Here is a 288,358-nt window from a genome sequence, read left to right on the forward strand (position 1 = left end):
AGCACTCAGAAAAAATTAGTAACCACTTCTAGAGAAGTGGTGAGAACTGGTTGGATCCCACCTCTGATTGCACCCCCGTGGGTGCTACACCACTGCCTCCAGGAGACAGAGATGAGTTATGTGGTATCCCCTTATGCAGTATGCCTCGGGCTACAGTACTCTCACAGGCACCTATTCTTAGGTCCATTCTGCAAGGAAAAGATGAGACAAACAACAGCTTTTTATTGGCATGAAGGACAACCATCAGCTTTAAGTGACATGCAAGAACTGGGAACTGAAAGTCAAGAGCTCCACCCAAAAAATCACATGAATAATACGGGAGGAGGTAACTGTTCCATTGTATACATACATGCACAGTGAATATACCATGTTCACCTGGATGAAATGGCTGCATTGGAAGGTGGACTCTATGACATTATACCCCACTGAAACCCTTCTCCTTCCCAAACTCTACCATTTCCAGACTCCGCCCCCCAAAACTGCAGGTATTTCCCAACCTGGAGCTGGCAACTCTAAGCCAACAGGCACTTCTGGTTGTTTAATCTAGGACAAAGCATTGAGATATCATAGATCTATATATAGTTCAATCCACGTCTCACCCTGTGTGGCCTAGGAATTCTGTTCAAACTCTTCATTTCTGTTTGCCAAACCAAATTGTCTTGGTTCAGTACTCTGCTGACAGTTTGTCGCCAAGAAAGACGAGCTTTCAGGATTGGTGGAAAGTAGGGGTGGTAAAATTGGATTTTGCACTCAGGTACTTTGTCAAAGGTTGTTCATTTAGATATGATGTGCCATGATTAATATTCCCATTACAAAATCAGCGCTTAAGTATGAACCCAGATGTAATTTTTCTTCCTACTTATTCTCTATTTTGCATCGTTGTCATTCTAATATTTCCAATAGCACAGATCGTTCAGAATGAAAAATTATGTCACTTGTAACTTAACTTTGTTTTCTTGCCAAGTATCAGCTAATTTTTTAAAAAGTGTTGTTACCTATTTGCATTTTATCTTTGCCCAGGATGTATACATTCTGGTGGACTCTTTTACAGTTTGTTATCAGGCCAGATCCTATTTAGTTTCAGGCACAGATTCACAGTATCTAATTTCTGATCAATTTCTGGGCCATATGTGAATATTGTTGCAATGGTTACACCATCAGGTCACCAAGAGATAACTCTTGCTTTATAAACATAATCAATGTCAACCTATATTTTGATTTAAATTAGATTTTTTGGGTAGTTTTTCATCAGCTTTATCCAGTTATAACTTTATTACAGCAAATACATGTCTGCTTTCTCTGCTCAATTTTTTTTCCATCACAATAGTTCTAGAAATCAATTGTTCAGTATTGTCAACTTTATATATAAGGATAAAAATCTGCTCGTTATGCTCCCTGTGAATGGACAGATACAATGACAGTTATTTAAGATGTGGTTTGCAATGCCTGTGCCATGCAACGCTATATATGTGAGTTGTCAAAACTATTTAGCCCGAGGCAGTATCATTAGCAACTGGACCTCAGAAATAGCCTGAATATGCAGAGGGAGTTGCAAGTAGAGTTACCAACTCCAGCTAGGGAAATTCCTGAAGATTTTGGAGGGGGGGGGGGTGGCTGGGGAGGGTTGAGTTTGGGGAAGAAAAACACTTCCGCAAGGGTGTGACATCATTAAATCTCAGGGGAACTGAGCTCGATAGTCTGGCGATATTTCCAGGAGATCTCAAAACCCTACCTGTACATTGGCAACCCTAATGCAACAGACATCCAGAACAGATAAAAAGATACAAATACAAATACAAATACAAAACCTTTAATGGCATATAAAGAGTGGTAAAATACAGATTATGTTAAAACCAATTGACTAAAATTTACACAAAGGTTTCACTCTTGATCCAAGTGCCTTTGTTAAAAACCTGGCAACTGATTCAGTAGTGGATAAAAAGATACATGTCTTCATGAATAATTAAACTGTGGAATTCACTGGAAGGGAAGTAGCTGCCACAAGAAGGGTTGTCAGGTGGGGCCTGGAGATCGCCTGCTATTACGACTGATCTACAAAGTCCCTGTGGATCTGGACACATAGAAACAATACAACATACATTTCTCCAATGGTGGAACCATAATGTATATATTAAACTGCTGCATAGATTTCCAGGTCACCCAGGTCAATTTTATATTTCCCTGCTGCTTAAAGATATCTATTCTGACATAACATATCATGTTCCCAGATTTTATGCAGCAGGATGTGAAGTGCATTGCAGGATGGTCTGTACTATAAAACAGGCTTAATGAATACTAAAGTTGTCTTGCTAGAGTGTACAGTGACCTAATAGTCTTTTATCTGCCAATTTTATAGTTCCCTTATGCCTTGTTTCATTTTAATATTTACGTTCTCGTCCATCCCCCTTATGTACCCATACCTTTTCAGGTTTCCGATTTTCTTCTACTAGTAGATTCTTTTAGATATATATTTACAGTTGTAATATATTTTATCATTTTAATTGCAAGCATTGTATTTACCTTATGCTGGTCTATCCTGGTCTATGAGTGTTATAAAGACTGATTGATTGATTGCCAGACAATAGAGATCAGTTAGAACATAAGAACAAGCCAGCTGGATCAGACCAGAGTCCATCTAGTCAAGCACTCTGCTACTCGCAACTAATATTTATTCCCTTGATAGTTTCCCTTATGGTAGCTGCCACCAGGAATATAAATTCAAAAAACCAAAGAAACCAAAAAACAACAACAACCCTTGATCTCCTTTTGCTAGTGTGTATGAGCTTATAAGACAAAGTGGTTCTAAAAAAATAGACTGGGATTCCACTGTTTCTTCAAAGTAAGATTTTCCTTATAACTGATAGGTAACTTCAAGGTTTCAAGCAAAATATTTTCAAAATAAAATAAAATCAAACTGAGACAACAAATTCTTTGAGGGCTTCACTCAACATAAATTCGCTCTGACACCTTCTGACAGCTTCTCTTTCTCTCACAGTTCTCTCAGACTCTGTATTTTGTCTGACAGTTTATTGAGGCTCTGACTTTCTCTGTATACACTCTGACACACTGACTAATTCTCTCAACACTGGGTCTTCTCACTCAGAAGCTCTAACACATTCTGCCACGCTCACACAGAGCTTTAACTCTTTCTGACTAGAGTTTTGACACTCCCAGTCCTTTTACTCTGAAATCCCGTCACCTTCTGCCAGTCCAGCACAGCCCTTCCACATGCACACTCTAGAATCAACCAATCTTATCACTCTCTCATCCACCTCTCACCCCTGTTTCTGTCTCCAACTCAGCTCAGGGAGAACTGCAGCAAAAACCACTTGCTGACATATAAGGAACTGGATTGCAGCTCTAGAATATAGGTCAGAGGATGAGAAGAGAGGTGAACTTTCTTGATAAAATGTGAGCCATTGAAACTAGGCATCCGTATTCTTTGAATAATCCAAGCACTGTTAAAAAGGGATCACTCAACTATTTTGCATAACACATCCTTGACTTGTGGAATACCCTAACATAGGATACGATTGAAGCTGTTAGCTTAGCAGGCTTGGGTAAAGACATGAGCAGCTCCATCCAAACTAGAGACTGCGGGCTGTGGCACCAGTGTGGCATGACCCTGCCCTGCCTCTCCTATAGAGACTTCCCAGCAGTGTGAGGAGGCTTGGAAAGTACAGATACATCCCTGTCGCTGAGAAGCCTCTATGGGCCACAGTAGACCTATGTCATCTTTTCGGTGGATTCAGTCTGAAGTGCGATCCACTGGCATAATGCTGGCAAAAGCCAGGATGGAGCAAACGTTACCTAGCCATGCTAATGGCCTGCCCCCAGTATCCCAGGAGCAGGGGCCCTGGGGCCCTGGTGAAGCTTCCAGTGTTGTTTCCTTACACCGGGGGAGGACATAGCAGCTGCACATCAGTGGAATGTGCCCCAAGGAGGGCAAATCCTCCAGCACAACCACATACCGCTCACTTGAGCAGATTTGGCACCCTACCCTCCTTTGGATGGGGCTCTAACTCAGTTGGGGAATAGCTACTAGCTATGACACCTAAATGACTGTCAATAGCATAATAAGTATTCATATTTATATCCTCTGAATATCTGATGCTCAGACATGTGGGGGGGAGGGTACTGTTTATGCTCTATGTATCTGATAAGCAACTGTATGAAACAGCATGCAAGGCTAAATGTTCTTTGGCTTGATCTAGCAGCAAGCCCACAGTTATGGAAGCAACATTTTGAGGCACTTCCCTCGACCCCAAAAATGTCATGCCACTCCTGTGAATTCCTATCTTCCTTTTATAAAAAGAAAAAAGTCTCCACCCTTTTCATTGTGGAGGTTCAAGGGAAGATATGCAAGCCGTTTTCATCTTGATTGTCTAGGAAGGGATGGGGGAGGGTGAGCTGCAGTTAGCCCTACTTGACCAAATTCATTCTAATCTGTTCTGCTCCATCACTCTTTCTCCCTGGGCCTTTTCCTTCTTTTTTGTATATTTCTCTCCTCCTTGATGTTCACATTAGCAAGTCAAAAACATGAGGCAGAGAACTGCAGTGAGATTTATTCTATTTTGAGGTTGCCTCCCTTGTTTTGCAGTGGAATATTTGCCTGAGGTATAAATGCTTCATAGGAGGCAGGGAACGCAGAACGGCAAATTCCCTATTCACTTAGACTGGTATCTGTCTTTAACCATTAATTGTAAAACTCCTTGTGGCCACTTACCTGTGTGAAGGAATACATACCTCTAAGCATGTACAGAATGCCTTTTACGCACCAGTGAATAGCATCTGTCAAGCTCCTGTCCTCATTTCCCCAAATTGGAATTAGGACAGAAGAGGCATAACGCTCAAGAGGATTTGAACTCCAAAATCTTTCACTACAGAAAAAAAAGTAAGGTCAAAAGGCTGAAGAGGAATCTATGCATTCTTAAGTTCTCATCACCTCTCATGATTAAAACAACAAAACAACAACAGATTTTAGGAGTATTTGCACAAATTTATGCCAAGAATAATCAGTTCTTTGAATGTTGAGACTATGGGCATTTCCCCACTTGCCACGACCCCTCTATGCCGCGTGCTGCTCTCAGCGCGTGTCATTTCTGGCGCGCGCCCAGGCTTCCCCACCATGCTAGTCTAATGCCCCGTAGCCAGGGACATAGGTAAGGGGGGGGGGGGTTTCAAGCCCCTCCCATTACATGTCCGGCTTGCTTGAAACAATGCATGGAATGGAACAGCTGGAAAGCCCTCAGTCACTGAACCCATCCCATAAAAAATCTATACCTACATCACTGCCCGAAGCCATAAAACCTCTGGCTGTAGAGCTGTCTAGCAGGAAGTTAATGAATCCATTTCGTGTCATGGCTAACAACTGTTGAAAGATCTACCAAGTATAAGTTTGTCTAATTCTTTCCAAAAGTTGTTCAAATTCCTCGCTATCTCATGAAACTGCATTACTTAAGTTAATTATGCTAGGTATAAAAAATCACTTATGTCTTGAACTTTCCACAAACAAGCATCACTGGATGAAATTGACTTCTGACTTAGGACAAAGGGAGACAATTTTCCTTCTATCAATTCTTTTCACACTGTTCATAATTTCATAAACTTCTATCATGTTTCCCTTGATAGATCTGATGTTACATTCTCCTAATTTTCGAAAATTGGGAGTGACAGGCCAATGTTTGGCTGATCATTTCAGAATGTCTAAGATATGTCAGTTTTAAAGTTGCCTTTGTAAAAAATTTCCTTCATAAAGTGTTTATTGAACTGTGCAAGTCAGATGGGCTGAGCATGTGAGTTGCTCAGTAGTAAAGCAACTGCTTTGCATACAGGTTCAATTCTTGGCTTTTCCATTTAAAAGGATCAGGTAAGAGGTGATGGAAAAAACCTCTATCTGAGACCCCAGAGAGTGGCTGCCACTCAGACTGACCTTGACAGATGAGTGATCTGACTCAGTATATGTCAGCTTCATGTGTGCTACCCCACGCTAAACCAAATTCATTCAAGAATTCATTTGTTGCTTCTTCAGAAATTAATTCCTGTAAGTCATTTATTTCTATTGAAAGTGGTCATATTAAAAAAAGCTGCTCTTCAGCGCTGTAGTCTCGCTGATTGATTTGGCTCATGGCAATAATTTGTCTGCAAAAGATTGATGGCCCATACTTCTTTTTTTTAACCTTAAAAATAAGTCTAAATTCAGAACAAGAAGAAGTGTAATAGAATGTAAGGTGACCACAAATTAGAATTAGAAAGAAAAACCAGAAAATAAAATAATGGGGTTGGATCTAACAAATCTCATCTACAAAGTGAGGGCTGAAGGGAAGGCAGCATATCTGGATTTTGTCTGATTACTTGCTTTGAAAGGCCCTTGCTGGAGGCACCATAAGTCTGTTGAGACTTAATCTGACATTTACTTACCTAAGGATTGGAGGCACATGTCTTTGGGAAACATAAATAAGGTCCTGCTGGTGGCAGCTGTCTGTATAGAATAGGCTGTAAAGAATATAGGGTGGACTTGGGAAAGAATAAAAGGTGGACTAGCCATCCTTGAGGGCAAAGATCCATTGCAAAGGGGAGTCACCTTCCCCTGCTGTGAGCTGGTCGCTATACCCAATTCACCACAGACAGTATTCCTCTAGATAATCAATGCTAAGTAGGGCAAACAGGAGAGGCCTTTGTGCCCTGCTGTACTTTTCTGAAGGCTCATGACTGGCGGCTGTTGGGAACAGGTTGGTGCTGTGATCCCCCTAAGCTTGTTTGCATGTGGTGTCTACAGAAGTCTAATATACATACTAATGCAACTGTCACATTCTGAAACAAGCTTGACAATAACCAAAATGTTTCATTATGTTCCCCAAATAATTATGCACAGCATCTGTTCCATAGTTTGTGATTTTTTACTTACTTCTTGCAATTTAGGAGGGATGGCAGACCAAAGGATAAGCTCCACTGGTTATTATTATTTCCTGTTTCTGGTTTCTAGAAAACAGAGTGACATTTTCTAAGGTACACTTTGCATATTCCTCTTAACTGCCTCCAAATATTTTGAAAGAACTGAATCTTCTCATAATATAATTCATTACGGGTGGTTCCCCCCTCTCCCCGCGATTCCTGCAGTTAACAATTGCCCAGTAGGAAGAAAATTAGCAGATAAGTGTTCCTCAATCAGGCTTATAAAGCCCTGATCTGCTATATTTCTGTCAGCCAGGCAGCTGTTAATGGCATGGGAATCCTGCTAAGAAAGAAATGACTCCAACTACACCAAGCAGAATTAGTAACATTATTCTTTATTAATCATTCATTGTAACATATTTGGCTGGAATTCTATAATGGGATGGGTTGCCAACTCCAGTCTGAGAAATTCCTGGAATGCGGATACTGCTGATGGAAAGTTGTATTTGGGGAGGATGTATATCATACCATATGGTTTTCCCTCTGAAGTTGCCTTTTCCCCCCCTGGGTGACCTTTGTAGTCTGGAAATTCTGACAGAACTCCAGCCCTTAAAAGGGAGGTTAGCAGCCCTTAAAAGAGGTAATAAATATTTATTCCCTACCTTGAGAGTTATTCTGCCCCAACTCCAAGTTCAAATCTCTTATTTGCCATAATACTTACTTGGTGACATTGGGCCAGACAATGTTTCTCAGCAAAAGGTATTTAGCAGGGTAGTTGTGAGGTTAAATGGAATAGGAAATAACCACTTTTATGAGCTGGTCCTGAACTCCTTGGAATACAAACAGTCTTTTAAACCACATTTTAAATTCTGCTCCTAAACCTCCTCCCAGGAAAATCCAGGGTAGTGTACATCATTCTCCCATCCTCCATTTCATCCCTACATCTGCCCCATACAGTGAGTTACCCTGAAAAAGAGAGGAGTTGGAAAGTTCTTGGAGGTTTAAGTGGGGAGCCTGTGCAAGTGGATTTGGGGGATGGGTTGGACCTCTAGGTGAAATAATACCACAGATTCCACCTTCCAAAGCAGGCATTTCTCCCCTGGGAACTGATCTAGGCAGTCTGGAGTTCACTTGTAATTCTGGGAGATCTCCATGACTCACCTGGAGGTTGGGAACACTGATATGTTAAGATGAAAATTTGAACTTGGGTCTCCCCTACCACTAAGTGGGCTTCTTTTAATTCAGTTACACTGACTATCTGAAATCCTCATCAAGTCAATTGTTTCTGTTTACATAACGATTCGTTGATCAACTGTTCAGGTGCTTAGGTCAAGAGGATGAACTTGTGTTTTGCAGGCTTGTATTTTTTTTAAGGCTGTTTGCAATCCCCTGCGCGCTTATTTGGGAACCAGTACCAAATACAGCAGGATTTACTTCTGAGTAGACTCGTTTGGCACAAGGGCACCTATCAGGTCTGACAAACGAACAGGGAGGGATCGTACATGCAAGACTCTGCAAGACCAACCACAACACTACAGTTCCCAGCATGCTTTGCGTCGAAGTTAGCTTCGGGATTGGCTTCTGTTCGAGCCCAATCAGCGACGAAGAAGGTGGCGTGGATAACGGCGTTTGCAGGTGCTGTGGAAGAGTCTGCTTGGGAAGCCATGGCATCATCGCGGCGGCTGGCGCAGCACCTGCCTGCGGGGAGCTGCCTCCTCTTCCTCCTCCTCTTCCTTTGTGTCCAGTTCGGGGGAGGCCAAAAGAAGAAGGAGGTAGAGTCGTTCTCTCTCCCTACCCCCTCCCTGGCTCATCACACCCATTTCCCTCCTCCACGATGCTCAGTCCTTGTTTCTGATTCCTATACATATCAGTCTCCTTTGTCTTAGTATTATAACTGTGATTTTTCTTTTTAAAAATCGAACTTTAATATTAAAACACGTGCAGAAACCACACACTTTTCCTGTTAATTTCCTTAACAGGAGCGAGTTATCCCCCACCTCTGGTTGTTAGGTGCCGTTTACAGGTTAAGCATGTGAGCAATGGGGGGTGGAAGGCTTTGGACAATAAGTGGACGAACAACAAGATGTGTTCTGCTCAGCAGGCGTGTTTCTCCCCAGACAGAATTAATTGTATCTGCCACATGTACATTAGACTGCACATGGGCTTAACCCCAGAGCCGCTTTTTAAATTATTGTGAATACACGGATGGGTGTTTGAAAATATTTCTAGCACGTGTGAACAGAATAATGATTGCAACACTATTGCACATATTGTGAAATGGAAGAATTCTGGGTCACGAGGCGTCATTTCAATTATTCCCTTTAACTCATTCTTCCTGCCTTGTTAATTCCCCAGATTCAAGTGTTTGAAGGCCTTTTGTGACACTTCTGCGTCAGTTGCATAGTTCTGTGTTCTTTGCTCAGAACCTCCCTCCTTTCATGTTATCCATAATAAAGATCTTCCTTGGTTCCACATTGACTTTTGTTACCATGGATTAGCAATACAGCTTTGTTTGTTGGCATTGAACAGGTGGAAAAAATAGCTTTTCAGTTATATTTGTAAGGTAAATGGGTGATCTCTGAAAACTGTTTTTGCCATTTATGCATGCACTACTTCCCCTCGCCTGTTTGCTTCACAGTTGGTTTTCCCCGTGGTTTTTGTATTGTTTTATTTTTTGTCTTCTTTTCTGAAGTGTTCCTAGCGGAGACACAGTTTTGCCCAACCACTGCTTCCTTGTTCTTTCCATGCAAACCCCATTTTGTGAAGTTGCCTGCCACCTTTTGTGTGAGCGTGTGTGTTCCGTCTTTGGTCTAGTGTTACATTGCTAGACCATGTCAGTTTCATGTGAATTTCATGAAGTCTGTCTCTCCAGCAGTACCTTCAGCATTAATATACAAAAGAAAGCCCTTCTAATCGCTTTTAAATGGTGACCCAAAGAGTGGAAGGAACTAGTGTGATGTGGGCTGGGGATGGCGGGAAGGAGCAAGAAAACCTAATTCATATGGATCTCTTTTGCTTTCTCTACAAAGGGGAAGAAAAAGTCGCACTTAAATAGGTTTTGGAAATTGTAGAGATTTCTCTGATCCAAGGGCAGGGTGACTTCTGAAGCAGGAAAATGTGTGCATAATTGTAAATCGAACCGGAAGGAAATGTACACTCAATGTGAAGAAGACCACACATGCGTCAATGTACTTTAAATCATAGGATGTTTCAAGAGGGCCTGTTGGGGTCTAGGATAGAAAGTAACTTTATTAAGAGCTATTCTAGTTCACACCTAAGCAGTGTTGCAGCCTTCTATACTTGTTGTAGAAGGTATAGAAGGTTTTATAAACAAAACATACCTGTTACGTTTTGTGGACTGAGAAGGGTGTAACTATTTAGGATTGCACTGATAGCTAGTGAGTGAGTCCAAATGTGTCTAATCTACTTTCTGACATTATGCAATGATGCCAGGAATTCAGGGGGTTTTCATCATACAAGCTCAGTATCATTAGGTGAGTTTAGAAATTGTAAGGTTCAGTGAAGAACTTGTTTGATTCTCTTAGATTGTTTTCTGCTTCATGAGCCCCTGTCAGTAACTGTATATTGTCTCACTGTATCATGTTGCTCGTAGTCATGCAAAATAGATACATGCTTTAAATGTGAACAAAACATTGTCGTGTAGACAAACACTGTAATTACTGGTCTTGGCAGTTGTTATTAGAGGAAAAAATATCAAAAGATAAAGGCCTCATACATCTGCATTAAGGACTACAAATGAGTGCAGGTGAGAACTGAAACCTGCAATACTTTTAACCCTATTTTTTTTTACGAAATCCTGCATTCTTTCTGTTGTTGCCATTTATATATGGCAGTCAATAATTGTACTTTACAGGATATAATCTGATTTGTTTTCATGCTCCTACACATGAAGCCTGCTGGGTGACCTTGGGCTAGTCACAGTTCTCGCAGAACACTCTCAGCACCACCTATCTCACAAACTGTCTGTTGTGGGGAAAGGAGTTTGTGTGCCACTTTAAGTCTCCTTACAGGAGAGGAGGGAGGGAATAAATACAAACTTATTTTCTTCAAACAAAAGGTAGGCATTGAAGGAACTGAGAGGTGGAATACCTCTGGGGTGTTTTATGAAGCAGTTTCAAGCAGAAGGGGGGCAGAAATAGAGAAAGTGCAGGGTCTAAGGGAACAAGGAATTCTTTTGGCATCTGAGGGTGATTCCATGAAGAGGGCAAGCAAGTATCAGATCATGAGAACAGAGAGATGATGGGAGGGTAAAGCTATGGAGGGCTTTGAAGGAGAGGTGTTTGTTTGCTTTAGAAAATATCTGTGCTGACTTCCCAAAGAACACACTGGAGGAGGCTTACAAAATCAAAAAGAATGAAAACAACACAAGTTATTAACAATTAAAACCTCCTGACAAGGCATAATGGCAGCACTAAACATGGAACAGTAGAGAAGGTTTCCTCAAACAGTTCTTTAGCTAAAAATAGACTATAAAATAATATTAAAAGATCAGCCCTTTAATTAAAAGCCTGGGTGAAGCACCACCTTTTTGTTTAACAGCTGAAAAAGAGTTGGAGAAATGCCAGGAGAGGCTCATGTTTTGGAGGCAAGGAGCCACTGCCAAAAAGCCCTCCCCTCTTTAGGTGGGGACACAGAGAGCAGGACTTGGGAGGAAGATTTTAGCTACGGCTCCTGGATAGGAAAGGAAGCCAGTGAGGGATTTAAGGGATTTGACATTGGTCAGAGTGAGCTGAAAGTCCAGTGGAAGAAAGCTAAATAGAGAAGAATGGGTTAGATGTGTGAATTCATGGTGGGGGGAGGGAGAGAGAAAACCTCTATTCCCTCATTTTTTCCTGCTAAGGACTTTGTCCAATTTTTGGATGAAAAATTGGGAAATTTTAGGGAGCACTTAAAAAATAAACTCCCTGTGAACACTCTCCTCCTTCATTGGTTCTCCCCCTCCTCCTCCTCTTCTTCCTCCTCCTTCCCCCCCCCCTTACAATATATACTATTTAAAAGTCCAAAGACGCTGTCTACTGTTCCACTGGAAAAATTAGAAAATGTTGAGAATAATTAAATTGTCCCCAGAGCCCTTCGGGGGAGGGGCGGTATATAATTTTAACAATAAAATAAAATAAATAAAAATAAAAGCCTTTCTCTGTCAGAAGATGTCATTCTCCATTGGAAGAAGTCTTGATCCTGTGAAGAAAAACTTAGCAAAAGAGTGTCACAAAATCCATTGCATGGGGATGTTTGGAGACTCATTTCGTCAGAAAGAATACTAACACAACTTGTTGGAATAGAAATCGGCCGCAGCCCAAAATTTATTTAACACATAACCAAGAAACCTTGAAGCTGGGCGAGCATACCAGAGCACATCCTGGCCCCCAGGTAGCAAACCGCTGAACCTGGTTATAGGGCAGCCCAAGCTGACCCCTTAGGCCCTTCGGACAGAACCCCTGTCCGGCACATCCCCCGAGGGAACGGAACAGGAAGTTACTAGGTGCCACAAGGACGCAAACCCAATTTGTGACACCCCTCCCTGCCGGGCAGCGAGCTCTCAGCGCAGCCCCCAGGCTTGGCTTTCGAGAGCTCTATCGCCACCACGGACCTCATAAGGAGGCCCCCGAGGTGGGAAGGTCCGGCATGCAAGCTTCTGCCTTCCCCAAATAGGATGTGCTCTTATGCCCTACAGCCCAGTGAACTGCGACAAACATAACAATATGAACAACCCCTCAAAAAACCCCTTCCAATTGGGACGGGGAGGGAGGGCCTTAAAACGATCTGGCCTTGAAAGAGGCCCAACCCCCGCCGACGCAGCTTTTTAAGGCTGCCAGAGGCCCCTGTCACGTGCCGGCACCCGGCCACGTGACCGCCTCATCCGGCCGGCGGGAGGAGGTAGAAGCCTCCAATCGTCCCTCCCCCCTTGCAACGGCGCCTCCAGGCTGAAGCCTGGGGCGCGATTTCCTAAAATACCATCTTCTTTATTAAACTGCCAGTTGGAATGGGCAGATAACCTGCATTATTTATGTATCTTTGCAGATCGGATCATCCTGAGATTGAAAATATGAAAACACTAAACTTTCATGGTAGCTCTCACAAAACCGCTAATAGGAATTAGGCAATCTTGAATTACCATTGCTCAAAATGCACTGGATGAAGAGCATAGGATGGATTGCCAAGAGAAAAAAATTAGGACATTATCCATTTTAAATTACGGGAAAGAAAAGGCTTCAATCTAAAGTATGAAAAACACTTTTTTTGTCCTGGAAAGTGTAATCTGCTCCTCTGTCATTCCCTCTCTCTCTTTTTGACAAACAACTGCTGGATTCCTATACCTCTTTCCTTGGGCTCACTCATACCATCTGCTTTTTTGCACATGAGAAGCAGAAACTCTGATAGCAAGTGTTTATCCTCCCCCCCCCCCCCGAAAAAAAACACAACACCACAGGAAGCCTGCTATCTCTGGGCTTTCCTTTCTTTCAAAAAAGAGAATCTCCAGTCAAAATGCAGCATGTGCAGAAAAGTCTTGGAATCAACCTTTGGATCAATTTTGTCTTAATTGTGCTACTGTTGACTCTTGGCCAGGTTGCTATTACAGGAGAACAAATGAGTGCCAGTAAACACTAAAAGGTTAAGGTGTCCTCTTTTGCATTTTTGGACTAAGTTCAGAAGTTGCTTGCAGAGATTCTTGACAAAGGTAGCTCTGGCCAGTAAGATATACTGTGGCCTTTTTCCACTAGAAAGAGCATGGTGAGGAGGAATCCCTAATTTTAGATGTAACTCTGCCTTTTACAATTGTCTGTGCATGCAGTTTGCTTTGTTTTTCACACCATGTACAGTTCACCTGGTTTCATACAGAGATGACATAGGAGCAGTTCAGAATTTCTGGGTCAAAACCTAATTCACAGTCACTTTTTTCCTGTGTCAAAACCTTTCTGAAAAAACTTTGAATAACAAATACTCTTTTTAAACACTTGGGGAAGGTGGACAGAGAATGATAGCCATGTGGTATTTCAAACGCAACCAGAAAGCTGTGCTTATGGTGGAGTGTTTAACCCCCCCCCAAAAAAAACCCTCAATCTTTTGTCCCTATCACAAGCTATTTAAACAATGGCTTGCAATATTGTATTGGATGATAATACAGAACTTTTTTTCCCACTTCTCTACTGCACACAAGGTTTTTTTTTACATCTGCATTGAAGCACATTTGAATACTTTTTTTCTGGGTTTCCTTTCTCCTCCGTGTAAAAGAAGAAGCACATTAGAGTAAAACATTCTACTTTATGGTAATGGATGCCGGCCTTCAGATGGGACAGGGGGATCCCCCAGAATTACACCTCATCTCCAGACTACAGAGATCAGTTCCCCTGGAGAAAATGGATGCTTTAGAGCATAGGTGTCAAACTCGCGGCCCTCCAAATGTTATGGACTACAGTTCCCATCATCCCTAATCATAGGTGTCAAACTCGTGGCCCTCGAGATGTTATGGACTACAGTTCCCATCATCCCCTGCCAGCATCATCGTACTGGCAGGGGATGATAAAGAACTGTAGTCCACTATTTATCTGGAAGAACATGAGAGTTTGACAGCTGTGCATGCTAGAGGAATGCACTCTCTTTGACGTGTACCCCACGGTCCTCCCAAAACTCCATCCCTAAACCTCCAGGAATTTCGTAACCTGGAGCTGGCAACCCTATCACTCATCCCTCACCGGTGACCAGGCAGAACCTACTTATGATGCTGATGGTGCAATAACTAATCCTGAGCAATCAATAATAATAGTAAAACTGCTTTGTCTGTTGGGAACTATCAGGATATAAGATCAATGTAAACAAAAAAGTCTAAATAACTAGGTTTTGATTTATCTACCACAGATAAAAACCAAATTCGTATCCTTATGGGGATTCGGTGGGAAATATTTAATAAAAATTAAATATTTGGAAACCCGGGTGATAATGGATCAGGAACATATGGCAGCCATTCATTATTCTATAGTGAAGCTGAGGAACTGTTAACTTTATAGCCAAAACTAAAATTAATGTGTTTAGGAAAGATAGTAGCATTAAAATGAGCATCCTTCCACAATGCTTATTTATAAATCTACCCATAGAATGTCGAACACGACTGGATATTTAGCTAGTGTCAACTTCAAATGCATTCGATAAACGGCTGAAAATTATAGAAACCAAATGGGTAATGAGATGAGTTTCTTTTGCTGTGCACCCTTGTTTTTGATCTCATTTAAAGGTGTCTTGGGCAGAGCTGAAAGAAAGAGATGGTTTGTGGACAACTTCAGCAGCGTGTTTTGCCAATTGCTCCTGAAAGTTTTCACCTTTTCAGAGCAAGACCATCCGAATGGGTTGCTTGTTGAGTAGATAAGATTGGGATTGACCAAGTGACTGTTACCCTGAGAAGAAGCCAACCTCTGAATGTAGCACCAAAAAAGCAGTTGAACAGTGAGCAAGACAGATGCTTGCGGAACTTTTAGGAGCTGGGGGGGAAATCCCCTCCTCCCAACCCAATTTTTGTCCTGAACAACAGAATGAGCAAACATTCTGTGTGGCCCTATTTAAATACATCACGTTTTGGGCAGCCAGAAAGGAATAGTGCCTGTGTGCTCATTTGTTTATGTTTGCTGCGAATACATGCAAACTTAACACTTGTCCACTGATTATCATTGAGGTCAGGCTGCAAGAAAATAGGTTAATGTAAAAAAAAACTCTAACGCCGTCCTACCCAAGCTGTTAGCAAGTGATAATATTTTGTCAAAAAATAGCATATATGACCACTAGAAGAAATCAGCCAATGAAACGCTATGGAATATAGCTACTATATACTGTATTAACTATTTTCTAGCCTTAGTTTTATATCCGTGGTGGCGAACCTATGGCACTCCAGATGTTCATGGACTTCAATTCCCATCAGCCCCTGCCAGCATGGCCAATTGGCAGGGGCTGATAGGAATTGTTGTTCCTGAACATCTGAGTGCCATAGGTTCGCCACCACTGTTTTATATTCATTGTGCCAATTTGCACATTGCATAGCAGAAATATAACCTGTATATGCTTTCCTCTAGTTTTCCTTTGGTCCCCATACAATGCAAAGCAACCATGGGGTAATGGGGAACAATGAACTTTAAGAGTGGTTTACTCAAAATGGAATTATATACTGTGTTTTATATAATATATCTTTTTATATATTATATTTTAAAATCTGGAAATGCTAGAAATGAGTACAGTTATCAGAGGAAGCAATACTCTTTTTTAAATGCAGTAAATCGAATGAAAATGTGTGACTTGTACCTGTCATCCTGTACCTTTTTCACACACATACCCCTTGCAAAAAAAATCTTGAGCAAAACAATCTGGTAACCTGTAGAAGGTAATTGTCCTGTTTTTTCGTAGGTCAGCATCATGTTTACCAATTGAAATGTAGCTGCAAACAGTTGAATTTCATCTCGGCTGTATAACTTAGGATTGTTATGGCTGTGAGTAGATTTGCCCTGTATGAAGAGATCCTCCTCAGATTGGGTGCCAGCTTTATTTTATGAGGAATACTTTGGCTATTGTCTCGAGTGATGGCCTCATTCTAAGCCTACTCATCATTTTTAAGCTTTTCTTCAGGATATTTACTTCTTGCCTTCGTTACACTTTATATTACCCATAGGATATTTACACTGTTTTCATAGTGCAGTGATCCTGTTCTCCCAAAGCAGCTGATACATTGGTTCTGCTCCTTTTCTTGCATCTGGAGGTAAATAACAGCATCTGCAACACTTCTTATTCCATTGGCAACTATTCTCGATATCTCTGAGAAGACAGCTCTGAGAAGAAAGCTGCTGATGGATCCTGATGCAAATCAATTGAACAGGGAAGAACTTAAAAAAAAAAGGTGATCTGGCATTTGCAGAGGCATAATACCAACAGGGCCGGGTGGGGCGTGATGCCCCGGGCATGCGGCATGGTGGGGGCATGGCAAGGGAGTTCTGGGGGCATTCCGGGGTAGGGGCAGACGGCGCCCTGGGCAGGGGCAGACATGCACCCTGGGCGGAGTTCCCCCTCGCTCTGGCCCTGAGCATATGGTTTGTTGAGTATGAAAGATATAATAAAGCAGGGCAGAACTGGTGCCTGCACACGGTAATGGATAAGATTGTAAACTGTGCAATGGGATGCCCCAAGTCAAATCTCTTCCCAGTCATAAATTCACAAGGTAACCTTAATTAATAGCCAGTTAATAGCCACTTCAGACATACCTTCCCACCGGCATATGGCAGCCCTATTTGTAATAATGCAAATAACTTGTTAATGATGAAATAGTGGTAATTGAAACATAAAAGTATAAGACAGTTATGGTAAATTCAGAAGCATCAAATGACTAATGTAGTTCAAAGGTGAGTTGAAAATGACACACCTTGAGCTGAAGTCCTTAAGGGGGCATGGGAGGGATCTGGCACAGGCCTTATGAATAAAAGAATTGCAAGTTTGAGCTGAGCAGCATGGCAGAGAGGGTCCCATCATACATACTCACCTGACTGTATTTAAGACAGTGATGGACTTGTGCTGGTGACCAGTATACACTGTTAGATTCATATGGGAGTAGGTGGTCTTTAGTGTTTCTGGAGAAACTAGTTTAAAAATCTTCAAAAACTCCATCTTTGTTTTGCTGGAAGATGGCTCTATACCTTGACTTGGCCAATCCATTCCATGGTGACTCCTAAACCAGACAATTGTAATGCACTCTATGTGGGTGTGCCCTTGAAGTCAATTCAAATGCCAGTTGGTACAAAATGCTGCAATTTGGTTTCTGTTGGGAGCTAGATGGAGTATACATATTACATACATTCTGCAAGCACTTGGTTGGCTTTCTGACAACTTCCAGGTTGAATTCCAGGTGGTGGGTATTCCAAACAAAGCCCTTCATGGCCTAGGGCCTGCATATCTGCACAACCACCTTTCCTGCTGTCCTCTACCCAGACCTCTTGGCGTATGTGAGCAAAACTTTCTGAAGGTGACATCCTGCAAATGGCTAAGATCTATTGGGGCCATGTACAACCTCTGTTCTGCCCCCCACCTTGTGGGATTTCCTGCCTGAAGGCTCTCACACTTCTGTCTTTCCACAAACTATATAGAGCAAAATTGTTCAGGAGGGCATTTTTATAAAAGTAATAGGCTGTAATATAATTGAATTGTTAAATATTTATTATCTATTTTTATTTAAAAGTTTTGGTGCCAGAACCGAGAAGACCCTTTCTTAGGTTACCACCCATTTAGGTAGTGGGGCAACCAAAGCAGGGCCTGCAGAGATGGTCAGAGTGTATGTATAGATTCATATGGGGAAAAAAGGACTGCCTTTTCCCTATCTGTTAGTTTTGTACCATGTAATTTGCCTTGAGTCTCAGTAAGAAAGACAGGCCTCAAATAAAGTAAGTAAATAAATAATCAAATCAAGTGTTTTGAATTAGTCTTGGAAATTAAAATTCAAAATAAGGTTTCTCCTGTTTTCCAGTGAATGTGAGGATGACATGAATTCTAAGTATTCCGAGGCAATGTTGTTTTCATTATGACACATGCAGTGCCCATAGGGAATGAAGTCATGTTAATTAAGGCTAACTTGTGAATGTATTGTTAAGAGATTTATTTTATAAGTGCCCTGGTTCACCATGAAGCAATTTGAAGAGTGATACAAACTGATCTAGGTGTAGTACAATCTGTTCCATGAGAACAGCTAGATGTACTCCGTTCTCCATTTCTGCACTTTCCTCTGTGATGGACAGTGTCAAGTCCAGGAGCCTCAGCTAATCACGTTCAAACAGCAGAGTGGAATGTTGGGGGCACGATGGATGATTTTGACTGTAACTGCTGGCCAATTGTGATGACAGAGTAAAGTCCACTTTTTTAAATAAATAAATAAATAAATACATACATACATACATACATACATACATACATACATAGATACGTACATACGTACATACGTACATACATACATACATACATACATACATACCTGGAATGTAAATCTCCCCCACCACTGTTTCATCAAGCTTACTGTTTAGTTCCTACAAGCTTGTGTGTTTGTAAACCCTATAGACTTACTAAATATTTGAACCTGGATTTTCCCCATCAAAGCAAGAATTCTCAGTGGTTGGGGCACCAAATGAAAAAGTAGTGCAGGCTTGAGTTTGAGTAAAACAGATAGGAACCTTATGGTTATAAGACTGTCCAGATCTGTCTAATTATTATATACCCCAATGGGATTTATTATATATTGTCCTCTGAACAGGTGTACATGTACCAGGTTTGGAACTGTGTCCTTTGGTAATCTCTTAAAGTATGTTGAAATAAATCGATGTCTGGCTAATTTAGGAGTATTGATGGGTGTTCTGCCTGAACGTACCATTGTTCTGGGGAATTTTGCTAGGTTGCCAGGTTGTAGCATATGTGAACAAAAAAGGCTCTTCAACAAGTTGAGGGTGCTAACTTTTTTTTTTTGTTATGCCCAGTCGATGAAAAAATTGTGCTTATAAAAGCCCAAAAGCATCCCTGTGATTAGATTACGTGAAATGTTGTTCCCTTCCAGATGTCTGTAGTTGGCAGTACAGTTGCTGTAAGACAGATCAGCAACTTAATTGATCTTTCCCATCAAACTTTTCTGCAAGTACGTCGGCAGCACTTCCTGAGCAGCCACGTGGAAAATGCAGATTGTTTACTTCAGTATTAGGTTGTTTTGAGTAAATCTTGCCGTAATGAATTGGACTCTTCAGTCATAGCGAAAAGGTGCTTGCTGCTTGTAAAACGTATTTTCAAATTGGTTGGGTGCTCCAGGCTTGGTAACAAAATGAGAAGAAAATAATTGTACTGAGATTGCATTTTAATAGGCTGTGTTTCCTTTACCCTTTGGAAAGCCTGTTTCAGCCATAGTACAAGAAGTAGGGGTGTGCGCGCGCGCGTGTGTGTGTGAGCTTCTTTGTGGATATAAGGATATCTAGAATGGATGATGATGATTAGAGTTGATGTTTGGTGAATTTGAGCATCTGGTTTAACTTGTGCTGGGCTTAAGCACATGCTTAAGTCTCCTTCCCTTTCCTTCCTTCACTGTTCGTGGTGTATCCCAATAAGGAATGGGGTGAGGGACTGATCATGCCTGATGTACCGTATATACTTGCATACAAGTCGAATTTTTCACCACATTTTTTTGTGCTGAAAAAGCCCCCCTCGACTTATACGCGAGTCAGGTGTATTGTAAAAAATATTTTAGGATTTTTACTTTGTTGGCTGCCAGGGGGTGCAGTTTTTAGGCTAGTGGCACCAAAATTTCAGGGATTTTTCAAGATACTCTCCTGATGATACCACCTAAGATTGGTAAAGTTTGGTTCAGGGGGTCCAAAGTTATGGACCTCCAAAGGGGGTGCCCCAGCCCCCATTGTTTCCAATGGGAGCTAATAGTAGATGGGGCTACATTTTGAGGGTCCATAATTTTGGACCCCTTGAACCAAACTTCACCAAACCTGGGTGGTATCATCAGGATAATCTCTTGCTGATACCAGACAGGTTTGGTGATCTTTGGTTTAGGGGGTCCAAAGTTATGGACCCCCAAAGGGTGTGCCCCATCTCCCATTGTTTCCAATGGAAGCTAATAGTAGATGGGGCTACATTTTGAGGGTCCATAATTTTGGACCCCCTGAACCAAACTTCACCAAACCTGGGTGGTATCATCAGGAGGGTCTCCTAAAGATACTCTGAAATGTTGGTACTGCTAACATGAACATTCCTCCCCTGACCAAAAATCCAGTTTTGAAGGATTTTAACTCTTGTGTTTTAGCTTGGTTGCTGGTTGAGCTAAGCTTTTTGTACTTTTAAAGTTATTGTTGAGACCATATTGTTTTTGTTGACCCTCTTTTCTATTTACAGAGCCAGTTTACTGTTTTTCTTTGAAATAAATATTCAAAAACAGTTAACCTACTGATGCCTCAATTAATGTAATTTTATTGGTACCGTGTTTCCCCGAATATAAGACAGTGTCTTATATTAATTTTTGCTCCCAAAGATGTGCTATGTCTTATTTTCAGGGGATGTCTTATTTTTCCTGTGTTCTGTTTGTCGGGCATGCTGCCAAACAAAAACTTTGCTATGTCTTACTTTCGGGGGATGCCTTATATTTCGCACTTCAGCAAAACCTCTACTATGTCTTATTTTTCGGGGATGTCTTATATTAGGGGAAACAGGGTATCTATTTTTATTTTTGAAATTTACCAGTAGCTGCTGCATTTCCCACCCTCGACTTATACGCGAGTCAATAAGTTTTCCCAGTTTTTTGTGGTAAAATTAGGTGCCTCAACTTATATGCAGGTCGACTTATACATGAGTATATACGGCACTAGTGCTGGTGTGTGGGTTTACTTAGGATTCCGTTTGCATTAACTGGGGTTCTAGTGGATCTATACGTGGCATAGAATCCTTGTAAATGAAAGGATAGCTTTCTCTCTGTGTGTTAAGTGCTGTCAAGTCACTTCCAAGTCATGGTGACCCTACAGATCAAAGTACTTCAAAGCACTATTGTTAACAGCTTTGATCTGGTCTTACAAACTGAGGTTCATCGCTTCCTTCATGTAGACTTACTCCCAAGATTGAAACGTTTTATTTCTGCCTTCCTCCCTTGTTTCACACTTCTCACGGTCTATGTTCCTATTATATGCAGCAAACAGAATTGGACTTTCCTTTTGCATCCTTGCACGTCAACTGCTGAACATCCTCCCAGCTTCAGTCCAGTTGCATCATTAAAAATAGTGCTACTTGTACTTCTCTGCTCCTCCCCAGTGGCTGATTGAGTGCCATCTGGTTAGCTTATCTGTCGGCTTTCCTATGCCCCAGGTAACTGGAGTTATCTTAAATCTCCATTCCTTCATCATGCTGTATAACAGAAGGGAAGATGGAAGAGCAAACCAGTCATGTGCATGAGGACTCCACCGACTGCAGTTAAATTGACTGTCTGGATGCAGTCTAATGACTAGGAGACTGAGCTGACAACTAGGAAGTCCTTTGTTCAAATTTCATTTCTTGCACAAGCTCACTAAGTGGCCTTGGGCAAGTCACCTTCTGTCAGCTTTGCCTTCTTATGTACTTAAAATAAGACTATACTACAAACATGGTTATTGTAAGGATTGCAGTGATAACATACAAGTCTTATAAATGAGTTGTATAAACACATGGTAACTGCTCAATGAATGCTGTTATTGCCATCTTTCTTGTTGTTGGGGATAGTAGTGCACTGTGACGTTTGAGATAGGCGCCTGACTGTGCAACCCTAAGCAGCTGTACCCTTCTGAGTCTGTTGAAGTCAATGGATTGATAATGGTGCAACTCTACTCAGAACTATAGGGTGTTGGATCAATTCCCAAAACATGAGGCCCCTTCCATTGAGCATCAGCCAGAAAAAAACCCCAATTGTTTGCTGTTATCTTGTTAGATATTAACAGTATGGTTTTATTCTTTTGCTGTTTTAAACTATCCAGTGAGTTTTTCAAATGGAGAATGTAGGGAGCATGTGTGTGTATAAAGTATCATCAAGTTGCTGCAAATTTATGGCAACCCCAGCGAGGACCTCCCAAGGCAAGTAAGAAGCAGAATTAGTTTGCCATTGTCTTCTTCTGCAGAGTCTTCCTTGGTGATCCTCCCATTCAAGTACTGACCTTGCTCAGCTTCCGAGATCTGACTAGATGGGGCAATGCCTTGCCACCTTCCTTCTTAATGGATGAATACTGTAGGTAAATACTAGTCCATAAAGTTAATGAGCTTGACAGATACGTTTAGAATTATTCTGGGAAGCAAGCAGAGCTGGAAATTATGAAATGATGGGAGCAGTGCCAGGAGCATTTGCAGAACAATAAGGCAGTTGTGAAACTAATGGGCAAGAGGCTAAAAGTGGGTCAGGATCATCTTAAGAGCAATAATGAAATGGACGCCTGGACTATAAAAATCAATGCCGTTTTTGGAGCCCATGTATTTTCATTACTACCAGCTATAAAAAATCTGAACATTGTATAAGTGGGGACATTCTAGATGTGACTTGTACATTTGTATACAGATTCATGGCTTGAGTACTGTAGATGACTCCCAAGGGTAGAGGCAGGGATGAGGAAATAGTGCTGCTAACAGTAGTATTGAAACCTTGTGGCTGAAGCACGGGATACCAGAGCTGCAATCGAAAGGGAAAGAATGAAAATGCTGCGGCGTAATGGAAACAGATCAAGGTAATGACTTCCCATAGGTTCAGCAAATTATCATGATCAGTTTCAGCTAAACAAGATGGAGAATGTTTAACCACTGAATTCCTTAGGCCTGGACAGCTTCCTGGAGATAGAATCAATGGCTCACATTTTATGTAGTTCTCTGACAAGGAACTGACCAGGGAGTGATACTCTCTGGGTATTTAAAAAAGTGTACAAGTGCTGATATCACTGTCACCCTGTCGATTGTAAGAGAGACCTCTTCAGACATCTCTCCAGGAGCTCTTTAAACATGACCTCGGTGGTCTGAAATTGTCTGTCTTTGTTATGGCATGAGTTGGAGATGTAAAATAGTCTTCCTGCTTACTATTCAGTCTTCCGACTTCCTGTGCAACTCTTGGATTTTACCTGACGTCTTTTCTGTGGCTCAATTACCCTGACGCAGAAAAGGTCTACCTCTAATTTTGAACTTGCTTACCTAGGATGGCCCTAAAGCTGGGCTTTGAAGTGGATGAAATGTCACCACTTCATTCTATTAGCATTGCCACTATGTATCAAATCTTTTTTTTAAGACAGAAAAATAAGCTAATAAATGAGCAGCTTTGCCACGCTGACTGAAGTAGCTCTCTTCTGGAAGAGCTATTGTCTGAAAGAGTCTGCTCTGTAAAATGCAAAACACTGATTTTCCTGCAGAATTGCACTTTACAGCTGAGCTTCCTGAATTCTTGTTCTGCCATAGCCAAAGCAACCGCAGAAGTACATGGATACTGAAACTGGTGGTAGGAATTTTTTTTAAGGAAAATATTTTTTTACTAATATGAACTTTTGTTAAAACACTCAATGAAAATACCATCATACACAGAGGCTATAAACCAATCCAATCCAATCCAATCCAATCCAATCACCTTTATTAGGCGTAAATGCTATAAACAAACATACAGAAACTCTACACACAATTCAATACCAGATTAATAACTATAACTGTCACTTAAATATCCAATCGTTCAGGGGGAAAGGCAATATTTAATATCATATTTAACTTTTTATTAAATCTATAAAGTCCTCCGTTATAAAAATGATGGGAGGAGTTCCCTTGTGGGGAAAATGCTAGATCATACAACAGCTGAATTGATGAGGAGGAATTGCTGATCCGTCCCCCACTCCTCCAGACTGATAGACCATGTTTTATGGAGCAGGGTTTTTGCCTGTACAAGAGAGAGGGAAGGCATGTCATGGGACATCTTTTTTGTGAGATCTTTTCAGTCTCCCACCATCAGCTTCTCAGGCGTCTCAGAACTGCTTTGGGTAGAAGAAGGAAAAAATTCTGCCTCAACAATTGCCTTCTGCTTGACCTTCATTAGATGCAACTCTTCGGCCCTTTTCTCACAAATCCCCTAAAACCTCCCCCTTCCTTTATGACAATGTATGTCTGCACTCACCCCCTTCATGGATGCCTTTACATAATTTTCCCCCTTTTTATTTTTGTGTTCCGAGTTGAATTGATGCTTCAGTGCTTCACAACCTCATGCTGCATTCTATACTCCTTGTTCACGTGATGCTTCAAAGATTGTATCCTCCCCTCAAATAAAAGAACAGAGGAATGCTGCAAATAAATAGGTGAAGGGGAACTGAGTGAGCTCCGAAAATGGTGCCGAAGCAGAGAAGTGTGAAAAACATAAATAGATCACACAGCAACTGACAATGTTTTCAAAATGTTTCAGACAAAAGAATAATTTAAAAAGGGGATTCATTTAAAGCATTTTGAGGCTGTAAATAACATGTTTTGCGGTAAACACAATGTGGAACTGCATGGATGAAACGTTTTATTTCCTACCTCAAAATGTTTTAGAAAGGTTTGTGCGGAAAGGGCCTTTGTTTTGTTTCCTTCTGTCAGAAATCCAGTAGATCAGGTGTGTACTGGTAAAATTTTAAAACATCATGCTTTCTCACTACTTTATATTTTTATTTTTTACTTATATGTGTGTGTTTTGAAAATGCGATTCTATGTGTAACCCATGTTGGACCACTATTTCTTCAGCATTGGTAAATATCTATGGTAACATGGACCTCTTAGTCTGGGGATAAATTTAGCAGAGGAGAAGTTCAAAAGCATACCTTTACAGAAATGTTAATGTTATGTGTCTTTCTTGGCCATGTAGGTAGGATTGGAAGTATAAAAGTTCAGATATAATTTTCCTTAAAGACCAGTTTGGGTGTGTTGTTTGATCCAACCCTGTAAAATGAAGCAGAAACAGTACAGATTTCACCAACTTTATTCTGTGCCAGCTGCATCCCTTTTTTGAGTCTTACCTAAGGCTGCAGACCCCTTAAAATGAATCAGAGATAAAAAATAACAATGCATTGTGTCTGAAAACAATCTAAAAATCCAGTGAACCATTAAAACAAATGAGAGTCAAGTTGAAGAATATTACCAATAAAAAGAAAGAGCGGCTTTGCAAGTCCAATGAAATGCCAGCAGTGAAGGTGCCTTCTGCACTTCAGCCATGATTATTGCAATGCATTAAAAATACAGCCGCCTTTGAAAACTACTGAGAGCTTACAGCTGGCCCGTGTTATAACACAAATGCAATCCTGCATAGTTACATCCATTAAAATCAGTGGACTAAGAAGAAGAAGAGGAAGAGGAAGAAGAGGAGGAGGAGTTTGTATTTATATCCCCCCTTTCTCTCCTGTAAGGAGACTCAAAGGGGCTTACAATCTCCTTTCCCTCCCCACCCCCTGCCACAATAAACACCCTGTCAGGTGGATGGGGCTGTGAGAGCACTGAAGAACTGTGACTAACCCAAGGTCACCCAGCGGGCTTTTGTTGGAGTGCACAAGCTAATCTGGTTCATCAGATAAGCCTCCACAGCTCACGTGGCAGAGCAGGGCATCAAACTTGCTTCTCCAGATTAGAGTACACCTGCTCTTAACCACTGCACCACGCTGTTCAGGTTTGCACTGATAGATTATTACCTTCTGCAAAATGCAATCCAATTGTTTACTTCCTTGGGTTGCAATCTTTTTCAGGTAGGGTTGCCAACCTCCAGGTGGTGGCTGGAGATCTGCTATTACTTGTGATATCCAGGTTATAGAGATTTCACTTGGAGAAAATGGTCACTTTGGAAGGTGGACTGTATGGCATTATATCCCACTGAAGTCCCTCCCCTCTTCCTTGGCTCCATTGCAAAATTTCAAGGTCTGTCCCATCTTAAAGCTGGAAGCATTATTTTCAGACCACCAGGGACGTAGGTAAGGTGGGGTTCTTGGATTCAACCCCCCCCCCCCAATTGCATGTCGGAAGCTCTGCCTGCCGTTTGTGGGGTTTTTGTATTTTTAGTGTTTTTTCAGTTTTTGGCCTGCAGGGGGTGCATTTTTTAAGCTAGCAGCACTAAAATTACAGGAATATTTTGGGAGACCCTCCTGATGATTCTACCCAGGTTTGGTGAGGTCTGGTTCAGGGGGTCCAAAGTTATGGACACCCAAAGGGGGTGTCCCCATCCTCCATTGTTTCCAATGGGAGCTAATAGAAGATGGGGCTACACTTTTGGGAGTCCATAACTTTGGACCCTCTGAACCAAATTTCACCAAACCTGGGTGATATCATCAGAAGAGTATCTTACTGATACTACCTCTGTTTTGTGAAGTTTGGTCCAGAGGTTCCAAAGCTATTGACTCCCAAAGGGGGTGCCCCATCCCCCATTGTTTCCAATGGGAGCTAATTGAAGATGGGGGCTACACATTTGAGGGTCCATAACTTTGGCCCTCATGAACCAAACTTCACCAAACCTGGGTGGTATCATCAGGAGAGTCTCTTACTGATACCACCCAGGTTTTGTGACGTTTGGTCCAGGGGATCCAATGCTATGGACTCCCTAATGGAGTGCCCCATCCCACATTGTTTCAAATGGGAGCTAATAGAGAATGGGGGCTACACCTTTGAGGGTCCATAACTTTGGACCTCCTAAAACAAACTTCACCAAACCTGGGTGGTATCATTAGGAGAGTCTCCTAAAGAGACCCTGAAAGTTTGGTGCTGCTAGCTTAACAATTGCACCCCTGACAGTAGACACCCCCCAACTTTCCCCAGATTCTCCTTTTAAATCTACCCCCTTTGGCATGGATTTAAAGGGAGAATCTGAGGTCCCCAGTTTAAACATTGAAAGTGATGCTGTTTTCAGGGTGGGGGATAATCCACCCCAAAATAGCATCACTTTCAATGTTGTTTTAACTGGGGACCCCAGATTCTCCCTTTAAGGATTCTCTTTAAGGATTCTCCCTTTAAGGAATCTCCCTTAAAAAGAGAATTTGGGCTCTCTAGTTCTAACACCATTGAAAGTGATGCTGTTTGGGGTGGATTCCAGCATCACAGTGGCCGCCTGGGGAAGGGGGGGGGGCTCAGATTTTGCACCAGGCTCCATTTTCCCTAGCTACGGCCCTGCCCGAGGGGAGGGCAGAAGGGGCTACCGGCTGCCTGCTGGGAGCCCAGTTGGTGGGGGGGGGCAAGGGAGGGGGGGCAGGGGAGTCTGCCATCCCTGGCCTCGGTGAGCTGCTTGCCAGAGAGCTGAAGCGTTCTGGGCACCAGCTCAGTTAAGGAATGCCCTTTCCAGACAAATATTTACTATCATTACTATATGTCTATTAACTTTCAAATGCTTGGATGACTCTGCACTGATTACTCCGGCTTCTGATAGCATTCCACTTCAGTTTTTTAATTCTTATTTTATATTGTTCTGCTGCTGTTTCCTTTTGTTGCCATTGATTTCCAGTCCGCTTTTGTTAATGATTTAGTATTTTATTGTTTTATTTTGCATATTAACTTCCTTTAAGATTTTTATCACAAAGATGAAGGGGAAAGATACTTTAAATAATGTATAGAGAAGTACTATGAACTTTTTTTTAAAGGAAAAAACAACCCTTTTTCCACATTTGCATTCAATATCTGCTTTGCAATATGGAGTGATTATTTTCCTTGTTTATTGCAAAGCCTCTATTTTACTCAACTAGAGCCCAAAATTGCGTGGCATTCTTATGTGTTCATAAAGATGCTTCTATTTATGGCCTTCAAGTATTCACAGATTGACCCTCCTCAGGCATGTGGCATTGTTCATTTCTAACTGACAGAGAAAAGTCTTAAGAAATTGTTTAAGCTTTAACAGGTTTTTTTTTGTTAGTACATTCATCTTGCTGTGCTTTATAATATACTGGGTCTGGTGCCCTGAAGCTTCCTTTTCTTTCTCGTACTGTATTATTCAAAATTCATTTCAATAAGCCATCCAATTTTTCATTTCTTAAAGTTGGCTGGGATAATTTGAGGGGTGGGAAAAGGACTAAATTAAGAATTTGAAAGGGGGAAAAAAAACCATGATTGCATGCCGTTTTAATGTAATTGGAGCCTATTGCCACCTATGCGAAAGGTTCATGAGAGTTTATCTTGGAACAGAGTAGTCAAAATATTATTGCTTAAAAAGACACATGATGCACATGGCGCACTATTGGGATCTACTGAAATCAGTGTATGTGTGGACCACAGGATGTATTTCAGGGGAGGGAATGTACTTGTTGAGGACTAAAAAGGGGGGGTTGAGGACTAAAAAGGGGGAACCCACACGGGGGGGCACCTGGAGGGGGGATTTGCCTCTGGGCGCCATTTGGCCCTGTAAGGCTGCCCCCCTCCCGGCTAGCGGCTTCCAGAGCTGGGGCCGGACAATGGGATTTGAAGTGTGTTACGTGGGCCGGATATAATTCTATGCCCGGCTGGATCTGGCATGCGGGCCTTGAGTTTGACACATGTGGGTTAAGGGATCAGGTGAGTTGAAAGGTATTCTCTGTGAGCGGCTTCGGAGAAGGAGGTCCTGGGAATATTTCCACAGAAGCAAAGTAATGGGTGATCTTTGATCAGGGAGAAAGCTCGTGGGAGAGGTTCATTAGTTACCTCATTGAACAGAAATGTGGGTGGGAGCTGTCCACAATGGATTGCTGTGACAGGCTTGATTAATGATCTCAGGTTAGATTTTTCTTTTGGCAACTGACCCCATAAAATATCCAGTTTATCTTTAAATTTCCTCAAATTTTAAAAGCAGTTACAGGCAATCTCAAGACAGAATAGCACATTTTCTCTGGGAGCAGTTTCCCTTGACATATTTTAAAGTTGCATTGCAAAAGCTACTGGGAGGGAAATTTAGAAAAAAATATAAATGAACTTGCAGAAAAATATAAAGATTTCAATGAGCCATCTAATGTCACCTTCTTGCCAGGATCGCATTGAGAGTAATATGGATTAGCCAGAGGTGGGATCCAGCAGGTTCTCACAGGTTCCCGAGAGTAGGTTACTAATTATTTATGTGTGCCGAGGGGGGGGGGGGGTTACTAATTGGTGATTTTGCCACGTGATTTTTGCCTTAGTTACGCCCCTCCTCTCAGCAGTAGCGCGCAGAACTTTAAGCAGTCTAGCAGGAGATGCACCAGCGTGCATGGCAGCCTGCACCTACGTGCATTCGTTTCTTGCCCAAGGACCGGCGCAGCAGCTGCGTCCTTGCCACAGCCCCGCCCAGGAATGCCCCGCCCCTGGAATGCCCCGCCACACCCTCATTGTGTCCCGCCCAGCCCCATTGGTGCTACGCCACAGTTTGAATCCCACCACCATGGGAATCTGTTACTAAAATTTTTGGATCCCACCACTGACCGATTAGCCATTGAAATATGTAGGTGGTTTACAAATGGCCACAAATCCAGAACGTCTTTCTTTGTGGCCATTAGTATGACCCCAGAACATGGTGTTGATAGCCATCTTCTATTATTGTAATCATTTTTTTTATTTTTATATGTGTGTGTATGTTAAATTTGCCTCTGCATTTAACATCACCTGCTGAGCTGTTACCCCACTGACCTCTTTGGAGAGCTCGTTTCTGTTCCTTTTGTCAGCCTCCTTGGAACTTTGCCATCTTGAGTGATTTGGGTGTGAACTGCAAACTTGGCTAGCGGAAATGTAAAAGTCTATTTATCAGCTTTAGGCTGTGAAGATTATGTGAGGCTGACATTTTGGTCTAATCTGTCAAAACATGAATATGGGATGAGAAGAAAGACTGAGCAGTTTTGACACTCAGTTGTAAGAAAGCTTTCCCGGCCTGCTCTGCAAGTAACAGTTTTTGTGTTGTAAAAAAAGAAAATGCTCCTCCTGTGCTTACTTTACCATTGAGTTGTAAAATTCCAGAGATCTTTAAGGCAGCATTGCAAGGAATGACCAAACAGCGTGGTGTTGCCAATAGATCTAGCAGTAATCTCCTTCAGCAGCTGCTTCTGAATATTACTTAAAGTTTTATGACCTGGACTAATAATCTGGATTCTGTCCAGTAGCTGTTATGCACTAATTGGAAGAGAGCGAGAAGTAATGAGATGAAAACGATCCAGATTGTTTGTAAAGAAATATACAATATAATTAGGGGGCTGCAACTTTAATTGGTAGATTAATCATCTGAAATCCAGGTAATTAATTGATGGGGCAATTTTAATCAGCGAGGGCAAATTCTAATGAGCAGACTGAGAGTTAAGGGCATTTTTTTTCTTTGACGATATTTTTGTTTTGATGTGTTATCACAATGGGAAACAAAATGAAAGATATTAATTGCTTTACAGTGAATGGTAGCTTTGGTTTATGATACTGATTTTTTTTTTCTCACTCTCTTGCTATCTCAGAGGTACTTACGAAGTTTTGGTAATATGTGGATTTACATTTAAATAAATTAGTCTGATTAAAAAGCATACAAGCAACTGCAAATTGTTTAATTTGCATTAAATGATGCCATATGTTTGGAACCTCCACACTTGGGATTGCCTGGATCGCAGTTTCAGAAGGGGAAAAAAATGAAGTTATAGACAGGGTTTCAGGCAAAGGCTTTAGTAATCCTGAGAAGGTGGGGTGGAACTTCTCGTGGATATGTTTAATTTGGCACCTATGCAAGATTTCAGCAGCAAAGCCCAGTTTTCAACCAGAATAAAAGGTCAAAGTGACTAACATGTATAGGTTGGCTTTGCATATGTATGTCAAGTTTGCTTAGTATACGTGCTCAAAATTTGGCTTAGTGTGTTGGGTATTCTCACCTTATCAGTAGGGGTTCTTGAATGTTCTTGGTTTGATTTCTTTATATTTTGTCAAGGTTGAATGCCAGCAAACCAGAGATTTTTCTCCTGCAATGTTTTCGGTTCTTTGCGTTTCATTTTTTAAAATGCCTGTACATATCATACTGATTTATTGATGCGCAGTGAAAAATGTGTGCATTTTGTAGGAAAGGAAACATAATAATATAAAAATAAATAATCACAGGACTGAATCATACTGTGGCAAAAAATAGGAATTTTATTTATTCATTCATTCCACTTCCAGGCCATCCTTTCCTGAACAGGCTCAGGACAACTTACAACAGTAAAATGTAACAATAAAATCAATAAGATATCAATATCAATATTTTTTGAGGTTAAAACATGAGAAATTCAGAATCTTACCCCTATGTACTATGAGTGGATCATGGGTTTTTTTTGGCAACTGTCGATGGGCTTTCACTAGTTAGTTAAATTGGATGGACATGTGCTCTACATTGAGATCAACATGGTTTTAATGAAATAAATAAATGCGATCCTCCTCGAGTATCACAGTGGCCAAGTATGAAAGCCATGAACCACCTTCCTAACGACTTCCGATGTCACGCTTGTTGAACACTTTGGACACTTGGAATGCACTGTTATTGCTAGACGACTCCCTTGGGTTTCTGAATACAGTGCTTGCAATCCTGAAGCATTTGAGTTCGTGCTTTTTAGGAACAGTAGCTATCTCAGCGTTTATTTTATGTTTTAAAAATCGAGGGGGTTGCCTTTCTGTCAAATCAAACCTGTACATTCGGAGCCAAACCCCCCCCCCCCGTTTGCTTGAAGAGAACAGTTAATGCAGCGTGCTTTCATGCAGAACTCATGCTTACTTTGCTATCAGAGAGTAAATTATAAGTTTGTTAGCTGAAACAGCAGTTTGTTTTCAAAGCAATTAAAGCTCGCACTGTTGTTACATGAAGAGATATTTTTTTCCACCCTTGAAATTAAATGAGCAATTTTCATATGCAATATTGTGTTGGGGAACTGTTATTTTTCCTAAACTGTGTATTTCTAAAACCCATTCTTTGGAGCATTGATTATTCTATACTAACTGCTGCAGTATATAAATTCTGAAATTGTAGAGTACTGACAAAAAGCACTTCATATCTAAAGCTCAAGTTCCTAAACATGTAATACAAAATTTGAAGAACAATACCATTTGGGGGGCAAATAACCATTTCCACAGCTTTCATTCATTTTAGATTTCAGTGGCAACTTTTGTTTTTGAAAGCTCTGCTAGCAGGCATAATGGTTTCAATCTGCCGTTTATCACTTTCTTAATGTGGGGAGGGGGGGGCAGAGGTGGGATCCAACCAGTTCTCACCACTTCATTAGAAGTGGTTACTAATTTTTTCTGAGTTCCGAGAAGGGGTTACTAAAGTAACCTCCCTGCTCAATAGGGACTGGTGGTGCGTGTGTGCGGCGGCACCACTGTTTGAATCCCACCACTACCGGAACCTGTTATTAAAATTTTTGGATCCCACCACGGGGGGGTGGGGGAGGGGGGGTTAGCATTTCCCCAAGGTGAGCAAATAAGAGTTAGAAATTGCATTCAGATTTACCTCTGTGTTGTCTTGCAATTATTTTTGACCTGTCTCCATTGTTATTGTGAATACTCACCCTTGTCTTTTAGAGACAAGAGTGACAGATCCATGATTCTCTTTTGAAATTAAAGCAATTTGGCAGGTAACGTGTGTATGTGCACAGACATGCTTGCTCTTTCAGCTTTAAAGACCTAATGGGGAGTTCTGGCTATGATGGGTACCTGGAGTAGTGCAGCAGCGGATATGGTGGTAGGTACTAGTGGCTAGAAGCAGGATTTTCCTAGGGCAGGGGTAGGGAACCTGCGGCTCTCCAGATGTTCAGGAACTACAATTCCCATCAGCCCCTACCAGCATGGCCAATTGGCCATGCTGACAGAGGCTGATGGGAATTGTAGTTCCTGAACATCTGGAGAGCCGCAGGTTCCCTACCCCTGTCCTAGGGCATCTGAATAGTTAAATCCGGTCCTAACATATACAACTGTTTAATCCTGTATATCTGTGGCTGTGTTTACAGAAAATCCCTGTGCATACAGAAAAAACAGTATAGTATTGTTCACAAACCACAGATGAATTGATATGCCATAACTGGATGAATAGTTTGGCATTGTTCCGTGACCTTAATGATTCTTTTCTGGAAAGGTATCTGACCAGGAGTAGCAAGCGTTCTCCAATATGCATGTATGCCTGAAGCACTGCTGTGAGATTAGATTGGCTGGGTGGGCACATCCACTTCCTATGAACCCAGGCCCTTGCTGGAGACGAAGATGTAATTGCATCTTACGCTGCTCAAAAGATCTGGTCTTGGTACACTGTTCTCAAGGCAACATTTCCCCTTTCCAATTTAACGCTAAAATACAAACTCAGACTTTCCTGAGCTGTATTGTCTGCATTTGCTTGCTGAATTCACCTTCGTGTATTAAAAAAACCCACCAGTGTCTTAGCCAAATGGCATGCAACTGAAAAGACTAAATCCTTCTCCCTGAAACACTAGCTTTGTATGAGTAGGAATCTTTCAATGGAAAGGAACATCCAATAAACGGGTGGCTTTCCTGCAGCCGGAAGCAATAGAATTCCAAAAGACCTTTGCCATTTGATTCAGCTGCTTATATAAACCAGAAGCAGAAGATGCATCTTCACTGATACTGTTCGTGTAAATCAGAATAGGCCCTTGTGGACTACTGTCCGTATTATAGTGAAAAAAACTAGCACCTTCTAGCTGCTGGCATTCTTGCAGAGAATTGCTGGATTAAGCAGATCTTGATTTTATCCCTCAAAGCACTACTTAACCAAAGTGCAGATTTTAATTTTTAGATCTATGTGATCTGCCTGTTCAGTTTGTTCCCTGTTTGCTCCACGAGATTGCAGACTATAAATGCTGAGTTGGTAGTAGAGTTTCTCTTGGGTGTGTGTGCGTGTGTATCCGCACTCAGAACTCTGGAGAGCAATTTGTCCAAATCCTACTTTGCTGGGGCCCCGCACTTAAAATGTATTGCATTTTGTTATCAAAGAACCATGCAGGGAAAAAATGCTATGTCAGGGTAAAATTCTATTGGGGATGTTCGCCTTGCACAAGACAGATAATTCAATATTCTGAATTGTGTTTATTTTTAATGTAATTCTTTTTAAAAGTAGTTCTTTGAATGAATAAATGGTGCTGGTGGCAGGGAGATCAGACTCAGCAAACTGACCTTGGCGGGGCTTTCCTCTGCAAATGGGCTTCGTTCAAAATGGAGAACTTCAACTTTAATGGAAACTAAATTGGACTGTTAAAATGTGGCGAGTGCGGAAGGTTCTGCTACAGATATTATGTGCAGGATAGAACAATTTTCCAGAGAGTCTGTTTTTATTTCCACTCAAGGTTGTAGCCTCTGCCACCCACCTCCTTGTTAAAACATTAAAAAATTTAAATCTGCCTTGCTGCTTGGAGTAATTGTGGATCCAGAGTTTCCATGCTGAAATTAGCAGTTGTATCATTAAAGTCTAATGTACTAGATAATAAACGTAGCTGTGCCAGAGCATCTTCATTTTTTGAATGGAAGCAACCCAGAGAAAAGTAAAAACTTACTACTTAATTTACAAAGAAATTGTACTAATAAAATTGGAGAGGGCAGATGTGATTTTTAAAATGCACAATTCTTACCCTAAGCCTGGCTTTTAAAAATATGGATGGAACGAGAGCTGAATCATTCATTCAGATGACTGCAGAACAGTCTTTGGTATTAAAGAAAAAGAAGTGCAGCAGCCAAAGCTCTTGTCAGCACTTCTTACAAACGCAGGAAGGAAGATAGGAGGTTCTGTAATACCTTCTAATCTCTGTATTTAGTTTGGTAGTATAGGACTTTGCTCAGACCTTTTGGGTCTCACCAAGAGGTCCAAGCAAAGTCCTTGACTACCAAACTAAATATAGCCACCAACTTAACCTAAATTCTGTCATGGGGTTGAAAATGATTACTGGAAAGGTCGCTGAAGTAGACAAATTGCATACTTCACTGTGTCTCGGTTTTTCTTCTCAGTCTCAAATATTCCCACTGGACATGTTGCCCAAGAAAACTAAATTGGTCTTACCTTAGGTGGCCATATATGATGTTGTAGACTGATTATCCCCAGGTTGGCACTTGTGTTCACCATGGTGCTCATCACTGGGTTTCCTGGTGCCCATCTGCTTTTTCTTCAGAGCAGATGGCCAGACCTGGCTTTCCTTTATCTCACTGGAGCAGGAGGAGCTTCAAAGGACCCAGAAGACATACACATCCAGAAATAGCTTTTTCCATCATAGGAGAATGCTTTACTTGCAACCTCCCAATATTTCTTGATTGGCCACCAGAAAGTCCTCCTGGAGGTGGCTGGGTGACACCACATTGGTGCCACAGCCTGCTATCTCCAGATTTGGATGGCGCTGCCCAAGTGGTTAGTGCAGAATTTCTCGAGTAAGCTCTTAAAAACTAGACCACAAGCGAACACTTCTAAACCTTACTGAGCAGCTCCTGCTATAATCTTTCTAGGTTTTACCACCAAGGAATTCAATATTTATAAAGGCTGTGCAGTATAGCTGTTGGCCAAAACAAATGTTTGAGCTTTTGAGGGAAATTCTGTTGGAGCCATTTGACATGCAGATGCCGTGACCATGAGGCTGAACAGGCTGCCCAGCTTTGATATATCATTAGTGGATGGAGATTTTATATAGGATGGGGTTGGGGCACCTGCAGCCCTTTTAGTAGTGAAGGTTTCCTTGAGGTCTCAAATGTTTTGGTTGTCTAAGAGTATTTGTCATTGTTATGTTTATGTTATCTTAATAAGCAACTGAAAATAAAATGACCAGTACTGTAACTCCTTAGTTTACAGCTCTGGTTACCTATCTCTACATGATATTGTAGCATGCTATCCCAAGGGAGTCGTCTAGCAATAACAGTGCATTCCAAGTGTCCAAAGTGTTCAACAAGCGTGACATCGGAAGTCGTTAGGAAGGTGGTTCATGGCTTTCATACTTGGCCACTGTGCATTGCAAGAGATACAACAAAAGACAATTGAAATGATCAAGGAGCTGGAGCCCAATTCTGATCAGTACAGACTAAGGACTTCAAAGCTTCTCCTCTCAGCAAAAAGTGAGGGAATCATGAAAGAGGTTGGCACCAATGATGTCACAAAATCCTTCCAGTGTGGCCGGGACATCCTGGAAACCAAATTTAGGCAGCTGGGTAGAAGACTAAAAGCCAGGACTTCCAAGGTAGCTTTCTCCCAAATTCTACCTGTTTTATGTTCAGGGCCAGCTAGTCTGGCACAGTTGGGAGTCAATGCATGGATGAGACGATGGTGTAGAGAGGATGGCTTCCGATTTATTAGGCACTGGGTAACATTTTGGGACAAGCTGGACATGGGCTCTGCTTGAACCAGAATGGAAGCAGACTGCATAACATAGAAAGTTGGCAAAGTAACTTTTAAACTGAACTTTTGGAGAAAGCTGACAGCTGAGAAGCATCCAGTTCACGCAGATTTGTCCCAAAGAGACATGAGGGAAAATGATTCCAATTGTACAAATGGATTTTGGTGGATAAGCAAAGTAAGGATAAAGTAAAATGGAACAACCAGTCAAAAAGGCCAAAAAGCTACAACTGAATTGTAGCAATGTTAGTAGAAATTAGATATTATAATAAGTATTTCAGTACAATGGCAGCAAGTGATGACTTTAAAAAAAAGATTAATCCTATCTTAGTGAAGTAGTGAGAAGGCTTTGTTTGAATTTAGGGCGGAACATTTGTTAGACATAAAATTTTTACATTGTATTTTTTTAATTGTACATTAGTAAAGTTGAAATTGAAAAAAAGGCCAAAAAGCTGGAGTGGAAAAGGCACATACCAAAGATGTTTAGAGAGAAGAAGTGTAGAGATGTTTCTGTATAAATGTCGGAAACCTCCAACCCAACCCAACATTGGAGAGTTGGAATGCTTGTGCGATGGACTGCAAAAGAAATATGATTTTAAAGTGCAATTCTATTTAAGTAAAATATTGTTTGCCTTCAGAATGAGGCAGGAAAAGCCTAGGAACAGGGAAGCCATCTGATTGGCTTTGGCCTCCTATGCTCTGATTGGGCAAGTAACTGCATGATACATGTAGTCATCCCCGCAGGGTCGTCGCTAAGGAAGAGGCGAGACGCGGAGGTTTCATCTGGTGGAGAGCGCCAGCAGCGGGAGCGCGGGTGTCCGTGTTCCTAGCGACTCTACCGCGTGCTGGTTCCTGGCACCTTTTATTATGATTCTGAAATGGGGCGAGTAGAAGGGCGTGAACGTGGGGAAACGGGAGAGCGGGAGAGCGGGAGACTGAGAGATCATCATGTGATGCATGATCTCACCTGGCTGCTACTTGCGGAGAGGAGCATCAGCGTCTAGGCCTAATCCTCACCTGGGGGCAAGACCATTGTCCCTTTGTCTGGGACACCCGGTGGTTGTGAGCCAGGTAGTTCATGACCTGTGACTCATCGGGGGGTGAGGAGTGGGGGAGCGGTGCGACCAGAAGACCGTAGGAGCGCCGGTGTGCCAGCGCTCTACTTACGGCGCTGCTGGGTCAGCAGCTCATCCCTACAATACAGAGATAGGGAGGAGGTTAAATTCCTTGGTTCATTCCGCACAAGCAGAATAATTCACTTTCAAACTGCTTTCAGTGCTCTTTGAAGCTGTGCGGAATGGCAAAATCCACTTGCAAACAGTTGTGAAAGTGGTTTGAAAACGCATTATTTTGTGTGTATGGAAGGGGCCCTTGTTACAACAAGCTGAGAGGCTTTTGGTTTGAATCCTTCATGCGTTTAAGAATTGTCTAGCTTAACTGAGTGAAAACTAAACTCTGAAGAGAGTAGATAAGCCAAAGTGACTGATTCTACTGGTTATCAGGTGTGAAAGCAATCAAATATATAGACAAAGTGTACTGGTGGGAAGAGTTTAGTAATTGGCAACCTGAAGAGCTTTTATAAACTAGATTAATAGTATCTTTTAGGGAGAGAAGTGTCCCAGTGGGTCTGAGATATTAGTATTTGCTTTGGTTTGCCTCAGTAGAGAGTTTGTTTTATTTTGAGGGTTTTTCTAACTAGAAAAGCTGAGTAAGAGTACTCTCTATAAGTACTAAGCCAGTGTTAGAATCTTGTATGTGGTATAGTAATAAATCAGAAAATCAAAGCAAAGGAACTGTACAATCTGTGAAACATCTCAGAAACTAACATCTAAGATGAGCTATAATTGAATAACCTTAAATGCTGTGCTGAAGAAACTAAAAACTATAAGTCTCTGTGCCAAGCTGTCTTGTGAATAGTGTAAATATATTCCTCTTGCCTCCTGCCTTATTTGACTCATTCAAATCCATCTCCAAGTTAATATTCCTACTGTTACCATCTCCTCCATCTGTTAAATAAATCTGTGTTCCTGTTTAAGTTTATTTCTGCCTCAGTATATTTATTTTAGTGGGCCTGAGAGAGTGAGGAGTGCCTGGAAAAGAAAAGAAAATTCAACATACATCCTTAGCCTTCTGCTGCATGATAACAGGGCTGAGGGAAAGTGCTTTCAAACAAACAGTAACTTATTTCTGAAGCATCTCAGTCCCTAAAGGGAAAAGGCAGGGGGGTTATAGTGAGTGGTTTCCCTTCCTTGATGATGTAAAAGGTTGAAGGGGGTGGCCATCATAGCTTGGCTTTAAGGGAAAACACAGATATAGTGGCCATAACAGAAACATGGTAGAAGGGAGAGGATGAGTAGGATGTGGTCAACCCTGGATACAGACTCTTTAGAATGATAGATACGGGTATACATGTTCACCAAGGAGACCATACTGTCTAAAAAACTAGAAATCTTAAATTGGACCAACTCCTACACAGAATCTCTGTGTGTGGCATTCTGGGCCCCAAAAGTAATTTAGCACTGGGGATGTGCTAGCCAAAATGTCTGGGGGGATCTTGAGATTGGAAATTAAATCAGTGGGGGAGAAGGAGTTGTAATAATGAGCAACTTTAACTACCCTCCTATTGACTGTATAACTATATATTCCTTATCTAGCATGGTGTAGTTGTTAAGAGCAGATGGACTCTATCTGGAAAACTGGGTTCAGTTCCCCACTCTTCCCCATGAAGCCTGCTGGGTGACCTTAGGCTAATCACAGTTCTGTCAGAACTCTGTCAGCCCCCCTACCTCATTAGGTGTTTGTTGTAGGGAGAGGAAGGGAGGGGGTTTGTAGGCACCTTTGAGACTACTTATGGTTGAAAAAAGTGGGATATAAATCCAAACTCTTCTTTTCTTCACACTAAAGAAGTAAAATTTCTAGATACCTGAAATGACTGTGCCCCAGAACAGCTTGTAATGGAATTGACCAGAGGGGGGCATGACCCTGGACTTAATTTTCAGTAGTTCTGCTCAGAACTTAGTGCAAGATGTGAAGATAGTTTAACTGATTGGAAACAATCATTGCAGTGGCATCAAACTTCATTTACATGTGTGTGGGAGAGTGGCATGGAACTCCAACAGAATCATATTTGACTTCAAAAGAAGGAACTTCTCTAAGATTAAAAAATCTGATAAAAATGCAATTGAAATGAATGAATGAATAGACCAGTTAGTGGAGGATGGCTATTAGCCATTGTGGTGCTGTGGAATCTCTATGTTCAGAGGCAGCAGTCCTTTGAGTTCAAACTCTGTAGGCAACAGTTGGAGAAAGTTTGGCCTTCATGCTGTGTTTTGGGCATTCTAGAACATCTGTTGGCTGTGACGAGAAACAGGACACTGGAGTAGATGGACTAATCCAGCAAAACTATATTTATGTTCTTATAATGGACAGGCAAAAAAAAGTCAAATAGTCAGATGTTATAAAAGCAACATTAGCAAAAAAAAAAGCACTTTACCATCTACAGGTTTGATACTTAACTAATTTGGCAATTAGAATAGCTGTTGTGAAATAAATTAACTTTTGGTACAGTTGCTATAAATGTGAATGATTCACTGGAGAGATCTTCATTTTGGCTTTTATCCTCGAACATCAGGATCTGCCTACAGTTATAATTAAAAAGAAAGCAAAACAGAAATAAAGCAAAGTGACTTGGTATTTTTTTAAAAACTTAACAGTTTTTAAGGTATTTTGAATTTGTGATAAGGTAGGCAAAAGGAAAGAGTGCTTCAAGTGGTGCGTTAGTATTATATCTATTCCAATGGCATTCTCAGAAGGGGAAAATGACATCAATCCTGATGAGATTAGTAGTTTCTGGCAGGAGACCCACTGTTCTACAGCTCCATTAAAGGTGTGGGAAGGAATGATGGGGTTTGTGTTTGAGTCAATCCTCCTAGATGTTAACTATCTTCTGCCTGGACTCCATTTTATCCCTTCTGGAACCATGTTTGAATCAAGCCTGTATTATACACACATATAGAGGGTGTTAACATTCTTATAACTGTCCCTTAGAATCATGGGAGTCATCTGACCACAAACAATGAAGTATGGTAACATACAGTGGAACCTCGATTTTCGCCGGTAATCCATCCGGCGACTATCGGTGAAAACTGAAACTGACGAAAACCGAGGCTAAACTGTCTGTGCAGGCACAACACAAATAGTGCAGCCAATTTACGCAAAAGTCACCTCGGATTTCGTCAGCAAGCCGACAAAATCTGAGGCAACTGCCGAAAAGCGAGGTAAAAAACAGCTGGCGAAGATCGGCGAAAACTCAAATCGGCGAAACCAATGTCACCGAAAACCGAGGTTCCACTGTACAACTTAATGAGTGCAGATGGTGTTTCCATGGATCATCCCATAAGCAGTCATTAAAAGTGCAATTCTAAAAAGAGTTACTCCAGTCCAGGGGTAGGGAACCTGCGGCTCTCCAGATGTTCAGGAACTACAATTCCCATCAGCCCCTACCAGCATGGCCAATTGGCCATGCTGACTGAAAACTGATGGGGAATTATGGTTCCCTGGTATGGAAAACTTTCCAGGATCTCAGTCTAAACCCCATTCATTTTAATGGACTTAGACTGGAGTAGCTCTCCTTGAAACTGCGCTGTAAGAGTATGCTTGACCATTTTGATATAATACTATCAAAATCTTCAATTTACACTTCCTTATTTCTTCAGTACACCTTTCTGGCAACAACTTCTGAACCAATCCTGATTGAGCAATTATATCAGTTCTGCAATCTGTTCAGTTTTGCTGTCAAGTGACTTTTCGTGGCATTCTTTATTATATTGAATCACAAAAATGAGCCAGCTTGGCACCATGGGACTGGTACTCCCCATGTGAGTTTATGATCCTTTGTAGCCTTGTTGTATGCTTTCACACATAGCATAAGCTCAGTTGTATTTAATCCTAATAATCCACGTCGAACACACAACTCTATTAAACCAAATGCAATATAGGCTATCCATTTGTTGATAACTACTTCCATACAAAGCATAAATGTAATATGAATTTTTATCCAATTTAGTCTCTCATCAAGAATAGGCATGTTTATTGAATCTGTAGTATATAGGCTTATTAGTGATAGTTTTCTGGAATGGTTACTAGTCACTGTACCAATACACTTCAGGATTTTTTTCCTATTACTGCTTTGTTCTTTTGCAATGTCTATTGGTACAGTGGCTGGCCTTGTGAAATGAGTGCATGAAATCCTCTGTTGTGTACGGTCATGCGCATTGTAGTCCACCACAATGTGATTGTTGTTTTTATGGCCACGATCCTGTACAGTACAGAGTACCTCTTTGCCTTCATCAGTTCCAGCATAGTTTAGCCACCATAACAAATTGTCAGTATCCTCTTCACTTACACAAAATGCTGTATGATCTAGTGTTCCTGTTATATCATTATACTGATTTATTCTGTCCTTTTCTGGGCTGTGTCACCAAAGTGAGACTGAGACTTTTCTTTGACTGTTGCCCTTCTACTTTGATTATATTTAGCAGTGAAAGTTGACAGGAGGAGAGAAAGAGGAAACTGTGTGGGGAGGAGGATAGAGGCAAAAGTTAGGTGTTCCATCCCCACAAATCCTTGAGGATTCACTACTGTACAAGTGGGCCTGGCTTAGTGGCTGGTACTGCACTCCACTGTGCCACAGTTTTCATAGGTAGAGGCAGATGGGGGGTGAGGTTGGAGCTGAAAACAGAGAGACAGATGAAGGTAGGTTTCGTATGTGGTGGGAGGGAGAGAAGCAGCAGGAAAAGGAAGGATGCTATGGGGCAAGGGAAAGAGAAATTAGTGGGGGAGGGAAAATGATATTCCCCCCCCCCCACCAAGTCCATGCAAGTTCCCATCTGTAGAATTGTGTTTGGAGCCTTGGTAGGAAATAAGAGAGTAGACATTTTTTAAAAAAGCCTAACACATTGAAGGAGTAATCAGAGATGTCTGATAAATATTATGAAGACGCACACCCAGACTAAAAGATGACAAGCTTTTAATGGAAACATCAGAGCATATCACTTTGTAATAAGACTTGCACATTGTCCAAGCATCAGGCCAGTACTTGGGAATTCAGTTCAGAACACATGGCCCACTTAAAAGTAATAGCCAATGTTTCAGTTCTTTTTTCATTGTATTTCTTCTTGTCCTTCCTTCCATTTTTATTAGCCTTGTGCAGATGACCTGTCTGTGCAAGGAGGGGAGCAGGCACAAGTGTGCTGGCCCTGACCACAGTTCTGCACAATCACCAGATTGTTTGTACAATGGCAGTGTGTGGTGGAAGTGTCACACACATGCTCCCTCTCCCTGATCAAGCATCATTTGGAAAACAACATTGCTGTTCATGGGGTGGGGGTTGTATGCAGACACTTCCTCTACATGTCTGTGCTTTGCAGATGACTCAGCGATTACATGGGTAAGGGCAGCATTCCACTGCTCTTCACCCCCTCACTGTATATGAATTGGTTGTCTGCATAAGACTGTTGTCATTCATGGTACTCAGGATGGCATAAGGTCGAGCCTTTCCCCATCTGCAGAAGACTGTAGAGTGCCTAAACCATCATAATATTCAGCAGAGAATAGTCTGAGGGCACATCATGCATGTGTTGTCTTGGTCATTATCCAGATGGAGGAGCATGTAAGATGCTGTGAGTTGAGACAATGGCATTTGTTGAAAAAAAGGGGATGAAAGTTTTGTGGTAGACCGTGGTGTTTGCATATAGACAGGCCCTGGTTTAATACCTGTTTTCTCCAGTTAATGTCTTGGATCCCCCTAAAATTTCTGTGGACACAATTTTTGCTGGTTCCTCCTCATTTGCAGTAGCCCATAACACCCAACCCACCCCCAAAATGCTGCTTCTATGTAGGCAGGAGACTCCAGGAATAATTTGGAGGATTGGAAATATCCCTTGGGGGAATCAACAAAAATTGCCTTCCACCTTGATCTATGGAAATTGTAAGCGAGTTGCAGCCCATATATCATAGCAAATAGTGCTCAAAGAGTCCTCTTTTTGAGAGCTTGGATGGTGGCTGTCTGACAGACTAGATAATTGGGGTAAAGACAAACTAATATGTGATGTGCTGGCCCACCAGTTGATTGAGAGAGAAGGAGGTCAGGTTGTTCTGTCGCTGCTGTTTTACTTCTGCTTCTTTGGCTAATCTGCTATCACATTAAATAATGTTACTTACCTCTACTTTTAAAACTCTGTGATATTTTGGTTCTGAGGTACCCGGGCCAGATTAATTTGTGCTATATATACCAGTTTCTCTGCAAGAAATGGATGAGGCTTGTGGTGATTCTTTTACATGTATGTAACTAATGAAAGGAAATCGATTAATGCTGGACAGTGCTGTTGTCAAACTGTGTTAATGTCACTCTGAGCCGATCGGCTGGAACGACAGCAGTTAAGTTCTCTAATGCATTTTGCATTAGCAGTAGTTATGGGAAATCATAATATCTTTATGCTCTGATTTGGTTAGCTGTGTCCATTTCTGATGCTATTGATGTGCATGCCTCATAAGTGATTTACAAACTGGATATTCTGCATCTGTTCACCGAACAGGCTAGGCCCTGAATCTTTAGCTTTAATTTTTGCATGACATTGCTGGGACTTTATGCTACACATTCAGTAAATGTTCTTATTTTTTTACTATTTGGGGGGCAAATATTTAATCTTGACTATGATTTCCCATTCCTTCTGAAATTAGATTGGGTTGTGTTCTGCTTAGATTTCTATGGGTGCAAAGATGTGTGTGTGTGTGTGTGTGTGTGTGTGTGTGTGAGTGTGTGTGTGTGTGTGTGTGTGTTGGCAATTTTCCCTCTTCTGTGGCTGATCAAAACTCCTCCTAAAATTCTACTCCAGTGGGATGGAGAGCCCTAGAGAATTTGGTGGGTAACTGCAGGTTTCTTGTGTGTTAGGAAATTGGAGGACTAAGCTGAGCCCAGGCCCACCCCAAACTTCATGTGGAGTTCTAGGCAGGGAGGGCCCAGATAAATGCTCACCAACATTCAACTGCCCCCCCTGTTCCCAAACTCCACATGGAGTTCAGAACAGCAATAGTTGCAAAGAGAAGATATCAACAATATGACCACCAAGTGACCTGCCCAAGTAGGGCCTGGGGACAGGGTGAGCATTGTGTTTGCCCTGGGTGCCATTTTAGGCAGCTACTCTGCTCCTGGCAGTAGTATTCAGAGGTTTACTGCCTATGGACATGGAGGTTCCCTTTAGGCATCATGACTTGTAGTTCCATGACCCTGTCGAATTCTCCTTTTAAAGCAACTATGGTTGTGGCCTTCACTGTATCCTCTGGCAGTAAATTCCACACAGTAATCACTTGTTAAGTAAATAAATATTTCCTTTGGTCCATCAGCTTCTTTGGGGAGAAGGGAGAAAACACTCTGTCCACTCTTGTTTACTCTCATACATGATGTTATAAACCTCTGTCTGCCTTTATTTGATTTTTTTCTAAACTGAAAAGTCCCAGACTCTTCAGCTTTTTCTCAATCCCTAAATCATATTGGCCAATTACACCACAAATAAGACTCCAGGGGCCGCAAAAAAAAAAAAAAAATCAAATCGGTGACTTCAGGAGGAACTCTGCACAGCTTTTCCCCCAAGATGTCCTCAGGACACCTTATTCTGCTCAAGCTGTCCTATTTTGAGGATGCAAAACTACCACCCCCCCCCCCCAATCATCTGCAAATCGTCTCCTCTTGCTGCACAGAGCTGAGGAGCTGAGGAGACGTCTTATTTTTCCTGCCCAACCATTGACTAAGGATTTTCTTATTTCCGTTTCATCTGCATGCAGCACCCAACATTTTAATGGTGCTGCAGGGGATTCTCTGCCTACAACTTTTGCTTATAGGTTGCACCTAAGAGCGTTTGCTTTCCAATCCTGGGCACCTTTTCTGCCCGAAAAGTACATGGTTGTACTCAGCTTGTCCTGCTGATTCTGGCAATATGTAGTTTTTTCCTTTTTAAAATTTTTTTGATGAGCTGTCTTTGAAGACACAAACACACAATTTTTAGAATCGCAACATGGTACCTTTCATGTGCCTGCAGATCTTCATGGCGGTTCATGGAAAATTCAGAAAGGAAAACGGTTTAATGCACTGGAGTGGGAGGCTGATCTAACGGCGGACTTTTCAGGGCAGAAACATCCAGAGAGCGGATCCTGAAGAACAGAGCATAAAGGATAGGACTTGGGGGCAGGCTATGTACATGGAGAATCGCTGCTGCATGGAATCCCGATGGCACCAGGTGTGGGGCGGCAGGGCAGGAAGGCTTTTAATGGTTGGATCTGATGAAGGGCATAACTGCTCAGGACGGGGAATATTTTGTACATGCTGTGTCTGAACAAAATGAGGAGACGAGCACTTTTAAAGATGTCCCCAGGGCGTGTTCATTAAGAGTGCTGTGCATGTCCGGTACTATTAGCCTTTTTCTGCTACTTTTTCCAAATCTACCATGTCGCTTTTGGGAATATGAGAGTGATTAGAACTGCGTAATGAAATGTCTTCAAATGAGAGGCTGCTGCATGCGATCTGTACAGGGGCATTATAATGTTGGCTGTCTCATTTTCAATCCCTTTCCTGTAATCCCCCACATAGAGTTTGTCTTTTTTCACTTCTGTGGCTCATTTGGTTGACATTTTCATTGAGCTGTCTACTACAGCTTCAGTCTCTCTCTCCCATTCGCAGCAAGCTCAATGCAAGAAACTACCTATTAGCATATGCGTAGTAAAGTTCAAAAGATCAGAGGCGTTCCCTAATCCTGGAAGGAACCAAGTTTGATTCCCGGCTCTGCCACTCGCACCGAATAGGAGGTTTAACCTAAGAATTCAAGATTAGCCTGTGCACTCCCACACATGCCAGCTGGGTGACTTTGGGCTAGTCACAGCTTTTCAGAGCTCTCTCACATCTCCACCCTACCCTCCTACAGGGTGTTTTGTTGTGAGGGGAAGGAGAACAAGGAGATTGTAAGCCCCCTTGAGTCTCCTACAGGAGAGAAAGGGGGGGGGGATATAAATCCAGACTCTTCTTCTACTCTTCTTCTACCTAAAGTTGTCTCCCCCACATTACCTAGAGTTAATTTCATTTGCCACATTATTGCCCACACACAAGATTTGTGGACATTCTCCTCGAGCTCTTCATACTCGGCTTTTGCTTTTAACCATCCTGAATAATTTTGTTTCAATTTCGCCATTACATCGCTCACCCCAGTTCCAGAACATCTATGAGCAAATTAAATAGCACTTTCCCCAATACCAATCCTTGTGAGGTCCCACTGCTTACTTCCCTCCATTGCAAGAACTGTCCATTTATTCTTGCTGTTCGCTTTCTGCTGTTTACCCAATTTTCACCCATAAAAGGACTCTCTTATCCCATAACTGCTTAGTCTCCTAAGGAGTCTTTGTTGCAATATACCTTGTCAAAAGCTTTTTTGAAAGTCCAAGTATATAATTTCTACCAGTTCATCACTATCTATTTTTTTTCAGTTTTTCCAGGAACTCCAAAAGATTGGTTGGAAAGGGCTTCTATTTTCAGAAGCCCTGCTGCTTTTTCCTCAGCAGGCTTTATTCCTTTATGTGCTTAATAATTCTATCTTTTATTACACTTTCTACTAATTTGCTTGGAACCAGCATTAGATTAACTGGCTTCTTGTTAACCAGTTCTCCTCAAGATCCCCAGTACAATGTTGGCTACTCTTTAGTCATGTGGTATAATGGTTGACTTTAGTGATAGGTTAGTAGGTCAACGATTTCAAATTTGAATTCTCTGAGATGCCATGTATACCATCAGGTGTAGAGACTTATTGGTTTGTAATTTTTCTGGATTTAGAACTTCTGGATTTAGAACTTCTTTTCTCACCACCTCAGTTTGATTCTGAAGAACTGACCATTCCTGAAAACAGTTGTTCTGACCTGTTTTATCCTGTAATATGTTTAATCCTTTAAATTTATTTACCGTATGCCAGAGTCGTGGGAGGGGAATGGTGCCTGGGGCAAAATGGCATCCTGGCCCCACCCCATGGGCCCCCACCCCCTGTGGAGCCCCCTCCACAGAGCCCCACCCCCTGCCCACTTACTTTATTTCAGCCCGCAGCCAGCTGAACAAACAGCCTGCTCCAGCCACTGGGGCCTGGCTGGTGGGGCTGGGCAGGGTGAGGGGGAGAGGGGCAGAGGGGTGGAGCACAATTTCCACCCTCCCACGATTTCCACTTGACCCCAATGGCATGCACTTGGGGCGTCCCATTCCTCCCTGTTATTACTACGCCACTGCCATATGCTGGTCTGTGATAGTAGAGATTGATTTGACCTGGGTACATACCCTGTACCTTATGCATTGAACCCAGATGTAAATGTATTCACTTCTAAAGCTGGTCTTTTCTCTTATTGTACAACATGTCTCGTGCTATATCTTTGATGTGGTAAAATTTGCCAGTGTTAAGACAATTTGAAGTGCTGATATTTTTTTCCCGTGGAATTATTCTGTGGATTATTGGGCTGCCTTCATCTTCATCTGGCAGCAGTTAATTTGAGAAGAAACAGATGTTAAGCTGCTTTGATTTATTTGGAAGGGTAAACACTGCACCTTTTGGCCACTCTCTCTCTTTGGTAACTTTTTCAAGAGCAAATTAGCCGGGTATCAAGTTGTATATGAATTAGCTCAATGCCAAGTTAGATGGTTGCAAGCAAGTTAGAGGCTATCACGCTTCTTTTTCATTCTAACAAGTCATCAGGATCTCTTTCATTTAGTATTAATGGCATCACATTGATTGTTTGGAACAGTTAAGTTTGGAGGTATTTTTTTAAATTGTTCATTCAATGTCATGGTATAGGTTTCTTCAAAATGTTTGTAAATTGCATTAATGTAGTGCTATCTTAAAAAGCACTTCTGCAAGTTTATGTCCCTTTGGAAGAGTACAAATATATTCAGAGTTTGTATAGTACTTCCACTGTTCAAAGCATTTCACATTATTACAGAAATCCTGACAACAGTTTTGCAAGTTAGGCCAGTAGCCTTATCCCCTTATTGCCGTAGGAAGCTGAGAAGAGAGAGTGGCTTACCTGGAGTTACTTAGTGAGTTTGTGGTGGAGATGAAATTGGAACTGAATGCCTTCTGGATCTCAGTTGTTTTGTTGCTGGGATGTCCTTCTGCTGTGTATGAATAGTTTGAGGTAATACTGTAGTTGAACGACTGATGAAGTTAGATGTAATTGGATTTTACCATGAAGCCTGTAGTAGTATGGTTAGATGCATACTGTGTATGCTATGTTTCTTGTCTTAATTGTGTATGTAAGGCTCAAGTGGGTAAGGAAAGAGTACCCTTAACCTGGCTCGAGATTGGGTGAAGAGATCTGTTGCATATGTCACCTGTGTACGTCATTTTCATGGCTCATGGTTGTGTGTATCGTGACAGATTTCCTCCCTTTAATTGAGCCTGGAGCAATCATCCTACTTGTTATAGTTCTATATTAAATGTGTCATTGAGTTATAACAATCAAGTTAGCTGGGATTTAGAAGCATTATTTTGTCCTGCAGTTCAACTTTCCCCCCTTTCTGTTATTTTCTTTTACGTGTATAGGAGGCTGTCTTACACTGAGTCAGAGCATTGGTCCATCTAGGCATGCATTGTGTACTTTGACAAGCTCGCTTCATGTGAGAGTCCTTTTAGCTGAAGGTTGAAATCCAAGGGGACAAGAACCCACTAGAATCCCTGTGTGGCCTGCAAAATACTCGCTCTATCACTGAACCTATGACCTCTTCTCATCACTTTGAAAGACCCCTCTGCCTTCATGGCCATTTCCACTGCTTGTATATTTATACATAACACCTGAACTTGAATCATTTGGCAGTAATAGATTTATTTAGAACCATTTAGCTCATCTTGAATTTGTGTATGGTATTTCACTGTGAACTGATATATTTCCAGATTTCCTGTGGAGCATGAAGTCTGCTGCTCTCTAGATTTGCTGTCCTTGATTTTCTTTTTTTAAAAAGGAATGATAAAGCATGCCTCCATTTTTTAAAGAATGGACTTTTCTCTAGGGACTGGATAGAGGAAAATATGTATTAAATTTGGGAAATGTAGCATTCATAATCAGACAATAAGAGCAAAAGATGTCAGCTTAAAAAGCAATTTTAAAAAAAGACAGTCTTTGCAGAGTGCTGTGCAAAATATGGATTTAAAGTTTTTTTCCCCTACACAAATAGGCTGCTTTTGTGTTGATAAGTAGATCCTATATTAAAGCACAAGTAGAGTCTTACTAGATCAGGGGTAGGGAACCTGCGGCTCTCCAGATGTTCAGGAACTACAATTCCCATCAGCCCCTACCAGCATGGCCAATTGGCCATGCTGACGAAACTGATGGGAATTGCTCAGTTCCTGGTAAAATCCTGGAGAAACACATTTCCCTAATACTACCCTGCTGAATCATCACTCCTAAGGATCCGTATTAAGTCAGTATAGCACTTTGTTTCCAAATGTTGCCAGCCAATGCATTTGGAAAGCTTTACCAGAAGAAATGATGTTAAAGGAGAGGAAGGCCTGTTGTCCCTGGTATGTATATGGTAGAAGCCTCCTCTCCCAAAACATAATTGTTGTCTCCCAAAGGAGTCATAACAGTCCATTCATTAGTTAGTATGTGTGGGCAGTGGTGGGATCCAAAAATTTTAGTAACAGGTTCCCATGGTGGTGGGATTCAAACTGTGGCGTAAGCGTAATGGGAGGCTGGGCCGAGGGACCTGACACAGGCAGTGGCCGAGGGCATTCCTGAAGAGTGCAGGGCATTCCTGGGCACGGCTGTAGCAAGGACGCAGCCGCTGCACCGGTCCTTGGGTGGGAAACGAATCCACATAGGCGCAGGCTGCCACGCACACCGGTGCACCTCCTGCTAGACTGCTTCAAGTTCTGCCGCTACTGCTGAGAGGAGGGGCATAACTAAGGCAAAAATTACGTGTCAAAATCACCAATTAGTAACCCCTTCTCAGCACACACAAATAATTAGTAACCTACTCTCGGGAACCTGTGAGAACCTGCTGGATCCCACCTCTGCATGTGGGGTTTTCCCCCAAATAATTGCTGCTTCCCATATACTGACATCCTCTTTAGACTGACATGTTCCTTCCTCTCTGTGATTGGTTCAGCTTCGTTTCTCCATCGTCAGACCAGCCATGTAGTCTGCTACTTAGCTTCTCATCACTGGTGAGGCTAAAATTTTGCATTATCTTTCCCTTTTATTATTGGACATTGCACACATCACCTTGCATTTTGTGCATTAATATCCTAGACTGAACAGACTGTACTTTCAATTCACTCTCCCCCCTTAGTATTGGCGAAAGCACTCTCATAGTAAAATTCTTAATGGGTCACACAGCAAAATCTTGGATTAATGAGTTCAACTTGTTCATGAAGCAGGTTGCTGAGTGTGGAAGCCAATAAAAAAGAACACATTGACCTTGCTGGACTAGAATGACGGCACAGGGAGGCAATCGGAGAAGTTAGCTTTTGAGATCAGTTGTTAAAACCATTGGCCAGAAGATCTTCATAGATGCTGCCATGCATTTCTGAATGTAGAACAGTCAGTTGCCTCTGTGTATTATTTCCTATCTAAAATGTTTTTATTACTGTGCACTCCTAAAAGAATATTTTGGCTCCATTTTCTTGTTTGTCAGTTTCTTGTGACTCAGAAACACTGAGTTGCAAAAGATTCCGGGGGGGGGGGGGGCTCATTGCATTGCAAAGATCAGGATTCCTTCAAAAATCTTTTTACACTTTATCAAACTTGGGAAGTCTCAATGTATCTGTTACCTCATAGATTACCGGTAACAGAAAAAAAAAATTAAGACTGTACCCTTTTGCTTAGTTCTGCAGCCACTGATGTTTCTGCATCTGAAATGCAACTAAAATAATGATGCTTTTTTAACATCCTAAGCACTTTTCTCCTGCCCACCAGTGCCCTGAGGAGATTTTCCACCCAAAAGTTCAAACTGTCAGTTAAGGCTTTGACTGAGCAGCCCCTCTGTCAGTTATTATATTGATGCAGTAGCGTGATGATGATGATTTTAAGTTTATTTTTCCTCATTTTATTTCCTACTTTATACTTATAATAACAAGTAAAAATGTTCTTCAGCTACTCAGCTAGGGTACAACTCAGCCAGGCAGAGGTCTGTGTTGAGGAAACTCAAAATAAATTCTTTCCTTCTGTCAAAAATGAAATAACTCAGATACCAAAGGCTTGATAACATTAAAAGATGAAACATGTAGTTTTTATTAACAGGAACACAAAAACAGTTTTGACAAAATAATAAATATTATAAAATAAGCTGGTAAGTTATTATTATTTACAAGTTGATTCTGTTTCTTTCTTCACAGCAGTTACACGATGGTTCAGGTCACTATCTTAGTGCTGTCAAGATCTTGCATTCAATTTATTATATACAAATATATACACACCAGTATAGTGACACAGTATTCAATTTGTCTTTCTGCTTATCTGAAAGACCTTCAGTTTACCCTCAGGTAAGTATTCCAAAACAGTTTCTTAAAACACTTTGAAGACAGTCTCTCCACTGGAGATGACCTGCCCACATATTGCATCACAGAGAAGAAATTCCAGCTATCCCTCAGAAAGCCAATTTCCTCTGTCTATATATCTCTATATTAGGATCCCACCACTCTCATAAGCTTCCCTGCTTAATATCTGGGGCTTATTCCGCACATGCAAAATAATGCACTTTCAAACTGCTTTCAGTGCTCTTTGAAGCTGTGTGGAATAGCAAAATCCACTTGCAAACAATTGTGAAAGTGGTTTGAAAACACATTATTTTGCATGTGTGGAAGGGGCCTGAGTGTGGGTTCTCCTCAGAGAAACCACCAAGCAACCTGTATGTTTATGGCTTTCATTCAGTTTTGCTTCAAAATAAAGGGTTGTGGCCCTGGAACTTTCAAACTCTCTCCCCAGGGAATCATCTATACTATTGTCTTCTGTCAATGGGTGAAGAATTTTTTTGTTTTGTTTGTCATTATCCCTTTTCACACAGCAGAAATAAAATGTCCTGTGGATGTTTTTAAAAAATCTTCTTTGGCTTTTTGGGTTCCCACAGCATGGAGAACACAAGCGTTGCCAGCTTTTTGTGTTGGTATAGTGTGGAGAATGCTCAAGCATACCCGCCTGCTGGCCGAAGGAGCTCTGGTCAATTTCAGAGTTGTGCCCCCTATTTTTTGTGCTGCTGCAGAGATTCTCTTGCCTCTGCCATTTAGTGACCCCACATACATTGCTTTCCCTTTTTTTTGTTTGGGGGGGGATATCTGTGAAGATACAACACAAATATGCACATATTGCAGTTTCTCTAATCATGATGTCGTAGCTTTGCAGACATCCTCCTCAAAACAAAAAAGGAAAAACTTTATGTATGTGGGATCGCTAGGCAAAACAAACTTTATTCGTCACCTTTTTACATGGAAATCATGTGCGGATGAGCAGCAAGCAGAGGAAACCTCCCTGAGGAACCTTCATGGAGAATCTTTGCTGCAGCACCCAAAATGGCAGACCCAAATGGTGAAAGTGGAAGTAGGAGGTTTTGGTGGGAGAAATAAAGCATTTCCTGCTTGCTTATGTTTGCTCAGCAGGCAGGAAGCTTCTTCAACTCAGATTGGAGGGAAATATGTTTATGTGTTTAAATATGTTATTGTCTTGATGTTGAAATGTTTTAATGTTCTTTATCTTGAGGACCCTACTTGGGTGGAGAGGTGACATGGAAATGTATTAAATAAACAAACAAATTCACTAAGATCCAACAGACTGTTGTAAGTATGCCCTAAAGTCTTTAGTATGCTCAGGGAGGTGGTGAAATGGTTTGCATGGCTAAGCTTTATGCCACATCACAGGTTGCCTTTGAAACTCCTTTGCATTCCCAGGTAGTTTTAGTTAGAGACTTAGTGAACAAGGAATGTGCAGTTCTTTAGATGCAGGTCTTTACATGTCCACAAGGGTCACTGTGATAGGCCAGTGTGATTGAAATCAAGTTGAACTGAAATCCAGCAGATTATCTGACTGTGTAGTTTCCTATTTAGTATGTAGTTCCGTTGCAACATTCAGAGTACTTCAAATATATCATTCAGTGTGAATGGAACAAGGCAGCAAAGCACCTATTCATTGTGTTTGAACTCTGCTTGCCTTCCATCTCAGCTTCTAACTGCAGCTGCTGATTCCATCAGGAGGAGAAGTGGAAGCAGCCAGATGCCTGGCCTTAATGTTCCAGTATGCCTGGCCTTAATGTGTCTTTAGCTTTTCTTCCCTGGCTCTTCACTGCACTGCTGAAGCAATAAGAAGAAACATAGCAAGATTCCAGGTTTTTATTTCTGCATGAGCCATTTATCCCGGCAGGAGCCATGGCTGCCACATGCGCCCTGTCTCCCCGCACCCTGGGGACTCTCCCCGCACCCACAGGCTGGTGTTGCAGTAGCAACCAGCCAGCCACCTGTGGCTGCATAGCCACACAGGCTCGGGGAGGGGGAGGAAAGGGGGTGGTGCAGCCACCGTGAACCCGCCTCTTCTGGGGCCGTTCACTCGGCCCTGGCGCCAAGGCAGGATATTTGAAAAGAATCACACATAATGAGATTCTTAAATATCCTGCCTTAAGGGGGAGTTAAAGATGGATTCACCTGGTTTAGGGGTGGAAATCATGTAAAGTTCCTGTCCAAACCAAGTTTAATCCCACCCCACCTTGGGATAATTGACCCATGTGGAAGGGGCAAGGGAGAAGACACTGAAACATCTTTCCACCAGCTGTTTTAGTGAAGTGATCATTTTATAAAATGAATTTTGTAAATCTCTTGGAATCTACCTATAGTGGAAAAGCAGGATAAAAATAGCTTTTGAGTGAATCATGTCAGGAACTGCAGTATTTTAGAAACTAACAGAAGGAATCTGGAGAGCTTGGTGGAAAGGCTGGTATGGTATATTATTTGCCCTTAAAAGTGAGGAGTGTATGTTCTGCATTAGTGATTCTATGCTTCAGGTCTTGGAAAAAGCATAAGTTTTGTACTTGATGGAACAAATTGATGGAACATTCACAAATGTTTATAAGTGAAAAACATTTTTGACCAAAATGATGAGTGGCAGGGGAAACCAATGTGTAGCACTTCATAAGTAATATCCCTCCTCTTGATAGCCCAGGCTAGCCTCATGTCATTAGTTTTTGACTTCTACGTATGATTGACCCTGATTAATACTTAGATGGAAGACCACCAACGAAGTTCAGGGTTTTGACACAGAGGCCGGGAATGGCAAACCACCTCTAAATCTCTCTGGTATTGTAAACCCTAAGAGGTTGCCATAAATTGGTTGAGGTTTGATGTAAAAAAATATGAAAATAAAATAAAACACACAAAAAAATTCTTTAACATTATTTTAAATATTTATTTATTTCTTGGATTCATATCCCACCCTTCCTGAAAGGGCTGAGGGCGGCGAACATCACTATAACTAAATAAACAATACAATATAAAACCAACAATATAAGCAACCACATCCATTAAAACTACAGCCGGTAAAACAATAAATAAACAGATGGCGATAAAAACCCATAATAGGCACCCATGGGAGATCACGATGTTCCGTCACGCCGGCTGACAAGATATAAAAGCCTGGCGGAAGAGCTCGGACTAACCAATGTCCCGCAGGGCCCTGATCTCAACTGGGAACTCATTCCACCAGTTAGGGGCCAGGGCTGAAACAGCTTTAGCTCTCTCCCAGTTTGTATTTCAGAAGGGCTTGTCATAAAACTTTTCTGTGCCAGCAAAATAAATTTGGGCTGATGTGTACTAATCATTATGCTAGTAAATGCTGCGGGCTTTAAGATGGTTGGTACTGTAGGGACATAACAAACACTGTAAGCAGGTGTGCCTCAGCAATCGTTTGGTGCCGAGTTACAAAATCTGTGGTAGTGGCATTTGCTACCTGTTAAAGCTAAAGCTTTCTGTGTACAAAATAGTGACTCACTCAGTGGGTTACATTTTTTGTAAAGTTCTGGTAAGCATCCATCTGGCTGACAAGCTTCCTTTGATGACATATACTTTAAATACTTGGATTCCATTGCTTTATTGATCTCCCAAACCATATGTCAGCACGCTTTAGATAAATTAATATTTTGATTAAAATACTTAATGTATCTTTTCACCTTGTGTTGGGAATGGTGTGATTTTTGTCAGTTATTGCAGAACAACTAAAAAGCTAATGTGTCTCTGGCATATTCTAAGGCAACTGTGCATATTCCAAATTGTTGCTATAAATGTAATTTAGCTAGTAATATAGCTAGTTAAACACAAAGCCAGAGAGTTGCCATCTAGACAATGACATCTTCAATATACAGATTTGCTAAGCTGAAAACTGAGCCCTACAAAGATTTCCTGTAGGGTTTAATAGATCCCCCCCTCCCCAATTCAGCTATTCAAACATGATGGGTGAGGGAAAGCCCCATACAGTATGAGGACTCAGCTTTTCATTCCCCAAAAATTCTAAATCTAAAAAATATGAAAAAGTTAGTGCCCACCCATGGTAGGGGTCACTTGCCTAGCCAACCAGATCAGCCAAATCAACCCTGGTGGTCAATGGGAGATAGGTGACGCAACCAGGTTGCCCTCACATCCATAAGCTGACCACAACTTGGTGGCACTTAAAAAAATGACATTATTAAAAATATTACTAAAAAGTATTCTCAGAGGTTTTGTGTGGTCTTTTGCATTTCATCTTGATCTAACTAATGTGTTATTTTCTTGGCTTTCCACGTGCCCCCCTCAGCGTCCCTCTTCATTACCCACTGCCTCTGATTTCAGCCCATGATAGTATCTTCAGTGCATCTGTGTAAGGCTCACACAAAATATGAAGCATCCTGCTGGACAAAACACAATCCGTTCTCCAAATACAACTAGTGACAGAAAAGCCTTTGAGCTGCAAGGATCTTTATGTAGGACAAAAGTATCCTTTTCTCTTGTACTGCCAGATGAATCAATTGCTGGCTGATGAAAGTCCACTCTTCAGAAATGCTTTGATGGCTTTTCTGAAGTACGTACCTGTGCTACTTCTTCATGTTCCTTTTTGATGTCCAAATAGGAAAGGAGTATCTTCCCACCAGTGAAAGTCTGAAAAACCAGAAGCCCACCAAGTAGAAATTTTTTTCCTGTGTCTGATGAATGAATGAATGAATGAATGAATGTGCAATGTACTTCTGTATTTACTATCAATTTTATCATCTGTCTTTAAAATAAATCTATTACTGTCACATACTTTGTATGTATGAATAGAAATTTGATGAAAATATCTGGGTGGTTCCCACAGTTTCCTTTAATTAGATATATAAGACGGGTGGTTTATTACAGAATTTAAATTGATTCTAGTTCCCCAAAGTAGTGGTAATGATCTAATAAACATAGCACTTGCATTTTAGTACTTGAGTCACGTTTGGAAAGTTCGACAGGGTAGACTGTTTGGCTTTAAGTCTGTCATGTCCTTTTGGAGTAGACTTAGATTTGCAGAAATGAGAATGCTCTTTAATTGCTGTATTTGGTTACAGGGAAATCATTCTGAAGGATCATTATTCAAGTCCATGTAGCCTTCGTTTAACGTCGTAGATAAGGAATTTTGTATTTTAATTTGATGCTTGGCAAGAATTACTGGTGGTCTCAGTCCGCAGGAGCAGCTGCCAAGCTTGTCTTGGGTCCAGGCTGGAGGTCCGCAATGGGTTCCATTAGAAGCTAAGTGTGTGTGGCGGATAGTCAGACAGGTGGTGATTCAGAAAAAGACTCTCACAATCAGGCAGATGGGGGAAAAAAACAGCTCAAGCTGCTATTTCAGTGAGAAGTTGCTCCGTTTCAGGCTTAAGGCCAGAATTGTCCACTCTTTAAAGGTCAGATGTGACCCTACTGAGCACTTGTCACCTGATCTCTGCTGAGGTGGATGAGGCTGTATCCCTCTCTACCCATCTGCAGCAGTGATGGTACAGTGTGGCTTTAATCAGTGCCAACTACTATGCTGGTACAGGGAGTCAGGTGACTGGGCTTGCTGCCATAGTACTTAGTTCTAAGACCTCAGGGCTTTATATCTAGTTTATTTTATTCAGTGTATACCCTGCCTTCTCCCTGCTGTGCCAGGCTAGGGGCTCAGTTTGTTCTTTGTTTAGTGGGAAATGTCTTTACTGCACACAAATTATGCCAGTAACCAGTGAAAACTTTTTGAATTATAATGTAGAACGCTGTGTTTTAAGGGTTTTTAGTTGTTTTAATGTTAATAGAGCCATAAGTTGTACTGTGAATTACTGATGTTTTAAATTGTGCTCTACTTATATGTTGTTAACCGCCCAGCCCTCCGGGGGAGGGCGGTATACAAAACTAATTAATAATAATAATAATAATAATAATAATAATAATAATAATAATAATAATAATAATAATAATAATAATAATAATAATAATAATAATAATAATACCTGGTAAAAAAAGAGTTCTGGCATTGATTCTTTTCTACAGAAATCCCTGAAAATGTTTTGAAAATGTTTTCAAACCCCCACCCCCACCACAATGTATGTCTGCACTCACCCCCTCCAAATGATTCCTGGCTGCCCTTTTGTGATTTCTCCCCTTTTCTCCCTTTTTGTTTGAGAACGTTGCTTCTGTGCTTCACAGCAGAGTGTTGCAATTCTCTCAGCTTCTGCTCTCCATCCTTTAATGATTAGCCCCTCCCCCCCCAATAAAGAAACTTGCAGGAAAACATAAAAAACCTGCAGGAAAAAAAGGTGAAGGGCAAGGAGTGAGCTGACAACATGGCGCCACTGAGGAAGTGCAGGGAAACGTCTGCACTTGGGAAATTCTTAGAGGGACCGCACAGGGAAATGAAGCAAAACATTTTGAAACATTTTGAAAACATTTCAACTAAAGAAGCATTTTACAAGGGCATTCCTTTAAAACATTTTGAGGCTGCAAATAAAAATGTTTTGGGATAAAAACAATGTGGAACTCCATGGAGGAAACCTTTTATTTCCTGCCTCAAAACATTTTAAAGTGTCTGCGGAAAGGGCCGATGTCTTGCCTTTATGAGGATCATGGTACAATTCTATTTGCTTGTGTTTTCACATTATAGAATTGTAGACCAGCAGGCCTTATTTGAGACTTAATGGTGTATAGTCCTGTGTAGATATTAGCCTTTCAGTGAGCTAAAACATTGATGGATGCTTCTCTGTTCCTATAGAGGTTACCAGTTCCAACACACTTTAGAAGTACACAAAACTAGAATGCTTCCTTCCAGCTATCTTTTGACTTTGCCTCCCCAGAAGGAGTTATTCACTGTTCTTGTAGCAGATTTCTTTTTTCCCCCCTTGGTACATGGTATTACTGAATGTAGATCAAGCATGACTTTTCATTCCAGAGGTCACTGGGAAAGGTTGAGTAGGAAGGAGACAATCTACAAATATGGGGCTGTAAAGTTTTTCTTAGTCTGTCACCGCAACAGGACAACAGAAACTGCTATTAACTGGATAGCTCAAATGGCCGCTTCCTGAACTGCCTTGGCTGTTCCTTGACCTCTTCCAACTGCAGTACCAACTTTCCTCCTTGTGCTTGATTACAGAACCTTTTAGCTGAAAAAGTGGAGCAACTTATGGAATGGAGTTCAAGGCGCTCAGTCATCCGCATGAATGGAGATAAATTCAGAAGGTTTGTGAAGGCCCCACCCCGCAACTATTCAGTGATTGTGATGTTTACTGCTCTCCAGCCACAGCGGCAATGCTCCGTTTGCAGGCAAGTTACAGCTCGGTAGCTTCTCTTCCAGTTTTGAATAAATATATACCTCAAAATGACCCCATCAAATAATTGACTAAGTAAATCTTTGTCTCCTGCGTGCTCATGGTAATTGAACTATCCGCCTGCTTTTAAATAAACATTTATGTATCTATCTTTCTTTCATTAATTTTAGTAGTTAAAAAACATCATGCCTAATGTTGCAGCATCTGGGTGTAGGTTCATTGGGTGACATATAATGGTTTAAAAACATTTGATGGCTTTCAGACTGACTGCTTTCTGCTGAGATCTTTGACATCATTTGTACGTATTCTTTTTTTGGCAGGGGAAGTAATCACTTGTGGTGCACTGCTTAACTTGCATTCAGTGCAGCGTAAAATATTGCTGAAGTCTCATGGCTTAATGTATTTCTGTTTTATGCTCATACCACATTTTTAGTTAGACTGGCTTTCCAATGTAGCTTATAATTAAAATAGATCACGTTTTAAAAAACAGGCCTGTTGCTGGAATTAAACAGGTCTGTGGGAGTTTTTTATACAAAGAAACTCCCCCAGTCCAGATAAGATCCTTCTTGAAGATTAAGAATTATTCACTTCTATTGCAATAATATAAGGCGGATCTTAGTTTGTGACAGACATAGGATTCCTTGTAAATCAAAGATAATGCCAGTTAGAAACTCTTGATACCCAGTCACCAAGAACTACTTCATACCTAATGGGTTCATACTTATGTGGGAGATTTTATTTATTTCTTTTTTAATGAATGCCAAAAGGGTTTGTTTCATTATTAGGTTTTTGTCTGGTTTTGTTTCAGTGGTGTTCTGTTTTCATCATTTTATTTTTCTACCATTTCCCTTCAGTTTCAGTGGAAGACACCCCTTCCCCCTTTTCTCAGGTCTGTACCCTCATGGTTTTCCACTCAAACAGGACAAAACTCAAGGGGGTTGTAGTACTCCTGTGAGATACTTGCACTGCCATATGTCAGACAGAATAAAGCCACCACCATTTTTGAGGCAATGAAAGGCACCCATGTTTAGCATTTGAACCTGTGGGAGAACTGAAGAGGCGGATTGACAAGGCAAGGGCAACTGCCCACTTTGCCCAATGGGAGGAACACCTCTGCATTTGGTGGTACAAAATGGTAAGGCATCTGAGAATTCAGGCAGACCCTGGAGGACCTTGACGCAGATTTGCTTGGATGTAGGATAAGGTGTGGAGGACTGCAGGCACCAGGGGAGTTTATAATTAATCAAGAAAGCTTAGAACCTCTCTTTTCCCTCCCCCTCAGGAACACTGGACTCTCTCTATGTCCTTATTAGCAAGACATTGTCTTATCATAGTGAAAACAATTGAAGCAGAGGCTTCAATAACAAAGGCAACCTGAACAAAACAAACAAAAACAACCATTTTTTCACTATAGTCTGTTTAGCCGGGGAATTTGTTTCATATTCATATTAATTACAATAATTACAAAACATTTCATTTCCATAATTATTGTCATTAATAGCAAAAGGAGTGCACAAGTCTAATGGGAACAGTGGGGTGGATATATTCTTATATTACCACTCCCCTGAGCAAAGTGTGTTTATTTATGGAGTTATTTAATTAACCATTTGTACTCCACTATTCCTTTTGGCTTATGTTTTGGCCTTCCTCCAACCTAAGCTCCCATCCTTCAAATTATGTGTCACTTTCCTTTGGAGGATAAATTCCTGAAGTTAGAGGAATGGAAGACGTCTACTTGGGGGATACTTTGATTCATGCCACATTTTTGGATGTAGCTGTAATGCATAGATTCTCATTGCATTCCCTTTAGTATTTAAGAACTGCAATGATCTTCTAAAAAATTATTCTGTGTACATAAGCACTAAAATTCAGTGTTAATCACACTCCTCATGGATTGCTTAAGCAAAGAATTCCCACAAGTTATTAGTAATGTCACAAGGATATCGTGTACAAGCATATACTTGCTATCTTTAATGTGAAAGCCTTTCAACATCCACCTGCCCTATCGAGTCCATTAGATATTGCTAGAGCAGTCATGCAAGGTTTTGCCACACCACTCTCAGCTTGCAGCTTCCGGTTGTGTTTACCTTCAGCTACTTTTCCAACCCTTGAATTCCTCGCTACAGTCAAAGCTTTGTCGTCTGGCACTTTGTTATCTGAACAGCTTGGTTAACCGGCAACTGTCACAGCTAGTAATATGTCTCTAAAAGAAAGGCCTGTTCTTACACATACTAGTCCCTGTCAGAAGGAGGGAAAAACACTGCCGAAGTGGCTCCCCACTGTCAGTTTGCTTTCTTCTGTTGCTCAGTGCTTAAAATCCTAGGGACGGCAAACAGTGGACTGGGCCTTTGTAGGTGCTGCTATTTGTAGTGTGAGGAGCTGTAAGCTCAGCACAGTGGAACCAGGTGGTTAGCCGCTAAGCCACCTCAGGACAAACAGAGCAAGAAAGACCCACTCCTGGTGTCTGCACCCCAAAGGAGAGGAAGGGGCGCTTCTCCTTGTTGTCAGTCTGTTTCCTCCCTCAGCATTGAAGCCTAGTACAAGTGAGCAAAAAGGTGGCGTGCCTTTTGCAGGCACTACAGCTTGCAGCAAGAGTGGCTGCAAACCTGACACCTGTGAGCACACTGTGGAGCACAGCCAAACAGCAGCCTAGCCGGCCCTTCCCTGCCCTGCCATCTTCAGTCTCCAGCAGAAAGAGAGGAGGAGGCCCAGGGTGTTTGCCAGCTCCAGTGCTCTCTGTAGATTAGCAAGCAAAGTGCAGAACAGATATTTTTGTTACATTGACAGAACCCAGAAACTGGGTCTGAGGTGTCTTGAAAGAGAAGAAAGCTGGGTAAAGCGATGTTTAAGTTTGGCCTTGGGTTATCAGCTGTCAGCGAAGACTGATCTGATACGAGGAAGACCGATCTGATATGATTCTCATCCAGGTCTGAGACAGTCAAAGCAACTGAGGAATGTTTTATTTGTCTACTATTTTGCATGACAAAACAGAGAAGTGCTATATTGACCAGCACACTTGATTAACTGGCAATCTGCATTTTTCAAAAGTGGCATATAACGAAGTTTTTACTGCACATACGAATGGAAGCTCTTTTGAAAATGACAAGATGTCACAAAAGAGTTGCTTCTACAGTTGGAATGTGGCCAATTGTCCTTTTAGTAGTCCTGAAGTTCTATGGCTTTATATTGTTTCTGTTCTCATTATAATGTTAAATGGCCAGGAACTTATGTTGGTTGATGTATATTCAGAGGTGTAGTGAGAGGAAACTGTGCCCCTGCCGCAGCGGTGTCTGCCCCCGCCTCTGAATGCCACACCACACCCTCTCCGCGGTCTGGCCACGCCCTCTCCGCTGCTCCACCTGGGGCATTGTGCCCCACCCGGACCTGTTGGCACTACGCCACTGTGTATATGTCTTTTGGATTTTAAAGCTGTACAAATATTGTCATTTAATAAGGGAGTACTGTTTAGTGCAGTGGAAAAGGGGCTTCAGGTTTACCTTGTTACATACCAGAGACCCTAAACACATTTCCGATTAATGTCAGCGAAATTCATTTCCAAGTAAATATTAGGACCGCAGGCATAGTCATTTCAGTAGAATGCAGCTGGACATCTAAAATAGGAAACAATTAACTCATTGCTTCTAGTTCAAAACATTTAAAATAAAATGTGAAAATGAGATCTGGCTTTGCTGTAGGGTACGATATGAATTAAATGGAGTTGATAACACAGCACCTGAAAATAATCTCACAAAACTGAAGTCACACAAATCTCCAAGTAATTAATAGACATACGCTGTATATAAATACTTTATGCTAGCTGTGCAGCGGGTAATGTGGGTTTGTCTATAAACAGTCTAAGATATTATATTCTGAAGATTGTTCTTCTAGTGGTTAGCTATCAGACATCAAGATGTTTTTTACAATAAATGCAAACAACATAGCAGTGCACTTTTTCAAATTTAAATTATTTTTAGCCCATAAAAATAATCACCTTTTTGTTTCTCCAGTGTGTAGTAAATATCTGAAAGGGGTGTTTTTTGTCATTGCAGTTCATTCTTAGGATCCTAGCATGCTTCTGTATGAAAGATGCATTAAATGATGGAAAAGTTGCTGGTGTAGTTAAACAACTGTTGGGAAATATTTTAAACATAGCCCTTCAACTGTCGCTTAGAGTACTTCTGAAGAAAGATGTGTACTTTGCCATGCCCAACTGCGTGCAAACGAAAAATGAAAGTGAGTTCACAATGTGTGGCTCTCAAGAAAATTGGGGAATGGATGAGGTTGTCTGCATTTCACACTCCTGTGATCGTACTACATAAGTGTGGAATTGGATATCGAGTGCAAACTTCGGTATATTGAGGTTCTCATCTTGATTTCCCCCTTGGAAGTTTCTAGTTCTTGATGTCATCAAAATATCTATGTGGACAGATGCATTGTGAAGTCAAAGTGGGATGGGCTGGGGTTGGGAGAATTGTTCTGCTATTTGTTTTTCCTTCCCCCCCCATAGCTAACTGAAAGATTCTGAAGTATAAGGATGTGTTTCTGGCTACCAAGGTCAAGTGCTATGTATGTGTATAATAGCTGGGCAATGAAGGAAGCGGACAGGAAGAAAGTTGATTAGTTTGACATGTGGTGCTGGAGCAGAGTTTAACAGGCATCGTTGACTGCCAATAAGACAAATAAATGGGTTCTAGATCAAATCAAACTTGAATTCTCCTAGAAGCTAAAATGACTAAACAGCTATTTCTAGAGACCCTGGCCTCAAGCAAATCTCTAAAGCAGGGGTCCCCAAACTACGGCCCGGGGGCCAAATGTGGCCCCCTGAAGGCATTTATCCGGCCCGCCAGGCATGACGGCGATGGCTCCATTCATGTGCAGTGGGGGCTCGAGGGAGAGGAGGTACCGGTCCCAACGGCTGTTGATTGCAGTTACATGATGGCACCCCCAAATCTCCATGAATTTTCTGACCCAGAGTTGGAAACCTTACATGTGGCAACGCCTGCTCCGCCCTTCCCTCTCAGCTACTCCATGTGTTGCTCTCAGGCTTTCTGTTCCTCCTCACTCCCATTGGCATCAGCCAGGCTGGCAAATCGCTCGCTGGCTGCTAGGGAGGAAAGAACCCAGGAAGATAGCTGATCCTGGGTTAGATGGAATGTTTCATTGGGAAAGTTCTGCTTTTTTTTTTTACAGGGGAAGGTATTCCACAGCCTCCCCAACAATATTTGGAGCCCACCCTGTACTTGACATACTTTGGTCACTGTTCTAAAAATAGACCATGACAGAAAGGCTGAAAGGTGAAATCAAACATTTTGCAATCATTTGTGCATAGGAATTTGTTCATAGTTTTTTTTAGTCCGGCCCTCCAACAGTCTGAGGGACAGTGAACTGGCCCCCTGTTTAAAAAGTTTGGGGACCCCTGCTCTAAAGGGTCCTCACTTCATGAATCAAGTGCCATCTGAGTGTGTTCCTTTTTCATCACTCCTGGAGCCTGAAAGCTCCCCCCCATCAACCACCCAGGACCATGGAAGCTCTCCCCCAGCAACAATTCAACCCCCTTGCCCTACAACCTACGGTGGTGAACTTGAACTGGATCCCCGTGCTTTTAGAGACATCTATAACCCTTCTCAAATTGATGGTTTATCATGGGCAGAAGAACTTCAGGCCACTGAATTTGAAATTAACACCTCTCCTGCAGCTCAATCCCCGGAAGATTCTAAGGAGCCCGATTATGCATCGATTGTGGTCAACTCCTGCAACTCGACCTTTCCCCCATCAGCTAAAACTGGGCCCAATGGTTGTGTCTTTTCTGACACCAGTGGCTCCCTTGACCAAGTTGTTGAACTAGATTGACTATCCACCAATCCACCCCCTTCTTCCTCTATTCTAAAATCTATCTCTTGGAATATAGCCAGGTGGCACAATAAGGTAACTGAAACGGAGGGTATCGTACTTCGGTCACTTTATGAGAAGACAAGGATTACTGGAAAAGACAGGCTAAAAGTAATGTTAAGAAAAGTTGAAGAAAACAGGTGAAGAAGAAGACCCGCTATGACATGGATGAACTTTATAAATGAAACTGGTCCTCAGTTTGCAAGACTGTTAACAATAGGACATTTTGCAGGACATGGGTTCATAGTGTCACCATAAGTCATAAGCAACCTGGCAGTGTTTAACACAAACAACTTAAAGAGAATAAATTCTATATGCCATTAAAGGTATTCGAAATCGAAATTGAAGAGAATAAATTAGGCAAAAGAAACTGATTTGCTCAACTTCTTCTGGTCAAATAATTATGTTTTTTTGGAATTTCTTTAGTTGGCCATTACACTGTAGAGCAACATTTCACTGTCTTCTCCTCCCTCTTCCTCAGCAGGAAGTTGGTTCTTTTACCTGAAGTGCTTCAGCCCGCCCTGCCTCAGATGGCTGTGTTAATGAAGAAAGTTAAAACATCACTTAGCTCCCTTATCAGTAACTCTCAGCTGGTCATTTGAGAGCTACGATTAACTCCATGGAAATTATTTCATGGTTTTTTTTTCCTCTGTGAAACTGTCAGCTTTCCTTAACATATGTAACAGAGGTCCTCTGGCAGAAATTGGTGGTGTTTATATATGAAAGTTTAAATAGACTTTTTAAAACTCAACTAGATACTTTAAAAGTTTAAACAAGGTCTGTCTGTGGGAGAACAATCTAATCAGATAGCCCAGAATCCAGTTTGAGTTTATTCAGTGGATATTATTTACAGGGAAGGGTTCTTAGATTTGTACTGTAGAAGCTTGTTACCAGACTCACTGGCCCATTACTCATAGAACACTTACCTTGGGCCTTTTAGCTACCTGGTGGGACTGAAGTGTAGTCTCCTCACATTTCTCTGTTTACACCAGAGGAGGCATCCCAGTCCTCCCCCACAGCTTGTCTCAATGGTTCTCTTAACTCTGCCGCTCTTAAAAGTACACATGTCATAACACTCAGTAGTCCCAATACTAACCCTTCCCCTCCACACTTTCTCTTGTCTGAATGTCTCTATCAGCCTCTCTCTCATTGCTGCTGCAGGAGAGAGGCTAGTTTTTAAAGAGAGGCTTGTCTGAAGAAAATTTTTTAAAAGCCCTTACGATCATCAGTGAGGGCAGAAGCAGAACGGAGGAGGTGGACTGGAGCCAGAAACAGAATCTGCTTGTGATGTTCCTTGCAAAAACCAACTCTGTTATATCGATACATTGATATATCAAAATGAGCATTAGAGAAGCAGTAAGGAATGAGCAACAACGGGGCAAGGGGGAAGGCATGGATGGCAGTGCAAGGAGTGGGAAGGGTGAGGCTAAGCAGGCTGGCTATGGGTGAAGGAAGAGGTCCAGGGCAAAGCTGTGTGCTCACTGGGCAATCTCCCCTCTATGGTGGCAAAACAAAATTAAATTCATGCTATAAGTGGTCTCGCTTGCCACAGTGAGACTAGAAAGTGAAAGTGAGGCTTCAGGAAATGCATCCATACAACAAACCTTGCTGCGACAGATATTCCCTCCCCCCATTGCACAGCAGATGCCTCGTGCATAATCTGTAAGAGACTTTAAAGTTGATTGTCTCAGATGTTTTTTGTTTTGTCTTCCTGGGCTCCATTTCTTGATTTCCTAGGCTTTTCTAGCTTCTGTTTACCAGTCTCCTCCAGTGCAAGGATTTTTATTCCTCCTCACAGGCATAAGGCTCTTGAGGAAGTATATGAGGTACACACACTACTAGGACAAACTCAGCATTGCAGCAAGAGAAACAATTTTTTTTTTGTTTAAAGAGTATAGCATAACAGATGAGACTATAATAAGCCATGTAATCTTTAGCAGACTGTTCAAAGCCTGTTAACAATGGCCCTTTCCTCACAGACACTTTAAAACATTTTGGGGCAGGAAATAAATTGTTTCTTCCATAGAGTTCCCCTTGCTTTTGTTGTTGTTGTTGTTGTTGTTGTTAGCCTCAATACGTTTTAAATGCATCCTCTTTTCTAGTGATTCTTTTGGATGAAATATTTTTTTTTAAATTGTGTGCTGTCCATTTAAGATGCTATTTTGTAAATTCAATCCTTGCCTACAAAAGCTCCTAGCCCTGTTTTTGGAGCATTTTAGAGCATTTTTGAGATATGTGGGGGCTTAATCTTCCCAGCATTGACTACAGAAGACTCCAGGAACTGCAGCATGAAACTGTGAAGCATGAAGCACTCATTTGTCCATGCACCGGGAAAAAACATGGAAAAACAGAAAATGGCACCCAGGAATCATTTCAAGGGGGTTAATGCAAGCAAAAGCGAGATTAAAAATGTTTTACAAACATTTTATTAACTTTTTAGGAGATTTGTGCAAAAAGGGTCAATATGTTGAGTGCTTGGGTACAAAAACATCTCTTCATCGGGCCCTGAAAATTTGACAGGGATGGTGCTAAGCAGTTAGTGGTAGCGAGCAAGTTCCCCAAGCAAAGTATAGAAGATGTGTAACTGCCACCCACTTTACCTCAGTGAATGTGGTCACACATAACAGGGCCCATATATAGATCTCAGTGCTTCCTCATGTTGACACAGGAGGAGGTAGTTCCAACTTTCCAACTGTGCTTATGTAGCAATCTGATACTTCACTGTCATTTTAAAAGTGAACATTCGATCAAATATGCTGCTATTGTTATGAGCTGAGCTAGAAGGAAAGAGTTTGTGCTAATGAACTGTAACGCAGCACCTGGGGTAGTCACTGTGGGGGGAATGTGTAGCCTCAGCTCATCTTTAAGCTTTATGCAATTTTTGATAGACGGTCATCTGCAGCTCTGGTTCCCTAGGTAACTTACTTCATTTTCCCACTGTTTAGAAACTGAAAATGTCCTAGTACCTAAACTAATTTTCTTTGCTGCATCTTGAATGTCTTTGGTAGACAAATGTCTTTGATAGACAAAAAAGTGTAAATAGATGGTTTCAGTCTTTTTCTTCTGGGTTTTTTTATGTGATTGACAATGATACTATTTTAATCTAATTCTTCAGTCTTTTTAGATTTTCCTCCTATGCAAAGTATTCTAAACTGTCACTATTCTTTAAAAATTTGAACCATAATGGACCTTTAGAATTTTGTTTGTAAAGGAATAGTAGAGAATGATTCAGCGGGAAATAATTGTATGTCTATGTTAGCTGTATGTCTTCTCAGCTTGGTTTTGGACCACAGTTTATATAGTGATCCTGTAAGGGTGCCAAATGTACAGACAGTGAAGAAACCAAATTGCTACTGCAGAACAGGGAGACTCCCATAATACTCTGAAAAAAAAACTTTGTGGAACTCCTTGGAGAAAATGTCCTTTTCTCTGCCTCAAAATGTTTTAAAATATCTGTGCAGAAGGGCCTACTTAGACTTTCACAGCCGCAATCAACTGTTTATTGTGAGTTTTCTGGACTGTGTTGTCATGGTCTGGTGAGTTTTGCTCCTGACGTTTTGCCTGAATCTGTGACTGTAATCTTCAGAGGTATGTCACAGCAAGATGTGTCACATAGAGAAATGTAACTTACTGTGAAATGCCTCTGAAGATACCAACCATAGGTTCAAGTTAAACATTAGGAGCAAAAACTACCTGTCCACGGCCACACAGCCTGAAAACCCACAATAGCCACTTTGCAGATGGTTCCTATCCACACATCACCAAATAGCACTACTGAACTGCTGAGACAGCACCTTCGTTTTGGAGGATCTCTCTCTCTCCTAGCATACCAAATGCTATTCAGAAATCCCCTGGTGATAGGAGATGCCACCATACCTCTTTAGTCAGTTTAGTCAGTATACCTCTTCAGTCAGTCTTTCTTTATATTGGACAGCTATTGATATTTTGAAGATCTGGTGGGTATTGCAGAAGTTCTGCGAATGCAGTGCTTAAAATTTCAACATTTTTTTGTTCAGCTTCAAAGAATCTGCACATAAGTTAAAAGTGTCCAGGGCATTGAACAAACTTTTACTACTTGGTAGTCTCTGAGTGCTACACTGATGGGCATGAAACCTTTCCTGTGTAGTCTGAAGTGGCATAGCCCAGCGTTAGATAGCCTCCCTGGATGCAGTGTTGATGTAACATTGCTCTGTGAGAAGGGATGGAGAAAAATGAGCATCTGTCTATGCACCTTTGTTTTGAAGAACAGAAAGAACTTTTGCATGTGTAATGACTTTGTTGTTCCTCTTTAGAGAGAGTTAAGAGTTAGATCCTCCCATAATAAGAAGCAAATCAGGCAAGAAGTGCTCTCCGGCAGTTCTGGTCTTGGTCAAGTATTTCAGCCTCTTCCCATGCAATATTCATATACTCTTTATAATGTAAATATTTATGCCCCTACCTGCTAACCCATGGGATGTGACTCCTGTGACACCTGTAAAGCACACAGAAGAAATCTGTCTCTTAAAGCTTCCATTATTTTGTATGTTTTGTGACTTCTATTACTTGGGCAATTTTGACCCCTCGGGTTTTTTGTTTGTTTGTTTGTTTTAAAATTTTTGGATTGTAGAAAGAACTGCCTTGACTCTTCATGACTCCATGAATTTAAATATATGTAGATTTGGCCATGTTGAGAATTTGCTATATGGGTGATATCGGTATAATATACAATGGGAGGATATAGTACACGCTGGGTGATATCTGTATAGTTTACACTGGAATTGTTATTAATCAATTTCAATTGTTATTAATCAGTCGAGCCTGAAACAGAGGGCATGGTGTGGAAATTGAGTGAAATAAAATAATCATGTAGTTTAGCTTGCAAAAATATTCATATACTGTGTAACGACCCAAGGGACCCCCAGAATATTATTTATATATATTTCTGCTTTAAAATAATATTGGCAAAAGCCAGTTGCCAAAAAGCACTCCTATGGGTGTAGGTAGCCGCATGATCACCTGACCACAGCCAAAAGGTCAAAACTACTTTAACAAAAGCTAAGATAATGAGTTACTCCAGCATAACCTGGAGGTCTCATTTGAGTCACGAGAATGCTTGATTACCACACCTTGCTATAGAAACTGTTAAAGACAAAGAATATGGAAAGCCAACTCAGTATCAAATACTGCACTTCCTATCTCTTCCGGGAACCCAGGTCAGCAACAAATAGTTGTTCCTTTGGGTGCTGTGTGGTTTCCGGGCTGTATGGCCGTGTTCTAGCAGCATTCTCTCCTGTTGTTCCTTTGGGTGCTGTGTGGTTTCCGGGCTGTATGGCCGTGTTCTAGCAGCATTCTCTCCTGTTGTTCCTTTGCATTTCCTTCCCTTTGTTATGACTCTCCTAACCCACTCACCTTATCCTGATCTAAATGTCTCAGCTAAATCTGAATATCCTGGGCAGTGACTCTCAAGAGTTAATCTGCATGGAAGCCTTTCAGTGTTTCCTTGTTTAGCTTAACAAAGCAATTTTGGCCCCATTGTCCCGGGTTTAGCAGTAGATGAGCTGACTAATTACCTCAGCACCTCTAAACCCAGCACAGATGTGATTGGTTCCTTTCCCACCAAGGAACGACCCACCTTATAAAAGTTTAGTTCACCTGCAACAGTTTGCTCATTGCCACATGTTCTTGTTGGTGTTGAGACATGAATTCGTCCTTCATTGGGTTTCTGTGCTGGCATGGAATCCTGCCTTCTACTTCTACTCTTCTAAGAATGCGTTAGGTAACGTATTACCCCGTGACATTTACCCCCATTCCCTTCTCTATCATCAATCTATCTTTTCAAACACCAAAAAGCTTATATCCTAGGAAACTTGAATGTATGTGCTTTTGTGTCTTACTGTGTGTATGCATTTTTGAACCAAATTTATATAAAACGTTTAAACTCAATTTGGACTCTTGCATTACTCTGTGGAATATTCATTGCCAGAATTCCTTCCCCGTATTATACAGTCTAAAAGATCTCCTCCTGGCCCCTCTTGCTGCCAACGTGAGTGTTCATTCCCCTTTGCTACTTTTAAAAACCATGTGTGTGCTGTTACACTTTTAGCAGCTGGTGGAGATTCCCTTTAATAAAGCCCTTACCCCTGTTAGGCTAGTAACAACTGAGTGAGGAAAACTTTGCCTTAAACACATTGCACTTATTTGAAGAGAGGGAATATTTTGTAGCACTTTGTCAACAATTCTCCTAATTCTAACGTTTTCCCACTAGGGGGGTGTCCTGTTTGTAAACTTTTCTCCCATCCCCCCCCCCCCCCATTTAGAGCTTCACCAAGCTAGGGCCACTATAATGCTTGCAAAGCTCTGGAACTGAGCGGAAGTGTGAAATAAGAGCTTAAGTGGTTACATTGAATCAGTTCTAAAGGCTAACATTTCACTCTCTTAACAGCACTGGAAATATAGCCGGTGAAAAGAATTTGGATGATATAATTTCTTGGAACACTTAGCCACAGTGCAGCCTTTTATCTAAAGAAAATAAATTATTGGTTAAGGAAATAGTCCTCAGATAAATGTTAGAATTGGAAATACAAAAAAGGATAGAAACCAATTGGCCCCCTAACAGTGAAACTACTTTCCTGTATTAGATCACAATTGTAATTGTTGTACCTTTTCTTCACATTGAGTGTTCTGACTGTAGCAGGTGATAGTCAAGCTCTCAAATTACTTTCTGTCCTCTGAATGGGCTGCATTATATTTCCATTGGTTTAGTTAGTTAATCTCAAATCCTGAAAATGTGTGCATTGGCACAGTCAAGGACAAGTTCCTTTTCATTTAAATTGTACTTTCCCCAGAATGGGTCAACAAGCTTGCTTTATTCTGACCTCCACTTTGCAGACTTCATAGAAAGTGGGATATGGAAAGAGTGTCTATAGGAAGTGTTACATTGATAATTCAATATGACAAAGAGAAAAACAATTCCTTTCAAAAATGGAGGAGGAGAGGGAGGAGAAAATGGCTTAAGGGCAGGTTGGGTGACTACGCAGGGGCATGGATAAGAGCCAGGTGTTTGGTGCGGAGGGTAAATAAAAATGGAACCATTTCAATGTGATTACATACTCAAGGGAAGCTGGTTCAGAAATGGATAAAAAAAGAGCTCAGGAAAACAATGGAGGAAAAATGAAAAGAAAACATTTTTTGAACCAGGGGAAAACCTGTGGAGAATTCAAAGAAAAAAACATAGCATTTGGTGCCATGATTAGTTGTAAACAACTCATGTGATTGATGTTGTTGATGGTAATTTAATAGGGGCAACTCATATGTGCCAACCTGTCAGTCATGCTGAGGATTGGCACCATGTGTGCATACAGAATCATGTGTGCATACAGTGTGGTGTATTCTTATGGCTGCATGTTTTGGTGTTAGGATATATAATTATTCAAAAGAATAGATGCTTTTACTTAGTGTGCTGAACAAACTAGTTGGATTGTAAGAAGAAAGGTTCATCATTTCTTTTGGCAAAAAAGTTCTATTGTATATACTCTATTAGACTGATCAGATAAGATGTTTGATGTAGTGTCCTGTTCAGATTTGCATGGTATGAAATTTGGGGAAGTGGTGGTAAAAAGTTATGTGTAAACCAACCAGGTTGGCAGAGGGATGCAATTATCCCCCCTCCAAGTTCAGATTTGGATTTAGAAGAAGAAGAGTTTGGATTTATACCCCACCTTTCTCTCCTGTAAGGAGACTCAAGGTGGCTTCCAAGCTCCTTTCCCTTCCTCTCCTCACAACAGACACCTTGTGAGGTAGGAGGGGCTAAGAGAGTTCTGAAGAACTGTGACTAGCCCAAGGTTACCCAGCAGGAATGTAGTGTGGAAACACATCTTGTTCACCAGATAAGCCTCTGCCACTCAGGTGGAAAAGTGGGGAATCAAACCCAGTTCTCCAGATTAGAATCCACCTGCTCTTAACCACTACACCAGGGGAGTCAGAACCTCGGCTCTCAGATGTTCAGAACTAATTCCCATCAGCCCTACCAGCATGTGAGTGGTCATGCTGACAGAAACTGATGGGAATTGTCCTGGTATCTAAACCCTGAGTTCTCACTACCCATGCTGGTAGGAACTGCGGCTCTCAGATGTTCAGGAACTACAATTCCCATCAGCCCCTACCAGCATGGCCAATTGGCCATGCTGACAGAAACTGATAGAATTGTGAATTCCTAATTTATCTAGGCTGCATTCTACTACATCTTTGGGGTTCAGTCATAAAACACCTTGCTTTTGACAGTATCTGTGAAGAGCAACTAGAAGGGAGGGGGAAATAACCAGTAGCTTATTCTTCCCTTCTGTTTTTCAGACATATGTGATGCTGTTCTGCCTTCGCTCCTCCTCTCCCCCTTTTTTACTTGGATCCTTTGGAGCCACAATAATTGCTGTCTGGTTACGCAACACTTTTATTTTCACCTTATAAAATTAGTACTCGGGCATGCTGTGCAAGTATGAGGAACAGGGGGGCAACTGGCTGCAAGCTGGATGACCTCCGCTTTGCAGAACAGCCTCTTAACAAAGCCCGTGCCCGGTGCAAGATGAAAAACAGCTTGTGTAGCTTGATACCTGCTGTGCCTGCTGTCAGCAATACTGTATGTTCTTAATCACCATTCCTAAGCGAGGCATGAGATGGATCTTGCCAAGTATATTTTATTCAAAATACTAATGTGATCTTGCATGCTGCTTCTGCTTCCTTCTCTTGCTGAAATTTTTGTGCCTTTGCTAGCTAAATCTGGGTTTGCTCAGGCGACGGAGAATCTGTCCCCCCGGCAGCTGCTGGGGGAGTGCAGTGGTATGGCCTCGTTGCAAAAGTTCTCACTTGGTTAAAAATAGGGGGATGAAAAATGAACAAAATGGGAAACTGGGGAATAGAGGAGGGATGGTCAATCTGAAGCAATCTTGATTGGGTGAGCAGAATGCCTCGCTCGGCGTTGTGTTCTGCTCTACTCTAATCTCTGTTTCAAAAAGGTGATGTACAGAGTGGTCAAAGGCTGTCTAGGAATCTTTGGTTTCCCAGGGCAGATAGCTGGGAATAAACAGCAGAGCACTGGGCTTTAAAATATGAGGTTAAAAAAATAGTAACAGTCTTTTATCGGTTTTTCTAGTTCAGTAAACAGTAGAATCAAATGTCAGACTAAACGTGGAGCGGCAGGTTTGTTAAAGCAGTCAATCTTGCTGTGCGTGTTTGTTCTTTCTTCCAAGGCCCGGTGTTGTTATTCCATCATTAGAAATAAGGTTGCACCATTTACTGGCCCTTAGATTATTTCCTAGCTCATTTGCCTTCCCCTAACACTTTTGCGCATTTGCGCTTTGAAAAAGTACTGATGGTGGCTTTGCTGCCTGGTCTTACCGCAAAAAGGATGGTTTTTGAATTTCTCTTCCCTGCTCTCTGGATCTGGACATCCCCGGTCCCGTTTTGCTTCTGCCTCGTATAAACTGAAGTGGCAATTTATTATTTTTGTTACATTCTCTGAGTTCTTACATCAAAATGAATAAATGTTTTCCGATACAGTATATTGTGTTTTCCTTACCCTTATTTGGGACCAGTGAATCAGCATTGCATAACGTATGTATAAATTATTACTGTATCTAGAAATTGCATTTCAAAGCCTCATGGCAGGCATACACTCATGGCAGGCAAACAATTTTGCTAAATCCGTGGTGGCGAACCTTTGGCACGCCAGATGTTATGGACTACAATTGGCCATTCTGGCAGGGGCTGATGGGAATTGTAGTCCATAACATCTGGAGTGCCAAAGGTTTGCCACCACTGTGCTAAATCTTCAACAAAAAGCAGGACAATGAAAACCAGCGGCTATAGTAGGTAAAAATGAAAGGGGGAAAAAGAATGTTTGCTCATACATCCATGTTGCTCATATCTAAACACAAGCAGTCAGGTGAATGACTGTTTATAAACCTGGGTTATTTCATCTTCTCTGTCAGCACATACTTTCCCCCCACCCTCCCACTCACTTGTAAACAAATGGCAAATTGTTCAGATAAGTTCAGATAAAATGCGCAGAATTCCAACAGAACTTAAAAAGGGCAGAACGAGCCCAGCCTGCAAGAAGCCGAAGGCACTGTATGTACCTTGATCCCAATTTATCCTCTCAACATCTGAGGAAAGTTAACTACGAGAAGGTGAACTTCTCTATGTAAGCTTTGTGGTTTAAAGAAAAGAACATAAACTGGGTTTTTCTTCCTCTTCTCTCCTCCACCTCCACCAGTTTCTATTACAAGTCACTACTTTCACATAAAGCAGTTTTTCCAAGGTGAGGATATTTGCTTATTATTTGTCTCCATGACCTTCTGCCCCAAGGGAGGCATAATATTTTCTCCACCTGTCAGAACAGAGTTGGAGAAAATTGGGTACATTGCGCTGTGGGAATTTAAATCAAATTTGGCACCCCCTCTCATTAACATGTGGAAAAAATGGGTATAACTTTGTGTTTTTTTTCAGCCACATTCCAGACAGTCATTCCAACTGCTCTTCAGGTACAGAGCTGGGCCTACAAATACTGTGTGCTTCACCAAAAAGCTTGTTACCCTTCTCGATCTATAGGGTTCACAGGTCTCTTTAATACTGTCCTTTATCTCCCCATCCCTTATTCTGAACAAATTGCCCCTGACTTGCTTTCTCATTATTGAAAATATAAACAAATGTTAAAGTAACAAGCTAGAGATTCCATAAAAAGCAGGTGCTTTTCCCCAAAAAGTAGTAAACGTTCATTAATTAACAACTGCGTTTTATTTGAACATACAAAGAGCTTGAACGCAACAAATGTCCAGGTTGACATGGCCATGTTCTCTGCATGTCTTTAAACTTTTACACAAATAGCTTGCAATAGACAAGGCTGAGGAAAACGATCTAGTCGGACTTGAAGTGATGTTATCATTTTTTGTTCTTCTGTTAAAACTGCAGCCTTTCTATTACTGTTGGTTTAACATGACTTTGCCATGCAATTATATCTTAAGCCTTGGGAGGATTAATCTGATGTTGCATGACTGCCCTCTACAGGATGCTAGTGAACATGCCAGAACATTTCATTATGAAGTGGCAGGTTCCATGTGACGATAAGACCCTTCCCTACTAACTGAGACTTGGAAAGAAATGAATAACTATCTGCTCCCCAACTGACAGCAGAAAAGCAAATGTTTGCCTTTCTATTCCAATCAAGAGCATCCAACATCGGGCAGCTTTGTTTAATTCTCTTTGTGGTGCAAAACCATCGTGTGGGTTTTTTTTGCATCTCACAGTGCCTCTGGCGGAATTGGCTTTTCTATCCAAAAAGGGGTTCAAGATCCAATTTAGTTTCAGTATCCTCTGCTGGTTGACTTGGTTACTGATGATTGCATCTGTCTTACTTGAATGTCTGCATTCTTCTGGGTATGAAAGCACTGCTGTGCTGCAGCAGATAGAAAAAAAAAGGTGTTGCCAGACATTGTGGTTGGGGAAAAGACATGCTCTGTTGCCCTCACTGAAACATTCATTGCCCATTCTCTGACAGCTGGTACAGATATGCATTTGCATCACTGAAGGCACTGCGTTTAAGAGGATGTTATGTGATTTGATCTTAGCTTACTCTGTCATCAGGAAGTGACAAACCAGCCCTAAACCCTTTCTCCCACCTACGTCTGAGATATTACTAGCAGACCTTGCTGGAGGTGGTATCAGATAGATGGTGCTGAAGAGCCAAGAGAAGTTTAATTCATGGGTGTTTGTTGGGCCAGGTAAGGTCAGGTTTGGTTGCTTATTAAACTATTTACAACCCACCTTTGTTGCTCAAGGCAGCCTGCAATTCCAAGAATTAGAAACATACAAAATGCAGCAAATCCCATTCATCTTCCCTCTCCAAGAAAATGGCTGCAGCTTAACCCCCATTAAAGCCCCTACAAATAAATTGGATTTAACATGGCTCTACAAAACTAGGAAAATGGTGCCCCTCTGAGGCTGGTGGTGGTGGTGGTGTTGGGGAAAGAATTTTACTTTTTAGTTTTGCAAACAAGTCCTTGGAAGTTAACTCATTTTTTTTTACTGTCTCACCGCCCATCCACTGAATTTAAAAGCTCTTTTCAAATACTACTAATAAAAGTTTTCAATAGCAGTAATAATAGTAATAGCGAACCCTTAAAAGTAAGATTATAAAAACAATTGTTCTGGGTTTAGAGGATTAAAGGGAGAGATAAAGGAAAAGGAGGAAAGGTATTTGGTATTTTTACCTTGAAGTAACTTCAGAGAAACTATTTTCTTTTTCTTCTCAAAATCCAAAGGGATTCTTTGCCTATACTGGCTCAGGCTCCCTGAAACTATGCATGTTTAATTTCAAGTAAATCTCACTGGTTTAAGTAGGATTAATAATTGGCAGTGTGTGCAAGATTACAACCAAGGAAACATGCATGGGTATTGGAGACTTGTGTATTGATCGAATCCCACCCCCCCCACCCCCCCTTGTCATTTTCCCTCAGAGAGACAGAACTGCAAATGCAAAGGTTTTATAAGCCATTTCACTTCCCTGAGTGATGGGGATTTTATTATGCAAGTATTTATTCCTTGTTTTGTCTTGAAATGTAGAGTTTGTTTTAGAGTTTGAAGAATATTTTCACATGTAGTTAAAAAGGGGGGAATATATGTCGGCAGAGGGAAGCTGGGGGGGGGTGCTATTAGGACTAGTGGTTAATGTGTGGCTTTAGACACCTCCATGTAGTCCAAGTTAAATCAAACGGAAATGACACCCTTCCTCAGGAAATGGTTACATGAAGAGTGTTCCCCTCCTTGGCAGAGGATAACACCTTGGGTTTATATTGTGGCTAAAGCCCCGGTAATTAATCATTGTGAGGCCTTGGTTAATATTCTGATGGCCAAACGCTGGGCAGGGCATATCTTATTCTAAAAACTGCTTTATTCTACTCCATTTAGTATGATTAAGTCAGGTGCCGTCCCTCTGCCTTTTGCAGCCTCATTTGATGCCTGGAAAGAAGATGGACCACACATCAAAATTGAGTAGGGTGCGTGAAGGGAGAAGTAGACAAATAAATTGAAAGTTTATTTGCAAGAAGTCTGCTTGGGATGTCCCATCTTTTCCTTTAATTTTACTTCACATGGCAGTTGTAAAGATTGTAACTGCTAAAGCATTTTCCACTTCAGAAACATGATGTACATTATATTTGCAATAATGCTTGTTGATCTTTTTAGCTCTGTACGAGATGGACACGCAGTTACCGGTAAATATGGCTTGACTGCTTATCGAATCCAGCCTAATGAGAATGTGCATTGGTGGTGGTGACAGTAAATCAGCGCTGTGGCTCATAATGACTAGTTAGCGTGCATTCAGTTGTTCTGTTGAATGCACTGGAGAGCAATCAATGGTTCCTCTGCCACTGCCCAGGTTGGGAGACAGAGTGAAGGGTCATTTTCAAGTAAACAGTTTTAATGCCTGAGTCCTGGAGAGATTCAGGCGTAAGAGAGATTGAGTAGTCGTCTCTTTCTGACAGCAGTACCAAAACATAATGCCGTAATGCCTGAGCTTGGTATGAAATTCTTTCCTTGGCTGTTCTGTTCTTTTTTTTTCTCTAGGCTTGGTTTACTTTGCTTGATGTTCGGTTCAGACAGATTGAGTGCCTGGGTCTATCAGCATTGATTTTGTTTTCTGAACTGCATTCAACATCTCCGTCTAAAACTCTTACAAAAGCAATTTTAGGACCTCTGATTCGAGAGGACTTTTTTGTGGGATATAATTTTTTTTGATGATGACATTAACTGAGCTAACTACAAATTATCCCACTACTTTAATTGCAGCCGGCATTATTTTTGTTTAACCTGAAATTGACGATCTGATCTCATTGTAGTGATATAAGCAATGGTCTTTTAGCCTCTGCCCCATCTATATGATATTTACCTTCCATGTTTTTGCAGCAACTGAGCATTATTGAGATCACATATGTGAAGTACTTCAGTCATTTTATTGCTGTACCTGAGACTTTTCTCCCTTTTGTTTCCAGTGTCTTTAGCTTGGTTACAGGGTTTTCTTATATGTACGAACAGTAAAAGCTTTGGAAAATAAAGCATGTGACATTTTTATGTTAGGTTAATGGTGTATGTCATTATGAGGAACCTGAATGTGTCAGTCTTCTCTCTCTCTCTCTCTTCCCCTCTTCCCCTTTCTTTTAGGCAAGCCAATGAGGAATACCAAGTACTGGCTAACTCATGGCGATACTCTTCAGCATTTTCAAATAAACTTTTCTTTACTATAGTTGATTATGATGAAGGAGCAGATGTTTTTCAGCAGGTAAGAACATGAGAAAAATGATAAAAGATGTGTAACTCGTTTTTAAATGAGTGCCTTGATTGGCTTCATTATATATCTTCAGATTTTTTAAAAAAGCATAGGCAAGCACAGATATTTGTTGAGGTTGTTCATGTGAACCTATAAACTTGGTATTTTTGCCATTCTACAATATATAAAGTGAGTTAGAAGCATTGGTAGGTCTTCACTAACAGAAGAGGAGGAGGTTTTTACCAGCTCACTCTTTTCATTGCAGACTTCTAACTTGGGTTTTATACTGTTCCTTAGGTCCCTGTCCTCCAGGATCAGGATTTGGGGCTGCAGCAGGATGAGGGAGGCCTGTTCTATAGTAAAAAAAAAAGACATTAGTAGGGTTGTATATTCCTCTGCCACAGAACTCAACATGTTGGACCTTGTTGGATGTAGAATTCTCTGCTTGGGTCCTTGTGCCTACCTAGCCCTGCTCCACCCAGTCCGTTTGAAAGTATAAATACATTTTGGCATTTATGCTCTTGTGTCAAAGTACCATCTCTGTATGTAATTAAGCAAGCCCAGAAGGTGGAGAAAACTCACTTTCAGCCAGTTGCCACATGTGACTCTTTTTCATCCAATCGTTACTCACACGTAGCTTGGGGGTAGGGCTTACACGGAACTGGTAAAAAAACAACAGAAACCAAGCAATAAAATGTGGTGGCTATTCATGAAAGCAGACCATTAGAAGCAGCATCCGCCTGGCCGCTCCACCCTCTACCACCCAGTACAATACCAGTTGCTTACATGGGGAAGGGGCTGAACTCTCCCGAGGAGAGCCGGGTGCTGTTAACAGCAAACAGGAGGTAGGGCATGGCCAGGCCTCTCAATGCCAGGGAGGGATGGAGGATGAGAAAAAAAGGAAGGAAGTTGTTTTGCTGCCTGCCCACCTCGTAGCACACCCAAGTTGCCAAGGATGAATGACAAACACCTGCGAGTGGGCAAAGGAGAGCCTCTGTGTTGCTGTCATTTTTTTCTTCCTATTGTGGTAAATGCCATATGCCCTGTGCAAACAGTCTGTAATACTCTGCAGAACCCTGAAACCTTAAAAAGGGGAGGATTAACATAACCAAAAAAAACATAAACAATGCCTGTAGCTTTAAGAAATGAATGCCCATTGAAGTCGCCTCTTGGAAGTTTAGACAGCTGCAACAATATTGCTGAGACTTCCAAGCCCTGGTTTCTGTAAAGCAAAACCATGAGGCGGGCAAGCAGTGATAAGCTTGGAGGCTATCACTGCCTTGGAAAGGGTCCCATTCCCCTTTCATGTTATGACCACTTGTGGAACAGGACTCACCAGGGATAGTCCTGGTGGTGGCCACTGAAAATTGCCCTCCATTTTACTAAGCCTGGTTCAGTAACCAATATGCAATGGCACGTGTACAAGTAGCTTTTTGATATCTGTGTTTCTGATATAATAGACTCTTTGTTCAAAACTCGTGTCATGGTGAGGTCTTTAGAATCCCATGGCATGATTTATCATTTCACATGTGGCAAAGAAACTGGAGGTTGTTCATAACTGGCATGAACTTGGTTAAATTGTCAGACTTGCCTGCTGTCTCTCTGCTCTCAGTACATCAGAATTAAATTCAAAGTTTTCAGCTAATCCCATTTAGTTGTGATATAAATGTGGGTGCCATATTGATTTGAGGTTGCTTTCATTGCTAGTAACTATGATTCTTAATCAGGAATTCTGGCTTAGAACTCAAGTTATTGGGAAAGAAACTAACCACAATTTGTTACAGTAGCAGAATTTGTTGGCAGTTTTTTCTCTGATCTCAGTGCATCTGAAGGAGAAAGCGTCTCACAATTACAATATTCAATTCAATAAGCCTTTATTGGCATACCAGGTTCATTTTCATCACTAACAAACTGTTTTATTTGTGATCTCTGAAATGAGCAGTTGTAGAATTCATTGGCTAGCAAGGATATTTTTGCCTTTACATATTCAATTTGGAAACTACTTATGACGTGTGCACATAACAAATATGTCATCCACAGCCTTCTGAATTCCAAATTATGCTAAGTGGCTGCTTCCCAATTGATGGAATCATTTCATTTGTGATAATTATAAGAAGGTGGAAAGGAGAAAAAAATCCCCAGATATTCTTATTTAATATTTGATGGCATCTTTGTTGTCTGTTGTAGCTCAACATGAACTCTGCTCCAACGTTCATGCATTTCCCTCCAAAAGGTAAGCCCAAGAGAGCTGACACGTTTGACCTGCAGAGAATTGGATTCGCAGCAGAACAGTTAGCCAAGTGGATAGCTGACAGAACTGATGTTCATGTAAGTCACTTGACTAAGTTAAGAGACTGAGCCACACTTATCTTCATGTTCTGTGATGAGTTGACACCAGGAACTGGGGCTCTCCCTCCCTCCTCCTCCTCCAAATGCCCTTTTCCCCCAAATGAGCCCTCCAAAAATGTATTAAAATAATAGCAATACCAGCTGTGCTACTCTGTTACTCTGTCATAACTCAAAAAAAATGTAATGATGTATTTCAATCTTGCTTTGGTAGCTAAAATATTAATCTAGCTGTCTCCTAGCAGAACATGAGGAATGATAGTGTACCAATTAGTTGATTAATGCGAGCATATACTTGAAATATTACTTATTGCTAGTAATAACTCCATAAATCTGAAGAATTTTTTTAGCTCTATAGATGAGCCATCCGTAAATATGCTGAAGAACTTTATTTAACTGTTTGCAGATGTATGTAAGACCATTATATGAGAAGCACGTTCTTAAAGAAAAATCTAAGTGTCTCTGGAATCAAGCAATTCATTTGGAATTCCACAGTGAGACTGTGTTTAAAAAAAAAACAAGTTCCAAGAACTAAGATAATAGGAAACTCTTGGTATTTATTTAAATATTTATATCCTACGTTCCCCCCTCATGGGACCCAAAGTTTCTTATAACAAAGAAATAAAACCTGCTACAAATAAACCCATAAACTAAAGTCTAGTCTTTGGTGGGTCCTGAACACAATGTTTGGCTCATCTAAGTCTGGCTGTGAATTACAGGCAAAAAGCCAAAGGGAGACGCACCTGTGGCTCATGCCTTCAGAGTCATGTTTCTAGTCATACCCAGTGATTATGCTTGCCGATGAGAAGGAGTCATAAAAACATATTGGAGTTGGTGCAGCTGGCAAGATGTTCCTCAAAAACAGCAGCCTTGTGTTATACTTGATTGATTTCACCCATAGACAGTTTTTGGGAAAACAAGGCTGTGTTTTGTCAGGGTTTGCCCTGAGCAACAGGTTTTTCTTTGTGACTTCTACCAGAAGTCAAGAAGGACACTGGGATGGTTACAAACAGTTCCTTTGCTGGTAAAAATTAAGTCTTTCTTTGACCACCCAAAAAGGCTATGCTGAGGATCTTGGCGCCTATATGGATAAAAGCCATATGGAATGGTGGCTGTAGCAAGGAGGACAATACAGTGAGATTGTGTAAAAAACAACAACAACAACATCCTGCCTGCATTCAACCTGTTCACTGCAAGATCTTTTGTGACAAGTCAGTATTGGGGCTCCAGTTCCTGGTTTCTTCACAGAGAAAGTTGAAGCTAATGAGACTCCTTTTTCCTGAGGTTGGCTTGGTCCCTGATTGGTTGCAGGCCTAGAGCAGTGGTGCTCTTAAAGTCACAACGAATTAAGTCCTTTTTCCTTAACGTCTATTATCTCATTCCTGGTGAAACTTTGTGGAACTTAAGTGAGCCTTAAATACAGATGCACATATTTAAAAGACTGCAAGGGAAGGATTGTGACCTTCCTGCAGCTTCTGCTATGTCAGGCTGTATTGTGGAGGTTGAGAGGTTGGCTCCATGTACAGGTTAGTTCTACATTGACAACTCCACCCACCACTCTAGCAGACCATTATGTGTTATCTTTCTGTATACTATATTTCCTTAACAACTTTGGTAAATGTGGTAATATCAATATGATCCACACTTGTACTGTAAAATGTGACTTTGTAATATTTCGTACTTTAAAAAAGAATGGGGTAAGAATTACATGCTTCTACAGGCATATTCTGTTGAGGTTTTGTGGGTCTTCATCAAGGTGATTTGTTTTTCTGCTATGCAGGCATCCAAAGTGTTTGATTGTATACTCTTGCATGCACCTCTATTGGATTCCTATCTGGAATAGATGGTTTCACAGGCAAGCTGTGAAAAAAAACCCTACAGGATTCATATCACTGACCAAAAAATAGATTCTGAAAACAAGTATGAAATTACAGTGAGCAATTTAACTCTAGAGATGGGCCACTGTACTTGGATAGACTCAATAAATGAGAAATTCAAAGTGAGAACTTGGTTTAGCTTATTTAAAATACTGTGTTAAAAGAAGGATATATGTTTGTGCACATGAAAGGTGTGTGTATGTGAATGTTTTTCATTGTATCACAAAGCTGACAAACACTTTTCATTTTATCCCTCTTCTACAGATTAGAGTATTCAGACCACCAAACTATTCTGGTACTATTGCTTTGGCCCTTCTGGTTTCACTGGTTGGTGGTTTGCTCTACTTGCGGCGAAATAACTTGGAGTTCATCTACAACAAGACTGGCTGGGCAATGGCAGCATTGGTATGCCAGTTTCTAAAAAAAATTAATGCATAAAATGTTTACAATATATGTACAATAAGATTTCAAATCCTGTCTAATTATAGCTGGTCATAACATTGTTGGTGGAGAGTTACATTGACTTATTTTTTTTTAATTTATTTTTTTTTGTTTTATTATTATATTTCTACCTCGCCCAAAGCTGGAATTTTGGTAATATTCCAGAGCATGATGGTCGTAAGACTTTGCTTTGAATTGGAGGGCCAATGTTGATGCAATTTATTAAATATTTAAAGTTGCTTTACAGTAACTCTGGCCCTTTCAAGACTTTAAGCTTAATGGTGTAGGGGGCAAAGCGTCGGAATATACAACACAGCCGATAAGAATCTCCCCGACCACTTCGGCATGGACGGGTCCTTCCGGAGGGCGGCAGGTGGCAGTGCAGCTTTCGGGTGACAGGTTGCGTTGTTAATGTTACGAATCGCCTGCTTTATCTCCTGGCTTCCAGCTTGTTGCAGAAGCCAGGGGACACGCCCACGCAGCCTGGAGCAACGGCTCTGAAGTCGGAGGCCAGGGGAGCATGTCCCCTGGCCTCTGCGACAAGCCGGAAGCCAGGAAACAAGGTAGGCATTCGGGAAAGGGGGGGGGGATGGCACCTTCCAGCTGCTGCTGTTCAGGGAGTGAGGTTTGGAAACAGCGGCTTCGCGCCACTCGGGGGTTGCGAGGCCGCTGCTGTAGCAATGCAGCAGTGGTGGCCGTGCAAACCCCTCCCCAAGGATGCTGTTTTTAGCATCCCTGGGACGCTGTATTCCGCCCGTGCGGAAACAGCCCAAGAAAAGTAGATGCAGAACTGGGCTCCTTGGCAGCCAGCATAAAAGGAAAAAACCAGAAGCCAAATGGCTGCTGCTAATTTCAGGTGCTTGCTACACTAATTTCTAAGACATTTTTATGATCACGGTAAGTGCTTAACTATAGCGGTGGAGGTGTACTGTATCCATCATACAGCCTTCTGGATTGTTGCTGCTTATAACTGTTTGAATTAGACTTTAGAAGGTCTTAATTTACTTTTCCCCTCTCTCATTACTTTATAGTCAATTAAAGTTCCTCAGTACTTGTTTTCAATATTTTATTTTTTATTGCTCCCACATTTTTAAAGTTCTTTGCAATGTAGTGGCAAGATACTTTTTATTTTAAATGATGGGATTAATAAAAAAGCACTTTTGATTTTTTTTTTCTCTCTCTACCCCGTTGCAGTCTGAAAAAGAAATGTGTGGTGGGTCTCGATAATGTATTTCTTCCAAGACCTTGTGGAATTGGGACCACTGTCTTGTCTTCTTGAAGGATGAATTGATCATTAACTCAAGTAGTGCAACAAACAATAGTCATGAATGCTGTTTTAAAAATCTCATTGTCCATCTGCATCTGGAAAAACAGGCTATGAAAATTTGCATCACAACACAAGATGCTACTGAATGTGTCACAAGACGCTTGTAGTTCAGTTGGACAGAGCTAAAACTTTTCTACACCCAAAACTGTGACTGACTAAATTATAGTTCAAAGAATATGTCAGTGTTCCTTCTCAAGAGAAACATCTGAGCGGTCGCAAGGCAGCAGAAGAGCTTCAGGAAATCTGCTGAAATTCTGGAAGAGGTTTGGCAGTTCATTGAAAGACACCATATTTTTCTTGAACCGACATTTCTAGCTTATTTTGAAGTTACTCATCTGGTAAAACCGTTGAAAAAATGTCAAGGGGAGCCAGAAGTGTTTCAGTAAACCTCACAGTTTTCTTGAGGAAAGATTACACATTGCTAATTCTACGCAGCCAATCAGATATTTACCTAATCTGAACCATCCCCTCCACAACTGCTCAGGTACCTTAGAAAGTAGGAACACACATTGATTTATTTGAGTGGTTGGAGTCTACAGGAAAATTCTCTGTTTGCAGAGTTAGAATCATCAATACACAAAGACATTCATGAGCGTCCCCCTTTTTATGTGTAGCTGTGTGCCTACTCATGCATACTGAAGACCTGAAGCATACTAACAGCAATGAACAGATCTTTCCAGAATAACTCATATTGTCACCCTTTATTTTCTAGAAAACCCAGATTGTATTTGGAACACTTGTTGACAGGATATTTACAGAAAACTTGCGGTTTCCTTCCCCTTTTGAAAGCCATGCTGAGGTGGGGAGATGGAAAGGAGTCATTTTAGCATTCTTCTCTCTCCCCACCCCTCCCCATCATAAATAGCAAGTGCAGCTGAAGGGTTTGACAAATTGCCTGTTAAAGCAGCTCTCCTATCTTGAATTCCTCCACAGTGGTATCTTCAAAGATAAGAGTTGTGTTGGTGGTGATTTGTTGCTGCCTTTTAAAATTCTCTCATTATTCATACAAAATCATTTCTCTCCTTCTGAAGTACCTGCCTGCTAAGAAGCCACAAAAGTTTTGTTAGATAATTGTTTTCCTTTTTTAAAGAAAAAACCTGCCTTTTAAGGGCCACCCAGTTCCTGCCTTCAACTCCCTTCCCTCCAATTGTTATAGGCCACGGAATGCTAATCTATAGTGCATAGACTGGTTTCTTGTGGAAAATAATTCCAAGATGGTGCCTTTGCAGAGTCCAATACATAAAGTAGAAAGAAAAAATACTCTAAAAAAAATTGCAGGACAGAATAGATGAGATAGTGGCAGACCTGCATGTCAGAACTGAGTTGTCACTGATTTTCTGAAAGAAATAGGAGAGAGACAACCTAAAGTGAAACATGGTACATAAACAGCCCTATCAGAACATAAGAACATAAGAAAGAGCCTGCTGGATCAGACCAGAGTCCATCTAGTCCAGCACTCTGCTACTCGCAGTGGCCCACCAGGTGCCTTTGGGAGCTCACATGCAGGAGGTGAAAGCAGTGGCCTTCTGCTGCTGCTGTTCCTGAGCACCTGGTCTGCTAAGGCATTTGCAACCTCAGAACAAGGAGGATCAAGATTGGTAGCCATAGATCGACTTCTCCTCCATAAATCTGTCCAAGCCCCTTTTAAAGCTATCCAGGTTAGTAGCCATCACCACCTCCAGTGACAGCATATTCCAAACACCAATCACACGTTGCGTGAAGAAGTGTTTCCTTTTATCAGTCCTAACTCTTCCCCCCAGCATTTTCAATGTATGCCCCCTGGTTTGAGTAATGTGAAAAAGAGAGAAAAATTTCTCTCTGTCAACATTTTCTACCCCATGCATAATTTTATAGACTTCAATCATATCCCCCCTCAGACGTCTCCTTTCCAAACTACAGAGTCCCAAAATGTCTTTCCTCATAAGGAAGGTGCTCCAACCCTTCAATCATCCTCGTTGCCCTTCTCTGCACTTTTTCTATCTCTTCGATATCCTTTTTGAGATGTGGTGACCAGAACTGAACTCACTACTCCAACTGTGGTCGCACCACTGCTTTATATAAGGGCATGACAATCTTTGCAGTTTTATTCTCAATTCCTAATTATCCCCAGCATAGAGTTTACCTTTTTCACAGCTGCCATGCATTGAGTCAACATTCCCATGAAACTATCAACTAAGACGCCCAAGCTTGCCATGCTAAATTCAATTCTAATCTTGGCACAACTAATCAAAACTATACAAAACTATAATTCCCACATAGGAATTATGGTGGGGGGTTTGCCTCTTTTCATAGTAGAATATAGGACACTAGCTGTATATTACCGTGCTATCCAGTAGATTTGATAATCTGGCAGTGAAACCCAAGTCATCTCTAAAAAGCCAATACTATGGATGGGGAAGTTAAATTGAATGTCCTAGGAATTTTTTTTTTCAAAAAAATAAATCAACCCACAGTTTTCAACTTTGGAAAAGCGAGAACAGCTTGGGAGAAAGTGAGAAGAAGACCGGGCTTTCCCAGAACCTGTTTCCATAATCATCCAGGGAGTAGGAGTCCTGTAGTGGCTTGAAAATCCCTTTACCCCCAAGCTGTCTACAAATTCAAATGATGCATTAACACTGCTCATTAGCAACCTACTATTTATGTGTTATCCTGTTGATTATTAACAGGTGGTAATTAAAGCAGTGAAGAAGAAGGCCTGCTTCAATCCTCTATGAAATATTTCAAGCAGGCTGTCATGCAGTAGGTGTACAGCTGTCAAACCCACCCTTAACAGGATTCATGTCAATCAGTAGTTGGTTTGTGCTTCGAAGCTATCCACAGCCTCTAAAGGCCGCAGGCTTCAAGCTGTATTCGGCTCCCTGCTGGACCAAGGATTAGCATATGTCTGTCTTTTAGGTTCACTAAGCCTCAGGGTGGGGAACACAATTCATTAATTTGAATTTGGGCATAAAGATAAAACAGTAGCTTAAGTCCCTTCCAATGTATTCTCTTAACTATGGCTTGAGGGATTTGGGTGGGCAGGTGCTGCCAATAAATAGATGATTACAGAATTGATAAGGGGAGCTTCACCATCCTTCTGCAGGAAAGTGAGAGTTTCTGCCTCTTAGTACTGAATAGATTCTGAGTTGTATAAGGTAGAGAATATCTTTTTCTCCTTCATACATTTGACTCTTGTTGCATCATTTTATTATTGTGCCAGCAAGAGTACATAGTATAGAGGCAGTGGCGTAGCACCAAGGGGATGGGGTGGGTGCATGATGCACCTGGTGTGCGCTGGTGTGGGGGCGTTCCAGGGGTGCTCTGGGGGCATGGCAGGGGTACATGGCGCTTGCGTTCCCCAGGCACAGTTCCCCCTCACTCCAGTCTTGTATAGATGCACAGTTGTGATAGGGAAGTGTTACCACACCGCCCTAGCATAATGAGGGGAGTTCTTATTTACAAGTATCCCTGCCTGTGTGCCAGCCTAAAGGGTGATGCTGGAATTCCAGAGATGGGAGCCCATTCTCTGGAAATAGCCAGGTCTACCTACAAGGAACTTCCAGGATTTTTTCTTTCTGTTCTTATGCTCTCAGCTTGCTTGCATTAGCAGCACATTTTCAGCTCCACAGCCAAGGAAGAATGTGTCCTCAACACGATACAGTAGCCCTGCTGAATGGATACTCATTTCCAGCCACAAAAGGACCCCTGACGACATTGCCTCCCCTGATTATCTTAACCCAGATACTCCCTTCTGTAATTAACTTCTCCTGGCCACTTTACCATGCACTCTATTGTTTCTCAATAGAGAGATTCTCAATAATCGATCTGGACACCTCCCAGAGGATATCCTACCACCTTCTAGAGGTTGTCCTGACATCCCCCAAAGGTGGCTCTTCACCCTATAAATATCTTACCCTCCAAAGGGCCAGTGGCCCAGTGCTATTGACACCTTTCTGTCTTTGTCACTGTGCCCAATGTGTTGCCCTCTGAAACCAAATGCTGACTGTTTGGTTCTGAACCCTGGATCTTCTTCACATCACGATAAACTCATATTACCCATACATACATATATATGCTATACCCCTTTCTATTCCAAACCTATTTTCCAACCTGTTTGTATCTTAGGATCTCTGTCTGTGGGTGTTTATTGCATTGAATCAAGTGCTTGTGAACTTCTTATTTCTACAGTAACGACTGTCAAATTTGCATTATATCCCTCTCTGTGGATTTTCTTCCAAGAGCTGATCTTTGTATACATTGGTATTACAGATTCCCTGCCCAGCCTCTTTCAATATTAATAAGCAGTCTGCTCTAAGCTAATTTCCCCACATTATTGAGAGACTGTGTCTCCATCCTGGGTAACAGAAGGGATGAGAAAACACAGTTTAGGGTGCAAGGAAGGATGTAAGTTAAATCCAGCCAGCTTTTCTGGTTACTGAAAAAGAAGGTTATGCTGGGGATCATGGAAACTGCATTAATAAAAACCATGTGAGGTGGGACTTATATTAAGGAAGGACACTTGTTGAGTGAAAAGCCTGGCTGGATCCAACCTTGTGTATAGAAAACCTGTCCTCTTTTACTTTAGTATACTCTGTCTCACCAAAAAAAAAGAACAAAATCGTAACTTCATTCGCCACATGCTGGACCGTCATTGTTTTAGAATGCTCCATTTGGGTCTTAGCTATCAGAACAAGGCAGGTCCTAGGACCCAAACGAAGCATTCTAAAGAAAAGAAAGACAATCCAGCACATAATGAATGAAGTTACAATTTTTTTTTTCTTTTGGTGAGACCGAGTTTAGAAGTCCAAAATTCTGCTTCTTCTCTGATAAGTGCAACAGAAGAAAATAAAACAAGACTTTCTGAGCGTGTAGATTTTCTGAAATCAGCAGTTATCTCCTACCTTTAACCCCTGTTTGTTTATCACAAGTACCTTCATGCTGGCATGCAATTACTAAACTAATTCAGTGGCCCTGCACTCAGACTGAATCATTATTTAGTTTAATGTTGAGAAAAGGTTCCACAATGGTCATATACAGTCAGGCTGGGAAACTATAATAACCTGACTTGGGGCTGAGTCTGTAGGCCCTCTTGCTTCTGATGATTAATATAACATGCACAAACACACACACACACACGCATATATATGTAATCATGTGTTATATTAAAGTCAAGCCTTTAAATAGTGGTTTTAAAGTTCCAAGAGCTTTACCTAATTATTACACCAATTTCTACACCAGCCCTGTCAAGTATGTATGTTATGTGCCATCAAGCCACATCCAAATTATGACAACCCTATGAACTGATGACCTCCAAAATGTTCTAACATTAACACCCTTCTTAGGTCTTGCAAACTGTCAAGTAGGTTGTATTATCCCCAAATTCTCTGGGTATGTATGGCCGGGGGAGAGGGTAGAACAAGGCTGAAAAGCATAAACTAGTAAGTTTATGCTGCTAGAGAGTCAAGCCTTACAAAATCTAATACCAGTAGAGCATATTGAGTTAAATGTATTTGGTGAAATATACAATTCAATAGAAGAGCAAATTGTTGTTGTTGTTTTTTAATTTTGTCTGCAATCATCCATGCATGAAAGATGGGGAGACAGAGGGAGAAATATATGTATCAAGGGATTGACTTCACGTGCATGACAAGAAAGACGTGAGGGAAAAAAAATATGGAAAGTAGTTTTTGATGGGCAAAAAGTATACAGGTAGGGTTGTGATTCTGTCAAGGATGGTATTGTGCAGGGCTGATGTGCACATGATGTGCTGATAAAGAAAATATTGTACAGACTGTTTGAATTTCAATATCTTCACATTAGGTTTTCTATACCTAGTCTTATAGGAAAACATGAGTGATTGAGAAATTTTGCTGCATTTTTCCTACTTAAATTGTTAAAACGTAGAGTACTGTAGGGAAAATGTATGAGTTTCTACTTTTCTTGTCAGGATGAGGGTAAGGATCAACCATTTCCAAATACAAACAACAGCTCTATATTAATGCAACCCTAAAATTCATTTACGGGTTGCAATATTGCAGTAATTGTAATGGAGTGAGGGGGAAGTAGTTGCAAAATGAAAGCTAAGACTCTGAGCCATTGGATACCCAAAATTGACACAAAGAGGCATTCCTAGAATCTAAACCAAGGCCAGCCATACTAATCTCACATCTGTGCTATTGCAAGTTGTTTGGGTTAGAATACCCAAGACAAATTTAAGAAAATATAGATATGAAATAATACAGGAATTTTGGGTAGCTGTCAGAATGGCAATTATTAATAACAGGAAAAAAAGGAGATCTTTCAGATTCCAAACACTTATGATATTACTAGCCCCATCCAAAGGTGTGTGCGTGTGTGTGTGTGTGAATCCATTTTGGTGGCTTAAGTCCTTGGGAGCACTATAGAAGATTTCTGGTGATGGGTAGGGTTTCATTTTTTTTGCCTTTTTGGCTCCCCGTGCTGTTGGAAAGCCATTCTAGGAACAGAGTGGGACAGCTGTAGCACCGTGTTTGGGCGCCCAGCTGTTTGGATGGGGCTGTACATAATGTACCAACATTATTTGCTGCTGTGAAGGAAAATGAAAACAAGTTTCTAACAAATTGGATTTCATGTGTTGCTTTTTATGAAAACCCATTTCTTGTTTTCGTGTTCTTAAATATGTATGCATGCAATGCCTTCAATCAAATAATGGTCAAAGGCCATAGACAACAGCAAAAGAAAAGGCCAACTTTGCTCATTACTTGCCAAGGCCCTCTGCATTTTCATATGCAGTCCAGCCACTTGGTGGGCATTTCTCTAATTGAAGTGTTTGCGCTTCCCTTCCTTGATGGGTTGCAAATAATTTGTTTGTTGATTTGCATTATGCATGTGTTCTATCCGCCAGTACACATTAGCAAATCCACAGACTTCATAGATTTTTACCAGTCTGACTCTTCAGTTGGCAGTTGAAAATGTCATATTTATTTTCTTTCTGACAATGGCAGTGACTGGTAGCTCCTAGAGCCAGCATAGCATATTAGACAGATATTCTCATGTAGACTTTGCCTCAGATTTGTCCATGTTGGCTGTCAGAGGTTCAGTTCAGGACAAGAATTAAGCCAACCTAAAACATAGTAGATAGAAATATACTGGGTAGTCACGAAAAGCATAGACTAAGTCTTTATGATAAGCGTGAAGCATCAGAGAGATCCCTCAGAGCTTTTCCTCTGGCTATTTTCTGAAATTTGGACAGATCACAACTAACCTGCTTTTCCTGTTGCTTTCTGAAATGTAGACAGATCACAACTAACCTGCCACATTCTGTTCTCTCTCTGCCTGTTGCCCTTTCTTGCCATGGCTACAAAATGCCTGCCATCCTGACTCCAGGAATTTAAGAAATGTTTGTGTTAAGGATTGATTCCCTGAGCATGTACGCCTGTGAGCTTACCTTTCTTCTTCCATTTTATAAGTGTGCCTTCTCTTGTTTTACAGTGTGTTGTGTTTGCTATGACTTCTGGCCAAATGTGGAATCATATTCGTGGCCCCCCATATGCTCATAAAAATCCTCAGAATGGGCAAGTGGTAAGTACTCTTGTTGTACCAGTGTATAAAGTGAACTATATTACCATGGAGGCCTATCAATTCACGTTGAGGAGGAATCGAGTATGAAAGAATGTGAATGTTATTTACCTTAAGGGACCATTTTTCAATAGCCTGTTGCCCAACGTATGCTGCTGATAGCACATAAATGTAATGGAACTCTCCTGTAAGACTGTGTTTGGCACTTAAGCCAGTGCTCGATCAGTTAATGAAATTCAGCGTGATGAAGTTAGATGACTGCTGATTTTCTTCTGTCTTCGCATTTGGCAAATGTGTGCATTCTTTGTGGTTTTCTTTTCTCCGTGTGGGTCCTTCAGTGCAGAACTTCTTTTTCAGCTTCCACTCTCTGTGCAATGGCAGCAGACTTCAGCCAAGTGTGAGCGATCTCTGCAGTACCGAGATCTAGCCTAAAATAGGTCACAAGCTGATCAGAATTCAGCTACGTATTTTTGGTGTGTGTAATGGACAACACTGAAATGCTATTTGTTATATTATGGGTTTGGAAGATGCCAAGCCATAGGTGGTGCCTGTGCCTCAAAGATGCTATTATTCTTATTTTTAGATTTATTCAGCTCGATTGGATAACAATATGAAGCTGTTTCATCACACTGTGTATGATCTTTGGAAAGTGTAGTGAGCTGAAGAATATTTTTTGTTATCCCCGTCGCAGTTGGCATATAAAGGATACGGAACCCAGTGTATCTTGAATTAATGAGGGCTAACTTCTACTTTTACTATAAAAACTAGTCATGGAAGGGAAGTTGTTGAAGAGCCTTTCCCATCTCCCCATTATCCAGTATGAAAAGTATGTGTGGTACTTAAGAAGGCAAAGAAGGGACAGAATTCTCTTAAGATGAAGCAACGTATGACAGGGAAGAAGGATTAAAATATTATAGTATTAAAAAGCTACTGTTATTCTTTGAGTGATTCCTTGTATAACTGTTCTGTATGAAATCTTAACAAGTGGGGGCCTGACAGAGTTATGGAAGATCCCATCCCCCCCTTACCCGCCATTTGCTGGGGAGCCAGGCTACTGGCAACACTGCTGTTCCACTCCCTCTGCTAATCCACGCATTCGCAAGCTTCCATGGGAAGACATTTGTGACTCCCTTTACCCCATCTCAACTGGTACCCCTCCACAACTTGAGTAGCAGAGGCATTAGATGGTCCTTCCACTCCTACCTACCTGTCTGTGGTATCAGGGGAGGGAGGTGTTGGCAAATCTGTTTATTTGTCTTCCTCTCTACTGCTTTGTGGTGTGGTAGCAACAGTGTTTCTTGTTCCCCCATCAATCTGACTGTTTGCTGCCAGGCTGGTTGAATAAGTGGTGGAAGGGGCAACTCCTACTCCTCCCCTTCCACAGCACTGCCAAAGTATGTGGAGGGGGGTCTGCTCCTTATCTGTGTGCATCAGCATTGAGAGGAGATGTGCAGCCTTATGGCATATGGGCCCCACTTCCCCTCTGTAAATTTTAACAATTTTACATTTTAACATTTTTATTTATTTCATTAACTTTCTATAATGCCCCTGCCCTTTTGGGGCCTTTTGTATAATTTGCTGGCTTAGTCATTGCGAGGAGGAGGTGGAGGAGGAGGAGGAGGAGGAGGAGGAGGAGGAGGAGGATTATTTATATTCCCCCTTTTTCTCCTATAGGAGACTCAAAGGGGCTGACTCCTTTCTCCTTTCCCTTCCCCCCTCACAACAAACACCCTGTGAGGTAGGTGGGACTGAGAGAGCTCAGAAGAACTGTGACTAGCCCAAGGTCACCCAGCTGGCGTGTGTTGGAGTGTACAGGCTAATCTGAATTCCCCAGATAAGCCTTCACAGCTCACACGCCAGAGCAGGGAATCAAAACCGGTTCCTCCAGATTAGAGTACACCTGCTCTTAACCACTATGCCACTTCTGAAGAAGATGAAGGCGAAGAACAGTTTGGATTTATACGCAGACAGATAGATAGATAGATACTATTTATTTACGGCCTTAGACCAGCATTTAAAAAAATTAACATCACTTCAGCAATAAAATTCCTATATGCAATTTTGATATTCACTACTAAAAAATACAATTCAGTAAAATGTACCAATACATAAATTCAGCCTCAGATATTACTCAGTTCTCTAGCAGGAACAGTCAAGAGCAGTGGGTCAAAGTACCAGAGCAATACAGAGCAATATCATTCACATAGCCATAGTATCTTCAGCCCACCACAACTACATAATTAATTCATAAAATTTATACAATACTTTTAAACAAAAATATGTAAAACTTCTAAAAATTATTATAAAATCCCCTGTGGATTTATACCCAGCCTTTTTCTCCTATGAGGGAACTCATAAGTCCCATCTCTTTTTCTCCGCACAACAGATACCTGGTGAGATAGGTGGGGCTGAGGGAGTTCCAAAGAACTGTAACTAGCCCAAGGTCACCCAGCAGACTTTGTTTGAAGGAGTGGGGAGCAAATCCAGTTTACCAGATAAGGGTCCGCCACTCATGAGGAGGAGTGGAGAATCAAAACCAGGTCTCCAGAGTCCACTGCTCTTAACCACTACAGCATGCTGCTTAACTGAGAACCTGCATGCAATGTGAATTGTTCTGGCTTCTTCTCCCTCTACCCACCCTTCCGCTGTACTGAAATTCCTACTATGTTGGTACTCTTTCCTTGCTAGTTAATTGAGAACAATTGGCTTAGTTGTGCAAGACGGAATCCATTCTGTCTCATATCTTAATTAGAGTGGGGGGTGGGGGTGGGGGAGGGAGGAGCTGGACTAAGTTTGATGACCGATCTACTTGGTGACAGGAGGATAAGAGCTGATTGATGGTATAAAATGACACATTTGGTCTGGCAGCTTTGTTATGCAGAACTCAGACTGAGGAAGTAATAAATAACCATGTCACTAAAACACTGTGTTTAGAGCAGTGCAGATTTTCTTCATTACTCCATTTCAGTGTTTAATTTATGATGTCTTTTATGCAGGGTGACAGTAAGGTGAGTGATGGCAGAGAGCAGACACTGGTACTAACAATTAAATGAGCTCTTCATATGGGTTTTCTTTTTTTAAATTATCAATTTTCCTATCTTTTGCTTTTCCTCTGCTGCTTAGAGGAGAAGTGCTTATTTTGTTGCTTCTTTAAGCACCTAAGATGTGTTGTCAGTCCTTCCCCCGCCCCCAATAGTGACAGTCCCTGCCCTGGAACAGTTTCTTTTTGAAGAAATTAGTTGGCTGAAGGTACAGTTTACAATTAGCATATTTCCCTAATCTCTGGAGAGGCATATCAACAGGATGAAGAGGCAGCGTACATGTTTTTCTTCTAGCGAGAAAAGCAACCCAACCTGAATCACTTCGCACATTGAAGGGTCTTTGCTGATAGGCAAAGAGAACTAGCAATGACTGAAGTTCTAATTATCTTAATTAGAGTAAGAATGAAGTGATGGACCTAATTTGATAATTGATCTATTTAGTAACAGGAGGATCGGAGATGATTTGAAGTTAGAGATATGAAGGCTGGCAGGGGGTGGAAATGAAAACATTTGGGAGAACAGAACTCTGTTTTTGTCTGAAGATTTTTTTATACCCATGTATATTATGATGTTTACATTTTCAAGAATATTCTTTAATAAATGGAAAATTTATGTAACTATGGCAACAATTAATATGCTTTACCACAAAATTCAATGTTTTAAGTTCTATAAAAACTTGATGTTCCACTATGCTGATAGTTCTACTTATGGAGAATGTATGGGAGTGTATCTGTCAAAATAAAATACTTGTTTTGTAAAGTATAGAATTTGTTTTCCTGATTTATTTTTTGCCATTTGAAAAAATAAGATATATGTGTTGAGGTAGCATATATATGCCTTGGTTATATATAATGGAAATATATTTCTTATGGAAAATCAAGACATTTTTATTTCTGAGACTTAATTAGCACAATTCTATTTAAGTTATAAAAGATGCTTCTAAAGTTAAATCAGTAAAATAAGCGGAGGTTTTATTGGACAATCTGCATAAATTTCAATTTTCACCCAGGTGTTCATTTCTTTTTGCCCCGTCCTCCCTCCCTTCCTCCCCCCGGGTGAATAAATTGCACATTCAATGACTAGAATACTATATTTTTGAACAAATATTCTTCCTGGAGCATCTTGGCTCAGGACAAAGGAGCTTTCATGCATGTACTTCTATTCATGAGCAACTTGTCTTCTGAGAAAAAAAGCATTCCTTGAACTATACTAAATGTCAACAAACCCACAGTGCTTCCTCAGTAAGCAACCTTGGCTAGGAGAGAAGGGGAAAAATATTCTTAGCCTGTGGCAACCATCGGTTACCTTTGTAGGCACACAACATGCTGTTGGAGTTTTGGAGCAGAGTGCTGCTCTTTTGTGCTGGAGTAGATTGGCTGTTTATATTACTGTGGGGGGGGGGGGGAACCAGTGGGCTGCTTCCCTGGAGGACTGTTTCTCCCAGAGCCCTGCCTGTGCAGAAAGACCAGCAAAAGGAGTATATTTGTGCTTGTTCTACTCCGCTGGCCTGGGCACGTGAGTGCCTGAGGAGGAGTGTGGTAGTGTCTCCTTTCTCTCTAGTCAGCTTTCTGGCTCCTTTATCTGTTGATGTGGTGTGGGAATCAGTCCAGCCCTACTCTTGGATTTAGTTGGAGTGTCCGTTCTTTGGCTGTTTACACAGGGCAAGTTGGCCTGTTGTTACAAAACAAATCTTTCAGTGGCATTAACGGGCACAAGCAGCATTGATAAATATTGATGTTTAGTGAAGCAGTCAAAAGATCTCTTCATCTCTTGCCTGGTAGGAATTTTAGAAGGAACAGATGGGTGTCATTTTAAATCATGTCAAGAACAATGTATCTGTTGTGTAGACACCAAAACTTCGCAGTAGCATTTGTTGAAGTTTTAGTTTGGAAAAATCCCACTGTAGCTGTCACAAAAGCCAGCATTACAGTCTAGCTGAAAATGCATTATAACAACCAAGTACCCTTTGTTCTAACAGGAGGCCTTTGTTCTAAAAATCTGCTGTATAGGGGGAAAAGAGTACCCAACCCCCTCAACAAAAAACAAGATGGATGCTTTGAACAAAAAGAAATGCTTCTATATTAATGACCTGTAGTCCACTGAGTTCCATAAGAGTGTGCTTTAGGCTATGAAAAACATAAGGATGTCCCTCTGTAATAACCAGAAAACTTGAGTTTTGCTGCAAAAATTGAAAATAAGTTAAGATACCTTGAACAAACAAATTAAAAAGAGGTAAAGGATATGGGTTGGGTCTTATGGATCTTTTCTGCTGAGGGCAGTACTTTTTTCCAGTAGCCAAAACAGTCTCTTTGAATAACATGAGACATTGAGGGCTGTGTCCATGCCAATATGTATGTATGCACTTATGCAGAATAAAAAAGCAACATACACATATGAAATGCTGTTATTTTAAAAATGTGGACGTTCTGTTTATTTTTTAAATTAAATTTTATTTATCTGTTTAATAAATTTATACCTCCCCCTTTCCTATTAAATTTATATCCCGCCTTCCCTGGCCAAAGTTGGGCTCATGACAGCATACAAACATTTTAGAAACAGTTTTACAATACATAAAAATCACTAACTATAACCGATATTGAAAAATCAAGATGGCAACAGTTTAGCTTATGACAACCCACCCAACCCAATTTGAGCATAAACCCTCATTAAACTGTTCAAGTATGAGCAGAATCTGGGGACCATGCAAAATAACAGCATGTTATAGGGAGACCAGTATATGACATAGGGACATATGGGTGGCCTCAACCAAAGGTCCAGTCGAACATCTCTGTCTAACTGGCCCTGTGGAACTGATTAAGTTCCCAAACAGCCCTGATGTCAGCTGGCAGATTGTTCCACCAAGTTGGAGCCAGGGCTGAAAAAGCCCTGGTTCTGATCGAGGCCAAACACACACTCCTGGGGCCAGGATGTTTTATTGGAGGATTGGAGTGTCTTCTGTGGGCAGTATGGGGTAATACAGGTCCACATTAAAGTGCAATTCAAGTGTCAGAACCTTTGATACTTACTCTAGTAACTTCTATACAGTTTGTTTTGCTTTGTTTCTTTCCTGGCAATAGTTTGTACATGATGGACTTTCTGAACCTAGTTTCAAAGGTTAGTTGTGTTGGTCTGTAGAAGAACAATTTGATTTGTGCCCAGTAGCACCTTGGAGAGCTCCAAGATTTTCAGGGTATCAGCTTTAACTTTGAAGGGAGCTTTGAACTCTTGAACAATACCCTGAAAATTTTGTTAATTGCTAAGGTTCTATTGGACTCACATCTCTATATTCTGATCCTAATGTTTTTCAAGAAGGCTGAAATAAAACAGCCAACAAAGATTTGCACCAAATTCAACGCATTTAATAATTGTATATTTATCATATTTATCAAACATATGTTCTGCTTGCAAATAAAAAAAAACAAAAAAAATTAAACAGTTTAAGTTAGTGTTAGATCAGGATAGTCATAAATGGTATTGCAGTTCTTAAGAAGAGAAGAAGAAGAAGAGTTTGGATTTATATCCCCCCCCCCTTTCTCTCCTGTAGGAGACTCAAAGGGGCTTACAATCTCCTTGCCCTTCCCCCCCTCACAGCACACACCCTGTGAGGTAGGTGGGGCTGAGAGAGCTCTGAAAAGCTGTGACTAGCCCAAGGTCACCCAGCTGGCGTGTGTGGGAGTGTACAGACTAATCTGAATTCCCCAGATAAGCCTCCACAACTCAAGCGGCAGAGATGGGAATCAAACCCGGTTCCTCCAGATCAGAATGCACCTGCTCTTAGCCACTGCTCTTAGCCACTGCGCCACTGCTGCTGTTACAGGTTGATTGCTTTTAAATTCCATAAAAATTCAACACAAAGTTGCAGAACTATTTTGGGCCTTGCTGGAGCCTCCAGGATTTGAACTACACTGGCCACAGTATGGAGAGGACATGGCAGAAGGGTTGGCTTGATTGGCTCCCAGAGCCCTTTCCTGTCCTCTTCATTAGCTGCCACCTTTTAAACCACAATATTGTTCAGCAACCCATCTCCTTAACTGTTTGAGGCCTCATTTATGGAGGCAGTCCTCATAATTCATTGCAGGGTATAACTGTCTTTGTGAAAAAAAAGTTAACATTCCTTAAATAGGCCTCCTTCAATTCCAAATGGAGATCCAGCCACCTAAGCTTTCCCCATCAGAAGTTCATGTTGCCAACAGAACTGAAGCATGGCCTTTTCCTGTTGCCAGGTCCATGTCCAGCCCAGGAGCCCTGCTGATACCATGTGACTCTTCAGGTAATTGGTTGTCACATCAGTCTGCCGGTCCTTTGAGAGTGGCTCTCTGATTTGGGGCAGACCTCTACCACCCAACAACAGGGCATCTGGGGGCTGTGAGTTCGGTGACGTCGAGTCCAAGGCCAGTGGGATGGGATCCAGACAGTAATAAATTCTGAGTAATAAATTGTAAAATTTGAGGGCCAGAACCGGCTCAGGGAAATGGCTGATCAAATTACCTGGTATCATGGGAAAGACTAGCAAATTGTTTGGAGGTGGGGAATAATAAACTGAAGAATGAGACAAAGATTATACTAGCATGGAAACTCTCCAAAGCTATGGGAAGTTTCTAGAGGTTTTTTGGATGTGAAAAGTTTCATTTAACTAACACCTGCTTGTTCTTATGACAACTATATTGAAATGTGCCTTTTTAACAAGGCCAAAGTCAGGCAACCTTACAAATGCCAAAATTTAATTCTTTTGCCAAAAACAAAATCCTCAGAATATTTTTTGCTGAATGTCTTTTCACAGCAGCTCTTGAGATGAATAAGTTTGAGCTTATTGATTTAGTGTCACCAAGTAAATACCATAGCTGACTAGGGGCTTGAAGCTGGGACTCTGAAATCCAAGCTTATTATTTGATCAGCTGTATTCACACTGGCCAAAAAGCAATAAGAACACAACAGAAGGTCTCTGAGACTACAGAGGTAGCAAAGAAGACAGTGTTCCAAAAGTTTCCAATGCTCTGCCTGGCTCAACTGTCACCCGGAGTCTTCTACCATTCCATAATAAAACAGAGAGGGTGAGGTCTTTTATCTCAATTTGCCTGATCCAACTGCTAGTCACCCCTCTGTCAGCAGCTAGGAAGGGAAGTAGAAACTGTGAGACACAATCCATTGGCTTGCTTCTATCAACATGTAATTTGATATATGCTTTATTGTTATTTTGGTTATTATAGTCTGTCTGAGATATTTTATGGAAATACAGAGTAAACAAAAACACTCTGAAGTAAATAGTGTAGACTCTGAACAAAAACAGGAGCTGGAGATAATGAGAAAAGACGTTTTGATGATTGGTTATAAAGTAGCACCTCATTTGTCAAAACATAATGTTTGTTAATTTTCAAATTTTTAAAAACCTATGGAAATGCCACCTGCTTGGTGACTGGGCAACTGGAAACACCTTGTTGTCCACATGTGAAGATTCTTGAACTATCAGGGGTCTTTCAGCCAATGAGAGGGATGGGAAATGTAAGGTGGAATTACCTGATGTGAGTAGCAGCATGGAGTTTCTAGGGTTGTACTGAATTAAATTGGACACCCCCTTAGAATAATTTAAAAGAAACATCATCTTTCCTTTACAAGTGCTGTAAAATCTAATGTTCTTTATTACCTTCCTGTATTCTACCTTTAGGAGCTAATGTTTGACGCGCAGAAACTGTGGTTCAGCATCACAGAATTTGAAATGCTTAGCACAGAGCAGACAATAGGGATATTGAAATTTGGCTTCTGTGCTTGGAAATGATCCCTCACAGTTCTGCTCTTCTGATGAGCGCCGTAGTGGCTGATGGAGATGAAGGCATCCTGCATCTCACAGCAATTGCATTGCTGCCTTTCTTTTCCCTGCTGTTCACAGAAGGCAGTTATGTGACCTGCTGCTTTTGGACATTTGGCAAGAGGGCTGCTTTTGCTTCTTTCTTCATTGGTTAAATTTGCCAGGACACTCTACAGAATATCTATCATGTCCGGTAAGGGGTGGGGGGGAATCCCACAGTGCAGGAAAATGTCCAGAATTCACCAGATGCATACATAAAAGAAAATGTACCCTGCATGCATGAAGGATGGTTTATTGCAGCTAACTGGAACCTTCCACTGGCTTATCCATACACTTGTGCCACCCATTCTTCACTTTGAAAAGGCCAGCTTGTAATGTTGGAAGCAAATAAATTATCCAAGGCATGTGTTTTCCGCCTCACTGCCTGAAACATAAGCCATTGGTTGCCAAACTGTATTCTGGGGAGCCCTGGCCTTGTCTGATGAGAAGGTTGGTAGCAGAGGAGAAAGTTGTTTCCTCAACAACTGTTTGTTCAGTATTTCCCTGTGATGTTTCAAAGGTTTTGCTTTAAATTTTTGGAAAGCAACTGTCTTAGATATGAAAGCTCCAAAATAGACAATGGGCTTTCATTTAGGAATCAGGTGAGGCAAAGTAACTATGAAAGTGCAGTACTGAGCTGGATTACTTCAGCAGTGTAGCGTAGTGGCTAAGAGCAGCAGTGGCGTAGTTGCTAAGAGCAGTGGCTAAGAGCAGGTGCACTCTGATCTAGAGGAACCGGGCTTGATTCCCAGCTCTGCCGCTTGAGTTGTGGAGGCTTATCTGGGGAATTCAGATTAGCCTGTACACTCCCACACATGCCAGCTGGGTGACCTTGGGCTAGTCACAGCTTTTCGGAGCTCTCTCAGCCCCATCCACCTCACCGGGTGTTTGTTGTGAGGGGGGAAGGGCAAGGAGATTGTAAGCCCCTTTGAGTCTCCTACAGGAGAGAAAGGGGGGGGGGGATATAAATCCAAACTCCTCCTCCTCCTCCTCCTCCTCCTCTTCTTCTTCTTCTTCTTCTTCTTCTTCTTCTTCTTCTTCTTCTTCTCCTCCTCCTCCTCCTCCCCTCCCTCCTCTTCTTCTTATTACTTCTTGCTACTTCTTCTTGCCTTGCTTCTTCTTCTTGCTTCTTCTTCTTCTTCTTTCTTCTTCTTCTTCTTCTTCTTCTTCTTCATCTAAACCCATTTATTTCATCTCAGCCAGTGGTGGGGTTCAGCAGGTTCACACCACTTCGGCAGAACCGGTTGTTAAAATGGTCCTTGTAAACAACCAGTTGTCAAATTATTTGAATCCCACCACTGATCTCAGCATAGTGTTAACTGTGCATAAGGGTGTAGTGCAAGCTAAGCAGTTGGAAAAGCCCCAATCTGAAATCTTGCCTCTATAAAAGGAGCAATACATGTGGGTTTTTCGCCCTCCATCTCCTCTCATTCACATTCAATAGCCATCCCCATTTAAGCTTTGTGTTTTCTTTTGCTGGCCACAGCTTGAGATGCAGACAGAGGCTGCAGATAGAGGCTATGAAAATATTTGTGTGTGAAGTGCTTCACTTCTGGGTACTTGAGAGAGTGCATCTGCCCATGTATTCCTGCTCAGACACTGAGGTTGGAATGTCCTCCCACTACAGACCTGCCAGGTACCTACTCTTCTGAAGTTTTGGTGCCTGGCAAAGACCAGCCTCTTCATGTGGGCATTTGGCTGATTCCATCTACTAGGATTGGGGTGGCCTCAAGGTGCCCTGGGCACTCCACTCACCTTTATGGTAGGTTATGGTGGGAGTTCTAGAACTTGGAATGTTCTATTGTTTTAGGATTGTTTTTATAGAGATACCAAAAGGGATTTTGTCATGCTTTATTTTATTGTAACCTGTCCTGAGACTATTGTAAAGGGCAGGGAATAAAATAATAATAATAATTCACATGACCCTCCTCTTTGGCTAGCTAACTGTTGCCCAGTCAGGAATGTCTGACCTTTATGTTGAATGAACAGTCGGGTGCTCTGGATGAGATTTTTGACTACAGTCTGAGATCTTTAAAAGGAAAAGATCTTTATTTACAAAAATGCAGCCTCAATTCACTAGAGCACAAAAAGCACTGTAAAACGATATCAAAACACTGCAGGGTGTTACAGAGCTAAGAAAAGCTATAATAACATGATGCAAGCTAAGTTGTATAATCACTGGTATTACTTTAGCATTCCTCTCGGTGGAATGGATGCAAGCCCACTGAAACTTTGAAAATAGTGGCTGGTCCAGGCAGAGTTTACTTTGTTTCTCCACTATGCCCTGGATCTTGACTTATATGGCTCTCGGAATGAGTGCAGGCCTTTTAACCCTTTTTGTTCCAGCTGGTTTGAGTTACCATGTATGCTGCCTTGCACTGGTTTTCCAATAAAATCAAAGTGCATGTCCCCAAAATTATGTTCCCCAGCCAGGGGAATGCTCATCTATATCCTGCCTGTTTGTCTGCATAAAGAAAAAATGTGTCTCCTCTCAGCCTGAAATCTGAGGAGCTTGTTGCTTCATTCCAGAGAAATAACATTTTCCCTGGGACCTAAGCCTCCCTGAGTATTAAGCAAGGTATGCTGCATTCCTGTATCATAACAGCCTGTCGTGAACTTTCTGGGTGGCCTTAGGCCAATGTCTGTGTGTTTCTCTCTCAGCTCCTGTAGGCAGCATGGCATCAATACATGCATTTCAATTCAGGATTGCTGAAAGGCTAATGTATGGGATAATGCATGCATTTAGACTTCTTGACAAACGAGTCTTGTCTGTGATGGACAGAAACCCCACTTGTATCCTTGTGCTCCCCTTCCTCCTCCCTCATGCATTGAAGGTGATCAAAAGCTTCATGGCTGGGGAAGCCCTGGCCCTAGGTTTGATTCCCCATTATGTCCAAATGAAGGCATATGTGTGAACTAGAACAAGACTGCAGCCTCCCAAAACCGGGAAGTTTGCAGTCCTGCTCTGCATGCAATAAAAAAAAGGAGTGTGAGTGTATGACCACAAGTACCAGATGGATTGGTGCCACTCGCAGACAAACCTCTATTTATTTTGATGGCTGAATGCAGCTCACATGAAGTGTTTGGAATAGTGAAATCATCACTGAGAATTTCTGTAGGATTACAAATTTAGAAGTTACTTCTCTGTGAATTTTTGCTTCAAAAGAAAAGCTGAACTCTGCATCTATTATTTAGTTAGTGCTTGTTTATGCCCCTGTCTAGAGACTTAACTTATTCTATTGGATTCTCTAAGATACAGTAATGGTGTGATCATTAATCTGATAAATTAGGAGGCTAGTTTAAAGTGAAAATTGTTAAATCAGTCCCACCATTATAGTTAATGAGACTTCACTTGCCAGGAAAGTTTATTATGCACTTGTTACATTATATATGCTTGTATAACAAGTGACCATTGTTAAATTAGTTACACCCTCAGTTTCAGCTTGTTAAAATAATGCCTAGAAGGCTATAAGGTTTTTTACCACAAATAGCAAAATGTCTTACAATTTTGTACCAGGCCGGACATTCTGGTTCATAATGGGAAAAGTCTATAGTGTAGTATTGTTGCTTTCTGGCTGACTAAAGCTGGAAGTTTATGCTCATGGACAACTGTTTCTATTCTTGGAAATCTGCTATGTAGGGCTCTGTCTTGTCATCCATGCTATTTAACATACATATGAAACATGCGTAACCTCTTATGACTTGGAATAAAGCATTATCAATATGCTGGTAAGCATCCAACTCTACTTCTTTCCCATAGAGTCGAGTGAGATAATGGATGTTCTGAGCAAACGTATGGGGTTTATAATAGACTGGATGAGGCCAGAGTATTATGAATATACTCTGCTAGGAGTACTATTAAATGATAAATGGCTTTTGAAACTGGGACTTCCAAAATAGAGTATAAGACTGTATGTTTTCCTGTTCACCTGGGGGGAAGAGCAATGTCATAAAACATGCTGGGCTAGTCCAGGATTTAAGTCATGCACTTAGATCCTCCCCTGTGCCTCCTGAAAACATTGTATGATTGTTTGTAACAACATTGTGATCAGAAATCTCCTTCATTGGGTAGAATTAGCCTCCATATGGGGAAGGGGGCAGCATATAATTATGTCTTTGCATAATTTTTTGTCTTCATACTTTTGAAATACAAAGGAAAGATGCGGGGCGTGGGGGTATTCTATTCACTTTATATTCCATGAGGGTAGCACTTATTCTTTATTTCCTTTAATGAAATATTAACATTCCAATTTAATTTTTATGGAAGTAGAGAGAGGTTTATATGCGCTATAAATTCTGGCAGCTAGTGTCTTTACCTCTTCTAAATGGGGGGGATGGCCCAATATCTTTAATTTCAGGAAGGGCGTATCCAATTGGAAGCTGAAGTAACTACTCCAGAGTAATGAAATGTAATTTTCAGCATAAAATAGATCTTCAGGTTTGGAGCTATTTGAGGTCAATGGCAGTTGTGGCTTGGATCCAGAATTCTGAGTGGGGGCTGGCGACTTCACGCACCACTGTCAGACCCTGCAGACATGCAGCATGTTCTCTGGATGCCGTAGAGAGCTGTAAATTGGCAAGCACACAGCATCCCAGGTGGCTGTGACAAACACTAAGTGTGCACCCAACCTCTTCAGATTTGGAGAGATTAGGTTTGTCTAAATGCAGCCTTCCCCACACCATTTTGCCTCAGTTAAAATATGTGCCTGTGGTATAAAATATGGGGTTCCTTGCTGTGAGGTAATTATGTAGTAGTAGGACTTTAAGATTTCTGAGTCAGGAGTTAAAAACATGTTGGGGGGGGAGGGTGGGTTGCTTGCTGAATCTCCACTAGTTTGTGGGTACATTGAAATGCAAATGGAGACTTTTTTCAAGGCTTTTCTCTCCATCTTGGAAGTTCTAGAAAACTTAAAAGCTTACACTGTTCTGTATAATTTTGTTCATGAATCTTGCTAGGGATGTGCACCTCAAAATGTTAGTTTGAATTTCATATCATGATGTCAAAAAGGGCATGGTTATCATTTTCACTTGGTTGTGGGAGTATTATTGATACAGTTCCATAAATTGTTATGGTGAATAAAATCAAGTTTTTGGAGCAGCTAATTTTTAAGCAAATTTTAGGGAAACTAGTCCTCCTTCCATATTAAAGATGCCCCTACCCCAAGTTTCAAATAATTAGACAACATTAGGGTTGGTCAGTACTAAAAAAATTCGGTAAAATTCGGATTTGGGTATTTTGGGGGCATAAAATGATTTGTATGCCCGAATCCAAATCATAGGTGATTCGGATATGCCCGAAAATTCGGGTAAATCCGAAAAATTCGGGTCCGTTTTATTATTATTTTGAAATTTTGGTGTTTTTACACGTTTTGGCCTGCAGGGGGCGCAATTTTAAAGCTAGTGGCACGAAACTTTCAGGATATCATCTGGACACTGTCCTGATGATTCTCCCCAAGTTTAATGAAGTTTGGTTCAGGGGAGCCAGAGTTGTGGCCCTAAAGAGATTTACATCCACATTTGTTTCCAGTAGAGGCTAACCCAGGAGATGGGAGGCTGCATTTTGAAGGTCCATAACTTTGCAGACTGAACTAAACTTCACCAAACAGGAGTATCATCAGGACAATTACCTGTATGATACCCTGGGGAATTTTGGTGACAGTAGCTCTAGAACTTCACCCCTCACAGTCACCCATAGAGATTTCCCCAGATTCTAATATGCTCTGTGAGGTGGCTGGCTGGCTCCATTTGCAATGATGGGAAATTTCCTTGGGAGGGCTGTAGAGTGCACATTTCTCATGGTAAGGCCACAAAGGCTTTGAGGTGTCTTGGGAGAGTCTCTTCGCGTACCATCCAGGTTTGGTGATTTCAGCTGAGGGGTTCAATGTTATGGAAGTAGGGTCCATCTTCCACTGCCCCCTTAAGCCAAAGTTCCTCAAACCTGGATGGTGTCATCCAGAGACTCTCCTGGGAATACCCTGAATGTTTTGTGACTGTCTCTCGATAAATGCTTGCACCCCACTGTCCCTCCACCAGAAAGTCCCCATTGACAGCAATTACAGAAGTCACTGCAGAAAAAAGAATCTTAGACAGATTTTTAGGAGTGCCTGCTGAGGTACATTGGAGACATATCAGCACTTAGAATATCAGGGTATCATCAGGAGACTGTCCTGTTGTACCCCCCAGTTTTAGTGCAGTTTGGTTTAGGGGGGCCAAGGTTATGGACCCCCTCAAAATGGTATTCAGCCACCATCTCCTTAGCTTCCATTTGGAAACCAATTACCCAGGGGATGGGGCCTTGAGGGTCAGCAACTGGCCCCCCTAGACCAGACTGCACTAGAAACTTGGGGGTGTCATCAGGACAATCTCCTGATGACTCCTGAAATTTAGTACCACTAGCTTTCAAAATTCCAGTTTGCATGTTTCACCGCTCCTGCACATGAAGCCTGCTGGAGTGGAGTGAGTGGTGAAACACGCAGGCCAACATTCCCTAGAAGCTAGTGACCTCAGGCTTTCAGGGTATCATCAGGAGACTGTCCTGGTAATTACCCCCAAAGTTTAGTGCAGTTTGGTTCAGGAGAGCTAGAGTTATGGACTCTCAAGGGAGTTATGGCCCCCATCCCCTATCAGCTCCCATTTAGAACAATGGTGGATAGGTGCACCTCTTTTGAGGGTCCATGCATATGGAAACTGCATCCCAGGCTTGGAAATTATCATCAGGACAGTCACCTGAGAATGATACCCTGATGAGCCAGTGCTAGTGCATCTCAAAGATGCGTCCCCTGCAGGCACACCCTGAAAATTGCCAAAGATTCTTTGTTCTGCAGTGAAACTTGGCTGTATGTGCTTTATCAGTAGGGAATTTCCTGATGAGAGGAATATAAGGAGGTGCACATTTCTGAAGGTATGAATGCAAGACTTTCAGGGTATCTTGGGAGGAGTCTCACCATGATACCAGCCAGGTTTGGGGAATTTTGCTTTGGGGTTTTGAATTCTACTTGGGACCCAAAAAGGGTAGGGCCCATCTCCCACTGCCCCCTGGAGACAGAGTTCCCCAGAGCCTGGATGGTGTCATCCAGAACCTCTCCTGAAGATCTCCCACAAAGTTTCTTGGGTTCTCATGAAAAATGTGCACTCCACTGTCCCTCTATCAGAGAGTCCCCCATTGACAGCAGTGAGGCTAAGTCACATGGAAGGACAAAGAATCTTGTACTGGAATTTCTGGGGGTGCCCTGCAGGGAGTGCATTTGCTCAGATGTATCAGTACCAATGTTTCAGGGTATCATCAGGAGACTGTCCTGATGATACCCTCCCAAGTTTAGTGCAGTTTGGTTCCAGGGGAGGCCCAGAGTTGCTTGCTGGACCCTCCAAAGGGTAGCTCTCATCTCCTTAGTTCCCATTTAGGAAAGAATGGGGGATAGGGACATCCCTTTTGGGGGTCCATAACTTTGGCACAACTAGACCAAACTTCACCAAAAGTGGGAGAGTATCGATAGGACAGTCTCCTCAATGAGACTCCCTGAAAGTGGTACCGATATGTTTAAAAATGCACACCCCTGCAGGAGCTAAAACAATGAAAAAGCCTGAAAATAAAAGAACCCATGAATTCTGGCTGGTGAAGTCAGAATCCCATGGATTCGGATCTGTGATAGAGACCAGGACAGCTCAGATTCGGATGCATTACTCGTCCAGATCCAAATCGAATCAGTGCTGGGTTAGTAGAAATCCAGATTTGGACTGTCCGAATCTCCAACCCTAGACAACATTATATAGATCAGGGATCTCCCTGAAGAAGGTGGCCCCATACATTCTTGTTTTCAGTGTTTCCTATGGTGTTCAGGCTTTTCTGTTTTTTTTAAGGTCTGCAGGTCTATGGTACAGAAGCTGTAGTGGGTAGGAGAGAAAGAAGAAAAGAGAAATATGGGGAAAAGAACCTGTCTTTGAACCTCCTTTCAGCTTTTTAAGTGTCAGGTCATTTATGCACATGTGGTCTCCTTCTCTTTGAGCTTACATTCCCGTATGTTTCGTAATCAGTAATAATTGGTGTAAGTTATCGGTAATAATCGATAATAATTAGTTTCAGTAATCGGTAATAATAGATCTCAGTACCGGTATTAATCAGTAAAAATCGGATTCAGTAATCAATAATAATCAGTTTTGTAATTGGTAATAATCAGTAATAATTAGTTTCATTAATTGGTAATAATCAGCAATAATCAATTTCATTAATCAGTAATATTTGGTTTCAGTAATCAGTAATCATTGGTAATCATCGGTTTCAGTAATCAGTAATAGTCGGTAATAATCGGTAAAAATTGGTTTTGTTATCAGCAACAATCGGTAATAATCGGTTTCAGTAATTGGTAATAATCGGTTTTGGTAATCTGTAATAATCCATTTCAGTAATTGGTAATAATCGGTTTTGGTATAGGTAATAATCGGTAATAATCGGTTTCAGTAATTGGTAATATTCAGTTTTGGTAATTGGTAATCATCGGTAATCATTGTTTCAGTAATCGGTAACAATCGGTAATAATCGGTTTCAGTAATCGGTTTCAGTAATCAGTAATAATGGGTAATGGTGGTTTTAGTGTCAGTAATAATGTGAAAATGGAATTGGTTTTAATGATTAAGTAATAATCAGTTACAGTGTCCAATTGTGTCCAGTGTCGGTAATGGTAGGTTTCAGTAGTCGGTAAAAATCGGTAGCAATTGGTTTGGTATTGGTAATAATTGGATTTGTTAATTGGTAATAATAGGTTTCATTAATTGGTAATCATCAGATTCGGTAATTGGTAATCATTGGTAATCATCGGTTTCAGTGATCGGTAATAATTGTTAACAATCGGTAATAATCAATTTCAGTAATTGGTAATACTCGGTAATAATCAATTTTGGCATTGGTAATAATCAGCAAGAATTGGTTTCAGTAATCGATAATAATCGGTTTCAGTAATCGGTAATCATCGGTAATAATAGGTTTTGGTATTGGTAATAATCGTTATTAATCAGTAATAATCAAGGCCAAAGACTGATATGTGGTGGGGCTGCAAATGGGTATAGGGAACCTCTTGGTAGATTTGTACACACCATTGTCTCCTACAAGAAGAAAGCAAACCTTAAGGAGTTCTAGTCATGTGTCACTTTATTCAGGGTGATTTACTGCCAGGAAGGTCTACAATGAGAACCACTTCCCCTCCAGTCAGTCTATCCACAGAACCAAAGAGGCATGATGATCCTAATGAGCAAATCAGAACTTCCCAAGAAGCTCTTTGCAGTTGGCACTCAGAAGCACGGGGAGGCTGGGTAGGGCAAAATACAGTCAATGCCAGCAGACCAGGGTTCCCTAGCATGATGTCAAGTCCAGCAGTACTTCCCTCTTGGCGCTCGCCAAGATTTTCAGGAAATAGATGGGGCCATTTTAAAACAGGACTTGTGTGGCTTTCCTCTTTCCAGGCAGGAATGGCCTTCCACTGGAGAGTTAAAGAGGAATGCTGGTAAAGCAGCTGGAGTTTCCCTTATGAGTTTGTAAGTTTCATTTCCCCTTCATGTTTTTCATCTTCTTAGAAGGTGTAAAGAGGGAAGCATTCCTCTCAGCTCTGCCTCTTGGGGCCACCATTTTGGGTTCAGCTCCACATTTTGTAGCAGCCATTTTGGAGCGGTGTTCACCATCCTCTCATAAAATTCCGAAGGGACCCACATGCTCATAAAGGTTCCCCCCATTATGTAGACAAAACCCTCCAGCAATTTCTCACATGCTGCTTCCTTTACGACCCCCCCTCCCAATGCAAGCTAGGTTCACTTCCATCTCTACTTAAGCTGTCTGCCGGGTAAGCTGAAAATAGAATCCAGGACATCTGAATTCCACAGCTCATATAGACAGTAAGGGCCAGAGGAAACAAAGCACGAGATTGAGGAGCCAGGAATCTTGGTAATACAAAGAGATTGGATAATCCCTAGAGGCAGTGGTTCTCAGCCTGTAGTCCTGCTGACCTTACTTAGAGGTGAGGCGAAAGCCCTTTCACAGTGGTCGCCCTAAGACTCTTACACATCAGTGTTCTAAATCCATAGAATGGATTCAGCAATTAGAGTTGAAGTCCACCCACAACATGAGGAACTGTATTAAAAGGTCACGACATTAGGAAGTTTGAGAACCACTGCTGTATACAATACAGAAAAAGAAATGTTAATAAAAAGCAAAGTTTAAGGAAGAAAACTGATGTGTGTACACTAAAACACTACAAACAAAATTTACCAAAAAAATTGCTATCAATATGCTATTATTCTGTCCTGGGAGGGCCATCTACTCTTATAGTAGCTAGAAGGGGAAATTTTTGATGCAGCCACACAGGAAAACCTCAGCTAAAATTACAAAGTGATAAATTAAACAATTACATTGAAACAGCTAAGTACAATCAATCTATCATTCAATTTCAATTTGAGCTCCCTTCCATGGTCACTGTATGGAGTTACATTGCAAGCAGTTATTCTTTATTAAATATATCAAAACAGTTTATTTTTGAATAATATCTTTATTTAATCATTATTTACATATACAGACAAATATCCAATAGAAGATTCAATAAACTTGTTATCAGTACCATATTTCGGTCCATCAAACATTTTATTGTCATATTAAATAGTACAGATTACTAGTGATCACAGAGTAATACAATCATGGTTGCAATTTAATGACATAATGACATAACATACTTAGCCACCATTTCAGAGATTGCAGAAGAATAATTGTTTAAAAGATAAGAATTTTTTTGTTGGTCTGATAGACCTTCTTTATTAATGAGTAAAGGGGTCAATAGAGTTGGACCCTAGTTATCTTATAAAGATAGAGCCAGTATAGAAGCATAAATTCATATGCTTCAATTACCATCTTTAACTCCCACAATTCTCTAGGGCCAGGTGATTATAAATAGTTAATTTGATCATTGTCTTCAAACATATCATATATTGTTCATCTGACTCACGAATTGTTTCCTAACATCAGTTATTTAACAGCTATCTTTTAAAATAAGCTGTCAGTTTAATCATGCAGAACATATCTTAGCTTCTCTAGCCACTCTTTGTTAACTTTGAAGAGAATTTTTCTTCCAGTGTTTGTCAAAGACAGTGTGAGCAGTTGTGATTGTATATAGGACCAGTTCTTGAAGAGAAGATGGGATACCAACAACAAAATTTAACAATAACAGTTCTGGTGCACAAGTGATTGTATAGCCTATACCAGCTGAAATGCTTGCTAATATTACTTTCCAATATTACATAGCTCACAAACACTTCCACCACATATGGAAAAAAGTAGTAGTATCTCTGCCACACAACAGGCAATTCTTTGTATAATAAAATTTGGAGTGTCTGTTTGGTGACAGGGACCATTGGTTTGCCGTTTTAATCACATTCTCCCTGAGATTCTGTGAAAAAGTTGACCCCCTTGTAAACAAGTGGTTCTATAAAGTTGGATTGACTTGATAGCCTAAATTAAATCCAGATTAAATCCACTTTAATTTAAAGAGTTTAAATTTCAAAGAGTCTGAACCAGTTACCGAGCTACTTTTTAAATGTAGTGTCTGAAACAAAACTGAACTTGGTGGAAGTTTTGCTGAACCTGAAATGGAACTGAAACCAAATTTGTACTGATTCATCTTTTTGTCTATGTTTAAAAGTTCCCAAACCTAGTCCTTTCAAATTCATGTTTCATGGATCCATAGCATCCAGAAGAGTATCGAGGGAAAATGATGCCCAGAGGTAACACCTCCTCCTGGCACTTTCCCTGCACCCCCCATGCTCAGGGGCAGGGCAGGGGATGGGGGGGGCTCGGACTCACCCCTGCCTCCCACCTCTCTGTAGGCTGACTCCTGCCATCCTTAGGGCCTGGGGAGGGCAAAAGCTGGCCTGCATGGAGACTGGGGAGGCGAGATTCAGCAGCGGTGGGCAGCCCAGGCAGGCACCGCCCCCTGCTGAGCCCTGCCCCTCACCTCGCTGCAGAGGGGGCTGGGCTCAGTGGCATGCACCTGGGGCACATGCCTTTTTGTCATGAGGGGAGGGGCACCCTAACCCTATAGGCCATACGTCTCTAATAGCATCCTACACTCTTAGTCTTCTGGGGAGGCTTGGAAAGTTTATGAAGTGGGAAGTAATGATGTCATGTTGAACTTTGCAGTATTCCTACATGCCTCTAGGAATTATATTTATTGTATCTGTATAGTTACAATCATGTCGCTTTGAAGTGTTTGTAACAGGAAACAGTCCTTCCAGAAATCCACTTTACGTAGAATTGTATGTACGGTTGCTTGTGACTAAACACAGGTGAAGTTGTTGTTTCATAAATGCTGTTTTTCTTGATCGATTTGTTTTGCTTAGCCCTTAACTTTTTAATTATGTCACCTTAGTGTTGATGATGGTAAAATGTCTAGATCCAGGTTCTGCGCTTGTATCTTAAGCCTCATTATCACTTTGAGCTCACCTAACAATGGGAAAAGGTAGAAAATTCTGTCTTGCTCGTTAAAGAAGCTCTATATGTAAAAATGGGGGTGTTGTGGGGCACATTGAGCATAATTTAGCTGTTGTCCCAACGCATAATTTTCATGAGTTCTACTACATGTTCTGCGCCAATTTTTTTAAAAGCCTGCCTGCCCATAGTTTTGTTTAGTTTGGTGAAGGCAGTAATGTGTGTCAATACTGACTTCAATCAATCCTGCCTTCCATTTCAAAAGAATAAGTGAGAGAAAGTCTATTCTGGAGGCAAAAAAAAGATCAATAACAAATTTGCCATAAAAAATTAATAGGGGCAAGTTGCCTAGTAAAACTGAATTATGCATGGTGGTTTTTGGTTTGTCGTGCCCATTCTGCAGACTAAAATTGTTGTATAAGGGGCTGCAAAGAACATTAGAGTGTGGTGATCAGCTTTTGTAGTTTCTGTTAAATGAAGCCATGTGATAAAGGCATTTTCTAGACAAAGTCCTGATTGGATTTTCCCAGCCTCCAGGGGCATCTCTGATGATAGCTTGATAGGAGAGATCATTCCACAGTGCTGTTTTATGCGAAATTTCCCTGTGTGTCATATTTTAATTTTTCAGTTTAGGACATTTTTCTTTCTTTCTTGCCCTTTTTGGTTCTTTTTTTATACTTGCATGGCTGCTGTAGAACAATAGGGCAATTTAATGTTCCTCTTGGTCCCCACTGACTGATGTAGTTGCTGCCCCAAAGTCCACCAGCAAATAATTCCTCACTTACATGTCTGTTCTTTTAATTCATTAGCTGCTTTCCCCCATTCAATTGGTATTTTTATTTTTGAATTATGGAGTATAACAAAATAATTCATCATAGCTATGAATATCTTCAGTTTCAGGGCTAAGGGAACATTGCTTTGGAAGATTTTTGCCGAGGTTTTTCAAAGGCACTCTTAAAAGTTGCAGCTTTTGTATGGTTTTTTTTAAAATCCCACGAGAGGGTCTGAAGGGATGGGGATTACAATGGGATGATGTGGGGAGGACACAAGCTGGGGTTTGTTTAGTGTATTTCTATCTTTTTTGCAAAGTCCTGCAACGTGGGTATTTGGAAGGCTGTGATTCCTGAGGAGGAGGGTTTTTGTGGTTTATATAGTCAGGACTCTCTGATGAGATGTGGTACCTCCATTGAGAGGTGGCTCTCTGATGAGATGTGGTACCTCCATTGGGCCACTGGCCAACTTAAAAAAAGCCAGGTGGTAATGGACATTCTAGCCCTGGGCTCCAAGCATAATCTCTTTCCGCATGATCACAAGGGGGTGCACATTAAATCTCTCTCACCTGGGAGTTACAGTTTGGGAAGGGTCTTTCTTGCTGCCCCCTTCCTCATTTGATCTTGTAGCAATGAATGCTTTAGAAGCAACAACAAAATCTCAGATCTCCTGCTGAAAAGTTTTCATTCCCCCCACCCCCCACCCCCCATCAAACCCAGAACCTAAAGAAACAGAAACTGCAGGAAAGGGACTCCATGGGACTAGAAGCTACCTTTACACCAAGCATAAAGCAGGACTGGGTTTTTGTTGTTGTTGTTGTTCCACATTTCCCAATGTGAAAATTGGCTCATCGCCTCATAGGGTAGAGTAAACGTATCCCTCTGGTGGTCATTCCTCCAGATCTACTGATCTAATTGGAGTGAGTTGGTGTGTCTGGTGCATGTGCAAGGATTTTCAAATAGCTCGTGAGTTCTTCCAGTTTATTTATGTTAAGAAAGTATCAGAAGGTAGCTGTGTTAGTCTGAGGGGGGAAAGAGCTAGATCTGAGGCCAGTAGCTGTGTTGATCTGCAGCAAAGGAGACAGATTCAAGTCTGAAAGCTTCTTGGAGGCCAACATGATTTACGGGATATAAGTCATTCTCATATCATCCTTACTTGTATCTTGTGAAAGGAGATTTGACACTCAAAAGTTTATACCCTAAAAATCTTGTGGGTCTCTGAGGAGCTGCTGGACTGGAATCTATCAATGTTAAATGACTATAAACTGTTAAATGACTATAAACACTTTTTTAAAAAATGCCTTTGCAAGTAAAAGTTAACTGCCCCAGCAAGGCTGGGCAGGGTCCCCCCCCAAAGCCCCCCAACATTTTCTCCAGATCTGTGGATGAGGTGAACAGAAATTGATCAAAACAGTTAACCTCCAGATGTCTTGGTCTCTAGCTTCATTAAATCAATCAGAAGGTTGAAAAGCTATTTTTTAATTTGCAAATGTTTATTAAATGTTTACACCCCTTTGTAAGCTCAAATGGCTTGCTTTGAAAAAAAAAGAATCACCATGCAGTCAAGCCAAGTACAATCCAATCTCTGAACAATTGGGTTGAGTCACCCATTAACCACTTGTGCTTGCTCTTCTAGTAGAATAAGCAGCAAAAAAGTTATTATTATTATTACATACACATAAACTTGTGCTCTAACAATGGCAAATATATCCATGTATGATTATACTGATGTTCAAAGAGTCATTTACTGTTCTATGGCTGAACCAGTGGATCAACTAAACAGATATTGAAACTCATGGACATGTTCCAAAGTTTTCTAAAATCCAATCCACATGCATCCATGGGTAGATTTAAAATGGATTATTCCATCATCATAAGGAAGACACAGAGCAAGAAATTGTCCCCTTCAAACAAATTTATTGACATCCCCAAACCCTGGAGAAATTGTTTTTCAAATTGCTTCATTGGCTCCCTGTGGCAGGGGGAGCAATTTCAATGCTTGGCCTAGATACCATTTTCTATAGATACTCCCCTGGTGGTTAGCCTTGCTTGTGTAAACTCACTTGCAATGTGTGATTGATTACACAAAGAACTGCATGAAGAAAAAGTGTTCAGATGCATGTATGATCTGACTAGTATTAACAGTACTTTATGGAAGGGCAGGGCTGAAATGAACGGATTTGTTCTTGATGGTGTTGCACTGGATGCGGACAGGATTCAACAACTGCTTGTACATGCGCATTCAGTGTTGTGTCCAGAGGTGGGATCCAACCAGTTCTCACCACTTCTCTAGAAGTGGTTACTAATTTTTTTCTGAGTGCCACGAAGGGGTTACTAAAGCAACCTCCCTGCCCAATAGGGACTGGAGTTGCGTGTGTGCGGCGGCACCACTGTTTGAATCCCACCACCATCGGAACCTGTTATTAAAATTTTTGGATCCCACCACTGGTTGTGACTCCCACCTTATGGAATGGTTGTCTGATAAGGTCAGGCAGGCTCACACTCTCCTGTCTTGACACTAACAATGCAAAACTGAATTATTTAAAAGGGTTTTCCACACAGATAATATTTATTTATTTATTCATTTATTATTTTATTGGATGTATAGCCTGCCCCATCCCCATGGTGCTCAAAGCGGGTTACAAAATAAAATCAGTTTTACACACATAAACTCATATTAATAAAACTATCATAATAGGGCTGTACTGTAACAAGAAAGTTTGATAAGATACTTGTGTAAAGGTTAAGAATTAGAGGTGTGCACCAATTTTTTTTTCCAGTTTGGCTTTAAAAAACCAAAAATTTTTGGGGGGAAATGAAAAAGCCTGAAGCCTAGGCTGGCTTTTTCAACTTTTTCAAAAAAAATTGGGTCTGCTTAAATCTCAACTCAAAAAACTCCCAGCTATAGAGTTGAATGCAGGGACTGACTCAGCTGACCCCTGAACCCCTTGGGGGAGGACGGTATATAAATTGAACAAATAAATAAAATAAATAAACTCGGCTCTGTTATCTGCTCTGCTGCCTTGAAGCCCGTTTTTTGTTCAGAGTCAGTGCTGGCAGCTAAAAACTAAAAAGCCAAAACCTTTATGGCTTTCTAAGGCTTTGGCTATTCGGTTCTGCCCAGATATCTGCAGTGGAGGGGAGGGGGGCTTCAGCCAAAAAAAAACCCCTTTGGAAAAAGCCAAAATGGCCCTGTTAGGGACGGTCATCTGTATTATCATATATGGGATTAGAGTATATAGTTTATACTGTAGTATGCTGTGACTGTCTGTGGCTCTGAGTAGGATCCTATTATGTAAATTTTGCACCATTTACTGTGTCATGTTAAATATATATGCTTGACTTTAGTTCTATTTCAGATTGGTTCCAGATTTCTACAGTCCAAATCCTATTGCATTGTTAATTGCATATCTTACCCTGTTAATCGTATTGACATACTCTAAGTAATCTGCCTTGGGGGCAAGTGAGGAAGGTGGACTGTAAAGAACATAAATAAATAAAATGAATAAAACATGCTTTATATTTAAGGCACATTTCCAAGATTTTAAGACTCAGACATGCTGTCTGATATGTGGAAATAGTCTGTGCTGCTGGTTGCCGAAGAACTGCTATCTAAAATGCCCAACTTCATGAAGACACGACTTCTTCAATCAGGAGCAAGCAGTGCTCTGCATAGCTCAGTATTTTAATTGTAGTGTCTTATTCAGTTCATATGCAAATATTGCAACTCTTTATATGCTTGAGGAAATATCAAATCAAATTGTGGTGCTACCTACTTAGATATTCTTTTTTATATAAACGCAATTTAAGTCGACATTGGGAGAGATTTTTCCAGTTGTAATGTTTCCTCTCTTTGTTTTGAAAATGCCAGCATAGTTATTTTTGATGCTTTTGTTATCATCCGGTCTGGTCTGGCAGAGAAGATGATTCAAATAAGTGGAGGTGTCATTTTAAAAAAAAGACTGAGTGGCTCTCTCAGAGTATTTTGAGGCAGATGAGAGTACATCACACGATATTAAAAGTACCAGTTTTAAACAAGACAATTAAAAGAGTAACCTTCAAACTTTCCCTCCGACTTTCAGTCTCTTATCAGTCATAGAAATGTCAGACTCATAATGCATGTACTCAAAGATTTTGAACTGTGAATAGAGGAAGCTTCTTTTTAAGTTCATATTTGGTGGAATAGAAAAGATAACAGCATTATCAGTGTTTTTTTATATAGTGTAACCAATTTATTACTGCATACGCTTCATGTGGCTCAAATATTGCTAAGCATTTCAGAAGTGTGAAATTTGGAATATTGCTGTTAGAAAAGATTTCGCACAAAGCCATTGCAGAAATGTTTGGGAAAAATTAACTTGCAGCATTTCAGTCACTAGATGCATGATAAGTATTTGGCCCACAGTACTAGTTCAGCAGAATATGACAGTAGACAATTGAGAGTCAAAAGGGGCTGTACAGATTGCAAGGAGTCATATTCGTGTCCTCTGATAAACAGATTAATTCAGCTTTTCCAGTAGGGTGAAGACTCTAGCCTAGTCCTCTCCAAGATGTGTTATATTACACTTCCAGAAGATTACTTGTATATGAGAACTTTGAAAACCATCTCATTGCAAACAAAAGAAAAAATGACACATGAGCAGGATCACCAGGAAAAGCTAATTTTATTGATGCACTTTATACATGGAAAGAATTCACAGATGAGCTGCAAGCAGAGGAAACTCAGTGGGGACATTCTGCAAAGGATGGTAACCCAGTGTCTCCTGAAGAGGGAAGAAAATGGCAGGCATGAGCTGCAGAGAAACCAAAAGTGAGAGCTATTTAAAGTCAGGCAGAAAAAAATCAAACTCTTCTTGTTCTGCACAGGCAAGAAAAAACATTTTGACCCCTGTCTTGGGAAAAAAGAATTGCTAATTAAGCATTTTCTTAAAAACCTGGGTTGAGCATGTTAGCATGGCCTTCATCCCCTGCCTTATGAAATATTGGATTTTATTTATTTATTTATTTTATTTATATTTTAGATTTCTAGGCCGCCTCTTCCCCGAAGGGCTCGAGGCGGCTCAACAACATGGCTGTTATCAGCAGCAACTCAATAACATAATAATAATAATATTAAACATTAAAACTCCGGCAGCAATTACATATAATTTAAACAATCCAATTTTCATATTATTCCTTACACCGTGTGCTACAAAATGCCAGTTTTGATGTTTATATGTGTAGGTAGCAGAGTGTCCATCTAAAAACAAGCAAAAGGCAAAAGGTCTGCTTGCAAAATTAAATCAATGCATGAGTTACTCCAGGCAATAGAATCTGGAAGCCTCATTGACCATGGGCATATCTTGATTACCACACCCCGCTAAGATGTTGTGATACAATGAATCCTGAAAAACTCCCTGATACTGGACATTATCTTTGAGAAACCATTTCTTCAAACAATTGCTTCTTCCATGCATTTCCTCAACCTCTAGATACGATCTCCCTAACAACAAGATCCCTTCCTGATTCACTCAAGCCTCAGCCAAATTTGAATACTCTAGGCAGAGACTTTAGGAAGTACCTCTGCATAAACCATTCAGGGTATCACTGATATAATCTAGAACCAATTGACCCCATTGTTCCGGGAAGTAGAGACAATAGATAGAGCTGTTAATTAGCTCAACCCCACAAGTCCAGCAAGGAAACCCCAAGCAGTTGCAGAGAAACTAAACCTAAGTTTGAATTTCCCACCTTACCTGTGCAAAGGGGTATAAAAATACTGCACATCAGAGCCTCAGTGCTCAATACTAGCCTGAACCTCTCTTGGTCACGTTGGTGTGAGACGCGATATATCGTCCTTCGCTTGGGTTTCTGTGCTAGCATAGAAATCCTTGCCTTCTTCTAGATCAGGGGTATGGAACCTGCGGCTCGAGAGCCACATGCGGCTTTTCTACCCTTGCACTGTGGCTCCACGAGCCGAGCTGCTGGCCCCATCCTTGCCCGCCCTGCAGGCAGCAGGGTGGGCGCACAACTGCCCGTGGCCGGCTGGGCCGCGCCACGGGCTTCCCCTCTCGCCTGCCCCTTTGGAGTGGGGCGGGAGCTTTCCCGGCAGCCGGCGAGGCCAAGCCACTGGCCCCATCCTTGCCCACCCTGCAGGCAGTAGGGCAGATGCATCCATGCGCTTCTCAGAATGAGCGGAGTGAAAGGTTAAAAAAACCCAATATATACAGTGTTATCTTTATTTTAAATGTCAAAAATTATTTGCGGCTCCAAGTGTTTTCTTTTCCCATGGAAAATGGGTTCAAATGGCTCTTTGAGTGTTAAAGGTTCCCTACCCCTGTTCTAGATCCTCTGCAGCTGAATTTAGGTAACGTATGGTCCCTGCTTCCGCTCCTATTCTATCATCCAAAACCTCCCTGTTTATATACTTAGGAACTGTGTGTATGCGCCTTAACTGTGTGTATGTGCCTTAACGCTGTATGATTGCTTGCAAACAAAATTTATATAAACATATTTAAACTACAATTAGGTCTCTTTGCCTTCTCTTTAGAATGTTTCTAAAGCCAATTCCGGTATAGCTGTCTAAAAGATCCCACCTAGCCTACCTCTTGCACTGCCAAGCCGAGTTATATTCCCCATTGCTACTTTGAGAAAAATATTCATACTGTTAAGCTAGGTAACAAGTGGAAATAAAGTCCTGATGTTGGGGAAAAACCTGTGCAGAGTTCTTCCCCAAAACACTTTTTTTCATCCTCAAGACATTTTATTTGTGCTGTGCAGAAAAGGCGATTGTGTGTCTGTAGACCAAGTCTCTGGGACTTCAAGATCAACTGGTGAATTTTGTGTGTGACCAGGTAATATTTCCTCCCATCTGTTGTTTTGCCGTTGTGTTACATTTTTAACCCACCTTTTTTCCAAGTAGCTCATTTTGTTCAGTTTTTATCCTCATGAAAACACTTTGAGGTAGGCTAAGAAAGCATTACTATCCCAAACTCACACAGTGTACTTGATACCAGTAGGGATTTGAATCCAAGTCTTTTCTGTCTTGTACTATCACTGTAACTGGTTTTCCTCATGACTTTAAATACAACACTTCTTAAACCCATCAATGTATGCATTCCATTATTGGGCAACAAGAGCAAAGATATGAAATTATGAACCTACCCCACCAATATGGTATTCTTTAGACACCCTGCTTCAGGTGCCCCTGCCTTCTGAGATTAGATGAGTAACAGCAGAGGCACCAAAACTCTGGAACTCTCTCCCCAGAGAAACTCATCTGTCCATTTCTGTTGATGTCTTCCAGTGGGTAAAGACTTTTTTTGTTCATTTTGTTTCAGTTTCCATGGTTGTTGTACATCTAGATGTCTCCAAAATAGTCTGCTAGGCTAAATAAATGGCATTTAGATATTTTGGTTCGCTTTAAGGCAAATACTCAGCTGAAATACAGACTTATTTGTTTCAAGTATGGTAGCTAAATTCTTGTTCTATTGGTGGCCCTAGCTACACACAATTATACAATTTGAAGAGAAACCAGAGAACACAACAGAGCCTCATTGAACATCTATTATATGCTTCCAGTTGCATTGTGTTTCTGATAGGGATAAAACTCTAACTCCAAATTAAACCACATATTAAAGCCCTTGAATGTAATTTTAGGAGTCCCTTTGTCTCCTGTAAGTCCCAGAATAATGCTACAGAATTATGCTTCTTTAAGGTGCTACTAGACTTGAATCTTGCTGTTCTACTGCAGAATAATGCTATTTCTGAAAACGTGAGATAGTAAAAGTGGTGAGTTGGCTGGAGCTATTCAAAGCAATTATTAGAAATTGGAACATCCTAGAAGTTGGGCTTTGAAAATGTTAAAAATCTTGGGTTTTATGGGTGTTGTGGGTTTTCTGAACTATGTGTCCATGATCCAGTGGTTTTATCCACACAGTCCAGAAAAACCACAATAGTCAGTTAATTCTGGCCGTGAAAGCCTTTGACAGTACATTGGATTTTACTATTTATGACTTCTGTGCAAAGTTACCCATTCTTCTTTCTTGGAAAGTGCATTCCCTGTGAACAGACAGGTCTTCTGTCCCTCAGCATAGGTATTTCTAGATGACGATAAGTAGCTATATGCTGATAAGCAGGCAGGTTGATATACTTCTCTTTTACCAAGTTTGGAAACAAAGACTGTACTGCAAATGAGATGCTCTGTGATATAACTCTTTCCGCTGCTCTTGTGTACATGCACTGCAAACATGAGGCAGTGAGAGGGTGGAAAAAATTATACTCCCAAGCTTTGAATGGGAAGCGCATTTGGGAAAGCTGAGATCCATGGAAGGTTGAGCTAGCATGGAGGCGGCACCACCACCACCACCAATATATCAGGTTACTTGATCTGATCACAAGTCCTCATGAGTTTTTGGCTTATGCACACAAGACATTTCTCACAGTTTATTGAGGAAAATGTCCACTTTTCCCAAGGCATGCTCTGGAAGAGCAATCTACCTTTCACCAGTGTTGCATTTGATTATCATTCTGAGCTGAACTCAAACAGATGCCAAGACCTTGGACAGTGCCATGGTGAGAAGACTACAAGGGGAGACTCTACAGCTCTCAACAAAGGGATTCAGCTCTGAAGCAGAAAAGCTTTTACTGTTTCAAATGAACAGATGCCAGCAGAGTCCCCATTCCTTTGCATGTTGGAATAGAACTGTGCTTGTTTGCTCTCCCTGGGGCAACATTAATTTTGCTGTGCTATGTAGCTGTGGTACGTGATAATAAACCCCACGCATCAATATTTAGAGGTTATAGAGATTTGAATCATCAAAATAGCAGCTTATAGCAACAAAATGACCGTATAATGAGTTGAGCGTAAATTTGAACAGTATAGTAAAACCCAGTTGTACTACTAGGAAATCGGCCACATCGTTTATGATTTAAATTTTAATATGTTAAGTGTTTATGTAGTGATGTGCCCAAAATAATTGGTACAATAAAGTGTCTCTTGCTATAAAGCTTTACCCTCATAAACCTCATTCACACTAGTATTTCCATTAACTCCAATAAAATATGTGTATATATTTATAGACACAGCAGTAGCACCATGCTTACACTTATAGCACTTTCAGTGTCTATTTTCAGTTGCTCATAATCATCTGAATAGTTTGGAAAGAAATCATCGATGTCACAGACCTGTCTACAGTCTCAAATTGGGGAGGATGTTTCAACAGAAATGGCTGAGACACTGCTGAGATGAAATGTTGCTTTCCATGGAAGAAGCCAACAGGTTTTGTCTGGCACTGGCAAACTGTAGCACTTTTTCAAAATCAAGCAAGGCAGGTCTTCAGAATTGGGCCTACATTTTACCCAAACTGCTAGTCTTACAGGGTAATGCCTCTTTAAGAGACCTCAAAACACCCATTTCTATTCCCTGGGAAGGTATCCGGGCTCCATCCCATGCATACTCTTTTTAATCTTATTTAGTCATTTTCACTGTGTGCTATTTAAATCTGTCTCTTCTGTTATGTAGTCAAACAGCTTTTGTCTCTTAACCTGACATCGTTATGGTCATTAGCATATGTTCATTAACACTGGTAGGTAGTCAGATGTTACAAGCTACTATCAGCTTTGCTGTTTGAAGAAACTTATAGGAAAAAATGGTACAATTACAGCAGCTGATTATAGGTACCTAGTGATTTTTAAAGGAATGCTGCTGCCACCTAAAAGATATTTGGGAAAGGGTTACTTTTCTTTGGGGAAGAGAATGTAGTTTTTGGGGAAATGGCTGCATGAAACAGACCCTTTCCCAGTAATGAACTATGCACATCCAGGGGGGTAAGCGTCTCCTCTTTTGGGAGTACCTCCTTCCACATCTACTGAAAAAATCTGCCTCCACCCTTCAGCACAGGGGCGAACAAAATGAGAAACCAAGTGCTCACCTGAAGACGAGGTCTCCCTAGATCACAAATAAGATGAGTAAGGGAGATGAATACTTCATTAATGATACCGAAGCCCCACAAGAATATATTGGACAACGTTGCAAAATATTGAGATAGTTTTTTTCTTCCTTACTGATATTATCAAGCAATTAAGGTAACAGGAAATTAATTTGGATTCATGGGGCCTGCCTTGGTTGCAATTATTATTGAGAGAAAGAACAATTGCCCTCTTGACCTTGTACAGAGTCGCCTCACAACGCACCTATTATTTTGCATAACTTGGTAACTGCAGACTGAGCAAGTATTTCAGGGATACAGCGTCATCCCATTTATTTCAGTGAGAGTCTGGGTTAGATGTGAAAGTATTGAGTCATTTGGGATATTGTCTTTCAAAGCAACTGATCGTAATCAGCAAGCACTCTTCTGGAGTTTGCTTTGAACTGGAAATTCCTGTTAGCATTCTGCCTTACTGTCATGTGAGCCTTGTGGATTGCAAGCAGAATTGTTCTATGTAGGCAAAGGGCTGGCCACCTGACCCCCCCCCCTCCATTTTTATTTCAAAGCAGTGCAATGCAGAAACATAATTTCAGTGCATGAAATATCATAAAACAAGATTTTCAGACAGCAGTAGAGCTACAATGTAACATCCATCCATTTTGAAGCAACGAAATTCACAGAAATCAAAATGATTGGATAACTGTTCTAGTTTCTTACACATTCCTGAAGGCCAAAATTAACTAAAAATTCATACAGAAATGCTGTGTGAGAGAGAAGGCTGAAAAATTAAAGGGAATAGCATGCAGAATGTAAAATCTCCCTGTAATGATACAAAAATAATAAGAGTACAGTGAAGTTGAAATGTCTGCTTTGGAGGGTGTTGTTACTTACCAGAACCATTGACCAAGACATTGAGGCGCTGAACTCATTACATGAAGCTTGTATCCTACACGTTTTAAAGGGGCAATTTCTTCAGAAAATAATAGATCAGAGAACCAGACAACAGTTTTCCTCCCCACTTTTTTCAACTCTTTATCTTAGCTAGTAACCTGCTGTCCCTATAAGGTTCAGTTGTGTTTGCAAGGGTAACCTTTAACTGGACCCCAACCAAAAAGGGGTGGGAAGAGAAAGCAAGCTCAGAAATGGCAAAAGGTAAACATACATGCCCCTGCCCCCAGATTCTTCCCTGCACACTCAAGTTGCTTAATTTATATTTACATTTTTGACATATTCCCCACCCAGTTTAGTCTCAGTGTTTGCCATATAGGGAGACAGAACATTCTTATGAAGCAGTTACCGTATATACTCATGTATAAGTCGACTTTTTCAGCACATTTTTAATGCTGAAAAAGCCCCCCTCGACTTATATTCAGGTCATTTACGGTATTTATATACAACTGTATATGCTTTGGCTGAAGCTCTGTTTGTGTAACCCAGGTCCATTAGGGGGAGCTAAAGAACTCAGATTTTCCATATAAGGAAGAAAAGGCTCCATTGCCTCAGAATTGTTAAGAGGCCAGAGATCAGTTGTTATGAACTGTTTTTGCATGGTTCAGGCTTCTCTTGAAGGCTTGACAATAAGGAGAGAGGGCTCAGCAAAGAACAGCAAAGCCGCAAGTCCATCAACAGTGCCACAGGACACAGCTAGAGAGAACTGTAAAGGACTGAGTCCCTGCTAGTCTGTTTTGCATAGCAGGCCAGAACTATTATATGTTGATTGTTGTTTCTATATTGGTTTGCCATATTTCATTGTTATACTGCACACTATTGTTTATGAAACAGAAAACAGATTTAAAGTTTCTTTTGTTGTAAGTCTGGTGAATGTTAAGGGTCACAAGGGTGGGATCACACTGTCAGACTTGAACTCCTTTTCCATTTCTGATAATATCCCTCTTAAAATCTAGGTTGGGTTACATTTGGACATACAGATGAGGAGGAGGAATCCAGTTTTGAAGGATTTTAACTCTTGTATTTTAGGTTGGTTGCTGATTGAGCTAAGGTTTTTGTATTTTTAAAGTTATTGTTGATACCATATTGTTTTTGTTGACCCTCTTTTACACTTACATAGCTAGTTTACTGTTTTTCTTTGAAATAAATATTCAAAAACATTTAACCTACTGATGCCTCAATTAATGTATTTTTCCCACCCTGCATTTCCCACCCTAGACTTATACTCGAGTCAATAAGTTTTCCCAGTTTTTTGTGGTAAAATTAGGTGCCTCGACTTATATTTGGGTCAACTTATACACGAGTATATATGGGTATTACAGGATGCTAAAATAAGAAAAAAATTATGTTCGAATAGTGATTGCCAGCAGAAACTGGAAGAAGTATCAATCGGGAAGAGAACTTTTAATGGGATATTGTTTGATGTTTGGGCCCAACTTGTATCAGATGTAGCATTTTGTCTCTTGGCAATGATTAGAAGCCTTTGTAGCAAAACAAAATCTCCCACTAACGTAATGAAGGTAGTATTATTAGGGCTGTGGGAACTGACAACAGGCATTTCCTTCAAAGGAACAATGTAAACACAGTATGCTCTCAGGTGACAGTTAAGATAGCCTGCAATGCTATTGTAATGTTTTCATTTGACTTCCCTTCTCTGGAGTCTGGTAAATAAGATGCTACGGCTTAGGGTCACCAATTGGTATGCAGTGTGCATTCATTAGTATTACAGCTTGTTGTGTGATTGACTTTGTGCCAGTTGATGAAGATGAAAGGTTGAAAAGACTCCCGCAGGACAGAGATCATAGTCGAGGCAGGGAAGAGGTGAAGCAGAAATACCACAGACCTTACCTAATTGCAGAAGTCTAAGAGGGGCAGCAGCAGCTTTTGCATGTGGCTCTGGGTCTTGTCACGCTTGCTTTCTAGCAGAAAGATAATTTCAAGGCTTATTAAGAAAAGGAGTTTATCGTGGCATGAGCTTTCATAGAGGCCGCAACTTTATTCAAGGCAGGAAGGCCATAGGAGCGATGGGTCACATATAAAAGATGTTGTGTCACTGCAGTGTCACATCCTCCAGAGTTCCCCTGTATTTTGTTGATGTGAAAATATTTTTATTCTGCTTCTCCCACTTCTCTAATTATGTATTTATGTTTATGCTGCCACTCCAGGAACCAGCTTCAGGCAGCTTGTCTGTTTGCTAAGTACTTCCAACTAATGCAACCTTATGAATTAATGTCCTCCAACTAATGCAACCTTATGAATCAATATCCTCCAAAACTTCCTATCATTAGCATCCTTGCTCAGGTTTTGCAAATGGAAGACTGTTGCTTCCTTTACTCTTTCTCATGTTGGGTCTTCTTTGTTCCCCGCTGACTTCAACTTGTCCTAGCGTTATTATCTTTTCCAGTGATTCTTGTCTTCTCATAATGTGACCAAAATATGAAAACCTCAGTTTAGTAATTTTAGCGTCTAGGGAAAATTTAGGCTTGATTTGATCTACAAGTCACCCTCCAAAGCTACAAGCCTGATCCTTCAGTGGGAGTGCAACCCTTTCCAGAATCTCAGTCTTGTCTGGATTGTGCTTCATGTATCACATTACCATCTCCAAGCAGTCATTCAGACTGCAGGACCACATAGTATAAATGCCATGGGGCTGAGCTGCAGTCCTTCAAGGCCTGCCTTTAAAATCAGCCAGTCAAATAAGAGCAGAACCACTAAAGCATGGAACACACCCCCTCTCCCAGCTCAACCAACCATTCTAGAAGAACACTATAGTCCAGAGGTCTGCAACCTGCGGCTCCGGAGCTGCATGTGGCTCTTTCAGCCTTATACTGCGGCTCCGCATGGCCTGGAGGTCAGAGGGTAGCATGGGCGTGTCCCTCCAGAGCAGCCACCATCCCCCCTCTGCCATCCCCACAGCCACCACGGAGCAGGTGGCTGCCTGCTCTGTTGGGTAGAGGGGGTTGCCTTGACCAGCACCTCTGCCTCCCAGTGCTGGAAGGAAAGGTGAGTGGAGGGGCCGAACTGGAGGCGGCTCCATGTGGAGCCATGGAAAACGGTCCAAATGGCTCGTTGGGTGGTAAAGGTTGCTGACCCGTGCCATAGTCAATAGTATCAAACTCCATTGAGCGGTTCAGGTGAATTAGTCCCAAAGTTCTAAGACTGTTTTCAAGAAGGCCCCACCACCAGTCTGAATGCTGTAGAGAATTGTCTCCCCAGCAAAGCATTGTCCTATTGTAGCAGTGCCAGGTCACAGAGAAAAAGATACATTCTGAGGTTAATCACCCCATGCTGTCATAAAGCTTAATTGGTGACCTTAGGTCAGTCACACACACACACTCCACCTCACAGAGTTGTTGTGAGGATAAAGTAGGGGAGAGGAGAACAATATATGCCCCCTGAGGTGCCTGGAGGAAGTGGTTTCAATTTGTGCTAAATATATTTGCTGACGTGCGCACTTAATTGACTTCCCAGTGGCTACAGTCAGTGTGTCACGGAGTAAATCACTATAATGGTGTTCTAACTCATAATATCAAGTTTAAGAGGCTGCGTTATTCAAAAGCTAATGCAGCATCAAGGCAATTGTGAAATCAGGAATTCTTCAGTTCTGTTGTCACCCACGAGCCTTAACTCACTAGGGGCCAAATTGCACAGTACGATTTACAACAGGGTCGCGGGTTCCTCCAACCTGATTTTGAATTTGCTGTTAAATGTAATTGTTTGTGCTCTTTTAAGAAAAGCAGCACAGAAATGTTTTAAACAAATGATTGCTTATTGATTACTGTGTACGTATGAGGTGTTCTCCCAGTGAAGGAACTATTCCAGTTTCGAGCAAAAGCAGTAGCCGTTCGCCCCTGGCACCAATGCTTCATTTTTCCTCAGCCTACTTCACCTCTAGAAGCTATTCTCACTGGGGCATTCACAAGTGTCTCCTCCATCCACAGTTCTAGCAGCTGAACCTCTGCTGGATTTGCGGAAGCCCACTGCATGGTTTTTTCACCTTTAAATAATGAATTTTGGCTGACTGTTGTGGGTTTCCTGGGCTGTGTGGCTATGGTCTGGTATTTTGCTCCTTATGTTTCACCCAAATCTATGTCTGGCATTTTCAGAGGCACGTCATGGTAAAATGTATTTCTCTCCATGGAACAATTGATTTTGAATTGCCGCAGTGAAAGCAAGTTTACAGCTGGTGATTCCAACCTTACGCTCATGGCGGGCTTTCATTTTCAAAAGGCCAGGCTTGGTAGCGTTTTAGTTGTGTTGTTTGTACAACTTTCCAGTCTCATTTCTGGAAAACAAAAACTTTTCTGAACTTTGCCAAAATGCTCTCCCATGAAGTCAGATTATTAATTTAGATGAAGTTTAATTAACACCCCCCCACGCAAGCCCCTCTAGACTATTTTTTTTCATCACCTGTACCAAGCTGTTGAAGCATGACACCCGTGCTGCTTCATTCAGGTAGCAGCACTGCGACCATTGTGGAATCTAAAATATGCAATCATGTTTAAATTTTAATGTGGGCTATTGCTGGAGCTAATTGAATTGCCTTGAGGACTAAAATGTAACTCACCCAGGTCTTGTTTCCAATTACCGTTTTCTATTTTATTTACACAGTTTAACAGGGAGAAAGGAATGAGTGCAATCTACACTTAATGTAAGTGTCTCAATGAACCGTGACAGATATCACTCTGGAGATCACAAACATACGCAGTATTTAGAAGAAATTTTGAAAATATAATCCATTATGGCTATCCTTGATTACTCTAGAGAGAGCATGCAAAGTGTACACCATCTCTGGTTCTGTTATGTTAAATAAGTCCAGGAGAGCAGATAAATACTTAATTTGCTTTTACGGAAATATACATATATTTGATTTTATTGGATTTGAAAACTTTGAGCAGAGCATTCCACTCTTATTATCTTTGTGGACTCAAAGTCTGGATGAGTAGAATTATGAACCCAAAAAGTACCTTTTACAATTTCTAAGGTCTCTTATAACCAGTGTTAGTGATAATTTTTTAAAGAGGTCTCTTTCTGTGAAGGGTTGGGCTCAACCCTTAGCTCCTGTTCCCTTGTGAAACTAATTCAAAATATGCATTGTGTGCAGATGTGTAGATGTTCTCTTTATTGACCATTGACACAATTCTTAGTTGGAATAGAATTTGACCACAGCCCGTTTATTAATAACAACTTAAGGAAGCTGGGCGAGCATAAGGGGGCACATCCTGGCTGCCAGGCAGCAAACGCTGAATCTAGCCTATGGGCAGCAACCACTGAACCCGGATCCGTCCCCCCAAGGGGGTTGGGACAGAAAGTTACTAGGTACCACTTGAGCATGTACCCATTTAGTGACACCCCTTCCTGCCAGGAGTAGCAAGCTCGAAACAGAGCCTCTGCAGTCTGCGCCATCAAGCCCTCCACTACCCCCAGACCTCTTATTGAGGCCCCCAACCATGGGAAGGTCTGGCATGCAAGCACTGCCTTCTCAATATGGATGTGCTCCTATTCCCCAAACCTCCTCTGAGCTGTTACCAACAGCTCCCGCCCCAGCTTCCCGAGCCTGGAACCACTGACCTACTGCATGCCATTTAGCCACTGCAATAGAATGTGCCGTATGGCATGAAGCCAAATGTCCATTCCCCATTCGGACAAGTGGACTCCGTCAGGGCAAAACTGCACCTCTTGCACATGGGATATCTCTGTCTGTGGGACCACCTCACTGCCCATATCCTGCACCACCCGAGCTGTGACCTGGCAAACTTTCCACCTGGACCTGTTAACCTTTCCAGGGTTCCATGCATATCGGGATCCCCTTCAGGCCTAATTATAGTAAAAATGTCCACGAAGTAGCCATCTAATGCCCTTTCCCTGATTTTTCTGGGAGGATGAGACCCCGGGGGATTACCGGCATCCCAAGCCAAGGAAGACTCTGGACCCTTGGGCACCACTTGGGGGGAAGGTACGCTGGCGCCAAGCTTCCACCTCCTGGCTAGTCAGGTAGGCAGAGTGGATATGTGTTCTCCTTGAACCCAATAAACCCTAGTCGCCTCCACAGAGTCCTCAACTGTTGACTCACCGGGTGAGGAAGTGCTAGTAGACCACCGGGAGAACTGAGAGTGTCCTCTGCGCCCAATACCCGTGTCAGTACCACTGGCTTGCACTGCCAGAACCAATCCTTCTGTCCTTGCCTGCTTACTAGCGAAAGGCCTGTAGCTGAAGAGGCATGCCCGTCCCCACTCAGTAATGGCTGGGAGCCGTCAGCAAAAGGACCCTGCGAAAAGACCTCTTGCGATAAATTGCGATCAGGGGACCCAACAGGGAGTGAGTCCCATAGGCTACTCCAGAACTCAAACCCAAGGCCAGAGGGGGAGAAAAATAAGAAAATGGGCCACCACCTCCCAGTGCAAAGGCCTGTTGAGCCCCACCAAAACCACCCAACCACTGCACGAGGTATGGCACAGGTGTCATTTGACCTGGCCAGCCCATTGCACTATGAGGGGTCATGTAAGGTGATGAGACATATACCTCAGGAGGGCCAGTGGGAGCTAGCAAATTATCCACACCTCCCTTCCCTGCTGGTGTAGAAGAGGTGGGCTGCTCTGGCACAACCACTGATCCCAGCAGCTGTTCCAGGATTGGCTAAGTAACTGACCCCCGCTGCTGCGCCATGAGTTCTGGGACGTGCCTTTTCACTTGGACCCACTAATGCTGGGGCATCTGATGCAGAGGCACCTTGCCTTTGACCGCTGCCCTTCGACCCAACCGCGGTCTGCCACTTTGGGGCCTTCTTGCTCTGACTTGGCTTTGGTGCCATGATCAACTATAGGCACGTAAATCTGGTGGCACTTACTCAACTAAGTACAACTGACAGCCTCCCTACTACCAATTCACTTCTTAATTAACATAGCAAACTTAACTATGAATTGCTTAATCACTAACTATGAATTATACCAATCCCCTACAAGTAACTCAGAAACCTAACTATGAATTGCTTAAACACTAACTATGAATTATAACAATCCCCTACAATGCCCCCAACAGTAACTACCCCAACTACTAACTATGAATTGGATAACTAATCCTAATAATCCCAACTTAATCTATTATTAATTCTTGGGGGGTTTTTTGTTTTGTTTTTTTAATGGAACAAAGGAAGAAGGAGGGTGGATGGGTGAAACAAACAGCCCCCACCCAAGCCCTTACTAAATCCGATTATTACAGATTATTACTGATACCAAAACCAATTATTACCAACTATTACCAACTATTACTGATTACTGAAACTGAACATTGCCAATTAATGAAACTGATTATTAATGATTATTACCAATTACCAAATCCGATTATTACCAATACCAAAACCAATTATTACCGATCTTTACCAATTACCAAAACCGATTATTACCGATTTTTACCAATTGCTAAAACCGATTATTACTGATTATTACAGATTACCCAAACCAATTATTATTGATTACTGAATCCAATTTTTACCAATTAATACCGGCACTGAATTAGATTATTACCAATATCGAAACCAATTATTACCGATTACTGAAACCGATTATTATTGATTATTACCGATAACTGATACCGATTATTACCAATTATTACAGATTACCTAAACCAATTATTACCAATTACTGAAATTGATTATTACAATTATCAAAATCGATTATTACCGATTACTGAAACTGATTATTATTAATTGTAACTGATACCAAAACCAATTACTACCAATTATTACCAACTATTACCAATTACTGAAACAATCTAACTGATGCTCTTAAGATACCTATGCTTTTGAACAACATGGATCCCACAGTGTGTGAGAATGTAGCAAAATTTCTGCTAACAATAATAGACGTAAGTCTAGATGAATACCAACCAATGTCTATGTATTATGACCACATATAGCCAGCAGTAATTTTTCTAGCTTCTGTCAGTATCCGATGACGTTTAAGTGAGTTAACTTAGCTGAAGGAATGTCCTATAGTTACAGAAGGACCATGTATATATTTTAGTATTTAGTATTTTAGTACCAGTGTCTATAATTGTGAGCAATAATGGGCAAATTTTGTATGCTGATTTTGTATGTTTATTTTATGCCAATAAAGGCTTGTGACTGACTACTGAAACTGAATATTACTGATTATATATATATAAACCTTTAATGGCATAATTAAAACAGCAGCAATATACCAGAAAAATGGCGACCTCAGTGTAATGATACAATCTCCAGTACAGTTATAACCGTTTGCTGATGACAGAGCACAAAAAGTTAGCCAGCGCTTCCAATACACTTGCAGAACCACAATCCAACATCGTTACCACAATTGATAGATTAATATTATCAATGGGGGGTTTTAACCACGGGTTTAGATATTTATTCCTGGCTAAACTGTGTAACAGGCAGTGTAATATCACGTGTTGGATTGATTCTTCGTAAGCTGAACTGCAGGGACAAAATCTTTCATTAAAAGGCACTTTCTGTATTCTGCCCTGAGTGGTAGCTGAAGGGAGAATATTGCACCTGGCAAGGGTCAGGGCTCGTCGCAGTTTGGGTTCTAAGACCAAATGGAAATACTTGGCCATGGTATAGGGTTTTAATGGTATACCCAAGTGCAAGGGAGAGCAGCGTTTATTAGCCTGCTGCATCAGGTGACTATACTCGAGATCATACAATCTCTTTTTTGATATTTAGCTCATTGGCATTCATTAAAACCAATGCATCCAAGGATAGACCCATTTCATGGATTTTCGCCTCAACAAAGGACCACCACTCGGTTTTGGCTATGAAAGAAAGAACCACAGAGTAGGTAAAAGCTTTGTGACCGGTGTTACAAAGCACACGTATCCAGAATTGGAAGGTCATGCACCATGCTCTTGTATGGAGTAGATGTTGGCCCACCTCCAAACAGACCACAGCATATGGGACTGAGTGAGGTAAGCCGAGTATACTATCTGAACTCTTTCCATATCAGTAGCTCCATGCTTGTATCCACAGTGGGATTCCGTATAGTAATTGCATGGTGATTTTAGCATTAAATGCCTTAATGGCTGCAGGTACCAATTCATGGCCTTTGGGGCGAAAATGGCGGCGAATGGCCTTGCAGCTAAGTTTGGTTGATTCAATGGCCAATTTCCTTTGGGTAACCTAAGAGGAGTTATAATTAAAGTGGAGACCCAGGTATTTAAAATGTTTGACCTGTTCGTTCATTATTTATTGGCCAACTAAATGGTCTCCAAGAACAAGCAAAAACCATTATTTTTGACTTTGCAAAATTAAGCTGTCAGGTTATTATGACTACAATATTCAACACAGAAGCTGCCAGTAAGCCGTTTCAAGCCAGCTTTTGTACGGGAGAGTAATATAAATCATCAGCATACAAAAGTAAAGGTATGGTCATATGATTCAAAGCAGGGCAGTGTGAGGGAATCCTCCATCAAGGAACCCAGATCACTTAAAAAAAAGATTCACTCGGGTTGGGGCCAAAACACACCCCTGTTTGACACCCTGTTAATTGGTATATAAGGGACTAAGTATACCATCAGGAGAGCATTTGACTTGACAGGTAGTGTCATGATGTAAGGCCATTACTAGTGTAAGTAGCCTTCTGTCAATTCCTAGATTAACAAGTTTTCTCCACAGTAGATTTCTGGAGACAGAGTCAAATGCCCCTTTAAGTCCGCCACAAACAGGGATGATTTGCTTCCGGCTGGTGTATTTTGTGACGAGAGTCCTAAGAGGATCAAACAATGATCCCATGTTGAAATCCTATTTGTTCTGGGCCAATGATTTTGTTTTCTGTAATCCATGAAGAGAGTTTATTGTGCACATATTTTGCATATACCTTGCCAGTGATGGACAATAAACTAATCGGACGGTAATTGGAAGGGAGCAAAAAATCTCCCTTTTTGAAGACAGGAATTATAATCGCATGGGTCCAATCTGATGGTACAAGAGCTGTTTGATTAACGGATGTAAAAAGAGCTGCTAGTACCGGGGACCACCAGTCAACAAAGTTCTTAAATAACTCTGGGGGGAACCCGTCGGGTCCTGGAGCCTTGTGGTCCTTTAATTTAAGTATTACTGATTAATGAAACCGATTATTAATTATTATTGTCAGTTACCAAATCCAATTATTACCGATTATTACCGATACCAAAATCAATTATTACCGATTATTACTGATTACTAAAACCGATTATTACAGATTACCGAAACCAATTATTACTGTTTACTGAAACCGATTATTACTGATACCAAAAACTATTATTACCAATTATTACCGATTACTGAAACCAGTTCTTGCTGATTATTACTGATACCAAAATCGATTATTACCAATTATTACCAATTACCAAAACCGATAATTACGATAATTACCAATTACCAAAACTGAATATTACCGATTAATGAAATTGATAATTATTGATTATTACCAATTACCAAATTTGATTATTACCAATACCAAAACCAACTGTTACCAATTGTTACCAATTTTTACCAACTATTACCGATTACTGAAACCCATTACTACCAATAATTATCAATTACCGAAACCGAATATTACCGATTAATAAAATCAATTATTACCCATTAATGAAACTAATTATTACAATTTATTACCTATTACTGAAACCGATTGTTACCGATTATTACCATACCAAAACCAATTATTACCGATTTTTACTGATTACTAAAACTGATTATTACAGATTACCGAAACCGAGGATTGGAGCCTGCAGAGCAAACATCCTGGGGCAACCTTCAGCAAATGGTGGCAGGGAAAATCCCTTCAGCTGCACACACAAAATGTCAGGCACAAGCTTAGGGTGAAACTGACCAGAAAGCAATATACTTAAGGGACTCAGTCCTAAATGCTGGCACTGCGGAGACCAGGAGGCATATTATAGTCATACGTGGACGGAATGTATAGAAGTGAAAAATTTGTGGACAACCGTAGTGTTATATATCGAGAAACTGGTGAAGATTAATATTGGGATAAATAATGATTTAATGTTCATGGGTGTAATGGAGGATAGAAGGGTAGATAAAAATATAGCTATATGTATAAAATAATGATCAAAGCAGCACATGTAACAATAGCTTTAGGCTGGAAAGAAAAGAAAAAATGGACAATCCAGAAATGGTTGGAATATATCTGGGAACTAGTGACACTGGACATTTTCAATATAATAACAAAAAATAAACTGTGGCAAGATAAACAGAGTGAAATTTTGAAAATATGGATAATATATGCGGACTGGATGAAAGAAGCTGGAGTCAATGAGGAGATATGGGAGAAGAGATTACAAAGAATGAACTTACTGCTGTTTGTTTGATAAAATTATGAAGAAAATACAGGGGGGAGGGGAAAAAGGGGAAAATGTATTGTTTGAAAATGAATGAAAAAGAGTATTACTATAAAATGGAATTTTCAAATTACAATTTTTAAAAAAAAATTTTAAAAAAGAAAGCAGTATATTGACTGAGCTCTGCATTCTACACAGCCAGGCAGGAGATGTCTTGCAGGCAGCTTAGGGAAAAAAGGTACACTTTAAAGTGTTCTCAAAAAAAGACTCCTTGAGCAGGAATAAGGCGTCCTGAGGATGTCTTGTAAAAAAAACCTGTGCAAAGTTTCTCCCCAAGATGCCTTTTTGAGCATCCTCCACACGCCTTATTTGTGCTGTGCAGAATGACCCAATGTATGATTTAAATGACATCACATCACACTTATATCAAGACTAGGAGATGACATCTTTTATCTTCTGCTTTTATAAATTTTATCTTCTGCATAAGTTTTGTAAGAAAGATCTTCAAAGCAGTGACCTTTAGTGGTGAGTTAAGTCTTATTGAAGTCTTCTGGGCCTTGTGACCATTGTGACTTGCCATTGCAAAGGGAACATATCTGTTGCAAGAAGACCTTGGGCATAATCTTTAATAGTTGTACCTGAAGATCAGCTAATAGGGAAAGGCATCCAATTCAGCTGGGGTGCTTGCCTTGTTTTTGAATTATCCCTGAAACGTTCTTGTGGATATGATATTACATCTTCTATGTTAAGGGACTATATTTCATTGATGAGAAGTCTGCTCATGTGTTCCAAAATCTTCCACATGGAAACAGCTCCTTGAAGGGTCTAACTAGTGTAACCTGACCATGTTGATTGGTGCCATGTCACGGCAATTCATGTTTTTGGCTGCTCTGTTCATGCAGATTGCAACTGGTAAGCAGTATCCACCCACCTGTTTATGGCAGGTGAGATGTTAACTTTTTTTCAGGTTGCTGTTTTCACAGAGATGCTTTGCGTTGGAGGATTTTAATCTCTAGGAACCAGTTGTGTGACTGAACTGTAGGTAGTAGCTTCAATAGTGTGGGTGCATCTCTCTTCGAACCAGAACAGGATTTGCTCAAACAAAATCAGACATCAGCATGTTTGCTTATAACTGCTGATGCTGGGTGTTATGCCTACATGATATGATTTATGTTTTGAGATGTTGCTGAGTCTTCTTTTTGACAAATTTCTGTATGTTTAGATCCCATGTAATTAAGTTGCTTGTGACTTTTTGGATACAAGCATTAGGCAAAAAGTTCTTCATTCTTTTGTTAATTTCCATCCTTTAAGTAAACTTCCCTTCTGGTCCAGAGGCTTCTGATTACAGAGGAAAGGGGGTTCTATTTGTTATATTTAAAGAGGAGCAACAGGAGTTTTGTGTAATGGGGGAAGAGTTTAGAGAAAGGTGCCCACAGTACAGATTTTAAGTAAGACAGCTACTATGTTTGTTTTGATAGAGTCTCGTTTATATCCACAGCAATTTCCATGGCCATGTATCTTTACAGATACTAATTTAATTCCCTTCTGTGTGCTGCTCCACCTGTGTGTCTTCTGCCAGTCTAAAATAAGGGCTGGGAAGTTGTCACTGTTGTATATGAAACCGGAAGGTTATCTTCATTGATACTTTAGAAATAAAGAACGATGGAAAGATATGCAACGGTATGCAACAGGTCAAAATCCTGTTTATACATCAGAGCTCAGAACTTGAACTCATTCGTTCAATCACTGTCTGTAATGTAAGTTGCTAACTCCTTTTACCATACTTAAATTGCTAAACTAATCTTGCTTCTCTGCCCTTTTCCATCATTCACTTTTTCTTGGCTATTGACTTACATTGTAAGCCTGAGGGGAGGGCTTGTCTGTCTTCTATTTTATGTACAGTTAACTAACCTTTATACGTGCTCCAGAAAATATTATCATACATGCACACTCGCAAGTGGTGACCCATAAGAATGTACAAGAGCAGCCATCCCATTACCCCTTTACTGCTGCTTCTCACTCCCAGCCCTTTTCTCACTTTCTCTCCTTCTCCATGCCCCATCCCATCACTATTGTTCTCCCACCCCATAATACCTCCTGTTGCTCTTCATCTCTCTCTCCGTGCAAATGCCTGTCAATCTTTCTTTCATTCTCACTTCCCCCAACAACTGCTGTTACTGATTCTCTCTTTAGGTCTCTCTCCCCCAGTTTCTACTGTCACATTCTTTCTCACACACATGCATTGTCTCTTTCTTTCTTTCTTTCTTTCTTTCTTTCTTTCTTTCTTTCTTTCTTTCTTTCTTTCTTTCTCTATCCTCCCTCCCATCATTCTTTCACTCTTTCTCTCTCCCTTGTTCTCATGCCTGCTGACAACAGTATTTCCTCCTCTCCCCCACTGCAAACAGAGTGCTATGAATGTGGGCATGGCTGCTGGCCAGAATTCTTTCTCTGCTCCTCAACTCACCCACCTGCCTCTTCATTGCCTCAGTGTGGTTGATGGCAGCAACTCATCCACCTGGCTTCTTTATAATTTCAACAACAGTGGCAACTCCTCCACCCTCCTGGCCACTTATACTCAACAGTGGAGGCACAAGCCCTGTCCACCCAGCTGCTTCACTACCCTAGTGGCAGTGAATGCCCTGCTCACCCTGTTGCCCACCAAGTGTAAGGCTTTGTCTGGACTTTTGTTTTGGGAAGGATTTAAATCCCCCATTTTTAGGGGGGGTATTCTGAGCTTCTGCTGTATAACACTGGGGAAATTCATCAACTGGCCATGCTGCTAAAGAATGTGTTTGTTCCAATGGTCTTGGATGGAAGGTATTAGAGTGCAGAAGTTATGGGTCATCATTGATGACAAAGAAATGCTTCCTATGCTGTTAACATTTGTAAATTCCCCATCAGGATTGCAATGTCATGAGTTCTTATTGCCATGGGAGTGATTGTAGAAGTGTTTTTCAGTAAGAGAGACACCTAAATATGACTTAATCTTGTTCTATCATTTTAGACTGCTGTGGAGGTAACTAACTAATAGGAACTGGTTTCTATGTCCGTCCCCCTTTCTCTTTTAGTGTGTATAAATGAGAATGAGTGGGCTGTAAATTGTGATGAGGCATATGGTTCAAGGACAGCTTATCATAGAAACTCAGCATGAGTGTGAGATGAGGAGTTTATGTGTAAAAATTTATGTTGCCACGGTGAATTGCAGCATTTGTGAACAGCAGGCAATACAGAATCAGGCCAACAGAAATCTATTGTAGGCAAAGAAGCCAAAGTAAATGAAGATACATGTCCATGGTGTGAGGGTTAGCCTAGTATGCTACTGCCACAGGGTAACATCCCAGCAAAGAGAACCCATGGGAAGGGAAAACTTGGGGCCACATTACAATTCATACCAAGGGTCTGCAACCTGTGACTCCCTGGATGTCCTGGCAAATAGGTGAGAGGCAAATCGCAACAACCACAAGGTCTGACAGCAGGGGTTCATGGGTCACAATCCAAAAGTCACAACCCAGAGTCCAATGATACAATCAAAGGCAAAGTCAGGAGGCAGCCCCAAAGGCAGAATCACAGTGGTCCTAATGTCAGGCAATAAAAATGGGTGCTAAACAGGTCTAGCAATTGGTGGGGTGACCAGAAAGACTGCAAACAAGTTGATCCCACACTGGCTGCAGCATCTCTGCAGGCTTACATATGGTATTTCTCTACAGGTGCCACTGGTTAACACATTACGCTCTTCTTTGCAGTTGCAAACTTAGTTACTCTATTCATGAGAAGTACTGGGACCCAGATGATATTTCTGTCTCTTCCAGCCTTTGCTTGGCAGAGGGGAGGTCATAGGCTGCCAGGCACCCCCCGCCCTTGTGGCTGGTCCATGCCTCAGCCTTATCCCTTCACCTCCTCTGCTCCTGGAGTTCTTTGGAAGATTGTGGCAGATTTGGTTGTGGGCAGGTTTACACTATGGCCTCTAGTCATGAGGGTCCTGCTGCCTCAGGGGATGGTATCAATGCTGACTCAGGAAAACCCAAAGATGCTGGCCTCACAGAGAAGCTTGGAGATAGGTTGTATGCTTCTTCATCCAGTTAAGATTCATCTCCTATGCTACACCAGAGTGGTCCATGAAATTGGAGAAATCCCCACCAGGAAATTCAATCTAGATCAAACCAAGTTTGAAAATAAACTGCACCTTTTCATCAAGGTTTCAACCTCCCCACCGCAGCATGTTTCCAGTGAAGACATCTAGAGCTATCTCAGATTCAAGAAATGTAACAATCCCCACTGCCGCACGATCAGCTTGGTGGGTCTCTTCTGATTGCTGTCGTGCCGTGTTGGGGCGGGACCTTTTTTTCTCCCACAAAAATGTGCTGATGTTATGGTGTCATCACGTCATCATGTCTCCCCCTCCTAAGTTTTTGGTTGGTTCTTGTTCTCTCGCGCTCTCGCGAGAACAGCACCGTGCACACTGATTGGTTGTAAGGCATTTGCGTCACGTTCCATGGAGGGAAATTTGAACCAAGATTAGACCCCCGATCCTCCCCTCCAAACTGGATCAAAGACGTGTTTTTTGAAAAAGTAGTACTTTCAGGCAGTTTTGGCAAAAACGCGGGATAAGGGGGAGAATGAGCGTCAGAACCAGGATGAATCCTTGTTCGGCAGTGGGAAGTTCTTCCTGAATCCTTCATATTTCGCATGAGTATCATGTGATTAATTGACCGTGGGGAATCGGCCTTAGGGAGATGCACTCCCCTTAAAGTAATAAATCCATGACTTGGAAGTTCTGCTAGGACTTGGATAAGAAAGTAGTAGTGGTCAGGAGCCTCTTTCAGCATCCTTGGCCTTTCCTGGGTGGGAAAAGATCTTGCCTTAGTGGTGTATGCCCTGTTAACATCTAGATGAGATTTCTGCAGTATGCTCTACGTGGGACTTCCCTTGGAGGCTGTGTGAAAGTCACAGTGGTATAGTATATGTTCTAACCAAATGCTGACTGTAAATCATAGGGACCATATCACTCCAGTCTTATTCCACCTACACTGACTCCCATTTGCTTCCATGACCCAAATTCAAGATATTGGTATTGACCTCTAAAGCTCTTTTATGGCTTTGGACCATTAAGGGTGCCTACTGATTTCAAAAGCTTGGCAGAGTTGGGCCTAATTAGTATTTGGATGGGAGTCTACCAAGGAAGTCCAAGGTTGCTATATAGGGGAAGGCAATGGTAAAACACCTGTGTTCATCTTTCACCTTGAAATCCCTCGCCATTAGTTGGCACCAACTTGATTGCAATTTCCATCACTACTTCCATATGAAGCTACCCAACCACTGTCACCATATTCAGGGACTCTGCTTCAGATCCCTGCATCATCTGAGATGAGATAGGTGACAACATGCAACAGGGCATTCTGGTCATGGCACTATGGATTTCCATCTCCAGGGAGATACATTCATCCCTCTATCATTGTCTTCTACCAGTGGGTAAATTTTTTTCTGTTTTGTATTACATTCTCTCACTTGACCTTCCTTCCTACTTATGTGTTTTAATTGCTATCTTTAATTATTGTATAATGTATCAAGTTTATAGCAGTGCACTAACACAGTTGCACAGGATGGTCCTATGTATATTTATGAGTTGTTGTCAGATCTTGCATGTGCCCCTGTTGTATAGTAAGTGTTAGAACTTCAGAAACATTGGTCAATCAGCATGTCATTGATAATATGAAGCTGTATATATTTCAGTTATGCCAATGGGCTTCCTCTTTGCTCTAAATGTTCACATACTTTGGCTCTTTAATTGTAAAAGGTCACTGGCCCTTGGCTTAGAGGTTAGAAGTTTGAACTCAGACAGTGTCTGTTATTTTTAAATGGTATAATAAGTGGCTTTTTTCTTCCCTGGTAATGTCAGAAGTAGATATGAATTACAACACAACAAAAAAACAAATTTTGGCACTCATGCTAAAAGTGCTTTAAAACCACAAAAGCTGCTTGGTGAATCAGAGGGCTTATCTCATCCAATGTTCCATTTTCAATAGCAGCCAATCACTTGTCTCAAGGAGTGCACCGGCAGGGCATGAAGACATCAACCCTGCTCTGAAGGTTTTTTCCCCAGCATTTTAAGTTACTTTGCTTGGAGCAAGAATATATTAAGGTGCAGCTCTACTGATACCTTCCTGTGTCTTATGTGCACGCTCCTCTCTTCTTCGTATTTTGTGTTGGCAGCCCGGTTTTGTTTTTAATTCCATTCAATTGCATCAGCGCTAATTATATCTTTGTTTAAATTTTCTGCTCCAAGTAATCTATTATTTATTTCTCTTCCTCTCTCTTTTTGCAGAGTTACATACATGGAAGCAGCCAGGCCCAATTTGTTGCTGAATCTCATATTATACTGCTCCTGAGTATCCTTCAAGTATTGATGCATGGAACAAGGCAAGCTAAAGTGGAGTCCACTATTAAATGAAATGGCATTGACAAGCGAACATCGCTGAGGGTTTGCATTTTCCTGCCCATTTGATAGCCAGATTAAGATGATGATCCCTACTGTTGCCACTTATTTGTGGAGAAATCTGCAGCTGTCTTTTCGCCTGTTCATTTGTTTGCTTTTAAATTATTATTTAGCTTCTTCGTCTTCTGAATTCCAGTTTGTTTTCTGGCGTTGTGCTGTTTATTTGTATTCCTTCATATCAGTCATCAGAAATGTTTTTTTGAGTCTACAGAGACTCAGTTCATAGTGTCAGTAAGGATGATGAGCATCAAGGGCTAAAATGGTTATCTTTTGATAATCTTCCATTGATCAGTCACCGCCAAAGGGCTGCATCCCATAAACTCTGCACATAGTGGGGTCTGGGAACTACTCTTACAATCATTCCCTAAGATCATACCTTAGGATCATTCACATGCTTTCATCCCCTCCTACACAAGTATAAAATGGGTTAGATCCAGCCTAGCATTTCTGTGAGCACAAATTCTTGTGCACGGTTCTCCACACACATACAACAGCCTGAAATATCTCCTGAAATTCTGTTTTTTGGTGTCCAATGTTAGGGAAGATGGAAAAATTTCAATCCACAGGCACTCCCTTTTTAAAAAAATGAGTGTCCTTGCATGCACACATAATGATGGTGGAAGTGGATTATGTATTTTGATCCTGGTGTCATCAGTGTCAATCTAGTATTTATGACAGAAATTGTGACAGGAATATTAATATTCTCTAGTGTTCCCGAATGTTGTGAAAGTACGGAGCTCTCGTGCTTATTACTTTGGACTTTTGGGGGGGTTTTGTTGGCAGGTATTTTGAGCTTGCCACCCGGGAGGCACATTTCAGCAATATAGTACTTAAATCAAAAGTTGTTGCTGATCTTTTGTGTGTACATATTCATACACTTGAGTTCTATAGTTCCACTGGATTTTGACCTAAATGGAGAGTTCTCTCCAGGTACAGACTGTCATGTTCTTTTCAATTTTGTGGGCTCAGTGTATGCAGTGTTCTAAAAAAGGTAGGCAGACTTGGATTTTGCCGTATCATTGAGAATGCTGAATCTCCCCTTCTGTACACTAAATACTTATTCCTTTCTTCTGCAAAATATTACAGCCAGACTCCATTGATGAAGCACTCTTTTACATTGCCCTTATTCTGTAGAGTTGAGGCTGGTGCATAGTGATGCCTTTCTTAGCTAGTAAACTCAAATTCATTCTCATTACCAAGTATGAGCTGGTGGATATAGTGTCATACATTTAAAAAATCAAGACATTTCAAGAACAAAGCATGACAAAATGTTGATTTTCTAAACCACAATATTGAACCTCTGAATGTGTTTTGTAAAATAGGGTTGTTAATTTCCTGGAGGTAGGAACAAAGGGCTTTTCTGTGACCAAGTAATCTGGGCAGCCAATAATATCAGGGTTATTTTTAAAAAATTTATCAGGAAAGTGTTTCAATTGTTTGAATTCTCCAAAGTTCCCTGGGAGTGGGGTGCGTGTGTAGCCAAATGTGTTTCTAGAAGGGACTCTCCCTATGGGCTGACATTTAAATGTCTCAAGCTTCATGAGTATCATTTTGTTCGTAAGAGAGAAATGAAGATTTTGTTTTGTCAGCTATGTGTAAATCTTTTTTCTTTCATGAAAAACAGGAAGACCTTAATGCAAACATCTTGTAAGTCATTATTTCTTTCATTATCAGGGCCACAGAGAAAAATGTTTTAGAATTAATTCTGCTTAAGTGTGCTCTTGAAGCGCTTCCTTGGTGTAATTTTTTCCACCTTTTCAAGAGCCAGTAGTTACCACTCTCAAGCGGGTCTCAAGAGAGCTTTTCACACACTGGCAGTATAAGGAAGTCCTCTGAGAGGACTTCCCCTGAGAGGAAGTCCTCATCTTTGCTCCTGCCTCCTGTGCATCCCGGAGAGAGTGGCGTCCAAGTATCCGAGCTGCCATCCTTCTCTTCAAGGAGACTAGTGATTTTTAGGTAGATGCCACAACAAAATACCCTGTTAAAATACCCTGTTGGGTCCTAAACTGTTTTTGTCTTCTGATAAATTATTGACATTTACTCTTTAGTCGTTTGCTTATTTAATTGGATTATTATTTTTTATTATTATGCTATAATATTTCTCGTGACCTATATTTTAAGGCCCTAAGGTATATTTTAATTTTAATTAATTTCTGACTCTCGTAATCCCAATCAGCTGAAAGCATCACCCTGCACTGCCTCTTTGCAGATTGGGAAGATCTGATCAGCTCACCCTGTAAGATCACAGTGTACGGCTTCCCATTAACATTCTGGAGTCCTAGTACCTCCCTTCCCGACCCCCTCTCATAAGACATTCTTTGTGATTCCAGCTCCAAACTAGTAAACTAGACAGCTGTTTTCTATATGTCCTCTGAAGGGTGGCATTGGCCATGATAAGTTTGAACCCATGAAGCTTCCATACACTGACAATAAATCTATAAAGGTCAACATTGCCTAGTAACAACATTTTAAGCAGAGGTCTTTCACATCATCTACTATCTGATCCTTTTAACTGGAGAATCCAGGGACTGAACCTGAGCCTTCTGCATGCAAAGCACATACTCTGTCACTGAGCACAACCCCAATCCTATTTACCGTATATACTCGCGTATAAGTCGAGTTTTTACACCCTTTTCCTGGGCTGAAAAATGCCCCCTCGACTTATACGCGGGTCACCACTAATTGGTACCTGCAATTCCAAGATGGTGCCGCTTGTTGCTGCTTGTCTGGGTGCACGGCTTCCCAGGAGGGAGAAAGGGGAGTCCCCGCAGCTTTCTCCCGGCCTCGGCAGAGGCTGGGGGCGGGGCGCCGGGGCGCTCTTCATGCGGCTGCAGAAGCCGCTTGTGCAGGGCCATCCCCTCCCGGGAAGTCCGGGAGGGCGAAGAGGGAGTCCCCGCAGCTTTCTCTCGGCCTCGGCAGAGGCTGGGCGCCGGGGCGCTCTTCATGCGGCTGCAGAAGCCGCTTGTGCAGGGCCATCCCCTCCCGGGAAGTCCGGGAGGGCGAAGAGGGAGTCTCCGTAGCTTTCTCCCGGCCTCGGCAGAGGCTGGGGGCGGGGCGCCGGGCTGCTATTCATGCGGCTGCAGAAGCCGCTTGTGCAGGGCCATCCCCGGAAGTCCGAGTATAAGAGGGAGTCCCCGCGACCCGGCCTCGGCAGAGGCTGTGGCGCCGGGTTGCTCTTCATGCGGCTGCAGAAGCCGCTTGTGCGGGGGCAACCTCCTTTTAGTGCAAAACAAGGGGAAAGTTGGCTTTTGGGTGCATGCCTGACTGAGCCCTCCCGCTCGGAACTCACACTTGTTTCCCCCCCACACACACACACACACACAACAACCCCCCTCCCTGCCCACCAATCGAGGCAGACGTCAAGCTGCTTCCTCACAGAATTACAGCAAAGCTTTGTGTTCTAATACGCTTGCTAATAAGGAAGCTTGCACCTTCCTCCCAGAATCTTTTTGGATTCCTCTTTCCCCCCATTCTACTTCTTTTGAAATGTTACAGCGTGTTTCCATGGAGACAGTGTCGGCAGCGAGGCTCTGCTGTCCCAGGAGGCACCGAGACTGAGGGGAGGAGGGCAGGCTCGGGGGAGTTGGGAGGGGCATATAGAGACGCAAGCTGGGTTGGAAGGCAGGAGAGGGAATTAGGCAGCATGGTTGTTGAAGAGGAACACGAGAGAGCGGGAAGGAGTTGAAAGTCAGGAATAGAGAGGCCCAAGGAGGAAAAGGAACAGAACGAGGGAAAATCGGAGAGAGAGGAAGCACCCAGTGGCAGAAAGGTAGGTGGAGTAGTTCAACCCTGCAAGCACTACTTCATGTAAGTGGTGATGTACCTTTAAAAATCCCACCCTCGACTTATACGCGAGTCAATAAGTTTTACCAGTTTTTTGTGGTACAATTAGGGGTGCCAAATCGAACTTATAAATGCAATGCTGGGTCGAATTTATTCATATTCGCGCAGTATATAATGCGTACTTAGCAAAGCAAACTTAGGGCCATCCTGCAAAAGAAAAGTTTGTCTATTTGTTTTGCCCATTCTGACACTCCTTGGACAAGGAGTAACAATAGCAGTGTGGAAGCCAATGACACCTGCTATATGTGCTCACACCAGCGCTTGTGGAAGAAGATTCAAATGTTGCTATCAGGGTCGCCCAGCCTTTTTGAGCCTGTGTGCACCTTTGCAAGTCTGACACCATGTGGTGGGGGCAACCATAAAATGGCACTATAAAATGCCTGCCACAAGAAGTGAAACCAGCCACAAAATGGCTGCTGCAGCTTACATTCGATCAGCTTACAGTGCATATCATTGTGCTGTGATGGCGGCTGCTGCCATAGCAACATTTAAAAAATCTGCACAGCCAATTGGATCTCCAGTGGCTAATCAAAAGACTCCAGCCAATTACACCCACATTCTAAAAATACTTGACAGTCATCAGGAAAGGTGCTGGTTGAGAACCTCTACTCTGCATGAATCACCAGGATTCTTTGGCGATAACCACAGGCAAATGCGTTTGCCCAGCTCAAAATGAAAGCATGTCAGGAGCACGAGATTCTAATATCTATTTAGCTTTCTTAAAGACATGATTTTTTTTAAGGCAATTCATAGGCCCTTTCTGCACAAAGCACCTAAAATGTTTCTGAAACGTTTTCAATTGCCCCCTTTTAATGCAATGTATGTCCGCACTCACCCCCTTGAAAGTATCCATGGCCACCATTACATGATTTTTATTATTAATATTTATTTTATTCAACTTAATATTCCGCCCTCCTCAGTCTAATTCAGGCTCAGGATGGCCAACATACATAATTAAAATAACAATAAAGTATATGATTACAATTTTTTTAGTTCATTGTCGAATCGATACTTTCTGGGTTTCACAGCCTTGTGCTGTAGTTCTCTGTTTCTCGTATAATCAGATGCTTCAAAGATTAGCCCAAAAAATTGCAAAAAGTCTCAGAAATGCTCTAAAAGGGGGAAGAGAGTGAGTTCACAAAATGGACCCAAGGAGAAAGTTCAGGGAAGGCAGAGAGGCCTTAAGAGATTGCACAGGCAAGAGAAGCCATTTTGAAAAACTAAAGAGTCATTTTAAAAGGACATTCATTTAAAAATGTTTTGGAGCCGGGAATAAAATGTTTTGGGGTAAAAATAATGCAGAGCTCCGTGGAGTAAACGGTTTGTTTCCTTGCTCAGAACATTTTAAAAGGTTTGTGTGGAAAGCTTCTCAGTCAGCACACCATAAAATCCACAGAGAAAATCCATAAACTTTCGCTGATGATGTTATCAAAGCATGTTTCCATGAGCTTGCTGGGATTACCTTCCTGCTCCTGCCATTTCTAACAGGTTTCTATACAGCATTGAGCATCTTGCCTGTCTCATTGACATCAGAGAAAATCCAGGCTAATTCTATCAAAGTACATTCGTTTAGATCCCTGTAAAACTTGCTTAAGGGATAATGAGACTCCTGTAAGGCAATATTCTGTTCCATAGTCAAATTTGAAAGGCGAAAACTTGCCAAAATATGGACTTTTCTTCCTGGTGACGGATTGGTTTCTGCAAACTGACTTTCTTTTCAGGGGGTGCATCTGAGGACAGGTATTTTCAGGGGAAGAAAATGAATGCTGAACGCAGTTGGAGAATTGTTTTTAGATTTGGATCGCTTTTAATCTGTCATTATAATAACAGCGTAGTGCCATTTTTCCCCAGCATCTGTTCTCATTTGTCTTCAACTGGCAAAGGCCTGTTTTCCTTCCTAAGAGCAACAGTCGCTTGTTATCAGGTGCAATTGAGAATGAAGCTTTATGTACTGTAAACAGATTTGTCACCAGCTCAGTTGGGTGATCGTTGCCTGAAGGGGCCTGTATGTAATTTTCACAAAATAATAGTTTGTATTTTTAAAGCAGGCTTATATCAATATTTTGTCTGCCCTGATTTTTTTCTCCCTTAAAGCCACCAATAAATCATCCCAGAAGGTGAGACGTATTCACAATGGTTTGAATGACTCTCAGTATAAGTAAAATCATCAACTCGATAGAAATCTGCATTCCGCAGACTTACCTAAGCTCCAGGCACTTTTCTTTTAGTATGCTGATATAAAATAATTGTATTTGTTTGGCAGCAGTGATGTTTTAGAGGCCTGCTAAACACTTGAGGGTGAGATCAATGTATATTCTTGTCTGTTGGGTGGGAAAGAGGGTAATATTGTAATGCTTGAAAATGTTATATTTCCCCTCTGTATGGTATTTAGTGTTATCATTTTTTATAACCACAACATTCACTCATGGGGCAAACAAGGGTATCTCCCCTGGAATATAACTGGTCCCAAATTTATTGTCTACTATAAGGGGGCAGAAGCATATGTAGATTTTATTTTTCTAATACAAATTATCATCTACTGAGGACAATAAATATTGGTATCTCTTAGCAGAGCAGTTACAAGGATGGTTTTTCAAACTTCATGGGGAAAATCTAGTGCTTGATTACTTCACCTTGGGAGAAGGTGCTTCTTCTGGATATATCAGAATGTAAATAAGAAGGCTTCTGTTCTAACCTTCTCCCTGACATCTGGCCTTCTATGTACAAGAAAAACCCAAGCAAAAAAAAAAAAGGAATTATGTCTATATGTGTGCTCAAGGTTTGCATAGAAATCTTTGCTTGATTTTATATGATGGAGCATATATGATATGATTTTATATGATGGAGCAAAATGCTTGGAACAATGGCGTCACAATGTTACTTTACCACCTGTGTAGTTTGCTTCCAACTTGAACTCTTGCTTCTAACTTCTAATGGCTATGTATTAGACTCCACTTATAGTTGATGTTAGCATTAAAACTAGGAATGTTATTCCCTTCCCTATTTATAGTTTATCCGTTCTCAGCCTTTCTGTGCCTTGAATGTTTTTAAATGAAGCAAGAGGAATCCCAAATTAATCTTTCCCTCTCTCGCCGACGCCCACCCAAATATACACCCCGGTGTGAGAATTTAGATAACATTTCCTCACCTGCATAAAAGCATGCATCACTTCTCAGCATATTTTACCCTAAGCTTCCATAATGCTGTCTTATGTTTCCTCACCCCAGAACATGGAAGATTAGCAACCCTAATCTGCACTGTTTTCATCCTTGCTGGTGCAAAAACATTCTGCTTAGTGCAGCTTGGGTAATAAATATTTTCTTTATCAAAAGACTTTCCATTTTAAATAATGTATTTGCTTGTACAGCAAGTGATAATTTGGAGGTTGTTATTATGGGGATTTACAATAACCTTCAGGGGTTTTCTTTCTCTATTATTAATTCTTCACTTAATACACTTAACACTGATAAAAATGTTGGTCTCTAAGCAGAAATGGAAAACAGTTTAAGTTTTCTAATTGGATATTGTTGGGCCAATTTTAACATGGCAGCAGCTTGCTGCTCAGGCTGAATTTACATCTCAGTTTAATCCTGGTCTGTGCGGGTTAAAAAAATTAAAAAACAAAGTTTTCAGGTAGAGGTAGAACAGGAAATGATCAGACATAAGTCAGTTCAGCTGAGTGAAAGAATGAAGAGAAAGAGATAGGGACTTGGAAAATAAGCTTTTTCCTACAAACCTGTTTGCTGCAGATGGTGAGACTTACTTGCACAATAAATACACCACGACGACAGGCTGGAAAAGGAATGGGCCGCAGCCCGTTTATTGAAATATCAAACATAACAGCAATAACTATATACAAAAGAGCTGGGCGGCAAACGGGTCGCACATCCCATCCCATCATATGGGACTGGCGGGAAGGGAAGCCCCAGAGATAACACTCCTTGCTTCCACCCTCTTCCCGCCCATGCTGAGGAGACGGGCACCGGCTAAGCCCCAAGGCCGCACACAGCCCGTCCTCCTGCCTTGCTTCTGCTGGGTGGTGTCGGGCACCGGGCTAAGCTCCATGGCCGCCTCACACGTCCCGACTCCAACCCCACTCCCTGGTGGAATGGCAGCTGCCCGCCTGCTCTGCCTGCCAGCCTGCCCGCACTTTCACCTCTCCTGGCCCATAATAGGGCACAAATGCCTGGGAGCCTCTAGCCGGAAGGCTCGTTCTCTCCCCAGATGTGCGACACCGCTGCTAAACCCGCCACGAAGCTGCTCCTCCTCGCAGCTCTCAATCGCCCAAGCCTCGCTTCGAGCCTGTCCCTATTCTCAACCATCGGGAGGAGAGTAAGTAGAATGGACTGAAGCCCACATGTCCAAACCCCATTGGTCAGGGCGGACGCCTTCATCCGGGCTCGAAGAAGTCTCTCGTTGTCCCGGAGATCTCGAGTGGTTCGCCACCGCTTCCCAAGGAGAGGACCACTTTGGCGTGCCGCCTTGTTGACCTTTCTCGCAGGCCCTCTGTCCATCGGCAGTGGGATCCACAGCTCCTCCAGTGGAATCTTTCGCCAGCTGCAGCATCTCTTCGGTAGACCAAACCAAGGTCATACACAGGCCTATGCCTGGCAAAGTCTCAAGTGTGGTGGCCATCGCGACACCGCAGGTCAAGGTCTGACCTGGCAGGGGAGGTCCTCCTCCCCAAATGAATGACCAATACGCCCGGTGTGGCCGACTGGAAAATAATATCATATTCAATTATTTTGGGCTCCAGCTCATGCCACAGCATGTGCCCCTGCCCCATCCACACAATCCTTCACGCGGGCGCCCCGAAGTCCGGTGATGTCGGCCCCAGTCCGGCGCAGGCGTGATTCTTCAGCACGGTTAGATTCGAGGGCTGTGCCCTTACATCAATTCAATAATCAATCTTCCGTCGACATAGACAGCGTTCTGCGGCGCCCCTGGAGGCACTTCGTGGAAAGAATTAACAAGTCAGGGTGTGGGCGCATCGTACACCGAAAGGCCCCGGACCGTACCACCTGCCCCAAAGCGCCAAATGTCTTCTCTAAGCGTCTCTACCATCCTGTGCCGCAGCCGTATGCGTCTCTATCCTGAAGGAGTGCAGGCCAAATTCAGCGTGCCGGCAGCTCCAGCCCGGGCCAGGCATGCCCGAACACCGCCAGGAACTGGAACCTGGTGAGGGGGACCCATCCTCATGCACTAAGAACACATGCCAACCGACGCCTTCAGGAGCCACGCCGGGATGAGTGGAGGGAGGGCAGGAGGCGTCGCCTCGTAGGGGCTGGCATGTGGTGACTCCAAGCACCGCCGTAACTCCTGGTCGGTTTTTTTTTGAAAAGAGCCAGCCACGCATAGACTGGCATGTCCCTGCAGACAGGACTAGGTGCTCCCTTTGCAGCCCGGTGCTGGAAGGCCGATCCCCGGTGGGGCGCGACCACCCCCTCGGCCTGAAAGCCCCATGGTGTGCCAGGTGGAAAGCGGCTGTGAAGAGCAAGCGCCATAGCTGCGAAGCACACACAATAATTCCTGCCGCGAGCACTCGGGTGACTGCCCGAAGCACCTCCCCTGGTGACTGTGCGCCTGAGATCCCTCTGCCTAGGGCCGACCCTGCGCCAACTGTAGCCACCAGCCGGTGCAAGACGACGGACGCCTTTGGTAACGTCCGAAAACCGCCGAGACCCTGCAATAGAAGGCGATGCCGGCCAGCTGCACTCCCCATGGTGCGGAGTGCATCTCCCCGCCCATGGAAGCCGGACAAGGTACTCGAGGAGGAGGCCCGTGTCCACCCCGCCGGGCCAAGGATATCCTCCCCGTGGTCACGGCTGCAGCTCTTCACGAAGTCCCGCGATCGCTCGGGTCGTACTGCTCTGGCATGTGGCCGGTGCCAACGAAGTTCAAAACACCTGTGATGACTGCTCGCTGTCAAGGTTCCAGAGGGACGCCGGGCACTGTCGCCAGGAACAGCTCCGCCCCGTGGGCCAGGGCGCCGAAAACGCATCCACCTGCTGGCGCAGATATAGGCGCTGAAGCAATCTCATTCTGCAAAACCTGGAACGAAGCAGCTTTTAAAAGGAAATGTTAAAAGAGAGGCAGGTAAGAACCAAATTGCAACTGCCGCGCATGACCTCGCGGCCGAATTTTGGAGGGACTGCCTGTTCACCTCATCTAACCACAGCCTGGTTATCAGCACCAGAAAAGCACCCTTCAATTTTGCCAAAGGTCGGCCAGACGCAGGCACCGGGCTTCACCAAGATGGGGAAACCTGGCTCCAGAAAAGTGAGATCCCTGGTGATACCCTGCGTGAATGCCAGGCCGGGGCCGTAGAGACCTTTGAAGCCCAACCGACCCCCCTGAAAGTAAACCCCAAAAAAACCAAAGGCACCGGAGCGCTGCCAGAGTGCACCTGCAACTCCAAGCCGGTTCCAGAGGTGCCTGCCACAGGAAATGCCGCTTGAAGGCTCTGAAGGAACAGCCAGCCAGACCTGCAGATCCTCCTTCAGACCCTCCGGGATACCCTGATGCGTAGATCAGAGGGCTTGGCAGCCTGACAAGGACTCTAGCCAGCCGAGAGCAGAACGCCCTGCCAGGTGCCACCACCCCTGCAAGCGAAATAAAGTGTGGCCCAGTAAGGATTGACTCATGGCTAACCCCTGCATGTTTCTTTAGAAATGGAGCAACGGATTGCAGCAGGGTGGTGGAGGGCCAGGAGCTTAACCGCAGGGGAGCTGCAGGAGATGCCTTGAACCGGTAGTCCAGGTGGGATGCCCAAATAGCAGAGGGCAAGTGGAGGGCCCCTCTGTCTTGTTGGGGAGCCAAGGGGACCCCTTGAAGCTCACGGGCAGGGCCTGGAAAGCCTGCAAAGCAAAATCACATTCCCTGGTGCCCTGCCCAAACCGATGAACAAAAAAATCACCCAGATAATGAGTCACTCGGCCCGGAGTGGCACCCTTCGCTGAATGCCCATTCAAGGAACGTGCATGAAAGTTCTCCAAAGCTGCGCAGGCAAAAGAGCAGCCCATGGGCATGGCTCTTTGTCTCACAAAACCAGCGCTGCTCTTGGAAATGGATGCCCAGCAGTCCTCGAAATCCAGGGGAAATGGAATGGGCAGGAGCCGTGAAAGCAGATTGAATGTCACATTTTGCCAGAAGGGCACCCAGTGCCTCGCCTGCCAAATGGAGGCAGATATGGCCTCGGCCCAGGGTGGCATATCGAACTAACAGAGACCTCGGGTCTGTGAAATGATAAACGGAGTCGCCTCTGGGGGGTAGGAGAGGTGTTGAATTAAACGATACTCCCCGGGCTTTTTGGGCACCATGCCAATTGGTGAGACCTCGCAGGCTGAAGGAGGGCGTGGTGGCTGAAGGGGCCATGCGCTATGCGACCGGGCCCTGATTTTCTTTGGCAAGTGTAAGGTCAGCCACTCACGCCAGGGAGTTTCTCGACCGCACTTTTAAGTTGTCCGGGCCATTTGGTACACTTGGGCGAGGGCCTCGTAGGGGATTCGAAAACCAGAGGAGAAACCTTCCCCCAGCAGGCACGCTGGCATCAGACCTTTTCAGTCTGGGTAACGCTGCAAGCCACACTCCAGCAAAGCGCTGAAGGCAAACAGGTGTGGGAGCCCAGCCGACTGCAGTTGGGAAAAGTCGCCAATGTTTTATGCGGGCGGGTAAGGCACCTGCTTTGACCACCGGAAACTTTTTGTGGGCCCGGCGCCGGGAGACCGGGCCTTTGCCGCAAGGGGGAGCGCCCACGTTTGCTTGGGGCAGCTCGCTTCTGCCATGACTGCCAGAACAGTTGGAAACCAAACATGCTCAAACCTGCACTTTGGGCCGCTGGCAAGCCTGCTGAATTCCCAACAAAACCTCTTTTGCCCCTCGCCCGCCCCGCGAAAGCTCTCGCGATTTTTGGGGCAGATGGCTCGGACGGCCCCTTCATGGTCGGCTGGATCGCACGACTCTCATCCAGGTTTGGTCGCGGGATGAGATCCCAGCTGAACTCGCTCTTGTGGGACGCTGCTCTTCGGATGGCTTCATATCGTGAGGCGAGCAATGGCTGCTGGCTTGCCGCCAGGCCACCGAGCTCGCGAAAGCATCGTGGGATCATGTGGGCCGCCGCAGGGTGCCAGGCCTCGGCAGGTGGTAGGGCGGCCTCCGCACGGTGGGCCAGGAATTCAGCGCGAAACCTCTGCAGCCAGTTAAGCTAAAAGTACGCTGCCGTCACGGGTCCCCGGGCTTCGGCTTGTCTGGTCGGCTTTCCGACAAGCTTCTCATATCGGCCTTCCCAGCGGGGAAACTTGAATATATACCGGCTATAGTACTCCGCCGAGTGCCGAAAAGCTTCCCGAGTCTTCCTGGAGGAGGTGTGGACTCCAGGTACGGTTGCCGCGGTCGCTCCTGAAGCCGGGCTGGGAAGGGTCGCCCGCGACCCCTGCTAAGCCGCCTGGGCGCTTATGGCGATCCAAAATGGGGAGAGAAGCTGGCACGTGTTCCCCTTGGAACCAAAATTTCAACCTGGGCATCGCTCTTCCTCGCCGAGGACTCACAATTCGAAGATGGAAGAGCTGGGAGACCGGGCTCTGGAGGACCGGAACGCCTCGACGCACTCGCCTCCCTCCTCCTGCTCTCCCGAACGGGAGGGGTTGAACGGATGCGCCCACTGGATGTGGGACGCCGCTGACTGGCGGCGCAGGAGCTGGAGGGGCCTCCGCCTCGGCAAGTTTAAAGTGCTCGGCCACGCCAGCAAACCGCTGATCGCGGAGGGCCTCCGCTCCCCTGCACCCAGCGGGGACCGTGAATCGCTGGCCACAACCGGCCGCATGGTGGCCTGCGAGAGGTGCATCAGCCGCATCCGCTAAGTTGGGCGCATCACAGTGAAAGCGATCAGTGCTCGCCGCCGCCGGCCGGCTCCGTAGAGGCCGCTGTGGAGAGCCCTCCCCGGCCGGGAAGCGGTGCTCCACTTCGCCATGCCGGCCTGCCCCCGCCAATGGGGGGACAGACCTAAAGCCGCGAGCCGCTTCGGCGCCGCTGGGGCACCAATCACCGACCACCGGGTCCGCCTTCCGGGAGACCCCGGTCGGGTCCAGTCTTGAACCGCAGAACTTATTTAAGAGGGCTCGAAGCTCTGCCCGGGCTAGTTCCTTGCTCTGGCCCGCTTGGGACCCATGCGTAGCGATGACCGGTCACGACCAGCAAGGAGAAAGAAGGGGAATAAAAGTGAGAACAAGCAAGGTGAGGAAAAAGCTCGGAAAAAAGGAAAGAAAAGGCAAGTTTAGAGGCCGCTGTAACCAGTCTCCCTTCCAGGCCTTATGCGCGACGCCAACCTACACCACCATCGCGCCTTGCTGGGTCTTCGTCCACTGGAAGGGCGCTGACCCGGGAGAGGCGCCTTATATATAATGCCCAGGCTCCTCCCCCTCAGCCAAAGCCCGCTGGGAGCCAATCAATGCACCCGGGTCTCTGCAGCATGCAATTCCTACCTTGTAAATCCTCTTGTTATTTTGTTGCTTGCTTAAAGCTTCAATTCCCCAGCAGCAATGGCTGCCCCTGGTTATTCAGGTGCATCTTATTTGCTGGGGAAAGGGACTGTACACTTCTACTCTGACTTTTCCAAGTATTGAACACAGAAAGTTCTTGCTATTGAGAACAAATCAGTGTTTTATCACCTTTAGTCCACATACTTGGGATTTTTTCTTTAAAAAAATAAGTGAAATTGTACATCCATGTCTCAACTTTTATTTTGGGATCTCATTTTCAAGCTTTTCAAAACCTATTTCCTCCAACCAGTTTGACTGACACCTTTCAAAATAGTTTGAGTGTTATCTTGCTGTAAAGGAAAGATCTGAAAATCAGTGGGCTGCCATCCAGTTAGCTGTATTTCCGTACTCCACCCGGTGTAGCTCGACTAGGCTGGAATGGATTTAGAAATCTTTACCTTCACGGATCTGATAGCTTTAGCTAGAATATCAGATCTCAGTGGCATTAATCATCAAAAACATCCAGGCTTCATCAGAGCTTGTCTTAGGGACGGTCTAGCAAAAAATAAATAAAGACAAGCATTTTGCTGCTTGAGATTCCTACTAGGACAGTGTACTTGGATTGATATTGAAGGCAGTCAATTGGCAAGGACCCATTTGTTAGAATACTTCTGTTCTTACATCGAGATACCACAGTTCTTTTCAGAGAAAGTGTTTGCAAAGTTACCTTGTTCAATACTCACAATCAGAATGTGAGCTGATATGTTTGGATTTCGTCAAGCTGCTGAACATTTAAGTTTCAGGGGATGAGCTGGGAATAGCATTCTGAGCCCATCCCCTGAGCAAAATAGCTACACACTGAAGTTGCAAAAGGGAAAAGAAACAGAACTCCTTTCTCTTCCCTTCCTTGAAACAGGGTAGAGACAGAAGCTTTACTTTCCCTCTCTCATTGTCTAGTAATTTTTTTTTGCATGTGGCCAAAAGTCATTACAAAGCTGTTCTAAATAAAACATAGGAAAATGTGGGAAGAGTGTGAAGAAGAGTTTGGATTTATATTCCACCTTTCTCTCCTGTAAGGAGTATCAAGGTGGCTTACAAGCTCCTTTCCCTTCCTCTACCCACAACAGACACCTTGTGAGGTAGGTGGGGCTGAGAGAGTTCCAAAGAACTGTGACTAGCCCAGCTTCACCCAGCAGAAATGTAGGAGTGTGAAAACACATATGGTTCACCAGATAAGCCTCTGCCTATCAGGTGGAAGAGTGGGGGATCAAACCCGGATCTCCATATTATAATCCACCTGGTCTTAACCACTACACCACTTTGGCTCCCGTATAAAGATCATCAAGATAGGATGGTTCACAATTAGATCACAAAACTATAGGTTTTAATATTCAGACCCCCATTATTGCATATATTTTCTTGGCAGCCAGAGTGTGCCATGCATATTACATGTGGGGCTACATCTGAGAGAAACAATATCATTATCTTCTCAGCTGTGCATGCAATCAGATTCGCTAAAATGGATACCAGAAATTCTTATCTGGGTTCATGCTATACAAGACAACACAGCATGTACTGGGAAAAGTCCTCAAGTGCTACTGTATCACAGACACAAATACACTGAAGAACCTGTATATGAGTAGTGTCCTGTTAACATGGCAGATTGTGTGGTGTGAAAGCAAATGACTCTAAAGGCTTACCTTAAGTTGTAACTAGGCTTGGTAAGTACCCTAAACATTCGGTAAAATTTGGATTTGGATTTATTTGGGCATAAAATTATCTGTATGCCCAAATAAGACAAATGATTCGGATATACCCGAAAATTCGGGTGTGGGAGAGTAAAATGCTGTGGGCACCCAGTTGAGGGTGAACCTGATGCTTTTGGGGGTGGGTGGGGGGCGTGAGTTGAGAGTGTTCTGAGAGAACTCAGCCAGCAGGCTTAATGTGTAGGAGTGGGCCATAAAATTGAACCCCCAGAAGGAAAGTTCACCAAGCATGGATGCTATTACTAGGAGGACCTCCTGGAGCCACCTTGAAAGTCTGGTGCCTCTGTCTTACACACTCAGAAATTCCCCATTGCCTAAAATGGAGCCAAGCACTGCAGAACAAAGAATCTTGGGCAAATTGTTTGGGGTGCCTGTCAGGGGTGCATTTTTAAAGCTAGTGACACCAAAACTTCTGGGTATCACCCAGTAACTATTCTTATGATACAACCCACATTTGGTGATTCTAGGTTCAGGGAGGCCAAAGTTATGGACCCTCAAAGGGGTAGCCCTCATCTCCTGTTAACTCTCAATGGAAATAGTGGGGGATGGGGCACCCCCTTTGAGGATCCATAACTTTGGCCCCTCTGAACCAAACTTCACCGAACTCGGTTGGTTTCATAAAAATAGTTATTGGGTGGTATCATCAGGACAGTCTCTGGGTGATACCCTGAAATGTTGATGCCGCTAGCTTTAAAAATGTGCCCCTCAGGCCAAAACGCGAAAAAAACCAAGAAGCCTGAATACCTTGCATTTGGATTCGTACATATTTGGCCAGGACATATTCAGACATTTTTTGTCTGAATATGCCTGAATTTGCCCAGATTTGGGACGAATCTGGTATTTGTTTCATCTGAATCTCCAACCCAAGTTGTAGCACATAATGTTAGACAAGTTGTGATCCAATTTGAGTCTGTTGTGATCCAATTTGAGTCATTTGTAGCAGGGGGAAAATTCCAGCCTTAGATTTCTACTCCATATAGAAGCTGGCCTATGGTCTTGCTGTGATACAATTATCAAGACAGGATCAATCAAGAAGCCTAGTTTAGAATGGTCCTCAGAATCTGAAGAACTGTGTCTTTTCGAAGAGGGACCTTCCAAGAGAGTATTTCATAGATGGAATTCTGAAATACTCTAAAACACTGAGCAACAGGAACATGGCAATTGTGGGGCTGTTTCCCAAATAACTTTGTCTTGGCATAGTTAATACTTAGAGAAGCTGCTAAATTTTTAAGTTGCTACAGAAGTTGCTAAGCTTGAATAACAGCCTCCTATGCCCTACTCAAGTAAGGGACAATAAAATCATGTAATCCACCTGCAAAAGAATGGAAATTTTCTTTGAGTCACGGGAAGGTTGGGTAAACTTTTCTAGCTTATGTCAAAAAATTTTCTCTGTCAACTGAATCAAATGGAGGAGCTATATCTAGAAATACCACATAAAGGTGTTGGTGGGACACTTGATGCATTGTGTGGAGAAGTAGATCATGCAATGATCTATAATATTTTATCCTTTTCTGAGGTCAGCTTGTTCTGGGTGAATGGCCTTATTGCCCTGCTCACACTTCTGCTTACGAAGCAGATGTTTGCTTTAAAGTTTATAGGCTATATCCAACAGGTTTATAGATCGATAGTTACTAGGATCCCGCTTGCTGCCCTTTTAGAAGATGTGGACAAGAATGCTTTGTTTCCAACCCAGAAGGAAATTCCCCACTGAGTTGAAATCTCTCATTGCAAAAGGCAGAAAGAGCTCCTTTCTTTTTCCTCCAATCCAAGGTGGGAGGGAACAGAAACAATGCTTTTTATGTCTGCATTTCAAACGAGAGGATGGAAAGAGCTTGTTTCTCTTTGCTCCTACTCCAAGAAGGGACAAAGCCAGATTCAGTGTTTTCAGTCTCTCCATTCCAAAAGGCACGGCAGGAAGAGATGGTTTCTCTCTTTTTCTCTGTAGGCAGGCCAACAACTTTGGCTGGGCGGAAGAGAAAGGGAAGTCAGCTGGGTTTCTGATCATCCCCCTGTTCCTCCAGTTCAATTTATGTCAGCTGGTGGAGCACTGGCAAAATATGTACCCACCATTGGATCCCAGTAACAATATGATTGCTGCATTCTACACCAACTGGAGCTTCCAGAGCAGTCTCAAAGGTAGCCTTGTGTAGAGCAAGTTGCAGTAATCTAGTCTGGAGGCTAGGTTGGGTTGGGACACCTAGGAACACATCTTGGCTGAGATGGTAAAATGCCAGATCAACTACATTTGTGACCTGTGCTGCCATTGACAAGAAGCATCCAGGATCACTCCCAAACTCTTGATGGCCAGCACAGGTATCAACTGCATACCTGTTGGAAGAAGGCCCTTTTGGGCTGTCCTTCCCTGGACCAGCCACGAAGCCCTTTGGTGGATTTAAGTTCAGCCAGTTCCACTGTAGCCTTTTCACTACAGTCTCCAAGCAGCTGGTCAAGATAATCGGGGCTAGGAGTCTGCTATTGGTTCCTCCCCTCCAAATTTTGCTGGGTACAGTGTAAAATTTCCTCCACAGGAAAGCAGAAGCCAATTCCCCACTGATCCCTCATGAGCTGGGAGTTGGCTTTTTGGTTGCTGCAAGAAGCCTCTTCCTGAGAACACACAGAAACAGATTACCAACAGCCAAATAGCATGTCAATTCATTGGTTGCCTGATCACCACTAGCAAACGAACACTGAGCTGAACTGGAAGATGTTTGAACATCTCTACTCTGGGATAACAAATTCGCATCCTTTTTTTTCCACTGCTAAAATGATACAATCTCCAGTAAATGTATTTGAAATCTATTCAAATATTAAATAATGGCAATCTTTGTATCTTTTACCTGCCCTTCCTCAAGCCGTTCTAGCCAGCATAAATGTTCAGTCTTCCCCGTTCACAATCTTATGAAGCAGGTTTATTTTTTTCCCATTTTTACCCCGCCAATCCCCCAAAGGGCCCAAGGTTAAGCTGAGAAGGAGTGACTTGAGTCAAGGTTACCAAACAAACTGGATGGAAGAATGAAGATTTAAACTCAGATCTTCCAGATCCAAGTCTGACATCCTAACCCTCTATAGCAGCACAAGGGCTGTTGCGCCCAAGCCCTCCCCCTCCTGTGCTGACATCTGAGTAGGATGCCAGTGCAGCCCCACCACAACCTAGACTTCCAGGTTCTGTGCAGCAGGATAAGGGAGGACAAATGTGCCGGTGTAAGGGCACATCACTCCCTCAAGCCCTTTTTGCCTTTCCCTTTAGATGGGGTTGTAAAGCATATTTAACTTGCTTGCTTTTGTGTCAAGAATGTTGTTCTTGTGTGGTAGTCACTACACATAATTCCATTATAAATTAGACCTTTGTGAAAGTAGCCATGACAATCTACTGCTTTTTCACTGCCCGACAAGCCACCGCAAAATAAATCAGCTCTGCCATTCACGGACAGTTTGCCACTCAGAGCAAAAAGTATGCAGATCATGAACCTGACAGAGAGGCAGTGAGAATTTTAAGCGAGTTTTATACAGGACCAAATTCTTTAAAAAACCACTAATTTCATATTCTAATTAATAACAGTAAGGAAAACAGATGTATTCAAGTTGGTTTGGGAATTTGTCCATTTGGAGAGCCAGCATGGTGTAGTGGTTATGAGCAAATGGACTCTAATCTGGAGACCCTCCTCCACATGAGTGACAGGCGGACTTTTATCTGGTGAATTGAATTTATTTCTCCATTCCTGCTTTATTGCTGGGTGACCTTGGACTAATCAGAGTTTGCTCACATCTCTCTCAGACCCAACTACCTCACAAGGTGTCTGTTGTGGGAAGAGGAAGGAAAAGAGTTCGTATGCCACCTTGAGAGAAAGGCGGGGTATAAATCCAAACTCCTCCTCCTCTTGATTCTGATGGGTTTTCCAGGCTGTGTGGCTGTGGTCTGGTGGATCTTGTTCCTATTGTTTCGCCTGCATCTGTGGCTGGCATTTTCAGAGGTGTATCACAGAGGAAAGTCTGTTACACACTGTGTCCAGAAAGAAGGAAATGTTTGGGCCTTCAACGATAGATCCTCCTCTTCTTTTTCTTCTTGTTCTTCCTTGATTTGTCTTATTATCTGCTGTTACCTATGATGTGTAACACTGTTAATTTTATATCACTGAGAGCCACTTTGACCCTTTACAGGCAGTTTACTGTGATGCTTCCAATACGTTAGAATAATACAAACCATCTTTCTAGCTTCTTTCCAAGCTCAGTTTGAGTTCTGTCCATTATACCTAAAAGAATTGGGACTTTTGCCAGTGTTCTGCATTTTAGTCAAGTGTCAGCTGGGATTCAGGCCACTTCCAACATTCAGTGGCAGGGAAAATTCAAATTCTGCCACAATCTCTGTAGGCGTGATGTGGTTCCCATTGGCACTGTGCTTATAGCATTGTATATAAAAGACTTTCACAGCACAGTTGTGGATTTACCAGTGGGTTTCTAGCTCAGGCAATTAAAGGTGCCTTCTCCCCTTAGCTAGTTCAATCCCTCATGTGATACAAAGAAGAAACCATGTCACACAGTGGCAGACACTGAATAGTGATGATTATATGTGGGAAGCACTGAGCTGAGAGAACAGTCAGAAAGAGGAGACATGATGGCCGTGTTGTGTCCACTGCTGTTCCATGCTTGTGAAATACTATGAGCTTGAAGAGACTAGAAGACACCATAGGACCCCAATGGTCACCATTTTGCTTTACTGCCATTTTGTACTCAACTTAGAGGAGATTGCTCTGTCTTCAGCCAGCACCAGACAGTGCAGAAACATTGTGTAACTATCAGAAGCCCATGAACATGGAGAAACTAGCAACATTTTTTTGCCTATTTTGCTATGCACGCAGCCCCTGCCCTCTTCTCTCATGCCAGGAGTTGATAAATGTTGATAATTATTACTGTATGAATAACCGAATTAAATAAATACTGCCTGGGGTAGGTTTGAGCTCCTCTTGAAGCTTGAGGGTTAACCCTGGCGCTCATCCTTGTGCAAATTAAAATGGATACTTGAGTGGCCGACTCATGGTGAGCCAATGACCTTTTATTTATTTATGCTTTTGTAATTTATTTGCACGGGATATTGCCTCAGATGTAGCATCTGTGGGTTTTTTTCCATGAGATTTTAATTTTTCAATTTTCCAGCTGAGTTGCCTGAAGGACAAGGAGGCCAAGTGTCTGCCTGTCCACGTACACAATGAACGAACAGCTCTGCCAGTTCTATTTCCCTGCCTTTTCAACAGAAGTGCCGGTGTCCCCTACATTGCTGAAGGTCAATATTTTGCTGTGCATCTGATTTAAATAACCCAATGGCTTTGGTTTTTAGTTGGCATCCTGAGACCAGAATTAGCTGCCCGCCTTCATTCATGGGCATTTAGAAAGGTGGCAGTGTTCATTTTCACGGCTGCCCTTGCCATTTGGCAGATTATTTGAGGGGAACCCTTAAAGAAACAAGTTGTTTCTTTAATTCATGGTTATTTTTTACCACCAATGTCAGGAATGACCAAGTGGATGATTTTGGGTTTTTTTTTTAATTTTCTTTAAACGATTTATAAGCTGCCTATCTGTTAAGCTTTCAGTAGGCCACATAGGTATTAAAGGGAACATAATCGATACAGTCATAAAACAAAATGGGAACAATATGTTGCTCCCCCCCTCCTCCAGACTTTCAAACATAACTTAAAGGCTTTTTAAATTTCAAAACACCTTTAAAAATTAGATTTTCTAACGTGGTTTTAAAATGCTAAACTCTGGAGAAATTTTTTATTGTTGGAACCTCTTGAGTTCTTATTGTGATAGCATACTGTGTTTTATTGATTTTTTTTAGCTGCCTTGAGTGTTTCTTTGACCGAGGAAGCAGCATATTAAGAACTGAAACAATCTATGTATCCATTCTTCTCCTGATGCTGGGGAATGAAAAAATGAAACAGCTGGAGAATGCATCAGTGGGTCAGTGTAGTCAGTCAATGGAATGCACTAATTTGTATTTAAAATGTTGACTAAAATGGTGCCTCAGTGTGATTAAGCAACAACATCTATAGTGGGACTGGACTATGGCTCAGTGGTAGAGAATTGGCTTCACTTGCAGAAGGTCACAGTTTCAAAGCCCAGCATTTCCTGTTAAAGGGAATGCTGGGAGTTAAAGGGAATGCTGGGGTAGGGTGGAATGCAAACTTAATAAATAAATAAAATTACATGCACCGGAGACTCTGGAGAACCACTGCCAGTCAGGCAGTACTGACCTTGATAAACAAATTGCTTAACTCAGTATAAGACATTTTCATATGCTCATGTGTTCAGGTGACCTCTTCCATCTTAAAAGAGGCCTTTCTTTCCATGTGACCAAGAAACACCGTATATACTCGTGTATAAGTCGACACACATATAAGTCAAGGCACCTAATTTTACCACAAAAAAACTGGGAAAACTTTTAACTCGTGTATAAGTCGAGGGTGGGAAATGCAGCAGCTACTGGTAAATTTCAAAAATAAAAATAGATACCAATAAAATTACATTAATTGAGGCATCAGTAGGTTAAATGTTTTTGAATATTTATTTCAAAGAAAAACAGTAAACTAGCTCTGTAAGTGGAAAAGAGGGTCAACAAGAACAATATGCTATCAACAATAACTTTAAAAGTACAAAAACCTTAGCTCAATCAGCAACCAAGCTAAAACACAAGAGTTAAAATCCTTCAAAACTGGATTCCTCCTCCTCATCTGTATGTCCAAATGTAACCCTACTTAGATTTTAAGAGGGATATTATCAAAAATGGAAAATCTACTATTAGTTTCCATTGTAAACAATGGGGGTCCATATCTTTGGATCCCCTGACCCCTTTGGGGGTCCATAACTTTGGATCCCCTGACCCAAACTTCACCACACCTGGCTGGTATCATAAAGAGACTATCCTGATGATACCAGCCAGGTTTGATGAAGTTTGGTTCAGAGGGTCCAAAGTTATGGACCTTCAAAGGGTAGCCCCATGTACTATTAGCTCCCATTGAAAACAATGGGGAATGGGGGCACCTCCTTTGGGGGTCCATAACTTTGGCCCCCCTGAACCAAACTTTACCAAACTTGTCTGGTATCATCAGAAGTGTCGTCTGAGGGTACCCTGGAATTTTGTTGCCACTAGCATAAAAACTGCTCCCCCTGCTGGCCAGCAAAGTAAAAACACACCAAAAATTTTAATGACCCGAATATAAGTCAAGGGGAGCTTTTTCAGCATTAAAAATGTGCTGAAAAAGTCGACTTATACATGAGTATATATGGTAATATCTAGCTGCAATATCAGTACATCATCTCAAAACAAAGTGTGGCTTTTTTTTCCTCTTTGGGTTTTTCTCACCTGCATAGGCAATCAATTAATATTCTGAAATGCATACATTTAATTGACTTAAATTTCTTTGATCAAGCAGCAGGCCCTTTTTAATCAAATGGATTCATATGTCGTGGAGATTCTTGAGAGACTTTTCAACTACATGACAGAACATTGCCTGGCCATAAAATTTAATTTTAATTTGAATACCTTATCATAACTCTTGAGTTTTCCAGACTTCCTTTTCTTAATGTTCCCTGCAAAGCCTGTCAAGCAAAATAAATAAAAATAATATGATGAACAAGGAATCCCGATCCAGTTCTCCATTCAGACCAGCAAAGATAAGTGAAGGCAACATATTAAAATCTCTTCGGGATTAAAAAAAACTACAAAAAAAAAGCTTCCGCACTGGCCGTCTTCCATCTATGTTATGATCAGAGTAGTTTCAAGTATCTCTCAAAAGTCCAAAATCTTCATTTCTCAGTACCACTAGTATTTCTTCTCTCTCATATCTTGGTGCTTGTCAATCGGAGAAATCCCACTCTGGCTAATCTAGAAGTGATTTCTTGGGAATTCTCTGGACATGGCCCTCCTGATGACAACCGGTGGGTAGAATTTCAGACTAACTCTGGAAGAACCAGATTCAAATTCTCACTGTGACCTCAAAGGTTGCTGGATGACCTTGTGGGTGTGTCACATACTGTCACTCAGCAGTAGAGTTGTTGAGAGAATAAAGTGGGGAAGAAGAGAGCAATGTAAGCTGCTTTTTGGCCCCTGATGGGGAGGAAGGTGGGGTGTAAATGAAATAAATAGATGCGTGAGATCTTTGACTAAAATGGGAAAAATGCTTTTAAATAAGCATACAGGACTCCAATTTGGAACCATGAATAATAATTGGAGTAAGTTCTAGATGTAATTTTTAAGACACAGTGATGGAAGTCAGTGGATATGCTGCCTCTCAATAGGCTTGCAAATATAGGCCACGATCTAAGGTATGGTGTGATGTGGACCCATTTAATACATTTGGCAGGAATGAAGTGGTACAACTTTTTGTTTGAATACTCCCTTTTCTATTGTGCATCTTAAAAACAATTCCACGTATAGACCATAGTAGAATGTCAAAAGAAAAAGGCTCAGCCTTTTCTTCTTTCTGGCATTCTGTTTGTGACTTAAAAAAACAAAACAGAAGTGCACTGAATTGCTCATGACATTTACCATTGCCCTGAACCTCGCACTGCCCCTGTTCCTTTTATACTTCTTGGAACTGCATTTACAACATAGACACCGATGTGGAACATGGCGCAAGAGAGGGATAAACTAAGTCCTTCCATTTCTTCTTCCCCTTGAACAAATCAAATCACCCCAGTGGTGAAGATGCTATTAGCTGAGCTATTGACAGCCAAAATTGAATTTTTGCAGATGACAATGCTGGATCCCTCCGGATATTTAAAACAGGGGACCCTCGAGGACTTGCATGTGGCATCTTATTTTCCTCTATTGCTATTATTACCTATTTCTCTTCCCTGAAAGCCCCTATAGCCTCTCACTTTTAACTTCTTACTTCTCTCCTCCTCATCCACCAGCCAACCGACCTTAATCTGCCTCCCTGTCTTTAGCTTTCATGCCTTCTTTTCTTCTGGCAGCCTCTCCCTGGGAAGAATCTGGCCCAGTTATATGGTTCCTGCTCAGATCATAGCCTGGACTAAGTTGCTTAGTGCCAGTCAGGCTGGGTCCAGTTGCATGATGGGGACTTGCATGGAACATATTACTTTCCTCTGTGTCTCCCTCTGCATGCTGTTTCTCTCCTTTTGGCAACTCCCATATTTTGTTTCCTCCTCTCCTTCCCACCCATCCATCCACCAAACAACCTTCCTTTTAACTGCCCCTCCACCTTCAGTTATATTATATTATTTATTTATTATTAAACTTATATACTTATCATTTATACCCCACCTTTGTTCACAACTAGAGCCATGTTGAGAATTAGATAAATTGATATGTTGATTGCTGAAGGCAGAAAATATATACCTGGATTATTGAAGCTGGTATTTTTTTAACTCTGGTAGTTGAATAGGAATCCTTAGGCACTAGGGTTGAACATAAAATAAACCTTGGCACAATTTCATTAGGAATTCAAAACATTTGTTGAGAAAGTAGCTGTATTCCCTTTTTCTCAATTATGGGGGTGGCCAGTCTTGTCTTAAACATTATGTTCCATTGGAAACTCTCCATTTGCCAAGTCCCTTTAGTAACCACCCTAAAGCACTAATTTTTGCTGTTGAAATTTGTACTCCTGTTTCCCTTTCTAGTATCCAATATTAGCAGCTTTGTTTTGTCACTGCAGACAAGCTTCTTTATTCTAAGTAAGCACAAGCCCACCAAATTAATAAGACTCATTTTCTTGAGGTCATGCATCAGACACTTTCCAACCTTTAATTTATATAGTCACACACAAAATTTGAGGTGTGTCAGAGCTGTTTAAATGATGAATTCCAAATTCATAGAAGAGGCAATGTGGCATACATTTCTGGAAGAGAACAGGCCTCCTCCAGCAGAAACTGGGTTTTTGCAATATGCTCATGCCATCTGAGTACTGGAGTAAGTAGCAGATGCAGTTCCCACAAAGGTCTTTGGCATCATGAGAATAAAATTGAAGACATTAGGAACCTTCCCCATTCATATGGAAAGGAGTTGTGAGACAATTCAGACATCTCATCTGTTTTCTTTAATTTTGAATTTGCACGCACCAAGAGCTGAGTGTGCATGCCTTTGTTTCATTTGGAAGTGGAAAGTGTTGTCAAATTACAGGCGACATGGCAACTCCATAGGATTTTTAAGACAGGAGATGAACACAGGTAGTTTGTCATTGCCTGTCTTTGCATAGCAACTCTATACTTCCTTGATGGTGTCTCATCTGTGTGGTAACCATGGCCAACCCTCCTTAGCTTCCATGATCTGACAAGATAGTGCTATCTTTGACTTTCCAGGTTGGGGCCTTTGTCTCATTACAGTGGCAGATTTTCCAATGTGTTTTTAAGCATTTCCTCAGGTACATGAATTAATTTGTGTTTTCCTGTATAAAGTAATAGATGAGGCAAAATATCTTATTTCTGAGGTAAACCATTGTAAATTTGATAGATTTGTAACTATTACAGGCAAATTATGACTAGTTAGATTCTGTCACTCAAACAGCATGGTAGCTTAATTTGTCCTGCATGGAAAAATCCTGTTCCCAGTAACTGGCAGTGTCCGCTGATAAGTGAACTGAATAAGTGCTCTTATCTTGCAATTGCTCCACTGTCTCTATGCAGACTACAAATCCTGTAGAGCAAAAGTCATGCTGCATGATTACAGAGTTTAGATTATGGTGTGGTAACAAAGCTGTTTGCTTGAATTGTTACTGAGACAATTTAATGTGTCTGAATGAGGAAAAAATGGGAAATTTCAATATGTAGACTTTTCTCGTGATCAGTTAATTCCATCATATTTTTCATCCCTACAAAAATAGATATATGTACAAAGATATGACTTTTTTTCAAAAATAAAGTTAGTAGATTATGCCTTCCCTTGGCCAAATGACGATTGGGTCCCCATTGGGTATAAATAAGTAAAAAGTTGCAACTGTTAATGGTCAGTAATGGTGCTTGTTAACGCAAAAATGTTTGCAAGAACGGCAATTGCCAGTAGATAATTTCAGTTTGTCACTATGAGAACTAATGAGACAACTTAAAAAATAACAAGATTATAAAACAGTTTCATTTTTATGTTGAAGTCTAGAAATAGATGCCGCTCCCATGATCCATCAACCCTGCTTGGACTGTTGTATGCCAACTGCATGGAACAGATGTTAATTACAGTAGTAACAGTTTCTTTTCACGGATACATTTTCAGACAATTATGTGAATGGCTTAGGATCCTGGCAAATTAGTTAAAATTATTTTATCATTATGTGCTTGTTTGCATTTGTAAAAGCTAGCAATTAGGAATCTAAAAATGGCTCGTGACTGAAAACGCTTGATGCTACAATGATTTTATTCCATTCTTGTGGCACATTAGGCAGATAGCATCCATCTTTAAAGGATTGGCTGAGACACAGCATACTTTTTCCTATTGAAATAGTTTAGCATGCATCAGTTAATCATAGAATTAATGTAATTATTTTATGCACCGTGTATCTGTCTCCTGGCGATATTCATTTTGCTCTGCCAAAATTGGTACATGAGTTTTCCAGATATCTCATTGGTTTATTGAAGGCTTCATGAAATTTACCTAATTTAGCAAAGTATCATTAGTGTACATACTGAAATTCTTTTTTAAAAAAAAAAACCTCCTTATCTGTTTCAGTGAATTACAGAAATCTAAAAGGAGCTAAAAAGTAAACAATCAACGCAGATTCTACAAAGGTCTACATTGATCGTTTTTGAATGTTTTTTCCTTCTCTTTTGACAACTTTGCGTGCATTCACAATACATTCATTGTGGAACATGATGTTCGACACTTTTTTTTCATCTACATAATATCAATACTCAAACTTCGGGGATGCACCTCTTGGGTTTGTGAGACTTCTGCATTTCTATTGTTTCCTTGACAACGGCAATATAGATGCTGCTATCACCATGGGAATGGTTCTTTTGAATGAAGCTGCTACCTCCAAGGGAGATGTTGGGAAACGGAGAAGTAAGTCCTTGGAATGCAATAAGCCCAATCACTGCTGTTGTTCTCCTAATATCCCTGCCTGTGATTATTAGAGATTTGTATGAAGGTGTGCATATTTTGAATTATGTGCTTGCTTCTGGTCCAGTGTACTTGTAGATGTGTTTATTCAGATGTTGAATGCATTGTCATATATGTTTAGATATGCTGGCTTGGGTATTATCAACAATCTAGGCCAGAATCCTAAGAGCTAATTTTTGGTGTTAGCGCCCAAGGGATTGCATGCACCCAGTGTGAGGATTGTGGACATTTTGCTTACTGTTATCTATAGTAATAAAATAATTGGCTATCTGATCATTTATGGCAGGCATAACTCATTAGAGAATAACATCAGAGAATTTTGGCACTGCAACTCCCACAGACTCTGGAACTCCTAGGAGTCTCAGAATTGGCCACTAGCTTCAGGATGATTGTGGGAGTTCCAGAACCAAAATGGAAAGTTCTAGGAATTTTCTGGCCCAAATCAATCTGTCTGTCTGTCTGTCTGTCTCTCTCTCTCTCTCTCACACACACACACACACACACACAAAATGTACTATTTGCAATGGAAGATATGGGTCCCTGGGTAGGCATGGCTTATCAGAAAATGATGCTACCCATTTGGAAACTAGCCACCAACCCCAGAATGATGGTGGAAGATGCCATGCCAAATGAAGGGAATTAGAACACCCCGAACAATGTTATCATTCCAGTAGGCAACATAAAATATGTGAACTTTTAAGCAATCTGCCATGTGTCTACAACACTCTGATCCTGAAGCGACCATAGAAGGTTGTGGTGACATACTGTTCTTTGTTTTCTGGCCATATTTGTATGTTTAAAAAAATGCAAGTAGCAGTTGTATAATACACAAAACAAACAGGACCTTGTAGTGAGTACTTGGCTTCATGTATCAGTTTTGCCATGTTGAGATGGTGTCACACTGGTGCTGTCCTGTGAATGTACTGCTGACCTTCCTGTTGTGTGCTATTTATCACTTATTATTTGCTAAATACTGGACCCTTCTGAAGGCAGACTTTTTCAGGGTCCATTTCCCTGTAATGGAGAAAGTACTTGGAGACATATGAGGTCTTTTATAGTTTTCTCAAGAGGAATGAGCATACCCTTGTAGGACTTCCCTCTCCTGATGCTTCTTGCCAGGCAGTTGCAAAACAGTCAAATTGAGGCATATTCCATAACTATGCTCTGTTTCACTAAAGATGTTAGTAGATTGTATATTCCACCACCTCAGAACAAAGCACAGCAGACCTTCTTTGTTGCAGAATGCTCCACCTGGGTCTTAGTGCCTACCTAGCCCTGCTCCCCCCCCCCACATCCAGTTGAATGTTAAATTACATTTTAGCATAAATGTTCTTATATTAAAGTACCGTATTCAATAATGAACAAAATAATGGTTTTGACAAAGGCAGTATATAAAAATGAATTATAATTCTCATATCTGTTCAGGACTGTATTCTAATGCGGAAGCATACAATTTTCTCAACTGCTGCACCTCAACTAACTGAACTAATATCTTTATGTGAAACAGAGTATAGTAGCCCTAACACATTAATGATCATTTTGACAAACATTTTCTAACCATTTTGCCTATTAAAAAAGCATATTCAGAGGAAATAGAGCTTGGTTGTATATAGCTTTAAGAACATTTTCCTGACGTTTCGCCTGCATCTGTGGCTGGCATCTTCAGAGGTTCATGCCAGCCACAGATGCAGGCGAAACGTCAGGAGAGAATGTTGCTAGAACACGGCCATACAGCCCGGAAACCACACAGCACCCAAGTGATTCCGGCCGTGAAAGCCTTCGACAATACATATTCAGGTATGATTCTAAACAAAACCTGAGGGGAAAAGATCATTTTCCATATCCAAAAAAGATACTTGTTTTATGAGGTGATCCCGTAACAATATTTTCAGTTTCATGGTACGTAAACTGGACAGTTGTAAGAGACGTGTGTATTAATTTATTGGCTGCATTCACACATGATAGATTAAACATTGTATAAGTAACAATGCAACCGTCAGCAGAATTACCCCCTTTCCAGGTCTATTGAAGTCAGTGAGCTTAGATGAGTATCACTCTGCTTATGACTGGCCTGTAAAATTGTTCACTGTCAAACTCTTCTTACAGACTTGTTTTTAACATGTAGAAAGTCAATAGTGGTTTAAATGGACTTCCTGAGCCACTCAAATGTGTAACAAAGTAGGGCAAGATAGAAAGAGAAGGCAGAAGGAGAGCTTAGTCTGCACTAATCAAGGAACAAAAGTATGGCAACGCAGTTCACTGATGGTCACAAAGCTGATCATAGTTTTACTTGTAAAAACAACACAGTAAATGGCTCCTAGCCTCTTCATGTAAACCTAAAGCAGCCACCATTTTATTAGCTGTATAATAATGGGCTGAGCCAATGGCTTCCTATTTTGATGCATGAGTTCTTGATGGAATGACTTGTAAATGTGTGGCAATGGGTTCATAAGGTCACTGTTCTACCCCAAAGGGTCTGACATGTCACCAGAATCTCATACTTTTATATTCTCCAGCAGCAAGCACCATGAAATGTCTTGCATATTGCTTCCACTTCTTTTAGTCATGAGAAAGATGTGACCCATTTGTTTACTTTTTGTCTTGTTATGTCAGATGAAGTAGGTAAGACACCAAGGGACAATATAGCAGACATATACTTTTGTATGTCAAAATACAGTTGTAAACATTGACAGTGTTAACTAATGTTGAATATAATATCTTTTCTTGAGTTCTTTGAACTTTAAAACTGTGGTTGTTCCTCCCTCCCCTCTCCCCCCCTCCCCCCAGTAATATGCCTAGTAGGCTTGGGGCTGGTCGTTTTCTTCTTCAGCTTCCTTCTGTCAATATTCCGCTCCAAGTATCATGGCTATCCATACAGGTAAGCTTCAAATAATACAGTTATCCTTTTAAGTATCTGTTTGTTTGTTTGTTTGCTTGCTTGCTTCCAGCTCTCACTTTTCTTCTGTGATACTCCTGAATCTTTGAACAAGTAAATTGTGCCTCTACGCTGAAGAACTTGTTTCGATGATCTCTTCAAAGCATTGTGGAGTTTCACCACCACTTTTTTATGCTTAGTAAGATAATTCTGCAAGCCACAATTGTCAAGAAGTAAGACAAGCTGGGCATGGATGCCACATGTAACTAGGAAACCTGATTCACAGAGAATAAGCTGTAGGGATAGGGGGTAATAGCCATGCCTCTTATTTATCTTTCCCTAATTCCTTTTCCTGCAGTCTCTGAGAGATTGCATTTGGAATCCATAGAAAGAGATTCTGAGGGAGCAGGAGGACTACATGCTACCCTTGTGGCAAAACCCAAGTCAAAGGATGCCCCCCTTAGCTCTCCCTGGGCCTTTCCCTCGTACAACCTGTACTGAGAGGGTGGAGTAACCATCTAGTTCCAGCTGCTCCGTCGTCCATGTCTCCTGAAGTGCTATAATGTCAAAATTCCATCTAAAAAAGGGAAGGTCCATTGAATTTGCCAAACATCTATACCATCCTGCGACGTTCCACGAAAGAATAGATAGTGAATTTGAACATGGGGCCCTTAGTCAATCTGATGTAATTTGGTTCAGAGTTCCCAGGTGGAAAAACCCAAGTCATGGGATGGCAAGAGTATCATAGACACTGAGAGGAAAATTAACAGAGGGAGGGTTGAAGCAAGGGTTCCCACTCCCTTGATTAGAGTTTTCTTAACCTGAACTTGTGAGGGATCGGTGTTGACAATATGATGCAGTCGTATTTCTGGAACCAAGACTTTGAAACGTAAAGGAACTCTGTGATGCAAGGTATTGTTGCATTAGCATTTGTTTTCATTCTTTCATTTGAAACAAAAACTCAACCTCTTTAAATTCTGCATAAAAATCAATAAACAGCATGCAGCATTTTCAAAAGAACTTTTTCTGTGTGTGTTTGGCACTATTGACAAACTCCATATGGGAGGACATGAAAACATAGTTTTGCAACGTATTGTTTTACCCATGGCAGTCATACTGGAAAATAATATTTCTATTATGCTGACCTTCCTGGCTCAGCCATGGAAACGTCAGAGATTGCCTGAATCTTCAGTGTCAAGATTTTTGACTCCTTAATTCAAATCTATGGTAACTCCTTCAATCAATTCCAAAAAGAATTTTGGCCTCAGACCCAGAGTTTTATTTAATTTTTAAAGCTTTTTCCCAGCTACGGGAACAGAATATATTAGGACGGACAAAAGGAAATACTTATTCACTCAATGAGTAATTAAATTGTGGGATTCACTGCCAATGGATACAGCGATGGCGTTAAAAGGGATCAGACAGCTTCATGGAGGATAGGTGGCTGCTAACCTTGGTGACAAAAGCAAACCTGCGGAGCAACTGGTTGGCCACTGTGTGAAAAGGGTGCTAGTCTTAAGGACCACTGTGTTGATCCAGCAGGGTACATCTTATGTCCTAATTTCACACCCACTGGATTTCCAAAAATGTTCTTCATTTGTATACTTAGGGATTTTTCTAATTAGTCATGGAGGAGGGGGAGGCATGATTTCTGAGGCAAACTTGAAGCAAGTAATATACCTCAGGTCAGTAGTACCTCTGAGGCAAAAGATTTTTAAAAAAATATTCTTGGATTTTCCTTACTGCTTTGCAAGTAATTGGAATCGCATAACCTTCAGTCTTCAGTCTTGCTGTATAGGAGAGTCTCTGGTGGAAGGCTGCATAACAGTCTTAGCACCTAAATATATACTAGCTTTCTCATTCAATATTTTATCATTCTTCCGGCCTATTTTTCTGCTCTAATACCATGTCAAATTTTTTGAAAGTTACACACTCGCCCTTGAAGAGTTCTCTTACCTAATTCTCCCGAGATATTAGAACCCTTCAGTAAAGCATTGCTAGATTCATTATGCTTTTCATGAGATCGGTTTGATCTCCTGCAGTAATCTTCAACAACCATACTGAGGTATTGCCTGTTTGTCTCATGTAGGTTAAATATTCACATCTGGATGTGCATGTAACTGTCTAGTTTTAATGAAAAAATATATTGTATTCACCAACCACTACAGAAATACCCTACATTTAAGCAGGCTTGAGGGAAACTAAATCTCTCTTTGCTCTCCTTGGTATAATTAAGGATACAACTTTAATTTAAATAATTATAATTTCTATTTATTAATTTAATAATAGACATTTATTTATTATTTTGCTACTATTCTTTTGCTCTGTATCCTCTTGTAGCCCAAAAGTTAGTTTCAGCGTAAACTTCAGTTTTTTTACTAGGCAACAGCCTATCTGAGACCACAGCATGGCAAGAGGGAAGGCCCTGGGCAATGTCTGAAGGGCAATGCCACCCATTTCAGCTTCTCCTTCCTCCCTCCTTAAAAACAAATGGATAACCAAACAAGGGAAGACCACATATCCTGCTTCCATCTTCCTCTAAGACAGAAACTCAGATAACAGAATTCTCCCATCAGCCTCTGTCAGCATGGCCAATTGGCCATGCTGGCAGAGGCTGATGGGAATTGTAGTTCCTGAACATCTGGAGAGCCGCAGGTTCCCTACCCCTGCTCTAAGAGAACGCCTAAATATATCTCTTGGGGAAAAGATGAAGAGCACCTGAAAGTGCAAGGGAAGGGAGTTCTACAACTGGTGGGTATAATTGTTATCAAGGGCCCCTTCAGATGTCATCTGGTGGGTATAATTGTTATCAAGGGACCCTTCAGATGTCGTGGTAGAAGGTGGCAGTTAAGTTACAGGCAACTTATTTCTTATGGCAACCCTGTAGGGTTTAAAAGGCAGGAGACCAACAGAGGGAGTTTGCTTTTGCCTCCTTTTGTGTGGCAACCTGGGACTTCCTTGGTGGTCTCCCATCCAATACTAACCAGAGCTCATCCTGCTTAGCTTCCAAGATCTAATGAGATATGGCCTAGCTTAGCTAAGTTTGTTATTGGTTTTGTACTGTTCATAAATATTCCATCAGCTGCGTTTGTGAAAGACTAACAACCCAGTCTGGGACCGGGTGTGTGTGCGCGTGCGTGTGTGTGTGTGAAACAACTCCTGTAGGTAGCATAGTCCTACACTGGTGGAAATGCCCTCCCCAGAGCACTTATGCCAGTGCAGTGGCAAAATCGCTGGCAGGCAGTTGTCATGGCCCCTTATCAGTACAGACCCACCAAGCCACATATCTATTAGTCCACGCACAAATTCTATGATGCCAGGAATCAGCTGTTTCCTGGTTTGTAATCCTGGGGGATGGGAATATGACAAAGATCTGTGCTTCTTGTGTTAATACACTGCTGGATCCAAATCACTATATGGCATTATTGACAGACTTTGGGTGTAGTTTTCTATGGTTTCCTGTTGACTTGAGAGGAGGGGATTGTTCTGCTGTGTGACCTCTCCACCCAGCTGCAGTAAGGTTGCAGACTCTCCTATGAAACCTTCCCAGACTCGCCTGTCATTACAAGGATCTGCACTGTGATCTCTCCTTGCCTGCGGCTTCCAGTACTAGTGAAGTGGCAGGCAAAGAGCTCACAGTACACTTATAGTCTGAAGAGATCATAAGACTGCTTTTCTACATGTCGCTGTTTTTCACCCTTTTTTGTATGAGTAAGAAATTCAAGATGATTAAACAGATGTCCAATGGCAACTTAAAGATGGACATGTATTCCAGCATAAGCTTTCATGAGTCAGAACTCCATTCATCAGATGCAAGATGCATCTGTTTAAGTTTTTCTGCAGTAGGCAAGAAGAGCTTCCTCTATGGAACTGTATTCAAGCTGTTACCCTGTTTGAAGAGAAGCAGTGCCCAACCTCATGCTTTAGTCTTCAACATGGGACTTAAAGGTTTTGTCGGATGATGTTGTTGTTGCTGTTTTCACACAGCAACGCAAACTGTAAACGAGTATTAGAGAATCTGTAGAGACACCAAGCCCATCCAGATGACTGAACTATCCTAGGGTGAACTTCAGCCACTTCTGCACAGCACAATTATACCGAGTTACAATCAGTATCTGACAATTCAGGTCTATTTTATTCCAGTTTCTCCCTTCCCATGGCTGCATGTTTCTGTGAAGGAATCGAGTTTGTTTCACATGAGTCTAGGTCTATTGTATTTATACTGCAAGCGTATCTGTGTGCAAACATCCCTGGAGTCCCACATTGAGATTAGCTGTGGTTTTGGGCAGCAGTGGGGGAAAACAAAACCCCTGTTTTCCAGTTCTGGATAGGGCCTGGCGCAGGCCTCAACATGGCAAGCGGCAGCAAAAAAAAATGGGGCACAGCATCACATCACATTCCCACTCATGTTGTCATATTTTTTGTGGAAAACAAGAGCCCTCCCCACCCCCATGATAGGCCCACTAACATTTTGCCCAAAGTGCACATCTACCTAGCTATGCACTCCAAGCAACCAGTACATGTACAGAAAAGAAAAAAGGGACATTTTGGGACCCCACTCCTGATTAACCCAGGCGAAATGGCACCCGGTTGATCCCATGAGCAGAAAACACGCTTGGGGAAATGTTTCAGGAAGGGTAGACTGCAACGGTCGGCAGCTTAGCAGAGTTGAAAACTGACATGACGTCAGGTGGGGAGATCAGGGAGGTAGGCTATGGGGTGGGGAGATCAGGTGGCTGGGTGGGAAAAATAAATTGTTTCTGCTCCCGAGGTATTTGCACAGTAGTGGGTTCACCATGGGATTTTTGAAAAGAATCGCCAATTTGGAGATTTTTGAACATCCCGGGATGAGGAAAATATTGTGGGACGAACCCGCTTTAGGACTGGGAACCATGCAAACTTCTTGGCCAAACCGGGATATTTCCCCTGCTCAACCTGGGATATTTGGACCGTGCAGAAACAACTTTCCTGTGCTAACTGGGTGAGGATTCAAATTTGCATACCCTGCTGCTAGGAAAAAAAGGGCTGCCATATTAGCCCACATATGGCAGCTCTGCTCTGTAATGTATGAAGAGTCAACACCTTCATCTGTTCTCACCCAGAATTGAGGCTCAAGCATCATTTTGGGAGATCAGGTACAAACTTGTAACACTGACCTGCTTTCACAAACGTGCCACAACCCATCCTATCTATACAGTCAAATGAGCTGTGAAAACAAGCTTCTATTTTAATTCTGAAAATACATTCCTGAAATTATGGCCTTTTGTGTCCCAAAATACTCCCCTTTTATTTTATTTTATTTTATTTTACTGTATTGTTACATGTCATCTGATCTGAAGAAGAATCCTACAATGTCTGCTGTCTATTATGTAACATTTTGGTTCATCCGAAGATGTTTGTTTTTATTTTTTTACTCTTAATGGGCCAATTTGTCTGCAAATCTTTTTATAAATAGAGCAGTTCACTTTGAACGCTTCCCTCCGCTCCGCATCATCTTTTTACCATTTCCCTTGCAAGCTCGCACCCAACAGACGAAGCAGTGAGGCGGCTTGATAGCTGCAGATTTTGATGAGTGCCAGGGTGTGGAAGCTATTTTTTTTTCAGTTTCTGTCACAATCACTGGTAGTGTGGGGGAAAATATTTGTAGTACTATAAGCACTTCACTGAAAATCAGCTGCAGTTTCATTTTTGTCAGCTTCATTTAATAAGACAAGTTGAGGGATAATTCTCTTGTTGGAAGTCTTTGATTTGAGAAAAGCTTATGTGCAATGAATTGTGGGGTTGTTAGTTCTTAAAAGAGCATGTCACAGAGGGAAGCAGAAGTTTCTCTACCAAGTTTAACTGCAAAAACATACATTTTCTTTTGTTAGGCCACCAACTAATTCTTCAAAAAGTTGCTTTTTCTGCTGTGTTGCTTCTCATTGGCTCCAGCCAATTTCACAGCACTGGACATCCCATGTTCTTATGTATATAATTTTGCCATAAATATTATCAAGCATAATTAGCCACTGGGAGTTAATGCAACCTGGGCTGACTGAGCCCACAATATCTCTAGACCCTGGTACAGTGTACACATTTTCCACCCATGCTTGAATCTTGCCTGGGTTTCACCTTACTAAGAAATAAGGTGCTTGAATCCTATATTGGAACAATGTACTAGACAGCCTAAATTGCCTAGAAGGATCCTTTACCTAGCAAGGGGAAAGTGATAAGTGGTATATTTGATCCAAATTTGACCATTTTTAAAATTTTCCACTATGATAATAATTCCCCTTGCTAGGTAAAGGATCCTTACTGTCATGAAAAATGAAAAACCATGACCACATTTAGCTGATAATTAATTAATAAAGATTTCCTTTCCTACCTGCATTTCCAGAGAAGCATCAAGAATGCATTCAGACTGCTGGAGCACGGGTGGTAACAAATGACCTGCCATGGAGAATGGAAGCGGTTTTAGAAAGAAATGTTTCTCTTTCTCTCTTTAAGTCCTTGTAGCCTCTTTATGTTTGCAGGCACCTTCTGATTCTCGATGGGTTTTGTTAGTTACTTTTCATTCATATATAGTGTGCCTGCATTCCAGAATGTCCTCCTAATAATCAGTTCTTTCTCTCTTAAGCCAGCCCTATTTCATCCAAATGCTTTAGCAGTCTGAATGCCATAGAATTCTTAATTGAAGCCTAACTCTAAATAAATGTCCTATTTACTGAAAAGGAGGACCAAGTCTCTTTCCATCTGTGTTGTCATGAAAAAGAGGCTTCATTTTGCATACATGTATGTTCAATATGGGGTGGGCTTTAAAACCAATTTTTAGAGGCCCCCACGGTTTACAAAAATATAAAACACATTGTGAGGATTTTCTCAAGCTTTAGAGTGTAGAAGCACCACAGTTCCAATAGTGTTAAACCACCAGAGCAAGTATCATATATCCACACACAGCAGGATCCGATTGTAATTATAAAGGTGTTAACCACCTTTATTACAACTTAGCTTGTATGTTTTGAACATCAGTTAAACGTTCTCTAATTTTCGCTGCTAAAAACATGAATATCGCTACTTTAAATGTAACCTCGGCCTTTTAGCTAAGATCAAGTGTAAAATTTTTAGAGGCATCACCTTAAATTCAGGGTAAATAGTCACAGGCTTTTAAAAATGTGATATGCAGAGTATTTATCAATAAATGTAGTACCCTTCATTTGCATGAAGTATAAAGAATCCTTCATACAAGATAAACAGCTGTCCTAAGTGCAGTTATACTGTTCTAAGTCCAACAATGTGAATGGATGTGGTGGTATTGGTGAAAAATGCTGTCAATTTACAGGTGACATATACCAACCCCATAGGATTTTCAAGGAAGGAAACATTCAGCAGTAGTTTGGCATTGCCTACATCTGTGTAGTGACCCTGGAGTTCCTTGGTGCTCTCCTATCCAAAATAATAACCATGGTTGACCCTGCTTAGCTTCCAAGATCTGACAAGGTTGGGCTAGCTTGGCTATCTAGGTCAGGGCAAATGAATTTAGAAGTTTGTCCATCTGTACAGAAAGCAAGCATGGTAAAGAGCAGCAGACTCAAATATGGAGAACTAGGTTCAATTCCCTGCTCCTCCACATGAAACCTTGGGCCAGTCATAGTTCTCTCAGAACTCTCTCAGACACATGGATTGAGGCAATGGCAAACCACCTCTTAGCCTCTTGCCATGAAAACCCTATTGGGTGGCCATAAGTCAGCTGTGACTTGACAGCACTTTCCACCACCAATTCTGTGTAGTATGGCACTGGAAATGTCTTCTTTCTTGTAAGCCACAAGGAATTATGTTTGTAGACAATCCTGTATGGGTTACTCAGCATCCAAAACAACCAGTTCCACTTCTTTAAGGAAAAAGGGCTGTTGTACTTATGGGAATCGCCACCAGTCCTATTAGTGATTATCATATATTACTTTAGACCATGTGTAGAGAAAGAGATAACCTCTCTCCTCTCTGCGTGGGTTAGGACTCTGAGAATATTCACAACTCGGAGACAAAATAAAACCTTTTAAAATACCTTTTTGAAGGTTTTATTAACTACACTAGTCCTTTTAAAAAATACTGGCAAGCAATCAGTCCATGAAGGGCCAGCAATTAAAACCAAGAGATACATCCTTAAGCAAGCAATAAATCTTATACAAACTCTATGCACAAAAAAGACAGGATTACAACACTCCTGCTACAAGCGGAACCAACTGGTTAGCTGAATTCACCATGAAGAGGCAGTTATAGAAAAACCAAAACCTAATCAGGAGTAGCACCAATTAACCCAAACAGGTAGTATGACTCATCATTCCTGTTAGAGAAACTTCATTCAGCTGGTTCACAACCTCAATCAACTGTTGCTCAGTAGTAAGTGGAAAGCATTGGGGAAAAGCCAAAACAAGCCATTATTTTGAGGGCTGCTATGCCAAAACTCTCCCCCCCCCCCCCCGCCTAGCTTTGGCTAAGCTAATAATGGCAATTCCTCTACACCAGGGGTCTTCAAACTATGGCCTTCCAGATGTTCATAGACTACAATTCCCATGAGCCCTTCCACTTGGCCATGCTGGCAGGGGCTGATGGGAATTGTAGTCCATGAACATCTGGAGGGCCATAGTTTGAAGACCCCTGCTCTATACCATGTGTCCACATAGAAAAGTTTTTAAAAACTGGGGGGGGGGGGGTGCAAAAAAATAATCAGTAATAAAAAAGGTGAATTGCTGTTTACTGAAACAACATTGCTATGTTAAAGTATTTTGCTTTGCAGCAGAAAACTGCAAAATTTTGCAATCTGATTCTTTTTCACTTGCGCTCTGGAACTACTAGACCATCGAGTGTGGGAGACTCATTGGCGAAGCCATAAAAATCAATCTGCATCTCTCTCCCTGCGTTCAGTTGAGCATTGTGAGAGAAGATGGAGAAAAAAGAGCCATGTCAAACACTGACAAATAGCAAAGGGGAACAAATCTCCTGAGCTGCATTAGAAATATAAAAAATTTATATCCAGAAACTCATTTCAGATTTGTAATGTTTATATAATGAAAATAAAACTCAGACATGAACTATTGAATGATTACTTGAGAAATATCAGGTCAGGCAACCCAAACAAAAGGGGGTAGGGAGGGGCAGTTGCCCTGAAGTTGTAAAACCGGGTCTTTTCATGCAGGAAACTGAGCATATGGTCAGTTGGGGATCTGCTACCAACTGAAAGGTAACATTTAAATACAAAATTAGCCTGGAAATATGATTATGCTGACATCAGAGTTCTCCTGGAGAAGCTTCCAACATTGACTCACTTCCATAGTTCTGAGGAGATCCAAAATGTCCAGATTCTCAGTTTCAGGGCTACTTCAATGGTGTCTTCCGCACAGAGATGGAAGGTTGTGGTTCCTGGTTGCTGGTGCTGTTACCCTAAGCAGGCAATCTCCACCTATGTTTGGGGGAAAGCTGGGGACCGAGAGCTAGGTGTGTTACTGGGATCAATAATATGTATACCAGAATAGTCCTGGGTGAAAAATTCTCAAAACAGGAGGCAGTTGTACAGTTTTGCTAAATTAAAGAATTAAGTAATAAAAACAAATAATGTATCTCAACAACAAGCATACATATGTAAAGCTATAACACCTGACTAAAAGAACAGGGAGGAAGTTGGACTGGTTTCAGGGATGGGTGACAGTTGCCAGTCTTGAAGGGACAACCTGGGGAAGCTGTGCTGAAGAAGAAAATAACAGGTAGTTTCCAGGAGTAAAAGGAAGAGCTGCAATTGGAGGTGTTTGTACAGATCCAATACACACACACACACACACACACACACAAGGAATGGCCAAAGGACCAATGCTTATACCCAAAATGTGTCCAGATGTGGTTATGAGGTAAGTCAACAGGAAAACCAGAAACAAAAGATTGATTGCTTTTCTGGGATTCCAATAATAAAACAGGAGAAACTTGATGAGTTGTAAGGCCCAAGAAAATATCTGTGTTATCCTCTTGAATACTGAATGATTGCTGAGATAGGTGCAGGTAAGAAAAACAATGGTCTGCGTGGGGGATTGATTAAATCACCTTAGAGTGATGGGCGGCCGCTGTGATGCTGGAATCCACCCCCAATGGTGTTTCAATGGTGTTTAGGGAGCCCAGATTCTCCTTTTAAATCCACCTTAAAGGGAGAATTTGGAGTCCCCAGTTAAAACAACATTGAAAGTGATGCTTTTTTGTGTTGGATTATCTCCCACCCTGAAACAGCATCATTTTCAGTGTTTAAACTGGGGACCTCACATTCTCCCTTTAAATGCAGAAGGGGGTGGATTTAAAAGGAGAATCTGGAGAAATTTGGGGGGGTGCCTGCTGTCAGGTGTGCAATTGTTAAACTAGCAGCACCAAACTTTCAGGGTATCTTTAGGAGACTCTCCTGATAATACCACCCAGATTTGGTTAAGTTTGGTTCAAGGGGTCCAAAGTTATGGACCCTCAAAGGTGTAGCCCCCATCTCCTATTAGCTCCCATTGGAAACATTAAGGGATGGGGCACCCCCTTTGGGAGTCCATAACTTTGAACCAAACCTCACCCAACCTGGGTGGTATCATCAGGAAAGTATCCCGAAAAATCCCTGAAATTTTAGTGCTGCTAGCTAGCCTAGAAACTGTGCCCCCTGCAGGCCAAAAACTGAAAAAACACTAAAAAATACAAAAAACCCCACCAATACACTTGAATTTTTGCACTCACCCTCCCTCCCCTCAGGCACACGCCCGATGCAATGCACACTCCCTGGTCCCCTGGTAGCTACGCCTCCATTCAGTCATCAGCGTCTTTCTTCCCAGGATTACATATAAGATGGATCCCAAAATCCTCTGAGAGGCATCCATTTTGTGGCTTGCTCTTATACCATTCTTTGGCTCCCATGCCTTCATGGCATCCCTTAGTGGGAAGAGGGATGCAATTGCTTATGGTGCAGCTGCAGATTCAGCACTACAGCAATGGGGCTTCTACATGATAGGTTCCCTCAATTTCTCTACCCCAATCCTTCACAAGGGAACAAACTAGAGGCTCACTTTAAAAAAAACCCTGCTACATCCTATCATTATGACAATATATCACTTATAATTGTATTCCAGTGCTGATTTATAAAATAAAATAACAGAAGCCTCCTGGTGGCATGGGAGGAAGTGACTCTGCAGGGACAGCATCAGGGCAAATGGCTGCCATATGAGCCAGAAAATCCAAATTTTCCTACAAATGCAATTTCACTGCAACCTTTCCCAAAACTCTGAAGTAAAGCAGGTTTGAAAAAAAGATTGGAAAAAAAACAGGAAATCCCTAATATATGTGTGACCGTACCGCTATGCTATCTCACCAGTGTGTTATTTTTCTGCCAGTCTTTCTGCTAAGTGTGGTGTGGCCACCACTTGGCCCTTGCCCCTTGTTCGCTCCTTCAACCCCTTGCAACTAAGCCATGTGCACAAATGATTATACCCATTAAAGCAGCAGTTAAATTTAACTACAGAATTGCATCAGAATTACTTTTAGTGTAAGTGCCTGATAAATTAGTCCAAGGCTTTGTTTAACTGAAGTCTGCTAAAATGCTGAACAATGCCTACCTGATAACTTCCATTAAGCAAAGCTTGCGGCTAATTTACCGTACTTCCCATCACATGATTAAATTAAAGAAGGGAGAAAGGCTTGGAATTTTTTTTTTTTGAACAAATTGTGTATTTCCTTGGGCCACTTTGTTTGCACAGGTTTATAGATGTGCAAATTACCTTGAATGGTCTTATGTGTTTCACTGGAGGTGAACAGTCAGCTTTCTATAGCCACTATAAAATGCATCTCCATATGTAGGCTGAAATTAAGCATTATTTTATACTGCTGTACAGGAAATACATGTTCAGGTAAAGTAAATTTGAGCACGTAGAAGGAACTGCAAACTGCAGATTTTGAAGTGAATTGTAGAAATGTCCAAAGAAGATCAGAGTGGAATATGAGGTACCTAACCAAACCTTAAAATCCATTTAGCCTTTTCTGTTCCCTAGTGAATCTCTGTATATAGCAAGTTTCCTGTTGCAGAGAACTCTCTTCAAATACCTTGTGGGTATAGATTACAGTCCTGTAGCATTTCCATGGAAGTAGGTAATGGATCATTACTTCCGAGGAAACAATTTAATTTGTAATTCACCTTTCTCACAGAGACTCAAGTTGCATCACTCATAGTGAGTCAGTAAATTCAACAAAATGGGACATTCACAACCCAGTCCACAGAGTTGAGGCAGCTATGGATACTCCTACTACCTCACCGCTGCATCACCTCCAGAGTGCTTCAAAGCAGAGGGGAGAGGCAGCCAAAAAGGTGGGGGAAAGGCTGCTTGGAAAGCCCTCCATAAGGTTTAATGGAATTACACCACCCTTAGGTGGCATAAGTCTGAAGCCCTGGCCACAGTGTTTCCTACTCAAAAGCCCAGTGCAAGCTGACTAAACTCAGCTTCATCCCTGGGAACTCCATGGCCTATCTTCCCCTGAGCCGACGTCTACTCTGACGGCAGCATTGCTGCATACTGATGCCCACTTCAGGGTTTCACCATCATGGAGCTGGGGCTGCCCAGATGCCCATGTATTTGTCCTCTGCACCAGCAGGGGTGCCACTTAAGCCCACTGAGGGGACAAACTACCTGGTGCACTGGTCCCATAGCCCATTTGCCCTTTCCCCCCATCAGGGTTAGGCTACCCATAACCAATGCTTTGGAATTTTAGGAGTCTGGAACCATCAGAAAGGTCTGAAGCATAGCATAAGTATTAACATGACACATTAGGCTGTGCAAAAATTACCTAATGGGATCCTAGCACAATAGGTTATACGTAGTAGTATAGATTACAATCCCAGTCCAGTTTGTGAATCGTTTTGTACAGTGCAACCATATTACATGTGCAGAAAAGCTCTCTGGAATAGTTCAGTTTTGCATTGTTTGTGGAAGGCCAGGAGAATTAGGACTTTTCTAATCTCAGTCAAATTAGGTACAGTTTCTTGGCCAATGCTTTTCTAGATAACTCCAATGATTTTCAGATCCTCCAGTTCTCTGGTAAACTAGATGGCTAGGTTTTATCATAGAGGGCGGAAAGGTCAGCAAGGAGCAACCTTGTTAATAGCTTCAAGGAGTGCCAAGTTTCACAGAGCACATGTTTGGACTCCTAACATCCCCCCAGATTGTTCTGGAATCCAGAAGGATTCATTAGTATTTGTGAGCAGACCATTTTAATTGGCCCGCCTCTCATGCAGGGTGTTGGGACCACATTCATCTTGGCTTAAAGTAGGTAGTGGTCAGACCATAATTCAGACCAACCGTGAAACTAAATTGTCCCTCAAAAGCTCAGTGGAAATGATTAAATCCAGACTGTGACTCTTTTATATGCTGGGTCAGTTACAATTAGCGGGAGACCCAGTGTAATCAAAGAAGCTATAAATCCTGGGCTGTTGTCATAAATGTTGTCATAAATTTACTGTTGTCATAAATGTTGATGTCCCCCAGAATGATCAGTTTAGGAGTCTCCAGCACTTAATCTGACCATACTTCTGTCAATTCATAAAGAGTTCCCACTGGGGAAATAGGTGGCCAGTAGATGAGCATAATGCCTCATCTGTCCTTAGACCTTAATTTGATGAGCATACACTCACTGCCCTAGGCGGCCGGCAGTTTGCAGCAGCAGCAGGGTGGGGAGAAAAAGGAAGAAGAGGATGGGTAGAAGAGCAGCAAAGCAACCCACCTACTGCAAAGAAGGCCGCCCCAAGCTGGCGAGGGGCCAGCAGCCAAGGGACTGTGGCCCGGCTGGCTTCTGCAAAGGCTCCTGCAGCCCGCTGGGGGAGCCGTGGCTTTGAGAACTCCCTGGAGCACCAGAGAGGAGATAAGCTTCCAGTCCAACTGCCCTGCAGGGACTCCCTCAGAGATTTAGAGCTGCTCCTCCTTCCTTTGCTCCCGCCACAGTTTGCAAGAAGAGGATGTGCAGGCTGGCCAGTGGGCGAGCAGTGGACAAGGGGCAGAAGCAAGTGGGGGGCAGGCAGACAAAAGTGGTGGCCTCTAGGGGGAAGGAGGAGGGGTGTGGAGGAAATTTTCCGACCCCCACGTGACCAAATGGTGTCCGCCTGGGGAGATATGACCCCATATTTCCTCGTGTATAATGCAGATAATGATTTTTCACAACTGCTACTAATAAACCTCCCAAATGCCCAACAATCAATATTCTAGGGTCCACAAAAAGCCATATAGCAGTACAGGAGCACAGCCATGATGAGACGAGGTTTCAGATGTATAATAGGAACGATGATATGCCTAATAAATATTGTATTGTATTATAACAGGAATGATTCTATATCAGCACAGCTCCTGGCTTCCAGATACGTAACTGATGTAGCTTAATCTCTGCCCACTGCATGGGGAGGATCCTCTTCCGCTTGTTGCATGTAGTGCCTGGATCCTGACTCTGCGCCCCAGGCAAAGAGCCCCAGGCAAAGAGCCTTTGTGATCTCGTCCTTGTGCTGCTATGAAAATGCTGGGCTTGTGAAAGAAAGGAAAGAGAGTGGAGTAACAGTGTCCACAGCATCCCCCTAGCCTGATCAAAGACAACAAAACCTCTCAGATGCAAGCCATCTCCCCATTAGGCTCAACTAGTACGAATTCTGCTGAGAAACTTCAAGGGTTTTGGGTTATTTATTGTAGGGTCTAATTCTGTGTAGTTAGGAAAACCTGCTCTTTGATATTCAGATTAATAATGCAAAGGGAGAGGAAGTCACAACTGTCACAGAATAGCTAATTGGCATATGAAATGCAATACTGAGAACTGCATTTTGTTTCTTGCTGGACCTCCAGGTTAGTGATATGCTAGAAAGCCATCGCACATAATTGATAGAATGCTCCTGACACTTTCACCTTTATGTAGCAAGATTTCTTTCTCTCTTGCTTTGAGCGGTGACTTGCGGTTTTAACTGGATACCATTCTTTTTTTCTCCTGGATCTCAGTTTCTGTTGCCTTCCATTTTATTGTCCTACATTCAGACTTTTTGTCCTTTTTATATCTTACTTTAGGGATCCAGTATTACTAAAAATTTCATCTTTTACTGCATATTTTATTTGGTTTCATGGGTAATTATTAATGAAGCTGACAAAGATCAAATTGGCAAGATTTGTGAACTCTTGTGGACTCAGATACCTCTCAGTCAGTGCCTAACTCAAACTGAGTTTTTCTTCTACCACACCATTGCTAAAGAGCTTGCCTTCTAGCTCCTTTACTTCCAGAGGAATAAACCTTTCTTTTCTTTTCTTTTTTGCAAGGGGTAGTAGCCAGCAATAGGAAAAGATTCTCCTCACAACTGCACTGCAGTCTCTCCTCACAATTGCATGGTTTGCACAAGTGCACGGTTTCCCTTGCTGTTGTCCCTTTTTGGGAACAGTGGGAATTGGAGTTTTCTAAATTGCATTAGGAGGCCAAGAAAATTAAAATTCCCATCTTCCCAGCAGGTGTTTAAAGCCAAAGAGGATGGCAATTGCATCCTTTAAAAAAAGGACTGTCCAGTGGTTTTCACAGAGCCTTCACAGAGATAAACACTTGTTGCTCGGAAGGTGGGGAGCGATCAGTGGAGTTCATAGGGCGTTTCCCCACTCACAGGGATGCCCCCTATGCCGCGTGCTGCTGTCAGCGCACGGCATTCCTGGTGCGCACCCGGGCGTCCCCACTACCCCGCGCTCTGCGCAGGGTCATCAAAAGGCGCCGTTTTCTCCAGCGCCAGGGATGCCGCGCACTGAGGGGGTGCGACAGCGGCAGCGGCAGGGCGGCTGCGCTGTCACCGCCCCTGTCATGGGGAGTGCAGGGTGACCCCGCACTACTTGAGGAGAGTAGCGCGGGGCTTAAGGTAAGTGGGGAAAGGCCCATACTCTTTCCTGACAGGGTTATGTATATGTTAAGGGTTTCCTTACCCCCAGTGGGGTGGGAGAGTCTCTTACCTCTGCTTTTGTTACCTTCTAACTGGCAACAGAAGATAAAAATACAATGCTAGCTGCAGAGCCCCATTACTTTTGGGTTTTTTTTTAAATGGATAACTCTGGGAATCACTGGAAAATCTGTGATAAAACCATGGAGTGTCTAGTGATTCCTAAAGCTACTTGTGTGCACCCCATATCCTCATGCACAGCCCTTCCAACAGTCACCAGATAGTGCCTTGCCAATCCTAGTGTGCGTGTGTATGTGTTTATGGGGAGGAGCGAGTATTCCTTTTAGGTGCTCAAAAGCACTCAACAGGGAGCTTTTCAACAAAAAAAAATATTGTTTCAGGTTAAGCCCATCACTAGTTATTACAAAGAATAAGTTACATACCTTAATCTTTCAAAACAGGAGTGAAGCAAACACTACATGTGCACAGTTTTTAATCCTATTTTTTTCTATCTTTCCAGCTTCTTAATTAAGTGAACTCGCATAAGGGTAATGTTTACTATGAAGATAAGCAGCTCCTGATAGTATCTGCTTAGCAACATTACATTTCTTCAAGAGTCTGTGGTTGGTTCATCTGTTTCCTGTGATAAATTACAGCGTTCATGTAGAGAAGAAAATTTTGTGTGTTTTTTTACCTGATGTACCAAATGCTTCATCTAATTTATAATGCATAGCAAATATTGGATAGCTAAATGGAGGATGTGATAAACTGCATGAGGGTGGGAATATGCTTGGTGGCCTTGAATTTTAAATAAAACTCTCTTTAGAGGGAAACTTTTATTGTTGAGTATTGCAGTTGTATAGACTTCAGTTGACAAAAAGTCAAACCCACTGAGATTTTGGAAACAATGGCATAAAGATATGAGATTTATTACTACCATTCAGCTTTGCTTAATAAAGAAAACAAAAACTGCTTAAGAGTTGGAGGCTCCATAGTCATTTATTAGCATGTATTGTGCAGAATCTTGACACTGAAATCTTGGCACATGACAGTCTCATAGTCCATATTCCACATATGTTGGAAAGGCAGCAAAATACGAGAGAGATTCAGCATGCTAGGTTAAGACAGGAGGAAGAACATTGTAAAGTACAAAGGAGAAATACTGGATACGGCTAAGTTGAAGGGGAAAAGGATATCTATTTGCATTCTACCAAGACACAAAAATGTAAAAATATATGTTAGCCAACAACATTCACCAGAGAGCCAGCATAGTGCAGTGGTTAAGAGTGGCCAACTCTAATCTTGAGATCTGAGTTTGATTCCCCACTCCTCCACATGAAGCCTGCAGGATGACCGTGGGTCAATCACAGTTCTCTCAGAACTCTCTCAGCTCACACAGAGGCAGGCAATGGCAAACCATCTTGAAAACCCTGTGAGGTCACCGTATGTCAGCTGTGACTTAACAGCATACACACACACAATGACATTCATTGTCTTTGATCATGAGAACAGATTTATTAATAAATAAATAAATTCCCTTAAAATCCTGGCTTAGTTGAAAAAATCTTAGAGAACAAGGGCCAAGAATGATATATGATTTGGAAGATTTGATTCAATCTGAAAAGATTTATCTCAAAATTAAGTGTTTGGGTTGTCTGTTGCAGGGACATCTGGTTCAGAGTAGCAGTGATGATGAGAGGGGTTAGTTCACCCCCCCCCACGCCCTTTTCTCAACAGAATTGTTCTCTTCACACTAGCATGGAGCTACTGGTTGTGGGGAGGGGAGTAAGAAAAAGATACCTGTAGGATAGTTACTCACAGGGACAATTTTAGGTATAATTGGGATGCTCTGTGTTAGTGATCTATATTTCCTCTTCCTTTGAAGTGTTTGGTGTCAACTCCTTAGCGTTGGCCAAGGCTTGGGATGAACAAGTCTATTCAGGGGCAGGAATACCTCCCTAAACTTGTTACAAAATAGACAAGGGGCTGAGAAAAGCCCAAGCCAGCAACAGAGATACAGTCGTTGTAAACCCCACCATGTGCCTTCTCTGTTCATTTTTCTCCTTATTGGATGGGACTTATCTTTCTAACATACAGCTCATTTTTGACACTTCTAGAAAGTCTGCTGAGCTATATTTGTGTGTGGGTGTGATCAGCCTATGCAATTTGATGACACGTTTTCAAAGCAAAATATTATATTTTATGCTTTGCTGTTGATTTGTTTTTCAAGGAAGATGACAAAAGATACCTTCTGTTTGAATTTTAATCACAAGATGGCAGCCCCAAGTCACCTTGTAAGCAAAAGACTTTCCAAAATCCATCCCATGGATGGCAAACATTAAGAGGGAACTTGCATGGTCTTTGGCCACAGAAAGGAAAATTCCTAGGGAACAAAAGCAGCAGTATTCACTGCAAAAAATGTGCTGTTTCTATCATAGGTATCTGTACACCCCCTTCCATATTTTGACATAAAAGCAAGAGCATATAATGTCACTTCATCCTCAGAGACTTCATTCACATTCAGTGTGTTTTTATACAGGCAACCTTTTATATTCAGGGCTTTTGAGTTATCTAGAGCCAACCATACAAAAAGCCCCAAAAGAATCAATTGAAAAGGCTAATGTGGAATAACAAGAGAGGCAAACAGCTGGAGAGGCCAGTGGTTTTTGTTGTCGGAAGCCTGCTGGCATTCATAAGCAGTGCAAACGGAAAGGACTGGAATTTTCACGCCCATCCTTATTGAGAACTGATCACCATTCAGACTGGCGGCTACCTTGTATGTACCGGGCAGATAGCTGCTAAGGGACAGGACCAAAAATCAGTATGCCGTGGTCACAGAAAGAAGGAACATGGATTTCATTATGAATGATATGCCTTTGCCAGAAAGAACAATTGGTTTCCAGGGCCAGGCTAAAGGATTTGTAGGGCAGGAATGGCTTGTGCTAAAGCAGACTGGAGGTCTCCACAATATTTATTTTTTAGATTTCAGTCTTTCATTCCCCTCGAAGGCTTGGAGAACATAACAACATCACAAATAAGGAATACAACTTTACAAATAAGGAATACAACACTTGAATATAGGATGAATTATAAATACACAATTAAAACGGCTCTTCCTCAAGCGCTCCACTGCTTTCCAGCACCAACACTCCATCTCTCCCATTTTACCTTGAAGTGTATTCCCATACAGTCTCCTTTTGGTCTCAGAAAGTAGAAATCCAAACAAGAATGAGGCAAGTTGCCCTGGATTCCCAAAGAGACCCTGGCATTTTATTTATGCATTTGTTTGTTTAGTATGTTTTAATCCTGCCTGTCCTCTAAGGAATGCAAAGTGCGTTTTTCTCCCCTCCACCGTTTTCTGCTCACAACATTTTTTTGTGTGTTAAGGAAGGCTAAGGAAAAGTGACTTTCTTAAAGTCACCCAGAAAGCCTGAGGGCAGAGATGGTACTTATATTTATTTATATTTTTATTTATATTTCAAACTTATAGGCCGCCTTTTCCCCAAGGGGCTCGAGGCGGCTTCCAACATGGCTGTTCTCAGACAGCAGCTCCAACAATATAAGTCAACACATTTAAAATCCAGCAGCAATCATATACAATTTAAACAGTGAACCAACTTGAAGGTCATTTGCCTGTATCCTACATCATCACTTCAATCAATATATTGGTTCTATTGCTTAAGATTAGTAGATAAAAAAAGTTTGTGCCCATCAGACCTTTGACCCTTAAGACAGCAATGTACAGAACTGAATAATATGACTATTTGCCTATTTAATGAATTGACATTCATAGTCACAACTTAATTAATCTCAATTAAATACTACATGCTAAACTGTAAAACAAATTTGTTATGCTGCTATTCTATGTACAGTCTTATCTACTGACAGCATACCAAGGAAGGACAATGTTTTGCCCCTGTGACCTCTGCATAGCTCTTGGGCTGGATCGCCATCTTCATTCACTTAAGCAACTGGGAAAGAGTTGGGAAGAGAAGTCATTGTCATACATAAACTTGGACAGTAATTTGCTTCTTCTCTCCCACAGGAAAGTGTAATGACAAACTGTATGTGGGGGTGTGCGCATGATATGATGCTAAGCAATCTGGAGAGAACACAAATTGTAGGCTGCTGTAGTACCAGAAAATTATTGGAAGGAATATTCTTGCACTAAGCAAGAGTGGTGGATGGAGGAAGAGGAGAGTAACTGTCTGAGAACATGAGATAAAGAGGCTAGCAAGGTCAGCTGCTAGAGATATCCACAAAGTTTTCAATACAATGGGTGGGCAGTGATCGAAAATGTCACCCTTCTAGAACAGGGGTCTGCAACCTGCAGCTCTCCAGATGTTCATGGACTACAATTCCCATCAGCCCCTGCCAGCATGGCCAATTTGCCATGCTGGCAGGGACTGTTGGGAATTGTAGTCCATGAACATCTGGAGAGCCGCAGGTTGCAGACCCCTGTTCTAGAAGAAGCTATGCAGGAGGCATAACATGAGCCCTTTCAGGGAGGGCCGCATATAAATTGAACTAAACAAATATGTGGAAGGTGGGCAAATAGTGATGTCAGTTGCTTTGTAATCAAGATATGATATAGTAGAATGTAGAGATATAAAGACCCTGCATGGTTTCGGGGCTTTTTGTTAATGGTGTATTTGACATCTACTGAATAAAGGATTTAAACCTTTCACCCTTGGCCTTGGCATGGATTATTGGGAACTTCGGAACCATACCCTGATCCTGGTACTCAAAACTGGGGTAACAAAATCACTTCTTAAATCACTTCAAAATCACAGCCTTTTGTATCCTTAACAAAACATCTCTATCAAGTCAATTCTGCTACCGTGACTAATCCTGACTTGTTAGACAGCTAACACATAAGTCTTTTCAGATGTAAAACATTCTGTCTTCTTAATATAGGCTGTTGGATTAACTAGTAATTTACACATTGCTGTTGATTTCAAAGAAGTTCTCACATCCCACCCCCTATTTCTTGTTCAGTCTGACTTATTGCAGAAATAGGCTTTACTTGGAAGAAATGTTAAACCATCAGATCAGGCACCCTTTTTAGAAGGAAGGAAGGAAGGAAGGAAGGAAGGAAGGAAGGAAGGAAGGAAGGAAGGAAGGAAGGAAGGAAGGAAGGAAGGAAGGAAGGAAGGAAGGAAGGAAGGAAGGAAGGAAGCTTATTTATACTTTTTTAAAAAAAATCCTGCTTTTCCCCCAGAGCCTGTAAATGCGTATGACTCGTGTGTTAATTTTACTATGCCACAAATGTGTAGGGACCCTGTCCCCTCCTCCAACACCCCTTGGAAAACTGGGAATCTGAAATTTGGGCAGCGTGCAAAAGACACCCGGATTTATCCATGTCACTGGAGTGTCCAAGGGAAGAGGTAGGGTGTTGCTGGAATTAAAACAAATTAAGTTCAATCTCCCCCAGCTCCATGGCATGTCTTTCTCAAGAATAAATGACCTTTCAACACAGAACATTACCCAATGTTATGGTGGGTTTTCCGGGCTGTGTGACCAGTTGAATCCCACCGTGAAAGTCTTCAGCGATACATTACCCAACGTCCTGGATTTGTCTGCCCAGTGCAAGGTTGGTGACACTCAAGGAAAGCACTCCATCCTGTCACAGTCATTTTCGACTCACCAGGGTTTTCTGTGTCTACACACATCTGGTTCATAATAGCCTTAAGAACAAGGAATGGGCAGCCAAACACCCAATAATCCACTAACAACTGTATATAGAATGGCAAGGTCTATAATCTCCTGATCAATACATATTCATATAGTTATACATTCAAAGCACCATACATCATTGAAATTTTGCATATCAATAAATAAAGTTGTCTCCTTACACTCTCTACAAGGTTGTTGTGTCATTCTTTAATTATTTAAACTGCTCCGTAGGCTTACTTACGACAGCTGATCCAATGAATGAACTTTCGTATGGATGACTGAATAGTCAATGACAGCCCCCGCCCCCCTATACTATGGTAACATACAAAGGCAAAAGTGCAAAATTTAATACAATAAGAAAAGTGCAAGCATCTTAAAACAGACTACAGAAACAGGCAAAATATCTGAGACAATTGTGTAGTCCGCAATTGTGCAAAGAGTCCAAACATGGGATGGGCTTGCTGCTGTTGCTTGTTTCATGATAAAACTATTTTACTTCCTCTGCAACAGATTTTAGCCATGTGACATTATTGCCTGCATGAAAATACAGATAAGGCTTCTTTATAATGGTTAACAAATATTCCTCCCAACAGGAAAGGGCTATAATATACATGGTCTCTGATGTTTTGATTGTATTGCAAACAAGAAGTTAGAAGGAAAACTAACACTCAATATGGATAAAACAGCTATTTCTTTTGGATACATCTCTGTACTTGGTTATTTTTATGAACTCTCTAGGACTGTGTTTCCCCTTGTGTAAGTTCTGAAACCAAGTAAATTTGGTCTTGTGGGTCCCCGTCCCAATTAGATTAGGAACCATGTCTCCACAGTCTAGAATATGGGGGACTACTTAAGTGGATGGCACATCAGCAATTCCTGCCGCATTGTGATTCAAAGCCAACATAGGAGCTACATGTTGATCCTTAGGAGGAAGTGCCAGTCATCCACATCTACACTTTGGCTGTGATGTTTGGGGTGAAGTTTGGATGCATAGTGTGAGAATAGCATAGAGAAAGATATCCTAGAGCAGTAATGGTGAATCTATGGCACGGGTGCCAGAGGTGGCACTCGGAGCCCTCTCTGTGGGCGCGCGCACACAGAGTTCATCATGTGGGGGCGGAAAATCACCCCCCCCCACACACACACACACATCTAGGCTGGCCTGGGCCACTGAGCATGACATGCATGCACCACGATGAGCAGGGAGGACTCAGCTGATGGGCCTAGTGCCTGTACTCCAGGTGGCTGCTGCCCAAGGGGAGGGCACAGAGGAGGCAGAGATGCTAGAGAGGCACAGAGCGGCGCGTGCGAGACTTGCTGGAGGCTAGAGCAGGCTGGCCCCTGCTCGAGCGGGTGGGAAAGAGGAAGAGGGAGCCAACCGATTTTTTCTAAACTAAAACCTCAACATTCAGGTTAAATTGTCGGGTTGGCACTTTCCGATAAATAAGTGAGGTTTGGGTTGCAATTTGGGCACTCGGTCTCAAAAAGGTTCGCCATCACTGTCCTAGAGCAGTGGTTCTCAACCTGGGGGTCGCGACCCCTCTAGGGGTCGAACAACCCTTTCACAGGGGTCACCTAAGACCATTGGAAAATGGTCTTTTTATATTTTATATATACCAATTTTATGGTCGGGGTCACCACAACATGAGGAACTGTATTAAAGGGTTGCGGCATTAGGAAGGTTGAGAACCACTGTCCTAGAGTAACACATACCCTTTATTGCTGATTTGATTGGAGAGATCAATCAGTCTTTGTCTGATCTGCCAGTTGGATGGGGGTTGGCAAAGAAAAAGAACTTTGGCATAGTATGGTAGGTGGGGCAATTCATCATGGCTGGTGGTGCACACTCTAATCTTAATAATACAAGGGCACTGCCATGCAATATTGATGCTCCATCTATGATATGGAATATTTTCTAACAGTATTTTGGCCACCAGGGAACTTAATCACACCTTTTGAGTTGCACTTCTCTATCAATAATATTTCCCAGAAGGGTGGAGAAATGTTTTCTGTGTGTTGATGGGAAACAGACAATTGCCAGTTTCACTTTAACAGATTATACATTTGTTTCCCTTCCCCCACCCAGTTAGGCTTGTGGTTTTTGTTAAAAGCTGAGTACATTTTTTTGCAAAATATACATTTGGGCATTAATAGAGACAAGACTAAAGTTGTTGGCTTGAATCCTAATCTCTATTAATTTCCAATGGACAAAATTACTTCTACCCATGGGATTTCCCTTGGCACCCTTTTTGCACCACACTCTTTTTGCACCACACTCTTTTTAGGGGGTTAAGTGACAACTCTCTAGAATGGGAAAGATTTGTAGGAGCTTGTGGCAGACCACCGAAGCACAAATTAAGCCCACAAATGGAAACCATACAAGTCAGGCATACCCTTTAAAGTTTTTAATTATAACAAATTCAGTTTCTGAAACCAAAATCGAAGCAACTTTGAAAGCGGAAGTTCACAGTCAAATTCGAAAAGGTGCCTAAATTTCAAATAATTTTTTGCAATTTTGGTTCAGTTCTGGCTTACAATCAGAATTTTTAGAGGATATTTGACATCGTTTTTATGTATACATTTCAATGCATTTCCTCTTTTCCTTTTCACAGACAGGTATTTTTTTTAGCATCAGTTGGATTGCAGCAGTGAATAGAGAATCCACCTATGGCTGCCTAGCAACCACATCCAGCCTAGGGCTGCTCTTAAGTCTTAACTGTCAACTTGCCATCAATCCAGTAAACCTCCAAAGAGCCCATGGCAACTGGGATATCCGTGCTTTTTTGGGTGACTTTACGTGTGTAACATATTTGCTTTCTTTTTTTTTTCTTTTTGTGAGCTCCCTTGAGCATGTCTTTTTTCCCTTGGTAAAAATGACATGGAAAATGTCCTAAACAAATAACATGAGATGCATAAAACTTAAAAAACTTCAAACTGAATGCAAATGCCATTCATTCTGACCTGCCAGATGCTTTAAACACTCTATTCTCTGTCTCCACTCGTGGGGCAAGGAGTCAGGACATTCACACAGTTTTGATGAGCCACAACAGTAGTTTAGCCCAGTGGGTCACCAGCTGATGAAGCCCTGGTGTTTATGATCTGCTCAATGGAGCCAGCTAACTTTTCAACTAAATCTTACCCAACCCTTCTGACTATTACTACTAACCCTCATGACTTTTCCCATGCAATTCCCCACCACGCATACAATGGTCAAAGAAACTTTGCAACACCCCCTGTTTCTTTGGCATTGAAAAGTTACTAGGATTCAACCCATTAAAGTACTTTGATGTTGCAAAGTGTTTACTTAAGCCATTTCTTAGAATTTTTTTTGTCAATCAATGATAGTACTAAAAAGCCTGCTTTTAGTACTTAACACATTTTTTCCATAACACTGGGAGATTACGCAGCTCTAATATTAATAAGCCCCACTAATTTATGCACTGTGTTCTTAAAAACAAGGAGAGGAGAAGCAATGATAGGTACTTGAAGACTAAAAGATAAATGCCTTTGAAGAGTGTACATTGAAATGCTTATCCTGTGGTTCCTCAGTGCCTGAATTTACATTTGCTTTATTCTGCAAAGATATAGGAAACATGATTGAGGACTACCTTTTGTTTCCTTGTCAGGGTCCCTGGGATATAAGAAACTTAATTGCATTGTCAGTATTCATTAAACTGAGTTTCAGTTCCCTTTCTGCCATGATTGCAAGCACTGAAAATCATCATCACTTTTGCAGGAAAGACCAGCTGAATTCTTCCATCCTTGGGCATTGCACTTGGAAAGTCCTCAAAGCTTGAAGACTGAGTCCTAGTCTGACTAACCCATGTGTGTATGAATCAAGAGAAATGCATATATCTATGGTGGCAGAGTTATATGCCAGAATAATTGCTGATGTTAGTAAGTAGATAAATATGGGAAGTATGACCTCTAGATTTTAAATGGGGTGATTGTGAGTGGGATGCCCAAAAGTTTACAGAATACAGGGCCGGCTCTTCTCCTCCTTCTTCTCCTCCTCCTCCTTCACTAATAGCATCCAATTCTCTTTCTTACTTTAGCCCCCATCTCACATGGCTTTTGTCAAAGCAGGATCCATGATCTCCAGCATGGTCTTTTTGTGGTAGTCAACCCAGTAGAAAAGCTGTTTGGACCCAAACTAATGCGACTAAATAAACAGAAATTGATATATATCTTGGAACGCATTCTGGGGTTTCCTGAGATGGGTTTGTTAGGGGAAAAAATTGCGATGTGGTGATTCAGCAAATCAATCATCATTTTTTTTCCACAGCGAAGATAATTGAGTGCTCATTACTTTACATTGTGTATATCACAAAGGAATAGAAAGGGCACGTGATCCAGAATTTCTTTTGGGAAAGTGATGTTTTATATTTATATTACTTTATAAATAAACATAATATTGTTTATCTACATGAGAACTTTGGAACATATTAGGTGTATCAAATAGAGTTTAAGATTGTATGCCAAGAAAATAAATTGTTATAACTCTAGATCTGGGCTTCGGGATTTTTATTGTGATTATTTCATTTCTGGACATTACCTGTTTGTGATTCAAATCCATGTGGTTCTGGTGTTTGGATGCATTATTTTCAATAGGGAATGCATATGAGAGTCTGGGGCAGCTGTTTATAAAAATGCCATTAAATTTGCAACAATACAGCCCTCCTGCCCCACTCCCCAAGTTTAAAGTAACTTGGATCAAGAGGTCAATTTTATAGAACCCTGGTGTATATGACTCTTGGTGCAAACTCAGTTCTCTCCAGTGATCTTTAAAGTAGCAAGAACATTCAAACTGGCTACAATATGAAAAAAGACACTGCATTTTCTTATTTTTATGCTGATCAGCTTCCTATAACAATTTCTTATCTTTCCACTGGAAACTCTGGCCAACCTTTTCTGTCAGGCCCCTTCCACACAGCACAGGCAGAGCAGGTTGCAGGCGGGATAAAGTAACCTGTTCTCCTGTTAACCCGTTCACATGCCTCCATGCAGGCAGCGAACAGAGCCCGCGGACCCAATGAGGGTTGCTGTTGTGTCTTCACACGGAAGCGCATTTTTTTTGTTACTTCCCTCCCTCCACTGCATAGCTACCTAAGCAGGCAGGCATGGACCCCCACAGCCATGCCTCCATCACTGGGACCCTGCATGGCTATGCAGTGGAGAAGTGGGACCTCTACAAACACAGGGAAGCATGCCCGATTAAAGCTTCCCTACCAGCTGTTTGTTCACGAGCAGCTGCAGCACAAGGTCAAACAAAAGAATTTCAGATAGCGCGATTCTCCAAAATCCCAGATTAGGATGGAAACCTCGGGGCGGACTCGCGTTAGGAGTGGGATCCATGTGAAGTTCCCCCCATGAGTGTTTTACCGTTCCCAGCCCAGATTTATTGGCCCATGCTGAAGGGGCCTCAGTCTGCCATTATAAGGATGTACCAGAATGAATGACAAGAATACTTCCTGACATTCCAAACTCCCATTAGATTTAGTAGGCCCATGGCTTCTCCTGATCTTGTCTAGAGATATCATCCAACTCTGCTATCTTTGCCACACAGCTGTACAGCCTGAGTTGTGGTACCCATTGGCCTCATAACAAGCAATCAATTAATTACAGTGTCCAGGAATGGCATCCCCACTCCTGCACTCACCTGTCCCAGAGGTAAAGGGAACCTAGTTTGCCTTTATATTCTTTCTCACTAGGGAGCCTCTGATAACTTTTGAGATACCTCAGGATTCTCAGAAAATTTTCATATCTCTCAAACCAATAATTCCATGTCTATCTTGGAAGCTGCAAATTGGCATACAAATAGTTAAGCACTAATGTACGTAAACATAGGTCATGTTGCCCAACTGGGTTCCACTGGAAAAATAACTGTACAGTGCTATCAGTTCCAGGAGGTGCTGTCAAGGGTCCTTTTCATTACGAAACTGATGCAGTTCTAGAGAAGACCTTTTAAATCTAATATAGTCAGTGAGCAACACAAGCATTTGCATATTCTGCAAGTGCTATATAATTACCATAGAGTCATTATGTAAATTTTGGCCCCCTGGGTCAAAGTGCTGAGGATTTGCGCATTTTCTCATTATGATGCTCAGCGGTCAGTAACAATACAACATCCCTTTGACCCTTTAGATAAAGCAGTTCCTGATGTTTACTTTTGGTAAGTTGCTAAACTTTATGAATGCTCAGTCTGGATTGCTTTGGAATGGAAGAAAAGTTGGAATAGCCAGCAGGAAAGCCACCAAGAAGGCAAGTGAACTGTGGTTAATATCACGGGTTCAATTCTATCATGCCATATACCCAGCAAGTTTTCTCCTTATTCTCGGGTGAGTAGTAGCTAAATTGGCTGTGGCAACCATCAGCAAACACCAGACACAGTACGTAACAGACTTATCTCTGTGATACACCTCTGAAGATGCCAGCCACAGGTGAAACATTAGGGACAAGATCTAGCTGGGAGGGAGCAGTGGTTTTTTTTCATTTCCTAAAGAGTAAAAGTTTGTTGCAGTGCCTTTTTCTGTGTTAAAAAAGGGTAAGAGAAGAAAGCCACACAACACAAATTAAACATTTTTGGGATGAAGATAAAAGCATTTGGGGGAGGAGTTCTGCACAGCTTTTAGGCCAAAACATTTTGAAAACATTTTATTTCAGCCCAAAATGGGTTTTTTGGGAACGGCTAAACTAACACTCTTTTTTTCCTGAAATGTTTTAACAACAATGCTTTCCACCCTGAGTTTGCAACTGTAGCCCTGATCTTTTCTTGTTTGTGTGGTCTCTTCAGTCATCCCTTGCAAAATGCCCATTCAGCAGATAGCAGCATAAACATGCTGCAGAGAATATTATAGAATAAGTGTGGTATAAGAACCCTTCTTTTAGAAAGCTGCTGAGCTCTCTATAGAGGCTTCCTATCTGCGCCACCAAAAATAGCAGGAGGCATTTTGCTATCTTTCTGGCTGTCTGGTTTTATGTCCTGCGTGGAAGGTAGTGTGGCTCAGCCATCCCATTGGTGGCTTCTGGGGGCATCACCACTGCTGAATGATACATGACCAGTGGGGATCAGCAGAAATTCTGCGGACATTTTGGGAGTGGCTATGAATGTTAGCTTCTCTTTAGATATATACTATGCTCTAGACTCTGATACTGGGACAGGGGCTACCTAGCATACTACAACAATTGCCCTTCACAGTCCTTAAAACCATTCTGTCCTACAGAGGAATGCCAAAGTAATATATTTCTTGATGCAAGTTGGTACATTTAGAAGAGGACAAAAAATTACATTGTCAACAATGCCCTAAATATCAAGCTTGCAAGTGCCCCTATCATCATGAAGTGACATCGGAAATGTGTGGCCTGCGACGTGCATTGATTGCTGCTGCTTTAATGGGTTTCTCTTTAATGTGTCAGAAATATCTTCTGTTTTCTATTCCTGATGACAATGAGAGTAGTGGATGATTCATCTACAGGCTGAACACCTCTGGCAACTAATGTTAATGCTGAGCACTTTCTGCATCCAACACCTCTAGTGTAGAGGTAACTGCAAAAGCCACAGTCTAGCCTGAAGGTTATTTTTCATTCTACCAAATGCCGATAGGAGATAAGAGTCACTTTGTTTTACCCAACTTAGTCTGAAATGCCCTTTTTTTCAAGTGCTGTTTTGAATACAGAATTTGTATTTTTTTTCAGACATCCATTTACACAGACAGCACAAGTAAACAACCCTTTCCCTGAGTCAGCATCCTCTAATGATCAATAGATCAAACCTCTCCTTAAAGAGGTTTACCATCATTGTTCTCTCTTCCTCCATTTTCTCTTTGCCACAACAGTAACCCTGTGTGGTAATTGAGATTGAGCAAGAGCAATTGGCCAAGGTGAGTCAGTAAGTTTCCATGGAAGAGTATGGGTTTGAATCTGGGTCTCCCAGATCCTAGCTGGACAGTCTAACAATTACACCATGCTGGTTTACTAGCTGGAGAACATGCCTAATCATATTCAGTCCCTGTCTGGGCATATTTAGTTGTTTACTCCAAGCTATATTCCCTTCACACTCTGGCCCTTTCCACACGGGCAGTACTGTATTAGGTGCTCTGGGGATTTGGCAAAAAACGCCGGGCCTCAGGGAGCCATTCGCGACAGGGTGCAGCTGTCATGCGCGAGTCAAGCCGCTCGCTGCTACGCCTGGGTCAATCAGCGCTAAGCCGCTTCGTTTGCTTCCAGAGTGCACTTGGAAGTGCACTTTCCTGGAAACGCCGGCAGGGAGCCGCTGAAGCAGGCGCACAGAGCAGGGGAGGCGTGTCCCCAGGCCCCGGGCGACGCCGGGGCCGGAAGCGTCGGAGACCAGGGTAAGTCCACCAAGGCTGCGCACGGGCGCCGAAGCCGGGCGCGCTTGTCTCTCCCGGTTCTTTCTGGGATCAAGTCCCAGTGGTGGCCCGGGCGGCGCCAACTACGCTGGACTCCGGCCGCTCACCTCGCGTGCAGAAGTTTTTCGCCCATGATTACTGAAGCAGTCTCTTATCAATTTCCTCCTGTAAAAAACACACACAACTTCCCTTGTCAATTTCACATGCTCCTAACTGAGGACACAGAGTATCTTCACTAATTCAAAATGAAACTGACAAAGCTGATATAATCAACCTGTTATGTGTCTGTGCCCTAACATGTCATCACTAATGCACTATGACAAAGAGAAAAAAAAATCCTTTCAAAAACGGAGGACAAGCAGGAGGAGAAAATGGCTGAAAGGGAGGTTGGGTGATTACACGGAGGTGTAATTAGTGCCTGGAGGGGTGGAGAAATAAAGACCATTTCAACATGATCACATACTCAAGGGAAGTTTGCTCAGAAACGGGTCCAAAAAAAATCAGTAAAAGTGCTTGGATAAATAATGGAGAAAAAAAATTATGGAAAACAGTTTCTGGAACTAAATGAAGGAAAAAAAACATGCAGAATTGAAAGGGGAAAATGCAGCATTTGGCAACAAGTTACATTGTAAACAACTCAAATGGAAAAGGTCTGCAACTAGTTGATGCATTAAAAGTGCTTTTTCATGTTACATATTGTTGTTATTATGTATACATATAAGCAAAAATATATATACTTGGTCATCTTTGTACTCAGTTAGGGTACCCAAATACACTTGATCTTAGCCAAAAGGCTAAATTTTGAGTTATTATATTTGTTAAAGAATTAAATTAAGAGCATCATGTAACTATTGGTATAAAAACTGAACAATGGATTTATAAATATTAATATTAATAAGTTTTCTTTTTGTTAGCTATGGCTCCTTTGATCCTGTGTTGATAAAATTCAGTTCTCTTTTCTCTCTAATATAATTCCAAATGATAATTTAAGCATGGGGGGGGGGTGAATTGGCCTCAGTTTCAGTGGAGTGAGTGAAGAAATTCTTCTGCAAAACAATATTCATATTGCGTTTACACAAATGTCAATTATATTGAATAGTACTCCAAATAAAAGCATAGAAGTTACTTTTCCCCTTTCTGGTTTTCTACACTGAAATAAAAATAACTCATAAAGCAAAATTTTGTTATGTTCTCTTTATGAAAGTAAGTACATTGGAATGGAAAAGGTAATGGGTGAAGAAGGAAGAGTAGTCAAAGGCCCCCACAAAGCTGGAACAAGCCCTGTTGGGTTCCTATCAGCTTTTCCACATGCACCAGGGAGAAAGGGACCCTGTTGATTTCCCCTGTCCCAAGGTTTTCTTGGGAAACATGTGAGATGAGATTGGCTGCAGTGGGGAGAAGAATTGGGTGAGATTACTGTTGATCCCCGTTGGGCCACTGGGAATAATTTCATCATTGTCCCTTGGTTGGTATGGAAGGAGCACATTGTTATGGAGGTAGCTCATTTGTGAATGGAGTGGAGTGCATATGTTGATTTGTTCTCCCCATTAGTCTGAATGGGAAAGTAGTTTATAATAATAATTGGTAACGTTAATATGAAACTATTAAGGATATTAGGTAATACAAAAAACACAAAATGTTGGCTCTATCTGCTCTGCCTATGATTGTTTGGTGGGGTGGTGCTGGGGCCAGGGGTGTGAAATGATATGATCTCACTTCCAGAAAATAACCAATGGCATGATTTCACTTCCAGTGAATAATCAGAAGTGATATTACTGGGCAACCATGACTGGGCAACTAGGATTCCATCCCAAATTCCATGATTTTATGCCATGCTGTGACATTGCTTCTGGTTGTTCACTGAATGCTTCATACTGATTGTTTTTGCATCCAACCCTCGCACCCTTTTGCGTCCATGCCCCCTACTAGTTGCCTGCCAGTGGTTGCCAGTCTACCTTAAAGGGACATCAACACACACACACACACACACACACACACACACACACACACACACACACACACACACACACACACACACACCCCTTTATTGGCATATAACCTTAGAGGGACATACTTATTGGTTGAGCATCTGAATGCCTGGACATAAAAGAAGAAGGTGAGACATTTCTCAAAGAGAGGTAATTGCAGAAAGGGGAGTACTTTATAGCAGGTTAGTGAACTTGCAAATCACATTGCAATGTTAAAAATGGACATTATTTGAAAATCAGTGCAGAAAGATTCAGGGACTTGTTTTCCTTGTTAATCCAGTTTACCTTCACCTTTCTGCTCCAAGTGTTCCAAATGTAGAGGCTCAAAAATTGTTGTTGTAATTATAATGGATATGGACATCTGCGGACTCTGGTGTGGACTGAAAGAATGCCCAGTGCATTAGTGACAGTAATGTGAATGAAGCGATTGTCTACTTCTTTCGAGCTGCAACTCTACAATGGCCTCAGTCTTATTGTGCTCATCAGCATCAGGAAGTTGTTTGTTGCATGCACTCTCTACTGCATCTTTAATGACACCCGCAATCCCCTTAGACCAATTAAATCTTCTGTTTACATTTCCATTAGGTGTAGTTGTTCCCCAGTTTGGCATTAGTTGCCACAATCATGCCGCTAGTATTCTAATTTATTGTTCACTTGCTCTTCAGAGGTTATAAATCTACATGTTTCACAGTACTGTTTATTAGCCACCTAAGTTTACATCACAATTTTAAAACTTGTAAATGTTTACGAGAGTTGGAGTTAGACTTATGAAGAGAACTACTGAGTATCTCTACCATGTCCCTGGACTTCATACACAATGTTTTGGGACATGTGAAATCTTTTGCTGCATCATCTTAGCCTGGAGATCCTGGTCTCCAAAATGTCATACATGAACAGGCATAGTCTGGTACACCCAGAGATCAGAAGGTCCCTCCCCTACACATTCATACCGAGAGTGCTACCACTCCCATTTTAAGTGGTCTGCCAAGCAGGGTAAGTTTAATCATTGTCTTTAATTTCCCAGAGACCCAGTGTGGTATAGTGGTGGGTATCAGACTAGGACCGTAGAAATCCAGCTTCAAATTGCCACTCATGCCATCAAAACTTACTGGGTGACTTTGGGCCAGTAACACACTCTCAGCACTTACTCAGGTTAGTATTTGGATGGGAGACCTCCAAGGAGTACTAGAGGCATGACATGGAGGCAAACAATGACAAATCACCTCTGAACGTCTCTTGTCTGAAAACCCGATAGTGTCACCATATATCAGCTGTGATTTGATAACCCCACCCCCCAAAACATCTCTTCCTGTGCTCCCCGCAGAAGGACAAATCCCACTTGTACCAAGTATCTTCAATAGTATGCATTATAAATCATTTTTGAAGAATGGTATTGCTTGACTGGTGATCTGTTATTTGAAATAAAAGGTTATCCCATGGTTTGGTCTCTTCATGTCACTGAACTTCTACAGACCATTGCTTAAGGGGAGGGGTTTTTTTGGGGGGGGGCTTCTTTTCCTTGCCAGCTGGGAAGGAGCAGCAACTTTTTAACTTTTTAAACCTTTTTTCCATTCTGTTTTTTTTCAATACGGTTTGGAGGGTGGGGGGAGGTTGGAGGGGGGAGTTTGGGGTGGAGGGTTATTTTGGAGTGGGGGTGGGAGTGTGGCACCAGCAGCAGGTGGGTGGGTGGGTTGAGTTTCCCTCCCCCCCAGCCGAGCCGTGAGTCCTGCCTGCTTAGACAGAGAGTCTGGGGCCGGTTTGACTTTTTTCCTTCTGTTTTTTTTCAATGGGGTTTGGAGGAGGGAGTTTTGGGGAGGATTCTTTTGGGGTGGGGGTGGGAGTGTGGCACCAGCAGCAGGTGGGCGTGTGGGCTGGGTTCCCCCCATCTGATCCTTGCTGGCTAGGAGAGTTTTTTTCCTTTTTTCCTTTTTGGCTCGAATGAGCTGTGGCTTGGACAAGCTGTCGATCCAAACCCCATGGGGTCAGATGGATGGGGCTCGGACGGCTCAGGCTCAGACGAGCAGCGTCCAAGCTCTTCCTAACACCGCGCGGCTCAGTCCGAACCACGGGTTCAGACCTCCTGAGCCACCAATTCTAAACACAATTTTCCTTCCTGAAACGTCCCTGGAAGTGATGGTGCTCTAGCAATTCCTAAGGTAAAACCACAGTGATTTGGGGGATTGCTATGGCAATAATAGGACATTCCTCTGACTATGCATTTGGCAGTGGCACTGTCACAATGACTTCCCTGCTTTCATTTTCTCCAGCTACTGCCTAATGCATTAGGAGATTGGAGAGGGTGACCAGATCCCCCTAATCCATGCATTAACTATCAGTCTGGATTGTGGCAATGTAGTCTATGTTGGCCAACCCTTCAAGGTGGCATGGATACATGAACTGATATGGTACTCTGTGGCTTATCTGTTGAGAAGGCAAGGCTGCAATGATCACACTAGGCAATCTTACACTGCCTTCTAGTTTCTTTTCAGGCTTTATTCTAGTGTTAGAGCCCTTATTCTAGTGTTAGGCTCTAACCCTGTGGCACAGAGTGATAAGCTGCAGTACTGCAGTGCAGTCTCTGCTCACAACCAGAGTTTGATCCTGATGGAAGTCCTTTTCAGATAGCTGGCTCAAGGTTGATTCAGCCTTCCATCCTTTAGTGTACCCAGCTTGCTGGGGGTAAAGTGTAGATGATTGCCGAAGGCAATGGCAAACTACCCTGTAAACATAGTCTGCCTAGTAAATGTTATGATGTGACATCATCCCATGGCTCAGTAATGACCTTGCGCTTCCACGGTGGACTACCTTTAACTATATTCCAGTGCTGCTTATAGCTAGTGGTGATGGAATTGAAAAGGGTGGACTCCGCTGAAGATTTTGTCATGTACATCCATCCTTGAACACGTGGAAGTACTAAAATTATTTTTCATTGGCTACTAAATGTGATTGCATCCCCTCTATTGTTTCCACCTGCACAAGGTATCTCTTCTCATGCAGTTTCAAAAGCAAATTAAATGAAATCATGTGAGCCACCAGCTAGCAATTCTATTCCTTGACATGCACATAATTATTTTATTGAAATTAACCTAAAGTGCTCTGTGTTGCCGCTGCCTTTGTTAAATTGCTTGCACAAGTGGAACTGCACCGAGTACATTTTCTTTTCTACTCCAACCCAAAGTTTGAGAATAGCAGAATCAGTATATGAATTTATTGAATTTGCAATACACAACTGCATTTTGAAAGGAAGGTGCTGTGCTGGCGGAAGTCCATTGATTGCAGAAATTGACTTCATCGTTTTTTTGAAAATGTATAATGCAGGGAATGCTCGCTTGGCTCCTGAGAGTCACGACTCAAATAATCAAAGTGTTCAGGAACATCATGTATATTCCATGGGCAGGGCATGCATCATGAAAATGCAACCTTTAAAGCAGCACATTAGCCAAGCATTTGGTGGTGGGGGGGGGGGGAATGACCCTGACAGAATCATATGAGGTGACTGTAATGCACAAAATGTGTACAAGAAAAAAAAGGGGGGGAGGTTGCTAGACTGCCTAATCAATTTTTTTTGCTTCCCCACCTCCTACAAGCCTGCTATTCCTAAATAACAGGGCAGAGACAAGCATGTGCAATATGCAGGCAAAACAGTTTAGAACTCTGTACAAAAAGTGACTTCCTATCACCACTGCATGAGTATTCACCCATGCCAGTCAATATTTGTTGAACCACCATTCATTTAAGCTTGAAAAGAATTTGTCATTCACGATATATTCCCACTAGCAGGCCACCCGTGCTTCGCTATGCATACTTCATCACAGGCTCTCTATGAATTTTGGGGTGACATTCAACATACTTCTTTACAGCCTGTTTGTGAACTTTGGGGTGACATTCAGCATACTTCTTTACAGCCTGTCTGTGGACTGATGGGTTTGTTTTCGCATATTTTGCAGCAAGTTCCTGTAGTTGTGTTTTTATAATGCAATGTGTTATTGCTCTCTTTCACCTGGTGGGCTCCAAAAGACGTCACGTGGAAGCAGCCGTTGTATTTTCGGGATGCAGAAAGGAAGTGTTCTGCCATTGGATGCTGATGAGTGAGAAGGCTGTGAAGAGGTTCAGGGTAGGGTTGAAGGGCAGGGAGCTGGACTGTACCACCACTGCAGCACATTCCTGGGGACTCATCCCGCCACTTCAGAGCATGACACCAAGCATAGGGTGATCAGAGGCCGAGAGAAGTAAACTAGTCTCCACAGTAATCAATCTGATGTCCTTATGCAAAACCTGACAAATGTTTAGTAGTCCAAGGTGATAGTGTGATTTGTAATGTATGTTGTTAGTATTTGGTTGTAGCGGTGTTGCTAATGCGAGGGTGGGTGGAGGAGTACTTTTTCACAGCCTGTCTGTTAACGTTTGGGTGACATTCAGCATACTTCTTTGCAGCCTGTTTGTGAACTTTGGGGTGACATGCAGCATATTTCCTCACAGCCTGTCTGTGGACTGATGGGTTTGTTTTCACATATTTTGCAGCAGCTTCCTGTAGTTATCTTTTTATAATGCAGTGTGTAAAGCACTTTCTTTGTTTAATTCCTCTTTTCCCAGTAGCAGTTTCAGCAGAAGGGATAGGTTCACATGCGTTGTGGAGGGCAGTGTTAGAGTGCATTTGGCACACCTTGGTGAAAGACATGAAGCTGGTAGTGTTTAACTGTTACTCTTAGAATGTTTGTGCAGCATGTCTGTGGACTGAGTGGTTGGTTTGCCCTTGGAATGTTCATGCAGATAGCCAGAGATGAGCAGTAAAAACAGTAAATGTGTAATAACTTGAGTAAAACTGAATATTTTGAAAAATCCTTTCTTAGTGAGCAACTGGAGTACATAAGGAACAGGTGTGCCAAATTTCATGTGTGTGGCTTCAGTGTTTTTGAGCTCTTTTGATGAGTGAGTGAGTGAGTGAGTGAGTGGTATTTCACATTTATATATATATAGATTTGCCTGTATCTTCTGTACTGTTTACTTTCTGTCAAATTCCTTCACTTAATCAGACTTTTCTTTTGGTTTCTCTCCTATGGCAATACATCACACAGCAATGCACTACTTAAAACTGGGGATGCTTCCAAATTACTTCACAATAGAAATTTTCCTCAGCCTATGTTTTTCCACTCTAAGTTGTCCATAATGTTGTCCATAACTTACAGAAACATTCTTTTTTTAAAAAAAAATCATTGATATGAAAGAGTGGTATACATTCCAATATTTTTTTCTGGAAATAGAATGAAAGACAACTTCATTGCCCAGCGACAGAAAGCCTATTCGCTATCTGCTGTAAGAGCCATGAAGAAGAGGTAAAGACAAGAATTCTAAACAAGTTGCTGAAAACACCGCATAGAAAATGCTTTCATTGGAGAGTGGTTGAAGTTTGTTGGTTCAGTCCATGGCAATCCTAATCAATTATTTTACGGTACTGTGAACCTTCCTCTACTTGAGAGTCTGAAAACCTCCTACCAGTTAGAGCAGCCAGTGTTTTGCTATGTGGACCAATAATATCAGGTAATTACATGTGCTTCTGGATATTTAAATAGCAACACATAGTAAGCCTGTGGTGAGCAGCGTCTTTTATAACTTGCATCACCAACTTTCTGGTTTCTTAAACTCAGCCCAGCTGGCCATGCTGATCCATGACTTTGTAAATTAGCAGTTGGACTACTGTCATGGTTATAATCAAAGGATCAAAATTCTTATACATAATTATCTAAGGGATGGAATGTCTGACGACGAACTCCCAGCCAATGGGTGCACAGAACTCACGAAGTGAATCCTGTACACCCATTGATGGGTGACATTCCAACCCATCAGCCTCTCCAGTAAAGTCCAATGCAGGGGGAAATGTTTTCTCGCCCCCTCTTTTCTACAGCCCATTGCATTTCCCCCCGCAATGGACTTTACTGCTAGTGAATAAATAAATTTGCTCTGCATTGGGTTGCTCTGAATGTTGCTAGGAGCTAGCCTATGAAAAATGTCTTGCCCATTTTGAAGGAAGACATGGACAGAAAACCTTTCTAGTGGACACATTAAGTGTCCTCCCAAATACTAACTAGGCTATAGGTTTAATTCAAGGTGGGGGAACTGTTACCATTCCTACTAGTGGGTAGAGTTCTTGCATATCTGAGACTGGTTTGGTTCTATATTGGTAGTAGCTCTGTGTCCTGGGGGAGTAGACTGTTTAAGTGTTATGCAACTGTTTTAAGATCTGTCCTGGAGACTGTGTAGAAGGCCACTTGGAAACTTTTAATTAAAGTTGATTCCAGAAACAAGCACATTAAAACTATAATGCAGCCAGAGGTGGGATCCAACCAGTTCTCACCACTTCTCTAGAAGTGGTTACTAATTTTTTCTGAGTGCCGAGAAAGGGTTATTAAAGCAACCTCCCTGCCCAATAGGAACTGGAGGTGCATGTGTGCGGCGGCACCACTGTTTGAATCCCACCACCATCGGAACCTGTTATTAAAATTTTTGGATCCCACCACTGAATGCAGCCACAGGTTTCTGGAAACTATAATGTTTGGAAACGAACAGGATGAGCCACAGAGATGCAGATCTATGAAACTGAATGTAGACTCCCTGCCAATTATTCTTAAGCGAAAGAAATACACCATTTTCAGTACCTTGTTACACCAAGTGAAGAAATCCATTCCTCAGTTTCAACAATTATTACTGAAGCAGTGTGCCATTTTTTTAAAAAAAATATGGTGCTTGAAAGAAAATCATAGTTGCTTAAGGCATTTTTGTTCAAGTTGTTTTCTATTAAAGGTATTACTTGAGATCATTCATCTTCAACTCTGTGTTTCCGTTGGGCTTCTCCAACTACACCTGCTATGTCAGCCCCATTGTGGCAGGGACAGTGATTTATCAGAGACATTAATCTGCCATAAATCTGGCTGGCATAGCTTGTTTTTCAAATCGTCAATCTTCTGAGTGTCCCCTTTAACCTGCCCTGACCTTCCAGTTCCAGATTGGTGTGGCTTTACAGAAATGACATTTGGTTTTATTAGCAAACTGTATTTTGGGGGAAAATATAGCACAGATTGTAAGAAATGTGTCAGAAGAGTATGAGAAATGTCTGGGATGTGCAAAGCCAAATTGGCCCAGGATGTCTACACCTTTTAAGTCTGATTTTAGTCCAGCTCTTCTGATATGTTGCTGTCTCCTTCACTTCTTCCACTCCATAAAAATGTCTAGTCGGTTCTTAAGATGATTTCTGCTGTTTGCTTTCTGGGCCAAACAGCACTAGTTTGAATACAATCCCTGCAGTTTGGTTAAGCAGAGCCACTCCTAATAAGAATATTTGGATGAGGTATTATTTAGCACTGAGCTGGAAATAGTTGTCAGGTTTTGAATGCTTGGCAGAGGGGAGTCAAAGAGCATTTTTCCCCTTTTTAAAATGTGTTTGGCACCCACTGTGCGAACACACGTTATTTAGATCCTAGTTCTCATTGTCACATTTCTTCTCCTTTGCCCTTACACCCTTCAGTCTCATTTCACGCTGTCTTATTCCTGTTGGTTAGTATGGTTAGTATGTGTCACATGACTTTGTCAATGTCACAGTGTTCTACATCTTTTATGGTGAAATCGCAGATGGGAACTTGGCAATATTTAATCAATCAGATAAGTGGGAATGTGGATAAATGAGACCTAGGACTGTGGTGGGCAAAGAAGAACTTGGAAAATAGCATTGAGAAATAGCCTAAGTAGCAGAATGGGAATAAAACAGTCTGAGTGGCAGCAAACTGAAATCTATGGCTGATATGGAAATATTCAGGCCAGCTCTATTGAAATTTCGTTACTATTTGAGTTTGCTAATAGCAACATGTCCTTTCCTGGATAGCCCAAGTTAGTCTGATCTTGTCAGATCTCAGAAGTTAAGCAAGGGTCGCTTAGTTTAGTTCTTAAATTGGAAACCACCAAGGAACACCAGAGGAAGGCATTGCAAACCACCTCTGTCAGCCTCTTGCCTTGAAACCCCTACAGTGTTGTCATAAGTCATTTGCAACTTGGTGGCACATATGATGAGATGATGGCAAGTAAGAACTTGTAAGATGATGGCAAGTAAGAACTTAGAGAAAAATTAAATGAATTCTTAGTTTTCTCATTGTAAGGACTGATGATAACCATGACAAGTTATTGGGTAGTCAATTCAGGTGAATCCAAATTTCAGGTTTAGTGACTGTCAATCATCATAGGAATGTCAGGCAAATTGGTGACCCTGACATTCAGTTGGAGGAGGGACCAAAGGCTAGGTTGGGGGCTCATGTTTTGGAGTGGCAGCACAAGTTTTATAGAGGCAAGTGGCAACACAAGTTTTATAGAGGCCTGGGAGAAACAAATCCCACATGGGGAGAATAGTACAGTGGGATTTCTACCCTGTGTTTTGGGGACTGAGATACCAGCATCCCACAATAGCAGCCAGAGAGTCCTTTGAGGAACCTTGTATTCTTCTGTCCATTGTAAACTTCAGCAACTTGAGTGTAGACTTCTGACTTTTCCCACTACTGCCTACTCTTCACTCTTTGTTGCTGTGTATCACCACACCTGGGCTTTAACTGGACATGACAGGACAAAAAATAGGCAGTAATGTTGTCCCCCTTCACCATTTTTAAGGGAATGTATATTTCCTAAATGCCTCTCCAGAGACCTGTTCAAGGTGTCTCACAAATAAAAACAGTGACCTAAAACAACAAATTATTGAAAACAAGCCATTAAAAATGACCCTGGGTCAGTCAATCTTCTCAGCCTAACCTCCAAAATAGAGAGGGGCAACATAAAAATGTGCTAAATAAATGGAAAATACACTGGTACAGTGGCCAGCAATGGCAGTAAATTTTCTCCTCTAGAACATCTGCCATAAGGACACAAAGGAAAATGTTGAATATCTCACTAAGAAAGCTCAAGTATGTCATTAAGTTCAGAAGAAACCCTCCTCCAACAAACTATTTTGGAAGAGCAGAAGAGTTGAAGTTTCCAGTGTGGGTTGGAGAGCCAGCATTGTGTAGTGGTTAAGAGTAGGTAGACTCTAATCTGGAAAACTGGGTTTGATTCTCCACTCCTCCACATGAGTAGGGAAGTCTTATCTGGTGAACCAAATTTGTTTCCCCACTCCTACATTCCTGCTTGGGCTAGTCACAGTTCTTCAGAACTCTCTTAGCCCCACCTGTCTCACAAGATGTCTGTGGAGGGGAAAAGGGAAAGGCGTTTGTAAGCCCTTGAAGTCTCCTTGCAGGAGAGAAAGGATGGTATAAATCCAAATTCTTCCTCCTCCTCCTCCTCCTCCTCCTTCATTCCCTAATCCTTAAATTATTTGCCTTAAATTATTTGGGCTGTAGTATAGTATTTAGATTGTTATACTTCAAGTAGGGAAGCTTGGAGCTATATTCTATCTTAGCTATCTGGCTGACAATCCACTCTCTAGGCCTACTTTTAATTTGGTAAACCTTGCTTATATTCTCCCAGGCACTGGTGCCTGTGATTTTTTCAATTTGAAAAGCTATGGTGTATATCTTTGTATGTGATGTTAATGACTGACTTCGGAAATGGAGCTGGGCAATAGTGGAAGATGATAACTCAGTGTTTGGCATGCTCAGCACTGGATCAAGGTGTGTGTTCTTCTTTGGTGTTGTGAGTCCATTCAGTTTGCCATAATGTTCATGAGAATCTATAGCTGAAAGACAGGGAAGATCCATTTTCAGTTTCAGCCATGTTTCCAGTAGCTTCTATTTTTGGAAAAGTGGACCACCAGCTTCTACTTTGCCCAGAACCCATCAGGGCCATAATGCAGCCCTAAGCTGTAAAACACCACCCCTTTCCCTATAGACTATATTTGTAGATGTTTAAAAACATACCAAAGGGTGCCTCAAAACTTAAAAACAATGCAGCAAACGAATATATAAAAAGATGCTGTTGATTTCCAGGATACTTCTGTGTATCATTGGACTTTTCCACACAACTAATTTAAAACATATTGATTTAAAACGCTTCCTTCATAGTGTTCCACATTGGTTTTTTTTAATTCCCAAATGTTTTATTTTCAGCCTCAAAATGTATTAAATGAATCTCCTTTAAAACAATTCTCTGGCTGAAATGTTTTGAAAACTTCTTCAGTCGCTGTGCAATCTACTGACTATGTTTCCTACACTTCTCTGAACTTCCTCCTTGGTGTCATCTTCTGAGCTCATTCAGTTCCCTGTCACCTGTTTATTTGCAATATTTAGCTGTTTGCTCTTTTATTTTGTCAGGGAGGATAATCTTCAAAGCAGCGAGTATACAAGGAGTGTAAAATGCAGCATGAGGTTGTGAAGCACTGAAGCACTGATTCATCACAGGACCTTTAAAAAGGGAAACATCACAAAATGGCAGCCAGGAATCATTTCAAGGTGGTGAGTGCGAACGAAAATGGGGATTGAAAACTTTTTACAAACATTTTAGGAGATTTTTGTGGAAAGGGTCAGGATGGGGCCTGCATGAACCTCCCCCCCCCCCGAATGGTTTGTATAGCATTCTACACCCGCTGTATTTGTTCTGTGCAGAATCCACCTGAGTTGTGGGTTCCACTTTGTTCTTACTGGGCCTGGCGTCTTTTCCTTTTGTGAAGTTGTATCTAGAGGTGGGATCCAGCAGGTTCTCACAGGTTCCCGAGAGTAGGTTACTAATTATTTGTGTGTGCCAAGTGGGGGTTACTAATTGGTGATTTTGCCATGTGATTTTTGCCTTAGTTACGCCCCTCCTCTCAGCAGTAGCGCACAGAACTTGAAGCAGTCTAGCAGGAGGTGCACTGGCATGTGTGGCAGCCTGCGCCTGCGTGCATTCATTTCCCACCCAAGGACTGGTGCAGTGGCTGTGTCCTTGCCACAGCCCCGCCCAGGAATGCTCCACCCCCGGAATGCCCGCCCATGCCCCCGTCGTGCCCCGCCCAGCCCCATTGGCGCTACGCCACAGTTTGAATCCCATCACCATGGGAACCTGTTACTAAAAATTTTTGATCCCACCACTGGTTGTATCACAAAACAGTCTTATTGTGGCAAAATGCTGCCTTTCATCAGGTACTTTTATTGGACCCTGTTCAGTTGTTTCTAAATTAATGGAAGGATTGGGGTTGTACTTGAAGGCCAACTTCACGCACTAGTGACTGCCACAAATTCAAGGATCCTGTGAGCGAGGAGCTTACATGAGTCACATCTAAACATGAGTAGATAGCCAATAGCTTACACAAGCATGCTTCACTGGTTGGGTTTAGGTGTGCCATCTACATGCAAATTGTCTGATTAGTGCATTGAGGTCAGGAGAGGAGAAGCAGGTATTTATGTACCTAGATGAACACTCAGGGTCTTGAAGTCTCCCAGGATGTCTTATAAGTAAATTAATGTTTACTGGGTCACCACAATAACATCACAGGTATTCTGAATCTTCAGAACTGGGTAGTGGGAAGTATTTTCTTGGGCCTTGACTGAATTTGGAGGCAAATTTGCCTTAACATTTAGAAAACTGACCATTTGATATTCAAAGCAAATTGACAGGATGTATGATACCAACGGGATTTATAACAAAGTACCAACTGAGGGTAGATTTTGCAGTTGCCAAATAGGAGGTGTTGAAAATTCGGAACATATATTATTTGAATACTCATACTATGATGAGATACGTTGGATGCTTCTGTCCTTTGACCAGACAAACTCTCCTTTGGCTAAGAAAGAAAAGGTTAAAATACTGTTATCAGATACCAATAAAAATCTAACGTATTCTGTTGCCAAGTTTGCCTGGATATCAAGTAAAATCAGGAAGGCCCGACAGAGCACTACTTGCTCTGCCAGCTAATCCTTATTATTAATTATTATTAGACTGACCTTCCACTCATTATCTTGAGCTGATGTTCTGAGTTCCTGAGGCCTATTATCTGCATTTTGTTAACTGTTTTAATCTGTATATTTGTAATATCTGTAAATTTTATGATTTTAATTCTTTTGGATCTTGCTGGTCAATGACCGTAAATAAACTATGATGACAGGATGTATGTGCAACAGTGGTTATTTTTTTAAAAAACAACCACCAGAATTCTGAGTACTCATATCTCCAACTTCTGTCAAAACTCTCAAGTATTTTCAATGTCACATTTTTTGTTTATACGCTACAACATGGTTCCCTAACTGCAGGAACAAGCAAATGTGGCATACTAATGAGTGTAATAAATGTTTTTCCCCTGAATTTATGGGCAGGCAGTTTCTCTTGCTCTGTTTTGGCATTAAACTAATTTATAACTTTATTTTGTGTAATAAAACAAAATAAAGATGAGTAATATTTTCTGAAGCTGATTTTTTTAAAAAAAAAATGTCTTTAGTCCTTTGTGTGGAAGTGTGTAATGTGTATCGAGTGACTGAGGCCTTGTTCATAACTTAATTGCTCTTCAGGGTGCAATACCACTGGTTTAGTGACACGAGACTTGACTGTATTGTTCTTGTGCTCAAGATGCATGCAGAGTGCATTTACTGTGCTCATCCATCCTTTTCTGTTTTTTTTAATATAAAATATTATGTTATTTTCTTCAGCTCTGAACCTGGAGGACTAGGGTTGCCAAATCCAGTTTAGTAAATCTTTGGAGACTTGTGTACAGTGCTTAGGGAGGTTGCAGTTGACCGAAAGAGCTCAGCAGGAATGTGCAGCCATTGAGTCTGCCCTCTGAAACTCCCATTTCCTTCAGGAGTGTGTTGAACCAGGACAATGTGGAAGTTGCTGTGGAAATGTGCTAGGTGATTTTGCACCAATCACATACTTTCCGCCTAACTTATGTTACAGAGTTAGTGTGAAGATAAAAGAAGAGGAGAATAATGTAAGCTGCTTTGGTCCCCATTGCAGTGAAAGATAGGACATAAATGAAGTAAATAAATAATAATTATAGCTGAAGATGGGTAGGCAGATAAAGAATAGGTTGGTGAATGGCTTATATTCATAGGAAGTTAAATATAATCCCTTGAGTGCCCTCCAGATATGGACTAACAGTTCTTACCATCTCCCTGCCAGCATGATGCTGGCAGGGGATAATGGGAACTGTAGTCCATAACATCTGGAGGGCCGCAAGTTTGACACCTGTGGCTTAGAAGGAAAAAAATGAGGCAGGGAAAGGGGTGAGAACATTGGGGTTGCCAGGAGGAGGGAAAGAAGAAATAATGCTAGCATTTGGTTTCCTGTATCTGGCTATACACACCATTGGACATTGATATTATCATACATAAAAACACATCAAGATGGGTTTTTTTCAATATTTTATAGCCAATTCATATTGGTAATTGGTGGAGGGTGGGGACTGGAACAAATTGAAAGCTGTATTAAAATGTACACAGAATTGCAAAAAATGAATGTAGATCAGCAGATTGGATAATCTGCAAGCCAGATCTTTTTCCAGCAGCCCCTTGTGATCACAAAAAGGACAATTCCTGTAAACAAAACAAACAACGTAGGGCAAAAAGGGCTCCAGGGAATTTACTCATCCAATGGCACAAGAGACTATACTGATGAAAAGAGGGGCAAAGCAAGTTCATCTAGTTTCCCTTTCTCATTTCATCCTCTTCAGGTGCATGCCCCCCCCTTTTAAGGTATATCCAACCCCTGAGAATGGTTTTTTGGGGTCACAGGGAACTACTGGGAAATGGGAAAGCCACAGAGATCTACTCCTCAAGCACATAACAGTCAGCCTCTAGCCCCAGACATTTAACTTCTATTTCCATCCTAAATACATTCAGCTTATGCATGATGAACTGTATGTTGACATTATTAATGAGGGGTGCCACATATTCACCTTAAAATAAATGGCAGGCTAGTCACTGGATTTAGTTACATTTGTCGTAATGGAAACAGGCTAAAATGAGTTTTTATGCAAATTAGAATTGCTACAGGAGGGCTGTTCTTCATTTTTTCTTGGAGAAATTGAATGTCGTTCTACCAAACTCTATTTACATATGTTTTAGTCGATGGATTATCTGTCTAAATTATGAAAATTATTGCTTAGCATTATTTTGATTTATTTAGATGTGACAGTTCCGAGGCTGGGAAATAAGTAACGGCTAGTAAAGGTATGCCCATGACACTTCCTTGCAGAGATAAGTACACTTGGTGCCCCCTTCCTGATTTCTCTGATATTGGTTCTTCGTCAAAAATCTTATTACATTAAATAATCACATTTTTAGGAAAAGAATCGAAATTCAATCAATCGCAAAAGTGCATTAATGTGGCATAATACCTTAATACAGTTGCACAGCTCCACTTTAATAAATTTCATAGGGTTTTATAAACTGGTTTTTATTGCCCGACGCTGCATGGGACTGTATCATTTTGACAGACAAGAAAATACTTTTCTTCCTTTTTGTGGGCATTTGTTTCTCGAGAATGAGTTATGATGTGTTTTTTTTTACCAGAAAGGAAAGTCACTTCATGGACCATAAAGCAAATATCCCATAATGTTTTGTTTGGATCCCAGAGCATTAAAGGGGATCAAAGGGCTTGGTTCTGTGAGAAGGAGAATAACATGAAAGTTATGGTTAACTGGGGTTGCAAGAAAATCTCTTGTGATTAATGGGCAGGCTGAGGCTTTGGCAGTACCAGGGAATGTATCTTTGGACTCATTCCACAACCAGTTAATTTCCCATTAGCTCATCACTATCTGATCTGTTGACATGATTAAGGGGTTAATTAAAAGATGAAGTACACTGGGGGGAAGAGCCTCTTGTTAATTAGGCCTCTTGGCGTGCCTTTTTCTCATCTCTTTGGTTAAGTGAGCATACAAACAATAGAATGCTTATTTGTATTGAGGCTGAAGGTGGAAGGGTTGACAACTCAGCACAAACAAAAATGACTTGAGAATGACCCAGATAACAATCAAGAAGGACTTACTCTTTCATATTCTGTCTACAAAGCCAAAGTGATTTGATACAGCAGTGGATCAACGGGATCTGAAGAAGTGAGATGTGGCTCATGAAAGTTCATACTCTGACAGGAATAATGTTAGTCTTTAAGGTGCTACTGGATTCTTGTTCTTTTCTACAGAAGTGGATCAATAACCTTAACTCACTGGACTTGGACCCTGTGTCCTCATACTGCTATAAAGCTCATTGGTTGATCTTGGTTGGTCTGCCTCTCAGTTTAACCTAAAACATAAGATTATCGTAAGAATAATATAGGATGAGTTCTGTAAACAGGGATGGATAGCTTTTTTAGCTAGTGGTGTGGTAAGTTTGTTTTGGCAACCAGCTGTTTAAGGACCTATTTCAGCCATTCACAATGTAAAAATCTGCAAGGATCCATGGAATCAACCAGTCCAGAACTGTATGTAGGCTCACATGGACCAGAAATAAATTGACCTCTAGACAGAATGTTTTCTCAGGAATGGATAGAATGTGGTGTCAAAATGCATCTTGCTGTAATGTTCCAGAGTTTCCCATTGCTTGACAGCACTTGATTGGAGAGAAATGGAAAAGTGGACCTAGATTGCACTGCAAAGCCTTTAGAAATCTTGCAATACTCTAATGCAGTAATTGGGTATGTCATGTCACTGCTCATTTCAGTAGTCTCATTCTACAGTAATTTAGACTGGCATTTTCCTTTAATGCAGTTATTTGTACTTTGCTCAAGCAGTCAGAGACCATGATCAGCACTATAGAGTTTCAGTTACTTTGGACTGATGACTTATGAGATCTTTGTAATATGTACTTTATTTATAAATGGACAAAGTGTTGGAGGAAGCAAATAGTTTCTACAGCAGATACAAAAACCACTGGGAAGTGACCATGGATCAGTAGTAGAGCAGATGAGAGTGTCCCTGAAGACTATGGGCCAGAGTGGGCTGGTGGAGGCCAGCTGACCATTTCAGGGGATAGTGGTGGAGCCTTCCTTGCAGTCTCAGATAGGATGGTCTTTGGTGCTGCTCTACCATTATTAGCAGGTGCCTGGCAGGTCATATGGATTGTTATGAACCAACTGGCAGCATCCTGTAAGAGAGTGTATTGATCAAGTGGCAGCAAATGTATTCACAGAAGATCTCCCATCCAGGCTCCGTCCAAATCCAGTTTTGCTTAGCTTCTGCAAGGTCACAGTATCATGTGCCTTCAAATTGTACCTGGAGTTCCAGAAGTCCAACATTGCTTTTTAGCTCATGTGGATGGAATATTTACACATTCTGAATGGCATGGAATTGCATCCTGAAGAATGTCCTGAGGTATCTGTGTGAATGGTTGTCCATTCCTCAGGATGATTTCATTGCAGAGCTATATGCTGAACAGTTACATGTAAATTTGGAGTTTAAAATGTGATATGTGTGCAACAAAGTGAGATGTTTAATGGCAGGATTAGATGAATTGCAATTTCAGTTCATGGAGAAATAGTGCCTTATGTTAAGTAGATTGAATGTACATTTGGGAGTAGCAGCACCCAGCCAAACAAATCTACAGAATGTTTTTGGAGTTGAGTTCTACTAAATTGATATTTCCAGAAGCTCGTAGATACTTGGGCTGAGCTATGTGCAGTAATAAATGCTATACCCCCTTATTTCACAGATCTGTTACTATTTATCATTTCTATAGTGCCATCAATTTGCAAAATGCTTTACACAGCAAAGTGAGAGATAGATCCCTACTCATGAGAACTTGTATTCTGTTGGTCAAATTAGAGAAAAGGAAGTTAAACAAGGGTATGGTATGAGATACTGAGAGAATTAAGTTACATGCTTGTATCACTGTCCAGTCCTATACCAAATTACATTGATCTAAGTCCTTTGGCAGACTTACAATTTCTCTAAATTTGTAGTGTTTTCATTTGTGGAAGAGCTCAGCCCTTAGGCAGCTTTGGCGCAGACGAACAAGTTGGCTGCTTTGGCATAGAACAACATGACCAGGGCCCTTTCCTCACAGGCCAATAAACCCAGGTGTGAGAAGTGGGTTACACGAACCCTTCCTTGCCCCAGGCCATTTGCATGGCTGGCTGTCCCATGGATAGCCAGTCATATGAATGGGGTGTGAATGGGGTGCGTGACTTCGCAGGAAGGTGTGTGCCATTTTGGGTCCCTGCCTCCCCCTGCATGACTGTGCAAGTGGGAGTCAGGGGCTGCAATTCTCTGGTTTCATCATGGCCCCCAAACACGGCTCACAGCTGACGCTGTTTGCTTGGCTGCAGTTGTGAACTGTGTTAAAATAAAAGAATAGCTGAAAATGCAATTCTAAAAAAAAAACCACCCTGCAGCCAATAGCATGGGTGAGGGGCAGATTAGACCTGCATTAAGGGTGGGAACCATGCAAAATTCCTGCCCAGCATGGGTTTTTTTCCGCCCTTCACCTACGTTTATTGGCCCATGCGGAAAGGGTCAAAGTCAGTCTTGTCTGGATTAAGCTTCAGTTTACTGACCCTCATCCATTCCATTACCTACTCCAGAAAGTTAAATACTTCCACAGACCCACCTGACTCAGCTGTTAAGGAGATGTAGAGCTGGTGTGATCTGCATATCGGTGGCACTTCACTCCAGATTATTTATTTATGTTCTGTCATGTTTTAAATGGTGTGTGTGTGTGGGGAGGGGGGAGGGTTATCATGTACTGATAATCACTCGTTTATGAATAGGTTCAGAGCAGATTATCAACAGAAGTGGTTTTTGAGAAAAATGTATATGCCATTTCAGATTTTATAGGGACAAGACTGTGATTAATCCTGGATGTTTGTTTGTTTTATTTAGTTATATTAATTATTAAATTACAAAAACACTATTTTGGGGGGTGGGACTATACCTTTAATTTCATTATTATTTTTCCTGTTTAAAAAACACACATAAAGAGTTATGGGGTTAGCAATGGACAAGAGACCAGCCCCAGGATGCATGGTGGAGATAGACTTTTAAACCATTTCCATTTGCCCTGCTCTTGCCAAAAATTGCTTTTCCCAGGATGCTTTTAATGTATGCTGGGGATGGGAGAATCAAGCTCTGCTGCTTTTCTTCAGTGGGGTTAAGAGCAGTTTAAAGGTAGTAAACTTTTTGTGGGAACAAAGAATGCGGGGGAAAGTTTTTGCTACAAATGGCTTCAAATGTTTTAAACTGAGGCCCTTTCCGCACGGGCCATAAACGAAAACACAGCAGCGCCGAAAACGCAGCAGCGCCGAAAAAAATGCAGCATGCTTCTAACCTGGCTCCTCCTGTGGGTGGCGCGTCAGGTCAGCTTCTCCCAAACCCTCCTGAGGGGAGATAGATAGATAGTTTAATACGGCCAAAGGCCAGAAAAGACAAAACAGAACAACAGCAATACCAATCCACAACAGCAAAATTACAAACAATTATTACGGGTTAACCCATTTACATAGAATGTTTGGCTTTCAGCTCATCCCCTGATTAAGCAGGCCTCCCGCGCTTTTTTTATACTTCAATGCACAGAACTTCTTGCTAAGCAATTGCTGGGAGATTGGTTGTATCCTTGTCTTCCAACAGCATTTTCTCTAATCTCTTGGTCAGAGTCCTTTGAAATTATCAAGCTTGTGCTGGGTACAAGCAGAGGTAAAAAATAAAGAGCTTCCTCTTCTGCCTTATGTTAGCATACAGTAAACGTAACAAGATATGTATCATAGAATCAACATCCCCAGAATTACAAACACACTTTCCCTCAAATGCCAAGGGGTTTTCCCAAATCTGCCTATAAGCATAGATGATGGAAACATGCGTCAAACCGCGGTAGCTCTAGAAAAGGCTCCATCGGTATTTGGCTATGGTAATATTTTGAATATAGGGGCCATTACTGTACCACTACCAGATTTCAAATGAAGTCTATATAGAGCAGGAAATGAGGCATTATCATTTCCTTTGGTAGTCAATGTCATCCAATCAGCTGATATACCATCTTAAGATGCTAAGGACAAGTCCCATTCAAGCATCAGCATAGGATCTAGCCCCAATCTGTTTAAGCTTCAGGATAATTCTTCTCCGACCAGATTGGATATGGTGATGTTGGACAGAAAAAAAATGCTGGTAATAGGCCCTAAGTGTAGGTGGACTTTAATCCAATATTTGATGGCTCTCTCCAGACTATTATAGGTTTCCACTTTAGCCATTCCTGCTTCCATGTCTCAATACAGTGTTGGGGTGTACATTTTGGTGTATTGGAATAGGAGATCTAAGGAATGTTGTTGTAACTTTTTCCAGAGGTGTAAAGTTGGATATGTTACCTAGTTGGGCTCCATATGTTATCCTGGAGGGAGGTTTTTGCCAAAACAGCCGCGTTATTCCCTGGCAGCGCTGGGTGCTAACGGGTAACCGCTACTGGAATGCTTGCTTTCCTGTCCCTCTCCCACTCACCTCGCCACCTCGTCAGAGCCTTTCATTCTGCTGGCCTCCCAAGACATCTCAAGACTCGCTCGTCCTTCCTCGACCTCTTGTAAATGCCGCGACTCTTTCAGAAAGCGAACGTTCTCATTCCCTTGCACCGGGCAGAATTCTGCCGGGTGCAGGGATCACCCGAATGGCCCGGGTTCGCGCGAAAGGGCCTGAGTTTCTTCTTATGCCATATTTCAAAAGGAGTCATTCTAATAGGTTTGCATTGTGTTCTCTTGTAGAGATATACAGTTGTATTGACAGCTTCAGCTAAACAGGTGTCAGGTAGTCCAGCCTGCATTAATAAACAACATACAGTTTCAAATCTTGCACAATTAAAGTGTTCTGCTAGACCATTTTGAGGAGGCAAGTATATAACTGACTTTGCATGTTATGTAACTTCTTGTTGCATGGGGATGTTTGGAGACTCATTTCGTCAGAAAGAATACTAACACAACTTGTTGGAATAGAAATCGGCCGCAGCCCAAAATTCTATTTTCTTAACATTACAACCAAGAAACCCTTTGAAGCTGGGCGCGAGCATACCAGGAGCATCATCCTGGCCTCCCCCAGGTAGCAAACCGCTGAACCTGGTTATAGGGCAGCCCAAGCTGACCCCTGTTAGGCCCTTCTCGGATATGAACTCCCCTGTCCGGCACATCCCCCCCGAAATGGAAACCGGAACAGGAAGTTACTAGGTGCCAAGCAAGGACGCGCAAACCCAATTTGTGACACCCCTTCCCCAGCCGGGCAGCTGGTAGCTCTTCTCAGCGCAGCCCCAGGCTTGGCTTTTCTCGAAAGAGCTCTTATATCGCCACCACGGACTCCTCATAAGGAGGTCCTCTTCGAGGTGGGAAGGTCCAGCATGCAAGCTTCTGCCTTTCCCCAAAATAGGGATGTGCTCTTTATGCCCTACCACTTCCAGTGAATCTGCTACAAACATAACAATAATGAACAACTCCCTCAAAAAACCCTTCCAATTGGGATGGGGAGGGAGGGCCTTAAAACAGCATCTGGCCTTGAAAAGAGAGGGCTCCAACCCCCACCGACGCAGCCTTTAAGGCTGCCAGAGGCTCCCTGTCACGCAGTCGGGCACTGCCGCCACGGATCCGCCCCATCTGGCCGGGCGGGAGGGAGGTAGAAGCCTGCCCACTGCCCCTCCCCTGTAACGGGCGCCTCTCCAGGCTGAAGCCTGGGGCGCCGATTTGCATGGGGATGTTTGGAGACTCTATTTCTGCCAGAAAGAATACTAACACAACTTTGTTGGAATAGAAATCCGGCCGCATTCGGCAAAAATTCTATTTAACACATAACCAAGAAACCTTGAAGCTGGGCTTTAGCATACCAGAGCACAATCTGGCCCCCAGGTAGCAAAACCACTGAACCTTGGTTATAAGGCAGCCCAAGCTGACCCTTCTTAGGCCCTTTTGGACAGAACTCCCTGTCCGCACATCCCCCCCGGAGGGAATGGAACAGGAAGGTTACCAGGGTGCCACAAGGACGCAAACCCAATTTGTGACACCTCCTCCTGCCAAAGTTGGCGCAGCGAAGCTCTCAGCGCGAGCCCCCAGGCTTGGCTTTCGAGATTTCTATCGCCACCACGGACTCCTGCATAAGGAGGCTCCCTCGAGGTGGGGAAGGTCCGCATGCAAGCTTCTGCCTTCCCTAAATAGGGATGTGCGCTCTTATGTTCCTACCGCCACCGAAGTTGTCAACTCCAATACAGCTAACCGCTTCTGGCCAGTTCTGTGCAGCCCAGAGTCTTCACAGCTCAGTGCGTATTTCGTCGAAAGTCACTTCTGCAACAGAGCAGAACGGATTTCGCCAGCCTTCAATGCGGGCAGCTAAGCTTACTCCAGCAGAGCATGGCGGACATCGCGTAAACCAGACGCGTCCTGGCCCTAATCCGGATAAGTGGGACTCCGCCGGGCCAAAACAATGCTGGCAGAGCATGAGACAAATCAACATGGGGAATAACATCCCCTCCCATGCTCAGTACTGTAGCCAAGGCTGCGGACCGACAAACCTTTGGACCTTGACTTTGTTAAGTCTGGCCAGAGCCACGGCGTCTTCTCCAAGTCCTCCTCGGCTTCCAGCAAGCACGGACTCAGGAAACAGCTTTGATTCTCTGCATCTTGGCGTAACGAAGCAAACTGTAAGTCTTCCCCTCATGCATGCTTCTGCAACGCTTACTCCCTTTGAAAGCCGGAAATGTCATTTTCCCCAGCTGGAAGAACTATTATGCCTCCGGGAAGCCAAACTGAAGCACCGAAGTTCCGGCAGAACTCAAGAGCAGAGAAGACCACCACGGCGATGCCCTCGCCGGGCCACCAGCCAGTGAATGTCCAGGGAGGTGTCCAGGTCCAAGGTGTTGTCCCCAGCCCGGACTTCTTTCTCGTGATAACGTCGCAGCCCAGTAAACAAATGCTGCGGGCCAACCATCCAAACAAGGTAAATCGACAGGCCAACGGAACTAGTAAAGAGAACAAAGTTACAAGGGAAAGGTGAGGCCGGACATAAACAAACGGATAAGCCAAAGATCTCCAGTCGGTAAAGCCTGGAATTTCGGTTGCAGTGATTGTCCCTCTTGAGAGGCCGTGGGTAGCTGCCCCCAACCGGAAAAGGAGTGGAAACCGAACTGCTCTTGCTGGGAGTCCTCAAAATTGTAAACACAGCCGCAATATTGTGCCGCGTGGAATTGGAAATCTGACACTGGGATGCTCCATCGTTAGGATAAACAGGGGACTCCTACACTCTGCAGGGCGGATAGAAGCTAAAAAACGCAGCTATCCTAGCGACCGGACAGGTGTGCCCTCTGGTGGGAGGGGGCCAATGTCACTCATGCTCGACGACGCTTGGTCAGTCTTGGACCCCGCCAACCATAATGAGTAAGTTCCCCATCGCCATGGACACATCAGCCTCTTTTGCAGAGCCTTTTAGGAGCCAATGATGTGGGTGGACGGGGCCACTAGCTCACCACCACAATCGGCAAGGCTCCCATAAAAGCCAAGCTGTTGTAAACAAGGCGTCTTTGGAACAGTGTAGACTCATAGGCAGAGTCACAGACTGGATTCTTGTGGCGCTAAGTAAAGTTCCCAGGGAGCTCCTTTGGGTGATGGTGGGACGCCTTTACTCATTCTTGGCGGTCTGGGGGAAGCGCGCATACACCCGGCCACTGCTCTTCTAGCTTCAAGCAGCTGGAAAGTGGTCATCAAGTGATCCCCAGGGCCTGGCTGAAAAGGAAATGGTTTCAAATGGACCTTAATCGGCCCCTAAGGCAGCCAATTGACGGGTCCCTCAAGTCAACCAAATACCGGAGCACCAAATCCTTAGCGCAAACTCCCTTCGTCGAACAGGCTGGCTCACTGGCTGGAAGCCGCGAAAAGCAAAAGAAGGTGCCTACAGGGCCCCTTCATAACGCCAGCGACGGTAGCTGGAGCCAGTGACTGCAAAGACACCTTCGCCATTGACTGGCCTCCCAAGACGCTTCACAGATGGTCGGGACACTCCTCCAGAAAGTGGGTTGCCTTCGGGAGCTAGTGAGCTGAAGCCGCTGGACCTTGATCGACGGTGACAAAGCTGGTCAGCTATATTGTTAGTTATACCTGGCAAGAAAACAGCTTTAAAGGAGATGCGTTATTAATCAGGGCAAAACCTAATATACATAATTCCCTTGACTAGTCGCAGTATCACTCCGCTCTGACCGGGTTGGACTGCCGATTTACTCTCACCTCTGGACCACAGCCTGGTTGTCAGCACCAGAACTTAAACTGCATGGTCGCGAAACACATCCTTCCCCAGATGTGGAACCGCCGCCACCAGAGGGAAACAACTCCAGGGAAAAGTCATGTCCCCGTCAAAATTCCGGGTCTGAGACCACGCTGGTGGCTACCCCTGCAATACACCACTGGGCCCCTGAAATAAGCCATACCAAAGCCTATCGAGCCAGCCTGCATCGGTGTGAATCCTTGAAAACTATCCTGCAGCTCCTAAGGAACTTCTGCCAAAAGGAAAACTCCGCTATAACGCCCTTCCCAGGAAAAACGTGAATCCATACCCCTTCTAAGTCTTTGGCGGCTTAAGACCAGGAAGTAACCCCTTGACGCGGGATGGATGATGGGGAACTGAATAGCCCGCCAAGGACCTTTGGCGATGGCGGGAACAAAAGCCCTTCCTTCGGGAGACAAACCCTGCAGGCAAAGTTAAGGTGCCCAAGCAGGGGACTGTATTTCCCGCAACCTTGCATTTCTTTTTTGCACAGGTGTTCTGCTTTATCAGTGCACCTAATGTTGCTCAGCTTGCTCGAGGGCAGGGAAGATGTTCCTGCCACCGCGGGTCTCAATTGGAATTCCTAAGTAGGTTAAATACAAGACAACAGGCCCTTTCAGTCTTGTCGGGTCCGCCAGCGGGGAACCCCAAGTCTCCGCCAGCCAAGACCTTGAAATGCTGACAACATCATCGCGACATTCGGCCAGAGCCAGCTGCACTCTACAAAACAAAAAAAATCATCCAGATAATGAGTGACTTTCGGCTGATGGCATGCGATCCTTTGATTGCCCATTCCAAAAAAAGGTTAAGGTGCTAAATTTTTCAAAGGCTGCACAAGCTTATAGAGCAAACCCATGGGCATGCATTTATCGACATACCCAATGTCCTTCAAATTGAAAACCTTAACAGTTCGAAGTCCTTGGGTGTATGGGCAGCAGACTTTAAAGGCTGACTGGTATGTCACATTTTGGCCAACATCGAGGTAGCAGTTCCCACCTCCCCGGATGAGACTCACTGCTTCATCCACAGTGGCATACCGAACAGAGCAGATGCCTGGGTCGATGAAGTGTCAAGCCAATCGACTTCTGCAAGGGTAGGACAAAATGTTGTATCATCCTATACTCCCCCCGGGCCTTTTGGGTACTCACCACCCCAATGGGGAAACCCGAGGTTGGGTAACGGAGGCTGTGCAAAGGGACCTGCAATTCTGCCCGCCAAGCCATTCTTTGCAATTTTGGCAGCCACTACTCGCAGGGCAATTCCCTTGGCTGATTTTAAGTTGGGAGCTGAGGTTGCCAAACCCTATACCCTAAAAATGGGATGTGAAAACCAAATTGGAAATCCCCTCCCCTTAAGTACAATGCTGCCTTCCCGACACGGATACCTGTCCAGCCATTGGCATAAAGGTTGCACACGCGACCAGGGAAGGGGGCTTAGACTCTGCAGAACCTCCGGACTTCCCAGGCCTTCTGGACGGGAATGATCCTCCTCCCTGGCCACCACCGCCCTTCTGTAGAGGAGTTGCCGAGCCAGGGTTCCGCCACGTCGAAGCGGGGAGGCCGAGCCAGTTGCAGGCATTGTACTCTGGGTGTGGGCCCCCAGCAATGGGGAACAGCTGTGCTCGAACCTTACATTTATCCCTTCTTACAGGGAGCCTCTTTGGTTAAAGGCCCAGCAAGCTAAGCTGGGCGGGTCCCGCTGACTAAACTCCTCTTTTTTTCCCTCGGCCCATCAGCTCCCAGTTGACGTAGTAGGCACCAGATGACGTGAAGTTTTAATTACATTTGTCAATCCACGCCTGATCGCGGTATTAGGATCCCCACTCAAGGCTCCTCCGGGACGATGTGAGGCACTCTTGCGGAATGCCTTCATCGTACTCTGATAGCAGCCGCATCCCCTGATAGGGATCGTGCTCCTCAAAACATTAGCCCAGTGAGCAGACAGATGCCAAGCTCCTTTAGTGGGTAAGCAGTCTCCTATCAGAGCCATATATTCAGCGAACCCTTTCAGCCAGTTGTCGGCTAAGGAACGCCAGCTCTTTCTGGGCGTTCCTCTTCTTAGGCTGACCAAACCTGTCTCTTCTGGATCCTCTTCCGGCCGCAGGAACCGGGTGAAGATATCTAACATAGTACTCCATCCAGGGCACGCTTCTCTTAACTTCTCGGCAAATGGGAGCCTGGGGGGTCCCCAGGGTCCCATGCTTGTTAAAAGGCTGGAAGCCCCTAAGTTCCCGGCTACACTGGCCTCCTCCAATCCGCCAGCTCCCCTTTTCTCCTCTGAAAGTAATCCAGAGGGGAAGAGCTGGCACCTTCTCCCTCTTCTTTCCCAGTAATCTCCAGCTGTGCTTGGGCGGAATCCTCATCTGTAGACTCCACCAGACGAGGGGTGAGCTAGGAGACCGGCCGGTGGAAGATGCCTAGCGACGAGAGGCCTTTTTCCCCCTCCGCCTGGTTCTGGCTCTTGGCCCTGCAGACTGGCTGGCAGAGCCTGCTGCAGCTCTCAACACTGCCCGCTGGTCCAGGCAGAGGTACAATCCCCAGCCGTTGCTCTGGACCCACTTAACTATTGGGGACAGCTGGGTCCCGAAGGGAACCCACGCCCGGGGTGCCTGGCAACCCAAGCTCTGATGGACCTGAGTCCCCCCAAAAATTGGTGGCAGAGGAACCCAAGCTCTGTTGGACCTAAGTGCTCCCTAAACTGGACTACCAGGAAGAACTTCTTGGAACTTGAGAAGGCCAAAAATAAGGGGGCTGGTTCCCCATGAAACCTCCTGGCCATTGCCCAAAACCAGGGAGGGGTTGAATTGGCCTGGCCATCCCATACCGGGTTAACATTCATGCCCATATACCGGAGAATATGGATAAGTATATGGCATAAAACAGAGTTTCCAGGATATGGGCAGCCCCACTTTGGGCCAATGAGGAGGCATGAGCACAGAGGGACTATTCATCCCAGTCCGAATAGAGGGAGGCCGAGATCGGGCCTGGAGTTCCCGCCCAGGCTGCCCCAGCACCTCTAAGCTTGAATCCCCTGCTCTCCATCCTACAGCCTCTGGCCGGATTACTGTAGGTGCTCACAGAGCATGGCAGGCTCTAAGCGCCAGAAGAGGAGGGGATTGCACCTGTTGGAGTAAAAGAAACGGCCAACTCCCCTGTCAGGGTGTGGCATGGCTGACCTCAAATTCCGGGAGGCTGGGAGGAGTGGGCCCCACCTGCCCCTGTTCTGAAGTTGGGGCCTGGAGTGGCATGGTTTGGCCACCCCTTCCTTGCTCTCTTCTTTGTGCCTTTTAGGGTTTTCGGCGCCATGGCCCTGACTAACTCCACCAATAAAATTGCTTTTTGTTAATCTCAAAACCGGGCTCTCTGCCCTTGTTTGTTGTTTCTTCTGTCCCTTTTTTTTTTATATATATATTCTATGACTATATATATATGTATATTCCAGTTTGACACAAGTGCAGAGTTCTTGCAGCGTTAAAGTGCCTAAAAGAAATCACACCTTAACGATTGACTTTGTAGGCAGCCTGTAAAGCAGCCCAAAAGTTTTCCAAGCAAAAATGGCCACTGCCTTGCGGGGCCTTAAGCTTATCTGCTGGAAGAATACCAAAGAAAATGGCTGCTCCCTCCCTTCCAGTCCCTCCCACTGGGAAGGGGACAAAATGGTCACTGCGACTGGCCTCGGGTACGATGCTGGCCTAAAGATTGTCCCTATGAGCTCACCAAACTGCCGGTCAGCAGGCAGCCCCCAGAGTAGTCCCAAGGGAAGGACAATGTCGCCCGACCCCCTCGTTCTTAAAACAGACGCCCAGGTCCCTCCGGGAGCGTTTTCTAATTAACACCGGGAGACTCACGAGCAGCAAAAGGAAGGCAAAACTGGCCGCCGCGCTTCTCGCGCGCGGGCAACCTCGGGGGGGGGGAGGCCGCGCCTTGAAAGGCAATGCCACGGGCTCGCCTAGCGGCCGAAGCCCTTGATATCCCTGCAAGCCTCACGGCCGGGCAGCCAAACGGCCGCACGATCGTCGGGCGGACGGACGGGCTCCGATGAAAGCCCTCCGATGAAAGCCCTGCGCCGCCCAATATCTCCCCCGCCTGCCTGAGAAGCCGAAGGCAGATCGCCCAGTCACACGCACGCACCGCCGCACCAGCCAAAGGCCGGCGCAGCAGCCGCGCGCCCTACAAACGCCTGTCCCGGTGAGTGGGGAGGGGGTGAAAAGCCCTACGAGTCTCGGCGAGGCCGATCCTCCTCTCACAAGGCCGCAAGGAAGCTCCGAAAACAGTCTCCCTTAAAACGATCTGGCCTTGAAAGAGGCCCAACCCCCGCCGACGCAGCCTTTTAAGGCTGCCAGAGGCCCGTCACGTGCCGGCACCCGGCCACGTGACCGCCTCATCCGGCCGGCGGGAGGAGGTAGAAGCCTCCAATCGTCCCTCCCCCCTTGCAACGGCGCCTCCAGGCTGAAGCCTGGGGCGCGATTTCTAGGTAATTTTGGAATTCGCTAGCACTGTAATCAGCACCATTATCTGAGAATAAATTTTCTGGTGCTCTTCCATGCTTGTTTTTAACAGCTACTACATAAGCTTTGAACTTATTCAATACTTGATCTTTTAATTTGAGAAAATACACATGGGCAAATCTGCTTGCTGCAACAATAAAAGTCAACACATTTGTTTCCACCAACAGAAGGTGCTAGAGGTTCAATTAGATCTGAGTGTACTTCTGTTAGCACTTCCTTTTGTCCTGCCCCTTGTGGCCCTGAATAATGGGGAGCAGTTCATTTGCCCATTATGCATATTTTACTGTGTTATTTTAAATCACAGTCTTTTATAAGCTTTCTCAAAGTTCACACTTCTGTGGCCTAATTTTACACACCAACCATAAACACAACTGGAGTGAGGACAGTCTTCCTTTTTTATGTGATCAATGGCTCTCAGCATTTTCAACATCCCTTAGATAGAAAAAGGTTCCAATCTTCAGTTTTGAACTCCATATCAAGTTTTGGATTATAATACAACATATTTCTTGATCCATTAATACCTTGTTCCCACCATTCAGCAATCTAGGCACTGATATTAAATTTTCACTAGCATCAGGTGCATACAGTGTCTCTATTAGGTCATGCTGTACTATCTCTCCAGTAGAACTCAAAACATCAATTCTCAGAGTACATTTTCTGTATACTTTCAGTGGTTTACCATCAGCCTGCAAAAATTTTCTCTTCTTCACTTTCTTTCAATTCATAAAAAGAAGCCAAAATCAGCAGACCATGGCCAGAGAGCTGAAAACCCACAACATTGATTCTGGCCATGAAAGCCTTCAGTCCTCTTGAATAATTCAGTTTTGAATAATTTGTGGCAAGCCAGGAAAGTGGGAGCCTTAGATCCACCAATTGCTGTTGTGAGTTCAGGAAACCTCCATATACAGAGGAAGCAAGCCTTTAAATATCAGTGACAGGAGATAGCATCAGAGCAAAGCCTTGGCCCCTCTGTCCCCCCCCCCCCATCTTTTGGCCCTCCAGGGCAATTGGTTGGTTGCTGTATAAAACAGGATACTAGACCAGATGGACAACATGTTTGAACCGTCAGGACTCTTCTAATGTTGTTACATCATCCACACATGATCATTTTAAAAATATTTCTCTACAACCATTGCATTTTTATTTCACCCTTCCACCAAGGAACTCAGAGCAGTATGTATTATTCATACCTCTTCCGTTTACAGAGTCCAAAACAGAGTTACATGGTTCTAAGCACTTCGACTTCAATGGAAATTAATGGTGTAACTCTGTTTAGGACTGCACTGTTATTCCACAGCAAAACTTTAGCTCACAATAAAGCAAGACAAGAGTAGTTACATGTTTAAAAAATGGAAAGAAGTGATATTCACTAACAACTTCCTGCCAGAGCAATGCCTGGTGGTCTCAGATAATGGTAAGTTGCTTGGGATCAAACAGTGAACTCTACCATTCATAGGCAAATTGCAGAGTTCACTGCGACTTGCATCATTTTCTGAAATCATCAGGTATTGTTCTAGCAGGAAGTTGTTAGGGGACATTATTCCATTCAAAATTTAGAAAGGAGCATCTCTTTTGTTGCTTTATTGTGGGCTGAAGTTTTTCTTTCTGATTGAGAGAGACTCCTGAGATTCTCAGTGCCGGAGGCTGCTTCATTTCTTTCCTTCTAGCTATGAACTTTCCCAGAGACTTTTTGAAAATTAGGAATAGAAAGTGCACATTCTACCATCCTTCTTATTATTTCAGTGTTAGTTTCCTGATACTCATAGGAATGATACTATCTTTCCTGACTGAAAAACATAATTTTTGTGGAATGATAAGATACAGTCTTGCCTCAGAAATATTCAAAAATAATTGAACATTTTTTTACAAATATCTCTACTCTTTGCAACTATACTATATTTGGAATACCAACTAACATATATTAAAATCAACAATTTTGTAGGCAGCTCTTTCCCTTCAGCATAAAACCTTTGTCTCATTTCTGAAAAAGATTAATCTAAGAAACCATATATTTTTAAATGTGGTCAAACAACCAATAAACGTTCACAAGAATTTGTCATCCTGAAAGATCAACTTCTAAACCCATTTCAGACTCAGGATTATTTACAAGATTTCAGAGAAATCCCAGAGCTATAAAACAAATTAGGATGAAAACATCAAAAGACTTCAATTAAATTAGTAGGATTTTTGTCTGCAGAATATTGCTTTTGAGTTATGACATGTCATAGGTTAATGGCTAATTCAGCCTAACATGTGTCAGTGGCATATGCGTGACTCTTTTGCTTTTTTTTTAATGGATGAACTGTAAGAAATACTTCATAAATAAGGATATGTGAATGCCATTCATTATCATCTATGGAACTGGGGAAAAAGTCAAGTCAAGTCCCCCACTGGATAATTTCCAGAATCCAGATAGGAGGCTTGGACCAACATATAGTGTATTCACACATGTTGATGATTTCATCAACCTAAGTTGGTATACTGGGCAGAAGTGGGTCAGGGGTCAGTGCTATCAGTCACAGACCAGGAAAGGGATTTAGGCGTCTTAGTTGATAGTTCCATGGGAATGTCAACTCAATGCATGGCAGCTGTGAAAAAGGCAAACTCTATGCTGGGGATCATTAGAAAAGGAATTGATAATAAAACTGCAAAGATTGTCATGCCCTTATATAAAGCAGTGGTGCAACCGCACTTGGAGTACTGTGTCCAGTTCTGGTCGCCGCATCTCAAAAAGGATATTGAGGAGATAGAAAAAGTGCAGAGAAGGGCAACAAGGATGATTGAGGGACTGGAGCACCTTCCCTATGAGGAGAGGCTGCAGCGTTTGGGACTCTTTAGTTTGGAGAGGAGGCGGCTGAGGGGGGGATATGATTGAAGTCTACAAAATTATGCATGGGGTAGAAAATGTTGACAGAGAGACATTTTTTCTCTCTTTCTCACAATACTAGAACCAGGGGGCATTCATTGAAAATGCTGGGGGGAAGAATTAGGACTAATAAAAGGAAACACTAACTTTCACTTAACGTGTGATTGAATTGTTTGGAATATGCTGCCACAGGAGGTGGTGATGGCCACTAACCTGGATAGCTTTAAAAGGGGCTTGGACAGATTTATGGAGGAGAAGTCGATTTATGGCTACCAATCTTGATCCTCTTTGATCTGAGATTGCAAATGCCTTAACAGACCAGGTGATCGGGAGCAACAGCCGCAGAAGGCCATTGCGTTCGCATCCTACATGTGAGCTCCCAAAGGCACCTGGTGGGCCACTGCGAGTAGCAGAGAGCTGGACTAGATGGACTTTGGTCTGATCCAGCTGGCTTGTTCTTATGTTCTTATGTTCTTAAGTGGCTCTGGTTTATGAAGCCTGTTCCTCTGCCCTGGTGTAACATGATAATATCAGTCAACATTACTGGCCCATGATGATGTGTCAGGTTTTGCCTTGGCTTTCACTGATAGGCCATTTCCACAGTCCACTTCTCTGACTCCCAAATCTTAGTGAGTTGGACTAATGCAATATTTTTGAGAATTGGGGCCAGTTTCGGGATTCCTGAGCTGTACGTGATACACTGAGGTATGTAGACATTATATTTTATAATGCTAAGGAAGTCATGATTTGTGCACTTGTTCTATGGTCACATAATATTAGTTCTAGAAAATGTCTTCTAGATCTGTTGTACAAGACATTTTAACGTTTTATTCATACCTTATTCTGGTAGTCTTTTTCTATAGATGCAGAAATATTACACAGGGCTTCTGAGATGATCTCCCATTCCTGGGAAGAGGGCACAAATGGCCAAACATCTCTGCCCAGTAGTGGGTATTCTGTAGGGTCATGGGTCTTGGCAGATTTTCTCAGGTCTAACTCTTGATGCTGGCCCTCACTAGAACCCATCTATTTTACGAAAGACTATGAAATGCTACATAAAACTGCAAACTCTTAAAATTGGGAAACAGTGATCACCAATTCTGTTTCCAAATTCAAAGGTCCAGTATGTAACAGCAAAAACTTTACACAGGCAGCAGAGAATAACAGGTATGGTTGCAGAATATATCAAGGATGAGTCTGCCATCATACAAGCTCAACATCCTTTACATTTCCCTGGAAATCAGCAGACAGGCCAATTGCCAGTTGTTGCCTTCCAGGCCGTGTACTGTCATTTCTTTCACTTTGTGTCTTGTCCCTTGCAAGGAGGACACTTTAGGCAGGGTTAAAGATATGAACAGGTTGTTCTTCTCTTTTCCTTTTTTGCTTTCTTTCTCCTCTGCCAACAGATTCTCCTAGGAAATGTTATTCCTGAGGGCCAGACAACATAGATTCTAAATGGTTGAGCATCTGGAAAGAAATGGAATGACAGTCTAAAGCTGTGGACATACTTGTTGGGATCACCTGTCCAGAACTGCATGTGATGGAAAAGGAAGGCAATTGAACCATGTAGGGGATAGAACAAAGGACCTATTTTGGGGGCATAAAGCAGAGTTTTAGAAGCAGAAGTTTTAGGCACAGTTGCTTTTTCATTTAATTCTTTTGAATGTGAGTACTATTGAGAAGTTTTAACCCTGAATTATAGTGACATAGTATAATTCTCAGACTAAAACACTGTATAAACACACTAAAAAACCTGCTATAGCAATCCCATCATTTTACTTGTTTGGGTGGTAGGGAAAGGGAGAGCTATTTTAGAAGTTTTTGTAGAAGATCTTTTTTGAACATTTTGTCATGCTGCAGTGAGCCAACTAATAGTCATTCAAAATTCTTGGAGCGCTTTACTCAGAGATGATCGGCTTCTCTGACCTCACAGGTATGAGAATCACAGCTTAGTTAAAACCATCCAGTAGGAAAGATCATTTGGATTATAAATGAGTGCATTAGGAAACATCCTGGGAGAAGGTTGAGCCATGAAATCGGGAAATAGGAAACATTTGCCCTGTGGCTAAACTCCTCACAATAGTTTGTCTTGGTCCTGGGAGATTCTCCTTTTGAGTTTTAGAGTAACATTTTTTTTTCTCACTAAGATTTCAAATTAGAAATCCCACTCTTGTCAGTTAAGGAATACAAATGTGGCACAGCCTGCAAGGAAGGTCAAAAAGATGTGCCTGTTATTTTAATAACCTTTTACATTTATGGATTTATTTTCACATTATTGTATACTTGTCTCAGAAAAAGATGTCAGCATTTGAGTTGAGGTGCAGCAGTCAAGAAAATTATATGCTTCTGCATTAGAATATAGTCCTCAATGCATATGAGAATTATCGTTCAGTTTTATGTGCTGCCTTTGTCAAAACCATTATTTTGTGCATTATTGAACATGGTACTTTGACTCAAGAGCATTCATAGTTCATCAAACAACTATCAAACGGCTGCAGGGGGGAGGGAGAGGAGGGCTAGGTAGGCACTAAGTCCTAGGTAGAGTATTCTACAACAAAGAAGGTTTGGCATGTTGTGTTCTGTGGTAGTGGAATATAGAATCCTACTGACATCTTTTTCTGAGACACACTATAGGAGTAGTATATCTGAGACAACTGTATCTATTTACAGGACTAATTATACTCAAAGTGCATCTAAAGGCTAGTTAAAACACTGCTTTTAGATAGATAGATTTTCTCAATACTGCATGATTGGCAAAGAATGACGAGAAAATCCAGTGCCAGGCCCAAAAGCTGGTTCGATAAAGAGTGCATAATAATAAACAAGCAGATCCGCTCTCTCTACAAGGACTATCGCTACACACATAATGACCTCCTCCTCATAAAAATTGGAGAATCCAAACAACTCCAATTACTTATGGGCCAAAAACATAAATCCCGCATCATAGCCGACTGGGAACTGCTGCTAGAGGCATCCCAAACAAATGATGCAAGGAAATTCTGGTCAATAGTAAACAGGACAAACTATCCCCAGGGACCATCCAGGGTAGATATCACCCTAGAGAGATGGGGCGAGTACTTTTCGAAAGTGTTTGCTGGAAAACAAATCCTTCCACTCCAAGCAAAATGGTGATAGCTGAAGCCCAGTGGACCAAGCTGGTTGATCCGTGACTTACCAAGAGATCAATATTCCCTTGATACAAAACCTGAAGTCAAATAAGGCCCCCCCAGGCAGCTGCATGCCATCATCCCCCCGGAATTCCTGGAAAGCAAAACCCTCTATGGTGGGCAAATTTACTAGCCAATCTTTTACAAGGATCAACGAAAAGGGGATAATGCCAGAGGCATGGGATCTTCCTCCGCAGGCTGGTCCCAGTATTCAAAAAAAAAAGGGAGACCAAAGTGGAACCAGCAAATCTATCGGACCCATTAGCCTGCTTTCTATCATTGGGAAGATTTATGCCAAACTTCTCCAAACTCAGACTCTATTAGAGACATGTGGGTAAAGCTTAAAACAATACTATTGGTCCCGAACAAGTGGATTTCTCTCCAAGGGGAAATCAACACTAGACCAAGTTCATGTCCTGGCTCACTTAGCCAACAAATACCCAAAACAGCTCTACTAAATTAAGTGTGGCCTTTTTGGATCTTATGGGGCATTTGACTCTGTGAACAGAGAAAAGCTCTGGGAAAAACCTCTGCTGCCCCCCTCTCAATATTATCGATTCAAGACTTCTTTTTCTGATAAAACAACTGCACCCCCCACACTCATGCCAGGCAAAAGACCACAGGGGATTTTTTTGTCTAACCCGTCCAGGTAAAAAAGGGAGTCAAACAAGAGCTGTGTACTAGCCCCTTTATTATTTAACATCTTCTTACATGAGCTCCCATAGCCCTGGCTCCGGGAGTGGATGGGCACAGCCCTAAGATTGGCCCAAAAGCATGTCCCTCTCCTGTTATTTTGTGATCGATGCAGCCCTATTATCCCTTTCTTTCGTGTGGAAGTCTAACAAGACTCCTGCATTGGATTCATTTGACTTTTGTGGAGACAAATGATCTGCAGGCATGAATTATGACAAAACTAAGATCCTGGTTTTGGAAAAAAAGCAGTAAAAACAAGTCTGGAAAATTAAGGGCCACTACATTGAGCAAGTTAAAAATTCCCAAATATCTAGGACTCTGGGTTTAGTAAATAACTTGGTCGCGGGTCCACTTCATCAAAAAAATATATATTGGCTCGGCCCAAAGCCAAACGGCAGAAATGCTTACTACTTCAGGGAGGTTTTATCATTTTAGGGGTAAACTTTTTAATATATTCTCCCAGCTCTGCAAGTTTTCGCAGCAAGGGCGAGAGCAACAACTGCTTTATGGAGCGCCCATTTGGCTAACACTCCAGCAACAGTGCCATTAGATCATTCCCATCTCTAAATTTCTGCATAAATTATTTTAATGTACAAACTGCGTCCCATATGCAGTCCTTCCATGTCTAGAATCTGGCCAATACTCTATAGAGGCCACTATCTGGTTAAACATCATAAAATTTTGGCTGCATATTCACTATATCAAAGCTCTGACAACTCACTGGACGCAACTCACCTTGAGAGAACTCCATCACTCTAAAATGGTGCACAACAGTTATAAACAAAGATTGCGGAATAGGGCTATGATAGTGACTCTCTGAACATGCTAACCAGTACTGAGACATTTGCCCTCATCAAAGAGCGGCTACTAGCAATGGATTATCAACAACTGCAGAGCTTGGCTAACAAATCCTGCTCAAGCAATGAATGTGGCAATTCCATTTCCAGTGCAGGGGAAACCCAGCCTACTATATCAAGCAGCAAGCGTTTACCAACCCTATATATAGGAGAGCCTACATTGTTGGCTAGGGTTTAATATTATGCCATCCCCGCCTTCCATATAGAGGAAGACTCAAGGGTCTACCAAACGATAAGAGGCTTTGCCCCTGCAGCCCAGGGCAGTTGGATTCCATTGCACACATTCTCCTCCACTGCCCACTTTACCAGAAACCAAGATCCAGCTTATTAGTACAAATCATTGACTCTATGAAAACCCTGACAGAGCTTGATAAAGTAAATATGCTCTTAAACTGCAATGACCTTGACTGTTGTCTCGCAGTGGCAAAGTTTCTGGCTGAGGTTTGCGAGCTGAACTTATGATCCAGTGTGAAGTTTTATCTAGTAATTTTAACTGTATTTATATTGTATGTTCTGTATGCCAATAAAGGCTTATTGAAAAATTAAAAAAATTAACACTGCTTTTTGGCTTGAGTCTTTATTAAAATTCATGGTAGTAAAGCATTTACCCAGTGGTTTTCCTAAAACACATAAAAATACTTTGTGGGCATTATCTCAGTAAGTCTTACAACAACTCTGTAGATTAGATTAACTGCCTCCAGCTGCTAGATGGGAAGAGGCAGGTTGTAGTGATTTGGCTAAGATTACTTAGTGAGCTATGGCAGCTATAAGAACCAAACTAGATGCTAGAGTGGCCACAGATTCAACCCTTGGCTGTGATGCCATTTTAGAGGACAATTTAAGCATTTAAAAATGCCATATACCAATCCTGATTGAGCCCATGATTCAAGGAAGATCAGATGGTCTTGTCCTCAGTATCTTTTCAAGTACAGAAAAACTGGCTACTTCAGCACTTGAAAAAGTGTACGGAGAAAAAAAGTGAGGGGAGAAAAACAGGATCACCTTGTCCCTCCACATCATGATATTTTTAAATGGTCAAAATGATCAAATGATGCCTCCAAAATGGCATTAGCAGCCCTGATTGAACCTGTGGCTGTTGTAACATCTAGTTTGGACCTAGGGTGCTTTCCGCACACATGCAGAAACGCACCTCCACCGGCATGAATTATGCCGGTGGAGGCTCGGGGACCATTCGCATGCTAGCACACGAGCGGCCCCGAATTTCCCCTCAGCCCCCTCCACTCACCGTTCCATCCAGTGTCACTCTGGAGGGCTGCAGGGACCCACCCATGCTGCCCTCCAACCTCCAGGGGTCAGAGGGCAGCATGGGCGGGTCTCTGCAGCCCTCCAGAGCAATGCTGGACAGGACGGTGAATGGAGGGGAGGGGAAAAACAGCATCTTCCCGCTGGTGCTGTTCACACCGTGAAAACGGAAAGGTGGCACTGTGCAAAAACCTTGCTTGTTGAGTGAGATTATAAGCAGAGGCTTCACGTCACTCCTGGGCAGCCAGGACGACACTGCTGCGATGCAGCAGCGCCTCCTGTGCGAACAGCAGCCCAGTAACAGCGTTTTTGTCATGCCTGGGGTGCTGTATATCGCCCGTGCGGAAAGGGCCTAAGAGTTGACCTGCACTTGCTCACATGATGTCACTGCAGTGCCAAATTTGATAGACCAGGTGACATGACGGTGGCATAGAAAATAGCATATTCAGATTCCATGCAAGTATGAAAAATGCAGAATAGATTAAACGGGGAGGGGATTCTGCCCTTTGAAAGCCTGTGAAAATCAAACTTCATGAAAACTCAGCATAACATTAGTGTGAAACCTCTGGATTTTTATTTATGAAACTATTGTGTGAATCTTTTATTAGGAATCTGTTATTTATAACTCTATTATTTAATTTTTACTTTTATATTCCACTTTTCCTCTGTAAAGCTACAAGGTACCTGACATTTTGCTCTTGCCCCAGTCTACAGAGCAATTTGTTCTGCCTGTTATGTTCCAGCAATGTCCCCAGGCTCCAAGACACCTAAGGTCCATGGATGGAACAACAATACTCTAGATCTGGAAATGGGTCCTGCTGTCTATGGCCCAAGCCACACTCTGTGATAGGGTTGCCAGATCCAGGGTGGGAGACAACTAGAGATTTGTGGGTGGAGCTGAGGAGGGCGGGTTTGAGGAGAGATGCGGACAGACTTTGATGGGATATAATGCCATAGAGTCCACCTTCAAAAAAATGACCATTTCCAGGTTAATTGATCTCAGTTGCTCAGAGTTCAGTTGCAATTCCAGGAGAATTCCAGCTACAGCCTGGAAGTTAGCAACCATACTCCATGATACCAAAAACATTTCTTTCTTAAAAACGGCTATTTGATTTCACCAGAAGAGATGTACAATAATTATTTTACATGAAAGGAAAGGCTAAACAAAAAGACGCAAGAGTTACAATATTGCACTACCTGTGGTGCACTCTTTATGCTGAAAAAGAGAAAGTAAAATTAAGGGGCAAAACATTTGGCAAATGTACTCAGGAAGCCTTCAGCCAATTACAACTTCCCCCAGCCCTGAACAGCTTGCTTCATAAACTGAGGACCAGGCTTGTACTAGAGGGCCCTGCATTATTGATATGATGAACTGGAAACTGCACTTTGCTTTTCATGCTGAGCACCTAATCAAATAAAACAACATTCCCACTGCTGCTGAATCAGGATGTGACAGAAATATGCAGTTATTTTCATCATCAAATTCTTTTTTATGACTTCAACAGCCTCATAGTCACCATAATAAAGAGGAAGTGGTTTTGAACAGCTTAGGACATGAAGTAGTTTTGCCCATGAACATAGTTTAGATAGTTTGCCTTGAAAAAGAGGTTTCTATGAAACATGTTGGGAATTTTTTAAAAGTTACCCTTTTTGTCTATATAGCTGCTCTTGTTGCATTCCTTGTTGGAACATTTAGTCTAAGGGGGAAAAATCTTGGAGCTGTCAATGTAAAACACATATTAAACTTCATGGACACAATCTCACTGTGAAATAAGCTGTGAAATATAGCACAACTTCTTTATGGCAACTAAGTTCAGACTAAGGCCGTTTCGGGGAGCGAGGTTGTTGGGAAATGCCGGCTTGGAGCCGCTGCCGTGCAAATGGCAGCGGCTCCAAGGCGCCTTCCCCCGCACTCCCTCCCTTCACTTCAGTTTGAGTTCGCACTCCGGCGCACCGCCGGGGCCTGGGGATTTCCCGTTTCCATGACGCTGAAGCATGTGCGCAGGGCAGGGGAGGCGTGTCCCCAGGCCCCGACGACGCGCCGGAGGGCCGGAGACAAGGTAAGTCCACCGGGCAATGGCGCCCAGTGGCGCCGTCTGCCCGGTTCTTTCTGGGACCGTCCATGCGGATGGTCCCGGCGTCGTCGGGTTGGCGTCAGTTACGCCGACCCAAGCCCTTCCGCCTCTGTGTGGAAGCGGCCAAACACAGAAACTGAAAGCAAAAAGGAAGTCCAGGGGGTGGAGTTTTCCTGCAACCCATAATCAGGTTCCAACAAACTCTTTGCTATCCATTCATTACAGAAACTGATTAAATAAGTGCATTCCTCATTAGAAAGCAAGGAAATGAATTGGAAGATAGGAATTGCCATGCCAGATCCTCCCAAGGCATATCAGTCTAGTGCAGTGGTGGCGAACCTTTGGCACTCCAGATGTTATGGACTACAATTCCCATCAGCCCCTGCCAGCATGACCAATTGGCCATGCTGGCAGGGGCTGATGGGAATTGTAGTCCATAACATCTGGAGTGCCAAAGGTTCGCCACCATGGGTCTAGTGTCTAGTTTCCAACAGTGATCAACCAGACATCTTTGAACATTCATTAAACAGGGCATGAAGATGATGATCGTCCCTTTTTGTTTGTTTGTTTGTTTTCTAACATCATCTGTGGGGTGTTGCTTCCAAACCTGCAGTTTCTACTTGGTGCTCATGATCAATAATCATAGAGATATACAGAAATTAAATTCTGTGTAATTCCATTTAAACTCTAGTAGCAATTGTACTGCCTTATGATAGACTTCCCCAAGTTGGATGATACCAGATTTACTGCTGAAGAAAGACAGAAGAAAAACCCTTTGACCATTGAAGTAGTAGGGATCATCAACCCATGTAGACAAAAACTTTGAGTGACGTTTGTAGAAGTTAGGTGAAAAGTGTGTAGGACCCATCTCCATTAGTTAACTGTCCATTTATGAAGTAGTGTTTTGTCTTACTTGAGTCCTATTTTTAAGAAGTGTACATTTTTTCACTACGTTGTGCTGAATTTACTTTAGAGCCAACACCGAGTTCCCATGGTTCCTAGTGAATCCTAAGCTAACACCTCCTTCTTTAATAAAAAGCCATTTTTTGGCACTGGTTTTATGCCTAATAAAGGTTTCTTGGAAAAAGCCATTTTAATTACAATGCTAATTCTTTCCAACTGCCATTCCTTCATTTTATTTCAGCTGAATGTCACATACACAAGTCAAAGAAAAGAGTGAAGTGCTTGATATCATTGGATGTCATTTGATTAGTACTGATCCTTTCTATAAACTTCAGTTTAATTGAGAACTCCAGCCTGATGGTCAGTACACAAACAAAATATGATCTGCTCATATGCACTTTAACTTTTTTTATGTGGAGGCCAACCATACCTAGCAATGGGAAAGGGATGGTCATGCTTGCACAATTAGTAATAAATTAGTTGAGTGTGGAAACTGTCCAGGGAAGAATGAATAGAATCTTGTCTTCTGTACAAACTCTAATGAGAGACAGAACTAGCTCAATTTTCCTAACACTGGTGAAGAAGTCTGCAGAATTTTCTGTCTAATACAGCAAGGGCAATAAACATTCTGAAGCCATACTGATTACTGGATGATGAAAAATGTCTCCATACAGATATCACATCTGGGATTCTTAGCAAATCTGGTGCTTGGAGCAATGTGTTCTTAATGCTAGATCTGAAACCTTTTGCTTAGGTCCAGTGATTACTTCTTCAAAAGCATGTGTGGATCTGTGTCTAAGACCCCAAGATAATGAATTTATGCCTTGAATTGTACTCTATCCCCAGCCCTTGGTAAATGTTATGTAGAACACACAGGAACAACTAAGTCCCCAAAGTTTCCTTTGATACTAAATGTCATAAATCATATCCCAGAGCTCAGTTTCCTCTAATAACATCTAGATTTAATAATAAAGGTAAGGAGCATATTTAGTATGTCAGTGTTCAGGATGGAATCATAGAGTTGAAAGAGACCACAAGGGCCATCAAGTCCAACCACTTGCCATGCATGAACACACAATCAAAGCACTCCTGACATATGATCATCCAGCCTCTGTTTCAAAACCTCCAAAGAAGGAGACTCCATCACTCTCCAAGGCAACGAATTCCACTGTCAAACAGCCCTGACAGTCAGAAAGTTCTTCCTAATGTTTAGGTGGAATTTCTTTTCCTTTTCCTTGAATCTATTACTCCATATCCTAGCCTCTGAGGCAGCAAAAAACAGCTTGCTCACTCTTTGACATGACATCCCTTCAAATATTTAAACATAACTATCATGTCCCCCCCTTAACTTTCGCTTCTCCAGACTAAACATCCCCAGCTCCCTAAATCACTCTTCATAAGGCATGGATTCCAGACCTTTTACCATTTTGGTTGCCCTCCTCTGGACATGTTCCAGTTTGTCAATATCCTTCTTAAACTGCAGTGCCCAGAACTGAACACAGTACTCGAGATGAGGTCTGCAATTCAGAGCAGACAGAAAATGATGTTGGAATCCACCCCCAAACAGCATCACGTTCAATGGTGTTTAAACTAGGGAGCCCAAATTCTCCTCTTAAATCCATCTTAAAGGGAGAATCTGGGGTCCCCAGTTTAAACAACATTGAATGTAATGCTGTTTTGGGGTGGATTCTCCCTTTAAATCCATGCTGAAGGGGGTGGATTTAAAAGGAGAGTCTGGGGAAATTTGGGGGGGTGCCTGCTGTCAGGGGTGCAATTGTTAAGATAGCAGCACCAAACTTTCAGGGTATCTTTAGGAGACTCTCCTGAGGTGATACCAGCCAGGTTTGGTGAAGTTTGGTTCAGGGGGTCCAAAGTTATGAACCCTCAAAGGTGTTGCCCCTGTCTTTTATTAGCTTCCATTGGAAACAATGGGAGATGGGGCACCCGCTTTGGGAGTCTATAACTTTAGACTCCCTAAACCAAACCTCACCAAACCTGGTGGTATCATCAGTAGAGTCTCTCAAAAAATCTCTGAAAGTTTGGTGCTGCTAGCCTAAATTCAGCACCCCCTGCAGGCCAACAACTGAAAAAATACTAAAAAATACAAAAAAACACAAACCTGAATTTTTTACAGGGCCCCCCACATGAACAAATGAGGGACCCCTGGGGACATTTGACTCCCTACGTTCCCTTGCCAGATACGCCCCTGTTCCCTTGCCAGTAGTCCCTCTTCATAAAACCACAGACCATGGTCCAAGAAGCCAAAATGTTCCTGGTTGCACCACCTGCAAAGCCAGTTATTCACCTCCATTATTCTTCTTTCCCATCTGGGCCCATGTCCTTCAACTGGAAGTAGAGGTAAAAAGATAACCTATGCATCCGGAGCCCATGTCCTTCAACTGGAAGTAGAGATGAAATGACAACTTGTACATCCAGTTCCTTCAGCTTGCTTCTGAAAGCCTCAAAATCCTTTCTGATGTCCCAAAAGCTAAGTCTAGTAGTGTCATTTGTTCCAACATGAATTAAAAGGAAGTGATAATGGAAAAGATAGCAGTCAGCATGATCTACTTACATTACTATGTCCTTTTCTCCTCATAGGTAACATTTTAAAATTCTAAAATCACATTCTAATTGGAATCTTATCTAGGGGTTGGATCCAATTACACACTTTTGCTGATGAAGAATGACTTCCCTCAATGGAGAAAGACATAGCAGAAGAGAATCGTAAGAGCTAATTATTGTTGAACTGACCAAACTGAGGTTCTCCATTACGTTCACTGTCATAATAAGCTGTCGTGATCTTCTATCAATATTTTCCCCTTGCTGATAAACGAATTAATCTAGTGCATTGTGAGATAACGTATAAATTTAAGAGACTTAGGGGGTAAGTAGAATTCTCTATAAATATTTTCCCCTAGTTCTTCCTCAGAGATAGCTGGTGTTATGGGACTTGTAAATAACAATGAAATTATGATTGCCAGGTTTGCTTATTGAGTGACTATTCAGTGCAGTTTTTCTAATGCACAGTTCTGCATAAAACTTGCCCTTTTAAACAATGCTATCCTAAGCAAAGATACATCCCTTTAAATAAACTGGGAATCAATGGGCTTTGAAGGGTGTGATTTTACTCAGGATCAGATTTCTGCACTTCTAACAAACAAATCTGGGCAATTCTGAATCATTAGTCAAAAAGTGGAAGCATTGCAATAATACTTATAGTTATGTTTTGATATTTGTGTTACATTAACCTTCCAAATTTTGTGACCTTCATCTTGAGCTTGGGGCTCCTGCTAGGCTAAGTAACAGTAATAAGTAAATAAATGCATTCCACCAATATGTTCAGAGGCACTTCATGGCAGGGTCTGGTGAGTTGATGGGTAGCCTCTTGTCGAATTCTATTTAGGGCAAACTAGTAACACAGGGTGGCTGGCATCTCTGATTTATCTCCTCCAGTCTATTAGAGTTGCACAGTCTATCTTACAAATGCATGATCACAGGCTTTTTGGAATCTAAAGGTAAGAAAAGTTTGTAGTCATAAGGATTCTTTCCCCATTGAATAACATGGGCTTACCTCTGAGTATACCTGTTTAAGATTGCTCTGGAAGATAGTAGGAAGAATTCAGATGGGTTTCTTTTTATTTTCAAAAAATAAAAAGTGATTTTGATACACATTAGAAAGCAATGTGGACCAAGGTTTTTTCTTTCTTTCTGATATGACATACATTGTGTAAGGCAGAATGTCAAAAATGATATATTACCCTTGATCTTGCAGACAGAAACAAAAGAAACTCAGGCATCTAAAAAAAATCCCCCCACCACATTTCTTAAAACCCAGAAGAGATGCTCAACAGAAGGAAAAATTCTACCAGAATTTTTCCAAATGATATGAAAAAATGTCCTTGAGTAACCTCTGAATGAATGAAGAAACTTCTATTTCTAAACTTTAACATTAGCTTTCTATGCTTTAAAAAAGAGAAAGATTACATGCCTAGGCAGATCTATGTTGCATTTCCAAGACCTACATCACTAGTGGCAGCTTTCTCTCTTTTTTTGAAGTGGGGATTAATTCTATTGTAAAACTTATAGGCAGAGTCAACCATGTTTCTGCTTGATGTCTGATAAGAATCCAACTATGACTGTCTTGCCCTACCTAGATGGCCCAGACTAGTAAGTTCAGCCCTGATTAGTATTTGGATGGGAAACCACCAAGGAATTACAGGGTCGCTAAGCAGACGCAGGCAGTGGCAAAGCACCTTTGTTAGCATCTTTCCTTGAAAATCCCATAAGAAGTTGCCATTAAAAAAAAATAATGGTGATCAATATTTATTGTTGTTTTAAATTTTGTAAATGTTACTGTTGCCGCCCTGAGCCCATCTGGGGAGGGCAGGGTATAGATAGATAGATAGATAGATAGATAGATAGATAGATAGATAGATAGACAGACAGACAGACAGACAGACAGACAGACAGACAGACAGACAGACAGACAGACAGACAGACAGACAGACAGGCAGGCAGGCAGGCAGGCAGGCAGGCAGGCAGGCAGGCAGGTAGATGATAGATAGATAGATAGATAGATAGATAGATAGATAGATAGATAGATAGATAGATAGATAGACAGACAGACAGACAGACAGACAGACAGACAGACAGACAGACAGACAGGCAGGCAGGCAGGCAGGCAGGCAGGCAGGCAGGCAGGCAGGCAGGCAGGCAGGCAGGCAGGCAGGCAGGCAGGCAGGCAGGCAGGTAGATGATAGCTGATAGCTGATAGACAGGCAGGCAGGCAGGCAGGCAGGCAGGCAGGCAGGCAGGCAGGTAGATGATAGATAGATAGACAGGCAGGCAGGCAGGCAGGCAGGCAGGCAGGCAGGCAGGCAGGCAGGCAGGCAGGCAGGCAGGCAGGCAGGCAGGCAGGCAGGTAGATGATAGCTGATAGCTGACAGACAGATGGACGGACGGACGGACAGACAGACAGACAGACAGACAGACAGACAGACAGACAGACAGACAGACAGACAGACAGACAGACAGACAGACAGACAGACAGACAGACAGACAGACAGACAGACAGATAGATAGATAGATAGATAGATAGATAGATAGATAGATAGATAGATAGATAGATAGATAGATAGATAGATAGATAGATAGATAGAAAAGGTGACTGTGACTTGACAGCACTTTTAACACATACACATGTATGTCATGCTTGTGCCAACAGCCCATGTCATTCACCATTGCGGTCCTTTAGAACTGAGGTAAGACACTTTCAAGTTTGGCCATGCATCCCAGAGTGTACAATTCAAGGTTGCTATAATAATCATAAAGACTGAAACCCAAGGCCTAATCCCAGTCATTTGTAATTTCAAAGGGGGATCCAGTTAAAAATTCAGAAGGAAGACTTCTCCAGCTCTTTTCATACTCTCGTGTTATAAGCACTGTTTACATTTTAATTTTTAAAATGTTGTTACCCTTGAGATGGATCCTACTAGCATGTCTGCTAGGGGGAAAAATGAATGGGGAGAGTCCCTGCAATGCCAGGAATTACATTCACAAAAAGAGACATAGGATGGGGTGTGATGATGTAAGGAACTGCGAGAAGTCATTGGGCCTTTCCCCACTCGAAGCGATCCCCCCTATGCTGCGCGCTGCTCTCAGCGCGCGGCATCCCTGGTGCGCGCCCGGGCGTCCCCACAACCCCGCGCTCTGTGCGGGGTCATCAACAGGCACCATTTTCTCCAGCGCCAGGGATGCCGCGTGCTGAGGGTGCGCAACCGCGGCAGCGTTGGGGTGACTTCACTGTGGTCGCCCCTGTCATGGGGAGTGCCCAAGGACCCCACGCTACTTGAAGAGAGTAGCGCGGGGCTTAAGGTAAGTGGGGAAAGGCCCATTCTTCTTCTTGTGCGTACTTACTTGAGAAAGGGAATGGAAGTTAGTACACATTGCACCTTATGTATATCATACCTTTTCCTATTCCACTTCACCTTTGGACCCAACCTAATGGAAGCCACTTCTTCAATAACCCTTGGTCCTCTGACTTTAACTATGTTCCGATATACAGAAATTAAATAGATGAAGTATTTTTTATTGCTTGATGAATATGCAACGAAAAGTTTCATCCAGTAAATGTCATGATATCTGGTAAAAGGTACTGGAACAGGGGACAATTTAAAACAAATTGACAGCTCTATCCAAATCCCCACCTTAGAGATGGTGGGAGAATACAGTTCAGTTATCATCCATTTCCTTCCACGCAGTCCATCATTAGACATTAGTGGCAATCTATCTACTTATATATAAAATCTATCTGGAAAGCTTCCCGCTATACCAAAAGGATATGTAAAAGTTGGGTTATCTAAAAATGTCCCCAAAACAATTATTTTAAAAGAAGTTTTAACCTTCCTGAAAGAGAAGAGCTGTTCTGTGGTCAGTTCCAAAGAAATTAAAATCATCCATCCTACTGAGGGATTTTTCCTCCACTAACTTGAAAGAGGTATCATGTTCAATCCTCAATAATGCTAATCCTGACAGCTACTCTTGGTCATGTTTCTCAGATAATTCTGAAGGGCACAAAGATGTGAAAAATGTCTCTTGTATGAAACATACCTCATGAGTAATAAGATGACAGGGGGTGAAGTGAAGAATGGGAGCTTTGAAGAATGCAAGGGAGTTTTCAAAGCTACCTACTTTTTCTTTTCCTAAAATAATTCTGTCAAAGATACTTAGCCAGACTGTCACTTCTGCCTAACTAACATGATGAGTTTCCAGATCTTCCAATGATGTTTGGCAACGGAGGCAAAATGTGATAACTAAGACAGTTACAAGGGCTGACCACGCTATTCCTTTATTCTCATGTAATTCCTGTTAACAAGGAGCAAGACATTCTAAGTTTGAAAGGTAAAAGCAGATGCATTTATTTTTTGGTCTGTGACAAGAAATACTAGAAAACCAAAAAAGGAGGCATAGGTATCATGGCTCTTTAACATTCCTACATAAATTCCTATATGAAATACATTCCTGCCTGCAAAGCAGCACGAAAGTCACACAAAAGCCAGTGTGTTATAGCATTTTGGAGTTGGTGTGAAGACTTAGGTTGAGTCTCTGTTTAGCTGTGAACCTTACCTGGTGATTCTGGGCCGGTCTCTGCTCTTCATCTAACTCAAATGATAGGGTTGTTGTGTGGAAAATATGGAATAACTACAACAGGCAAGCAGACAGATCGATCTGATATATCCTTAGGAGGAGAAGATTCAAGTCCTGACAGCTGACTTCTACTAGCTCAATTCAAAATGGTTTCTCCCAACATCTAAGATTCTTGATGCCTTTCCTCAGTTAGTTGTCCTGTGGAGTGAGGAGGGTTGTTAGAGAAGCCTGAAACTTTAGCCAGGCTTAGATGTAGAAACAAAACTATAATGGATTAGACCTGAAGCAGTTAGAACTGTACAGCCCAGGCTTAGGTAGCATAGAACACTTCAATTGGGAAGATCTGTCACTTTGTGTGTCTCTGCAGCGTTTATTTTTATTTATTTAATTAAATTTCTATACCGCCCTTCCCCGAAGGGCTCAGGTTCTGTGGTGATGGGCTTTATGCTGCCTTCTTGCCTTCCTTAGCATTTCCTACTTATTTTTGCTGCCACCAAAGGTCCTTGTCTTAGAATTCTTACTTGGACCCAAACAATAGGATAGCTTAGTTAAATTTGGTAGAACGAAAGAACAATCAGCAGTGCCTCTGTGGTAAAAGGGGATTCTGTTACTCTGAATAAAACACTTATTTTCCCTGAACCAGTGTAGTGCAGTAGTTAAGAGTGATGGATTAGAATCTGGAAAACTGGACTTCGTTCTCTACTCCTCCATGTGAAATCTGATCAGTGATCTTGGGTCAGTCACAGTTCTCTCATAGGTATGGCTGCCAAACTCCAGCAGCTGGTGGAGATCTCCCACTATTACAGCTGCTCTCCAGACAAAAGAGACCAGTTTACCTGGATAAAATGGCTGCTTTAAAGGTGGGATCTATGGCATTATACCCCATTGAAATCCCTCTCCTCCCCAAATTCTACCCTTCACAGGCTTCCTGCCCCTCAAATCTTCAGATATTTCCCAGCCCAGAGCAGGCAACCCTACTCAGCCTATGCAGAAGCAGGTAATGGCAAACCATTTCTGAATACCTCTTGCCTTGAAAACTCTACATGGTTGCCATAAGGCTACTGTGACTTGATGGCACATTTGCACACACACACAAACATATAATTTATATAGAAGTAAAACATCATAACAGTTTCTATATGCTTAGTAAGCACGATAGTTGCAGGCAGGGTACACAAATGTAATAATTTCAGATAGGTACAGTTCTTCTTTATAAAAATTTCCTAAGACCTAACTACAAAGGCTTATTTTCTCACTTGCCACTTGGGCCAATATCTTCCACAAAGATTAATTGTACCCTACCCAGGAACTCCAATGATGGGTGGGAAATAAATTTATAGAAGTAAATACATTAAATTAAGAATTTCCTGACTTGCTACTTAGCTAATAATTTCCACAAAGAAAAACAGTGTTGCTTACTGTAATTGTTGTTCATTTAGTGGTTCTCTGTGCAGGCGCATGTGGGATAGTGCTTGTGCAGGTTAGCTGCAAAGTTTTTTTTAGAGCCTCAGATAGCCCAGTCTCTGCCCAGGTCATGGGATTGGGGAGGAAGGGCACACCATTCCCTCCAGATCTTCCTTCACTGCTGTGAGGAGCCATCACTTTTGCTTGATGACAGCCCACAGCGGGGAAGACGGGCGGGATGTGTGCCTGCACAGAGGACCATTAGATGAACAACAGTTATGGTAAGCAACACTGTTTTTCATCATTGTGGTCTCTGTACAGTCCCACATGGGAGAATGGCAAACTTGCATTCTGTGGAGGTGGGTGGGCGCTGTCAACAAAGCACAGATTGTAATACAGCTTGACCCACATTCATTGGCATCGACATCCACAGCATAATGCTTGATGACAGTCAAGGGAGTAGACCACATAGCTGCTCTGCATATATCATTAAGGTCCACTCTATTCTTGAAAGCTATTGAAGCAGCTGGGGCTCTCGTAGAGTGCACCCTAATGGCAATTGGACATGGAACCTTAACCTTACAGTAAGCCAATCTGATTGCAGACATCACCCAACAAAATAGTGTCAGGACAGACAGCTGAGAGCCCTTCTTGGGTCCTCTGAAACAGATAAACAATGCTTTGTCCTTCTGAAAGGGCTTGGTACGAGAGATACCGAGAGACTTGAACAGAGACTTGAACACATCCAGTGTGTGCTTCACTCTTTCCTCAACAGACTAGGGGTCCTGGAAAAACACTGGCAGTACCACAACTTGTGAAAGGTGGAACCATGACACCACCTGAGGAGTAAGTTAGGGTGAGAGTGTGTAACTGGCCTAAGGTCACCCAGTGAGCTTCCATGGTCGAGTGGGGATTTGAATGTGGGTTTTTACTACACCATACTGGGCCCTGTTTCACTATACTCACACTCACCAAAAGAAAAAAAACCCAAAATTGTAACTTCATTCACCACATGCTGGACCATCTTTGTTTTAGACTGCTTCAGTTGGGTTCTAGTACCTCCCTAGTTCTATTAGGTAGGCACTAGGACCAAAACAGAGCTTTCTAAAACAAAAAAATAGTCCAGCATGTGGTGAATGAAGTTACAATTTTGGTTTTTTTCTTTAGATGAAATATAGTTAATAATAACGAGACAGAAAGCAAAAGGGTAGTCTACATGTGCTAGAAATTGCTCACTTCTTAGTATGAAATGTATTAGTTGTGGAAACATCTGATGACAGAGTGGATAGAGCAACACATTTTTCTGAAGTTCTTATCCACATTTTAAAAAACTTTGGTTTCTACAAAACCACAGAGGTACATTTTGGTGTTTTCCAGTTTTGTTGAGGCTTTACTAAAGATACTCCTATTATAGCTAATATAGAATGTTAAAACCTTCAACAAGAGAGCAGTCAGGGAGGATGAATAGGAGATTGCTGGAGGAATGGAAAGAGCTGTTGATATCAGAGTGTCTTCTAAGCTGCTGGCTGTTGGAAGGTGTGAAAGCCAGGGTGAAAGCTGATACTCAAGTCAACCATTGAGGTGTTGGTGTGCTGGAAGAAGTATTAGTTGTGGCCATGCAGCATGTATAATGGGAGTAGGGATAAATTTTGGCTGCTGATATTATAAAGGTCCAGATGCTTAAAGCCAAGACAATAGTTCTATTTTCCTATGCCATTTTTAAAGTGAAGACACATTTGGGGACTGTCAGTCAGATGAAAGGTTCTGAGTTCTCCAAACAGAATCCGTATCTCACTTTCCCTTTCAGCTTTCAGTGGGCACCCAATTGCTTCAGCAAAGGGATTCAAGAAAAGAAGGCAGAAGTACAAGAAAGTGCTTTTTTCCTTCTCTGATTTTTTTTCTCGCTTAATATCAAAATACAAACAATTCATTCTTTTTCATGTCAGACTCAGGAAGTGAGAGCTTTTTTTAAAAAAACGTTAGCTCCTTGTATTTGCTCAGATATTTATTCTGGAACGAGCGGCACATTTCGGTTTATCAGACAGTGTGAGAGAAACTTTTAATGTATCACTGACAGTGAACAACATCAAAAGGGGCAGCAGACGATGAAATAGGAAAAAAATGACATGAAGAAGCCGTGCAAGGTCCCCCTACACAAATCCAGCCCTCCTTATGGTCTGCTTTCTCTGGGCATTAGACAAAACACGCAGAGATAACCTGTCACTTTCCAGGTGTTTTGCTAAGCAAACATAAGCAGCTTCTGGGTGTCCGGAATGCAGAACTGAGCTGACAGCTTCCCTTTCTGGGCAGCCAACCCTAACCAATGCCATTTTCTTCCATATGCAACAAACATCCCCAGCTGGCTAGATAAGCCACGTGAACTCAAATGTGGTATTAAATATTTGAATCTTCAGTGCTGCTTGACCAGGCTACTATCCCAATTCCTGATGAAGCATTAATTGGCTAATGCTTCAGCTGTAAACTCTGCTCAGTAGCTGTGTGGGCCTCCTTATTTTAAAAATGCATAGGAACTCTGGGGTGGACGGATGTCTATTTTACTATCAGCAAAACCAGCTTTAGGGGTCTGATTCCCCTCACTCCGTCCCAAGATTCCAAGCAGAGCATCTTTCTGTTCAGCTATGTCAGTTTTCTTGCAAGTCTGTCATACCTAATTTATTTTGTTTGTCTAGTTATTTGCCTTCGTCAGATCAACATTGCAGTATTTACTCAAGCTGCTTCTAATGTATCTATCTCTCTGGGACTTAATATTGCTTTGCATTGCCACAGAATTCAAAATGCCTTTCGCCTGCCCATTTTTTCCCCCATTGCAGTCAATATAATAACACACATATAAAAAATTGCCATTAAGTTATTGTTCATATTGAAAATTTATATTTACTTTGCGCAGGACAAGCATTAGGCATACTAATGCCTGGGTTTACAACCTTGAGAGCTTTGGGACAAATTGAATTTTGTGAGGAAGATCAAGGCATAGTATATGGTTAGTTATGTTAAAAAGCTAAAATCAAAAATCATGGGAGTCTTAAATTATAATGTCAGCCATAAAAACTAAACAGTGTTCAGAATGTGCAAGTAATCAGATCATAGCTTTTAAAAAGGAGGATTAAAGACTGAATTATGTTAATTGCTCATTTCAACATTTGAGTAATGCAGCTACTTCACATAGTCTATGAATTCTCAGCCTCACCTAAACCTTTCTGAAAGATGACTAAATGGAATGAATTGTCATGCAAAGCCTGTGGTGATGCAGAGGTTGTAGCTGGCTTTCTTTCCTCCCTCAAACTGCCATTTTATAGGAGGTGCTTTAAGGATTTTCTCAATTGATAGTAAACCCCACCAACAGGCGAAAAGGTCTCTGTGTATTTTAGGGTTTTCAAATTGTAAGTATCAAAAATAAAATGTGTTATAGTAAATACCTTTCTTGCACAAATAATAACTTCCTCAAGTCACTCTTTTCACTCTTATGCATCCTGTCATGTTTACTCAAAGGACTTGTCAGGATCACTGCAACAGAAGCATAATAATGATACTGAAAAATCCATCTATGGGAATCATGGCTGGGGCAAGCTGTGAAGATCATATGGACTATTTTTGGCAGGGCATCAACTAACACTGATTTTTTTTATCAGATGTTTTTGTATAGAGAAAAAGAGCTCTGATTGTTTAGTGGAAGCTTTCATGTCACATATTAATGGCCCAATCCAGATTGGGCTGAATCTATCTGTGGAGGCACATGGGTGCACATCGGTGGACTTGCCCTCCTTGGGACACCTACCCCAGGAGATGGGGAAAATGCTGGCAGTTGAACACCTCAGCCCTCTGGATGGCTGGATGCAGCACTGAGCACAATGTCAGTGCTCTTGTGCTGCTTCCAACCTCTTTGTCACAGAGGAGGTGTGCTGAAGGCCCTTCTGGGGCTGAATCCAATATTAGTCAACTTCCATCCAGGTTTGCAGCCCGTGGCTTTGACTTATGCCACCCTTTTGAGTGGTGTAAGTCCATTGAGCCCTATGGAGCACTTTCTGGTGGTAGTAAGGTTTCCTGTATTTTATTCTTCTCCATGCCACTGAAAAGCCCTCTGGAGGTATCAGGATAGTACAGCAGCAGCACTTTCCCTGGCCACCCAGGGCTATAGATTGGGCTGTTCATCTGTGTTTCAAAAAAAAATCTTAGGTAGGGTTGAGCCAGTCTCTCAAGTAACTATGAGGAGAAAAGCCCTGTCACTGTTTAAAGGACTAACCCTTTCAGATCAGATGCATGGGAGGGGGGGGATATGGAGCAAATAGAACTAGCCTTGGAGATTCAGATGCAACAAATACCAGATTCAGCTCAAATCTGGGCAAATTCAAGCATATTCGGGCAAAAATCAGCCGAATATGTCCTGCCTGAATCTGAATGAATTCGAATGCAAGGTATTCGGGCTTTTGGGTGTATTTTTGGGTGTTTTGCGTTTTGGCCTGCAGGGGGCATGTTTTAAAGGCTAGTGGCACTAAAAGTTCAGGGTATGATCTGGGGACCATTCTGATGATGCCCCCAGAGCTTGGCAAGGTTTGGTTCAGGGGTGGCAAAGTTATGGACCCCCAAAGTGGGTGCCCCATCCCCCATTGTTTCCAATGGGAGTTAACAGGAGACCCTTGCAGGGTCCATAACTTTGGCCCCCATGATCACCTCAGCCCAAACTTCACCAAACCCCCTGAACACCTCAGCCCAAACTTCACCAAACTTCACCAAATGACAGTCTCCAGATGAGACCCCAAAATTTTGGTGCCAGTAGATTAAAAAAATGCATCCCTGACAGTCACCCAAAGAAATTTCCCCAGATTCTGTGCTCTAAAGTGCTTTGACTCCATTGTAGTAAATGGGGAATTTCTCGGGGAAGGGCTGTGGGGTGCACATTTTTCAAGGTAAAACCACAAATTTTTCAGGGTATCTTCAAGTGAGTCTCTTGATGACACCATCCAGGATTGGAGACCTTTGCTTCAGGGGGTTCAATGTTATGACTCCATTGCAGCCAATGGGGAATTTCTGGAGGAGGGCTGTGGGGTGCACATTTTTCAAGGTTGAGGAACAAAACTTTCAGAGCATCTTCAGAACTCTCTTGATGACCCCACCCAGGTTTGGTGAACTTTGCTTCAGGGGGCGAAGGGTGATGGGCCCTACCGTTTTGGAGGCCCATAACTTTGAACCCCATAAAGCAAAGGACACCAAACCTGGATGGTGTCATCAAGTGTAAACAAGCAGGCAACCAAATCAGTGTTAAGAACATAAGAACTAGCCTGCTGGATCAGACCAGAGTCCATCTAGTCCAGCACTCTGCTACTCGCAGTGGCCCACCAGGTGCCTTTGGGAGCTCACATGCAGGATGTGAACGCAATGGCCTTCTGCTGCTGCTGCTGCTCCTGAGCACCTGGTCTGCTAAGGCATTTGCAATCTGAGATCAAGGAGGATCAAGATTGGTAGCCATAGATTGACTTCTCCTCCATAAATCTGTCCAAGCCCTTTTTAAAGCTATCCAGGTTAGTGGCCATCACCACCTCCTATGGCAGCATATTCCAAACACCAATCACACGTTGCGTGAAGAAGTGTTTCCTTTTATTAGTCCTAATTCTTCCCCCCAGCATTTTCAATGAATGCCCCCTGGTTCTAGTATTGTGAGAAAGAGAGAAAAATTTCTCTCTTTTCAACATTTTTTTCTACCCCATGCATAATTTTACTTAGATTTCAATCATATCCCTCCCTCAGACATCTCTCCTCTCCAAACTAAAGAGTCTCCAAACGCTTGCAGCCTCTCTCTCATAAGGAAGGTTGTGCTCCAATCAGCTTCAATCATCCTTCCTGCGTTGCCCTTCTCTGCACCCTTTTTTCTTATCTCTTCGTATATCCCTTTTTTGAAGATGTGGCGACCAGAGACTGAACACAGTACTCCAAGTGCGGCAGTTGCACCATCTGCTATATAAGTGGCATGACAATCCTTGCAGTTTTATTATATCAACTCCTTTCCTAATGATCCCCAGCATAGAGTTTGCGCTTTTTTCACAGCTGCCATGCATTGAGTTGACATTCCCATGGAACTATCAACTAAGACGCCCAAATCCCTTTCCTGGTCTGTGAAGCTGGATAGCACTGGCCCCTGTGGCGTGTATGTGAAGTTTGGATTTTTTGCCCCTATGCGCATCACTTTTGCCATTTAGCTACATTGAACTGCATTTGCCATTTCTTAGCCCACTCACCTAATTTATCAAGGTCCACTTGGAGCTCTTTCTCGAATCCTTTGTGGTTCTGCAATACCACCCTACATAATTTGGTATCATCTGCAAAATCTTAGCCTTCACCACACTACCCACCCCTACTTCCAGGTCATTTATGACTCAAGTTAAAGAGCACTGGTCCCCAAAACGGATCCTTGGGGGACACCACCTCCAGAGCATCTCTCCATTGTGAGAACTTCCCATTTATACCCACCCTTTTGTTTCCCTGTTTTCCTCAAACTTTTCAGTTTTTAATCCAGTGCGGAGGACTTCCCCTCTTATTCCTTCATTGCTGAGTTTTCTCAACAGTCTCTGGTGAGGAACTTTTGTCAAAAGCCTTTGAAATCCACTTTAATTCCCCTTATCCACATGCTATTGTTTACACCCTCAAAGGAACTCTAGTAAGTTTGTAAAGACAGGACTTGCCTCTTGCCAAAAGCCATGCTGACTCTTCCTCAGCAAGTCTTGCTTTTCTACATGTTTAATAATTTTATCTTTAATGATAGATTCTACTAATTTACCAGGAACAGATGTCAAACTGACTGGCCTGTAATTTCCTGGGTCCCCCCTAGACCCTTTCTTAAAGATTGGTGTGACATTGGCCATCTTCCAGTCTTCAGGGATGGAGCCTGATTTCAGGGATAAGTTGCATATTAAAGTGAGAAGATCAGCAATTTCATGCTTGAGCTCTTTAAGAACTCTTGGATGAATGCAATCTGGGCCAGTGTTCAGGTATACATTAGGGTTCAGGTATACATTAGGGTTCCCCAGAACCATGGAGGGATGGGGGTGTCCTGCTTTAGGGCTCCTTTTCCTGAAACTGTTCAGCCAGCCAGCGGGGGGATTTATCAGCAGCAAACTGAGGCCTAAGGCTTTGTTGTGTGTGGCCAAGTGACATAACTTCCAGCATGCACTGCAAGTTACATCATTATAACACTGGTTTCAGCATGGATGCTCTGGAATTTGGCCAAAACTGTGATTAAAAGGCCTCTACCATACAGTTTTTTGCCCAACTATCAAAGCACCTCCAGGGCACCAGCATTGCTGATGACAGAGGTCTGACAATGCTAATGCACATCCAAGCTTACATTTCTTTGAAAATAATCACTGTCCACACTTGATGGGCACTTGGATTTCATACCAGTTTGCCAAACTGTATGACAATATCATATGGAAGGCCATGAAAATCCTGCTGCAAGTTAGCAAGGGAGAAATATGGGGCAGAACATCTGTGCATAAGCAAAAAAAGTAGAGTATTTAAAGAGTGGCTCTTTGATACTTTATAACATCCAGAAATATAAGTGCTCATGAGAAATCCTCACATCTGGTCTCAATGACAAAGAGCTTTGCAATGGCCTCTGTGGCTAAATAGTTCTCCTGACTATTTCCTGGGCCTCTGCTAGTTAGCAAGCTAGGCAGCAAGCGCTGACTGCATAAATGATTACAAGATACACCCTTGAGCAGGTTTTTTCGAAGGCAGACGGTGAAACTGTGAATGTTCCACAGTGGACAAATCATATGGCTGCAAGGATCATCAAATATAGCTAATGCCAGAAAGAAAAAACAACATTAGCGCACATTAGAACAAACTCTAGATTCTTGAGGGCTTGATTATACGTTTAGTGACTCTACACAACTGCCTCTTCCCATTACTGTAATATTCCTGAACATGTGTCACCGGAGACTGCTTTTTCTCAATATTAAGTGTTCCCTGCAACTGAGTAAATTGTGCTGTTTCGGGGGGAGCGGGAGACTGCCATTAACCCTCAAGAAAGCTCTATTATCATCTACAAAAGGCTTAAGGGATTACACTTAGAAGGTTAAAGTCAATGTCACTATTTCAAAAGCAAACAAAAAACAACACAGCATCATCTTCCCTAGACTAGGAACAATCCAGAGGTAAAGATCATATATACATTAAAGGATTGAAAACATTTACATGTAAAAGAATTAGGCCAAACATCAAAAGATTGATGCAAAGGAATTAAAGGGGATGCAGCTCCTCATGGTTTGTGTTTGTTCTTTACTTGCTTATAGAACACGAATGTCCCCCCATGACAACTTATAGAAGAACTAGCTGGCAAGGGCCCTTTCTGACAAACCAACTAAAACATTTTGAGGCAGGAAATAAAACATTCCTCCATGGAGTTCCGCATCGTTCCCAATCAATGCTGTTCCCAATCAATCCTTTTCTGAAAACGTTTTTTTGGAAGTGCTTCTTTGTGGAATTGTTTTCACTTGCTGGGTGGATCTCTTTAAAATGTTTCCCACACTGCTCGGCAGTTCCCAGACTTCCTCATTAGTGCCATTTTGGGAACTCGCACCAGCAGTCTTGCACTGCATTTCCACAATTTTTTTAAAAAAAATTGGGGGTCATGTCTACATAGCTACATAGAGAACATACATACATACATACATACATACATACATACATACATACATACATACATACATACATACATACATACATACATACATACATACATACATGGTGGTCCTGTAAAAAAATTAAGAAATTTTGGTCAAAAATCCATATACAAGTTCAAAAAAATCCTTAATTTAAATTTCAATCTAAATATGGAAACTTACCTCTTCAGTCCTGTTCTCTCAGATTTGTCTTTTTCAGCCCAAAATCAACATTTGTTTTTCTGCTTATCATTGTTGGCAAGATTATTAGTGGCTTCTAAGTGGAGAACACTGGCAGTCCCTTCGATTGAAGGATGGGTTCATAAAGTACATGAATTGAGCATAGTCAATCAAATTTTGCACCACCCACATACTAATAGCAAAGATGCAAATGTGTCTAACTCACAAGAAGTAAAATGGGAGAACTGGAATGTATATATAAAAGTTGATATAATTTATGATTTAGCCGTGGCGTATAGAAGGGTTACTATAACAGCTTCTTTGCTTGTGTAATTATCATTATTATTATCGATCAGTTGAAGACAATCTATACAAATCTGTTTGTCACAGATTTAAACTAGATTATAGATTTGTATTAGATAGTTGGGGAAGTCATCAAAATAATTGTATAAATACACTCTTTTCTTTTCTTTTATACACTCTAATAAATTCTTTGTTTTGTTTTTTCTTTAGAATAGTTCATTATTTCTTTTAAACTTTATTTAAACATTGTATGTTAAGCTTAAATCTTTGTAACTATTATTGAATAATGCAATAAATAGATTAATTTTTTTTAAAGAAAAATTTGCAAAATGTTTTTGGGGCATGTGCAGAAAGGGCTAAGGTTCAAGAGTTGAGTTTGCGTTTTACATCCAAACAGCCTCAGATTCAGTCTAGTTTAAGGACTGCAGGGAATAGGACTGAGAGAGAACCTGGAGAGCTTCTGCCAGAATCAACAGTACTAGCACAAATGAACCAATGATTTGATTCAATATAAGGTAGCTTTCCACAGTCACATATATTTCATTCTTTGTCAAACAGTAGCAGGAAACCTTCAAACTAAAATGCCAGCAAATGTTGTAGATTCATATATAGTGCATCTGAACCGCTTATATAATCATTTGCCACATTTTGTACTGGAAGCTCAGGGCAGCATATCTGCACTCCTCACTCATTTGATCCTCATAAATACCATGCAAGGTAGACAAAGGCAGATGTAGGGGCCAGCCCTGTCGTTTCTTGTTCCACAGTTGCAAAGCTATGAGTCAGCAGAGAAAGACTGCTTGAAATGGAAGTCAGTTTGCTACAACGTTCTGAAGGGAATTTGGGATGACTGGGTTCTAAATAGATGGGTGAAATATTTGTTCTTTTTATATATTCTAAGTTTTTCTGTGGATATCAAGGTCAGAGGTTCGGCAGGTTTTCCTCGGTGTTAGATCACATGGTTTTATTGTTATGTTATACCCATAACACAATAAGCACCAAAGCCTCTTGAAGAAATTAATGTCTGAACAAACATATCCTATATCACCCGCTGACTCTCAAACAGAAATCCACTAATGGTTTAAGATGTAGGACAACATTATGTACAGTGGTTTTTTAATGCCATGATTTCCTGTACTTTAATATTTGGCCCAACTAGTCATATGTTAACAGTGACTTCGAACTTTTATTTAACCATTTTATTTTGACCCACTTACATAGGCCCTTTCCAGAAACGTGCGAGCGGCCCCAGCAGAGGCCGGCGCAGGAGAGGCGGCTCCGCACGGAGCTGCCTCTTCCCCATCCCTCTCTTACTTACCTCGTCGCCCTGTTGTCCTCCTAAGCCCCGCCCACGCTGCCCTCCAACCTCCAGAGGTCGGAGGACAGCGTGGGCGGGGCTTAGGAGGACAGCAGGGCGATGACGGTGACGAGGTAAGTAAGAGAGGGACGGGGAAAACAGCGTGTTCCCGGTGGTGCTGTTCGCACCGCGCCACCGAGAACACGCTGTTCACTCAAAAACTACCCTTTAAACCTTTAAACGGGTTTTTTTGAGGACGGCCTGACGCTGCCCTGAGGGAGGGGAAGGGGAGCCAGGTCGGCGCTGCTGCATTTCAGCAGCACCGCCTGTGCGGACGGCGGCCTGGGGATGGCGTTTTTCCCGTCCCCAGGCCGCCGTTTTTGGCCCGTGCGGAAAGGGCCATAGTGTTTCCAATTCTGGGTTGCAAAATTCCTGGAGATTTGAATGTGGCACCTTGGGAGGGGATAGTTTAGGAAAGGAGGGACTGTCATTCTGTCTTCCTGGCAACCACCATATCCTCTCTCTTTTCCTAGCATCATTTTTTCCTCAGCCATTTTGCCTCCCATCCTCAGCTATATTTGTTATTTTATTTACTTCATTTATATTCTACCTTTCTCCACAGTGAAGATCAAAGCGGGTTACCTTATTCTCCTCGTCTTTTTTTCCTCCTCACAAAAAATCTGTGGGGATTGGTTTGGATGAAAATATGTGACTGGCTCAAAATTACTCAATAAGCTCCCACAGCAAGTTGGGGATTTGAACCAGGGTCCTCCAGACCCCATTATGAAATGCTAGTGCTACACCGCACCAGCTTTCATGGGTCGTCTGATGTTGAAGATTAGCAAGCAGCCAGGCCTAGGTGAATCATGCAAGTTGGGTGGTATCAAGTCATCCATTGTACGCCTATTTGTAAGTCCCACAGAATCCAGCAATGCTGACTTCTGCACAAATATTCATAGGATGGAGCTGAAACTTGCACTTGAAGTCTTGCCACCAACTTTTTGCTGCATTGTGATCATGGGGTGTTTTTGAAGCATTCTGCCATAATATGCCACATTTCCTACTTAAGGAGCAAAGAGATCTCTTGATTCTGAATGAGACACAATATTACCCAAACCGAACCATCCTGCTTCCCCATTTCCTGCTAATATGCTGTATCCCATTTTCTGCCAGCTTTAGTAGTCAATTCACAATTACTTTAAACAGGGAACGTAAAAACTTTAACTTCCCCCCAGAGGCACAGACAGAAGACTTTATTTCACTTCTCCTTTTCTTTAAAAATGACTGAAACATTTACAGGCGGGGAAATACGGATTCCAGCTGCAACCATTTTATGTGCAAATTACAATATATAATAAAAATGCTGTCATTTGCCAAAATGCTTTATGCTCAAGTCTGATTTCGGTAGGAGCTTTATTCCAAAGAATTGTTGAGGGTAATTTTCCTTTTTGTCTTTTTAAAAGGGCACACAGTATAAGAGACTTGTTTTGATATCCATGGATTCTGATGTATTCATTGTAACCACTATGTATATCCAGTGGAATTGAGCATGTCTAGCTAATAAGGATATGCATTGGACCCATTTCAGTCAGGATTCAGATTGGGCCATAGGATGGAGACCATCCTAGTTATCCTCACAGATGATCTCCAGTGTCAGAGATGGATTGGAGCTACTGTTGCTGTTAGATATCATAGCAGCATATGATATGTTCGATCATGATCTTTTGACCCACCACCTCACCATTTCCAGGGTATGGAGGAAAACCTTACAGTGGCTGATCTCATTCCTCCAGGATCAGGGACAAAGGATGGTATTTGGGGGAGGGGTGTCCACCTGGTGTCCAGTGGATTGAGGGATGCCTCAGGGGGCACTCCTTTCCTCAATGTTATTTAACATCTATATGCAACCCTTTGCTCAAATGGCACAGAGTTTTGGGCTGGGTTGTCACTAGTACACTGATGACACCTAGGTCTATCTGTTGATGGGAAACTGGCTGGACAGTGCCCCAAATAATTTAACCATGTCTAGAGGCTGTTGGAATGTAGTTGCATCAGAGCCGACTGAAATTTAATCCATTGAAGATGGAGGACCTGTGGCTGGGTTGGATGGGGGAGGCTGGGGGAGGAGGCAGTACAAATGGTCGGAGTTAAACAGGGTGATATTGACCCCTTCACTCACAGTCCACAGCCTGGATGTGACTTTTGGATGCCTTTTCGACTATGGAGGCCCAAGTCGTACAGACATCCAAAATGGCCTTCTACCATTTTCACCAGGTGAAGCAGATGGCTCCCGACTTGTCATCCTCAGACCTTGCCATAGTGATCCATGCAACAGTCACCTCCAGACAGGATTACTGCAATTTGCTGTATGCTGGGCTTTGTGTTGAAGTTGCTTTGGAAACTGCAACTCATTCAAAATGCAGTGGTGCACATTACCCCGGTGTTCCACCAGTTGCATTGGTTATCTGCTGAATTCTGGATCAAGTTTAAGGTGTTGGGGAAAATTTTTTGAAGTATGTAGAAAAATTAGTAAAAGTGAAAATTGATATAAATAATGATTTACTACTGGTTGGAATAATTGAAGATAAAAAGGTGAATAGAAGTTTCGGACCAATGTATAAAATTATGATTAGAGGTGCACATAGAGTGATTGCATTGGGTTGGAAAGATAATAAGAAATGGATAATCTCAAAATGGTTGGAATATGTATGGGAACAAATACAGTTAGAAATTTTTGAGATGATGTCAAAAAATATGCTATGGCGAGAAAAATTAAGAGACATCATGAAGATATGGACAATGTTCGAGAACCGGATGAGAGAAGCCGGATTTAACGAAGACATTTGGGAGAAAAGAATACGGAGAATGAACTTTCTGCTGCTTGCTTAAATAACTGAGAAAGAAGAAGGGGGGAGGGAGGGAGGAAAAAGGGGGAAATGTATAGTTTGATTAAATATGTAACTCTTATATAAATACTCTATACAATAAAACATTTTTGAAAAAGTTTAAGGTGTTGGTATTAACCTTGAAAGCCTTGAGCTGCCCTCAACATTGATGCCAGACTCCTTTTCTTGATTAGGCAACTGCACACAAATACCAGTTGCTGGATCAAGTGCTCACATGAAGGCCTTTTGACAGACAGCATTTCAGTTTCCAAAGGGGTCAAACAGGGCTCCCCATCAGAATCCATGGATATCCAAACAAGTCTCTTATACCATGTGCCCTTTTAAAAAGACAAAAAGGAAAATTACCTTCAACAATTCTTTGGAATAAAGCTCCTACCGAAGTCAGTCTTGAGCATAAAGCATCTTGGCAAATGACAGCATTTTTATTACATATTGTAATTTGCACACTCTTTTCAATTTTTTAAGCGACTTCCCCTCTGCTCTTTCAGCAGTGAACAGCCATGCCCCAAAACTGGGTACATCCCATGTATCAATTCTGCTCTATGCAGATGCCGCTGTCCTTCTCTCTTGATCCAGAGTTGGCCTCAGATCCTTAATGAAGCACTCTGTGGACTACTGTGAATCCAATAGACTGACAATTAATTATGAAAAAAACAAGGTTTGGGTCTTCTCTAGGCACTTTAAGAAGCTCACATGGATAATGAATAGCACCCAAATTGAACAAGCTAAGTGCTATAAGTACCTCTGCCTTTCATTCTCTTATAACCTTTCATGGGCAGCCCATAGGAAGGCCGCCCTCCTAGCCACATCCAACAGTATTTCAGTGTTACTATGCTTCTTCTACAGCTGTGGCTGTTCCTTTATTCCCGAGATTGCTGTACAGAGTCCCAATTTCGATTCAAGCTGTTAACCACTCTTGAATTGGATTGAAGGGATTGAATTCCCTTCAATCCAAATTTTTTCATAAGATAACTGGACTCCTGAATTGCATGCCCTATGCAGCCCTTTGTCTAGAGTTAGATCAAAACTCCTTGGAATCAGCCGCTTGGCTGAGAGCTTTTAGATTCTGGCTGCAAATTCATTTTCTCTTGGACTGTAATTCCCTGGTCCACCGCCTGCTCTCTGACACCCATTCCAACCCCTAGTTTTCCATAATTGAAGAAAAAATGGCTTCTATTGGACTGTCAGTGAATTCACTCTGTCCTTTGTCCTATTCAGAAGCTTATACAAAATTAAAAGGTCAACTATTGAACAGAGAGTTCTCTACCCTAATCACTGCAGCCAAGAAAACTTGCTCTCCCCTGTATTTTTCTATCCCATTTGAACAGGGCCACTTGGCACACTACCTGTATTGCTTAATAAACCCTGTTCAAAGGAAAGCCATAATGCTCGCCAGGTTTAATGTTATGCCTTACACCTTGTTACATGGCAGATTTCACAAGCAAGAAAAGTCTAAAAGATTGTGCCTGTGTAATGCTGGCTCAGTTGAATCTCTGGCCCACCAATTATTACACTGTCTCAGATTTAAGCAAATCATATCCAAGTATGTGAATCTTACTCCTTTACACTAACCCAATCTCCTTGATTTTTTTAGATTACACTACTTGCTGGACAATCCTGATCCTTCTCTCTGTATGATAGTGGCAGACTTTCTCCTGGAAATTATTAAATACCTGTAGATTTCCTTTCACTTAACATTTATTTCCTGTATTGTATATTTATCGGTTTTTAAAAAAGCAGTCCTTTATTATTACTGTATTGTTGGCTATGCCAATAAAGGCTTGCTGCTGGTGCTGAAAGCCTTAAGCGGACTGGGGCCATTGTATCTGCAGCACTACAACTCCCGATATCACCCCTGGAGGGCTTTATGCTTCTCTGGAGGTAATTTTCTGGAAGTCTCTAGCCCAAAGGAAATCCAGCGGGCTTCAACTGGGGCCAGCCTACTGGAACATATTGCCAGTTGAGATCAAAGCCCTGTGGAATGTAGTGCAGTTCCGCAGGACCTGAAAAATCAAGTTGTTCCGCCAGGCCATCAGTTGAGGTAGTGACGTTGACCTTACCCTCTGTCTGGTCTCCCCGTCCTCCCCTTCCCCTCTCTTTTCCCCATTTCCTCTCCTTTTTCCTTTCCCTTCCTTTTTCCTTAACCCAAGCAAATCTTGAAATTGGTTTCCTCATTGGTAAACGGAATTGCACCATTATTTTAATAGGATATGGATTTTAAAAATGTGTTTATCAAATAGTATATGTATCTAAACTGCATTGCTTTTATGTTGTTGTAAGCTGCCCTGAGCTTGGTCTGTGGAAATCAAAAAGAAAATAAAAGTTTAGAGTTGGTTGCTAATTATGGGTGGACTGCAGACCCCAGCTTCAGGTTGTAAACCCTGGTAAAGTTGCTGTTTCTCTGCTTGGGCTGTAAGCTTGAATTTTTTGGGGAAGAAACACCCACTATCAGTCATAATCAGTAGTCATTCTTCAAATATTTCATTGACCATTTAATGTGTGTCTTGGAATACCACCAGACTGAAAGATCTCCTACATTAACATCAGCAGCAGCAAAAGGCCAAGTGCAGTAAATCAAAGTTATAATAAGTAAAGAGCCATATGAACTTTGTCCCTATTAGAGTATATGTCCTCCCCTTCAATGTGCAATTTTTGCAGAAACGGGGGGCTCAAAGAGCAATGGTCTTTTCAGGGCATTTTTGAAAAGATGAAGGAAAGACAAAGGGAGGACTGTGGTATTTAAATCAGGAAGTATTTCAGAGATTTGCATATCCTCATCTCATTGAGCTTTGTCTTCTTTCTTTTATTAACTAATTCAAAATTTTAATTAACTAGCTGATAGCTAAATGTGACTGCACAGAATCAAAGGTCTCTGGGGAGCATATCCACTAGGTTTATAAACTGGCCGGAAACAAAACTCATAAAGGATTGTTGAAGTTTGCAACGCAGGGTTTTATATTCTTTCTCTGTCCCTTTTCACACATCACACAACAACAAACCTTCTTACTGAGCATATGAGTTGCTGTGACATCACCCATTCCAGAAACATAGATTGGTAATTAATCCACAAGGCCCAGACAATGAACTTCTTGATTTCTAATGCATATTATCAAAAAAGTTTACAGATTCAGACCAATATAGTTGATGAATCTTTGACTTGTCTGTTTAAGTCTTGGTCTAAACTATATACTTACCATTTTCTAGGCTGGTGGTGTAATATTTTGTAAGAGTACCTGTCACAAGTGTTGATAGTACAAATATTAATCTGCACTGAGTGATGTAAGGCATTTTTTAAAAAACTTTCTCCTCAGCATTGGAAGTTTGTTTTATTATCCCATAAGCCGTGTCAAGCTTCTAAAAGGCATTATAGAAGTCAGTGAATTGGAGGTGAACATAGATGGCTAGATAGTCCCTTTTCTATTTCTGTGGCCAGCTGATACCAAAAGCCTCCTTCCTTGGGAACTTAATGCACATTTTCAAAAGTTCACTGACCAAAAAGATCAAGGGAAATTATTGCAGAATGACTGTGGTGGCAAGCTAATATGGCTGCTAGGCAGTGCCTGGTGACCCTGCTCCGATGACACACGGGTGGAGTCGAGGGCACTCAAAGACGACGAGGCAGTAGGACTTCCTGTAATAGTTGGTTTCACTCGTTACAGCACAGCAAACCTCAGAGATGCAATCAAGCGGGTACACAATTCCAGCTCTCTATCTAATATGCTTACATGATATGTGTGTTTTCACATTTTTGTTTTCACATTCTGAAGTGAAAAGCTTCTTGGCTCCCATGAAAGATGATGCCTGTCATGGGTTCTGCTGTTCCTCTGTAGGGCTGCCAGGTCCCTTCTTGTAGGGGAGAGGGAGTGAAAGGATTTTACAAGGTTTAAAATGAGGCTTAGGCCTAAACATCGCTTGTGTGATGATGTCACTACTGAAAGGGATGTCATTATGCTGACAAAGACAAGGGAGACAGTCTGGTATATGGGCAAAAACTCTGGGTTGAGGCTGTTTTTACCATAGAGTTTTTGCTCAAATACCAGAATCACTGTCTCCCTCATTGTCACTTGTTTAATGATGTCACAATTTGTCTCCAGGCGCCATTTACCCCCGGAACGCCTCTGCAACAAGGGGATCCCAAAAATGTACACTTGGAACTCAAAGTCTCTGGATAAGTAATATCCCTTTGGGGAAATTCCAAAAATAGCATGAGTAGGAAGGATTCCAATTTTCAGATGTAACACTGGATTCCTCTTCAGGTGATAAGCCACATGCAAACATCAGTTATTCAAAATAACATAGTGGTAGTATTGACCCTGGTGAGTTCAACACGTTCAACTTTGTCTTCCTCAGCTACAACAACCATATACAGAGAGTGGTAAGGCATTTAGCCCACAATCATAAATTAATCAAGTAACAAGCCACAAGCATAGTGGATAAAGATCCAAGCAAAGTGGATGAAGTGTTCTGTCTCATTTTGTATACTGAGGCAGCAGGTCTAACCCCGGTCTAACCCAGTGCTAAAAGCAGCCACCAGGAATGGTTTTGATCATGGGAATGGTTAATTCCCATTCTATCCTCAGTGCTATCTCTCTAATCTACATCATCCCCCTTCCCCTCATCTTTTTTTTTAAAGGCTAAACTACATGAAAAGAGATGTAATCATGATTCCTCATGTACCTCCCTCATTTTTTATTGAAGGATAATAACACTGACCTACATTAAAAGACTGTTGTGAAGTTTTCTAACAGTTTGAACACTCTAAATCCTTGATATATTTTGTACTGTTATCATATTATCAACATCATGTTCATTACAGCCATTTGAGGACTAAGCATTTGAGATAGTTAATAGGGAACATTGTACATATACACTAGGAACAGTTGTTCTTTTAAGTATTTCTTACACTAAAATGCTTAGGGGGAAAAATGGCTCAGTTAGCAAACCAAAGGAGAACACACTTGTAAATTGAGGAATCTCATTTAATTTATTTTAGCCCTGATCATTGTCTCTTTTTCATTTCTCTTAACGTTTGACTGATGGCTTCATATAAACAGAGATTACAGAGTGCCAAAGTGGGGAAACTGCTTGCTGTTTTCTCTGGTATCTTATCATTTGGAGATGTTCATATGAGACTCATACTTGTCTGAAAAATGCCAACAAGTTCTCTAAAGGCATAAATGAGAGCTGAACAGCTGGAACTCTGTTTTGATAACACGGTGAAGCCATCACTTCCCTGAGATATTCTTCATCAAATGAAGTAGCCTGTAAAATCTCAATTTCAGTTGAAACCATAAATACAAAGAAAGACGAATGAAAAATATTGCAAGCTACACTACCCAATAGAAAGGCATGAATGTGAGTGCATCCCCCCTCCCCATTTATAGTAGATCACATGTTATTATTCCCTGACCACACTGTTGTCTCTAGAGAACATGCTTAGGGACTAGAGCTGCCACTTTGGATGCAGAAATTCCTGAAGCTTTGAGTGTAGAGAACCTGGACTCTTTTCAAATGCGAAAACATGCTATTCTGACTTCCGCCAAAGAACGCACGACCACGCCATCATCTTTCCATGGAAAAAGGTATAGTATCACTATAGTACGTAGCCTTTGTCATTTTCTTGTGTATATTGCCTGCACTTTTTATGGGTATGACTATAATTTTAATTGTGTATTTTAACAAATTCATTTAAATAAATCTTTAATTTTTCTTGGAGTGTCCGGTTCAGAGCCGATGGTGCTCGAGAATGCTACCACCTACAGGCCACGATAGAGCTATGACAGAGCCTGGGGATTTCAGGATTTGGGAAGAGGAGGGGCCTCAGTTGGCTATAATACTAGGATATGATACAGTACAATCTGCATTCTAAAGCTTCCATTTGCTCCAGAGGAAGCAAATGGTTGTAATTCAGTTGTAATTCCAGGAGATCTCTACCCCCACCCCATGATTGGCTATCCTTTTAGAGACCAATAACCAGTTAAACTGGCCTGCTTACTAGGTACCTGTGATTCTTGGAGCGAGAGTTGCCAGTACACATAAAATCAGTACCCCTGCCTTCATGCTGCCATACCAGCTGACATCTCTGGGCAGCTTACTAAGGGGATGGGCCCAACAATGGGAAAGAAGCAGGCCACAGCCTCTCATGGGAAGTATCTATATGAGAGTCCAAGAAGTATGGGTGATTTGCCATGATGTTTTTAGGCCAGGGAAAGTTTGTGTGTCAAGTTCATGGGATACTTGTTGTCAGCTGTTTGGGGAATGGAAAAGCATCTGAGTGATCTAGAACATCCTCTACTTCCATCACCTGGGGCAGGTAAATGCAGATGCAGGGGATGAAGCTAAGCATGGCAAGGAAGCAAAGGCTGCAACCCTTCCCCTTTAAAATTGGCTGCATAGCAGAATGGTGTTTCTGAAGGACCTTCTTCAGAGACAGATGTAACTTCCCATGTCTTTCTAAGTATCTCCCCCAGTGATTCAAAGGGTCTCTTTTATGAGAAAGGAGGGGGGTTGTAAAAAGTACTTCTCCAATTCATGCTGGTATTTCATTTTACCCTTGCTGACTTTCCACCTAAGAAATGTTTCAAGGGTAAAGAGAGGCAGTGAGTTATTTGGACAATGTTTCTTGTTTTTACAGTTCATCTGTGGTATTAGATTTGGATTCATGAAGTAGAGAATTGTCAGAAATGATACAGATCAACTACAGACTGGTCTAATATTAGAATATTGCATCTATATGCTATTTTGCTGATTTCCCTTATGTCTGTCATCAGTTGGTTAAGGAAGCAACCATAGCACTGTTTAGAAAAAAATGTTTCCTTGGAATGTGTTCAGTCTATATTTATAAATCTGGCTGCAGGATCTTTCATATCCAAATCTGTTTATGATGTTATCCTAAGTAGGCAGGTCTCCACTTTAGTCAAGGGAATTAGCTGCAGATGGTGAGCGGGAGAAAGTAACAGGTAGTTGTACAAGTAACGTGTGTTTTTATTAAGAATAAACATAGGTGGATTCTTCATGGTAGAAATATCATGGGTTGACAAAGGGAAATATCCCAGTTTGGGGAAGAACTACGCATGGGTCCTTCCCCAAAGTGAAATTTACATGTTATATTTCCCTCAACCTGGGTTTTTCAAAAAAACGCCAAAATGGCAATGTTTTGGAGAAATCCTGGTTTGAACCCATTACTGAGGGAATGGCACAGGAACCCAACCATGTTATTTTCCCCACCCTGCTGCCCTTTCTCTCAACTTACGTCATGCCAGTTTCATTTCTGTTGAGCTGCTGTCCGGTGTGATAGCCTGACATTTCGGAAACATGTTGGCAGCGACTGTGAGTGCCATTTCATCCAAATATGTACAGCAACAGATTCACAACAACATGTCCTTTTTAATTTTTTGGGTACTCATAGCATGTAGCTAGGCAGATGCACATCTTTGGATTTGGATGGGACATATTGCTTTGCTCCTTTTCTGGACAGATTTTATTATTTTGTATATCACAATGTTAAGAAGGAGTGGCATGCTTCATGTTTACATGTGTTGTGGTTTGAAAGCCCTAAACTTTTTTTCCACACTGGAGAAATGGGGGAGAGAGGTCCTGCTTGGGCTGCTGAGGTTGCTGTAGAAGTGTAGATTCTCCACCAATTGGAAGCATTCTTTTGGCAGAGAGTAGTTGCATGTGGAAGGGGGACCGTGGTGATGGAACCGCCAATCACAGCACACAAAAAATGAGATGTTCATGCCTGCACGTTTGCATTCTAAAAATAAATAAATAAATAGCAGGTTCGTGAGAAAGGGCAGAAAGAAAATAGATTGTTTCCTTCACGGAAAATGTGCCTTAGTGTCCTCCCTTCACGGGATAAAAGGTCCAACTGCTTACAGTGAGGAATAGCAATTCTCTATGAAGGCTGAATTATCATGCTTAAGAAATTGATTATTTAGGCAATATTGGAGTTCTATCCTACACATCTGAAATATGGTATCAATTTTCCAATGCAAATAAAATAAAGTTTATCAGTTTTCAAAACTGCCATTAGCAGCAGTTTCTTACTGCAAGAAATCATTTTCAGAGCTGAGGATGTAATTAGATTATTCGATGTGTGTGAGATAGCTAGCAAGTACAAGATGCCAGCATACTTTATTCATGTTTGTTTGAAAAATTTACTTTGGAAATCCTCCAGACTTTGGAACATCAAGACGGGGGGAGGAGGGGGGGGACAATATCCATGCCAGTTAGCACTCTGAGGCAAAGTAACAGGAGCTAACTTCTAGCAGGCCGCCTCTTCTATTTATTCTTCAGGTTTTTAAATTATTTGTATTGCTTTAGATAATTCCTCAGATTGTGCACGGCAAGAATCAATTTCTTGCTTCCTTGTGTTAAAAAAAAGAAACCCCTTTTGAATATGCAGTATGTGTTTAGCTAACCCTTATGTACTGACAGAGGTGCTGATCTTTGTGTAAGCAGTATTATTATTCAAGATTTTTGAGATCCCTTTCATAGTCTGAAATGCATTGGTCTAAGACAGTAATAACATGGAAATTAAAATAATCAGGATATATTCATCCTATAGCATAAAAAATGTGTAAAACGTCAATGATCAGAAAATTAGTTTGCTGAATGATAAGATTTGAGGCATACAATAGAAAGCATACATAGAATTAAGAAACAGGGAGCCCAATCCAAAGTAGGGGTCGTAGAGAAGTGGCTGGGAATGGCTCCATGGTGCTGCCTCTAAAGCAGACCTGGGCATTATACTGCCCGCGGGCCACATCCGGCCCGCCGGATGACCCTGACTGGCCCCCCTGCCTTGCTGAGGAGCGAGGTGTCTTTGAAAGCCCCGCAGAAGCCAGTTGCCTTGGCTGCCGGCTTCTGCAGGGCTTTCAAAAGCACCTTGCCCCCCTGCCTTTTGGCCCAGCCCTCCACAATATTTTCTGTTTCTTCTGCGGCCTCATGGAAAAAATAATTGCCCACCCCTGCTCTAAAGAGTCAATCAGCGCTGCATGTGCTGGGGGAGAAGGAGAAAAATCTCTTCTCTCCCAGAGAAGCCTGTCACTGGGAATGACTTGCATCACCTTTTTGGGTGGCATTAGTCTACATCACAAAAAGGGGGCATTCCCATGCTGAAAACGGAGCCCCTTGGAATACCCCTGTACTGCCCTCACCTTGGTCAGCTAAGGCTCCTGTGGTGGAAGGGCACGAATGGGTATGGCAGCTTCTGGGTTTGAGCACTGCACAGATGTGCAGCAACCTGCTGCCAGCATAATAGCCTCTCCACCAGCATATATGCTCCTTATGCCAGCAGAGTAGGCATTGATGTCCATGCAACCATCCGCTGTTTCCAAGGCTGCATTCAGTCACATTCCCTTTGGATTACACTCTCAGAGGCAGATTCCACATGGGCAAAAAACAGCGCCCTGGAATGGTAAAAACACGATTCTGGGGATGCTGTTTGCACGGCTGCCACCTCTGAATGAGATTGTGCTCTTCATAGTTGCATTTCAAGCACAGTTACACTCGTCTAAAGCCTGTTGACCTCAATGGATTTAGAAAGGCACAGTTGTGTTTAGGATTGGGCTGTTAGGTTTTGAATACACAGTTGAAGATCCAATGTGAAAATGCTTTTTTCCTAACTTTTCCAAAAATAGACAAGAAGGAAGCAAGATGCTACCATTGCATAGTGGGTGACACTGTATTGATTAGTTGATTTTTGAATTGGGATACCTGAGAGTTGTGCCTTTTTTTTGTTTTTGTTAATTGACAGTTTTAAGATGACAGCTGTCATAAAGCCTACAAAGGCAAGCCTTGATCTAGTTCCACCATCTTGTTATCCCAGCAGGATGCAGGAAATTACCTTATGCTGCCTGTTGAGCAGTCTAGTCCAGTAGGAGCAATTGGTGGAGATCTTTCACGCTTCTAATCCAGTGAGATCTTTCCCAACTCTAGTCCAACCCTATCTAAAATAGTCAGCCAGGGACTCACTGCAGAACAGTTATTCCGTTAACTGTGGGCCCTCCATTAGAACATATCTCTGTTAACATCAAAAGACATAGCCAGTTATTTCAATTGAGGCTGGGTGACCCTTGTGATATAGAATTCTTTGTTCTTGAAGATTTTACAGGAAGGGTAGTTTCCACACACTGATCTTCCTTGTTGGATCAAAACAATTATTCAGAATAAAATTACTACATACATCTTACCTTAAATGCCAAAGTAGTTTGGCTCATTTTACCAACAGCTTGCTTTGAAACTGAACAATATCTTTAAATAATTTCTTCAGACAAGGCATTATTTTTATCTTCTGATTGTGCTGTAATCCTGTGACACCTGTAAACACCATATTTCCTTAGATTATTAACTAATTATAGTGATTGATTCAAAATCTGAAACTGTGTTCCATGAAGTTAGATTGCCACTGTGATGATAAAAACATAGACTTGAGGTTTATTGAGCCCATTCTCCTAATTAAGCTGTTGACTTTTGGAATGTTGCTTTTAATTAAGCACAAGGAAAATCACATTAACCTTTTAATATAAAGTTCAAAAGAATATTTGTCAGGTGGGGTTTGCCTCTACTGGCTTCTACTATCTTCATGTGCATATGTGATAATATTTAACCAAGACATTATATCTAATGGTGCAAAGGGTGATTAGTACCAACTACTGATTACTGAACTCAAATTATGTGTGAATTCATGTGTGGATTCTTAATGAAGTCTAATAAGGCATGTATTGTGAAGCCATCGTAGTTCCTGGCTGGAAAACCTTGCACTTCATAGATGCTAATGAAGTAAGTTCTTATTTTTGTAGTAGAACTTTCATAGAGATTTGACAAGTTTTTGCTTTATGAATCCAGGCATTATTATTTTATTATGTTTTGATTTATATATGAGTTACTCTCATCCTGAATTATGAATTTGTGCTATTTTTGTTTTGCTGCATATCTTGCCATGGAATTTCTAGATTTCTATTGTATCTTTCCGTTTGGATTGTTCCTCCTAATGAAACAAATGAGCTCCCAGTAGACTACTCCTCTGCAAATTTTGATGTGGAATATTCTCTAGACACCCTGAGTACTTGAATATTTGTGGAATTTTTACTCATTATGTGAGATCTATATTTATTACTCATTATATTTGATGTTATGATTTTCAGACTGTAACTGATTCATAAGATAGCATTATATGGCATAGGATTTCAATATTTGATGTTTGGTTAAAATTACTATGGTGTTAGGTCTCCCTATTGTCATTCTGGAGTTACCTTATCTATTAAGGATGGCTCAACTTACAGGAAGAGGTTACATATTCTTGGACACTATCTAGTAGTTATCAGAAATCGATTTACGATTTTAAATTACGTGCTTTACTATTATAATGTTAAATATGTTATACACCGTTACACTGTGAGGCTGCCCTGAGTCCAACCTTGCCAGGGGAGAACAGGTTATAATTCTCACAAAGTACATTATGCTTGATAGTTCACATGCAATGATATTCTAACTGTTACAGTATCTGACACTTGGTATTCAATTGTATTTGGCCACATTAGTAAACATGTAGACTGTATTTCGTAATTATTATGCAATTAAATGAATATTTGACTGTGTCGAGCAATTGCCATGCAGTTGTATTAAGTATCTGATAGCAGATCATGGCGTTAGTTTCACCTTTTGCTTAACCTTTTCATAAAAGAAAAGTAGAAAAGAAAAGTCATAGCATAATCTTTTCAGAAGATTATTTAGATCCAACTCAAACCATGATATTCAATGATGCATTTTATGTATGATGGCTGTCAAAATAATTCAAAGGGCCTGTATCCAACTATGTGTTCCAATCACTTAGGATCATTTAGGAACCTAAATGTTCTTGGGATGGACATTTCTGCCAATTTCTCTTCTTCTTTCCTTTGTGCCTGTTCAGAGACCTTATGTTGATCAGGCCTCCAGATGTTAACTGAAGCTGCATTAACCATATTCTTGGTGGAACAGCTCTTACAGAACTACATTAGGTCCTACAGGGCCCTGGTCTCATCAAAGTGTTCCACCATCCTGGGGCTAGGACTGACTGAGTGAGTCTGGTCGGTTCAGAGCTGCTGCCAAGGTAAAAGTTGACACCCAGCGTCATGCCCCCAGGCAGTGCGGTGCTTCCCTGCCTAGGCTCTCCAAGCAGGCTCACAAGTGTCCTGGGTTCCAGAGTGTTCTCAGAAGTGAGGGAGAAGAACTCACTAGTTTCCTCTCCCTCACAGTCGATGCAGTTCCACAGAGCTAGGAACAGGGGATGTTGCTTCTTTTTGGCCTGGGCCCCCTCTGCCCCTTATGCTGGTTGCCCCCCGCCAAGCCAGCCCTACCAGCCTTGGCCTGGGGTTGGGCATATGCCCACCCTTCCTGGGTCATACTGGTGTCTTGCCCCATCACTCTCTGTTGTGTCCTGCCACCTTTCATGCCCTTCCCCCACCCTGCCTCCCTACTTTGCCCTGACATCCAGGCCTGGCAGGCTATGCTGGGCCTACTGCCTTCTACAAGCCTTATCCCCACCTTTTCCCTCAGTTGGGGTTTTTCCCTGCATTCCTCAGCCACCACTATTCCTCCTGCACACTGCAGCTCACCTACTGCCTGCACCATGGCTCTTCTGCACTGGCCTTCACCTGATCTTGGAAAGTGTCTCCATGGCTGTGCTGGGAGGTAAAGAGGCTATTGGGGCTCTCAAGATGGCAAGAGGCACCAGGGCTTGTTTGGCTTACCTGTTTCTTATGGTCCCAATGGTTGGATCTGGTGTGCCTGCTGCTGGCCCACCAAAGTTCTGGGCAGTGGCACCTGCCTCCCAGCCAGGTGCAAATGTCATCCCAGGACACCCCGATACTGAAATATATATATATATATAATATTTAAAAGATATGAATTAGTGAAAATTTACAGTTATATCATTTGTAAAGTGAATCCAGTGTTTAGAATATTTATCAAGATAATTTCCTGTGAGAAAACACTAAGGAATCTGGGACTTTTCACAGTTTAGAAAAAATTAGGATAAAGTAAGATATGACAGATATTTATAAAATTACTAGTGGGCCCGGCCATGCTTCGCTGTGGCTTACCGTGGGGGGAGGTTAGAAATGGAAGGGAGGAGGAAGGGGAAAGGCATACCAGCTTTTCCCTGCGGCCTCAGTTGCAGCGCTCCTCTGTCCTCTTCCTGTTTCTGGCTGCAGGCGGTTGTGCGCAGTGTGAATGTGCATGCCACGGCATGCCACGGCAAAGGTGGGCAAGCCACACACCTTGGTATGGCGGCCCCTCATTGGGCCGCTGCAGGTTGGGGAAAACGTGCAATTTCCCAGCCTCCAGTGTGTCCCGGGAGCCCAGTGAAGGTGCAAAAACATGCCCGGCATGGGAAGGGACGTCATGGGAAAATTTGGAAGGATTTGGTCCAGGCGTTTTGGCATTAGGGCATGAGTAACAAATATATATATATAAAGGGAACCGTGAGTTTGTTACTCATGCCCTAACGCCAAAACGCCTGGACCAAATCCTTCCAAATTTTCCCACGAAAATCTCTCTCTATATAGAGAGATTTACAGGGTTGAGAAACTGGATGGAGAGAGTTTTATCTCCATCTCCTATATGGAGTTTTACCTCCATCTCCTATAATATAAGAATATAGAGGCATATAAGAATATAGAGGCATTTCAGGGGAATGATAGGCAATGATAGGCAGTGTATTCAGGGTGGACAAAAGAATATTTCTTTACTCAAGAAGTAATTAACTTGTGATATTCACTGTCAATGAATTTAGTAATGGCCACAAGTCCGGATGACTTTAAAAGGAGCTTATGCAGAATCATGGAATCTAGAGCCATCAACAGTTATTAGCCAGGTTATTTGAAGGGAGACAGTAAACCTCCGAATACTAGTGCTAGCAGGCAACAGTAGGGGAAGGCTCTATGCCCTGTTCGTTGGCCCTGTAAGGCTCATGGTTTACTACTGTGTGTAACCACTGGTTTGATTCTGCAGTGCCCTTCCTATGTTATTAGGAGGAAGTCTGCACAGGACTGTATTATCATAAAGCAATCCATTGCCCCCCATTGTGTTCAATAGGGCTTATAGCCCCATTACTGTCCTTACAGTACAGTGCTTGCAGAATTGAAGCCTTAGTCACCAGCACATTCTCTGGTGTTTTTGAAAAAAAAACTTAAAGAGAAGTCTACTAGACACCTGGATTTGCTTGGCTCCTGCTGCATGCTGTTAAAATCCCTCCACGAATATAACTTTAAATGCTAGTAATTGTTAGATTCACTCATTTAATAGTAGGCACGATGATTTACTCTGGAATGTTCATCCCTTACTGTGAGTGATGAATTTGAAAGTGATAGATTCACAGTGTGCCATTCTGCATCTAGATTGGGGCGGGGGGATTTAAGTTACTTTGGTTCAATACATTTATAATCTGAACAGTTATGCTATTCATTTTAAACGAAAATCCAAAGGATCCTTTTAATAAAATTAAAGTCAATTTCAGGCTTCTTTCTTGGTATCTCTCATCACAGAGCACAGTTATGTTAGCTGAATCCTTCATTTCATCTATTTCTGTAGTACAAATACATTGCCAAGGGCTGGCAAAAAAAAGAAAGAAAAAAGTAAACAGCTTAATGAATCAAATCAATGGAGGAGAAATCCCTGACTGAAAACACATTCTCAGTGTGGGATTCTGTCCCCCATGGTGATCCTATATTTAAGAGATGAGGTTTCTAGGTGAGAATTTGTCACAGGATAACGGTCCCCCGCTGCTGCTGTACATACAGTGCCCAATATGTAACTCCATGTGGTTGAGACTTTCTTGGAAAACCAGCTACCTCTAGAGATGGTTCCGCTGGTTTGGGAGTAATAGTGTTATGGAAAGCTGCTCATACAAATGACGAGCTGCAAGTGGAATGTGACACAAAGCAAATAGACTTAGAGATATATTTTCTGTAAGACTTGAAATCCATTCTCAGTGGCCATATAGATAGCCAGCAAGTGGTGACTTAAACAGCCCATATTTCAGAATTATAGCTTTTCTTTCTAACTGGGTTTCCAAATTTTAGAGATCAGGTAAGGCTGCAGAGGTTGTGCAGTGTTGGGAAGCAGCTCGGTAGGTCAGTGATGTCAGCAGCCATATCCTGCATTGTCTTCAAGAAGACTAATCGGCTCAAAAGTAGCACAGGGTCTCAAGACCTAAAGATACAAAAGGTCGTCGAAGAAACACGTGGTAGGTGGGAGACTGACAGACCAATCCAAGATAAATAATTTTCTATGACCTCTCCAAACAATCTGTAGTATTATATAGTCAATGGAGAGAAAGATCAAAGCTTACAATATAGGGAATGGTGGCTAGCACTGGCCAGGCTTCTAGTTAAGATCCTATTTCCAAGCACTGCTATCTGTGCTTCCTGTAGAAATGAGTGGTTCAAGGGTGTCGGAGCGGGGTGGGAGGGCAAGGGAGGGTGCTTGCCCCACCCCAGAACCCAAATTTTGGTATTTCTTTAATTTACATTTAAACACACACACACACTCCAATGACATAGAGATAAGCACTGATAGTGTGATCTTTGATGCCACTCTTGCTAAAAGAATGATAGTTTCAGACCAGGACTCTGCATTTTTCTTGATAGCTGAGAGGATCAGCAGGTAGCTTACGCCTGATCGAATAACGTTCCTATTTCTGCAAATTTCACAAGATGTAGACATTATGTACATTCTGTACATAAAATGATAATACACCTTGTTCAAAACTGAGTGGAATATATATTTGCATGAACACAGCCTACCACATTTTAGTTTCAGTATCTTTTGCTTACAACAGCCCTCCAGGACCTGAGTAAATTTGGTTCAGGGGGTCCAAAGTTATGGACCCTCAAAGGTGTAGCCCCCATCTCTTATTAGCTCCCATTGGAAACAATGGGGGATAGGGGCACTCACTCTGGGAGTCCATAACTTTGAACCCCCTGAATCAAACCCCCTGAACCAAACCTGGGTGGTATCACCAGGAGAGTCTTCCAACAAATCCCTGCAATTTTGGTGCTGCTAGCCTAAAACCTGAGCCTCCTGCAGGCCAAAAACCCCAAAAAACTAAAAAATACAAAAAATTCCACCACCGGGGGGAGGGGGGGCGCTTCGGACATGGAAAAAGAATCATGAGATGGAAAAAGAAATTAGAGAGGCCAACAAAAACAAAAATGTAGTGGTAATGGGTGATTTTAACTATCCCCATATAAACTGGAAAAATGCATGTTCAGGTCATAGTAAGGAGAGAGCATTCCTGGATATGCTAAATGACTGTGGCTTAGAGCAGATGGTTGTGGAACCTACCAGGGGAGAGGTGATCCTAGATCTAATTCTATGTGGGACCCAGGACCTGGTGCAGGAAGTCAGTGTTGTTGAGCCGATAGGGAACAGCGACCACAATGCTGTCAGATTCAGTATCTCAGCATGCGAACAAGTGGCAACTACTAATGTAGTTACATTCGCCTTCAGAAAGGGAAATTTCTCAAAGATGAGGGGGATAGTGCGCAGGAAGCTGAAAGGGAAAATCAAGAGAGTCAAAACTGTCCAGGATGCTTTGGAGGTTATTTAAAACACACAGTAATAAAAGCTCAGCTGGAATGTGTTCCTGGGTTAGAAAAAGGCAGCACCCAGTCCAAAAGAAAGCCAAACCATGGTTAATAACAAAGAGAGGTTGAGGAAATTATCAGGAAAAAAGAAAATGTCTTTTAGAAAATGGAAGTCCAGTTTGACTGATGAAGAATATGAGAGGGAACACAAATGGTGGCAAAAGAGAAGCAAGTTAGCTGTAAGGGAGGCAAAAAAAGGATTATGAGGAATGCATGGCTGCGAACATCAAGAGACCAGCAACAAACAGTTCTTCAAGTACATCAAAAAGCAGGAAGCCAGCAAGGGAAGCTGGTAGGCCCCTTAGGATGACAAAGGAACAAAGGGTGTGCTAAAAGATGGCAGGGAGATTGCAGAGAAGCTTGAATGAATTCTTTGCATCTGTCTTCACCCAAGAGGAGGTGAGGAACATTCCTGCACCTTGAACCAACCAAACTCTTAGGAGGCTAATCCAGGAACTAGCTTGAAGAGATAGTGGTAGACAAAGGAAGAAGTTCTGGCAGCCATTGGATAAACTAAATGTTACCAAACTCTGGCCCAGATTGCATTCACCCAAGAGTTCTTTAAAGAGCTCAAGCATGAAATTGCTGATCTTCTCCCACTTTTAATATACAACTTCATCCCACTGAAATCAGGCTCCATCCCTGAAGACTGGAAGATGGCCAATGTCACACCAATCTTTAAGAAAGGATCTAGGGGGGACCTCAAATTACAGGCCAGTCAGTTTGATGATCTGTTCCTGGTAGAATTAGTAGAATCTATCATTAAAGATAAAAATTATAAAACATGTGAAAAGCAAGACCTGCTGAGAAAGAGAGTCCAGCATGGCTTTTGCAGAGGCAAATCCTGTCTTACAAACTCTACTAGAAGTTCTTTTGAGGGTGTAAAACAGGCATGTGGACAAGGGTGAGAACTGGTGGACATTGTCTACATTGATTTCCAAAAGGCTTTTGACAAAGTTCCTCACCAGAGACTGTTGAGAAAACTCAGCAATGAAGGAATATGAGGGGGAAGTCCTCCTATGGATTAAAACTGGTTGAGAAACAGGAAACAAAGAGCGGGTATAAATGGGAAGTTCTCACAATGGAGAGATACCGGAGTGGTGATCCCCCCCAAGGATCCTCGCTTTTGGGGACCAGTGCTCTTTAACCCATTCATAAATGACTGGAAGTAGGGGTGGGTAAGCGTGGTGGCCAAGTTTTGCATTTATTAATACCAATTATGCAGTGTGGTGAGAACCGCGAAAGGATTATGGCGAGCTCCAAAGCCGACCTTGATAAATTAGGTGAGTGGGCTCCAGAAATGGCAAATGCAGTTCAATGTAGCAAAATGTAAAGAGTGATGCACATAGGGCAAAAATCCAAACTTCACATAATATCGCTTACAGGGGTCAGTGCTATCAGTCTACAGACCAGGAAAGGGATTTAGGCGCCTTAGTTGATAGTTCCATAGGAATGTCAACTCAATGCATGGCAGCTGTAAAAAAAAAAAGGCAAACTCTATGCTGGGGATAATTAGGAAAGGAAATTCCAGAATAAAGAACTGCAAGAGATTGTCATGTCCTTATATAGCTAAAAGCAGTGGTGCTGCACTTCCATACTTGGAGTACTCGTGTCCAGTTCTGAGTCACGTGATCTCAAAAGGATATTGAGGGAGATAGAAAAAGTGCAGAGAAGGGCCAACAAGGATGATTGAGGGACTGGAGCACCTTCCCTATGAGGAGAGGCTGCAGCATTTGGGACTCTTTAGTTTGGAGAAGAGGCGGCTGAGGGGGGCATGATTGAAGTCTACAAAATTATGCATGGGGTAGAAAAATGCTGACAGAGAGAAATTTTTCTCTCTTCTCACAATCACTAGAACCAGGGGCATTCATTGAAGAAAATGCTGGGGGAAAGAATTAGGACTAATAAAAGGAAACACTTCTTCAATGCCAACGCGTGATTGGTGTTTGGAATGTGCTGCCACAGGAGGTGGCAGGTGATGGCCCACTAACCCGATAGCTTTAAAAGGGGCTTGGACAGATTTTATGGAGGAGAAGTCGCATTTATGGCTACCACTTTGATCCTCCCTGATCTGAGCTTGCAAATGCCTTAACAGACCAGGTGATCGGGAGCAACAGCCGCAGAAGGCCATTGCGTTCACATCCTACATGTGAGCTCCCAAAGGCAACTGGTGGGCCACTGCGAGTAGCAGAGAGCTGGACTAGATGGACTTTGGTCTGATCCAGCTGGCTTGTTCTTATATGTTCTTCTTTATGTTCTTATGACATTTTCATGGTGCTGCTAGTTTAAAACCTGAGCCTTCTGCATTAAAACTAAAAAAAAACACTAAAAAATACAAAAAAACCCACCATCGGGGAGGGTGGCGCTTCGACCTGTAATAATGGGTTGAACTGGTGAAAACCCTCCTTACCTATGTCCTTGCAAGCATCACTTTCAGCCAAGTGTCACAAAGATGGTCTCTAATACCCAACTTATCAATGCTATGTGACAAGAATATTGTTAAGGGGGGTTCCCAGGTTCAACCCCCATTACATGTCCAAAGCTCCGCCCCATTTGTTTTTTATTTTAGTGTTTTTTTTCAGTTTTTGGCCTGTAGGGGATGCAGTTTTTAGGATAGCAGCACCACAATTTCAGGGATTTTTTGAGAAACTCTCCTGATGATACTACCCAGGTTTGGTGAAGTTTGGTTGAGGAGGTCCAAAGTTATGGACTCCCAAGGGGGGTGCTCCCATCCCCCATTGTTTCCAATGGGAGCTAATAGAAGCTGGGGGCTACACATTTGAGGGCACATAGCTTTAGACCCCCTGAACCAAACTTCACCAAACTCGGGTTGTATCATCAGGAGAATCTCCTAGATATATCCTGAAAGTTTGGTGCTGCTAGCTTAACAATTGCGCCCCTGACAGCAGGCACCCTCCAAATTTCCCCAGATTCTCCTTTTAAATCCATGCCCTTCGGCATGGATTAAAGGGAGAATCTGAGGTCCCCAGTTTAAACATTGAAAGTGATGCTATTTCAGGGTGGTGGAGAATCCACCCGCAAACAGCATCACTTTCATCGTTGGGACCCCAGATTCTCCCTTTAAGGTGGATTTAAAAGGAGAATTTGGGCTCCCCAGTTTAAACACCATTGAAAGTGATGCTGTTTTGGGGTGGATTCCAGCATCACAGCGGCCACCCATGTGGGAGGGGCTGCGACAAACTCGTGATTTGCACCAGGCTCCATTTTTCCTAGATATGCCTCTGCCCAGATGGGAGGGCAGATGGGACTGCCAGCTGCAAGCCCAGCCGGTGGGGGGGGGGCATGCAGGGCAGGGGAGTCTGCCATCCCCAGCCTTGGGGAGCTGCTTTTATAAGCACTGAGGCCGAGGGGCAGGACTTCGGGAGGTGTGGCCATGCCCCCAGGGGTGGAGGGGGCGTGGCCCTGCTCCCAAACCCACCCCATAAAAAATCTATAGCTACGTCATTGCTATGTGAACATGATGAATGCAAAAATACAAGAGTATCTGGGTATTTGCAGAAAATTTTACAAATAATGTCTCACAATTCAACCAATTAGCAGAATCAAGGAACTCCAAAGTGAGATAGCATTCATACCAGCTGTTGTGTGCATCACAGACGTCATCCTTTACTGTTTGTCTTGTGATCCTAAGCAAATATTTTTCAATGCAAGAGCCAGTTGCCCAAAATCTACAATTTGTGGAGGCAGAACTAATGGAAGTGAAAGCACAACTACAAGATTTGGAGGGAATAATGGAACACTGCAGGGGAATTAGCAAGGAGACCTTCAGCACAATAATAGAGAAGTTCAAGAAACTGGCAGATGAAGTAAATGTAGAGTTTACAGCTGGACAACCCAACCCAAATTGGCCAACCCACCCAACTGATTCTCAGAAGAGTTTGATGGGCTATGAATCTATTACCTACACTGATGACTCCATCTTCTCTACTGGTTCCAGAGGATCTGACTAGGGTTGGTCAATACTAAAAAAATTCGCTAAAAGGCGGATTTAAGTATTTTGGGGCATAAAATGATTTGTATGCCCGAATCCGAATCATAGCCGATTCGGATATGCCCGAAAATTCGGGTAAATCCGGTACCCGGGTCCGCTTTTATTATTTTTTTGAATTTTTGGTGTGCTTTACACGTTTTGGCCCGCAGGGGTGCAGATTTTGTGCTAGCAGCACTAAACTTTCAGGATATCATCTGGAGACTGTCCTGATGATTCTCTCCAAGTTTGGTGCAGTTTGGTTCAGGGGGGGCAAAGTTATTGACACTCAAAAGGGGTGCCCCATCCCCCATTGTTTCCAATGGAAGCTAACAGGAAATGGGGGCTACACTTTTGAAGGTCCATAACATTGAACCCCTGAACCAA

General features: G+C 42.2%; 1 protein-coding gene across 2 annotated transcripts; it reads left to right on the forward strand.

Annotated features, from left to right (window-relative positions):
• The first annotated feature begins 8,494 nt into the window (after nt 1-8,494).
• Nucleotides 8,495-190,919, forward strand: TUSC3 (tumor suppressor candidate 3). Of its 2 annotated transcripts, XM_048509275.1 has the most exons (10): nt 8,495-8,666; nt 59,348-59,517; nt 79,599-79,716; nt 81,892-82,032; nt 84,192-84,332; nt 93,145-93,234; nt 143,836-143,899; nt 171,021-171,095; nt 173,940-174,030; nt 190,461-190,919. In XM_048509275.1, exons 1-10 carry the CDS (start codon nt 8,559-8,561, stop codon nt 190,474-190,476), a joined length of 1,014 nt encoding a protein of 337 aa, XP_048365232.1. In that variant the 5' UTR covers nt 8,495-8,558; the 3' UTR covers nt 190,477-190,919. The 2 variants fall into 2 exon arrangements, with proteins under 2 accessions (XP_048365232.1, XP_048365233.1); XM_048509276.1 differs by lacking the exon at nt 84,192-84,332.
• The last annotated feature ends 97,439 nt before the right edge of the window (nt 190,920-288,358 follow it).

This window comes from Sphaerodactylus townsendi, linkage group LG10 (genome assembly GCF_021028975.2).
Source record: "Sphaerodactylus townsendi isolate TG3544 linkage group LG10, MPM_Stown_v2.3, whole genome shotgun sequence".
Classification (NCBI taxonomy): domain Eukaryota; kingdom Metazoa; phylum Chordata; class Lepidosauria; order Squamata; family Sphaerodactylidae; genus Sphaerodactylus; species Sphaerodactylus townsendi.

Coding starts and splice junctions, on each gene's coding strand:
- TUSC3 (XM_048509275.1), top strand. CDS start 8,559: ATGGCATCATCGCGGCGGCTGGCGCAGCACCTGCCTGCGGGGAGCTGC. Junction 59,518..79,598: donor CGGCAATGCTCCGTTTGCAG/GCAAGTTACAGC, acceptor CCTTTCTTTTAG/GCAAGCCAATGAGGAATACC. Junction 143,900..171,020: donor TCATATTATACTGCTCCTGA/GTATCCTTCAAG, acceptor ACGGCAATATAG/ATGCTGCTATCACCATGGGA.